Source organism: Thamnophis sirtalis, unplaced genomic scaffold (genome assembly GCF_051295495.1).
Source record: "Thamnophis sirtalis isolate CommonGarterSnake01/CBP01778 unplaced genomic scaffold, rThaSir2_p1.2 scaffold_6, whole genome shotgun sequence".
In the NCBI taxonomy this organism is placed as follows: domain Eukaryota; kingdom Metazoa; phylum Chordata; class Lepidosauria; order Squamata; family Natricidae; genus Thamnophis; species Thamnophis sirtalis.
The window spans coordinates 101,680,722-101,969,079 of record NW_028261386.1 but is presented as its reverse complement, the minus strand read 5'-3'; the positions used below and the strand labels follow the sequence as shown (position 1 = coordinate 101,969,079).

Below are 288,358 nucleotides of genomic sequence, written 5' to 3'. Positions count from 1 at the left end.
AAATTCCCTCTTATCTTTTTCATACCTTGCTTTGATTTGCAGTTGCAAAAAAACCCTATATCAATCCCTTGTTCTTCAAATTCTTGCTTTTGTTTTAGTTCCCCCTTTTCTGTTAAGATATCTTTATATCTGATAACATTCTTCATGTTACTAATATTTGGATGTGTCAATGCTTCCATTGTTGAAAGCCACATTGGTATTTATAAATAATATTTCTCTTTTACTTTTTCCATGTTATTAATAATCCATTCCTTATGTAATGCCTTTGGAAGTAACCATGTATCTTACTTTTACCATACCACAAAAGGCATTCCAAACTAGTTGCAAATAAGGACATGGAATGCTTGATGGGTACAGAGATGAGACTAGCATCTGGGACATGTTCTGTAGAATCCCCTTCAATCTTGGCAGCCCCCTGAGATACCTTGTTGAATTCCATTCCATTTCATTCATTTCCATGTCCATGTCCATTTCCATTGTATTCCATCCTATTCCCATTCCCTGCTTGGTTATCTTTTCCAGGATTTTCCCAGTTATTGATGTTAGGCTGATCGGTGTCCAGTTTGCTGAATCCACTTTCCCCCTTTTTGTAGATCGGAACCATCCTAGCTCTTTTAAGTCCTCTTCAGTCCTCTTATCAATTTTTTGCCTATTTTGATCTGCATTACTGTTCTGTCTCCCATGGTACTCTTTTTGGTAAGATGGACTATTTATTCCTTTTGCTTTTATGATCTCATTTTTCAGAATTTCCCAAACATCTTGAATTGTTTTTCCCTTTAAGATTCCTATCTATGAAATATTTTTAGTCTCTCCCTTAGTATGTTGAAGTCAGCTCTGTTAAAGGGAATTAAAGATGGACAACTCACAATTTCAATCTGAAATTGAGTGAGAAGTGCAGGATATATCATGTTTTCTACTGTTCTAATCACTAAAATTACAATGTGGTTTACAACAATGATAGTTCTGAAGAAACCAATTGCTTCACCATAACCCTGGTTTGTGTCTGATGTTTTATCCTTGGAATGGACAAGATCCTCCAGAAAGAATGGCTGCTCATGCTTACACTGGAGTAAACTGGAAGCTGCTCACACTTACACTAGGATAAGCTGCTTTGGTTTCCCCTGATAGTCCCATTCCAACCTACTTTCTTGAGGAATAGCAGAGTCTTACCTCCTATCTAACAAAATAAAAACCAATGGTGGGAAAAGTTATTCTTGCCTACATTTAGGCAAGAATAACCAAATGCACAGTTATGGAATAGGCTCATTAGTAGTAACTGTGAAAAGAATCTTGGAGTTCAAGTGAACAATCACTTAAATATGAGTCAAAAGTGTGCTATAGCTACCAGAAAAGCCAACACAGTCCTAGGCTGTATTAGCAGAAGGACAAAATCAAGATCATGTGAAGTATTAGTACCACTTTATAAGATCTTGGTAAGACCACACTTGGAATACTGCACCCAGTTGGGATCACCATGATATAAAAAAGATGTTGAGACTCTAGAAGGAGCACAGAGAAGAGCAACAAAGATGATTAGGAGAATGGCGGCTAAAACATTTGAATAATGATTGCAAGAATTGGGTATGTCTAGTTTAATGAAAAGAAGGACTGATATGATAGCAGTATTCCAATATCTAAAGGGCTGCCATAAAGAAGAGGGAGTCAACCTATTCTCCAAAGTACGTGAAGGCAGAACAATAAGCAACAGATGAAAACTAATCAAGGAAAGAACCAACCTAGAACTTAAGGAGAAATTTCCTGACAGAACAATTAATCAATGGAATGACTCGCCTCCAGATCTCCGAGAATGATTAATGTGCAGTATTCAGGCATGGACAGATTACCTGGGAGAAGTTGAACTTCAGTTTAGCACTGACACTATGTCAGGTTGAAATGACATAGAACATGATTTGGTTTGTTTAATAATGAACTTAACATGCTTGATCTGCTTGATCTGAAAGCTGTACTTTATAATTTAAACATGATGTGAATATCCAGCCAGGTGCGCTCTATTCTGTTAACAGTAATAAAACCTGGTTTATAAAATTATTGATGAGATCATAGTGTGATAATTAGGCCACATGGGACATAACAGTAATTTAAGCAGGGATGAGTGGAAGAACCCATATCTAACATTATGACCGATTCGGAGAATCTCCAAATCCCACTCTGGATGGCCCCGCCCACCCCACCCCGCCCCTGCCACCCCGCCCCATCCCTCCCAGGAATCTCCACACAGCTCTTTTTGGATGCGAGGTAAGTGCAGGGCCTGCACGGAGGGTGGAACATGGGCCTCCTGGAAGGTCTCTGGAGCCCGGAGGAGACAGTTTTTGCCCTCCCAGAGGGCCACCACCATGGTGCAGGAGGCTAACTAGGCCACACCCATCATGGCCATGCACACCATAGTCACACATCCCCAGCAACCAAGCAGAAAACCCATTACTGAAATTTTTGAAGCCCACCCCTGAATTTGAGGTACCTTAAAATTCAAGAGGATCACAACAGAGCTATCTCTACAACCACTTCACTCAAACTGAATTAAGCTGCCTAACATGAATTACACAAAAACAAAATTGGTAACCCTCCACTTCTGTGAGATGAGAAGGACTAAGGCAGAGGTGGGTTGCTACTTGTTCGCATTGCAAAGCTCACGCAAAGCAAACCGGCAGTAACGCCGGCAGCACCCACCCCTGGACCAAGGCTAGGAGGAGATGCCTTTCTATTATTGCCCCTGTTGTGTAGGAGAATTTCTCTTTGGAGATAATGCTTGCCCAGCCTTGAAGCTGGTTAGAATTCTGTCTTTCTGAAGAGCCTTTTATACTGATTTGAAGAATACCTTTCTATGCTCTTGTTTTAAGACAATTCTGAATAATAATTTCATGACTGTAATTATTCAGTCTTTATGCTAGGGATGTTTTTTGTGTTTGTAAGACATTGATAGTGGTCTAATCGCATCAGACTTAAAATAAAATAAATTTGATCAACTTTTTAATTTTAAAAATAATTTTATTACTGAAGTATATCAAATGAATTAAGAATAATAATGATAATGTGTGCCACAAAATTCCATACATTGCAATGATTTAAATGAATACAAGGGGAAAGTGGGGAAAAGTACTTGAGAGAGAAAAAAAGGAATAAAATAATATAGGTTATCAACTGAAAATTTATTCAGCTCTTAAACTTACTAAATGATATAGAAACCTATACATTCTGATTTAGCCCATACAACAGCATCAGTGGGTACCAGTTACAGTTGTTGAATTTAAGCATATAATCAAATGTGTTATCTCTTGAATATTTTCCCCCTAACACCATCTCTTTTTTTAAAAACCAATCAATACAAATTAGTATATGCAAGAAAAAAAGTGCTGCTCCAAAAGCATTTTTATTCATCATTTAAGCATTGTTGATTAGCATATCTTTGTTCTCTCCTCATTGCAAAATATATTTCTCCCAGAATACAAAGCATTCATTTGTCTTGGAAATCATTCTGGTATATCCTGAAATCATGAAATCATTCTGGTATATCCTGACTCATTTGGGGTGATAAATCATACGAAGTGGTGCATATGCATACAGAAAATGCATAGGTATAAACTACACATAATTTAGTTGTTTTGTACATGTCTGCTCTTTGTCCTCCTGGAGAGGTTCCTGCAGCTTTACATTCTGAGTAAGTGGTATTTCTTTTATATCTCAGATGAATTTGAGAGGTATATCCTTCATTTCTGCCTTAGCAATATTGTTGAACCTTTCACTTTGTGATACTGTCATAATATTCTTCCAGTCTCCAACAGTTCCTGATGAAAAAGCAGCAAAATCCAATTATTGATCCTAGCCTGCAATGTGTTCTCCTGAAAGGAGCTTTAGCATTGATGGTCGTCAGATGGTCCTATCACTGGCAGTGCTGGACATCTATTTAGCCCTGCATATCTGGTATAATTTCTGGAACCACTGTTCTGTCTTTCCACAAGATCCAAATGCTATCTTTATCCTCTCATTGCACATTCATTCATCAATCAGTAAGTAAAAGAGCAGGTTTGGGGCTCAGCAATAGCCACAACTGAGGTTTTATAGTAATACATTACCTTAGAGGTTTTTTCAACAGAAAGAGGATATATAAGCATGAATGGAATATAATTTAATCATATATTCCTTCTACAACAAGAAATGATATAAATTCAGAGGGAGAACTGTTATGTTCTGCGCAGCCGCCAAAACAAGGAGTTTAAGCGGGAAGCGATTCGACATCTGATTGGCTGATCGTTTGACAGCTCCTGCATAAATAGGGAGCTGTCCAACGAGCAGCGGCGGCATTCCTGTTCTAAGCCGGTTCTGAACTGTTAGCTTGTTCTTTTGAGGGAATAAACTTGTTAGCCTTTATTCCTGTCTCAGCCTCAGTCATTCCTGGCTACCCACAGGTCCTTGGTACACACCACTGGCGACGAGGGTGGGATTGCCAAACTGAGGTGCGAGAAGCTGAAGTCACTTACTGCTGAAGTCGCTCGCTGAGTCACTAGAACCGCGCTTAAGTTTCCCGCGACGAGACGTCGTGGCTCTGACAGGAATGGCCACGTTGAATTTCGCGCCATTCAACTATGGCTCTGAGACATGGGAGTCCTACACGGCTCGGTTCGAGTGTTTTTTGGTCGCACACGACCTCACCGAGCTGACGGACGAGCGGAAATGCGCATTTTTTCTGTCCGTCTGTGGCAAAGATGTTTTTCATACTGCCAGGGCTCTTACAGCTCCGGAACCTATTAAGGCCGTCCCCTGGCCCGTGCTGCTGGCGAAACTGACAAGCCATTATGCCCCATCGCCGTCCAAGATAGCCCGCAGGCACGCCTTTCATCAGCGGAGCCAAGCTGAGGGGGAGTCCGTCAGCACTTACGTTGCTGCCTTACGATCAGCCGCCCTGCACTGTGAGTTCCGAGACCTCGATGAAGCTCTCCTCGACCGCCTAGTGTGTGGCATCCGAGACCTCAAGCTTCAAAAGCGGTTACTGACAAGAACAGATCTTCCGTTTCAAACCGCCCTTGATGAAGTTCGGGCGTCCGAGATGGCTGAGGCTTCCCTAGCTACCATCGCGAAGGCCCGGTCTGCCCCTTCCACGCAGGCTGCCAACGCTTTTAACACTGTGGCCGGTTCACCTGACTCAGAAAGTGAAGATTCCGATGCGGACACCCAGGATGAGGACATTAACCGCCTTGAGGAGGCGAACAGAAAGAGCTGGCATCGGCGAAAGGGCAACGCTAAATCTGCATGTAGTGGTTGCGGAGGCAATCACGAAAGAGCTGAGTGCAGATTCAGACAAGCCCTCTGCCAGCGGTGTGGACGAAAGGGCCACATCGCTCGGGTGTGCCGAGCAGCGCAGCCCATGTCCTCTCCAGAGTCCCAAGCCGAGCGGTCTCGGCCATCTCGAACCAAGAAAGCTAGAACGGACTGCCATGCAATCCTACGCAATTCTAATCATGACCTCTCTTGCCACCTGCTGCAAAAGAAGATCCAACTATCTGTGACGATAGAAGGGAAGCCCTGTGAGATGGAGCTCGACACTGGTTCCGCAACGTCCATAGTGTCTTGGAGCACCATCAAACGTCTCTTGCCTCAGCTGTCCAAACGCCAATTACAAGACTGTCATTTAACATTAAGGGACTATCAGGGCAACCTGATTCCAGTAATTGGCACCCGGAAAGTCAGAGTGCAGTTCAAGGGGTTTGACGGCCGGCTACCCCTCATCATAGTCGAGGGACGACTGCCCAGCCTTCTAGGTCTCGACTGGTTCCAGTCCCTAGGTATGCAAGTCAGCGGAATCCACCACCTCGGCGCAACTGCACTCGACTGCTTAGTCAACGAGTTTCCAGCTGTCTTCGATGGCACTTTAGGCAAATACACAGGAACGCCTGTGTCCTTCAACCTCGACCCATCCGTACAGCCGGTGCGAATGAAGCCACGCCGAGTTCCAATTGCACTCAAGCCGAAGGTGGACGCCGAGCTGGACAAACTCGTAGCTCAGGGCGTCCTCGAGCCAGTGGATCATGCACGATGGGAAACACCCATCGTGCTGCCAATTAAGCCGGACGGCAGTGTGAGGATCTGCGCAGACTACCGCTGCTCGATCAACCGTGCCCTGCCTTCAAATGCGTACCCAGTGCCAGTGGTCCAGCACCTCCTACACACTCTGGGCGAGGGGTCAATTTTTGCGAAACTCGACCTTGCACAGGCGTACCAACAATTGGTCGTGGACGACGAAGCAGCTGAGGCACAGACAATCATCACGCACCGGGGTGCATTCCGTTGCCGCAGATTGCAGTTTGGGGTGAGCATCGCCCCTGGACTTTTTCAAAGCTTGATGGAGCGCTTGCTCCAAGGACTCCAAGGCGTCGTCCCCTATTTTGACGACGTCCTTGTGTCAGCCACCTCCATGGATGAACTCATGGCCCGTTTGCGCATGGTTCTCCAAAAATTCCAAAACATGGGCCTGAAGGTTAAGAGAGACAAATGCCAGGTTGCGGTGTCCCAGATAGAGTTCCTGGGGTTCCTCATTGATGGCAATGGCATCCATCCCACTGCGGCCAAGACCAAAGCCATCCTTGAGGCCCCTGCTCCTACCAATAGAGCTGAATTACAGGCCTTTTTAGGCCTACTCAACTTCTATGCGGTCTTCCTGCCGCATAAAGCCTCTGTCGCGGAGCCACTCCACCGTCTCCTTGACTCGGGGGCTGCCTGGGTCTGGGGCCGGCGGGAGGCTTCCGCCTTCAGGGCTGTGAAACATCTCCTGATCTCCAACGACGTCCTTGTTCAATACAGCGAGCACTTGCCTTTAGTGCTCGCCTGCGACGCTTCACCCTATGGGGTGGGCGCCGTCCTGTCACACCAGTTGCCTAGTGGAGCAGAGGTGCCGGTTGCCTACTTTTCCCGCACTCTCTCTGGTTCTGAGCGCAACTACGCACAAATTGATAAAGAGGCCCTCGCTATTGTGGCCGGGGTGCGGCGCTTCCATCATTATTTGTACGGCCGCCCCTTCCAAATTGTCACTGACCACAAGCCTTTACTGGGGTTGCTTGCCGGCGACCGCCCGGCCCCGCAGGTGCTGTCTCCCCGAATGACACGATGGTCTGTGTTCCTCGCCTCCTACGACTACCTGCTACTGCACCGACCAGGGAAACAGATCGCTCACGCCGATACCCTCAGCCGTTGCCCTTTGCCAGACGCTCCTGAAGACCCTACTGCTGCCGCCCCCGTTTTCCTCATTGACGACCTCAACCTTCCAATTTCTGCCGCCGACATCGCCCGGTCGTCCGCAAGGGATCAGGTAATATCCCAGGCACTAGATTGGGTTAGGCGAGGGTGGCCCAAGGACCCCGTAGATCCTGTTTTCCTTCCTTTCAAATCACGGCTGGCGGAACTCTCCGTTCAGCGCGGTTGTTTGCTGTGGGGCCACCGCGTCGTGGTGCCGGCCTCACTGAGGACTACCGTCCTGCAACAGCTTCACCTTGCACACCCCGGCATTGTCCGAATGAAAGCCCTGGGCAGAAGTTATGTCTGGTGGCCCAAGCTGGACCAGGACATAGCTGCCCATGTTGCCGGGTGCCCAAAATGCCAGGGCGCCCAAGCATTACCGCCCAGAGCCGAGCCCCGAACGTGGGAGCCACCATCCTCTCCCTGGTCGCGAATACACATTGATTTCGCAGGCCCTATTCAGGGCCGCATGCTCTTGATTATCGTGGATGCCTTCTCGAAGTGGGTCGAGGCGATCCACATGTCCTCCACTACGGCGGACGCGCTTATTGCCACCCTCCGCCACGTCTTTGCAACCCATGGGCTACCCGACGTGTTGGTGTCCGATAACGGACCACAACTGACAGCTGCCAAATTTGAGGCCTTCTTAGCTTCCCAGGGCATCCGGCATGCCCTGACGTCTCCCTTTCACCCCTCTAGTAATGGCTTGGCGGAGCGCGCTGTGCGGTCCGTCAAGGAGGCCCTTTCCAAAATGGATCACCTGCCCTGGCTAGAACGCATTGATGCCTTCTTGTTGGCTCACCGCTCCACGCCATCCCCAGAATCCAACACCAGCCCAGCCGAGCTCCTTATGGGACGGCGGCTACGAACGACCCTTGACCGGTTGCACCCTGCATACTCTACCCCAAAGCCTTTGGATTCTCAGGGAGGGACGAGATCTTTCGCCCAGGGGGAAGCAGTGTATGCCCGTAATTATGGGGGGCATCCCTTGTGGCTACCGGGCATAGTAACTGATCAGACCGGGCCCTACTCCTACAGGGTCAGGCTCCTCGACGGCAGAACGTGGAAACGTCACTGCGACCAGTTGCGGAGCAGGCACCCAGGGCAACCTTGCCAGCAGTCACCAACCAGCCCAGCGAGCCCAACAGCAGCGGCGACCAGCGACGGGGAACCCAGCGACGAGGAGGCCGACGTCGAGCAGGCAGCCAGCGCGCCAAACCGAAGCGGCGACTTACCTGGTGGGCCAGCACCCTCCTGCGGTCTTCCTCGGCGACCCGGGCAATCACCATCCTCCGGCGCAGAGTCCTCGGCCGAGGACGAGCAACCAGGGCCTCCAAGCAGGGCAGAAGGGCTCCGGGCATCCAGCCGAATCAGGCGGCGGCCAGCGTACTTGCAAGACTACGCTTGCGCGAACTTAGAAGGGAGGGGTGTTATGTTCTGCGCAGCCGCCAAAACAAGGAGTTTAAGCGGGAAGCGATTCGACATCTGATTGGCTGATCGTTTGACAGCTCCTGCATAAATAGGGAGCTGTCCAACGAGCAGCGGCGGCATTCCTGTTCTAAGCCGGTTCTGAACTGTTAGCTTGTTCTTTTGAGGGAATAAACTTGTTAGCCTTTATTCCTGTCTCAGCCTCAGTCATTCCTGGCTACCCACAGGTCCTTGGTACACACCAAGAACTAAATGAGTTTCCTGCCAATGAATATATAAAGCTGAAATTTAAATAAGCCCAGTCAGCCACAAGGTATATCATAAATATAGGAGGAAACATTTAAGAAGAATTAAGAGTTGATATGTTCAGGGGAAATGCTGAACCAGTACTGAAAAAAGTTTGATTAATAACTGACCAGCAGCTGAGGGACTGTATGGTGAATGAACACAGGCAGAATCCCTCTCTCTCTATCTCTCTCCTCTAATTCAGCTCAACCAGGTTATCTGAGGCAGGGGTCTCCAACCTTGGCAATTTTAAGACTTGTGGACTTCAACTCCCATTATTCCTCAGCCAGCAAAGTTCAGCAAAGTTTTAAAGTTGCCAAGGTTGGAGACCCCTGATCTGAAGGACTGTCTCTTGCTGGTCACATCTACCCGTCCTACCAGAGTGGGGAGGCAAGGAATATTGTGGGTCCCATCCCATAGAGGGAGATACACCTCATGGGACCCAGAAGAAGGGCCTTCTCCAAGGTGTCTCCCTCTCTCTGGAACACCATCCCTCCAGAGATTAGACTGGCCCCAATTCTTTTTAGGAAGGTGATGAATACCTGGTGCTGCCAGTGGGCCTGGGGAACCCAGAGCAGAATGGATCCCATTAAATGGCTTGTGTGATGTGTTGTCACCAGGACTGGGGGGATATTATACTATTTTATTAATTTATTATCTGATTATTTTCTTCTATTAGTTTTATTTTTAAAGATGATGTCTTTATATTTGTGTAAGTTGCCTTGAGTCTCCCAAATAAGTGGCAAAATAAAATTTCTAAATAAATAAACTGCTCTCTCCAACCTACTAGTCTGGTTCAACACTTTTTCAAAGCTATACCTCAGAATCTGGAGGATAAAGGGAAAACCCTCATTGGAAAGAATTATACTCTCCACTGCCCAAGCCAGAATGATCCTTCAACATCCAGAGAACCGAGGCCGTGGGCGCTGAGCTGATCCTGCCCTCCCCCCCCCCGCCAGGATGATTGTACAACAGACAGAATGGGGTAGAACATTTGTCTCTCCCCAGAACAAACTAACCTGCCTGCTTAGGAAGTGGAAAGTTGGTTAAACACTGGAATCGCTAAAGATGACATAGAGCTCCCTCAGGTACTGAATATGCTGGGGACAAGAAGAGGTCAATGTCATGAGGACATAAAAGAAAAAAGGGTTTTGAACTGTTTTTGTCCCATGGTTAGATGCAAGTGAGGAAAAGACTAAAGTTTGATTTTGTTCTGTTGGTATTACCTTTGCGTAGATGTTGTATGTTCTTTAGTCCAAAATGTTGTTCATAGACATTAATACTGTTTACCCTAGGATCGTCTTTCATGTTCTTGAATGTAGACATCTCCACGACTTTGTCCACTTCCTGGCTGCTCAGCATTTTTCCAATAAATTTGCATATTTGAAGTACTGCACCTCTATTTGCTTTTGAAATATTTCTATAGGTAAAAGTAAAGGTTCCCCTTGCACATATGTGCTAGTCATTCCTGACTCTAGGGGGCAGTGCTCATCTCCATTTCAAAGCCAGCACTGTCCAAAGATGTTCTCCGTGATCATGTGGCCGACATGACTAAACGGTGAAGGCGCAAAGGTGCTCCCTATTTTTCTACTTGCATTTTTTTTCATGCTTTTGAACTGCTAGGTTGGCAGAATCTGGGACAAGTAATGGGAGCTCACTCCATTATGCGGCATTAGGGATTCGAACAGCCAACCTTTCTGATCAACAAGCTCAGTGTCTTAGCCACTGAACCACTGCGTCCCTTATTTCTATAGGAGCCACTCTTAATTTAGAGTATGTTGCACTGAATTGAATGGAATTGATTTTTGAGTGAAAACATGGGTAACGAATATCTCTCACTATATCTTCATCAATTTCAGGTGAAACATATACATATGTATGTGTATGTATATGTATATATAAATAAGTGCATGCACATACAGACATCTAAACATACAAACCCATCCACATGAGTTACATATATAATGGAGCTTTTATGTAATACTTTGTGATTTTCTCTGCATCCTTATAGACTCAGTATTATTCTAATGTGCTTTCTTGGTATTTTTTTTCAATATAACAACAGAGATACTTACATGTTTGTCTTTTTGCCTTCAAATCAAATCAAAATAAAGTTTATGTATATATGGCTAGCTTTGTATTGCATTTTTATCTCATGTCCATTGCCTAGAAAGGTTACAATGAGTTAGTTGGGTACCGTAAAAACAAAATAACCAACCAACCAATCAATATGTATCCAAATCTATTGTGCTTTTTTCTTTGTGAACAAGCAATGTTATATAAAGCATAATCAGGAATCAGAAGTACAGTAGTAATACAAACAGGAAAGAACTAGAATCATGGTTAAATCTAGACTACAGCCATAATCATTTGCTTTATCTCTCCATACTCTTTCCAAACTCATCAACTTCATTCAAGTACATAATTCTCCTTATCCCCCTCCCTCTCTTTCTCCTACTCCTTCTTGCCTCTCCCTGCCCCCTACCTCCTTTTCATAGTGAGATTCAAATAATTTAACAACCTGTTCTCTGCCCTAATCACCAGCTGGGTGGGCATGGCTGCATCACCACCAGATGGATTTGTAACTGGCTGACCAACCGCACTCAACGTGTAGTCCTCAATGGAACTGCATCTTCCTGGAGGGAAGTATGCAGTGGAGTACCCCAAGGCTCTGTTTTAGGCCCAGTACTCTTCAACATCTTCATCAATGATTTGGATGAGGGAATAAATGGGGAACTCATCAAATTTGCAGATGACACCAAGCTGGCAGGAATAGCCAACACTCCAGAAGACAGGCTAAAGATACAGAAGGATCTTGACAAACGTGAACATTGGGCACTATCTAATAAAATGTAATTCAATGGTGAAAAGAGTAAGGTTCTACATTTAGGCAACAAAAACAAAACGCACAGGTACAGTATACTGTAGGTGGCACCTTGTTCAATAGTAGTAACTGTGAGAGGGATCTTGGAATCCTAGTGCATAACCATTTAAAAATGAGCCAGCAGTGTGCATCAGCTGCCAAAAGAGCCAACACAGTTCTAGGCTACATAAACAGAGGGATAGGATCTAGATCACATGAAGTGTTAATACCACTTTATAATGCCTTGGTAAGGCCACACTTGGAATACTGCATTCAGCTTTGGTTGCCACGATGTAGAAAAGATATGGAGATTCCAGAAAGAGTGCAAAGAAGAGCAACGAAGATGATTAGGGGACTGGAGACTAAAACACATGAAGAACAGTTGCATTAACTGGGTATATTTAGTTTAAGAGGAAGAAGGAATTGTGATGTATATAAAAGAATGTTTAAAGCCAAAATTAAGATATGTAGATAAAGAGGGTAGAATATTAATGGTGGAGATAACGAATGGTGGGGAAAAAATCTTATTAGTTGGAATTTATGCCCCAAACCAAAACAAGAAAGATTTTATGTAAATTTACATAAGAGGATAAATGAAATAAAGTGGTAAAATATATGTATTCTAGGGGACTTTAACGCAGTAGTAGACGGTAAAATGGATTATAAGGGTACACACAAGAAAAGCACTAGAAGGAAACTATCGACTGCCTATGCAAATATGGTGAAGGAACTAGACCTCTATGATGTCTGGCGAACAATGAATGACAAGATACAACAGTACACATTCTACTCTCAACCACATAATTCTTGGTCATGTATTGATATGGTCTAGTCAAACCCGGCACTACTTATGGATACTGTAAATATTGAAATAACAACAAACAAGTGGGCTGACCATCATCCAGTCTTATGGAAAGGAAAGACAAAGATAAAACCTAGGTGGACATTAAACCAGAACATATTACAAGAGAAACAATTTGTACAATCAATAGAAAAGGAATTGGGATACTTTTTCCAAGAAAACGGTAAAGAGCAGACATCAACACAAAATGTCTGGGATACGATGAAGGCAGTCGTGAGCGGAACATCAATAGCTTATGTAGCAAGAAGAAATAAAATGCATAGGGAAAAACTCAATACATTGAACAAAGAATTGAGAGAGATAGAACTGCTGATTCAGAAAGAGCCAGACAATATCAAATACAGGGAAAAAGGAGATTTAATTAAACACCAAATAAATCTGATTTCTCAAGAGCAAGTAGCACGAAACATTAAGAGAATGAAGCAGAACTACGTTGAACATGCAAATAAAACTGGGAGATGGCTGGCTCACAAAATAAGAAAAGACAATGCAAAAAGAACTATTAAACAACTGAGGGACGAGGAGGAGAACTTGAAACAGGAAATAGGGGAAAAGAAAAAGATTGTACAGAACTACTGTAAGAAACTATGTGAACCAGATGAAATTAGTGAACAAGACATCAGAAAATACCTAATAGAACAGAAACTTCCAGTCTTGCCGGAGGAGATGAGAGAGATGCTTGACAAGGAAATTACACAAGAGGAATTGAAAAAGGCCATTCAAAAACAAAAAAACAATAAAACACCTGGTCCGGATGGGCTTCCGTCGGAAATCTATAAAAAATTCCAAAACACCTTAGAAGACAAATTATTAGAATTATTAATGAGGCACTACAAAAAGGTAAGGTCCCAAAATCATGGGGGGAAGCTTTCATTACCCTAATACTAAAAGAAGCGGTGGATAGTAATAAAATTCAAAACTATAGACCTATATCCTTGTTAAACGCGGATTACAAAATTTTTATATCAATTTTGGCGGAAAGATTAAAAATAATATTAAATCAAAACATTCATTCGGATCAAAACGGCTTTCTCCCTAAAAGACACATTCGGAACAACACAAGAATAATAATTAACACCCTGGAATTCTATGAAACAAGATCTGAGAAACAATTAGCGTTAATTTTTGTTGATGCGCAGAAAGCATTCGATAATTTAGACTGGAATTTTTTAATCACACAACTAAAAATGATGAAATTCGATGACAAATTTATTAAGATTATAGAAACTATATATTCACAGCAATTAGCAAACATTATAATTAATGGAGAATTAACAGAGAGGGTACAAATTGGAAAGGGTGTTAGACAAGGGTGTCCGCTCTCCCCATTACTATTTATTATGTTGTTAGAGGTACTCCTAAATCAGATAAGATTAAATCAGGAAATTAGGGGTTTGACCATAAAAAAAGAACAATATAAAACACAGGCCTTCGCTGACGACGTGGTCTTTATTGTTTTTTTTAAAGTAATTTTTATTAGTTATACATTTTTTTAAGAGTAAAACATACAAATACAAATACAATTTTAAACATACAACCCCCCCTCTTCTCCCCCCCCCCCCGCAGTGACAGTCATTCACAGCCCAACTTTCTTTTTCCTTCCTCATTGTTAGGTCTCTAAGCCACATCTTCTCATTACAAAATTCAGGGATCTATTACAATACCCATGTTCACTTTTAACTTTCCCCGTTTTAAGTCTCTGCTGTTCTCCTTGTCACCCACATATACCATAAGTTCCAGCTAAGGTAATGTTCCGTTTCTCCTTTGTCCCTCAGCCAACTCGTCATTCTGTCCATTTCTGCACATTCATAGATCTTTTTAATTATAGCATCTTCCGACGGTATGGTAGTGGATTTCCAAAATTGTGCATAAATTATTCTTGCGGCCACAATTATATGTAGGCTCAAATGCCATATTGAATTGCTCATGTTTTCTGGTTTAATGCTTAGTAGAAGGTTCTCAGGTCTCCATTCCAGGCTTGCCCCCGTAACCTCTTTTAGTCATTTTTTAATCCTTTTCCAGTATTTCGTGGCCTCAGTACAGGACCACCAAATATGGTAGAATGTGCCATCCTTTCTTCCACATTTCCAACACAGTGGAGATAACCCAGGAAACATTTTGGCTAACCTCGTTGGGGGGAAGTGCCAACTATAAACCATCTTGTATATGTTTTCTTTGAATGCTGTAGATATTGTAAGTTTAATGGTATTACTCCATAGATCCCACCATTTGCCCATTTCAATCTCATAGCCAAAGTTTCTCTCCCATGCTATTAGAAGGCTTTTATCCATCTCTTCATTAGTGTCTTGGCAGGTCAAAAATTGATAAATCTTCAATAACATTTTCTTGTCTCCGCCAAACAAAATCTTATCTAGCCCCTGAGGGTTTGGGTAGATCCCAAACCGTACCTTATCGCTTTTAAACCTGTTTCTAACCTGTAAATATTCCCACCATTCCAGATTCCTGCCCTGCTGCTCTAATTCCATCTTTGTTTTCATGTTGCCATCTTCTGTCATGATGTCTTTTTATGTTATTTCTTGTCCAATTAAATACACTGGGATGCGTTAAGGCCTCTAACAATGCCAACCAGCATGGAACCCTAAGATAGTATTTTTTCCTCATCTTTTCCCAGACCCCCATCAAAATCTTCCAAATATAATGTCCCATAAAGTACCTATGGGGGGTGTCTCTTTCTTGCCAGAGGGAGGCATGCTATCCCTGAGGGAGGTCATGTCCCTCTATAGCCAATAGGCACCTTCTACTCAACATCACCCAATCCTTCACCCATGTCATAATTGCTGCATTATAATATGCTTCCCAGTTAGGTACTTCGAAGCCTCCCAGTTCTCTACGTTTTTGCAATATTTGGGCTTTAATTCGTGCTTTCTTGCCTTGCCATATAAATCGAGCCACTATTGTCTCCAAAGATTTTTTAAAAAATTGTCCAATTTAGTTGGTGCCGTTTGAAACAGAAACAAAAATTTTGGTAATACATATGTCTTAACTGTTGCAATCCTGCCCATCAAAGACAGTTGTTTACCACTCCAATTAGTCACATCTTTAGATACCTGCTGTAGCAATTTCATATAGTTATCTACCTTGATAGAGGAACATCTCTTCGTGAGCCAAATTCCCAAGTATTGTATTTTATGGGCCATGTTAATCCATAACAGGCTTTGTACTTCCCTTTTCTGGTTCAGAGTCATATTCTTAATTAACAGTTTTGTCTTCTCTTTCTTTATATGTAGCCCCGCTATCCTACCGTACTCCTCTATTTTACGTAAAAGTTGTATCCCAGAAGCCATAGGATCCTCCAGGATAGAAACAAGGTCATCGGCGAAAGCCTGGACCTTAAATTCCTGAGCTTTAGCTCATAACCCTTTAATTTGTGTGTCACTCCTCACTATTCTAAGAAGGGGTTCTAATGTGAGGATAAACAGTAGGGGGGATAACGGGCATCCTTGTCTTGTGCCTTTACCAATCTCAATATCACCCGCCTCTTCTCCATTTACCAATAATGTCGCGGTTTGTCATACATAAATTGCCCGAATTGCATTTAAGAAGTTTTCTCCAAACTTCATATTTTCTAATTGTGACAACATAAACTTCCAATTTACCCAATCAAAAGCCTTTTGTGCGTCAAGAAACATAAAGGCCACTTGTTTATCCGGCCGAGCTTCATAATATTCTAAGGCATCCAAAATAATTCTAACATTATCTTTCAAATGCCTTGACGGCAGCAAGCCGTTCTGATCAGGGTGTATAAATTTATTAAGGAAGAATTTAAGTCTATCTGCCAGTATAGCTGCAAAGATTTTATAATCCACATTCAAAAGTGAAATGGGCCTATAGTTTTTAATTTGGGTACGGTCAGTTCCAGCTTTAGGCAAAAGGGTTATATAGGCCTCAGCCCATGATTTCGGTGCGAAAGAATCCGTCAACACAGCATTAAATATTACTATCATCTCTTGTCCTAAGATTTCCAAAAAAGATTTATAGATTTCAACTGGCAAACCATCCATGCCAGGAGTTTTGTTGTTTTCCATTTTTTTGACTGCCTTTTCTAATTCATCTATTGTTATCTTTTGGTTCAGTACCCCTTTTGCTTCATTTGAGATCTTGGGTAGATTTGCATTATCTAAAAATTCCTTAATTTGGTCCTCAGAAATTTCTTCCCTACTATATAGTTGCTGAAAAAAACCTAGGATAATTTCCTGTTTCTCCCCCTTGGTTTCTACTAATTCACCTTTACTATTTTGCAGTTGAGTTATACGTCTGCTCTCTCTTTCTTTTCAAAGTCTACAAGAGAGCCAACGACCCGGTTTGTTAGCATGCTCAAAAAGGTTTTGCTTAATCCCCCTAAGTTTCCGAGCAACATCCTCCTGGTCTAGAAGAGAGATCCCGTGCTTAATTCTAGCCATTTCTTCTTTTTTCCTATCATCTAGTGGGTTCTGTTGCAAGGCTTTTTCTACCACCTCCAATTTAGCTACCCATTTTGCCCTCTCTTCTAATTTTTTCCTCTGTGTGCCTGTTGTATATTTAATAGCTAGGCCTCTCATATAAGCCTTGGCCATATCCCAAAGTATTTGTGGAGTTACTCCCTTCCTATTTTCTTCAAAAAAAAAACCTCATTTCCCTTTTAAACATTTGCTGAAATTCTTGTTATTTCACTATCTCTGTATTCATCATCCACCTTCTCTTCCTCCCCTGCCTTACTCCTTTCCACACCAATGAGAGTGGATTATGATTGGCCCAGGTATGAACCTCAATTGCTGCTTCCTTAATCAAGTCCCCAATTTCTGGTGTCAACCAGGCCATGTCGATCCTAGAACAGGATTGATGTCTATGTGAAAAGAAAGTAAATTGTTGTTTCTGTGGGTGGAGTTCACGCCATACATCCTTTAATTCATATTCCTCCCTCATGTCTTCAAAAGTTTTGGGGAGAACTCTCCTCCTTTCTCTTAATTCCCCCCCCCCTTTTGGATGTTTCCTGGGTTATAATCCATTGTCCTATCTGCCACCGCGTTATAATCACCCACCACACATATGTGGTCATAGCCTAACTCTGCAATTTTTAGATGCAACTTTCTAAAGAAAGTACTTTGGTTGTCATTCGGTGTGTATATGGCCACCAGCAAAATTTTATATCGACCAAATTTCAATTCAACCATTAAAAGTCTCCCCTCCCCATCAGTATACACCAATTTAGAATCAATATAGTCTTTAACATACAACACAATGCCCCTTTTCTTTTCATCTGTTAAACTTGTATACATTATACCCAGCCGGGGGTAATACAACACATTTTGCTGGTGGTTCACTATATGTACTTCTTGCAGGCATGTCAGATCACAATTCTTTTTCCGTAAAGCATTCAGTATTTTATTTCTCTTTCTTAGTGAATTCAAACCATTTATATTTAAAGAAATTAAGCGGAGTTCATCCACCATGTTTATTTGTGTAAGGCTTTGGATTTTGTTGTCTGCCTCATTTGCGGTCTCTCATCTCTGCTTTGATTCTATTTCCCCCTTTCTCATCTCCCAGGACACTATACTTTCGCTCCTCTCCTCGGCTCTTGTTATCCAATTCTCCATCGTTATTCTGAGTTCCCCGCTTCAACTGGCTTTCCATAAAGTCTTGTGCATCTTGCAATGATTCAATCCGAAACCTCTGGCCTTGCCAGAGAGAAGATATCCCTTCTGGGAAAAGCCACCTATACATCACCTGAAGTTTCCTCAATTGTGTTGTTAGGTCCTATTATTTCTGCCTCCTTTCCCTCACTCTTCTTGGTATCTGTTTTAGTACTACCACCATTTCCCCCGCATACATGGTATTCTGGTCATGTGCCTTCTGGTAAATTTCTTCTCTCAGGGATCATTTACTAAACCTCACGTGCACTTCACGTGGCAGTTTCTGTCTCCTAGTATAGGAAGTATAGACCCTATATACATCATCAATGTCACTCTGTATCAACAGCTTATCTTTCTGGGCGATCCCTGCTATCATCTCAACCATAATTTCCTTCAGTTTCTCCCCTCTTTCCTCTGGAATATTTTGAAATCTGAGAAAGAAGGCTGACTTTTCTAATTCCAACATAGCAATCTCATCTTCCAACCTTCTATTAATATGTAGCTGCCTCATCTTCCACCTCGCCATATTCCCTTCACTTTCCTTCATTTTTACTCCTAAATCTTGAATTTGACCCTCCTGTTTCTCCATTTTTGCCCAGATTTCCTTTGGCTGTGAATACAGCTGTTTCATTTCACCCCTCATGTCTCCCATTTCATTTTTAATGTCGGCCAGGGATTTTTCAGTGACCTCTTGATTCCTAGCCATATTATTTTGTATCGATAGCAAAGTTGTCTGTATATTTTGCAATGTGGGTGCCTTCTCTACCCCAGCCATATTGTCTAAAGTTCTGTGTATTGTTGGAGGGGTTGTAGATGGGGACGACTGAGTAGGTAATGCCGAGGTTCCCCCCCCTTTGCCCAGCTCATATCAATTAGGTTAAGAATATCCCACTGCTTCATAAGCTATCTGCTACCAGTTTAAGCAATGTTCCAACTTACTTTGCTGCTATCTATAAGGAAAAATATATATGAATATAGTCCCATAGAGAGATCTAAAAAAAGTACAGGAGGGGGCTCATATCAGGAAAGAAAGGAAAGAAGGGGGGCAAATACATCAACACAAAAAAAGGAATCAAACCTCAAAGAGAAGAGAAGAAAAAAGAAGGGAAGTTCAGCTCGAAATATTCCCCTTTCAAGTGTCCAACTCCAGCTCCAAAAAAAAGAGAAAACAATGCGCACAGTAGGTATAATATTGACTGTCTCAAATGGAGCCTTAAACCTCCTATAGCAGCACAAAAGTTTTCCAAAAATCTTGGGAGCAGGCAGGGCAAGTCTGCTGATTACTATCAGCTATGCCTCAGGGTAAAGACTCCGCTCTCCTCTGTTTCCACCACCTAGGCCGCCTTCGACGACTCTTTATGATGTAAATCCTTCTTCAATTGTTAATTCATTTGCTCCTGTTTGTCTTAATTGCCGCTAAAAGTCCCATCAAACAGGGGGGGGGGAAATTGCCAGAGATGCAGTAACCAAATAGTAAATCCAACTTGCTCTTCAAGAAAGTTTAGGGCATCCAGATTCACACCAAAAATCCTACGCCAAACAAAAGTGCTGTGTCATGGCTTTGGGACCGCCGTGCGTCCCTCTTCAGACGTCTGGGATCAAGGCTAAGCTTCTGCTTTGCCAAGGAGATCGCACTTCCCCCCGCCTGCAGAGAAGCACCTCTATTCTTTGCTGAGTCCCTCCGAGACCAGCAAACAGCTGCTCTTTATGCCACCAGACTCCTGGTTTGTCAGCTAGGCTTCAGAGCTATCTCCAAGCCTGCCGCCATAGCCAATGACATCACCGGAAGTCGATATGGTCTTTATTGTTGAAGACCCCCTAACCTCAGGACCGAAATTAATGAAGGACATTGAGGACTTTGGGCGTGTGGCCGGATTAAAAATAAATAAGGAAAAAACAAAAATGATTATAAAGAACTTTCCCAAAAAACAGATAGAAGAACTAGAGAAAGCAATGGAATTAAAGGTAACTAAAAAGGTCAAATACTTAGGGATTTGGCTGTCTGCAAAATGTTCTTCTATAAAAGGAGATAACTATGATAAACTATCACGAAACATCCAAAAAGATTTTAAAAATTGGTCAAAGCTACAAATATCGCTGATGGGAAGAATCGCAGTAATCAAGATGAATGTCTTGCCAAAAATACTTTATTTATTTCAAACGGCACCGGTCAAATTAGGAGAAAATTTTTATAATGATTTGGATAAAACGGTACGAAATTTTGTGTGGAACGGCAAAAAACCTAGGATAAAATATAAACATCTTCAAGATAAAAGAGCGCAAGGTGGAATGGGTCTACCGGAATGGAAAACATATCATCAAGCAGCAACAATAATGTGGCTAAAGGAGTGGGTAATGTTAACCAACAAAAGAATCCTAATGATAGAGGATCACAACTTGCAGTGGGGGTGGCACAATTACTTCTGGTGTGAGGGAAACAAAGTGCACAACTACTTTAAAAGACACCATCTAAGAGGGGTACTGATTAATGATTGGCTTGAAATTAGAAGGAAATTCTATATCCAACTACCTAATAGAACAGAAACTTCCAGTCTTGCCGGAGGAGATGAGAGAGATGCTTGACAAGTGGGAGTGAGTGAAGACCTTTTCCAGATTGCTGGTGATGGAGGTGCGGGCTCATCGCCCTGTGCTCAGAAAAGCAAGACCTGGGAAGTCCTTTGCGCCAGCCAGAAAAGATCTTTGCTCATACCCTCTTGCAGCACGCCACGATGTGAAAAATGCTGAGATCGGCACGCTTGAGGCTGCTGCTTGTTATTTTTTGGTGTTTTCCTGGCACTGTTATAGTTTGTATGTATGTATGTGTAATGTCCCGCAGTTATCTACACATTAATAATGATCAAGTACTAATAATATTTCCTTTTACATTTTAGTGACCTTTCCTTACATAATTGGTATTTTCTTTCATACTTTTAGATTTCTAATTGCTGTTTCTGTTAGTTAGCAATTGATAAAACAAATCCCACGTGAAAAAATATTCGAAGCCTTCTTGATTTTAATTGTCAATTTATTCATTCCTGCACATTCTAATATTTATTCATTTTCATATCTTTGTTTTTTCCACTGTTATGCAAACACAATTCCAACAGCTGTTAACATGTGTAAAATTAAATATGTATTTATTCCCTTTGAAATACAAGTAGTAAGTAGTAAGTTACATACCTTTACGTGATTGGCAAGCCAGTCCCACCCAGTCACATGGCCGGCAAGCCACTCCCACAAAGGAGGCCACATCTACAGAGTAGGTTCCAAAAAATTTTGAAACCCACCACTGTTCCTCCTGGGCTTTAATGTACACAGTGTACACAGAACTGCTAAGTTTATAGACCAGGAAGTTCAACTAAGAGCACATAATATCAAACAGAACCAGGCAACAGATAATGTGATTATTGAAATTGATTCTTTTAATTTACCACTTATATATTTTATCATTGTATTTTCTTTTACACATATTATTATTGTGCACACAGGAAGATAAGAAAGTGAAGAATGAAGCAGCAGCCTCTAAAACCCCATGGAAAGACAGTATCATCAACTGCACATTAATTAAATCACACTTTTACCTTCATTTTATTTTTTATTTGATATTGCTGTTGAGACTAATCAATTATATTAAAATTACATTAATTAATTAATTACATTAACAAACAAATTAAGATCGAAATACCCAGAATCAGGAATGGGAAAAGGTTAACTATATAGTGTAGTTGATGGGGGAGCTAGCAGTAACCTCATATCTGCGGATATGAGATTATATCATATCATATCGCATTAGACTTAATCCTTGAAAAGTTTCAGCAACCAAAGTAGACTTCCATCTTTATAATCAGAGCTCTCAGAAATATCATTTATATAACAAGTCAGTGTAAAGGGTAAAGTCTCTTAAAAACATCTAGGTAATTCCAGAATGGATGGACATGAATGCATCTGACATGATTGGCCAAGTTATAGTATAAGACTGTGATGGTGAACCTATGCATGCATGCCTGATGTAGCATATAGAGCCATGTCACCTGGCACATGTGGCGTTGTGGGTTTCTGGCATGCATGCATGCATGATGATCATCTGGCCTTCATGCGTGTCAGTAGTGCTGGAAACTGGAAGAGCTGGTCTTCCGTTTTCCATGTGAGCATGCATGTTGGCCAGCTGATCGTCATGCACACATGCATGCCAGTAACTGCAAGACTAGCTGGCCAGTGCACATGCAGAAAACTTGAAGTTCATTTTCCAGTGTGTGCATGCCCCCTGGCCAGCTGATCGTCGTGGACACATGCATGTCAGTAACCACAGGACTACCTGGGCAGTATGCAAGCCAGAAACATGAAGTTCATATCCTCTGGACAGCTCCTCTTCCGGGTCACGGCCCAGACAAATGTGCATGCACACATGCTCCCTTTTCTGTACTCAGTCCCGAAAAGGTTCACCATCGCTGGTATCAGATGTAAGAAGGGACAGCATCAAGATCATGAGAGGTGATGAAAACTGCTTTATATTGTACTTGGCAGGCCGGATTCAGAATAGTGCATACAGTTTTAGTCAACACACTACAAAAGAGATGCTGAGATCCTATCATGTGCAGACACGATAAAGGATCTGGTGGCTAAATTGTATGAGAAACAGTTTACAGAGCTAGGCACATCTAGCCTGTCAAAGAGAAGGATTTAGGAGGGATATGATACATGTTTTTTCAATACTTGTGAGGCTGTCACAGAGAAGAGGAGACTGACTTATCTCCAGAGAGTAGGACAAGAAGTAATGGATGGAAGGTTTGCTAAAGAGAGGTCCAACTTAGAAATAAGGAGAAATTTTCTTCCGAAATAAGGAGAAATATTCCACTGATTAATTGTTAGAACAATTAATCAGTGGAATAGGTCGCCTCCTGGAGTTGTAGGTGTTCCCTCATTGGAAATTTTCAAAAATACACCGAATGGCCATTTGACCAGGATTATATAAGGTCTCTTGCCTTGTGTGGGGAATTGGACAAAATTTCCTTTAAGGTCCCTTTCACCCCTATGAAAGCATATTCCATTTTCTAAGGGAAATCAGCATCTGCTTTAGACTGGTGCAGGAACAGCTCTCCCCTCTCCTTCATCACTACGCATTTTTTAAACTTCTGTAGGCAGGAATAGCAGAGCATGATGGACAGCTGATGCTGTAGTCCTGTACTTCCTTAGTGAGGGGTTTTGAAAGAGCCTGAGTCTTTCAACACCCCTGAACTTTATTCCCTCATTATACTTGTGGGTGAGCAGAGTTTTGAAAGAGTGCCAGATCCTGCTCCAAAAATGCCTGGGGAAAAAAACCCCTGGAGAGTTGACAAATAAATTGTAGTAAATCAGGAAAGCACCCATCCCCCACTCATTGCACCTGCAAGCCTACAAACAGCTGTTCAGCAAAACAGGCATGTCACGCAAATATTTTATCTCATTTTGTTGCTCAGGACAGATAATGAAAGAGTTAGGGTTAACCTGTAATTTCTCCACTTCCGCAAGATCTATTCTTCATCACTGTCTTGACCTGCTCATGATGTTCTGAAAGGAGAAGGCAGGAAAGCCAGAGCATTTGACCAGTAATTTTGCTTAAGCACTTTAGAATAAGGACATCATGGGGGCGGGGCCTGGCTGAGTGCATGCGAGAAGAGGAGGAGGCAGGATCGTGGCAGCTGGGAGGCTGAGTGAGGGCTCCATCTTGGCCATGCTGCTGTAGGTGGAGCTGGTGGAGAAGAGGAGTCCAGTGCTGCAGCTCATCAACATCCACCCCATCTCCACTGGGAACAGCCCCCTCACTACCAGATGCTGATGAGTGATGGTGTCAACACCCTTTCCTCTTTCAGGCTGGTCACCCAGCTGAACCCTCTGGTGGATGACCAGAGCTTGATCACCAATGCCATTTGCCAGATTAACCGCTTCATTGTGAACACTCTGAGGGATGGAGGGTGAGTGGTGGTCCTGATGAAAATGGAGGTTCTGTGGCCGGGTCATGCAGTCCCTGCCAAGATTGGGAATCTAGTGCCGAAGGAGCGGGGCAAGCAGGGAGGCAGCTAGTGGCCACTGGACCAGCAACCAGCCCTTTCCAGGGCAAGCCAGCAGGGTTCCAGAGTGGTGCTCTGGATGCAGGGTCTTCGGCAAAGTACCCTGGCCCTTCTAAACTGCTGGAGAAGCAGGGAGCACTGCTCTCCTGAGTACCTCGGGGGGCTCTCATGACAAAGTGGTGCCCATTGCCAGCCTCAACCCTTACCAGTCCAGTGGACCATTTGTGCCTGGGTGACCCAGAAGGGTCAGAACCACACCTGGAGCAACACCCGTAGCGAAGGGAAGCTCTTCTCCATAGAGATGGTGGACGAGAGCAGTGAGTTCTGAGCAATGGCCTTTAATGACCAAGTGGACAAGATTTCCCTCTCCTGGAGTTGAATAATGTCTACTACTCCAAGGGCAACCTGAAGATGGCCAACAAGCAATACACCTTCATGAGTATGAGATTGCCTTCTCCAACGAGACCTCCATCATTCCCTGCAAGGACACCGAGCACCTGCCCTCAGTGTAGTTCTACTTCGTGGCCATCAGGGACTTGGGGAGCACCAGTAAGATCCTCCCTCGTGGACCTCAGAAGGTCACCATCAAGTCTTCCATCGGGAGGTCTGCAAGAGGGAGCTGCATCTGGTGAACATGTCAGACAAGACCATGACCGTCACTCTCTGGGGCATGGATGTGGAAAAGTTTGATGACTCCCAGCAGTTGGTGGTGGCCATCCAGAGGGCCCGAGTCTTAGACTTTGGGTGGCGGAGTCTCTCCTTGGTTTCCTCCAGCACCCTCCTGGTGAACCCCGACTGCCCACAGTCCTTCAAGCTGCGGAGCTGGTTTGATTCAAAAGGGAAGCCCCAGGAGTCTGTCTCCATCTCTTCGGGGTGGAGGGGCTGGCAGCCGGGAGCTGCTCCAACTGGAAGACCCTGAGTCAGGCCAAGGCAGAGAACCTGGGCCAAGGAGATAAGGCCGACTACTTCAGCTGCGTGGACACAGTAGTGTACCTGCGCAAGGAGAACTGCATGTATCAGGACTGCAACAAGAAGGTGATTGACGAGCAGAACAGCCTCTACCACTGTGAGAAGTGTGACCAAAAGTTCCACAACTTCAAGTACCACATGATCCTGTTGGCAAACATTGTGGACTTCCAGACAACCAGTGCTGACCTGCTTCCAGGAATCTGCGGAGGCCATCCTCTGGCAGAACACGGCTTACCTGGGGTAGTTGAAGGAGAAGAACAAGTACACTTTTGATGAGGCCAGAACGCTAACTTTACCTCCTACGAATTCTAGATCTGAGTCAAGCTGGACACATTCAATGATGAGGATTTCTTAAGTAGTTCTGTTTAGCACCTCTAATTTTTTGTGCCAATTCCTCCTTTTCCAGAAGGTCCACTTTGTGCTTATTTGTGTCCATTTCTATTTTAATATATTTCTTTTGTGGGAATTTCTGTAGCTCTTTTTCAAGCATCTTATAGTCATTTTCTAAACCTTTGAAGGTTTGTCTTTTCTTTATATTTCTCTTTCTTGTATAATCTATTATCAAACCTCTGTAACCAGTGACGTGTGATGAGGTTTATGGCTTTAAAGGGAAAGGGAAAGAGAAAGGAAAGGAAAAAGGAAAGGAAATTGAAAAGAAAGAATGGAAAAAGGAAAGGAAATGGGAAAGAAGAAAGGAAAGGATGAAGAAGGGAGGGAAAGGAAAGGAAAAAGGAAAGGAGAAAGGAAAGGAAAGGAGAAAGGAAGATAGAAGAAGGACAGAAAGGGAAAGGAAAGAATGGAATGTATTGTTACTGCTCAAAAATCAAATATCAAGATCCCGTTGACTACTTTGGCTCAGGCAGTCCAATTCCATGCTGCTTCCCTGTCTCCACAAAGCGAAGGGAGAAGTCGACACAATGCCTGAGAAACGCTGGATATGCAGAGAAATGCAGGCTACAACCAACGAAGCCCCAGAGGACCAATGAGAATTCTGCAGCATCATCAGTCTCTGGGCAGAGTCTTCCTTGACTTCAGGAGAGAGTTCGATGCAGAGAGAGGAGGGAGGGAGTGGGAATATTTTAAATCATTTTAACACATTAAAAAACACTGTGTGGCAGTTGGAAACTGGTGCACGGTGTTTTCTTGTGCGCACCTTAGAGGGATGATTGCCCACTGACTAATCCACCTATTTGTTGGAAGCTTTGGTAGGCTCGCATCCCCCCCCCCCAATCTTCCTCCCTTTGCAATTCATGCAACGTTAACTCAACAGAGAAGACTCAATCCAAATGGCAAATATTAAAGAAAAAAGAAAAAAAGGACATCTTCCCCTGCCTCCCCTGACTGAACGTCACTGCTGGTAACAGCCTTCATTGTATCTCAAATGTTCTGCATAGATGTATCTTCTTTTCTGTTTTCTTTAAAAAGGAAGGCCAATTCTTTTTCCATTTTCTATACAAAGTTCTTCTCTTTTAATATAGTATTATTTACAGTATATACAACTGTGTTCCTTTCCCTATCATGCCTCAGCTAAGCAACCTTGAAGAGAACAGCTTTGGTCTAAACATTCATGCAACAAAGTAAAAATAAAAACATTGTTTCAAATCCACTAGGTGGCAGTGAAACTTGTTACCCACTCTCAATCTTTATAAGCTCTGCCTTTACTTTTCTTTTAGAAAAAAAAGAAAAAAACGTGTAATTCATTAAGCCAAAAAGAAATAAAGTAAAAAAAGTATTTTTAAACCTTTAAAACTTATTCCATGTTTCCAAAGAGTCCAATGAAAAGAATAAGAAAAACGGGCAAAGAGCCAATCCACTTTAAAAAGTAAATTGCAGTGAAAGTCTAATCCAGCTTCCCATAGTAAAAAGGAAAAAAAAAAACACAACGGAAGCCTTCAATTAATCATACCTCAAGTCCTCCGCTTGCTCTCTTCTCAATCCTTATTTTAAATTAAATCTCAAAAATTAGGGTGTTCTCTCTCCAATTAAGAAAAAATTAAATCTCTCACCAAAAGACATGCTTCTCTCTCCTGCCCTTGCATTCTGAGCTGTCAGCAGTTCCAGCACTCTAATGGTGACTCGTAGTTGCTGGCAAAAGAGGCTTTTCCCCGGATCACCAGAGACTTTGCGGATGTTTCTGGGATCTGCAGGAATACTTCTACCTATCACCATCTCTGCAGGACAGTTTAGGTCCAGTTGGACTGTCCAGGCGACCTGAGTTCAGTGGCGATCCCAGAGCTACCAGGAAAGTCCGTCGTTTCACACCGACGTCTAGCCCCTCATCTCCACTATTAACTGTTTTCTGCAGTTTCTATTACATGAAATAATAGCATAGAATTTAATGTTGCTTTATTCTATGATCTCTGCAAAGTTGAGAATTAAACATTAGAAAATTATATAAAGACCATTTTTGGAAGGTCATCTCTGATTTAAGATATTTGAAGGTGTGTATCAGACATTATTTTCCTCTAGTGAGCTGGAAATAGCCTTATGGATCCTCCTGAATATCCCAGCAGAACTTGAAAGGCAGCTTTTCCATCCTCTCCTTAAAGACATGGTCAAACCTTTCACTCTGGGCAACAGTCATGATGTTCTTCCAGTCCCCAACAATGCCTGGAAAGCAGTGGTTAAAAAATGTCAACAGTTTAATGGTTTGCAAAACATATATTTTGTATTCAATTAAACTAGAGGCTAGTTATGTCATCCTATCACCAAAATGAATGTGTGTGTGAGTGTATAGGAATATATGTATGTTTGTGTGTATGTGTATGAACAAACAAACACACACACACACAAACATTGTATATATCTATATCTTTAGAGCTTCAGGAGGGGACTATAGGGATGAAGGTCAAAAGTCTTCCAGATGTGGTTTCTAGTCTCCAATTACCATGCCTGTTATCGGTTTCATGGAGTCTTAGAAAGAGGGTAATAGATTGAAAAATCGGGAACATTGCATATCCCTATGTTATCAGTGGAATGTCTAGCTCCCTGTCCATCAAACAATATATACAAATCTGTATTTCTAATTTTTGGGCAGGAAGCTGGTTCCGTACTATTTTAACTAGAGTTGGACTACAGAGTGAAGTTTGATAGAAGGGTAAAGATTTCTAAATATAACAGGTCAAGTGATTTCTCTGGTATAAGCATCTTGTTCTGGGAAGTCATGGAACCAATGGTCTGCCAGTGAAGTTCTAAATGGTCTGGAGTTCATCCTGTTGGAACCGGTCCCATAATTAATTAAAATAATTGATGGGGGATTTTTTTAGCATTGGCTGTGTCCTGCCAATGGTCTAAGGAGGCAGCTCTAAGACTGGAGGAGAGTGCCCATGGTAGAGAGCAAAGAAGATGTCTCTCCAACAGGCTAAAGTGACCAGTATTCGAACAATCTCATTCCTTTTTTTTGTTTTTGTTTTAGTATATTTTATTTTCATTTTCATACACTCACATGTATACACCATACAGTATTAAACAATAATTGCATCAGTTCCTCTTGTCGACAATGCCCCAGAAAATAAAAGCCCAATATACCTCTTCCATTCTCCATACACCTCTTTCTTCTACCACCCTCCAACTTTCTATCTTCCCTCCATCATCCCCCTCTACCCTACTTCCCCTCGTCCTCTACCACTCCTCTCTCCAGATTCACTCCCCCCTTCCTTTTTGTCTCCCCCCCACCCTCTCTCCCATCCCTCTCTACCCATCTTTCTTCTTTCCTACTCCTCCTCCCCTCGGTGTATTTTCACTATATGTTAATGTATTTGGCTTATCCTATTTTTAAAGAAAAAATAGAGAAAAACAGTATACATGTGAAGTCACATTGCATTGAGATCTAACACATCATGTCTAGCCTAATATATATTCCTCCCTCTCTCCCCCCTCCCCCCTCCTCCTTCCCCCCCCCCCGACTTCCCAGAACCCGTACACGGTATAGATTTATTCTATCTATTGAGAAAAAAAAGAAATAAAGAAATTAATAACATCTCTACATTGATCTTAGCTTCTTCTTGGAACAATCTCATTCCTAAAGGATCATTAGTCTGTGCAAGCAACAGACCAGAGATTGTAACTGTCAGATTATATCCATGGCAAAAAACCTGTCAGGATAAAACGGAGTACACCAATTAAACATTGGTACAGCTAAGAAAGCCTTATGGTTGCCTCAGTTTAGTGCAACATCATGAAGAGACAGCAGAAAGAGAAGTTGTTAGAAAATGAACATATCACTCAGGGATGGGATGCTGGTGGTTCGTAGGGTCATGGGAGAACCTCTAGCTAAGATTCTTTTCAGTTCCGAGAACCCTCAAATCCCACTCCTGGCTGGCCCTGCCCACCCCACCCTGCTTGTCCCAGGAGTCCCCACATAGCCCATTTTCGATGCAGGTAAGTGTAGGTCATGCATGAAGGCTCGGGAAGGGTGAAAAACGGGCCTACCAAAAGTTCAGGAAGGCCAGAAATGGGCCCGTTTCCTGCCTCTAGAAGGCCTACAGAACTGGGTAGGCCATTTTCGCCCTCCTGGAGGCTCGAAGAATGCCTTCAGAGCCTGGGGAGGACAAATCAACTACCCCCTCTGTGGTGCAGGAGGTCAGCTAGGCCATGGCCATCATGCCCATGCCCACCCAGCAACCTGGCAGAGAACCCCTTGCTAAAAATTTTGAAGCACACCCCTGATACCACTCTACAAAAAGTGCCTTTTAGATGAAGGTGGCAATCCTGGCATATTCATAAGCATACCCCTAGAGTATAAATTTCTATGGCTTTACCTTTACGAAGAAAGACTCCTTTGCTAGGATCTGTAAAGGTAGGATTCAGGACTACATAGTTTGTTCTAGAATCTGCCTTCATGTTATCAAATGTAGCTTTATGCACCACAACATCCACCTCCTTTTCAGTCAGTTCTTTTCCTAGGAAATTGCATATTTTCAGTACAGAACTTCTCAGATCCTGCAATTTGATACAGCTTTATATTAGTTCATCCATAACAATAGAGAAAAGATGGAAAATGTGACTGATATATTTGAGGAAATCTAAAGATTATCACTATCTTATACATATTTCGCATATCAATGCTGTCTTTCACTTCCCCTACTTTAATTCTTTTCTTACAGAAAACAATTATTTGAATATTAAATCATTTGTATTTTTTTAAAAAATGTACAATATTCACTAAACACAGAAACCCGTCCATAGAATTGTTGCTAAAGGTTTCCAAGAGACAAGTTGTTGAGAAACATTTTTGGTTCTCAATATATTTATGATACAGAGTTTTACATTCTTAGCAATCTTGCTGCAACTGAAGCTGGACAGTTCTCCAACCAAACTAAATGAATGTTTTGGTCTCTCTTGAAAATGCACTTGAGTTGAGTCAACCTTCTTTGAGCCCAAAGAGGAGAACATTATTTACTTTATTTTATTGATTAAATTCATATCTTGATCATCTCACCAAGTGCTCCCAAAAATGCCTTAAAATAAAAATTTTGGATACCAAGATGACCACATTCTAGTTTCATGGATCCTCCTTCTTGTTGAAGAGAGGGCTCTTATGTTTCTTCAAATATCTCATTGGTCCTCCAGGAGTTCACAGAAATAACCAAGAGTGGTTCACTCAACTCTACTACTACTTCTTGGAATTTATTATTCTATACATCCCATCATTTCTAAACCTTTCTGTGCTTAATTTTTCTTCACATCGCACCACACAAAATGGACACATCTTACCTTTTTCATTTCTTCATAAGAAAGGAAGAGAATATTGAAATCATCCTTATGATTGAACCAGCCTTCTATATGGTCTATCCATAAACTAGAGGACACTGATAGGAGAGAAATGAATTCGGCATAATTATGAGTGCAATCTTCAAAGTCACTTGGTTTAATTGTTTAGCTGAACACTGCAATGCTACAGCTAACAATCCCACTCATTTGTCAAGATGCTGTTATATTGTTTTGTTTCTTTTGCTTTTCTTTATTTGGATCTTTGGGCACTCTGAATTAATTTTTATACATTTGCAAATATCAGACTTATTCCCGTTAGCTCTCTTTTCTGTCCAACCCTTAAATGCTCCTCATGTGATTTCATGTTAGAGTGTGTTTGTTTTTTTAATTTTCTTATTTTTTAAAAAAAAATACAGATAACTCTCTACTTTTTCAAATGAACATTGATTTGTATTAATTTTAGATTCTGTCCATTATTCACAACATAATCAGACCCTGATTAATGAGATGTGGTGCCTCAGTTGCTTCATGACAGTCTTTGATCCAGCATTGCATGGTGGGGTGAGCCTCCATCACTTGTCTCAGCTTCTGCCCTCCTGGGAGTTTGACAGCATGTTCTATGATACCTACATAAATAGGTACCACTTTGGTGGGGAGATGAGTTGGCTCTGAACCTTCCTGGTTATGATGCCCGCTTGCAAGGCGGCTATGGTGAAGGGAGGGGGGCCTTGGATGAGGCTGCAAGAAGATCCACTCATCTTTCTTTCTGGTATAAAGCCAGCTTGCCCTCCTGCGGTGCACTTTGGGAAGTGTGCGAGCATGTCCCACAACAGAGGTGGTAAATTGGCAGCCAAACTACTATTCTGCAATAGCATTGCAGTCTCCTGACTAATATAACAATAACAAAAACAACAACAACAACCCAAACAGCAACATAAGCCTGAAAAAGTCACCAAAAATCAGATGGTCAAGATCTTATGGGATTTTTGTATGCAAACGGACTAAATACTGATGCATAATACAACAGACATCACACTGGTGGAGATAAATAAGGTTACAATCATAGACATCGCAATACCAGGTAATAGCAGGGTTGACGAGAAGAAACATGAAAAAATTGTGAAATACCAGGACTTAAAAATTGAAATTCAACGATTATGGCACAAACCAGCAGTGGTAATTCCAGTGGTAATCGGCACACTGGGTGCTATTCCAAAAGCACTGGAATTACATTTAAAACAGTTAAAAATTGACAAAATCACCATCAGTCAAATGCAAAAGGCCGCACGGCTTGGATCCGCACGCATATTATGAAAATACGTTATGACGTCCTAGGCCCCTGAGTGGGGCCCGACTAGTAATCAATGCCAAATCTGGTGAAACAACTGGCCACTGTGATACAATTGTGTTGTTGTGATGATGATGATGATGATGATGATGATGATGATGATGATGATGATGATGACGACGACAACGACAACAACTCCGCCATTGCCGGTCCCAAGCCCGGATGAGAAAGGAGGAGGGTTGGGGTCAGGTTGGCAACCTGGCCCCATAAAAAGCAACCCGCCAACCCATACAATATGGTGAAAGAAACGAATAAAAATTTTATACCGCATCTGTCATCACACGGGTTAACAAGGGCCATGGCGGATGTTGGGGTCCCTGGACATCTGTCGACAAATGTGCTACAAGTGGACCAGCCAACAAAATGACAAAAATATAGTGCAGATGAAAACCATGCCATAATGGCCTGTTACTACAACTCAGAGCCTGAAAAAAGAGGTTATTTAAAGCGAATGTATGAATTATAGAAACAACAATATCCAGATTCAAATGTTAGTGAACAACGACTAGCAGATCAAAGGCGATTTATTATACGGAATAAAGTGTTTAGTGAAGTTGAACTTGAGGAAATTCAGGCAAATTGCAAAACCGAAAAAACAATATCACAAGCGGAAATAACTGATATTCAAGACACAACTAAAGACATTATAGTAGAACTCCTAGAAGAAGATCTCGGGGAGGAAATAACACCACCACCACTAGAACCAATTATCACTGAACCAACTGATGAACTAACGGCCTACAAATGTTAATAAAATCAAAATCAAATCAAATCAAAAACAAAAAGAATTGAAGGATAAGATCATGGAGCATTTTCCGCTTAATGAGGAAAGGCAACATTTACCATCACTAAAAACTGTGCCTAAGAAAATTTTGGCCCCTATCATGAAAATGGTTAATGCAGTGTTTTCAACAATTGAATCAGGATCCATCTTAGAAACGAACCAGTTAATGTACAGCGCAGCTGTAATAGTCACTAATGAACTAGGCATTAAAATCAAAGTACCTAGTCACACAACAGAAAAAGCTTCAAAGCCAAAGTGGAAAATCCGATTAGAACAAAAAGTCAAAAAAATGAAGGGCAGATGCTAGTAACTTAAAGAACATGAATGAGCAACGGCTTAAAAACAACAAAATCATAGATCGGCTAATCAGAAGATATAGATTGGATACAAGAAACATCAATGAAGCTGTAGAGATTGTAAAACAGCAGATAATAGCAACAGCTAGAAAAATTGAAAGAGATGAGGCATGAATCATCCAATATAAACAAAATCAGCAATTTCGATCAGACCAACAGTGTTTTTATCAAAGTCTTAATGTGAATGGTGACACCAAAAGTGAAAAACCAGAAAAGCAGGCCACAGTTGACTTCTGGAAAGAATTGTGGGAAAATGCAAAGGACTACAATAAGGAAGCAAAGTGGATATATGACTTTGAGAAAAGCATTGGCAACAAACAAATGCAAGTATTAGAAATAACAACTGAGATGGTCAAAAATCGAGTAAAAAAGGTAAAGAATTGGACATCACCTGGAAGGGACCAATTACATGGTTTCTGGCTCAAATATCTGACCAGTTTACATGCAATATTGGCCAGGCAACTGAATGAAACTTTACAAAAGGGCCAAATTGATGAATGGTTGACAACTGGAAAAACATACTTGATTCAGAAAGATGCAACTAAAGGAACAACACCTGAAAACTACAGACCAATAACATGCTTGCCAACAACCTTCAAATTACTCACAGGCATTATTGCAGATAACATGATGGATTATTTGGAAACAAACAACATCTTGTCAGTAGAGCAAAAAGGAAACAAAAGAAGGAGCAGGGGCACAAAAGCTCAGCTCCTAATTGATAAAATGACATTAGAAAATTGTAAGAACAGAAAAACGAACTTGAATATGGTCTGGATTGATTACAAAAAGGCATTTGACTCACTGCCACATAGTTGGATCATAAAATGCTTAGAAACAACTGGCATTAGCAAAAATATTACATCCTTTACTGAAAAGGTGATGAAACAATGGAGAACTGAGTTGGCAGTAGGGAATGAGATCTACAGAATGGTTAATATCAAGTGAGGAATTTTCCAGGATGATTCACTTTCACCTCTTCTCTTCATCATCACAATGATCCCACTATCAGTAATCTTAAAAAAAATGAAATTAGGCTACCAAACAGTCAAAGAAGCTGAAAAAAATTTGCATTTACTATATATGGATGATTTGAAACTCTATGGAAAGTCAGAAATAGAAATCCAATCATTGACAAACACAGTCCGAGTATTCAGCACCGATATTTCAATGCAGTTTGGCACGGAAAAATGTGCCACTGTATCCATAAAAAGGGGCAAAATCACTGCATGTGAGAGAATTGAAATGCCCAATGGCCAACTAATTAAATGCAAATGAAGCCTACAAATACTTAGGCATTCTGCAGTTGGATAATATCAAGCATGGAGAAGTAAAAACTATTGTCAGGCGAGAGTACACCAACAGAGTTAGGAAAATTTTGAAATCTAAATTGAATGGTGGAAATACAATCAAGGCCATAAATACCTGGGCAATACCAGTTATAAGATACACAGCTGGTATAGTTAACTGGACACAAGCTGATTTGGACATTTTGGACCGAAAAACCAGGAAACTAATGACAATGCACTACAGTTTACATCCACGTGGTGATACTGATAGACTATATCTGCCACGAAAATCAGGTGGCAGAGGATTATTACAAGTGAAGCAAACAGTTGAAGAAGAAAAACATGCACTGGCTGATTATTTAAAAGAAAGTCAAGAACATCTATTAATCGAAGTAAAGAACAAAAATCTAATGAAGGCCCAACAGACGAAACAAGAATACAGAAAAGATGTGATAAAATCAAGAATGGAGAGTTGGCAGAACAAAGCACTGCATGACCAATTTCTGGAAAAAATAAAAGATAAAGTGGACAGTGAACAAACTTGGTTATGGTTAACAACAGGTATATTAAAGAAAGAAACAGAGTCACTAATCCTGGCTGCACAAGAACAAGCTATCCGCACAAATGCCATTAAGGCCAAAATCGAAAAATCCTCTGATGATGCCAAATGCAGACTTTGCAAAGAAGCTGATGAAACTCTTGATCACATACTCAGCTGCTGTAAAAAAAATCATGCATACTGATTATAAATTGCGGCACAATTCAGTAGCACAAATGATCCATTGGTATTTGTGCAAAAAATCTAATATTAAAACAGTAAAAAATTGGTGGGAACATCAGCCTGAAAAAGTCACCGAAAATGAGATGGTCAAGATCTTGTGGGATTTTCGCATACAAACGGACAAAATACTGGGGCATAATACACCTGACATCACACTGGTTGAGAAAAATAAGGTTACAGTCATAGACATCGCAATACCAGGTGATAGCAGGGTCGACGAGAAGGAATATGAAAAAATCATGAAATACCAGGACTTAAAAATCGAAATTCAATGATTATGACACAAACTAGCAGTGGTAATTCCAGTGGTAATTGGCACACTGGGTGCTATTCCAAAAGCACTGGAATTACATTTAAAACAGTTAAAAATGGACAAAATCATCATCAGTCAAATGCAAAAAGCTGCACTGCTTGGATCTGCACACATATTACGAAAATACTGAGTCCCTTCGGGGAATAGGGTGGCTTACAAATCGAATAAATTCCAATTCCAATTCCAATACGTTACGACGTCCTAGGCCCCTGGGTGGGGCCCGACTAGTAACCAATGCCAAATCCAGCAAAACAACTGGCCGCTGTGATACAATTGTATAATAATAATAATAACAACAGCTACAACAATAATAATACACTTTGATTTTAAATCCAACAACTTATTTCCCTCCATTTTTATCTATATTAAATGGAACCTCATATTTGTTCTCACTCCCCCTTAATAAGCTACCTTCTCTTGCCTCTCCCATACATTTTTGCATCACAAATTATTCTAGGAATCCTGCATTCTTCTTCACTCATCCATCCCATTATACTGTTTGCATACAGTTTATGCAAAATATTGAATGAGGATTGAAAATAACTATTTTTATTTTATGGAGGAGGAGTGGATTGTTTGCCACTTGCAGGAAGTGGATTGAATTCATATCTTTTGTCCAAAGCAAAAACTAACCTGATTGTGATTAATTTATTACCTTTGCCAGCCAAAAACTTCTCCAAGTAAACATCAAAGTCTTTTGATGTTTCCAGCATGGTTAGAATTTGTAGAAAATGATAGCTAGAAACCAAGACATCCTTTGGATTTCTGAACACATAAACAATCTGTAGGAAGAAGAAAGTATCTAGTCAAAAATGATCTCAGAGACTCCAGTTAGAGTGAATGCAGCAGCGAAAAAGTGGGATTGATCGAAAAACCTTGAGGCTTGGTGGACCTTAGTGGACTTTCTGGAGAGCAGAACTCCATTTGCACTTCATTTCACAATATGTTAACTTCCCATGTGAGAAAATATATCTCTACGATCGATCGATCGATCGATCTATCTATCTATCTATCCATCCATCCATCCATCCATCCATCCATCCATCCATCTATCAAATCTATCTATCACATTTGTATAGCTGCACATCTTACATGGTGACTTTGGGTGACTTTTAATTATTAATTAATTATTTATTAAATAAATAAATTAAAAACCATTAACCTCAATTTAAATTCAAATTTAAAAAGAAGACAAAAAAAACAAACAAACCCAAAATGGCAGCAAAGCATACAGAGAGTACATCAATTAACTCTCCTACAATCACCGTAGAAGTTACACTTTATCATAGAACCTTGAAGCTATTAGCAAAACCATTTGGAGGACCTTCCAGAAAGCCAACAAGGTTGGAACAAGCCTCACTTACAGGGAATAGGACAGGGGCTATGGCAAAAAAGGTCATGCCTAAAACTCCCTAGCTGGCAGATCCCCCAACATGCCTTTCCTACTGGATTTGATGGAATGAGTAAATGTAACTGAGGACAGAGGTCCTTCAAATGACCTGTTCCCAATTCCTGAAGGGCTTTAAAGGTCATAACTAGGAAATATGAATCCGATCCAGAATCAAATAGATAGCCAATGTAGTTTCAATAGCAGAAGTGAAATGTATGCTGTTCTTGGAGAACACACAAATGCCTACCTTGCTACATTTGTACCCATTCAAGTTTCTGAATACTTCAAGGGCTGTTGTAATAAAACAGCTCCATATTAAAACTATTACAGTCCTCCATCCAGAGGGGCACGGGTGACTTAGAGTAGCAAAAAGGATTGTATGGTTAAAGGTAACATTCCTCACCTTGGCATCCCCCATATATGTTAAAATAGTAACTGATTATGCAGCACAAAAAGTTCCAATCCATCTGGAAATGTCATTTTGGAAAAAGTACCCTGAAGGATTAAATATCTCTGTATGGATCTTTAGTTTGATTCTATTTTGGCCAAGCATGAGATTCTGAATTCCTCATTTTATTTGACTTATTTTTTCTCAGCCTGCACATCATCAAACACATTGGAACAAGGTAACATCTGTTCATTTGCATTTATTTGTCAATAAAACATTCAGATGTAGAGCTAAAAAAAAAAGAAGACAGAGAGCTCCCCACTCCACCCCGCAAGTTACCAAAATATGTCCTACTTTTCCTTTTTTATTTTGTAATCCTTTGGGTGCCAAATAGTAGGGCAGATGAGAACAAATGACACGAGGTGATGAGCGACTTGGTATATCTACATGATAAACATTATACTCTAGCCATGGTGCCCTGTTAATCAGGCTAATATTTTCAGTTCCATTTCGATGACCTTCATAAAGAATCAAGCTCACAATGTTCTGAGTCCACACTGTGCCTGTAAATAAGAAATAATTAAATTAATTCATCCAGTGCCATTATTATTTGGAGAATAACAAGAAAAAACTCAAGCAATCGGTCTACTAATCGGAGAAGATGTCAAAGAAGAAATGGAGAGCAGAGAGACAGCAGAACTGCTTAATTCATACTTCACACATCTATCTTCATACACAAAAAGAATACCCCCATCCTGCTTCTCTGCTACAACCTGTATTCTGTGCTCCCATGGAGTTAAAGATTAAAGTTTACATTTAAAACCTAAGATATCTGACTGGGAAAAAGAAGTGGAGCACTTACCAGAAAACAACTATTACCAGGCAGAGACGAAATTGGGAACTGAAGGAGTGGGCAGCCAGAGTTCAACAACAAAAGCCAAGAGACTTGCTTTGAACATGATTTAAAATCTAAAGAAGAAATCCCCTTGCCTCTCCTACTTCTTTGCTATAATTTGCATTTTGTGTCTTCGTGGAATTAAAGGTTACATTTACATTTCTACTGAAAATAACTCATTCAGAAGAACAAAAAAAAAAAAAGAGGTGATTTTGATGAGGAATTGAATTGAGCACAAGCAGTTTAACTACTTTCTTTTACAATGAAACCCTCTTCCTTTTTTGTTTCAAGGGGGGAGGTTTGAAATGTAAAGAATTGGGAAACGACCTGAAGAAGGAAAATAGCAAATTAAAAGTCAGGCTCTATGGTTTTGCAGAAAATCAGGACATTCAGACTGTGAGATCAAGAAAAGCTTTATTTTGGCCAAAAGCCTCAGACAGTGTAAACCCATATTTGACGTCTGAGCGAGGTTCTTAGGGAGAAGCGTGTTCTTATAACTTCCTCAAAACAGTTAACACAGAAATGTGCTAAATCATTTCTATTGGCTAGGCTCCTTATTGCTAGGCAAGAAACACTAGTTTCATTCTGACATATGTGGTTAAGCCCTATGTCTGAGTCACAAGTGAGATCTCCAACTGACTTGACCTACTTACAGCAAGTGTTAGCTTTTGCGGTTTGATATTCAAGTTTCCTGAGTTCAAGTTTCCTGCCTCAAAGATGCTTTTTTGTACCTTACAAAGCACAAAGATAAAAATGACTAAAGATCATCTAAGATGACCCTGACCCATCTCATTCTTATGTCCAAATCTCACTTTACGTCCTGCTTTAATGGAGGGGTGGGATCTTAAAGAAATATGCAAAATGTTGAAAAATATGTGTGAATCATTTGGGCTGAGAAAGGATGATAGCCTGGATATAATGGAAAGAATTGAAAATGGAAAAAAAAAAGCAAGATAGAGTCAGGGAAATAATAAGCAAATAAAGGATCTCATTGGATTGAATGGGGGCACAAGGAAAAGAGAAGAGCATATCCCAATGTTGGGAGAATTATCACCTGGCCATCTCCACCAATAAAAAAAAGAAAAGAAAGAAAAAGAAAAGAATGGAGCAGATAGGCAGCATGATAAAAGAAAGAAGAGTTTATTACAAGGGGGAAATATAATAAGAAAAGGAAAAAGAAAACTAGACTGAGGAGACAAAAGGAAATCCTTATAGGGCACGACAAAGGGTACAGCTAAAAGCTATAAAAATATTGGGAAGAAAAGATATATAAATAGCAGAAAGAGAAAGGAGAAGTTCAGAGATTGGGATTTAAGATATTTTAAAAATAAATGGAAGGGGAAATAAAAATTGATAGATGAGAGGGGGGAAAGGTGGAGAACGTTTGTAAAGCATATGCTATTATGAACTTTAATTAACTGTAACACTGAAATGTAATATATGTGTATGGTATAAAAAGGATTGCAAGCAAAAAAGAATCAAAGGTAAACTAATTAAGGTGAATAAAGATAGGAAGTTAGTTGATAGGTATTAATAATGTAAGGTGAAATTATTATGCCGGGTTACAAACAAGAAAACATTAGTTGGGAAAGTTATTAGAGGAGGGGGGGAAATGGAGGGGAAAGGTGAAAATACGGCTAATAATATATAGTGAAAATTGTAAGATGAGATAAAATAGGGGCACTTAATGATGTAAAAGTATGTAACCGCATTATGAGGATAGCGGGAAATTTGAATCCGTATTGCACTGCATCCAAAAAAGAGGTTGTTACCGGGGGGGGGGGGAAACAAATGGAATTCGTACAAAGGTATACCTCTAAAAGAAAAATTAGCAATCTGGAAAATATTTTTTTCTCTTTTTTCTTTGGAAAAAAAAGTTATCATGCCATTGATACTAAATGGGGATTGCTAAAAGGCGGAATTACACTATATAAAATATAGTGTAATATATAAAATAGAGAATGGACGGGCGATAAAGAGAGGGCAAGAGAGAGAAAGGAAACAGGAGAGGGAAATAGAAGAGAGGAAAAGAATAGGAGAGAGGGAAGGTGTGGAAAGAGAGGGGAGGAGATGGAGAGAACAGGGGGAAGTAGAGAAGAGAGAGAGGGTAGAGGGAAGAAAGAAGGTAGGGAGGAGAAGAGAAGGAGAAGAGGAGAGCAGAAGATGAAATCATATGGTGTATGGAAAGCAGAAGAGCAAATAAAAATTGAAGAGGTTTAATGGCAAAAGGAATTGATATAATAGTGAATACTCAAAAAATTCTTGTTAAGATGTACTGGTATACTTTGGATTACATTATATGTATCATAAAAAATAAATAAATAAACTTTTAAAATAAATAAGCAGAGAGATAGAATCAAGATCATGTGAAGTGTTAATACCACTTTAGAATGCCTTGGTAAGGCCACACTTGGAATACAGCATTCAGTTTGGGTCGCCACAGTGCAGAAAAGATGTGGAGACTCTAGAAAGAGTGCAAAGAAGAGCAACAAAGATGATTAGGGGACTGGAGACTAAAACATATGAAGAACGGTTGCAGGAACTGGGTATGTCTAGTTTAATTAAAAGAAGGACTAGAAGAGACATGATAGACTCTGTAAATCGCTTAGAGAGAGCTGAAAGCCCTATGAAGCGGTATATAAGTCTAACTGCTATTGCTATTGCTATGATAGCAGACTTCCAATATCTCAAGGGTTGCCACAAAGAAATGGGAGTCAAACTATTCTCCAAGGCACCTGAGGGTAGAACAAGAAGCAATGAGTGGAAACTAATAAAGGAGAGAACTGAGGAGAAATTTCTTGACAGAACAATTAATCAGTGGAACAGCTTGCCTCCAGAAGTTGTGAATGCCCCAACACTGGAAGACTATAAGAAGATGTTGGATAGCCATTTGTCTGAAATGGTATAAGGTTTCCTGCCTAGGCAGGGGGTTGGACTAGAAGACCTCCAAGGTCCCTTCCAACTCTGCTATTGTATTGTATTGTAGATTCAGGAAATTCAGACCAATCAGGCTGACATCAATACTTGGGAAGATCTTGGAAAAGATAATCAAGCAATAAATATGTGAACAACCTAGAAGCAAACAGGGTTATGACCAGAAGCCAACATGGGTTCATTGAAAACAGATCATATCAAATAAATCTTATTTCATTCTTCGACAAAGTGACCAAATTAGTAGATGAGTGAAATGCTGTGAACATAGTATACTTAGATTTCAGTAAAGCATTTGATAAACTCGATCACAAAATACTTCTTAGCAAGCTAATAAAATATGGGATAGATAGTACTACCACTAGGTGGGTTTGTAATTGGCTGACAAACAGTACTCAACATGTAGTCCTCAATGGAACTACATCCACATAGAGAGAAGTAACCAGTGGGGTACCCAAAGGTTCCAGTACTCTTCAATATCTTCATAAATGATATAGATGAGGGAATTGAAGGGGAGCTCATCAAATTTGCAGACAACATTTAGCTGGTAGGAATAGCCAACACCCCTGAAGACAAGCTCAGGATCCAAAAAGATCTTGACATATTTAAATACTAGGCCTTATCTAACAAAATGAAATTCAACATAAATAAAAGTAAGATATTTCACTTAGACAAGAAAAACCAACTGCATGAGTACAGATTAGGTGAAACTTGGCTTAATCCCAGTAACTATGAGAGGGATCTTGGACTCCTAGTGGACACTAATTTAAATATGAGTCAACAATGTGTAGTGACAGCAAAATACCAATGCGATCCTAGGCTGTACTAACAGATAGAATCAAGATCAAGTGAAGTTCTAGTAGCACTTTACAAAGCCTTAATTACAAAGTCTTAATAAAACCACACTTGGAATACTGCATACAGCTGTGGTCACCACAATAAAAAAAGTTGTTGAGACCTTGGAAAGAGTGTAGAGAAGAGCAACAAAAATGATTAAGGGTCTGTAGGCTAAAACATACAAAGAACAGCTGCAGGAACTGGGAATATCTAGTCTAATGAAAAGGACTAGGGGTGACATGATAGCATTGTTCCAATATTTGAGGGACTTCTATAAAGATGAGGGGATCAAACCATTTTCCCAATCACCCAAAGGCAGGGCAAGAAACAATGGATAGAAACTAATCAAGGAGAGAAGCAACTTAGAACTAAGGAGAAAGTTCCTAACAGTGAAAGCAATCAATCAATGGAATAGTTTGCCTTCAGAAGTTGTGGTGCTCCATTACTGGATGCTTTTAAGAAGTAACTAGAGACAGCCACTTCTCTGAAATGGTATAGTATTTCCTGCTCAAGCAAGGGGTGATCTAGAAGACCCCTGAGGTCCCTTCCAATTCTATTATTTTATGTTCTAACTTAGTCAATCTTCCTATAGTAAACATTTCAGAGATGTATAAAGACAACTGCTTCTTCTAAAATATTTGATGGTGTATGAGAAAAAGTCAGCTTTGTAAAGTAAAATTTAAAATGGTCAAAATACAGATTTGCAGCTTTATTTCACCTGTATTTTATCTATGCCAAATGTTAAGATCTGTTTACAGCATGATACAGCAACCAAAATACTGAAAAACTGAATAAAAGCACTGGATACAAAATCTACTCTACCCCGGAAGAAATCTTTGAATTTACCTGATTTAGGATATGTGATTATAAATGTATCATCATCTCGGATTTCAAAACTTTCCAATGAATCTATATTTTCAGGTGAGGACAACACTGGTATAAAATAACACCCTTTGTGTAGATATAGGTCCTTCTCTGATGGCTCCATTGCTTGTCCTGTTGATAGAATAGGGAAATTGAAAATAGTTCCTATATTAATAATCAATGTTGAATTAATTCAATTCTTTCAAAATCATGATTCTTGGGAATGTGAAGAAAAACACATATATCATTAGATTATTTTACCTAATTATTTATTAATTAGTTTCATGAACTCAATTTTCACCCATGAAGGTTTCCATTGGAAAGAGTAAATTTGCTACTCTTCTTGCCATCTAAGAGTTCTACATGGAAAAGAAAGTTTGAATTACAGTACTCAGAAGATACTAGTTGCAATTCTTTTCTTACCTTACTTTGTCTTATAGAATCTCTGGCAGTCAGTCATGTCATGTCTAAAAATCAACTGTTTCAATGTTTTTCTAATCCTGTTCCACAAATATTTAAGGAAGGCTGGTCTTTAGTTAAATATTGTATCAGCACTCTATGTCCCCCCTTAAAAAAAAAGCTAAAGAACATGGTAGAACATGATTAAGTAATAACCTAAGTAAAAAGGATGACAGAGATGGAGGTAACCTTTTCTATTTTACTAAGAAAAGCATTACTTGAAAACCATGATAGATGACAGAGGTATATATCTAAGAGGCCCATCTGGGGATGACTGTATGATATAGAGAATTGTTTCTAAAGTATGAATAAAATGTGTGTCTGGATGTGAGAAATATGAAAAAGAATGCTTGGTGGGAAAAGATATGGAAGAAGCTATGGAAGAGAACAAACCCATGTAACAGAATTGTTGCTGCCCAAAATGAGGATTAGGGAAGGTTTGCGAATGATATGCAGAAACAGATAGTTGCCAATTGTCAGTCCTTCATGATATTCCAAACAAGAAGCACCAACCATGAGTACTAACACTTCCTTTATGGAAAGGTTAGAATCACAGATGCTTGCAAGTCTGAAAGTATCTCTCCTCTTCCCTTTTACTTTTATTCTCCCCAAAACAAGGAAAAAGTCCTCCTCAGATGTTTTCTCTATGGCAGTGATGGCTAACCTTTTTCTAAAGTTGTGCCAAAATTGTGTCTCTGTGTTCTATTGCACGTGCACGTGTACCCGCCTACCTGCACATGCGTGCATGACCCCCACATATGGGGGGGACTTTTCACCCTCACCATGCTCTGGAGGCTTTCCTGAAGCCTGGGGAGGGCGAAAACAACCTTGTCTGGCTTGGGGAGAGAGAAAAATGGTCCAACAGCCCAAATGGAAATTTGTTCCCGAACATTCAGTTTGCCCGTTGGGCTGTTTTTCATCCACCCCAGGCTTCAGGAAAGCCTCCGGATCCTGGGGAGGGTGAAAAACAGCCCAACAGTCCAACCGGAATTCCAGGAACAAAGTTCCGGTTTATCTGTTGGGCCTGCTTTTTGCCCTCGCCTGGCTCCAGAGGCTTTCCTGAAGCCTGGGGATTGTGAAAATGCCCCCCTGCCCTCCGGAAGGCCAAAAATCAGCTGGCCGGCATGGGCATGCACACCGGAGCTGAGGGCTGCCATGATGGCAAATATGGCTCCGCATGCCATTGGTTCGCCCTCACGGCTCCATAGGATGGAGGTAGAACTAAAGATTCTTCATCCCAAAAAACACCTCTGAAGTCTGCATACTTGCTCAGCAGGCTAGGAATCTCTTTCAGTGACGCTGGTGATGGGACTTGGTCTGCATTTCATTGTGATCGAGGAAAGCTGAGTCATCCAGATGGTTAGTTACGTAAGAGATTAACAGTTTGGTGTATTTGGCTATTCTTAAGTGAAAAGAGACTGGGGGAATGTGTAATTGAACCCATTTTCAAAAGTCAACCATTGATAGTTTTCATTTGTAATGGTAACTTCAGAGGGACAGTGGGAATCTTGAGCCTTTTTAGTGTTGCAAAGTTTATAAAGTTAGTTGTTGCTCCTGAATCCAAGAAGGCTTCACGCTCACCTGGAAGACATAAAGTGACATCAATCTTTAACAACATACTTTTATGGTGTTGGAAGTCAGCTCTATTTAGTGATTGGATAGCCCCTCCTGCAAACTCTTACAAGAGGGGCTGTTGTCGTTTCCCTAGTTCTGCAACTTTCTCTGGAGCTGTGGCTGGGTTCTCTCTCTCTCTCTCTCTCTCTCTCTCTCTCTCTCTCTCTCTCTCTCTCTCTCTCTCTCTCTCTCTCTCTCTCTCTCTCTCTCTCTCTCTCTCTCCCTCCCTCCCTCCCTCCCTCCCTCCCTCCCTCCCTCCCCCCCTCCCTCCCTCCCTCCCTCCCTCTCTCTCTCTCTCTCTTTCTCTCTCTTTGGTGTTTTGGAAGGGTATTCCTTCACCATGTGCCCAGAGTCTCCACAGTAAAAGCAGATTTTCTGTTTTCTCTTCTGTGGTTGGGAATTACATAGGCTCTTCTCTTCCAAGAATGATGCAAGGGGGCTAAGAATTAGGGATGGAAGCAAAGTAGCTGGCAGTTTAGGATTATTGGATTGACCCAAAGTCTCTTCTAAACATGAGTCAATTATAATGCAGGGTCTATAGATTTGATCCAGTGTGTGACAACTTCCTGCCTGATGAGTTCATTCTCAATCCAGTCATTTAGATAATGCCTGAATTGAGCTATTCGTGATGATTGATTCCAATCTAATTCTTCTTCCACCAATCTGAATTCTTCAATGTAGAGCTTTACTTTCAGATTGCCTTGTTTTTTTTACATTTTTATTTTTATTAAACAAACACACACCCAAAAATAATCATCTTACATTATATCTTGTAGAAAGTGTGTCAGCTGGTTACAATTAGCTTTCGTGCATCTCTTCCACAGTCATTCATATCAAATGTCAAAGTTCTTAATGAGTCTTACTTTCAACATATCATAGTTCTCATTTAACTGAAATTGTTTTAGTGTCCTTTTGCCTAGAATAATCCATAGTTAAAAAACACAACCACCTAATTGCATTTCATTAATTATTACAGAGTCATCCAATAGTCTTAAACCTTTATAACATATTCTAAACAAAAATTAGTTGAGAAATCACTGTTTACAATTTGTGTTCACGTTCCTTTTGTTATGGTAGTACATATATGTATCATTAACTCTATCCCTTATCCTTATCATTCCATTGTTAGTTGTTATAATTAATATTGGTTAACAAAAAATCCTTTACTGTTATATCTATTTTCTTCTCATCAAACCAACATATATGTATACCTTATTGCCCTTATCAATTATTTATTTAACATAACCATCTATAAGTTACTAAATTACTACTTACTAATTATAAAACAGTTAAATTTTTTGTTATCTACTTTCATATATCCAATAACATTACACCTTTATAACATATTCAAAGTAAGAATTAATTAATGAAATTTCTAAACCTTTTTTCCCCAAATCATTGTTTGCAATTTATATTCAAATTCCTTATATTAAGCCAGTACATATATATGTCATTAACTATAACTTTTATCATATTATTATTATTATTATTATTATTATTATTATTATTATCATTATCATTATCATTATCATTATCATTATCATTATCATTATCATTATCATTATCATTATCATTATCATTATCATTATCATTATCATTATCATTATCATTATCATTATCATTATCATTATCATTATCATTAATATTTGTAACAAAATCATTTATTATTTATATCCAGCTTCCTCACCTCCAGCCAACATAGAAATACACCTTGTTACCATTATCAACTATTTATTTAAGCAAGCAATCTAAAAAATTACTAAATTCCTACTTACTAATCATCAAACTTAGCTATTATTATTATTATTATTATTATTATTATTATTATTATTATTATTATTATTATTATTATTATTATTATTAATTATCAATTTTCATATATCAACCTATGTCCTTCCAGAAGGCATATAGTCTTATTTCTTTTGCCATTTGTAGAGTTAATTTTCTATTTAATTCCTTGGTAAATTTTTTATGGACATCTCTCCACACTTTATTGTCTGTTGGATCTCTCAGGTAATCTCGGTGCCCTTTTGCTACTTTAATTGATTTATCTTTGATTATCAATCCTGTTTCTGATAAGATTTTTTTCCTTTAAAACCATCATTTTTTCCTCTTTTTTCTTCTTTTGTGCCTTGAAATTTGGGGTAGAGCTCTGGACCATCGAGTTCCCCCCTCCAAACTCCCATTTTTTGCTTTCAACCACTTTCAGTTCAGAAATCAAATCATTAGGTTTCTTATCTTTGTGTTCCTTTTTCTCTTCAGTTTTTGGGACTCCATCTCCCTCATTTTTTTCTGGTATAAACTCTATCTCCTTGTCAATTCCCCAAGTTACCAATAACTCTTGAATTGCATCCCAAGTCTTTTGCAAAGTTAAAGTTTCCTCCTCTGTAAATTGCTCCATGTTCCATATTGTAAATTACTGCCACTGTAGCTTTAATCTTCACAAGAGAGAGGTTCCGTTTTTTTTCCTTCTCCCAGTACCGATAAAGCTCTCGAAAGACAGCTGTGGTAAACAATGTATGGCCTTGACCACCATTCTACTTTTACCCCTTGTGATGTCAATTCTAATCCAGTTTTAATCTCCCCCTGTCTGTTCAATAACTCTATATGTAAATATGTTTTCCATATTAATTAAATTCGGGTGTATGTATGCTTCCATCGTAGATAGCCGAATGGGTATTTTGGTGTAGTGGTTGTGTTTAATTTTGTTCCATATTAATAACTGGGACTGTCTGATATAATGTCTACTGAAATATTTAAGTGCAGGTCCTTTTTCATACCAAAGGAAGGCATGCCATCCTACTTGGAGGTCATGACCTTCCAATTTGTGTAATCTTTTATTTCTCAACATTATCCATTCTCTTAGCCATGTTAGAGTGGCCGCAGTATAATAAAGTTCCCAATCTGGTACGCCAAATCCTCTTTTTTCCTTAGTGTCGTGCATAGCCTTGAGTTTTATTCTTGGTTTTCTTCCCTGCCAAATAAATTTCGAAACCAGTTGATTCAAATGCTAAAAAAACATTTTTCTAATTTAATGGGAATATTCTGAAATAGGAAAAAAAAATTGGTAATACGTTCATTTTTATGACTGAGATCCTACCCATCAGAGACAGTTGTAGGTTTTTCCACCTTTCTAAGCCTTCTTTGATGGTCACACATCAAAAACCTCCACTGTTGGAGTGCTCAAAACTTCTGATGGCAAGCTGTTCCACTAATTAATTGTTCTAACTGTCAGGAAATGTATCCTTAGTTCTACATTATTTCTCTCCTTAATTTACTTTCCACGTATCACTTCTTGTTGTGCCTTCAGGTGCTTTGGAGAATAGCTTGACCACCTCTTTGTTGAGATATCGGACTGCTATGATGTCTCCCCTAGTCCTTCTTTTAATTAAACTAGACATACCCAATTCCTGCAACTATTCTTCAAATGCTTTATCCTCCGGTCCCCTAATCTTCTTTGTTGCTCTTCTCTGCACTTTTTCTTGTGTCTCAACTTCTTTTTCATATTGTAGTAATCAAAACTGGATGCAATATTCCAAATGAGGTCTTACCAAGGCATTATAAAGTGGTATTAACACTTCATGTGAACTTGATTCTATCCTTCTAGTAATGCAGCCTAGGACTGTGTTGGCTTTTTTGTCAGCTGCAGCACATTGCTGGTTCATATTTAAGTGATTTTTCACTAGGACTCCAATATCCCTCTTGCAATTACTACTGTTGAGCCAGGTATCATTCTATTCTATACCTGTGCATTTGATTTTTTTCTCCCTAAATGTAAAAGTTTACTTTTTCTATGTTGAATTTCATTTTGTTAGATAGCACCCAGTGTTCAAGTCTGTCAAGATCCTTCTGTATCTTGAGCCTGTATCTTCTGGAATATTGGCTATTCCTGCCAGCTTGTCTAAATCTTTGATAAAGTTATTGAAGACAACTGGGCCTAAGACAGACTCTTGGGGTACCCCACTGCATACATCCCTCCATGTAGATGGAGTTCCATCAAGGACTATATGTGGAATGTGGTTGATTAGCCATTTACAAGTCTATCTGGTGGTGATGCTGTCTATTCTTCATTTTTCTATCTTATCAAGTAGTAGTTTGTGATCAACTTTATCAAATGCCTTACTGAAGTTCAAATAAATTCTATCCACAGCATTTCATTGGTGCACTAACTTTGTCACTTTATCAGTTGCAGTAAGATTTGTCTGACATTATCCACTTTTGACAAACGTGTTGGCATCTGGTTATGACTTTGTTTGCTGGTGCTCGCTGACTCGTTATTTGGTTATCCTTTCCAAAATCTTTCCAGGTATTGAAATCAACTGATAGGTCTGTAATTTCCTGGATCCAATTTTTTTCTTTTTTGAAGATGGGAACGATATCAACTCTTTTCTGGTCATCTGATACTTCCCCGGTGCTCCACGCATCTCAGAGTTGCCAAGTTTAAGAAATACTTCATATTAGCAAATTAATGGTTATTGATTTTAATAATATTTGGAATGTTTTTTATAATCTTAAGAGTATATTCAATACTAAGAAAATGTTTTTAATTTTATTGGATATAATCAGAGAAAGGATTAACTGTCAACTTCATTTTGCTGGAAATGTAAAAGGAAAGCAAAGGCATTTTCTAATTTTATATAGACTTGTAGCCATAGACTTTGGAGTGGCATAGTATGTATTGTGCAATTGAATGAGGAAATATATATTTCAGGCTATCTAAGCAGTAATTCCATGGTGCAAAAGCAATAGAACTTAGACATATACCTTTTCATAGTGCTTTATTGCCCTCTCTAAGCATTTTATAGAATCAGGATATTGCCCCCAACAATCTAGGTCCTCTTTTTATCAATCTCAGAAAGTCAACCTTGAGCCAGTCAGCAGAGCTTTCCTAACTAACTAGCACGAGGGAGGTGTGAATTAAAAGACTATGCTGTCCTGAGTTGGGTGAGGAAGGCAGGAGGGAAGAAGTTCATTGCAGCTACATCCTAGAATCCCTCGGGATAATATATGTATCACCTAATACAGGTGTTAGCAAATATAGGATTGGATTCAATTGGATTTTACTGTGTCATCTCAGGTGTAGAACAACTTGGCATGGGTAAGACAGTGCAAGAAGCTCAGTGTGGATAGGTTGACACCAACAGATTGGTGTGGATCGCTTGGCACCACTGGGGCAGTGTTGATGGATTGACGCTGATGGGTCACTGATGATAGTTCGGTGCCAATGGCATGCCCGGTTGCCTGAATGCGTAACAAGTGGTCCCCTACCCCTTGGATGTGGGGACAATTCACCACCATGGGACAACAAAGTGGGGAGGAGATAACTTACGAGCGGAGAGGGAATAACATCTCCACCAATTTTTTACACATAAAAATGTCTCTCAGCTTGCGAGATGTTATGATTTGAATGTAAGGGATAAAGTAATATAAATAAGTGACTTTTTATATATAAATCTACTCAAATTTTAATTCTACTCAAAGGTTGTGTGGTTCTTTGCAGCATTACACACTGTGCCTGATCAATTAAAACCAATCTAAACTCCTCTGGAACAGGAGCTTGCAAGAGGTTATAAGTTTGGATACATACTGAAAACGATTTTCAAAGATAAGAGTTTTTAAAAGTGCAATGTGATTTAATTAATTATACATCATTGTTTCCTTTCCTTTTTAAAATGAAACATTTCCTCTCTTTGGTATCCGTTTCAGTAATGAACATGAGGAATAAAAAAAATGATTACATACATTGACACCTTGACTATAACTTTTGTTTTAACAATGAAGTGATCCAGTGACAGCCAACAGTTGCTCAAGGGTATTGTTTGCATTTAATGTCTGAATTTTAAATCTACTTGAAAGAGAACAAAGTGAGCAAAAAACAAAACAAATCTTATTATGTGGCTGAAAACCACTGGCTTGACCATTAAATATTTCACTGGATTAGTGGGGATATGTGTATTTTTCTTATGATTTTGCCAAATGCCTTCTTGGATTTGAGTCCTGATGTGCCAGGAGATGGGAGGAAGGGAGTCATCTCTAGGCTTGGCCCTGGCATTGTGATAATCAGTTCATAGACTTTGTCTATGGACCTTGGAGGCCTATCGCCTAGCTGGGTCCAAATAGGACAATCAGAAACAAGCTTTGAAATGCCAAAACCAGCCCAGTAGGAGGGAAGCACTTGGCTAGATTAGATCCTAACCATCCCATTCTGATCCTGAAGAGGCTCCCAAACAAGCCTACATAGTTGGCTGTGAGAAGCACTGATGTTTCAATTTTTTTTACTACTGGTTCTGTGGGTGTGATAGGGGAAGAATACTGCAAAATCCCCATTCCATCCCCACTCCTGGGGGAAGGATATTGCAAAATCTCCATTCCCACCCCACTCTGGAGCCAGTCAGAGATGGTATTTACCAGTTCTTCGAACTACTCTAAATTTCTGTTACCGGTTCTCCAGAACCCTTCAGAACCTGCTGAACCCTGCTCTCAACCTTTAATATGGTTTCCCATAAATTGTCTGGAGAACTCCAGATCTGACCTTGTAAGCAGGTTTAATAGTGCCAAAAGCCAAATCTTCAGAGGATAACCCAATGTGCATTAAAGCATGGGAAGACTGATTAACAGAGTTGAAAAGGACCTTATAGGTCATCTAGTCCAACACCCACCCACCTCCACTCAATCAGGAGGCCCTACACTATTTCTGACAAATGGCAGTCCAATCTCTTCTTGAAAGCCACCAGTGATGAAGCTCCCACAACTTACGAAGGCAAGCTATTCCATTTGATGGGATGGGTTGATGTAAATGGGGATCAGAGGTCTTTCAAATAACCTCTTCCCAACTCATGGAGGACTTCAAGGGTTCCAACCAGCATCTTGAATTGGATCCAGAAGCAAGCTGGTAGGCAAACTGGTAACAGGTGTAATATGTGCAATTTTTGGATCACATGCAACTGCCCATGTTGTTGCATTTTGTACCAGTTGAAGCTTCTGAATGCCTTTAAGGGAATCCCCATGTAAAGATGTTATGGTAGTCGATCAGGGTTTAACTACAGTATGAGTGACAGAGAGTAGAATGCTCAGATTTGAAGAAACAAAAGGTAACATTCCTCAACTTGGTACTCTCCAGAGCTAGCCATGTAGCATAATAGTTACAATCCATCTGGAGGTGTCATTTTGGAAAAGGTAAGATTAAAGATCTCTCTCTATATGGATCTTTAGTTTGATTCTTAGCCTATTTCTGCCAGGCTGGACATAGAATCTGTTGCAGATTAAGTGTTGATAGTAACTTGAATACTGGGAAGTAAACTTGCAAATTTATATGGGCTGGCTAAAATTGGTAACCATAAGTCTATATAACCTTATGTTTTATGCTCTATTCGGAGAAACAGGCGAGGACATAACATTTTATGTTACTGTCTTACCATTGGGAGTTGTGATGACTCCCTTGGAGACCTGCTTGAGGGAGGATGAGTTTATTCCTGGCACATCGAAAATGGGTTTAATTACTGACGCTGAACTGGCAGGATAAAGAGAATTTCAGCCTTTTGCGGGGAATGGCTTGCAAGTCAGTGAAGAGGATGGGGAAGAACTGTTTTCTATGGTGGATCTCAGAGCACGCAGGGTAGAGAAACGGAGGTCTGCCAGATTGCTCAGGAGAAGGCCCCACTCCTTTTGATGGACTGCACCAGGAAGCTGTTTATTATGGTAGAGAGAGGGAGGCGTTGTTGGGAACAACATGTATGCTGTGTGCTTGTTTGCTTCCTGAACTTCTCCTGACAAGTGAGTTCTCGTGGAGGTACATTCAGTTTTGTCTGGTGACTTTGAGTTGGTTTAGTGGAATTACTTGCTAGAACAGTTTTGTATTTGTTTTATGGACTATTGGCCATTGCCTGGTGAACTAATCTTGGCTTGCTTGTGAATGGCTTATTGTTCAATGATTGAATATGAGTGTTTTAATATTTGTAAATCAGTGAGAGTTGCAGAATTGCAGTAGACTAAAAAAACCTAATGAAATATATCTGATCAACTAATTTTTAAATAATTTTATTAGCAAGATAGATCAAACAAATGAAGAAGAAGAATGCTAATGTTTGGCAAGAAACTGTATGGAAAGAGAAAGAAGAACTTCAGGGGAAAAATAAGCTCCATATGATATCAACTGCAAATTAATTTTTAAACTTATTATTAAACCAGAGCTATAGAGAAACCTGATCAGCTGTACCCTCTGGCTTGGCCTCTACATCATGATCTACATCAGTAGGTATTACTTAAAGTTGTTGGATATAACATGCAAGTAACCTAATGTGCTAAGTATTTTTTTCTTAACATCATCTTTTTTATAAAATTAACCGTTACAAAATTAATATATCTAAGATATATAAAGGTGCTGTCCCAAAATTATTTCCCATTATCGAAGCACCCATTATGTTGGCCCATAAAAATAATAATAGATTAGCATATCTTTGTTCGCTACACATTACAAAAACATTTCTCCCAGCTCCCAAAGCATTTATTTGTATTGCAAAGAACTTATGAAACCATTCTGGTATATCTTGACCCATTTGTAGTGATAAATTATAGGATGTTTTCAACATTTTGAAAAAGATGCGGTTGCCAAAAGCCATGATTTTTTAAGGACGTTTCACTAAGCAGGAAACAGCTTTGAGCAGAAAGCACTTGTGCACACAATACACATAAGTACATACAGAAAACGCATAGGTGTATTGTAGTAGCTTTAACTACATATAGGTATTACAGTTGTGTTGGACATTTCTGCTCTTTGTCCTCCTGGAGAGGTTCCTGCAGCTTCCCATGCTGAGTAGATTGTATTTCTTTTATATCCCAAATGAATTTGAGATCGATGTCCTTCATTTGTGCTTGAAAAATATTGTCAAACCTTTCACTTTGCGATACTGTCAAAATATTCTTCCAGTCTCCAACAGTTCCTGATGGAAAAAGGAGCAGATTGAGGAATCAATTATTGGTCCTAGCCTGTAGTGTGTTTTTCTGAAAAGAGCCCCAGCATTGATCCTGAATCCTTACAGATCTACCCACCAATGGTGGGTTCCTACTGGTTCAGCCGAACTGGTAGTGGTTTGGTGGCCTGGGTCACTGGAACCGGCAGCAACCCAGGTCTGCCACACCCCTGAACTAATTCTCCGGTGGCGCCATAGGTGCTGCCATCTTGTTTTTAGCTTCTGCACATGCGCAGAACAATTTTTATGGTACTGTGCTTGTACGCGCAGCATGCCCATGAGTGAACCGGCAATAGTGCCTGACGGAATCCACCCCTGCTACCTACCATGAAGGTCCCCTCACTGCCAGTGAGGACCATCTTTTTGGCCCTGTGTATTTGGTACAATTTTAGAACCACTGTTCTGTCTTCCCACAAGATCCAGCTGCTACCTTTATTCTCTCATAGTACATTTATTCATCAGGCAGTAGGTAAAAAAGTGAGTTTAGGACTCAGCAATAATCCCAACTGAGGTTTTTATAGTAATGCATTACTTTGGACAATTTTTTCAACAGGACACTGCACCCGTCATAAATATGAGTCAGTTGCCATGCACCTGAATTTTGCTCATGTAACTCTGGGGATGCTGCAACAGTCGAAAGTGTGAAAAATGGTCATAAGTGACTTTTTTCAATGCTACTGTAACTTTGAACAGTCAGTAAATGAACTGTTGTAAGTCGAGGACTACCTGTACAACATAAGCATGAATGAAAAAAATAAATAGTTCTTTGCTTAGCAAAAACAATCAGTTCTTGCCCAAGGGATCCACAAAATGGATTCTTAGTGCCTTATTGGATCTGGAAGTAATAAAGGTGGGATCAAAACCTAATAAATAAAAAAAACTGCACTTCTGAAGGAGCAGGAAATCCTCCCACCAGAGCCAGCTTTTGCTCAAGTTGCAGGGGCATTAGCTCTCTCTCTCTCTCTCCCTCTCTCTCTCTCTCTCTCTCTCTCTCTCTCTCTCTCTCTCTCTCTCTCCCTCTCTCTCTCTCTCTCCCTCTCTCTCTCTCTCCCTCTCTCTCTCTCTCCCTCTCTCCCCCTCCCTCCCTCCCTCCTTCCCTCCCCCCTCTCCATCTCCCATTTCTCTCTCTCTTTCTTTCTTTCCTCCAACACAACCTCTCAGCCTGTTTCAGCCCCCTTTCAAAGCTACACCTCAAGTTCTGGAAGATCCAGGGGAAAAGCTTGATCAGAAAGAACTGGATTCTTCACTGCCCAAGCCAGAATGGCCCTGCAAGGCCTAGAGAATCAAGGCCATGCCCTTTCTGTTCAATGGGAGTTGAACTGATCCTACCCCCAGGAATCACATGAGTGCAGAATTCGCCTCTCCTCACAGTAAACTAACATGGATTTTGCCTGCTGAAGGAGTGGAAATGTTCGTTGAACACTGAGGATGACATAGAGCTACCTTAAGTATATGCTGGGGACAAGAAGTCAATGTCTTGATGACACAAGAGAAAAAGAAGTGATTTCTGAAGCATTTTTGTCCCCCGTTTAGATGCGAGAGAGGAAAAAACCAAAGTTTGATTTTTTTTCTGTCAGTATTACCTTTGCGTATATGCTTTACGTTTGTTAGTCCAAAACACTCTTCATATGTTTTCACAAAATTTGCTCTAGGGTCCGCTTTCATATTCTTGAATGTAGCCATCTCCACAACTTTGTCCACTTCCTGGCTGCTCAGCTCTTTTCCAATAAATTTGCATATTTTAAGTACTACGCCTCTAAGATCCTGGAAGAAGAATTATTTGCTTTTGGAATATTTCTACAGAATACCCTTAATTTGGAGTAAGCTCCACTGAACCCACTGGAATTGATTTCCGAGTGAAAGGATTATATAGAATAGCATTAAAAGTTTTAAAAGTGTCATTTATTTCTTTATGCGGATAAAACGCTGGTGGAAATGAATTGGATGGAGATCCTGGATCTACACCTATATCAATTTCAGATGAAACAAGTTATGTGTGTATGTATGTGTTGCAAATAACTACATGCATATACATGCATAGATGTAAACACATACACACACACACCTGTATTGAAGTAATGAGACATGTTATATGATACCCTACTGCTTTTTCTCCATCCTATTAGGGCCAGTATTATCCTAATGTTTTCTTGATAGTTTTCTAATAATTACAGATATCTATTATTTTTCAGATCAACAATTATAGATCTTATTACTGTATATACTCAAGTATAAGCCTAGTTTTTCAGCCCACTTTTTGAGCTGAAAAAAGCCGCCTCGGCTTATACTCGAGTCAGTGAAAAATTTGCCCGAAATGGAGGAGAAAAAGGGGCGGGGCCATGCCGCTGGGTCACGCTCGTGAATGGCCCAGCGCCCCTGAGTTTCCCCTCCCTCTGTGTCAGTTTGCCGCGCAGCGTGCACCGCACCATCCCCCCTCCTCACGTTCTAATGTAATGCAGGGCTATCTTACGATTCCCCTTCCTCCCCCTCCTGCCGCTCTGCAACGATGTCCCACCTCCTCCTTGTTATGGCAAGCAGCCACATAGCGATGTCCCACCTCCTCTGGTACAGTGATCCAATGATAGGAATCACTGTGCCGTGTGTCATAGGAGGCGGGACATCATCATCACAGCGGGACATCAGCATCATGAGGTGAGTGAAGTATTTCATTGAATACACCGGTATTGTGTGATAATAATTTGTTATGCAGAGCAAATTTTTACAATGGCTACTGTATATTTAATGGGCACAGGCAGGCTGTATATGTTATTCAATGGGCAATGGCATTATTGGTATCTATTTTTATTTTTGAAATTTATCGGTAGCTGCTGCATTTCCCACCCTAGGCTTATACTCGAGTCAATAACTTTTCCAGTTTTTTTGTGGTAAAATTAGGTGCCTCGGCTTATATTCGGGTCGGCCTATACTCGAGTATATACGGTAATGTATTTCAGCTCTTTATTGTGTTTTATATCTTACGTTATTCATCTAGAAATGTTATCATGAGCTTGACACCATATAAACCAGTGGTTCCCAGGTCCCACGGGGGGGGGGGGAATTTGATTTTTAATGGGGGCAATTTGAACCTTGTTTAAACCACATTAATAGCCTTTTAGACTTCCTCCGCATGAGTAAAGTTCACTTTTTGACTAAAGTAAGAATTATATGTCACAGGGGGGAGCATCAGGATTTTAAAGGGGCATGGCAAAAAAGAAAGGTTGGGAACCACTGATATAAACCAGCTAATCAACCAATTAGTATATATCCATTCCTATCATGCTTTTTCCTTGGGGAACAAGCAATGTTATGCAAAGCACACAAAAGGAATAAGGCAACCAGGAGAGGAAGAAATAAAACTATGGTTAAATCAAGCTAAATCAATACTGTGCACTATACCTTTCCAATCTTATCAGCTTCGTCTAACTATCATTTTCTCTGTCTTCTTCTGCATCCATTCACTGTTCCTTCAAATATTTGTTATTTAATTGATCCTAATTAATATGACTAAGTCATTGCAACAAATGTGCTTCTCCTACATAGCTTACTCTCATTTGTATTTAATCCACATTCATTCAGCACTTATTAAATCTTAAGGTTGACTCTTCTTGTTTCATCACCTATTTACAGTTCCACTCAACTGAAGTTTATATTTCTGCTGACCAAATCTCAATTCCTTTTAACAAATTGAGCAAAGCATGCTCTTTTATGCAGTCATTTTCACTGTACTCTTTGTCAAATATTCCTTCTTGCTGGGCACCATATTATCTCCTACCTTTATACCTATCTATCAGCATTCGTACATTTTAAACTTGTTCTGCTCTTTAATTCAATTCTACTAATTGCACGTATTTAACCATTTCAAAGAGTTCAATGATTCAATCCATATTTATATTAATTTTCAAGTCAATATTTCTCATTCTACATGTCTTCTAACTATCTGTGAGAATCATTTGAATTATCATCCAACAACATTATCTATGTATGTAGGCATTGTCTACATACATAAGTATAGGAATGTTCATATATCTATGAATGTCAACAAAAAAGTAGTTATTATACATACTAACGTATAATGGGAACATATCAGTAAGGTTAATCAGTGACATCATTAAAGTAAACTACCAAAATCCATGGGGTAAAGTGGTTACTGGGCCTCTCCTTCCATCACTCATGTTTTGATCACCTTGTGGGTTGCTACATACTCTACATGGGGCTACAGTTGTACAAGCAGGCCTTGTTATAACCACCACTGTTTCATCAGCTGAATTGGTTACTAGTAAGTTCCAGAGCATAATTCAGGCTATAGGTATTGCCTACAGAACCCTACATGGCCCAGGTATTTGAGAAACCCTTGGTCTTTTGTAGTGCCTGTGAGACAGAGCTAGCTGTTTGGAACTTGTTCATCATTTCTAGCAGGACTAGGGAAGCTGGCCTTCCTTATCATAGTATTTGCTCTTTAAACAACCATTCTCTTAGAAATGCAACTCTTCTTCACTTTTTCTGCCTTGAAGTGAACTTTAAACACTTGGCTTTTTTCTCAGGCTTAGACTAAGCACATACAAACTCTTTATGTGTGGAATGATGTGGAAAAGTGTTGTGGTAAACTGATGTTGTGGTAAATTGTAGAATGGAAGAGACCACATCAGAGGTGGGATTCAGCTGGTTTGGACCAGTTCACATGAACTGGTTGTTAAGATTCTGCGTGGTTCGGCGGACAACTGGCTGCCCCGCCCAGTCTGCCCCTCACTGCCCCACCTACCCTGTCTCTTACAGCCACTTCTTTTCTTGCCTTGTCTGCTTTGGTCGCTCGCTTGCCTTGCTCGTCAGTCATCTCAGCTCCTCTAGACCCTAGATCACATAGCACCCCCAGCTCTCTGGTTTCCTCACCTGCTTTCCTGGCTCCCCAGCCAACACTCTCACTTAGGCCCTCTCCAGTTCCCTTGCTGCTTTCCTGGCTCCCCAGTCATCGTGCTCTCCTGAGATACTGGCCCAACCCAACTGCTTCTCTCTGCTGCTGCTCTTGTTTTGTGGCCTGCTGGAGCATCTTGTGCAGCACAGTGAAATTTAGCAGCTGTGAGCCACCGCTTTGAGTCCTGTAAGTCCCATCTGGAAAGCACTGCGGCAGAGAGAAGCAGCATTTAATCTGACTGCTTCTCTTTGCTGCAGCGCTTTCCAGATGGGTCTTAGAGGAAAGTGGCAGCTCATGGCTACTAAATGTCACTGTGCTGCGCAAGATGCTCTCCTGGCAGGCCACCAGCAAGAGCAGCAGGGAAGAGAAGCCGTCAACCTGGAGAGCACATGGGTGTCTGCCCAAGCGCCCAAGGCATGCCCAGCACCAACAAGGGCCACAAGAAGCGGCTGCAGGATCAAGCAATATCTCAGGGCCGTAGTGTTTCTTGTTGGAGTTGGGTGTGCCTTTGGCACTCGGGGAGATGCTCCATGTCCACTCCCTTTCTTCCAGAACTCGTGCAGGGTACCCAGCCTTGTAGGAGCAGCAACATTTTTCAGCTTGTTAAAGAGGACTACTCTGCACCAGCTTTGCAGTTTCTAGCCTGGGCTGCTTGGAGGTAAAAGCATGCAATATGATCTCACTAAGCTCCTGGTTCCTCACACGCGTGCTGGAAGAAAATTGGCAGATGGACAGCTGCAGCCAGAGCCAGGCTTAGAGAAGCAGCAGACAGACTTCAAGATGCACAATCTACCCCTCAAGTTCCAAATGCCCAAACCAGTGAACTGGAAGGGAGATTCTCCATCATGCTGGTGTGTACATATGGATCAAGTGGGCTTTTTGCTTTCTCCCCCCCCCCCACCTCACCATCCCGATCCAGCGCAGCACCGACAGCCCAATGGAGGCAGAAAACAGGGCGTTTCCATTGGCCCTTCTCTTCCCCCCACAGCCTCCTCTTGCCTCCATGTGCCAGGCAGGCTCGGCAGGCAGTCACGATCTTTAGATGGGCTTTTATTTTGTCAGCCTTGTGGGGGTGTGTGGGGAAGGTGCTTGGAATGGTACATGGGAGATTGCCCTGTCTCTGCAGCATCGCCCCACCTGCATTGCACCACCTTGTCATGAGTGATGTTGAGTTGGCCCACTCAGTCACATGATACTACCCCAGCCACGCCCACCCAACCAGTCACTAGGAAGAACCAGTTGTTAAATTACTTGAATCTCACCACTGGACCACATAGATCAATTCAAGATCATTGTTGACTGCAAAGGAATACTGATCAGCTGTTTGCCAGCTAGCAGAGCATTGGAGACACTCAACAGTGTGTTTCTTGGGGCAACAGTAAATTTATTGATTTTTTTTAAAAAAATGCCAACGGGCAGCAAAGGTGTTTGGCAGGTTCTATATTGTGCCGACCTGCCTTAAGGTATATCTGTTGTTTTCTGATATAAAATTATTTGGTTTTATTGATTTGTTGCATTTTAATTTTGTGAATCTACCTACAGTTCCCCCCCCCCCCAATCCGTTAAACATGTGTTTAAGGAGCTGTTTTTAAAACTCAACACCCACAAATACCTCTATTAGATTTTTATTTATTTCCAAAGCAGTCAAAAACAGGTTCAATAGTGTCATGCCTAGTGATGTGCAGTCACTAGAGGCAGGGGAGGCGGGGCCTCACCAGTCTCCTGAGGAAAAGGAAACAAATTTTAAAATAATTAAAAAGGCCAAGGTAGTTGCTCCCAGACTCCAATTCACAGTGACTCTGAGTCTGCTTAGTGCTAACTGTTGGAGGAGGCTAGAGAACTATGGGCCTCCTTTGCATAAGGAATTTTTTGCCTTTTAAGAGTTAACCAAGTTGCGCGTTTTGCTCGTCTTTCCAGCGCAAGGGTGCAGGCCAGGGAAGACAGGGTTTGGGGGCCCAGAGGAGGAAGGGGTGATCTCCCCCTCCGTTCATCTGTCTCGCTGCAGAGCTCCTCCCGGGGGAGGGGGAGGCAGCGAGTGCGCTGATCCCCGTTTGCAAGACCAGCCCTCCGCCTTCTTGTCCCATTGGGAAGAGGGGTGGGAGACAAGAAGGGGGCAGGCTGGCCTTGCTGCTTGCATTTCCCCTATTCCCCCTATTTCTCTAGGTGCAGAGAAAGAGCCAGGCTTCAGAAAGGAAAGGATATTTTTAATGATTTTCTTTTAATGATTTTTAATGATTTCCCATTGAGGAAAAGGGGAGTTTTAATTCCCCACCAGTAAAAAAAAATGTTTAGTCTTTGAAGGGCCCTTGTGTGACATCTGCCTCTGTGTGTGTGTGTGTGTGTGTGTGTGTGTGTGTGTGTGTGTGTCATCAGTGCCTCACCAGCCATAAACTTCTGGTCATGCCCTAGCATTACCCCAGATCAATGCAATAGCAATAGCAGTAGACTTATATACCGCTTCATAGGGCTTTCAGCCCTCTCTAAGCGGTTTACAGAGAGTCAGCATATTGCCCCCAACAATCTGGGTCCTCATGCAATCATGTGGAGGGTTACAATAATGATTCACTTTAGGGCTGGGTACCAGCCTTTCCTAATGGATTACAGAGGTCATCCTACCAGTCATATTAGGTAGGATGACCTCTGTACTATCATGGATTTTGTCTGTTTACCTCAATGATGTCTAATGATTAAACTACTGATAAACTTCCACTAAACTTCCACAAAATTCCTTAAATATATTTTCTACGAATATATTAAACAGCCCAAAGGGACATTGTTTTGTCTTACTTCCTCATCAACCTTGCACCATTCCCTTAGCACTCTTAAGAAAAAGTCACCTTTTCAGCTCCACACCTGTATAAAAATTCCATCATTCAATGCTATGCCTTTTATTTATATATGTTCTAAATCATCCAATGCACTAATGTACACCTATGCCTCTAATAGCAATGCCTCAGTCAATCACAGCTTCACATTAAAGAAAGTTATTGCACTTCTGTGGAATTTGAAAAGTTGTTTGCTGGATAATTCCCTTGTCAAACTCTTAAAGAAGGATGAAAAGAGAATAGGAATAGAAGAATGGTGTTTTCTTGCTGTATTTCCTCTTCAAGAACTTGATCTATCCAAAAGCTTTGGAATAAACCCTTTTTTCCTCTTGTCCTTTCTCTATACACTTCTTTCAGTTAAAAAAAATAATCCCTGTCTGAATCAGCTCTAAAAACACTGCTTAGTTGCATAAGCAGAGAATTAGCAGGACTTTGATTTTCAAGTTCTTGGCAAAAACATGTCAAACTGGAATAGTTTATGTTGAGTGCAAAAGAAAAACATGCACAAACTCTTCTGTCCTTTAAAATGTAAATATTAGTTGTTCAGAACATTCACAAATGTTCAACCATAGATACAAACAAACATTACCTACAGCTGCATCTCTATTTGTCTAGGCCTATTCCCTGAATCTATTGATCTTGACAAAAGAATACGGTGTTTTTCAGAGTATAAGATGTTCCGAAGCATAAGACGGACATTAGTTCTTGGAGAAACTATGAAAACAAAAAAAATATTTTTTTGCCTCTGCCTACCAGCATCCATCGGTATTCATCTGGCTAGCATCCTTGCAGCAAACAGCCTGGTCAGCTTCAGCATGTTATCGCAGGCTGATTCAGCATGAGCAGCTGATTAGCAATTGGATTGGCCTCACAGAGTACTGCCAATCAGCAGTTTCAGGCCTCCATGCACCACCTTTTTGGCTTCCACGCATCACATTTTTGGCCTCTGCATGTTCTGTTTTAGATCCATTCCAGGCTGCCGGGATTCCCACAGTACATCGCTGCTAATCACTACCTCCTTATGTCATATTTTCAGCCTCCATGTGTAATGTTTTTGGCCCATTCCAGGTGGCGGGGATTGCTGCCGCTGCTGATCCTCACTAACTGGAACTGGCCAAAAACACAACACACAGAGGCCAAAAATGGGGCACGTGGAGCAGTGACCTGTGGCGATGTGCTGTGGTGATCCCCGCAGCCTGGAACAAGTCTAAAGTGGGGTGTGCGGAGACCGAAAACCTAACATGTGGAGGCCGAAAACGGCCAAAGGGTGGGGGCCGATAGGTGTGTGGGGCTTTGGCAACATTCACTGTAGAAGACACACAGACATTTCTACCCACTTTTGAGGGTGGAAGCGGGTCTTATACTCCGAAAAATAGCGGGTCTTATACTCTGAAAATAGTGGGGAAAGAAGTGAATAGTCTCACCTGGATCATTTCTTCATAGCACAGGAAGAGAATATTTAGTTCATTCCGATGTGTATACCAGCCTTTCACATGATCAAAGACCAAACTGCTAGCAACTGTTGGTTCAAGCAGAGAATGGAAATAAGAGTGGTCATACTTAAGTTAATTCTGATTCCTCATAAGAGCTATAAGGAAAATATTTCTCTTTTAAATATTATATACACAAAGCCAATGTCAGTAATTCATAATGATTTTGAGGATCACTTCTTTCTAAACAGCATGCATTATAAAATTAGAATAAGAACTCTTTGGAAATGTTGAAAAATTGCTAAGGATATCAACAATCTTTTTTGCATTTTAAGGCATACAGGGTGGGCATCAACTGTGTGTACAGAGACTGCTTGAAATTATGACAGCACTGAAAGGGCTTATGACTCCTACCTGAATTTATGACTGCTGCCATGTCCCCATGATTGTGTGAACAAAATTTGGGCTCTTGGGAATCTGCCTGCTTTTACAAGGGATGCTATGATGTCTTCCTCTCCTATATTCTTGCTGTACTGTCCCACTGGGTCCCAGGCCATAGTTTGAGAACCCCTGGTTTAATGCATTTCCTCTAGTGAATCCTGTTAGAACCTTATTGCTACTGTATGTTGGCTGACATGGATTTTATTTTAATAGAGAGAGGTGATGGTTCGTGAGTGTTCAATTTTTTTGCCACACAAACCAACGAGAAGCAATTGTGCAAGGTGAGATTTAGCCTGCAGTTTCATTGGCAAGGGAGGAAACTTTGGGTTCATTAGGTCTAAAGTTGTCCCCTATTGTTGAAATGCTTCAAACTGAGTGTTGTCGTTGTTAATAACTCCAAGGAAACATATTAGCAAATCAGCCCTTTTTGATAGTGTTGTGATAAATATTTTATTTCCATCTTACCATTTCCAGATAAGAATCTTTGCATGTATTCCTCTAAATTACATAAATTTACCATTCCATGGAACGAGTTGCGATAATGAAAAAAGGACACTAAAATGTCTTTTGGATTTCGGTACACATAAATCACCTGCAAAATATATAATATGTGTAATCTGTAATAAATACATTCATTTTTAATAAACTGAGGATACCTTCTAAAGTACATTGAAAAATGTTCTTATTAAATTATGTAAATAATTTCCCTTTTCCTGAAATGTTTCCCTTTTCCTGAAATAAAGTATATTTCACTGGCCCATGTTTTATTCTCACTTTCATGTCATGAATTAGAGTACACTGAGATATGGTAATTGGCTATATAGTAATTGGCAATATTAGCAATCAAACAATAAATAATATCTTAATCGACCTACCAACTTAGTCACACAGTAAACAGCAGCCTAATTAAGGAATAGCAATAGCAATAGCAGATTTTTATATACCGCTTCATAGGGCTTTCAGCCCTCTCTAAGCGGTTTACAGAGTCAGCATATTGCCCCCAACAACAATCCGGATCCTCATTTTACCCACCTCGGAAGGATGGAAGGCTGAGTCAACCCTGAGCCGGTGAGATTTGAACCACTGAACTGCTGATCTAGCCGTCAGCTGAAGTGGCCTGCAGTACTGCACTCTACCCACTGCGCCACCTCGAACAACCAAGAACACTCCTTCCAACACTGGCAGGGTAAGCCACTTCTATATAAAATGAGCAAATGAGCACAGGTTTCTTCAAACAGCTGAGTCCGGCAAAGAAAGTGGGTGGGTGGGGCAAGCATGGTGCGGACAGGCGGGGTAAGCGAGCAGTGACTGGATGGGGGAAAGTGAACAGGGGGGCAGGCCAGGGGAGGAACTGTTCTCCACTCCTTTCTAGCACTCAGGATGTTATCTAGTTGGGTAATGAAATGTCTGCAAGAAACTACCAAGCTTAGAGAACAATTTAGAGAATACAATTGACTCAAAGTTGTTTTTTGTTTTAATGGATCAGTCTCAGAGGTTGGTTTCATCTGGTTCGGTCCAATATGCATGTACTGCTTGGAATAATTTTGTGTCTGTTCCCGTACTGGGGCCTCTAGAGGCCCTGTACCAGAACAGTCCCTCCTCTGGCCTGCCCCACTGTTCGCTTCCACCCGTCCAGTCACTGCTCGCTTGCCCCACCTGTCGGTACCATGCTTGCCCCACCCACCCACTTCCTTTGCCGGACTCAGCTGTTGGAAGAAGCCTGTGCTTCCTTCTCTTTGATAAGTACTTTGCAAAACCGGGACTTTGCAAACCACTTCCCAAAGAGAAGGAAGTGGGCGCGGGGCTTCTTCAGAGGAGCTGAGGTTGGAGCAGACCCTAGGTTGGTTATAAGCTTGCCCACCACCACCATGTGACTGCTTTGGGGGCACAGTGTGCCACCAGAGTGGCAGGGCTGCCCTGGAGGGTCTCTCCCAGCCAGGAACGATTGCCAGGAGAAAGCCAACTGCAGCCGACAACAGGACGCGAAGGAATGGCTGTCAAGCAGAGCCAGGAGTATCCCCAGGTCAGTGGGGTGGCAGGAAGATTATGCAGGGCTTAACTGGAGATGGCAGGGAGGCAGGACATTGAGCTTCCCTGGGCGTCTGCAAAGGATATAACAGCTGCTGGGCGGCTGCTCCTTCATGCCCCATTATCGGCAGCAGTTGGCTTTCTCCTGGTGATCCTTCCTAGCTGGGCGTCCAGGTGGACCCTGGATCAGTCAGCAGCCGCACACTGCCACCATGTGACCACTCTGAGGGCGCAGCCAGGAAGGATTGCTTGGAGAAAGCCAACTGCAGATAGGAGTGTTCCCAGGTAAGTGGGGTGGTGGGGAGATTGCACGGGGCTGGACTGCAGGCGGCAGGAAGACAGGGGTTGAGGCTATGCCCCTATACTAGCAAAAAAAAAGAATACCCTGTCATCCTGGAATTGTGCCGCAAGGTAAGGGAAGTAGGTCTTGGGAGAGAACTTCCCTCCCCCTTCAGAGAGCCTATGTGGAGAGAGGAGGCATCCTGTTTGAACATAGGCAGGCGAGTGGTTTAGTGGCCAGTGCCTCCTTCGCTCATTCGGGTGGGCGGAGAAAGAAGGGAGCCATGCGATAGCCAAGTGCGAAGGCGCTCCCCTTTGCCCTTGATGGCTGGGGTGCTTTATCACATGCCTCCTTTCTTTGTCCGCCCACCCCAACGAGTGAAGGACATGCCGACCCCAAACCACTTCCCCGCATTCAAACCAGCCCGCCTCCCAACTGGCAAAACTGACATTTTCACAGTAGTGGCTGAAGCATAATCCCGGGCAGTCAGTTCCAGCGCTCCTTGCCCCAAGCACATCCTGTTGCTGCTGCAGTCACTTTTGGTGGTGATGCTCTCAGTGATGGCAAGAAGCAGCTCCCACTTCGGATTCACCAAAAGCTGCCATCTGGGAGGCTGGCAAAAAACCCCTCCATTTTCCTGTCATACCTAAACGATCCATGCCCTCCCCCTATGGATTGACGCCGTAGGAGTGAAGAAAAGAAGCCGGGCTTGGGAGGGACCTCCCCTCCCCTCCAGAGAGCCCATGCTGGGAGAGAGGAGGCAGGCTGGTTTGAATATGGGCGAGCGGGCGGTTTAGTGGCCAGTGGCTTTTTCACTTGTTGGGGCAGGCGGAGAAAGAAAGGAAGCTCTATGGGGAACCTGGAAGTTTGGGAATGGTGACTTCTGGTTTGTCCGTAGGTCCGTTTTTCACCCTCCGGAGCTTTCAGGGAAGCCTCCTGAAGGTTCTGGAGGTCAAAAATCGGCTCTACGGACAAACCAGAAGTCACCATTCCTGAATTTCTGGGTTCCTTGTATGTCCATTTTTTGCCCTCCGGAGGCTTCAGGTAAGCTCTTGAGGCCTCTGGAGGAGGCTGTTTTTGTCCTCCGCAGGCTCCTAGGAAGCCTCTGTAGCCTGGGGAAGGCGAAATAACTGCGGCAAAAGTGGGGGGGATTCACTGATCACGTTCATGTGTACGCATGGGGGGGCACGCATAGCATTATGGGTGTGGTACACCGGCGCGCGATCCCCTTGGCTGCTGTGCTTTTTTGGCACGCCAGCCAAAAAAGGTTTGCCATCACTGTCCTATACCATTTCAGACAAATGGCTCTCCAATCTCTTCTTTAAAAAACCTTCAGGGATAGAGTGCCCACAACTTCTGGAAGCAAGCCGTTCCAGTAGTCAATTGTTCTCATTTGTCAGAAAATTTCTCCTTAGTTCTAGGTTGCTTCTCTCCTTGATCAGTTTCTATCCATTGCTTCTTATCCTGCCTTCAGGTCCTTTGGTCTTCTTTGTGGCAGCCCCTCAAATATTGGGAAACTGCTATCATGTCACCCCTAGTCAGTGGTGGGTTTCAAAATATTTTAGAACCTCTTCTGTAGGTGTGGCCTGCTTTGTGGGAGTGGCTTTCTGGCCATGTGACTGGGTGGGAGTGGCTTGCCAGCCATGTGACCAAGTGGGAGTGTGACCAAGTGGCAGTCATGTGACTGGGTGTGCGTGACCAACTTGTAAAATGTGGTGAAACTCACTTAACAACGCTCTTGCTTAGCAACCAAAATGTTGGCTCAGAAACTCTGGCATTTGAAGCACGTAAGTCTTAAAGCTGTCAACCCCAGGGGTGTTCAAACTTGACAGCTTTAAGACTTTAAGGTTTAGATAGGACTCTTAGAGGCAGGGAGGGCGATTGGTGAGCCAGCCAATCAGTGAGCGGCGGGCAAGTCAAGCATGGTACGGACGGACGGGGAGAGGGAGCTGGAACCGGTTCTAAACAGCATGGTAGATTTGTGGAACCTCTTCTATAGAAGAGGTTAGAACTGGCAGGAACCCACCCCTGCCCCTAATCTTATTGTCACTGGACTAAACATACTCAATTCCTGCAAGCGTTCTTCATATGCTTTAACATCCAGCCCACTAATCATCTTTATTGCTCTTCTCTGCATTCTTCCTAGAACTCAACAACTTTTTGATATGGTGGGGGTCCAAAACTGGATGAAATATTACATGTGTGTTCTTATCAGAGCTTGGATTTCAGTGCTATAAACATACAGCTGATCAAGAAAACATTGATTGTTTTTGAAAAGCCCCCAAAAGCTTTGATGTCTTCCAATTGCCTTTTCTTGAGCTCTGACTTTTTCCCAGCATCTCTTGGACCCAACGACAAGGATACTTCTTCCTTAGACTTCTCATTGAATAGCCATAATTCTAGTTCCTGAGAGCTATTGCCTTGCTTCTGTTTTCTTTCCCACTTCAGTTTGTGACAGGGATTTCTCTTGCATTCAATGTTCCTTTTGTAGATATTCGTCCACCATTAAGCCATTTTCTATTCCTATACCACCTATGCCTGTATTTCTCCCTACTTGATTTTTGTTTATCATTTGGTTTATAGCAAAGTGGATTTTTTTCCCCTGCTCTAATTGTTTGGGCCATTTTCTGTGTAAGTTTTCATTAAAAACAAGGATGCAAAATCACTTGTGAAATTTCATTTCCAAATAGTTCAGGCAGGGCCATAATTTCAAATAATTAAATCTTTAATGAATCAGTACCTTGAGAAAAAATGGGTAAGAGCACCGATCAATTTATGCAATTAATTTATATATAATGTAGATGTTTTGTGCTTTTCCTCCTATAATCTGTACTCATGTTCATTCCTGCTTTTCTCCTACATGTATATCTACACATATATGCATAAATATACACATATACTTATACAATTATTGCATTTTTCAGCTAACTCGTTTTTATAATCAGAATAGAATAACAAGATTGACCTACTTTTCCCTTTTTGGCCTTCAGTTTCTTGGGAACTAGGTAATATGGCAGATGGGACATGATGATACGAGGTGATGGCATCTGGGTGATATCCACATTGTGTAGGTTGTATTCTATGGATGCACCACGATGTGATATGGAAATATTTTCTGTTCCATTCCGATGGCCTTCGTACAAAATCAAGCATACAATATTCTGGGTCCAGATAGTTCCTAAAAATGAAAGTCAACTTGAGAGTTTTAGGATGTCAAACCTATGTCTCCATATGCATCAAACTCTAAACTCTGAGACTTATGTTTGTCCCTTGATGGAGTAGGAAAAAATTGATTTCATAGTAAAGGGATGATGTTTTGCTATTTCTAGAGCTTTTCTTCCAAAGGTTCCTCATTGAGGAAGGAAGGAAGGAAGGAAGGAAGGAAGGAAGGAAGGAAGGAAGGAAGGAAGGAAGGAAGGAAGGAAGGATGGATGGATTACTAAAGTGGTGCTAAATACTGCAGAATAGAAATCTTTACTGGCCAAGTGTGATTGGGCACATAATTTGTCTTTGGTGCAAATGGTCTCAGTGTACATAAAGAAAAAATAAAATATATTTGTCAAGAATCATAAGATACAACACTTAAGAAACAATAAAAACAATATAAGTTTTAAAGATAGAAGGAACATGGATATAGCAATAAGTAGGAAGAGATAGGTACTGGTAAGGATAAGAAGAATAATAGTAATATAATCTTAAGTAGATAATTTGACATGGATATTGTAATGGGTATTAGTTGTTTAGCAGAGTGATGGCATTCGGGGGAAAACTATCCTTCGGATAGTTCGGATGCCCCGGCACTGTGTCTGGATTGTTCTTGTTGCACCACATGGCTAGTGTGGCAGAGGGATCTTTTGAGATGCAGTCATTGGTGTATAGAGAGAGGTGGGGGGGGGGCTCCTGTGCTAATTGTACATGTAACATGTGTGATTTTGCCTAGCTTCACCTGCTGTAGATACATTCTTTCCTTCTTTCTAGCTCTAGAGCTCTTGAGAAAAAAAGGAGCTTGGAAATTGTTTTTTCAAAGCCAAAGGATAGAAAATACTCCAGAATCTTAAAAAAAACAAAGGAGTAGAACCATGAAATCAACGAGGCTTGTTCTATGAGCAAGGCTTTAATAAGAAATGCCTGATTTCAGTGATACAGACCAAGTTCCAAAATAAAAGCATTTATTTGTGAAGAGGGGAACTAAGAAAGGCCACAATCACATGTTTAGAATTCCAAACTAAATCAACATAATCAGTGCAATGTATCTATTCACAAGTTAGAACTGTGGCATGAGAAAGGTCCATTTCCTACTTTGATGGAATCAAATGTCATGCCTGCAAGCCATCTTTTCTTTTTGGACTTCAGGCCTGCCAAACTTTCTACTGTGGGAAAATGGGAGGGGGGATTATATGGAGTTGGTGATATGTATCCATAACAACATTCTTCTTAGAAACTCAAGGTCATTCTTTGTCTCTGCACCTGGCCAGAACTGGATGGGTGGACTCTGTGGCAGTGGAAGATTGAACCATGTGATGGACTTGTGGGTGTGGGGCAGGATCTTGAACTTTCAACTGGATGGGAAAATATTGAAGCTTTCAGATTCAGGTTTTCCTAGATGTGCCAATATGGCTCTCTTAATAAATAGGAACTTTGGGGTAGCTTTTGCCTCAGACTCTGATTTTATTTTGGATGCTATTTGGAACCCATCCAGCATTTTCCCCTACCTCTTCTTTCAAAAAACGCAAACCAGAGAAAATAGTTTTCAGAAAAACTATTCTTGAAATTCTGTCTAAAAGCCCTTGAATACAAAAGATCAAAGTAGCTATTAGTGACCTATTTTTTTCTGGCTGATAGAGGTGAGTCAATATGGAGGAACTTATAGTGTGAATAGTAAAGCACTCCAAGCTATAGTAAAGAAAAGGTTCCTTCTCTTTCTTGGGTCAAAGCAGGGGAAGGAAGAGTCAAATCTTTTCTTTCTGGATAAGGTTTTTCCTATTCTTGAATGGGGGAGACTTACTTGGCTGTAATACTTTCAAAACATCCTTTAAGCAAAAGTGTGCAGAATTCCCTTTGTCAGTAAAGGATACCAATATGGAGGATTTCTTAGATTCTCTTAGCTCCACTAATACCAGATTTAAAAAATAATTTATGTCCTTTCAGCAGATGATTTCCAACAAGAAGGGTTACTTACTTTCATACAGAGGGGCAGAATGAAACTTCTCAAAGAGAAACTTTAGTTACAGTATGGAATTTAAATATACATTGCTCATATCATACTGTAGGAAGTTAACACCCACCCGTCTCCTAGAAGAATGAAATGCTTTAGGAAATATTAAAAGGGCGGAATATTTCCCCGTAAAGGGAGGCAGAAACTCATTCCCCCCTCACCTTTGTCAATGAGGAGCCAGAGAAACATGTTTTTAGGCAAGAAACAGACTCACTCTGTTAATAGCTTATCACTTAATAGCTCTATGTCAATGGGCCATTAAAAGTCCTAATCTACATAACAAAGATCTACCTCCTTCAGGCAGACCCATCCGCAACAGAAACTCACCACATGGCATCTGGGAACTCAACCAAGCTTGGGACTTGACACACAATCTACAAAGTTAGCTTAAAAAAAACCTCTCCTGGGAGTTTGACAACCAATCAGAATACATTTCTTACACAGGAACAGGAAACAGAGAGGTGGGGCCGAACAGAGAGTATAAAAAACCCAGGAACTCTCAGCAAGCCCTTTTTCCTCCCCCTGTTTTCCCAACATCTGGAAGCATATGATCCCCCTTTTTTGTTCAGGAGCTGAGGCCATGTGATCCTGTCCACCATTAAGCCATTTTTCCAAGCAGTCTCCATGTTTCCAGTGTCCTTTTTCCCACTTGGAACGGAACCCAGAAGGACATTTCTTCCAACAATTTTACAGAATTCTTACCAGACTTTGGATAAGTGTCTATGAATATGTCACTATCCCTCATTTCGAAATCTTCTAATGCTTCCAGACATTCAGGTTTCATTAATTCTTTTGATAAATTATACCCTTTATAGTTGAATAATTCTTCAGTTTTGACTTTTTGCATAATAACAGGGCTACAATAAAAGAGAAATTAGAGGGTTTTTTTTCTTTCCTTAATGCTAGCAGCATAAACAGGGTCAAGATCTCTCACTTTATAATTATTGCAATTATTGTTTCAATAATATACATTTGGCAACCTTCTTCAGCGATGATCCCCAAGAGAAAACAATGTGGAAAAAGTCTAATTTTTTTTCTACAACTGTTAAAACTGGAACTCAAAAAGTTACATTTAAGGTCTTCAAAGTTATCAAAAGGAAAATAAGGAAGTTGGATTTTTTTATAGCTGTTACACATACCCAGGACATGGAGAAACTTTTTGAACTTAATTTGAGAAAAACTAATAAAAATATATGTTGGTATGACCATTCTTTGATGGAAAGAAAAGAGGGATTTTAAAGTATTCCGCAGAATTTAGTGGAGACTGATGTTGAAGGTGTTTTAGGAGATCATGCAATTTAGAAAACCCAATTTTTATTTTCTTATTGTTTCTTGGATGAGAAGCAAAATGTTTCCAAAGAAAAACAAAGAAATTTTTTATTGGAATGATGATTGTTTTTTAAAAAAAATCCTATTTATGCTATAAGTTTCTAGAACATTTGGAATTTCATTTTCAGCCCTTCAATTCTAGCTTCTCTTCATTGATTAAGTTATTAAAAATTTCAGTCTAAGGTATGTTGTGGAGACTGTGGAGTGATTGTTGCAATATATGCACTTGAATTATATAGTAATATTTATATAGTGAACAGCTAATTATATAGTGAATAAAGTCCATTATATAATTGGCGATCACCAATAAATAATACCCTAATCAAGGAACCACTAACTTAGATAGTCACACAGTAAACAACAGCCAAATAGAGAAATTACCAAGAACACTTCTTCCAACACTGGCAGGACAAGCCACTTCTATATAAATTAGGCAAAGTCCACACTCCTTTGTAGTGCTCAGGATGTTGTCTAGTTGGGTAAGTTGGGTCTGCAAGAAACTACCAAGCTTAGAGAACATCAAGGACCACACAATTGACTCAGAGTTGTCTTGTGTTTTTTATTGGGTCAATCTATGTAGAGATTTTTCATTTATGTAAAACACAACCTTTTTAAAAATTATTTAAAAAGGCAAATCGCTAGATATAGTTTCATTATCTTGTTCAGTTGAGGATCTGCACTTTATCTTGCTTTCTGCAGAGAATAAGGAAAAAGTCTTAATAATAGAATTGGAAGGGACCTTGGAGCTCTTCTAGTCCAATGCCCTGCTCAAGCCATTTCAGACAAATTGCTGTCCAATCTCTTCTTTAAAAAACTCCAGTGTTGGAGCACCCACAACTTCTGGAGGCAAGTTGTTCTGCTTATTAATTGTTGTAACTCTCAAGAAATTTCTCCTTAGGTTGCTTCTCTCCTTGATTAGTTTCCATCCAAAGCTTCTTGTCCTACCCTTATGTGCTTTGGAGAATAGATTGACCCTCCTTCTTTGTGTCAGCCCCTTAGATATTGGAACACTACCATCATGTCACCACTTCTTCTTTCTTTTTATTAAACTAGACATACCCAACTATTCTTCATATGTTTAGTCTTCAATCCCCGAATCATCTTACTTTTTGTTTGGCAACTACCTCAGTTAGCAACTATTTGCAAATAAAATGGCAATTACAAAATCATTTTCCAATCAATCCACACACTTATGATTTCGTGTGCTCAAAACAAAGCACTCCACAAAGTAATATTAGCCTCCACCCCGTGGAATATTCTTCCCTTGGAGGTGAGGTGGGCCACCACTCTGCTTTCTGAAAAGGGGTTAAAACATGGCTCTATTGGGCTTGCATGGGGAGCCTAGTGCAGCATCCAGTCATGGGGTTCATTGATGCCATGAAAATCCTCCCTTTGCCTTTATCAAATAATTTTAACAGGGTGTATTATTCTTGAAAAATGTTATCATTAAAAAAAAATTAATTATGCATTTTAATTTTTCTATACTGTCTTATATTTTCATCCTTTATTTTATTGTACATCAACCAGAATCCCTCCCTGAGGGAGATGGGTGACTCACAAATGTGAAATATAAAATAAACAAATAAACCTTGATATAATTCATAAGAAAAAAAATATCTTTCAATCATGTGCTCACATAGCAACCATTTCCATTTCAGACCTGATTGTTGGAAAGGAACTCTGTTACTAAATGAGTAGTGGGTAAATACTCCTTGTTTGCACTGTATGAGAAGAACTGTGTTAGTTTGGATAGCAAAAAATCCGGAGTCTGATACCATCTTTCCAAATTAACACTTTTTTAAGGTAAAGCTAAAGGTTTTCCTCGTACATATGTGTTAGTTATTCCTGACTCTAGGGGTTGGTGCTCATCTCCGTTTCAAACCAAAGAGCCAGCACTGTCCGAAGACGTCTCCATGGTCATGTGGCCAGAAAGACTAAAGGCAGAAGGCGCACAGAGAGCTGTTACTTCCCACCAAAATGGTCCCTATTTTTCTACTTGCATTTTTACATGCTTTTGAACTGCTAGGTTGGCAGATGTTGGGACAAGTAAGGGGAGCTCACTCCATTACGTGGTGCTAAGAATTTTAACAGCCAAACTGCCAACCTTTCTGATCAATAAGATTAGCGTCTTAGCCATTGGACTACTGCATCCCATAACACTTTTTATTAAGAAGCAAAAGCTTTTGTGAGATGCTACTCGGCTCCTTCTGATTCCTAGTTTATAGTAATTACAAATGTACATAGCTAGTTGATATTCTAATGATTTTATTAGATGACCATAATAAATACTGCATTAATCATCCATTTTAATAGCACTTATAACTTTAATGTTCTGGTTAACATATAAAGTCAAACTGGTTTAATCCTAAACAAATATATGCATTTTTTTTATCCTTGCATCCACATGACTTTTTTTTTAAATGAAACAATGTACATGTGCTATACCTGTTAATAATAAAATGTCACATAACTATTTTAAAATGAAGCTTAAAATCATTAATTTAACATCTTAATCAAACATTTTCTAATAAACTACTATAATCTGTCTTAATGCTAGGAATAAATTTTAGAATTACCTTTGTGGTTCTTTCTTGCTGATGATTGAATATCTCTTTCAGAAATAAAGCACTGAACAGAGCAGAAGGAAAATGACCCTCCTGAAATTTAGAAGCAGGCTTTTATTTATTAACTATGAAAGGATGCATGGGGACTGGCTTTTTTTCTTTAAAGGGTTTGAACTCTAGAGTATTGGCATCAGAAAGCAAACCTTTATTGCATAGTCACTTCATGAACAACCGTTTTGCAATTCAGAATTAACTTGATAAAGCCACATCGAGATCAAACACAACCTGGATCAATATCATGCAGATGATGAATAGTGAAGGACATTGCATAAACCGTAAAGATGGGGAGGAGAAAAAAGAATTGCAGAAGTTTTTCTTTTTTTCTTCTTTCTCATCAAATAGGGTGGGACTACCCTACAACACTACATCTTCACTCAAAACCACCAAGCATTGTGGTTTTGTTAATGATGACCAGACTTATATCAGGAAAGAAGTCTTATTTGGCATGCATTATAGTGATTCTTTCCTTACAAACATGTTTATAGACCAGGCATTTCTGTTAAGAACCCATTAGATCAAAGAGATCATAGTATCACATCAAGGTGATGTAAAGGCAATGTAATTATTTGAATCTTGATTCTTTATATTTAACACATGTGCATTTTATTATTGTATTTCTTTTTTCTGGAAGTAGACTCTGTATTTCAGTTTAGTTTAATTTACTTTACTTTACTTTGGTATTTTTTTTATTTTTTTATTATTTCATTTTGTTGTAAGACCAATCAATAAAAAGCTGCTGCTGCTGCTGCTGCTGCTGCTGCTGCTGCTGCTGCTGCTGCTGCTACTACTACTACTACTACTACTACTACTACTACTACTACTACTACTACACAACATACCTTTTGGCCATACCTAGTCAAAAACACTACGATTGAAATACACAGAATCATGGACCTCCTCAATCTCTTTCTCTGTACCTACTTTCAGTGATGTACAAATATACCAAAAAATCAGAGAGGAACACCCATGGGACCACCACTTTCAGGGTTCATAGCAGAAACTATAATGCCATGTCTAGAAACTACAGTGCACCCGTACATACAACCACAGAATAGATCTGGTATGTAGATGGTGCTTTTATCATAATAAAAAAGGAACAACTAGAGAAGACACATGATACAATCCACAACATCTTCCAAGAAATAAAATTCACAATCAGAAGACATGAAGAAAACTCCTTAATCTTACAACACATGGACAAACTCAACCAAAATTTTAACTGGGAAACAATGAGCACCCTATGCGGAGCTAAATCCAAAAATGTTAATGGAATTCCTAGAGGCTTGTCATTCAGGAAATCAGGAAACATGAAGAGATAAATCATGTTTACACACCAGGGGTGGGTTTCTGCCGGTTCTGACCTATTCCGTAGAAGAGGTTCCACAAATCTACCGAACCTGTTAGAAGAGGTTCCTCACCGAGTGCCTGTCCTGCCCCCTCGCTCGCTTCCCCTCTCCGTTCCATAGCCGCTCAAGGGCAGTAACTTGTGCAGTGTGCCTGGCCTCCTAGGCACATGAGGGAAAGAAAGGGGGGGAATGCACAGAGGCATTCACAGGTATCTCATACACACGTTCACTGTAAAAATAAGCAGACACACACTCTCTCCCCACCTTTCCTGCTTCCCTCCAAAGAATGACCTAGAGGGAAAAGGTGGGGAGGGATTCACGCAGGCAATCACAGGTCTTTGGATCTCTTCAGTCATCACTTTCTGGGGCATTGGGGACATATACATTCATACTGCAATCATGCTTGCTCATGCCAACCAATCATTATAATTATTTCAGGAAGCTTTTTCACAAGCCACCAAGCTTCATTTTATTTATTAGAGGATCTCACCCTCCCTTCAGGTTTGGAAATGATAACACACAAGCATACACACACATACCATTAAACAACCTTGCAACTTCCTGTTTCTTTATATGAAAGGAATTAAAGTACATTCATACCAACTTTTACCATTGACATACATTTGCACTGCAATCAGACTGTTTGTGTAAATTAATTTCACACACAAAAATATCCCATTTCATTCTTCTTTTCATACAAAGCAATTATTACAATTATTTCAGGGAGCTGTACATAAGCCAATGAGCTCCATTTTCTATTATTAAGGAATCTCAACTTCCCTCCAGGTCTGAAAATGATTACATACACACACATGCACACATACCATGAAACAAAACTTTCAGGCCTGGGGGAGGTTCTGTCACTTTAAATCTTCAAATTTCTTTCCTTGGGGAACTTGTGGCTCATTCTCCAAGCAGTGGGGAAACTCAGAGAGCAGTTTAAATCCTAACTACTCTTCCCTCCCCCACAGCTTCAAGCTCAAGCTTATTCATTTATTTAGCTAGCTGGTCAAACATATCACCATCAATTCAATTCAATTCTACATGTTATTAGATGCACACCTAAGAATTTTTTAACAGACATTACATCAAAGTAATCAAGTCCAATTACCTAGGTCTTCCCATTCAGTCAGGCTTTACCTCATTACCTGCTAAATTTCTTACTTTTGCTCGAAGTTATGCCCATTCTTGCGGCTTTTACACGCTTCTGATGGGCCGCTCATGCTTGTAGCCGAATGAGAAGAAAGGACACCGGACAAATCCTTCTTGTGATAAGTTTTTGGCCCCGAGCAATGCCCGGGAGGCTTTTTTATTAGTCCCAAACAAAGAAAAGGTGTATACAATATTACATCAACAGGCACATGACTAAATACTCCAATGATAAATATGCAGCGTGGCAAAAAGCTTCGTCTCTGGGCAAAAGAGTGAGGTGAGTGGCAAGGGGGGCTGCTTCTTCCCCGGGCAGGAGAAGAGAGATAAGGAATAGGGAGGGGGGAAAGTGAGCAGCTCGCATTCCTGCCTTTGAAATGCTAACTGCTAGATAGATGCTGGTACAGAAAGGCACACTAATTAATAGGAAGACTTACGTATTGCTAACAAAAATGTTTTTGTTAGCATCTATCTCTGGGCCTGTGTTTTCCAGACAGCCTTAGCCGTCCTATACACAGAAGTGGCAATGGATCTCAACATCTCCTCATTTTTGTTTTAAAATGAGAAGGAGGAAAGCAAACATATCAAAATGCAGATTCTTCATCATCACTGGTTATAGCAAACACCTTTACAAACAAGTTGTTGTCCAACTCATGGTCGTTCTCAGCGTCCAGAAGGGACTTAGTTTCGTGGATAAGCACGTTCTTCCTAGCTGAGGAAAAAAGGCCTTTGAATAGCTGAAAGAGGGAGGGTAGGCATTGAATGCAGCAGCAAAGTGACACGAGCACTACTATAATACATATAATGGAGGAAAAAATGCTTCTTAACCAGGAGCCATCCGGTAGCCAGGACCACAGACCATCCCACCAGGCTGGCAGGACGTCTTCTCGAATCTGGGAAGCCAACTCCTTTAAGGAACTGATCTGATGCTTAACCAATTGAGAGGTGTCTGACAGGTTAAAACAACACATGTTTTTGACAGATTCACAGCCTAGATGATGTACCAGTAACAGAAAATCAATGGCAGCACGGTTGTCTAAGACAGCATGTCTGATCTCTGCCTGTTCCATATTCAAGGCAGCTATGGCTGCAGATGTGATGTTTATAGTTTTTGCAAGGGAACAGGCAATGCGATGGGCTGTCCTGTGGTTATGCATTGCTAATGCCGGAACACCAACTATAGAGGTAGCAAGGGAAAGATATTCAGCCTCGTTAAAAAGATTAATTGAGCTGTCACATGTTTCATCAAGGACTACCGACCTCTGTGGTCGTGAAGTAAGGTCCTGTTTGGTTGGTAGAACCGCAGTGAGGCGACTCAGACAGCAACGTGTATCTGATAGATTAGCAGGTATGTAATTAAAAGTTTTTTGACCACATGTGAAAAACCAACCAGCAGGAAGCAGAACGTGAGCCCAGTTGTAGGAAATGTTCTCGTAGGTGGAACAGTTGGCAGGAAAGATTCCCGTGGGCATACAGGATTGTGTGAGAGAAGCAGTACAATTTTGAATGCGTGCACATGTAACGTTGGGTCCACTAGCTACAAAGGGTGTGGTGAGAGACATGGCATCAGCTGGGAGCCGTCTTGTGAAAGGGCCCCACACCATAGAGTCACCGTAATTAACTTCCTTTCTTTTTTTAAACATTGCTAGCTGGGTGTCTTTTAAAATAACAGAAAGAGGTGTGCAAACTGGTATTAAACAATTCCCTAATAACATGTTCAGGTCCACAGCTTCGCTTAGGCAAAAATTGGATACGTTTGCCTGTTCTGCCAAACGCATCCACAGGTTGTATGTCATTCGAGTGTGCAGACCGTGAGAAGCAGCTGACCTTTTCACCCTGTGTGTGAGAGATCTAGTAGGCACATGTAATGGTTCCTGTAACTTGTAAGAGGCACGATGGGAAATTTCACAGCGTATTAAAAATGCAAGCAATACTAAAACTATGCCACACAGTGAAAAAATAACATAATGATATGAGAAAGTTCTAAAACTAAAAGGTTTCATACACTCCTGCCACCGCGACAGGGGATAACCTGGAGGTCTTCTTCGAAATAAGGGACATCCTTCTGGTGGCGAATACGGTGGAGGGTGTCCTTCCCCGTTTTCCTGGTCGGGGCAGGAAACAGCCTCTGTGTTCTCATATGGTGGAGGGTGTCCTGGCCTGTTTTCCAGGTCAGGCCAGGAGGCAACCTCCACAAGCTGTACCTCATTTGGGGACTGACGGACAATCGCCATCCCTGGAAGTGTGTGGTGGTGATTTAGGAAGAAAAGGTCTTACGTGTCTTCCTGGCACCCAGAGCACCTTGTCTTTTAGTTGAATGGCAGTGTAGCCCCGTCCCCAAGTGATCAGGTCAGCAGGTCCTCGCCACGTCAGGTCAGGCAGGCAGTGATAGTAGACAGGTGGACGGGGGGTGTCTGCAGTAGGTGGAGCTGCAAAATGACGAGTCGCTGCTGAGGATGGTGGGCTGCCGGTAAGATTTAAAAAATTCAGGGTATAAAGGCAGAGGTTAAGCGTGTCTTGCACTGCTGGGAGGCCAGGGGGCATTTTTCCCCTATTGCCAATATATCTGTCCAGGGCATGTTTTAATGTCTGGTTGGCGCGCTCAGCCAACGCCTGACCCTGGCTGTTATAAGGAATGCCAAATTTATGTACAATGCCCCATTGGTTACAAAAGGCAGCGAAGGCTGCACTTGTGTAAGAAGGGCCATTGTCTGTTTTTAATTCTTTTGGGCGTCCCAGCGATGCAAAGGTCCGAATACAATGATTAATAACATGTTTGGTGGCTTCGCCCCTTTGGGGGGATGCCATAATGTAGCCTGAATACGTGTCAATGGAAACATGTAAATATTTCCAAGGGGCAAATGAAAAATATTGGGTAATATCCATTTGCCAGATTTGGCAACACTCTGTCCCCCTGGGGTTTACCCCCATAGGGAGAGAGTTTGCATGCTGGCTACAGGTAGGGCACTGCTGAATAATAGCAGAAGCCTCATTTGCAGTAATGCCAAATTGTTTCATGAGCGCTTTCTTGTTCTGATGAAAGTAAGAATGACTCTCCCATGGCGTGGGAGCTGTCAAAGTTAAAAGAGAAGAAGAGTTGGCAGCAGCCGCTGCTGCAGTGTCGGCCACATCATTGCCTTCCTGGAGAGGCCCAGGGAAGGGCTGATGGCTTCGGATGTGGGAAACATGAAAAAAGTGGGTGCGGGCAGAAATTAACTTCTGCAAAGATAAAAAGAGCGAGAGTAATTGTGGTTCCAATGAGGGAGAAAGATAGGCCTCATAAATTGATTTCACAATCTGAGTTACATAGAGGCTATCCAAAATCAAGTTAAAGGGTGTATTTGGAAAAGTTGAAAAAGCCAAAATTAGAGGCAGCAAGCTCCGCACGCTGAGCAGAAGTCTGCGGGGGGGGGGTGATTTTTGTGCACCACTGACCATTCTCCTGCCAGGCACAAGCACCATAGGTTTTGCTTCCGTCAGCAAAAATAGTCATGGCCTGAGGAAGCGGGAGGGGGAATATGGAGTGTGCCATTGCAAGGGAACAGTTTTCAAAAGAGCCAATCTTGGGTCAGGGGGTGCATGGCAAGAAATCTCACCTGGCCAGTCAGCGAGTGCAAATTGAAGGTTTTCCGAATTAGCAAATAAGGTCTCCCAAGTTGATAAAGAACAAGGGACAAAAATCGTGGAAGGTTCAATTCCAGCCAACAATTTTGTTCTGACACGGGCTTTTGTAATTAGAGCTGCAAAAAGTGCAGGTTTCTGAGAAATTGTGGATTTTGGGGTGTGAGACAAGTGTACCCATTCAATAATTAATAATTTTGAAGTTTTTTGTACCACGGCTCCTGTTGGGAGCCCAAGAGTGTTACATATAATGAAAGCTAAGGGAGTGTTATCCTGAAAACGATCCACCCAAATTTGTGTGAAAGGGCCTCATTTACCTCTTTTAAAACTTGCTGATGTGTTTCATCTAATTTAATAACATCTGCAGGGTTTTTGCCCATTGTTAATGCAGAAAACAACGGAGCCAATTGAGGGGTTGTGAGCCCCATATATGGGCGTGCCCAATTAATGGAGCCCAAATATTGCTGTAACTGTACTAATGTGGGAGTGTGTGGCAAGTCCAATTTTGGCATTGCAGGTGCAGCATGAGAGGCCAAAAGCTTATGACCCAGATACGAATAAGGTTGTGCTGTTTGAACCTTTTCTGGAGCTATGTGCAGGCCATTTTTATGGAGAAGATTAGTCAAAAAAGGTAATGTTGCTAAAACCGTGCCTGGGGGCCCACATGCTGCTACCAAGATGTCATAGTGGTAAATTAAAAAGTGAGGATGTGCCGTCCGATACGGCTGCAAAGTTTTATCTACAAAATATTGACACATGGTGGGGCTGTTGAGCATTCCCTGAGGCAGGACTGTCCATTGAAAGCGAGAAGCAGGTTTGGAGTTGTTAAATTCCGGGACAGTAAAAGCAAACAGTTTGCGATCTTTTTCATGGAGTGGTATAGAAAAAAAGGCATCTTTTAAATCAATAATCATGAGATCCCACCCTTGGGGAATCAAATTTGGATTGGGGAGACCGCATTGCAGCGCTCCCATGGGTTGGAGAATTTTATTAACAGCCCTCAAATCATGCAAAAAACGCCATTTACCAGATTTCTTTTTTATGACAAACACAGGAGTAATGTAAGGGCTGTGGGATATCTCTTTCCTCTTTCTCTCTTCTCTCTCTGTCTCTCTCATACTCTTTCTCTTTGTCTCTTTCAGTCTCTGTCACTCTTTTTTCTTTCTTCCTCTCTCCCACTCTTTTATCACTTTCTCTTCACTCTCTTTTCCATTCTTCAGTCACTTTCTCTGTTACTCTCTACTGCCCAACTTGTCCCCATAATTTATCTACTTTCCTAGTTTCCTTACTGGAGCCCTTGCTCCCTCAAACACACACACACACACACACACACTCATGCACGCACAAAAGCATTCTTCTCCATTCCAATTCAGATCCTATAAATCAATTGCTCTGTGAAACATCTGTGAAAAAGATTCAGGTGCTCAGGCAGGACAATGTCATCAAAGCAACAGAAAAGAAATCAGAAGAGCCAGTAAGAAAAGGAATAGCAAGAACTCCTTGAGACATGAACTCACGATGAGGAAAGACTAAGAGAGGCATCGTAGGGGGTAATGGAAGAGAGGTGGCCAGGATGACCGGAAGAAAGTAAGAAGATTGAAATAAGAAGGAAGATAAGAAGCAGCCTTTTTTGTGAGGCTGGCTTAGTTTTCCGACTATGAGTCAGGTTGGAAAGCAGGCAGAAGCTTCCTCTAAAGGGATGTAATGCCGGGGAGCTTCAAAGGCTGAGGGTGACAAAGGCATGCATATAAGGGAAGAGAAAGCCTTGGATTCAAAGTGTGAATTTAGTGAAGAGGTTTCCAAATATGGCAGGGGGGGTCCGGTCCCCCCATCATGGCCTTTTCATGAACTTTTAAGCATTCCATGACGATCTGCCAAGTGGAGAGTATTTTCGCTGGTGCCCTTGGGGGCTGGAGAAAATACTTCCCTAATTTTGCCCAAATGGTTGTTTGAATTGAGTCCTTCTCAGGATATGTGGGACAAATTTGATAAATGTACCTGAGAAAATTAGTAAGAACTTTTTTTGAAGGGATGGGGAGAAAGTTCCCATTGTTTTTTAAGATTAATATTGAGGATTTGGACAATTCTCTAAGTTCGAAAAGGTATGCAACCCGGGGCTTAGAGAATCCTGCCCCCATTACTCACGAGTCTGGGAGGATGCTCCGTCTGCGACGGCCGGTCCTGGTATGCAAGAGGCGTTCCTTCGCCGGTGAGCAAGAGGACTCCAAATGGGACGGATGCAGCGACGTGTTTGATCAGCAATCACGTCGGAGGTCACCAGTTGCGGCTTTTACACGCTTCTGATGGGCCGCTCATGCTTGTAGCCGAATGAGAAGAAAGGACACCGGACAAATCCTTCTTGTGATAAGTTTTTGGCCCCGAGCAATGCCCGGGAGGCTTTTTTATTAGTCCCAAACAAAGAAAAGGTGTATACAATATTACATCAACAGGCACATGACTAAATACTCCAATGATAAATATGCAGCGTGGCAAAAAGCTTCGTCTCTGGGCAAAAGAGTGAGGTGAGTGGCAAGGGGGGCTGCTTCTTCCCCGGGCAGGAGAAGAGAGATAAGGAATAGGGAGGGGGGAAAGTGAGCAGCTCGCATTCCTGCCTTTGAAATGCTAACTGCTAGATAGATGCTGGTACAGAAAGGCACACTAATTAATAGGAAGACTTACGTATTGCTAACAAAAATGTTTTTGTTAGCATCTATCTCTGGGCCTGTGTTTTCCAGACAGCCTTAGCCGTCCTATACACAGAAGTGGCAATGGATCTCAACACATTCTATCTCCTTAAGCACTAGATTGTTAATATCTGTCTCTCCCTGGGATGTTCCGTTTCTATCTTGATCTCCCAGCAGCGCTGGCATATTTTTAAAGAGCAAGATTTATAGAGACAATGTATAGGGATGTTTGTCCACATTGTTTGCATTGGCCAGGGTTCCAGGTTGGTCCTCCCAGCTGAGTGCTGGCATAGTTTTAAAGAGCAAGATATATAGATATTTTATTAACACATCATTTGCATCTGGGTGGGGCTAGAGCTCTACTTTTCTTTTAAAAGACAACTATTAACAGCTTTCTAACATGTCCCTGTGGACTCCTTAATCACTTTGGGGAAGAAACTCAGGTAGAACTTCTCTTCAGTTCACCTGATGGTGGCCAGAAAATCAGCAAATTTGTTATAAAATCTAAATGAAAACTGTCTTCTAGAGGCCAGGTTTCAAGTAGGTTGGCCAGATAAATGTGCAGAGGGTTTTTACTCAGGGTGAAGGCAAACCTTTAGTAGGAATTTCCTTCATCTTATACATGCACACACAAGGCAACAACTTCCCCCAAAAGGAAAAAATCTTTACTCACCTGAAGAGTAAATCTTCCAGGCCTGAAAAACATGAAAACAAGGTTCCCTCCCCCACAGAAAAGGCATTGTTGGGGGATTAAGGGTAAGGGAGGGGCTTGGGGAGGGTAGAAAGTGTGCAGGCAGAGTTAAAAAAAAGGTAAAATCATCAGTTACTAAACAGATAAACTGGTAACATTATGGGGATATCACAGATGCAAAATGGGGTCTGGATTCACATGCTTCGGGAAGGAAATAAACAGGTAAAATCATTTAAACACACGACAGAAGCAAGGATGAAACTTTTCCTGTAAATGAATTTAAAACATTTCCTGGGTTGTTACTTTAAGGCAAAGGGAAGGAAGAAAGGAAAAAAACACTTCTCTGTACTCTTTTTTTTGGGGGGGGGACAAACTGAGCGAAGGCAATTTCTGCCAGTTTACTCTTTTCTTTCTTTGAACACTTTAAAATCCCTGTCTTTTGGATTGAAGACATCTTAGTTACAATTACCTTGAGGGTGCACAAAGACTTAGGCACACATTTACACAAGAACAAGGAGAAAATAAGAAGGGAAAAAACAGAACTCTCAGGTTTTCACATCCTACATTCCCAGCACAAATCTGTTAAATTAGGGAAGGCACAAATCTTAACAAACAAACCACGTGGTTACATAGAAGACAAAGAGACAAACAGACAAGAGAAAAAAGAAACCTCAACATTTTTCCCTTTTCTTTTAAGTACCTTTATGTAGTAAGATCCTTTTTTGAGGGGATGGGGAGAACGTTCCCATGGTTTTCTAAGGTTAATATTGAGGATTTGGCCAATTCTCTAAGTTTGAAAAGGTGTGCAACCCAAGGCTTAGAGAATTTATTTTATTTTTTTATTTATTTTTATTTATTTTATTGAACATTTATAGGCCGCCCTTTTCCCTGAGGGGACTCAGGGCGGCTTACAACAATGGGGGAAGGGAGTGCAAGACAAGACATAAAAGAAAAAAAACGTGAGTAAAAAAATTAACCTTAAAACACAACATTCATTCAACATTCGGGCGGGGTGAGAATAAATCCTATCCCCAGGCCTGACGGGATAGCCAGATCTTGAGGGCTGTGCGGAAGGCCTGGACTGTGGTGAGGGTACGGATCTCCACGGGGAGGTTGTTCCATAGCGTCGGAGCTGCAACTGAGAAGGCTCTCCTCCGCGTAGTCGCCAGTCGGCACTGACTGGCGGATGGAATTCGGAGGAGGCCTACCCTGTGCGATCTGATGGGACGCAGGGAGGTAATTGGCAGAAGGCGGTCTCTCAGATAGCCAGATCCACTACCATGGAGCGCTTTATAGGTGGTAAGTAGGACCTTGAAGTGCACCCGACGATCAACAGGTAGCCAGCGCAGCTCACGGAGGATCGGTGTTATATGGGCGAACCGTGGTGCGCCCATGATCACTCGCGCGGCCGCGTTCTGGACTAGCTGAAGTCGCCGGATGCTCTTCAAGGGCAGCCCCATGTAGAGCACATTGCAGTATTCCAGCCTAGAGATCACAAGGGCTCGAGTGACTGTTGTGAGAGCCTCCCGGTTCAGGTAGTGCCGCAACTGGCGCACCAGGCGAACCTAGGTAAATGCCCCCCTGGTCACAGCTGACAAATGGTGGTCAAAACTCAGCTGTGGATCCAGGAGGACTCCCAAGTTGCGGACCCTGTCTGAGGGGTATAAATTTTGCCCCCCCAGCCTGATTGATGGAACGTTAGCCGAATTTTTGGGAGGAAAACACAACAGCCACTCGGTCTTTTCCGGGTTGAGCACCAGTTTGTTAGCTCTCATCCAGTCTTTAACAGCCTCAAGGCCCCGGTTCATCACGTCCACCGCTTCATTGAGTTGGCACGGGGCGGACAGATACAACTGTGTATCGTCCGCATATTGGTGGTACTTAATCCCGTGCCTCCGAATGATCTCGCCCAGCGGTTTCATGTATATGTTGAATAGCAGGGGGGACAGAACCGAGCCCTGCGGCACCCCATAGGTTAGGGGCCTCGGGGCCGATCTCTCCCTCCCCACCAACACCGACTGCGACCTGTCCGAGAGGTAGGAGGAGAACCACTGTAAAACAGTGCCGCCCACCCCCACCTCCCGCAGTCGTCGCAGAAGGATACCATGGTCGATGGTATCGAAAGCCGCTGAGAGGTCAAGGAGAACCAGGATAGACGCATAGCCTCCATCCCTGGCTCTCCAGAGATCATCGGTCAATGCGACCAAAGCGGTTTCTGTGCTGTAACCGGGCCTGAAGCCAGACTGGAAGGGGTCAAGATAGTTAGCTTCCTCCAAGGTACGCTGAAGCTGTAAGGCCACCACCTTCTCAACAACCTTCCCCACAAAGGGGAGGTTGGAGACTGGACGGTAGTTATTAAGAACTGCTGGATCCAAGGACGGTTTCTTCAGGAGGGGCCTCACCACCGTCGCCTTAAGCGCGGTGGGGAGGTGTCCCTCCCGAAGAGAGGCGGTAACAACCGCCTGGATCCAGCCTCGTGTCACCTCTCTGCTGTTGGCAATCAGCCAAGAGGGACACGGGTCCAGTATACAGGTGGAGGAACTCACAGCTCGCATAGCCTTGTCCACATCCCCGGAGGCAACATCCTGAAACTCAACCCAGAGATGGTCTGCCAAGTCATTCCCTTGTGTCTCGGCTGGATCTGCGAGAGTGGAGTCCAGTTCCGATCGAAACCGAGCAACTTTGTCCGCCAAGAACTGACCATACTCCTCAGCCTTACCCTGCAGGGGGTTCCCCGTCTCCCTCCTATTTAGGAGGGAGCGGGTTATCCTAAACAGGGCGGCTGGGCGGGACTCGGCGGACGCTACCAAGGAGGTAATGTATGATCTTTTGGCAGTTCTCAATGCCCGAATATACTCCTTGGTGCAAGCTGTCAACAGTGCTCGGTTCGATACGGACCTATCGGACCTCCACAGGTGCTCTAGGCGTCTCCTCCGGCGCTTTATCTCGCGGAGCTCCTCGGTGAACCAAGGGGGTCTCCGCGAGCCGCTGACCCGGAGGGGCCGTAGTGGCGCAATTCGGTCCAGAGACTCTGATGCTGCCGAGTGCCAGGCCGCAGCAAGAGTCTCCGCCGAACTGTGGGCGAGAGCATCTGGAATGACCCCAAGCTCCGTCTGGAACATAACAGGGTCCATCAGTCGCCTGGGGCGGAACCACCTGGTCGGTTCTTCCTCCCCACGGTGGGGGTTTGGCCTCCGGAAGTCTAACCTCAGTAGGTAGTGGTCTGACCACGACAGGGGAATGATCTCATTTCCCCTCAGACCAAGATCATAACTCCACTGCTCCGAGAGGAATACGAGGTCGAGTGTGTGCCCCGCTGAGTGGGTAGGGCCTCGAATTACCTGGGTCAGGCCCATGGCTGTCATGGAAGCCATGAACTCCTGCGCTCCATCAGAGTGTTCACCAAGCGAAGGCAGATTGAAGTCCCCCAGAACCATTAGTCTAGGGAACTCAATTGCTAGCTCGGCTACTGACTCGAGGAGCGCGGGGAGGGCTGCTGCAACGCAGTTGGGAGGCAGGTACGTTAGCAGCAAACCCGCTTGACCCTTGAGGTCCAACTTCACTAGTAGGGACTCACACCCGGCAAGCTCCGGAGCAGGGATCCTACGAGGAGCTAAAGACTCCCGGACTACAATAGCCACACCGCCACCCCTTCTCTGGGCTCTCGGCTGATGAAGCACCTGAAACCCGTCTGGGCACATCTCTACGAGGGGGACTCCTCCCTCTGTGCCCAGCCATGTCTCAGTAATACATGCCAGGTCTGCCCCCTCATCTACAATTAAGTCCCGGATGAGGGGAGCCTTATGAATAACAGACCTGGCATTTAGCGACAGCAGCCTGAGACCAGGGTCCTGATTGCTCACGCCATCTGACCTTGGAGTGGGACTCATAGGGCCGGAAGGAGGGATCTCTGCGATATAGCGAACCCTCCTTCCCCGGTAATGGCCAGCCCTAAAGTCCCCGCCGTATCTGCCTCTCCCTGTTATGACCGCAATGCTCTGACTCTCTCCCGTGGGTATAATTCCCCCAACCACCCCAATGGCCCCCGCTTGCCCCGCCAGGTCCTCCGAATCAGACATACTCAAACACTCACACAAACAGTCCCCACAGTATAGTTAAAACACAAAAAGAATACAGCAATAATAATACTAAAAGTGGGTCTTTCATACTAACACATTCAATCCCACACACTCAACATACCCGCTTAAAATTGCGCAACACAGAGTTTAAAATTATGAATTCCAGAAGAGCCAGCCTCCCTTCCTCCAGTTCCAGAGAAATCCGAGGCCAAAGTCCAAGGTCCGTATTCTGTAAAATAGTTGTAGATGGAGGGGGGGCAAAGCGCAAGCCCCAGGTGTTAACAAGCACCAGCTTTGCGACCTCACACCCTCCAAGTCCAGATAAAGCGTGGAATAATCAACCATAACGGTCCATAGGAGATAAAAAGGTAGTATGCAGGGGGGTATCTTATCCTCCCCCTCTCCTAAAGTCCTGGAAAGGCCAGAGTCTAGATGTCTAAAGTCTACAAATGACTGGAACCAGTTAAAAGGGGGAAGGGGGGGTGCCAGCTTAGTGCCCAGTTTTTAAAACGCCAAGTTCCTGTCCCTGAAGCTGCCATCCTCTATCACTCCTTTCCCCAAACCAAATGCATCATAAGTATATACACCATAAGGTGTCAAATGTTAAACAGATGGTCGTTGTTCACATTAGGTGTTCCAGAGTAGCAGTGGTAGCAAGTGGTGGAGAAGGGTAGTTGTTCCAGGCCAATGCCGATGGTCGCAGGCCAGGCAGTAAAGCTCGTTTTAAATAAGAACAGGTAGGCAGGCAAGCAAGGCTCCGCAGCAGCAGGGGCAGACAGGGAAAGAAATTGTCCGACACACGGGAGGGGTAAAAGGAGAGGCTACAACGGTGAGAGAGGTAGGCACCAAAATACAAGATAGGGGAGGGGCGGGCGTTCAGGCGAGCTATGATGGTAGTGGCTAAATCGCCACTTAATTCGCTCACTCAAGCCACGATAATTTCCTCCTCTTTACCGCGATGGTGGTGGTAGTAATAAAGATGGTAATTGCCAATTTCAAATCCCCAAGCTCACCGTTCCTTTTTCTAAGCTGTAGGTGAAAGTCCAGGGTTCCTCTCCAAGCCCCACACTGTTTAGATCTAAGAAGAACAGCGGGGGAGACCCAATCATGAGAGCGAAAAGCTCAGGCAGCCATTTTTCATCCAATTCCCGCTGCCGCCGTTCCGCTGCTCTAGGGCACCTTCCAGGACCAGGGCTCACCCGGTCGGGCAGGCGACCACCGGGGGCATCCAGGGGCACCCAGGTATCCGAGATGTTAAAGGACGCCGACCGTCCGTGCGTCGCCGCCGTCGCCGCCCTCGCGCAGCTAGATGGTTCAGCTGTTATGCTGTTCAGCTGTTAGGCGCAGTGGAGGCTAAAACAAGCCTTCGGGAGCGATGTTTTTAAAATTCCTTCCGGTCCTTCAATTCTGGAGGTCTTAAACTCACCCAGAGGCTCTTTCTGGAAACTTTGCGGACCGTTTGGAAGGCTACTCAGTACTTTTTCGCCAGATTATTTTTCGCCAGATTACAGAGAGCGAAAAAGCCCGGCCGCCATTCCAAACCCGCACATGCGCAGACATGCCCCCATAACTCACGATTCTGGGAGGATGCTCCGTCTACGACGACCGGTCCTGGTATGCAAGAGGCGTTCCTTCGCCGGTAAGCAATGGGGGTGCCAAATGAGATGAATGAGGCAACGTGCTTGATCAGCAAGATCAGGTCGGGGTCACCAGATGTGGATTTCTCCGTGGGTCACCCATGAGGCCAATGATGAAAGAAGGCAGGTCTCTCTCGGGATGGGCCAACATGGAATAGAATCCGGAGGCCTCTTTTATTGAGCATACACAAGGAAAGGGTGGATTCACATGGTCTATGTGGACCAATCATGGTTGTACAAGTCTATGGTATATGGTAACTCATTTACTTCCATGTAGACCTAAAGAATACCCATAGTCAGCAAATAAATCTTTTACCAGCATGCAAACTTCTAATCCTTAATTAATATTTGAGAGTTAATCAGTTGTAACCTCTGACCTAACTAACGAACTCCCTGATTTAATCAACGCTTATAATTAACAGTCTGTGATTGCTGATCTTACTTAGTGTTAAGAGGTAAACAGTGGGTCTTACTGATCCAATCATATGGTTAGTCATTACTTCTATTGTATACCTGTTCCAGCATAGCTGATGTATGCCTGCATGTATATTGCAACATTACATTGGAATTCAAATAAACATATTTAATATGTTTTTGTGGGGCTTCCATTACTAAATGAGATTGTTCTCTTAATAGTTGTAGAAGGATATGTAGCATGAATTTTGATGAGCTGTAATTAAATTAATATAAAAGAAGTGTATGTATGGTTCAGGGGTGAAGTGCTACTGGTATGGACTGGTTCGCCCGAACCAGTAGTAAAAAAATGAAACCGGTATCTCCAACAATCAGCTGTGACGTGCGATTTATATTAGCTAGAAAGCAGGATTTCAAATCTAAATTGCGTGGCACAGAGGACTTCCCACACACTCACTTACCTTTCAGGTACGCTCAGTAGCAGGCTCCGCCCACCTGCCCAGACATCATCACGTCCATTTTTGACATTCTGTGCATGCGCGGAGGTGGCGTGTGCGAGCGGAGCAAGCGTGCACACGCTCTCACATTTGAGAACTGGTAGCGAAGGTAAGTACATTTCACCCCTGATATGGTTATATACTGTCTTCTCTTATTCTTCCTTTATTAGAGTAGTAGCAGCTAGTAATATTCTGCCAATAATTTTGCATAATCCATTTTTGCTTATAAGTAACACTATTAAATAGACCACTTTAATATAAAATTACTTTGACTGCTAGGAAAAATACTTTGATTGCTATAGAAAAATAGTTTCTGACTTGATATAATCCAAGTTCAATGTCTAATTATATTTTTGCATTTGCCTTAGATATTTGGGGTCACTGGTTTCTGTGAAACAATCCAATATCTGTTGAGGTTTTCTGCTCTATTCCTCTTCCAAGTGCTGGTTCCATATTAAGGGCTAATGATCCTGCCAAGTCTGGTCACTTTATTAGTAGCATGTACTAAAGTAGGTTTCTCACATGGTCCTTGAGCTAGAGCTGCAAGATGCAAAGAGCTTTCTGACTCACAGTGGAATATTACCCTCACATGATCTCAGCCAGCCAGGAATGTGAGCTCCCTCTGCTGGCTATGTTTAAAAAAGAAAAGCAATTTGTCTCATCTTAGTAATTTTCAATAGGTATATTCACAGATGCTTTTTTCCAAGATGTATTATCTGCAGAAATAAAAACATATTATTATTTATGTTTTAACTTGAATACAACCAAACATACTGGAGAAGTATTATTGGTCAGCAAAGCTCAACAAATTGTTCCTGCCCATTTATTTAAACTCTCTCCAGTTTGATTTGGTTGATTAGAATACATTACCCAGAACTTTTGTCTTGGAAAGAGGTTATTATCTGTTGATTCAAACCCTTTGTCCCTTCTGCTTGTACGCTGACTTGGACCTGCTATTCTCTAGACAACTGGTAAACTTAATTTTTCACAAATTAGCTGAGCACTACAGTATTGTCCTGGAAGGACTACATCCTTCATATACTAATATTGTGTAATAGGATCTTTGATCTTTAGGGCGGTAGATGCTACTTTCTTGATAAGTAGCATCTATCGCCTTCCTAACACTTGTATTCCTTTAAGGGCTTAACCAGACCTAAGTGCAATTTACCCATAATTGCCATGGGGAACTGTGATCCCTATGTTTAGAGATATTGTTGCCTGCCCACCAGCTGGCACCACTTCCCCTTCTGCCATTACAAGATCTGCCTTGCACAATTTTCTACATGTTCTATTGCTGTAGGAACCGCTAGCTCAGTCATATATTGCAAAGATATTTGTCCAGTACAAATGAAGTGATTATTTAATACAAATTCTGCTTGTTCCAAGAACTATCCATCATCCCTTCAGTGTGTTATGATCCAGGTGGTCAAGACAAGGCAGGCCTCTAGAGAATCTTTATTTATGCCAGTATAGTTCTACTTTTGACTCAAGGCAATGAAGAAAGAACCTGAGCTGCATAAGAAAACCCATACTGGGACTAGGCAAATTGTAATGCATGGTAAGTATGTGAAGGACCTAGCTGGACATCAAAAGCTGGCACTCTCGCCTGTTTCCCCTCATTTCTAGAATTAAAAAATACAAATGATAATAAGATTTCAAAGAGAAGTACTTTAAACTGTGTTCTGCAGTTTCTATTTTATTAATAGCAGAGAATTTAATGATGCTTTGTTCAATCATCTTCTTAAAGTTGAGAATCAAATATTACAAGGTTACATAAAGACCATTCTTGGAATGTCATCTCTGATTCAAGTCATTTGAAAGTTTATATCACACATTATTTTCATCCACTAAACTGGAAATAGGCTCAGGATCCTCCTGAATATCCCAGCAGAACTTGAAGGGCAGCTTTTCCATCCTCTTCTTAAAGACACGGTCAAATCTTTCATTCTGGGCAACAGTCATGAGATTCTTCCAGTCCCCAATAGTGCCTGGGAAACAATAGTTAAAAATGTCAATAGTTTTTGTACTGAATTAAACTAGAGGCTATTTATATCATCATTTAATCCTGCAGGCTTAAAGGAGGCAGTTCTGAGACTGGAGGAGGACAGTGCCCAGGATAGAAAGTGAAGAGTTTATGTCTCCCTCACCCTAAAGTGGCCAGTGTGAGCTAGAACAATCCCATTCCCAAAAGATCATTAGACTATGCAGGCAACAGACTGATCGTTGAGACACTCAGATTATATTCATGGCAAATAATTTGATAGAATGACAAGAACACTACTTTAACATTGGTATAGCTAAGCAAGACCTACGGCTGCCTCAGATATAGGCTGGTGATGAGACTAGCACAACATCATGGACAGCAGCAGATATAGTGGTTGTTAGGACACATTTATATCACTTAAGTCTTTCAAATGAAGGCAGTAATCCTGGTTTAAGATGAAGCCTGGTATATGAAAACCAGAGTATGAATTACTATTGATTTACCTTTGCGAAGAAAGTCTCCTTTTCTGCAATCTACAATGTCAGGAGGCATGAATGTGTAGTTTGCTCTGGAATCCACTTTCATGTTATCAAATGTAGCTTTATCCACTACATCATCCACCTCCTTTCCACTTAGTTTTTTCTCTAAGAAGTTGCATATTTTCAGTACAGAACTTCTCAGATCCTGCAATTCGATACAGCTTTAGATGAGGTCATCCACAACAATGGAGAAAAGATGGAAACACATCTCACTTATCACTATCACATATCACAGTCTTTAATTCTTTCTTTTCTTACTGAAAAAAATTACCCTGATAAAGTCATTTGTGTTTATTTTTTTAATGAAAACTCTACATGCACATAGAACGCAATATCAATGGATTAAAAACAGAAGTGTTCCTTAGGACTGTTGCGAAAGGTTTCTAAGAGGCAAATCAATGAGAATAATCTTGGATTTCAGTATATTTACTGTATGTGCACAATTTTCTTAAGATTCAGACTCTTACATTCTTAAAAATCAGCATCAGGGACTGGCCAATTCTATAGCTAGGCTAAATGCCTTGACATCTCTTGAAAATGCAGTTGAGTTGAGTTGAGTCAATTTCTTTTGAGCCAAAACAGTAGAATATTATGAGACACTTTGGCTAATATTTTTCTGAATTATAGGTAGAGAGTCCCATATTGGATTCCCTTACTAATCAGTAACTCTATCAAAGAGATCAACTTTTTTTTTTTGCAACATTGATTTTCAACAGATACATGCTGGCTCTTTGAACTCTAGCATACCTAGATAAGTGCATATTGTTCATTAATCTGATGTCGAGACTAGTTTCCTGGATCCGCCTCTTTTCTTTTGAAGAAGTGACATTTACTTTTTTTCAGAAATTTCACCAGTCCTTCAGGAGTTCACAGAGATAACTAAGAGCAGTTCTGTAATTACCTGTCTGCTCCTTTCCTGAATAAGTTATTCTACACAATCCTTTCTTTCTAAAGCCTCCTGTGCTTCAAGGTTGTTCATATTGCATTACACATGTACACATTTTACCTTTTTCATTTCTTCATAAGAAAGGAAGAGAATGTTGAAATCACCCTTATGAGTATACCAGCCTTCTACATGGTCTAGCCATAAACTACTGGGCACTGATAGGAGAGAAATGAAACTCTTTACTTTTCAAATGTATATATTAACTTTTGTTAATTTTATCCTCGTATTTGTTCTCACTCTCCCTTAATAAGCTGTCTTCTCTTGCCTCTCCTCCCCCCCCCTTTTACATCATGAGTTGTCCTAGGAATCCTTTAGTCATCTCTATCCATTCATCCCATTTTAAACCATTTTCATAAGAGTTTACACAATTATTGCATGAATATAGAGAATCATTATACTTATACTTAAAAGACAAGGTGGGTTGTTTGTTCTTTGTGGGAAATAAATTGAAATGTATTCATAATTTCTTATCCAAGACAAAAATTGACAAAACATGTCATGATCAGGTTCTTCTTACCTTTGCCAGACAAAAACCACTCCAAGAATGTATCAAAATCTTTTGGTGTTTCCCTTACAGGTGTAATTTTGGTAAAATGATAGGTAGAAACCAAGACATCCTTTGGGTTTCTAAACACATAAATAATCTGTAGGAGAAAAATGATCATATCTAGTAAAAATCTTATCATCAGATCCTCCAAGTGGAATGAATGCAGGGGTGGCTTTCAGCTTCACACCACAGGAAGAAAGTGGGATGGATGAAAGTCTTCCTTGAAGCTTCTGGAGGTCAGAACTCCATTTCTAATTTATTTCACAATATGTTACCTGTCCATGAATGAAAACTCTATCTATTTATCTATCTATCATCTATCATCAGCTAGCTCTTTGTATAGATGTCCATCTCACAGTGACCTTTGGTGAGGTACACAGTTAAATAAATGTCAGACAAGGGGGCAGATAGGAGAGGACAGTGCGCATGGACCTCCCAATATCCTCCCCCCAAAGGTTACAGGAACATTGTGGAGATGTTTTCCCCCTTCCCTCTTTCTCCTTTTCCTACCTTCAGCATTTGCCTTATGGAGAGATGAGCAAACAACAACAACAACAACAACAACAACAACAACCTGTCCATAGAAACTACATGGCTATGGATGAAGCATGTAACAGTGATACCCATTGTCATTGGGGCACTGGGCACCATGTCCAAGAATTTTACAAGATACATCAACAAATTGCAGCTTCCTGCAATAACACCAGTGGAACTGTGAAAAGCTGCGCTATTCGGAACATCTTATATTTTAAGAAGGTACTTGGTTGGTACTTAGGATGCTGGCAGCAAACCGTATCAACCATTAATACCAGTCACTGGTATTTGTAATGCATTTTTAAATGTTCAGTTAGCTGAGTTTCATGTTTAAAGAATAATAATAATCATAATCATCATAATCATAATCTACTACTACTACTACTAATAATAATAATCTACCAAGAGCAGAGGGTGGTCGAGGACTCCTACGAGTAAAACAGACTGTGGAAGAAGAAAAACACAGCTTGAATGATTACATCAAGAAAAGTGAAGAACCAATGATTAAGGAAGTAAATAAAGGAGGCCTTTTAAAAACAAGACAAAAGCTGAATAGAAGAAAGAAATAATTGAGAAGTGAGCTGAAAATTGGAAAAACAAAGCTATGCATAGCCAATATTTGAAAAGTATTGAAGGCAAAGCTGACCAAAAGCTAACTTGGAACTGGTTAAGATCAGGGGCACTGAAAACAGAAACAGAAGGCTTTATCTTGGCAGCTCAAGAACAAGCCTTAGCCACAAACTGCATGAAGGCAAAAATTCAACATGTTACCACCAACAGCAAATGTCGCCTCTGTAATGAGAAAGACGAGACAGTCGACCACTTTGGTGCAGCAAAATTTAACAAACTGACTATCTATAATGCCATGACCGCATTGCTAAGATCATTCACTGGAAATTGTGTGAAAAGTTTGGATTTGAGTACAGCAAAAGCCATTGGGAACATCAGGTTGAGAAGGTTTTAGAGAATGAGAAAGTCAAGTTCTTGTGGGACTTCAGAATTCAGACTGACAGGCACTTGGCTCACAATACACCTGATATAACAATAGTTGAAAAGAAAAAAGCATGGTTCATTGACATTGCAACCTGAAGATGCACAAATTGAAGATAAACAGTAAGAAAAAATCACAAAGTACCAGGACTTGCAAATTGAAGTTGAGCGACTGTGGCAAAAGAAATCGTGTGTTGTCCCGATGTAATTGGAGCCCTTGGAGCAATACCTAAAGGGCTACCTCGTTAATTGGAAATTCTAAATTTATTGGACTTGAACATTCTGACTCTACAAAAAACCACCCTACTTGGAACAGCTTATATCCTCTGATGTTAGTTAAAGGCTGTGAATCTCACCAAAGATCAACATAACTACTACTACTACTACTACTACTACTACTACTACTACTACTACTACCACCACCACCACCACCACCACCACCACCACCACCACCACCAAGAAAGAAATGGAAATGTTAATACTTGTTAATATTTACAAGCACTACAAACTAAGGCCATGAAAACAAAGATACAAAATCCACCAACAATCCAAACTGCCAATTTTGCAATGACAAAATGGTAACTGTTTCATATGTGAGAGCAGCAAAATTGCACAGATTACAAATCTAGACACAACTGAGTTGCTAAATTAATCCACAATGCCCAATCTGTATCCGAAAAGTCATGGGAACATAAAGTGGAAAAAGTTGTTGAAAATGAGATGGTGAAGATCTTGTGGAGCTTTCCAATACAGATGGATCGTCATTTGGAACACAACACACCAGATATCATGGTTGTTGAGGGCCAAAACGTACAATTTATTGATATCACTGTACCAGGAGATGTCAGAGTCAAAGAAAAAAAACCGGGGGAAAATCATGAAATATCACAACCTGGCCATTGAAACTACACCGTTATGGATGAAACATGTAACAGTGATACCCAATGTCATTGGGGCCCTTGATACCATGTCCAAAAAATTTATAAAACACATCAAGAAATTGCAGCTTCTTGCAATAACACCAGTGGAACTGCAAAAAACTGTGCTACTCGGAACTATATATTCTAAGAAGATACTTGGCTGATACCTAGAACGCTGGCAGCAATCCTTATCAACCATTAGCACCAGTCAATGGTATTTATGATACATTTTTAAATGTTCAGTTGACTGAGTTTCATGTTTAATGAATAAAAGAAATAATAATAATTGTCACTGCACTATTTCCTCTGTCAACAATACTGAATAACTCAGGCCATGGCTATCAAACATCAAAAACAGCTGGCAGACTATTCGACTTCCTTTACATGGATGATCTAAAGCTGTATGGAAAAACACCATCTGAAATAGAATCGCTGCTCAACACTGTTCACATAAATAGCCAAGATATTGCAATGGACTCTGGATTGGACAAATGTGCCACACTCACTATCAAACAAGGAAAAATAGTGAAAACTGAAGGAATCAAGATGTCTCATAAAAATAACATTAAGAGTCTGGATGAAGATGATTACTACAAATACCTGGCTATTTTTCAAGCTGAGAACTTCAAGCACACTGAAGGCAAGAAAAAGATTAGAAGTAAATACATCAAGAGAGTGAAAAAGATCTTTAAGTCCGAACTCAATGGAGGAAATACCATCAAGGCAATCATTACATACACAGCTGGAATAGTGAACTGGACTCAAACAGAATTAAAAGCAATGGATAGGAAGACCAGAAAAATAATGACAATTAATCATATCCTTACAGCGACATTGACAGACTCTACCTAGCAAGGTGGGTGTGGAATGTTACAAGTACATCAGATAGTTGAAGAAGAAAAAAGGGCTTTGGAAGAATATCTGAAGGTCAATGAAGATGATGCACTGAAGTTAGAATGTCAGGAAGGCTTGCTGACTACTGGAGAGACCAAACTGGCCTACAAGAGAGACCAAATGAAGGACAGAATGGAGGCATGGGAAAACAAAACACTTTATGACCAGTACATTAAAAAATAGTAGGGAAAGTAGATAATAACAAGACCTGGCAATGGCTAAGAGCAGGAAAGTTAAAGAAAGAGATGGGGGGATTAATTCTGACAAGACCAAGCCTTAAGGACAAATGTATACAAAGCCAGAATTGAGAAGACAGCAACAGACAGTAAGTGCCACCTATGCAAAGAAGCTGAAGAAACAGTGAACCACCTGATAAACTGCTGCAAGAAGACTGCCCAAACTGACTATAAGCAGCGGCATGACAAAGAAGTAACAATGGTGCATTGGAAGATCTGCAAGAAATATCATTTGCCTGTAAGCAAGAACTGGTGGGACCATAAAATAGAAAAAGTCATAGGAATGAAGAAGTTAAAGTGCTCTGGGACTTCAGAATCCAGACAGATAGGCATCTACCATGTAACACTCGGGATGTAACAGCTGTCAATAAGAAAGACAAAAAAGTCTGGATAGTGGATGTGGCAGTGCCTGGAGGCAGCAGAATAGAAGAGAAAGAACTGGAGTAAATAACAAAATAAAAAGACCTACAAATAAAAATAGAATGACTATGGCAAAGGCAAGCAAGGGTAGTGCAATTCTAAAACAACTGAAGCACAATTTGAACACTATTGGCATTGACAAATTTGCCATCAGTCAATTGCAGAAAGTCGCTTTACTTGGAACAGCGTCCATCCTGCAACAATATCTGTAACACCATCAAACATCCAAATCTGCCTATCTCAGGTCCTTAGTAAGGACTTGATAGGTACACAAAAATGCCAAACTCAGTATGAACATCTGGCTGACTGTGTGATGAATAATAATAGTAATAGTAGTAAGAGCAGTAATAGTAATACCGTGTTTCCCTGAAAATAGGACAGGGTCTTATTTTCTTTTGATCCACAAAATAAGCACTTAGCCTTATTTTTGGGGAGGTCTTATTATTTTTGAGGTGCAGGAGATGGTGAGCATGGTCACCTCATGGCTACTGCTGTATTGCAATATTTTCGAGAAGGACTTATGTTTAGGGGAGGGCTTATTTTAGCGCATGTGCTCAGAAGCCCTATTGGGCTTATTATCCAGGGAGTTCTTATTTTAGGGAAACAGGGTAGTAATAGTGCAGTCATCTAACAGGCTCCATTCTATCATGAGATCTCAAGGCTTATTGGCAAAACCATGTTTTCAGGATCTTCCAGAAACCATCAGGGTTGGGACCAGACTCACCTTGGCAGGAATGATGTTCCATTGGACAGGGGCCACACCAGAAAAAGCTTTCCTCATAGGTCCTGTGTTACAAAACTCTAGGTGACAAGCTCCCCACCCCCACCGAAAAAAAACCCATGCTTCATCTACTGGATTTGATGGAATGGGTTGATGTAACTGGGGATCAGAGGTCCTTCAAATAACCTGTTCCCAACTTAAGGTGGCGCAGTGGTTAAATGCAGCACTGCAGGCTACTGCTAGATCAGCAGTTCAGCGGTTCAAATCTCACCGGCTCAGGGTTGACTCAGCCTTCCATCCTTCCGAGGTGGGTAAAATGAGGACCCAGATTGTTGGGGGCAATATGCTGACTCTCTGTAAACCGCTTAGAGAGGGCTGAAAGCCCTATGAAGCGGTATATAAGTCTACTGCTATTATGGAGGATTTCAAAAGTTCCAACCAGCATCTTGAATTGGATCCAGAAGCAAGCTGGTAGTCAAACAAAGCAGGTGCAATGTGTGCAATTCTTGGATCACACAAAACTGTCCATGCTCTTGCATTTTGTACCAGTTGAAGCTTCTGAATGCCTTTAAGGGAATCCCCATGTAAAGATGTTATGGTAGTTGATCAGGGTGTAACTACAGTATGAGTGACAGAGAGTGGAATGCTCAGATTTGAAAACAAAAGGTAACATTTCTCAACTTACCGTCTGGAGCTAGCAATGCAGCATAAAAGTTACAATCCATCTGGAGGTGTCATTTTGGAAAAGATAAGATTGAAGATCTCTCTCTATATGGATCTTTAGTTTGGTCCTTAGCCTATTTCTGCCTGACAGGACATTCTGGGTTCCCTGTTTTGTTTGAGGTATTTTCTCTTGTACTTCAAACCTTATTAGCACACACCAAATACAATGGAACAATGTAGTATCTGTTTCTTTGCCCTTGTCTATTTGTCAATAAAACATTCAGATTTAGATTAGAGATAAAAGAAGACAGGCAGCTCTCCAGTCCATCCCAGGATACATACAATGTAGCAAAATAAATCCTACCTTTGCTCTTTTATTTTGTAATCCTTTGGGAACCAAATAGTAGGGCAGATGGGAAGTAAAGAGACGAGGTGATGGGCGATTGGGATAATCTATGTCAGCAATATTACACTCCAGCCATGGAGCTCTGTCAATCAGGGTAATATTTTCAGTTCCATCTCGATGACCTTCATGAAGAATCAAGCTCACAATATTTTGAGTCCATATCGTGCCTGGAAATAAACAACTAAATTAATGCATGCAGAGTGATTATTATTTGGACGATGCTGAAATTATGCAAAGCATACTTTCCTATCAGAAAGGATAGCAAACATTTCAGAGAAACGCAAAAACAGTAGCGTCTTCTAAAATATTTCATGGGCGTATGAGAGAAAGTTAGTTCTGCAAAGTAAAATAAAATAAAAATGGTCAAAATGCAGATTTAGCAGCTTTATTTTCTACATTTCCTACAACTTCTAAAAAAATGCCAAATGTTAAAATTTGGTTAGTGCATAGCAAAGTTGTAGCAATCATATTATAACTTGATACAAGATTAACTCTTCCTTGGAAGACATCTTTAAACTTACCAGATTTAGGATAAGTGATTATAAATATATCATCATCTTTGATTTCAAAGCTTTCCAGTGAATCTATACTTTCAGGTGATACCCCTTTTACAAAATAGCATCCTTTGTGTTTATACAGGAACTTATTTTCTGGTTCCATTATTTAACCTGTTGATATAATAATAGAGCAATTGACAATTGTTCCCACGTTTATGGTCAATCATGTTGTTTTTTAAAAAAATCATGTTTCCTGAAAACAAAGAAAAACAAAATATATTATTAAGATCAGTTTTTGTAGAAGAAGCAGAGCCTGGTGGCAGAGTCAAGAGGGGAATAAGTCTGGAGTCCTTACGTTCCCTCAAGCAGTCTATGAAGAATTATGGGCTTACTAAGTATGAAATGAAAAACTTATTGTTCATAGCTGGGCTACAATTTTAGATTAATCATATATAGTTTCCATTCTATGTATAAATGGGCACTCTGTAAATATAATTTAAAAAATTGAGCACTATTATTCTGTGTGGTCAAACTTTACCATTGCATTTAAAATTGGGTTTGAATGAATTTTCAATATTTAACCTACTGTATTTCAAGCCAGCTAGACTGACACTTATTACATAATAAGCATTTGTGGTCATCCCTCTTTGCTAACAGATAGCAAAGCCAGTGCTGAATGACTAATTTCAGCAAAGGCACAAATAGAGTAATTGGTTCCACCACAAAACCGCGAAGTCCTTATCCATGCCGACATAAGTGCGGAGGCAAATCCGCGGCGTCCAAAGCGCTAAGAAAAAAATGACCCTACCGCCGCGACAACAGCGCGGTGACAGAAGGGCGTTCTACATGCTTCGTTCTTTGCCTCTGTACCTCCAAAGGTAGCCCTCCTCCTCCAGCTGACAGCGGCAGCGGGCACGGGGCAAAGCCCTCCCGCTAAAGCCCCAGGACCATTGCTCACCTGGGAGCCAGAATCAGGCTGGGTAAGAGCTGGGTCGCAGCCTCCCCAGCTGAAGCAGCCCCACGCTTCCCTTGGCTCATAGCGCCGAGCGCCTCCTGGCAGGCTTCTTCCCTGCCTCTCGCCCGGCCTCCGCAAGGACTTGACCTCTGGGCGGCTCCTCGCTTCTGCCCGGACAGTCCCCAGTTGCGCCCGCCGGCCCACCTGGGCGGGATCGCGGCACCTGCCTGCCACGCCCCAGCAGACAGCGCCGTCCCTGCGAGTTCGGCCCGCAGGGAACTGAGCTGCCCCGCTGAGAGCGCCTCCCTCCGCGCAGGGTTCAGCCACTGCCAGGAGGGAGGAGGTGTCGGCGAGACCCGCTCAGGCCCTCGGAAAGAGCAGGGGAGGGCTGAAGGCCGGTGCCTGCAAGAGAAGGGCCGGGCCGCCTGCCCAGAGCCAGCTGCGGAAAGGACTTGCAGCTGCAGGGGGGGGGCAAGTGAGATGCGATGGTGGCCCTGCTGGAAGACTCCAAAGTCCCCACCGACAGTTGACAAGTGGCAGGTGGAGGCTGGCCTTCTCGTGCCCCGTTTTTTGACCTTCCTTGCAAGGCCATCCTCAGCCAAGGAGATGCCACTGACTTCTTTGGCCTTGAGAGAGGGCGGGCGGGCTGGCTGGCCCAAGCAATGGAGCCCTTCTGTTGCCGCACTGTTGTTGCGGCAGTGATGACGTGTAGTGATGACGTTGCGGCTTTAGCGACGCCGTTTAATCACCGCTATTTTGACGAACGCGGATTTGTCGTACCACGGAGTAATTAACATGGAGTAGCTCCCATTGAAGCAAATTATTGGCTCACTTGCAAACGCCTCTACTGATTTGATAAATTAATAGGCTAGGCCCGTGATGGCAAACCTATGGCACACATGCGGAGCCATTTGTCAGGGCACGCAAGACGTTGCCCTGTCAGCTGGCCAGCACGTATGCACGTGCTGGCAAAGCTGACTTCGACCTTCTTTTGAGACCATTTTTAGCCCTCCGGAGGCTGTGGAGGCTTCAGGGAAGCCTCCTGAGCATGAAAAACTGGCCATATGGGCAAATCAGAAGTTCGTGAATGTACTTCCAGTTTGCTCGAAGGGCCGGTTTTAGCCCTCTGGAGCTAAAGGCTATGGAGCCTTCAGGAGTCTTCCGATTTGCTCATAGGGTCGTTTTTTGCCCTCTGGAGCCTTCAGGGAGGTCTCCTGAAGACTCTGGAGAGCTAAAACCGGCCCTATGAGCAAATCAGAAGTCTGTTCCTGAACTTCTGGTTTGCCCTTAGGGGAGGTTTTTCGTGCTCCGGAGGCTTCAGGGAAGCTCCTGAAGCCTCCCGGGGGGAGGAGCTGTTTTCACCCTCCCCAGGCTCCGATAAAGCCTCTGGAGCCTGGGGAAGATGAAAAAAGCACGCCAAAAATGGGGGGAGCACTGGTCCTGCGTGCATGCACGCTGGGGTCGTGTGCATAGCATTATGGGTGTGGCATGCCCGCACATGATCCCCCTGCACTCCCCCCCACTTTTGGCATGTGAGCCACAAAAGGTTCGCCATCACCGGGTTAGGCCCTCAGATCCTCAATGTATTAAGGCAATATTCTACACATTTTTCAAAGGAAGATTCAGTTTTATACAGACATTTATGCATGCACAGAAAATGAAAGCTGTGGGATTTGGATGGGTGTAGTATGTATTGTGTAACTGAGTCGGAAAATATATTACACAAGGAATAATTTCATGGTGCAATGTAGTGTCATAAATCTTTGAACTACATACTTTTCATTTCTGTAAATACTGATGACAGCTTGGATATCACCAAGTTCTCTAATTGTTTTCTGCAGGTAAAGTCAAATTATCTACATTCAGTTAATTGTCAAGCTTCAGGAATGTTGTAAATCCTAACTTTATGCAGTTACTCAATTGCTCATTTATTCAACTAGATGTTGGGAAATATTTGCATCTCACTGCACATTTCATCAGTTCAGATAAAATGGTTGCCCAAACATTCTGATTGTGATAGACAATTTAAGAATTCAAAAGGTGATTGACACATTATTTCCATACCATGGCTTCATGGGTATATCAATGGAGTAAATTGAGGAAGTCTTCACTATTGTGTGTGTTTTCAGTCTCAGAGGTTTTATCAATAGCATCCAGGAGTTGTTTGATTTGACTCTTCCAAAATCATTTTACAGCATTACCCATTGGAAGAGCAAATGAGAAAAACCCCTGCATGAGAAGAGACTTGATGAAATACAATCCTACTGCACAGACACATACTTCTTCTGATATAAGTGCATTCCCTACCCCCACCCCATGGCATAAATCCGTGATGGCGAACCTATGGCAAGCGTGCCACAGGTGGCATGCAAAGCCCTCTCTGTGGGCACGCCAGCTGTCAACCAAACCCAGCTCCACCGCACATGCACATGCGCCTCCTGCCAGTCAGCATGTCTTCAGGTCTCTGCCATGCAAGTGCAGAGGGTGGGGTGCATGCGGGGGAAGGGGGCGTGCATGTGTGGGGGATGGGGCACATGCACAGGGGGGCTGCTCACATTGTATTTTGGGCCCTCGTGTAGAGCCTCTGTGCCCTGTTTTGGCTTCTAGGTTGGTGCAGGCCTTCCTGGTCCAAAACGGGGCATAGGGGGGCACGTTTTGGCTTCCAGGTCCTGCACCAATCTGGAAGCCAAAAATGGGCAAGTGGGTGGGGGAGCATGTGGGGTCACACATGCATGCGTAGGGCAGGGTGCACATGGGAGGTTGCACACACATGGACGGGGGTGGTAGGGTCATGCGTGCATTGCATTATGGGTGCGGGCGCTCACGCGTGCTGTTGCATGTATGCGCACACACTTTCAGCACACAACAACAAAAAGGTTAGCCATCACTGGTATGGATTCATCTCTGGCACTCAGGCCTCATGTGATCCCTGGATGACTAATTGGGCCTTATCTGGGAGCTGTGTTGTAACAACCTCTCATTAGAAATATAGCAATGTTCTTTGTATGGGTCTGCCCTTAATGATGACTCAAAAATTACAAAAAAAAATTCAAAACATGGCAACAAAACTCAACCAAAAGATCCTTGTAAAGAGACTTAAGGTTGTGAAATAACATTTAAAACTTTAAAATTTTTACACAACTATTATTTGAGGATATACCTTTTCTGAAAAACTCTTTTTTTGTTTCCGTTCATCATGACAAAATGGAACAAAGTTTGCTTGGAGACTGGTCTATGACACAAGGCTGGGAGAAGAATTATGTAAGAATGGGGAAAAGAGCCTTCTCTGTTGCAGCATCTGTTGCAACACTTAGGCAAGAAAAACCAAAAGTACACATATAGACTGGGTAAAATCAGGCTTAACAGCAATAACTGTGAGAGGGATCTTGGAGTCTGAGTGCAAAACATACAACGGAGGCTAAAACATACAATGAATGGTTGCAGGAACTGGATATGGTTAGTCTAGTGAAGAGAAGGACCAGGGGAGACATGATAGCAGTGTTCCAATATTTCAGGGACTTCCATAGAGAGGAAGGAGTCAATCTATTTTCCAAATCACCTGAAGGCCAGACAAGGAATAATGGATGGAAACTGAACAAGGACAGAAGGCTCTGGAGGACGTAAACTGGCTCTACGAGCAAACTGGAAGTCCGTTCCCAAATTTCCAGTTTGCCTGTAGGGCTGTTTTTTGTGCTCTGGACGGCTTCCGTGGGGGGGGGGGGAGAGGGGGGGGGAGAGGCTGTTTTCACCCTCCCCAGGCTCCTATAAAGCCTCTGGAGCCTGGAGAAGGCAAAAAAAAGCATGCAAAAAATGGGGGTGTGTGTGTTGCGCCTATCATGAGTGCATGCATGCTGGGGTGTGTTGCACATTGCATTATGGGTGGGGCACACCTGCGCATGGCCCCCTGCACTCCCCCTGCTTATGGCACGCAACCCCAAAAAGGTTCACCTTCGCCGATGTAGAGTCTCCTACTTGACCAGGGATTGGAGTAGATTACCTACAAGGTCCCTTCGGTTAATCTGTTAATCTTGGCCTGGAACAATTTCCTTCTTAGGCAGGGAAGTTGATTTCAACTTTATCTGTTTTTTTACTTCAGATTACTTAGAGCCCATAGTCTTACTGTACATTTTATCCCTTCAGAATTGCTGCTAAATCTTAACAAAATTTGTATATGTTTTAGCTGCAGGATCCTCAACAGTTAAAAGTTTTGGTTTATAGCTGTCTCAAAGGTGCTTTTTCAAAAGACAACTGGACTTTATTTTGCCTTGAAGACATTTAGCTTCTTATCCAAGAAGCTACTTCAGTTTCGGAAAAGCTGCTTGGATAAGAAGTGAAACGTCTTCAAGGAAAAACAAAGAATGTCTGGTTGCCTTTTGAAAAAGCATCTTTGGGACAACCATGACCTGGGTGACTGAGAACCTCCATAGACATGTATAGTTTATGGATGCTTGTCATTTGGCATATATGTGACACCTCTGCTCCATAGGCTGCACTGTTTGCCAGTGTGCTTTTTGTTTCAATTCAAGGTACTGATAGTTACTATTAAAACCATTAATGGCTTGGGGACTAGGTTATTTGCAGAACCAGTTCTCCCTAGTCATATCTCCCTGTCCTACTAGATCTGGCAGGAGAGGCATTTTTTGGATCCTGACCATTAGGGAGTATTTACCAGTTCTCCGAACTACTCAAAATTTCTGCTACCGGTTTTCCAGAAACAGAGGTGGGTTCCTACCAGTTCAGACGAGTAGGTAGTAACTCAGCCAGACACAGCCCCAAACTGGTTCTATTGGTGGCACTGTAGGCGTTGCCATCTTGTTTTTTGCTTGTGCACATGCGAAGAAGCAATTTTTTTCACTATTGGAAAATGTGTGCATAGTGCACGAAGTGTGACCCTGAGCGAGCCAGCAGTAGAAGCCGGAACCCACCCCTATTCATAACCTGTCAGAACCTGCTGAATTTCACCCGTTTTGAACCCTTGCTTGTGGGCTAGCTGGCAGTAAGGAGACTGCAGGCCTCCCCTTCTTATGTTTCAGGGAACTGAACTCCCTACATACAAAGGTGGCAGCTGCCAGACAAGCTTTCCAAAACTTTCCCCTTGTTTTAATCTCACACTCCTGCACAAACCTACTTTTTTCAGTGAAGAAAGCAAAAAAATAAAATAAAATGTGGGAAGGGACAAACTTGTTCTTTCTCTTCCCCTTCCACCCTCCCCTCCCCGTACTTTGGTGGAATGAAGCTAAACTCTCCGCCCCTGCCCTCCGATCTCTGCCTCCTTGAACAACTTAATTTGCTAAATTTACCATGTGCACCTAGAATGAGGTTGACAAAATCTGTAAGTGACTTACCTTGATAAGTGACTGGCAGGCTGAAGAGTAGAAGAAATGAATCTTCCAGGGATTTAGCTTAATGGAAGGTGGGGGAGCTGAACAACAACAAACTTTAGAAAGCTTTTTACTGCTTGTCTGACTCCTCTTATGACCCAGTTTTTGCTACATATGTTTGGGCAGTTTCTCCCTTCAGCTCTCCACACAAACAACAGCCGGAATATTTTTCTTTACTCCTTTGTTCTCCCCTTCTTATAAAATTTTACTCCACCCCTTCCAAGCACAAGCAGGAACTGCTAATGTTCGAGCAAGCACTGTGAGCCTGATTATGCGAAGCTGTGGCTCATGTTTATGACAAGCATGCCCAGGGTAGATCCAGACATATAAGAAGTCTTATCCGGGTCTATTTAAAGTGATTTTGCATGCATGCTGAGTGTGGGGCTTGTCATTTACAGCAGTTCAAACTTCTCTGTGCTTGAAAATAATACAGCAGCCTCAGATTCCAAAGGGCTTAAGCCCTTTGGAATCTTTGGAATCTGAGGCTGCTGTATTATTTTCAAGCACACAGAGAAGTTTGAACTGCTGTAAATTCTGCAAATTTCATTGTTAGGTATGACTAACGTGGGGCAACTCAAGGCTTCTGCTAACAGAATGCAACAAAGCCTGTTGTTGGGGTTTTGGTAAAATGATTTCTTCAGACTGATTTTGTATGGATGTTATAAACCAGCACCCGCCAACAGTTTGGGCACCAGGGACCTATTCCATTGAGAGTTTTTCTGTGGACCGGAGGGGATGTGGTTTCTTGTACCACCTGCATCTTGCAGATGGAGCTTCATTAGTTTGCATGGCTCAGTTGCTGGCATGCTGTGGCCCAGTGCCAGTCCACGGATTGGGGGTTTGGGACACCTGTTATAAACCATGTTGTAATTTTAGTGATGAAGAGTAGTGGAAAATACAGGACGTATCCTGTAATTCTCAACAGACAGACTCTGAAATGGCGAACAGAGTGAGTAAAGAAACCAGTTTTAATTAATTGTTTATGTACATACCAGTAGAGCATTAACATGACATGTTTCATGTTTCGCAATCTCTGAATTAACACACTCTAGACAATGATTCCTCAAAGCACCATTTTTATATTCCTATGGTACCGGTAGTTGCAGCAGTCACAAATCATCTGAAGTTTTTTTCTGATGTAGAATACAACCATGACTTTGTTCTATCAGAAATAACAGAAAACAGAGTTGGAAGGGACCTTGGTCTTCCAGGCCACCCCCCTGCTGAAGCAGGAGATCCTATATCATTTCAGACAAGTGGTTGTCCAATCTCTTCTTAAAAACCTCCAGTGATGGAGTACACACCATCTCTAAAGGAAACCAGTTCCACTGATTAATTGTTCTAACTATCAAGACATTTCTTTGGAATGGTTGGTTCTCTCTTGGCTAACATTCCATCTTTTACGCCTTGTCCTGCCTTCAGGTGCTTTGGAAAATAGGTTAACTTCCTCTTCTTTGTGGCAGCCACTCAAATATTGGAACACTGCTATCATATTACGGAGATGCCTTAATGAATCTATTTTTTACTTCAAATATAAAGAGTTGGCATTCCTTGGTAGCTGGGCTAAACTCATTCTCTGCATTCAAAGCAACAACAAGTAGTCCTCAATTGACTACAATTGAGCTCAAAATTTCTGTTACTAAGTAAGACATTTGTTAAGTGAGTTTTATCCCATTTTAAGCCACAGTTGTTAAGTGAATCACTGCAGTTGTTAAGTGAATAATATGGTTGTTAAATGAATCTGGATTCCCTGTTAACGTTTGCTGTCAGAAGGTTACAAAAGGTGATCACATGACTGTGGCACACTGCAACCATCATAAATATGAGTCAGTTACCAAGCATCTGAATTTTGATCATATGACCATGGGAGGCCACAATGGTCACAAGTGTGAAAATGGTCATAAGTCATATTTTCAGTGCCGTTATAACTTTGAACGGTCACTAAATGAACTCTTGTAAATTGAGGACCACCTGTATAACATAAACATCATATTTTTCGGACGTTTTGCTCTGTTAATTTTGCTTTTTCTTTGCTTTCCAATCTCCCACATTAGGAAATCTAATATTTGAGTAGTTATATGACCTGATCAAATATAATTGTCATGATGGCCCTGTCCATTTTGGTAATGAGTCTCACTTAGTACACTACTCAAATCTCTGGCCTCATCTGGAGGTGAAAACTTCAATTCCCAGAATTCCTCAGCCAACCCGCCATCAGAGAACATGCTATTTACACATGGAGTTAAAGTGAAGACTCGACTTGCTTGCCATTGTGTGCATGATTTGCAGGGTACATCCTGTGAGAAGGCATCTTATTGGCTGGTGACCTAGGGAAATTATGCCCATTCACTTCTGGCATAATTCTGAATCTGATGCTGTCCCTTCTGCTGTAACCTGATGATAAACCACCATTTAAAAAAGCATACACTCCTAGTACTATGGTCGCTAGCTTAGTTAAAATACAGGTAATCCTTGACTTACAATAGTTCGTTTAGTGACTGTTCAAAGTTACAATGACACTGAAAAAGTGAATTATGACTGTTTTTCACACTTAGAATTGTTGCAGCATCCCCATAGTCAGATGATCAAAATTCAGATGCTTGGCAACTGATTCAATTTATAATGGCTGCAATGTCCCGGGATCATGTGATCACTTGTGGTGACCTTCTGACAAGCAAAATCAATGGGGAAGCCAGATTCACTTAACAACCATGTTACTAACTCACTGCAGGTCATAAAATGGAGCAAAATTGACTTAACAAATGTCTCGCTTAGGAACAAAAACTTTGGGCTCTATTGAGGTCATAAGTCAAGGATTACCTGTACAGAAATTGTTGGTATTCTTTTGACCACTGTTTACCAGATACAGTTGGAGACTGGAAGAATACATTGACTAAACACCACAGGAGGAAAAGTTTGATTATGAGGTAATGCTATCTATTATAAAGTTCTCAGAGCATGAGAAAGTGAATAATGATTTGCAAAGCAATACTAGCTCAAACCACCAACAAAGTCTTCCATTATCAGAAAAGGGTTTAGTCACTTGTTTTGTTCTTCAAAGAGTTCTTAGCAAGGGAATTAAGTCCCACTCTAGCAGACAGAGAAATAGATTGTTAAAGTGAAAACATAGTTATTAAGATTTCTGTAATAAATCCGTTTTCCCTTTTCAATAAATCAGATTAAAGAAGGCTTTGCATGAATATTTGTTGCTAAGAGCCCACATCCTCTTTGTCTAGGGTCCAATCTAGATGAAGTGTCTCCCCCCACCATCTTTGAAAACCATTACTATAATGTAGCTGAGATCTGCAAAAAAATAGCTCATTTGATAGATGTCATATAACAACTCCCTTGTTCAGAATTTTTTTAAGCAAAGATTTTTGTGAACAGGAGCAAGATGAAGATAAAGTAGGTACAATGAATTTTTCCCTTATATATTGGAGTTCGCCGAAAAAAATGTTTTCAGAGTTGCTTGTTCTGTATCTTGCCAGCTATATTATGTGCAGAAACTAATAAATGTTTTGTCTTATTTGCCCTTTGCATGCAATGATAGCTATTATAGATTCAACAGGCTGGTCTTTGAATTGCTGTGTCAGATTCTCCTCCCCTTATGAAAAATCGAGGAATGGGGAAGATGAGACAAGCTTAGTTGGTAACGTTCAGTTCATTCAATGGGGTCTCTATTCAGCACAGCCTATGAATGAATAAGAGTTCAGTTAAGATCATCCAGAAGCTCACAGTCCAAAAGGATGTTGTTTATTAACAATAACATGTCAGTTTGCAAGAGCCCGTTTCCATTCCTAATTTTGGCTGTACTACGAGACAATAAGCTTAAACTTCCTTGCCATCTCCTATTTACCAGAGTCAGCAAAATATTAACACGTCCCAACGCAATTTACTTCAAATCCCCTATCTTCTTTCTAGCATATAGTAGCATAAAACTATTTAATTAAATTATACCGGGGAAGAGAGAAGGTGAGTCTGTCCTGGTTGGTTTCCTCCAGTTCAATCAGATCTCTATTTAGACTGAACAGAATAACTAAATTCATTTATAATACATACAGTAGTAAATAAGGAATACAGGAAAAATAAAACTAGGAATATTGTTGAGAAAAATGCCCATGTACGCAAGTAGCTAAATCTCTCTGGTTGAATAATTCAATGCACATGACCAGATATGTACAAGACTTGAGTCTGAATGAGCTTCCAGTTCACTCAAGCAGCTTCCAGTTCACTCAAGCAGCAAACATATAAATACCCTTGAGTTTATCCTTCACATATCCTTGAGTTTATCAGTCAACTCACTATTATAGTTAGAGCAAAGTAACAAGATAGGTCAACTTTCCACTTTTTGACCCTCATCTTCTTTACCCAACTAATCAATTATCTAGTTACTCAACTATTTATTACCTAGTTATTACCAAGTAATCTACTCAATTACCTAATTACTCAATCTATTTAATATCTAGTTACTCATCTATTTATTACCTCCTAAATGTCTATGGAGATTCTCAGTCATCCAGGTCATGGTTGTCCCAATGGTGCTTTTTCAAGAGGTAATTTGACTTTTTTTTTCTTTGAAGACATTTCACTTCTCATCCAAGAAGCTTCTTCAGCTCTGACTGCATGGTGGGGAATGGAAGGATTTATACTCCTTGCAGACAGATGGTCATTGCATTCTTTAAGGTGTTAAGATTACCTGGAGATTTATTTGTGTCATCAGGGTGACCTCAGTGGTGCAATGGGTGTGGAGCCTTCTTGGAACTGTTGAAAGGACTGTATGGTAGATTGGAGATATATGATGTCATATCCCTCCCCCTCTGTTGAGAGAGAGACCTGTTCAATTTTGACACAGATGGCCTCTTTAACCCCTTTTTCAAATCAGCGATCCTCTGTCCAAAATATGGATTTTGTTGTCTTCAAAAGAGTGGCCTGTGTCTTTTAAATGCAGATGGACTGCTAAATCTAGTCCTGATATGTTCGTTCTCTTCTGTTGTGCCATGTATTTATAAAGTGGTTGTTTCATTTTCCCAATGTACAGATCTGCACATGGCTCACTGCTTTGTACCATGTTGCTCAGTTTCTGTCTGGGTGTTTTATCTTTGGGGTGGACAAGCTTCTGCCTTAGTGTATTCTTGGGTTTGAAGTGTGCACGTATATTATGTTGGCTGAAGATCCTCCCAAGCTTTTCTGATATGCCTACAACGTATGGAATGACGACGTTGCTTCATTTATTGTTCTTGTCATTGTCTGGACAGAAGAGCTCCTGTAGGGTCTTTTTTGAGATTTGATGAAGGCCCACTTGGGATAATCACACATTCTGAGACTTCCTTGATGTGTGTTTGCGTTCTTTTTCTTTCCCATTTTTGCTGGTAGGCAGGCCTTCAGGTCGGTGATGTAAGGTTCTGATGACTCCCATTTTGTGCTTCAGTGAGTGGTGGGAATCAAAATGTAAATATTGATCTGTGTGAGTGGGTTTTCTGTAAACATCAATGTTAAGGCTTCCTTAATGTGTACTGCACAGTCCAGGAAGGCTAGACTATTTTCCTTAACAACTTCCCGTGTGAATTTGATGTGTCTGTCCACAGGGTTGATATGTTTGGTGAATGTTTCAGATTCCTGTGCTTTGATCTTGATCGAAGTATCATCCAGAAAGCTATACCAGTGTGTGTGTGGAATTCCTGTGAAGGAGTCTAGGCAGTGGTAAAATCCAAAACTTTTTCCTACCAGTTCTGTGGGCATGGCTTTGTGGGGGTGGCTTTGTGGTCATGTGACCGGGTGGGCATAGCCAACTTGTAAAATGTGATAAAACTCACTTAACAACGCTCTTGCTTAGCAACTAAAAATTTTGGGCTCAATTGTGATCATAAGTTCTTTCTTTCTTTCTTTCTTTCTTCTTCTTTCTTTCTTTCTTTCTTTCTTTCTTTCTTTCTTTCTTTCTTTCTTTCTTTCTTTCTTGTCTCTCTCTCTACCCTTTCCTCTTTCTTTCTCTTTCTCTTTCCTTCTTTCTCTTTTTCTTTCTTTCTCTCTCTTTCTCTTTCTTTGTCTCTTTTTTCTCTCTCTCTTCTTTCCATCCTTTCTTTCTCTTTCTTTTTCTTTCTTCTTTTCTTTCTCTTCCTTTCTCTCCCCTTCTCTCTGATTTGTTTCCCTCTCTTTGCCCTCTCTCTCATTCTCTCCCTCCAGCTCTTTCATTTGTTTTTCTCTCTCTTTTTCCTCTCATCCCTTTCACACGTGTGCACGCACCAGCAAAATACCTTCCTGGGCCGGGATCATGATGACTCATGATCAAGGATGGCGACTCCTCCTCCCACTGCCGTTGCTGGCTGTGCAGCACAGGAGAGCCCCATTGTGCAAGAGACTCCTCAGCGCTGTGGTCCCTTTTGTGTTGGCTCAGGAAGGAGGAGAATGGGGAGCTGCAGCAGCTGCCATTGTCAGATGCAGGAAGGAGAGCTTCAGCTCTCCTGTGTAGCATAGGAGAGCTGGAACTCTCCTCCCTGCATCCTGTGATGGCAGCTGCTGTGGCTCCCCATTCCCCTCCTTCCTGAGCCAACACAAAGGGCACCACGGCTGGAGTTGAGCTGCCTGTGAAGGGCACAGAATCGCAAAAAGCAGCCAGTCCTGGGCAATGCGGAGAAAATGAAGGGGCACTTCAGCTACACAGCTCTGCAGAGAGGCTTATGCCTTCTCAGGGTGGAGACCAGATTGCACGAAAGGGTCAGCAGGGAGCTGGAGGAGAGGGGTCAAAGAGCAGCAGGACCCAGCGCAGTGGTAAGGCTGATGGTGGGCGGTGGAGATGCATTAGCTGCTCTGAAGCTGAGAGGGGCGGCGTGTGACGACTGTGCTTGAGGGCCGCGTGGAAGGCAGGCAATCATGGCAGGGCTGCAAGGAAGGGAGTAAGCTGCTAGCTCGCTTCCCCACGGCCAGCCGGCCTTGACATGCTTGCCTGCCTTCCACGTTGCCTCTGCTTGCCTGCCTTCACAAGCTGGCCACGGGGATACCAGGAAGGCTGCGTGGAAGGCTGGCAAACATGGCAGGGCTGTGGGCTGCCTGGGAGTAGGGGAGCAGGCTGGGTTGGTAGAAAGCAGAGACTGGGCAGAGCGGGGCGAGTGAGAGGGAACTGGGGGACCAGTTCAGGGGCGTGGCTAGCCAGCGGCCCCTAACGGTTCGGTGCCCCAGGCTAAATGTCCACTACTGGTTTTCCCAAACTGGTCCAAACCAGTAGGATTTCATCCCTGAGTCTATTATTATCTATGAATTATTATCTCAACTAGGTAAAATGGCAGATGTAACATAATGTCAGAAGGTGGGATCTGGACAATATCCCCATTACATAAATTATGTTCTAGTAATGGAGTTGGTAGAGAAATATTTTCTGTTCCATTCCAATTGCCTTCTTAGAAAATCAAGCATAAAATATTCTGAATCCAGACAGTTTCTATAAAAAAAACTGAACTTGTTTTAAACTTCTGGGAATTACCTAGGATTCATAATACAGTACCAAAGATATATCAATATGAGAAAAAAATACCAGTAACTTGCATTTGGTCTCATTTCAAATGCAGAAATAGATTAAGACTGAGGGTGGAATAATTCATATAAGATCTATGAACAGAATAAACTTATTATAATTCTAGGCACACTCTGTGCCATCAAACTTACTTCCAAGTGAATTCTCAGATTCTCTTCATCACAGGAACAGAACATTCAAAGCTACAGCATAGAGAATTCTCCAAAACCTTTAAAAAAAAATGAAGTAGGAGAGAGAGTCATTCAGTCAATGAGGTCTGTTCTGTAAGCAAGGCTTTAATAAAAAATGCCTGTTTTCAAAGATAACAAAGTTTCAGAGTCCAAAACAGAGGCATTTATTTGTGAAAGGAGGAGAAATGACAAAGGCCACAATTACAGATACAGTATTACAAACTAAATTAACCTAGTCCAACTTATCTATTCACAAGATAAAAATGTGACTTTTTTTGCAAAGAGAATATCTGACAAAGGTCCAACTCCTGCTTGGATGGAAATCAGCATTTCTTCCTACCTCTTCTTTCAAAAAAATAAAACTAGAGAAAAAGTATTGTTTTTCAGAAAAAAACTATCCTTGAAACTCCTATCTCTAAAATGTCCTTGAAAGCAAGAGATCAGTGGTTTCTTTCTGGCTTAAAAATGTGAGACGGAGAAAATTATGGGATGAATAGTAAAGAGCACCAAGTTTGTAGTATAGAAAAAGTTCCTTCTTTCTCTTGGGTCAAAGCAGAGGAAGGAAGTTAAATCTTTTGTTTCTGGATAGGTTTTCCAACTCCAGAATGGGGATATTTACCTGGTTATAATTTCAAAACATCCTGAAAGCAAAACTCTTATTATGCAGAATTCTCTTGCTCAGTAAAGGATGCCAACATGGAGAATTATTTAGATACTCTTTTTTTAATTTACCAAATTATATACCCTTTCAGCATTAATGTCTATTAATTACAGAATGATTTCCAACAATATATATTGTTTAAAACATATGGAGGGACAGAAAGAAACTTCTCAAAGAGAAAGTTTAATTACAGTATGAAATTTAAATATACATTGCTCATATCATATTACAGAATTCTTACCAGATTTTGGATAAGTGACTGAACATATCACTGTCCTGAGTTCAAATTTTTCTACTGCCACAAGGTGCTCAGGTTTCACCAAATCTTCTGCGAAATTAAGGTAAAGATAAAGGTTCCCTCACACATATGTGCTAGTCGTTCCCAACTCTAGGGGCAGTGCTCATCTCCATTTCAAAGTCGAAGAGCCAGCGCTGTCCGAAGACATCTCAATAGTCATGTTGCCGGCATGATTAAATGCCGAAGGTACATGGAACACTGTTACCTTCCCACCAAAGGTGGTTCCTATTTTTCTACTTACATTTTTACATGCTTTCGAATTGCTAGGTTGGCAGAAGCTGGGTCAAATAAGGGGAGCTCACTCCGTTGCATAGCACCAGGGATTCGAAGCGCCAAACTTTCTGATCTACATTAAGCCCTGTGAAACTAAGCCCTTTAAAATCTAATGATTTTGCATGTTGCTTTCCCCCCTACCAACATAAGAGTATCTGCAATGAAAGAGAAATTAGACCAATTTTTCCATTTTAATGCTAGCAACTAGCGCATAGGCATACTGTCAAGGTGTCTCACTTCATAAGCTCTTGGTTTCAACCATTAAGAGCTGGTAGTCAGCAATGATCCCCAAGAAAAGACAACCTGGAGAATGTGGATTGTTTTTATACAGCTGTTAAAATTGTAACTTAAAATGTTACATGTAAGGGTTTCAGTCTTATCATAAGAAAAACATACAAGGTGGAATTGTTATAGCTGCTACATATTCCTGGGAGATGGAGAAGGTTCTGCTTTGGCTATCAGCTCCTCAATTCTAGCTTCTCTTCACTGAATAAATTATTAATTTTTTCAGTCTATAATGTGTGCTGTGGAAAATATGGAGTCAATCTTGTAATATTGGTATGTGAACATGATGGATCTTGGCACCCACTATGGCTCTTAACCAACTAAGGTAGCCACAGACTTTTAAGATAAACTGTTGTTTCTTTAGTGGCTTTACCATGACTGTTTCTGCAAATATGGTTCAAGAAGAAGAAAATAAACTTAAGTGGAATCTTACTCCTTCTGCCTTGTGATTGATTTACATGAGTAAAATGAAAAGTTGGGTTTTTATAATACAATTTATACATTGTACTTTGAGAGAAAAAAAACTATTTTCAAAAGATTTCCTTTAATAGGTGAACACAAAAAACTACTCAGATGCAACTCTATGTGTCATTCTTGATTCCTTGAGTCTTACATATATCTTGCTAGATTAAAGCAATAACCAGCATAATTAAATATACTTTGTGAAAAACTAGGAAGGGCCTCCATTCACCCTTTTCCTGCTTATCAAAGACTGCCAGCTTTGCTTTCTCTTTATCCTCTAGGAGGGGGCCTACATTTCACCACAGATTATTTTTAATCATTTTTGACATAACACAATTAGCATCTGGAGCCTATTGGCTTTAAGATGTTCAGTCAGATGTTCAGGAGGCCTCTTGCACTAAAACTGGTGGTCAATTATACACTTGCTCAAGATCAGGCTGACTCTGGGTCTACATATAACCCTCTGGAATATTCCTTTGAAGCTTGAGTTATTACAAGATTAAGTGGAGAGAGCAGTGATTTTCCTGCTCCTCTGGTGATATACAATACAGGTGTCAAACTCGATTACATCGTGTGATGTATCATGATATTTTTTGTCTTTGTGGAGCTGGGGTAGGTGTGGCCTGCATGTGATGCATTTGGCCTGTAGACCAGTGTTTTTCAACCACTGTGCCGCGGCACACTAGTGTGCCGTGACATAGTGTAAGGTGTGCCGTGGGAGAATTACTTTATATATAGTCAATATAGGCACAGAGTTAAAAAATTTTAACATTTTCTAATGGTGGTGTGCCTCGTGATTTTTTTCATTAAAAAAGTGTGCCTTTGCACAAAAAAGGTTGAAAAACACTGCTGTAGACTGTAAGTTTTACATCTCTGAATTATGCAAGAAAGGGGAAGAATCCCAATTTCTATCAAGCTTCCTTCAGTGCCAATTTTTCTTTTCTTTTAAAAGAGACTTCTATTGGACCTTTAAGCTCTTTAAGAGATGCATTTGGCCTCTAAAGGGAAGTTTTTACTTTTACTGCATGCTTTTTCATCTGTGCACAATTCTGATAAGACCAATCTTTTATACCCTAATTTCCAAAGCATTATTGTGATGAAAACTGATTTGAGGTTAATAATTAAGATTTCATACCATTCTAAATATGCTCAGGAATTCAAAGAACTAATCTGATTCTGAATTACACTGAAGGTCCATTGGCACTATTCTCAGTGTCCTGATCTTTCAGTGAAATATACAATTGACATGACTGTCCTCCAACACTTTTCCTGACAAGACAAGAAAGAATGTCCTTTTATGCTGCTCTACTTAGGCAGCCTCACTTCTCTAATATTGTGGATGTCGTCATCTAGCCAAACTTTTCCAAATGGGTCAGTAGCACCTTCATCAATTCTACTAATTAAGCTTACACCAACAGTATCGTCAGTTAAGGATGATAATTGAGACCGGAATTTCTGCTGCTAAGCAATGCAATCATAAGGAACAGCATCAGCATCACATTGCTTAGTGATGACAATTTCAGCATTCTTCTTTGTTGTCATTAAGTAAGTACTGTGTGTTGTTAAAACAGGGACTTCTCGCAATTTCCTAGCAGTTTTCAACAAGCAAAGTCAATGAGGAAGCTGCCAGGAAGTCACAAGTCAAGGGCAGCTCACAAGCAAGGGAAGAAGGCTACATGCAGCCAACAGCTATTACGTGAAGGCCAGGCATGTTTCAAGGGAAGAAGGGAAGAAGGCTACATGCCAGCCAACAGCTATTACGTGAAGGCCAGACAATGAAGATCAGCTGGGGACAGCAGAAGCATTAAAATGCAGGGCAGCTCTGTGAACTCTCCTGCCATGGCAGCAATCTTCCCTAAACCAGCTGTGAAGGGCCAGGTGAGATACGCTGAATCAGCAGCAAAAGAAAGAAGGCAGTGAAGATCAACGGTGATCAAGGGTGATAAAGTGCAGAGCAACCAAAAGGGCAGAGATGGTTTGATAAGATGGAAAAGAATTGAAGTGCACCTTGTGGTCATAAATGTGAATTATCATATGTCCTTAGGGGACCTGCAATGGCTATAACTTCAAGCACCAGGCATTAGTATCATCACAAAAGTTCAGCAAAAGGACTTCCTGTAATTAGAATCCTGCTTTCTTTGCTAAACATTTCAAAGTAAAATCTGACTATTGCTGACTACTGCTTGAATTATAGGCTGTCCAATGCTCTGTTGAATTAGTAAGACACAGAAAGGAATGTCCATGGTGAAATTCTTTCACAGCAGTATATGCTAGGCCCTCTGGCATGCTATTATTATGTATATGATAAATGATGCATAAGTAAAACATGTAGTGCTAGAGCAAAGTAGAAAGACATTCTAATAGTATAAAAATGTAAAAAGATAGGGATAGAGCTATTATTCAGTGACATTTTAATTCAATTTCTGTACTCTGCACTGGCACCTCCATTTTTTGTATTTACAAATTCTTCCTACTTCTCTGTATGGATTTTGTTTACAAGTTCAGGGTTTGTTTCTCTCAGATCAAATCTTAATCCATTGATTGTAATAGGAATTGACCAAACTGGCTTATCTCTGGAGCCTGGTGGTGTGGACTGAGAGAGAATGACTAACCCAAATTAAGCCAGTTGATTGTCAGCCTATGGCTGGATAAGAAGTTACAAGTAGTGAGTTTTAGTCATACGAAAGCCAGATGGGTGACTTTTGCTTAGTCATTCTTGCTCAGCCCAACCTACTTCATAGAGTTGTTATGGAGAAAATAGGAGGAGGAAAGAATATAGTTATGTTTGCTGTCTTGAGTTATTTACAATTTATAAAGGTAGGGTATAAACAGATAAGTAAATAAACAGTTACTGTAAACTTTAGGGTTTTTAAATCAGCCAACTGCTCCCGTTTATTGGTGCTCTCATTTAATGTGAAAAAATATTGGGAGTGGAGGAGGAGGAAGAAATCGGTTAAAATTTGTTGTCGATAAAACACACACAAGGCTTAAGAGTTAAGGTGGGTTTATCAAGGCTGGAGATTTCTAATACTTTCTTAGCCTTGGAAACAGGCTTTAACCGCAATAATACAAGAGCACACAATAGATATAAACTTAAGGTAAACCGCTCCAAACTTAATTGCAGAAAATACAACTTCAGCAACAGAGTGGTCAATGCTTGGAATGCACTGCCTGACTCTGTGATTTCACCTTCAAATCACCATAACTTTAACCTTAAATGGTCTACTGTTGACCTCACCTCAGTAAGAGATGTGCCTAAGTGAACCATTGTGCCTACCCTCCCTGTCCTACTGTCCCCATTTATTTGTATCCATTTCATTCATACACATGTTTATTCTTATACCTATTGACAAATCAAATCAATAAATAAAATAAAATATTATTGAGGGGCTAAAATGAAGGGGGATTGAAACCGTCCCAGGGTGTTTGAAGAAATGCAGGCAAAAGACAGAGAGAGAGGGGGGGGAGAGAGGGAGGGACGGAGGGAGGGAGGAAGAGAAAGAAAGAAAAAAGAAAAAATGCCACCTTTCTTAAAGCTTGTGCTTGTATTGTATTTGTTGGGTTATTCCCGATAGCGAGCCTCGAAGGAGCAGGTTGCTTTAATCCTCTCCATTACTACAAGCTCTTGCGTCAAACCGGCGGGACTCTGTCAACCTGTTCTGGCGCTTGGGCTGTATGTAACCAGCGGCAGGCTCCGCCTTTTCGACTCGCGGCGGATGGCACGGAGTTGAGCAAGCGCCACAAAAGCCCTCGTCGTCGTCGCCGCGGTTCTCCTGTTTTCACCAGCCGCTGAGCCAATTGCGCCTTTCTCTTCCGCCGCTGCTGCTATTACTGCTGCTGCCGCCGCCATGGCCTCAGGGACCAAGCCTCTGCTAGGGCACGTCTGTGTAGTGACCGGCGCCTCGCGGGGCATCGGGAAAGGCGTCGCGCTGCAGCTGTCGGAAGCGGGCGCCACCGTCTATATTACGGCCCGAAACCGGGAAACTCTGGAGCAAGCGGCGGCGGAGGTGCAAAGCCGGGGCGGCAAGTGCGTGCCGGTGGTGTGCGACTCTACTCGAGAGGAAGACGTGGCTGCGTTGTTCCAGCGCGTCCGACAGGAACAAGCCGGCCGCCTGGATGTTTTGGTCAACAGCGCTTTCTCCGCAGTGACCACCCTCTCCAAAGAGATCGGTGTGCCGTTCTGGGAAACCGAGCCGTCCCTCTGGGACACAGTCAACAACGCCGGCCTGAGAGGCAATTATTTCTGCGCGGTGCATGCCGCCCGACTCATGGTGCCCGCCGGGCGCGGGCTCATTGTCATCATCTCCTCGCCCGGTGGGCTGCGGTACATGTTCGACGTCCCGTACGGGGTGGGAAAAGCTGCCTGCGACCGCCTGGCGGCTGACTGTGGCGTCGAGCTGCGCCCTTTCGGTGTGGCCTGCGTGTCCCTTTGGCCCGGGCTCGTTCGCACTGAACTGGTCGTGGAGCAAGCGGAGGATGTCAAGAAACTATTCAAGAACCTGTCGGAGCGGTTGGCCAATAAGGCAGAGTCTCCCGAAGTGAGCGGGAAATGCGTGGTGGCCTTGGCATCGGATCCGCACGTCATGAGGCACAGCGGCAAAGTGGTCCTCAGTCCAGATCTTGCCCGCCTCTACCGATTTAAGGACGTGGATGGGCGAGACGTCTATAATTATATTTCGGTTCGGGAAATCCTTACCGAATTGATGCCCAAGCTGTCTTCCCTTTTCTGGTTCATTCCCCGCTTTATCACTTTCCCTAAGTGGGCCCTTGCTCTTTATTCCAGCAAGTTTGCTATTTACCCTCCCATTCAGCCTGCGGATTTTAAACCAGTTAAAAAAGAGTGATTCGTGTGGGCCTTAGGAGCATGTTTGGCTACAGGATCAAGCTTTTGTGGGGGGGAAATGATTGTTTTGGTGGGTCCTTCTCAGACTGGTAAATTAAAAATCTGGAAGAGTGAGTTTTTGCAGGAAGCGGGTTTACCCTTCTAAAAACTCTTTTGAAGAATTGCTTGAAGATTTCTCTCTGAAATGAAAGCTTTAGGAGATCATTTCTTACTCTCTGCTTCAATGTTTTTGAGACAGCACTAGCTGCTGTTACTTAATATTTCTGTACTATCTAAAATGCAAGGTTTGGGGGTTTATCAAAGAATCATTTACATACCGGTACTTGAAAGTGATCCGAACTACTTGCAACTAAGAATACTGTAGTTAAAAGATGTCAAAATATCTGGGAAAAATGATTTTTTGTTTTGCTTTTACCAATGTTGAGCACATTTATATACCCTGCCAGAGTCTGTTTGTATCCTAGTCTTCATTTCCATAAAAATAATTGTCAATATGAAATGCACGTGATATTATGAAGCTTACTTAAAACAAAAATCAAAACTTGGGGGGGGGGCTCCTCTCATCCCTTCCATTCAGTTTTGTCAGATTCTTGGAGACTGTTGAAGTCCCAAGGTAAAGCTTGGGGGAGGAAATCCTTTTATCTGTATCTTTTTCAGCCTTCAAAAGATTCCAAAATTCTGTTCATTCCAAAGTCAAATATTAGCAGAATTAGTCCTGATGAAAGAAAATCCCTTAAAGACAGTAACTATATTAAACCATACAGGGAACTCAAATCAGCAAATATTAGCAAATGTAATCAGAGCGATATCAGAACAAAGTTTACTAAAAACAATTATGAAACAGATAAGGGGGTATAAAACAAAGTCCTGAATAAGGAGGTGAGGGGGTATAAGAAACTCTCACTTTGCTCAGTTTGCTATATCTGTATAATTCCCAAAGCAACAAGCTTGTTCTTTTCATAAACAAACCATTGTTTGTTCCTAAAAGTTCTGAGGAAGCTGATGTGATCCTTCTCATAAAGTGTGTGCTTACTTGCTAAGTTTTGTATTCGGTTGACAACACCGTGTGGTGGCCACAAATCAATAAAACTTTAAAAGCACTACTTAGATGTTTTATTTTCTTGCTTTTTTCAATAGTTAACATACAACTTCTTCACTGCTTAGCACTTTTCATTCAATGGAATAGTTGAAGGCCAGGAAAAACAAGATAAAGTTGATTTTTTAAAATATGGTGATATTCCTAAGTGTAAGTAGAGGCACTGCCCTATCTTAGATCCTTGGGAAGGGCTCGATAATCAGAAAATCTGTGGCTGACTGTGGAATGACCCATAATAATAAAGTTGCATGCCAAACAGGTAAGACGTGGCAAGAGCAGGAAAATTGAAGAGAGAGAAGAACTAATTATGATTGCACAAGACTAAGCCTTAAGAACAAATGCATAAAAAGCCAGAATTATTAAAACAGTAAGCAAATGTCACCACTGCAAAGAAGCTGAAGAAACAGTGGACTACCCTATTAGTTGCTGCAAGAAGATCAGACCAACTGGCTACAAATAGCAGCATGACAAAGTAGCAAGAACAATGAATTGGACAATCTGTACTACCATTTGCCTGTAAACCAGGGTTGTCAAACTGGATTTTGATGGCCAGATCAGCATTGTACTTCTCCATGGGCTGGTCAGGGTGGGATGGGGGGAGATGGGACGGACACCTCCTGCAGCACCCTGCTGGCCAAAATGGGTGTGAGGGAGAGTGCGAGGCCTCCCATCCCATTTTCGGCCTGGACAGCCTCCTGCAGCACTCTGCTGGCCAAAATGGGGCATGGGGCGATGCCTCTGGCAGTTTTAACAAATCGAGTTATAATCATGATATTCAGTGAAAAATAGGATGTAATTTCTGTTGCTATTAAGTTAATTTTCAAACACATCTTCCTGTTAGCAATAATAGTTTAAAGGACTTTTGTTTCTGCTACTATTAAAAATTAAGATGTGATACTGAGAGCTATGAATAGCCTTGATTTGGGCTCATAGTGTTACAGAAAAAGATTTGCATCCCCCTAGATTACTGAGAATAGAGACCAGTTTAATATTCATATCAACTGAAAACCCATGTTCAGTCCAAGTAAATTTTTAAAAAATCAAGAACCATACATAATAATTAAGCATTTCAATATTTATTATAAAATGTTTAAAAACTGCTATGTACATCACTCAACATAAACAGATCTGCATAAACAGATCTCCTCTGCAGCCTTCAATTTCCTTCATTTTTCAGATATTATTTCAAGGAATTTTCTGTGCTGTGAAGAATTGAGAAGCCTGTCTACGAGCCTTGTAAATGGGAGACACATAAAATAGGTAAGTTAGTACAGTATATAATTAAAAGAAACAATTATATTCTAATTCAATAAAAATTAATCCCGTGGTTGGGTTCTAAAATACTTACAACTTTTTCCTCTTCTGTCAGCATACCATCCACAGACACTATTTGATATTGCTTATGTTTTAAGCCTCCTGGAAGTCTTCGAAATAATTTTAGATTGTTCCCATCAATGCCTTTTAAGAGTTTTTGCATTTCTTCTGAAGGGCAGCCAGGATCAAATATTAGTAGACATAAACTTTTGTTTTTTCTTTCCTCAATTCCAACAACAGTACGACTATGACCTAGTTTCAATGCCAAAAACCAAACATATTAATACACAGTATACATGTAAACAAGAATAACAAACCAATATGGCAAATGAGCCATATTGAACTGCTGCTTATCTAAACAGCTTGTTTTTGGAACTAGGCACTTACATGAATATTCTCAGGAAATGATTTCCACCAAATTATGTTTAAAGCTGCTAATAATACCATATCAGACATGTAATAAATTACAACATAATTACACAACAAGTGTTCAGAAAATGTGAAGCCAGGACTGGAAGGCAGCCTTGCTCAAGAGATCTTCATCAATCCCTCAAACAAACTAAGCAGATTTTAAATTGAATAGTCCTTCAATTCTATGAACATATGTGTTAAGGTAATAATGATTTAATAGCTGACCATCTGCTGTAAGGCTGTAAACCGAGATGATGAAATGAGAATGAGTCAGCATGGTTACTGCCACTTTAAGAAGCTGTCTATACAAGGGAGGCCATGTGAGGGCCTCTTTCTCTCAGTGCGCGCACACACGCACACATACTGTTTGAAAGACAAAATCTCTTTGTACTGTAATCTGCTCCTGGTTGTCTCAACATAATAATCACACTGTACACACTCTGACAATATGCTATTCAGAACTTTGTAAGAAATCATGAGCATCTTGAAGTGCTCTGCGAAACAGACTGTTTTACTATGCTAATGGTGACACAGCACATGAAACATAATATGCACAAGAACAAACTGTTTCAGGAACAAGGTTTAATTTTTTTTAAAAAAATGGTGTTCTAGCATTGCACAATAATTTTCAGACAAGACTGCTCTTAGCCTTTGAACGTTATTCTACAGGTTCAAAGAGAAGGAAGATAAAAAAAAATAATTAAATTCCATTTACTGCAAATATAATTTAATGTGAACTATTGCTCACGACTTCGGCAATGTTGTTAGATGAAGTACTATAAGAATATTTGAGATATTAACTTTTAAAACATTGAAATTTGAATATTCAAGATTCTTTGCTTCTAACATGATGAAGTATGATTCACATAGCATGTAAGAGAATTGTTATGGAGAATAAATTACTGTTTTTAGAAATATTTTACAAAAAAATCAATCCCCGACAGTTCTACTGACCTTGGTGCTGCAGATAAATTGGTGGCTTGGAAGTACTCATAACCTTTCCATTGTTATCTTTACCTGAAGAATAATAGTTTAACACCCATTCAAACAAACGAGGGTGTGTACCAGAAGAGCCAGTAGGCTGATGAAAGTCAATAATTTGACACCTATAAATTAAATTAAATTAAAATGTCTCCATAAATAGCCAGATAATAAATGCCATCTGGCATCTTTAAAATTCTATGCACATAATGATTCTGCCCTTAGATTAAAAATCATGCCATTGTAATTCTACAAAGTCAACTATATTCAGTGGCTGAGCCCATTTATTTCTGGCTTAGTTGCCAGGCAAGATACACGAAACCATACCAGTTTTAATTTTTCTCTCTAAAAGATAGAACTGTGTGTAGAGACTGGACAATTCACTTTTGTATTTGGAAATAATTCTGATTCATCCTGTCTCCTAGTGACTTAGTAGGAAATTATTTCAAGGTGAAGAAAAACAGGATGGGAGAGATGTTAGAAAGCACTCAGCCTGGCAGGGATGAGGGATCAAGTGCAGAGTTAGCCTGAGGTCACTGTTGTTCACCAGACCCATGCAGAAAACATGGGCATAGAAGAAGGTATAATTAATACATGTTTTATTCTGCCTTTTTTACTTTGTAATAAATTCAAGGCAGTGAACATACTGTATTTTTAGGAGTATAAGGCGCACCAGTATTTAAGACCCACCAAGATTTTGAAGAGGTAAATTTTAAAAAAAAGGTTTTTGAATTCTGCATGCCTCGCAAACCTTCTGCATGCCTCATTTTTTTGTGAAAAATGGGGCATGCAGAGAGTTTGAGAGGCCTGCAAAGTGCTGCTGGGAAGGGCAAAAACGAGAAAAGAATGACCATTTTTTGCAGAAATGGGCCTGCTTTTTGCCAAAAAAAGAGGGCATGCATAGCCTTTAGGGGGCTTTTAGAGTGCTGCTGGGGGCTGGAGGGACAAAAACAAGCAAAAAACGGTCTGTTTTTCACTCGCTTTTGCCCTCCCCAGCCCCCAGGAACACTTTGCAGGCCTCCCAAACCCTCTGCACATCCATTTTTGTGAAGTGGGTGGGGTTTTGGAAGACCAAAAATGCTGTATTCAGTGTGTAAGACACACCCAGATTTTCATCTTTTTTTTGGGGGGGGGGGGGTAAAGGTGCGTCTTACACTCTGAAAAATACAGTACTTAATGCTCCTTCTTTCTCCTATTTTCTCCACAACAATAACCCTGTGACATAGGCTGGGGTGAGAAAGAGTGAGTTCCCTAAGTCACACCAGCCAGCTTTCATGTATAAGGTGATACTAGAACTCACAGTCCCCTAGATTCTGGACCAGCATCTTAACCACTACACCAAGCTGGCTCTCATATTTTTATTTTATTATGTTATTCACCTAGGTGGAGATGGACTGAAGCATTGACACCAGTTCATAAAGAACTATATTTTTTAATCCTTGTTGTCTGTATTTTCTTGGAGGGAGATGAGAAAATTATTAAATGCAATTGGATTATCTGTGAAGACTGAGTGTCAGCAGTGTGGAAATGCTTTAATCTTGGCTTCTAAGATCGTTTTCACATTTGGTAGTTTGTATTTACAAAAGGATTTCTCTTAAAGAATTTATACCATCCCCTTGTGTGAAACTGCTAGGGCGTAGATATAATAAACTCTTTTATCCTGATACTATTTTTTTAATATTGTTGTTTTCAACTATTATTTTTATTTATTTTTTATTCTTCAATTATTAAGGAACTGAAAATATAGTTCATAATAAATAAAAATGTCAGAAAATTTTCTTATCTTTAGTAATGGATACTATTGAAATATTTGGCTCAGAACTAAGACTTTCCTGGGTATTCAACACTTACTTTAGCCTTAGAAAAGTTAAGAGTGAATAAATTTCACATGCTCCTATCCATGCTTTAGTTCCTTGTAATCTGCTGTTGAAATGAGAAGCTCCTTGGGGATCAAAACCTTCTTTCCAAGCATCTTCAATTTGTGTTTGTATTTTTGGAATACAAGGAACTGATGAAATATCTAAACAAGAGGATAACATTTAAAATCTTTCAAAAGGAAAAATTGAATTCACAATATTTTTGTTCTGAGAGATTGTGGAATGGGTCAGTCCTTAGTTTGGAAAATACAGGTAGTCTTCGACTTACAACCACAATTGAGCCCAAAATTTCTGTTGCTAAGCGAGACAGTTGTTTAAGTGACTCTTGCCCCATTTTACAACATTTCTTGCCACAACTGTTAAGTGAATTATTGCAGTTATTAAATTAGTAACATGGTTGCTAAATGAATCTGGCTTCTCCTTTGACTTTGCTTGTCAGAAGAGCCCAAAACCCTGGAACATTGCAACCATTTGCCAAGCATTTGAATTTTGATCACACGACCATGAAGATGTTAGAATGGTCATAAGCGTGAAAAATGGTCATACATCAATTTTTTCAGTGGCGTTGTAACTCCAGTCAGTCACTAAATGACTATTGTAAGTGGAGAACTACCTGTAATTCTTTTTGACTGATAGATATATCCGTCAACAGGCATAATATCAAAGAGAAGAAATTTCTCTTGGCCTGAGACTGGAAAAGGCCTATAGGGATAATGTCTTCTCCTTTCAAAAATGGTAAGTAAAGTGCTATCCCTAAGAATATGTAGATTGATGGCAGTGTAATTCTTGCTCACCTTAACGGTAATCCGGGAATGAGAAGTTGAAAAAAGGGCTGCAAAAATGATGGTGCTTATCAGTCTTTTGTTTTCTTCTTTTTTTCCTTTGGTTCAAAATGATCTCTGGTATGCACACTCTTTAAAGAACTGAGAGAACTGATCTCTTTACTTGCATTTAAAAAGTTCTTCAAACCCAATTTGTTCCAACAGGGTTTTATCATTGATATTTTGAATTAATGTCTAATTTTTTAAATACTTTATATACTGGAGCAGTACTTGGAAACTATTATTTAGATATTTTAAATTCAGCCTTTATTTTTTTTAAAATAAATTGAAATGTAAACATATATAATACTACATCATATTTTCCCCACAACAATCCTGTGGGGTGGGTTGGGCTGAGAGAGAGTCACTAGCCCAAGGTCACCCAGTCAGCTTTCATGCTTAAGGCAGGGCTAGAATTTAGTCTCCTAGTTTCTAGCCTGGTGCCTTAACTATTGAACCAAAGTAGTCATTTACATTAGTAAGGACAATAGTATAAAATATTATAAAAGTTTAATATTAAATAAAATCTTCACACTGTTAAAGGAATGTGGGAAATCTAAAATTGGATATTGTTTCAGAAGAGTTGTGTGTCTGCAGGCTCTGGATACAGCTGAATAAAACAAGTTTCAACTTAAAAGACTCCCTTTCTTTTTAAGTACAGTGGGACCTTGGGTCAGGATGGTAGTCCGTTCCAGGACTTCAGTCAGCACTCGATTTGGTTGTGACCGGAAGCAAGACTGAATGCGCATGCAAGGACACACACACAAAAAAGGCGTGGAAGGGGAAATCGCTACGGCAAGGAAAATAGCTGCATCTGTGTTTGATCGCCACCCGAGGATGTGTTCGTGAACAGAGTGAAACATTTAGCGTATTTTTTGGTCGGCACCCGATTTGGTCGTGGTCAGAACGTGACCCAAGGTCCCACAGTATTGTTTCTTGCTATTACTGAATTACATTCAACAGGTAACATCACAACAGTATGCTAAGATCATGTCAGAATGGTGGATGTCTACATGCTAACAGGTCTGATCTGGGAGATGATAAGTATTTCTTCCTGGAAAACCTTTATGAATATGAGAAATTTACCAAAATTAAGTGTTCCCTATCTCAGAATCTAAAGAATACTAAATCACAGAGGGCCCTATGCAAATTTAGTCTGAAGTAAATTGCTTTGATTGCTATGAAAACTATGTAACAAAGTACAAACCTTTCAAACATTCTTTATAGGAGTTATTTCTCAAAAGAGAAGAAAACAGAATTTGAAAATTCCGATAACCACAACCCCAGCCTTTGTCTCCAAGAGAACAGTGAAAGTGATCCACTCCTGTAGAAAGCCACACGTGCTTTATATCTTTGCATTCATTCTGATAGTACTGGCACAATGCTTCAGTAATTCCTAGTTTGAAAAAAGATGAAAATGGAGAAATATTGTGTTAACCTAATTTACAAATTATTCAATTATTCAGTTTTACAAGATATGACTTGATTATGAGCCCATCAAGACAGTGTTTACTTTTAGTACCTACATAGATTCTTTAGATTATCTGTTCTCAACCTGACCTTTCAGGTCTTCCAAAGATGTATCCATCAATGTTGTAACCCAACTCCTACTGCAAACAATTTTAAGCAACCTTATAATGCTAAAATAACACAAGCCTTTTAGAACAATACTTCAGGTCCAGACTAGGGAGCTGTGGTAGCGCAGTGGTTAGAATGCAGTATTGCAGGCTAATTCCGCTCACTGCCAGGAGTTCGATCCTCACTGGCTCAAGTTTGATTCAGCCTTCCATCCTTCCGAGGTTGGTAAAATGGGGACCCAGATTGTTGGGGGCAATATGCTGACTCTGTAACCCGCTTAGGCCATGAAGCAGTATATCAGTCTAAGCACTATTGCTATTGCCTATTGGTGTGTCTTCAAACATATTCCCTTATAATAAAATAATGGCTACATATAAAGTAGCTAATTAAGGAGACTAGGCAAGGGGAATTTTTTTTTCTGATGGATGCCATCATTGGATATCTTTATTTAGATTGAAAATTGTCTATTTGAAACAATTGCATTATTAAAGCAGCTGTTCTGTAGGGAGAATGAGGCAGACAGGAACTGAGGCAAGGCAGGTTGAAGTTAACACAACCTTTATTAACAGTGTAACACAGTTCAATGTAAGGCAAACCTCTAACCAGCAAACAGCAACATTTGACAGCTGACAGCCCTTTTTATACTAGAGCTGTCAGACGCTGAACCAATAGAATGGCTGTATTCTTCCGCCAGCTGGCTGCTCGCATCTTAACCAATCAGGAGCCGGCAATGAAAGTCAATGGCATCGTAGCCTTGAGGACTTAACAGCAGCAATTTAGTTATGGACACATTTATAAAAGATAACTTTTCAGACGAACAATGATCCTACCATACACCTGACAGTAACAACACTGTTCCTATAACTAGAAAGAGAAATGAGTTCTTTCTTCAGAGGAAGAAAGACTATAAATATGACTGTCAAATGAAAAACTAAGGCATACATTTTATTTTATCTGAAGGCAATAATTAAATGTATAAGGAGTTAATACTTTTGATAACACTATCCTTAATATGGTTTGTAAGAATCACCACTTCTAGAACATTTTATGTTCTTACTTTATTAATTTGAGGGCACAAGGAAACAAATGGTGATTTCTTAAATGAATCTATAATACACAGTATCACAATATTAAATGATGAATGATGATTTAAATAATCCCCTTTAGATATTTGAATCAGGTTTTGAAGCAAGAACTTACTAACCTGAAGTCTTTGTCTTTCCATCATCAACGCCTAAAGCCAGAGATTCCAACATATCAGCTTTTCTCCTGTGATATTCTGATGGTTGCATTCTTCCGAAATCCACTTCTTTTGTCATGGCTTTTAGAGACTGTTGCTTGTACCCCCCAGAGCCATCTAAGCCATATTGTCTCTGTGGTGGACAAAATATTCTTTTAAGGGTGAGTACTGCTGATGTCTTGGATCATAGCTTCCCTACTGCCTTAGTACTGATTGTGCTGAATGGAATCCAGGGGCGCATCAGACTGGGAATGTTTTTCTAGAAACAATTTGAGATATTAGGCTACAGATAGCTAGGAACGTTTATCACTGAATTGCATAATAGTAAATCAACTGTATAAGGCTTCAATATATTATTATTTGTAGAGAGATATGTTTGGAAAGTGCATCAGAATTCTATAGAGAGCTTTGGCAGAAAAGGTCTTGTCCCATCTCTTTATTAATAAATCAAGAGATCAACTTAATACTGCATCCAGTTTTGCTCACATTACAAAAAGATGTTGAGACTTTGGGAAAAGTGCAAAGAAGAGCAATTAAGATGATTAATTGCTCAAAAACATATGAAGAACGTTTGCAGGAATTGGATATGGCCAGTCTAGAGAAAAGAAGAACTAGGGAATGACATGATACTAGTATTCCAGTATTTGAAGGGCTATCACCAAGAGTGGGTCAACTTATTTTCCAAAGCATCAGAAGGCAAGACAAAAAATAATAGATGGAAACTAATCAAGTAGAGAAGCAACCTGGAATTAAGGAGAAACTTCCTATCAGTGAGAACAATAAACTAGTGGAATAGCTTGCCTGCAGAAGTTGTAGATGCTTCATTACTGGAAGTTTTTAAAAAAAGACTGGATAGAAATGGCATAGGGTCTCCTACTTGAGCAGGGGGTTGGATTAGAAGACCTCCAAAGTCCCTTCCAGCTCTATTCTGATTGAAGGAGTGTTGTACAAACAATAGTGAAGAAATCAACCAGCCATGTAATGTAGTAACTTTAAAAGTGCATGTTAATGTAGTATTTTGTATCCTGCATTTTTTCCATCATGATTCGATAGATCTCTGAATGGTCTCTCATCCAGAAACTGACTCAACCAGTTTTGATAAGGAGGCTCTTTTATGAAAAAGACCTGTACCTTAATCAATTGCTTTTAAAGATCAATCTGTTTATCTATGAAGAATAGATAGGTATTCATACTTACTGCACATGTATTTTCTCACTTTATTCAGACGGGCTGTTGAATACGGACTTAAAAGACTAATATCATACCTGCAACTTTTGGAAATCATCCTTTTCTTGCCTTGCAGTTTCTGTTCTTCTTTGCCTATCCTCTTCATTTTGAAGATGCTGCGCCAATTCTAGATCATTCAAGTTTCTTCCTATTAGATAAAAAAATATGGAAGTTTAATGTATTTCAAAATATTGAATATTTAATTATCCTAAAATAAACTACACATATTATATAATTTCGGCAACATTTAGTTTCAAATTTGCAGCATAGTTCTATGTATACTTACACAGAATTAACCTATGCTCACTGAGGCACAGAATTAAAGTCTTAATTATGCACATTACATTCATACACACATAATGAAAAGCTGAACTAATCAATATAATTCAAATAATTTTATGTATTTATTTAAAACATTTATATAGCTGCTTATATCAAACTCTAGTTACTACTCATCAGTGTAGTATCACAGAAATTATAAACTGAAATCACCTGCATAGTTTATATATACAAACTGGTTTACTTGATCGGTAAATTATACTAATTTGCACTTGGAGCACAGTTATTAACTTGCAGGATGTATTTCTTCCTAGTCATAACTGCTTTGTTTGTTATTAAGGTGCATAATCCTCATGTCTAGGACTTAACTCTTAAAACCTAAGTAATACTCAATTATCATCCTCAGTGGGATCAACATTCCAACTAGCAGAGGAAGAATGCAGGAATTTATCTTTCTCTTACATTTCTGAAACTCTGTTCCAGATATGAGAAAGCTTCAATGCAACAGTGTGGGGAGGACACCAGTGGATGCCAGGAGGAAGGAAAATGAACCATATATATTCTTCTTTCTCTTATTCCAGAAGGACTGTTTGTAAGATTGTTTTGAAATGAATAATTCTACACAATTTCTGAAGGTAAAGTATAGCATGCAATTATCCTTTTTAGAAACAAAGACTCATCACTTATTTCCTGGACAGAACAATTTGTTTACATAAGGTTGAAAATATATTTGCCTGTTTAAGAAAAGTAGTATTTACAATGTGAGAATGCAGGGAAAATATATGAAACTCTTATAACACTGATATGGTAACACTCAGCTGGATGAAGCAGGAAAACCTCAAATGGATATTTCAGATAGAAACTTGGGAGGTGTGGTTCTCAATGATTATGTGGGGGGAAGGAGTATTGTTTTTAGTTTTCAATATTAGAATTCTACTAATCACATACGTACAGTCCTATTAGATTTTATCTTGTATACAAAATAATTTACAACAATTTTAAAAATGGATATTGCCTTATTTCAATGGCCTTTGACTGAAAAAACTGACTCAATGACTCAAAAGCTTTGAGGTAGAGGCGCATAAATTATTTAAAATCTTTTTTCCACTGCCGATGACATTTTATTATTTAAACTATTTAAGTTGCATTTATTTATCTACTCTGAATACAAATGAGTATCTTATATGCATGGTATTTCAGTGTTTAAGAGATTCATTCTACAATATTAGAAGAAACAGCCAACTGATAACACTGAGGCATCTTTCCAATTACAACACACTGCTTTTTAACTTTCATAGTTGGATGAAACTTCCCAAATCATGGAAAATATGCTTAAAGGATAACATGTCTTATTTTGGAATCATTTACTTTACCTTCTAAAATGCTGCATTCATCCAGGTGCAGTTCAACATGTTCTTGCAGAACTGGATAATTGGTACAACTAAGATGGCATATTGGACATTCATATAGAGGTAGACCACTTTCTGCATTGAAAAAAAAAATATTTTAAAGATAAATGATGATTTTACTGGCCATTCCTACAAAAATCAAAGAAATTAAACAACTCCAAGCAAAATCCATAAATTCTTAACTTGTATTAAGAGCCAATGTTAGTGTTTGAGAGCTTTGAAGCCCAGTAAATTTGACAGATTTATCGTGTGGAATAGTGGCACTTCAAGTGAAAAAGCCATATTTATTTTTCACAATTGTGTTACTCAAAGACATACAGTAGTGGCAATTAAAATGGTGGCCTTAAACAAACTGATATTTACCATAAACAGTTGGCAGCCGAAGTTTGGCATTTTTAATTGCAGTTGATTTAATCTATACAGAGCAGTACGCTTGATTTTTGTTGTATAAAGAATAAAGGTGGGTATATCAGTTAAAGTGACTAGAAGTGGGGAAACCCTAGTCTATTCTCAGCCACAACACGATTTGGGGCTACGCTAATCTACCTCACAAAGTTGTTTGCTATAGGAAAAGAAGCAGAGTGTGTCATATGCAATGCAACGAGCTCAACAAATTGCAGAAAATATAGTGCCAAGATCAGTTACACAGTCTCATAAGTTATGCCAGGTGTGCTCACTAATCAATGGGAGCCAAGATACAAGGTCAAGACCCAATAGTAAGCAGGTGTTTTGCATAGCCTTATGGCTACTTTGAGGTCATAAATTTGGGGAGGGAAACAGGGAAGCTTCTCTGAGCCCTCCTCTACCACCGTCTTATTTTAATGCATGCTTTGATTAAGGTGCAGCCAACATCCGGTTGCAATTTGAAAGACGCAAAAGGAGGATGCACCAAACTTCAAGCGCTCAGTTAAAAAAAGAAAACCAACCGAGACTCCCCAGGGAAACATTTCAATCTCAACCCTTTGCATCTCTGCAACAACCGAGCGGGCATTTCGCCCCCCCTCCCCCGCGTAGAGCGCTGGCGGATGGGAGACCGCAAACGGAACTCAGCTGTGGTCTCCCAGTCCGCCAAGCCTCGCAGTGTCGGAGGACCACGGAGGGCAGGGCGGGTGTCCCCGCTGACTCACCAGGAAGGGGAGACGGAGGAACAGCGCGAGCACCGGCAGGCGGACTTCCCTGCCGACCTCTCCTGGACCCGTCCATTATCCCGCCGGTGGTGGGGGGAGCGCTGAGCGGCTCCTCCTTCTCGGAATGCAAATAACCACGCCCCTTTAAGACCAAGCCAAACAATCGCAAAAACCTCGCGCGCGCGCCGCTGGTCCGAAGCAAGCGGAAGGCGGAGGCGCCGCGCGCTGGCGTTCCGTTTACGCGATAGGTGCTGCCGCCTGTGTTTAGCCCCCTTAATAACACAACGTCAAAACTCTTCTATTGGAGTCGGAATTCGTTTCTCAAAACTTGTTTCGCGCATATATGTAGCTTCTTGGTCTGTGAGCCCGCTAGTCTGGGGTGGGAGCTGTCACTATCTGGTTTCTATGGTTTCCCGTTCACGAGCTTGTTGTACATCTACAACAAAGTCTATGGAGATTCTCAGTCATCCGGTTCATGATTGTACCAAAGGTGCTTTTTCAAAGGGAACTGGACTTTTTTCAAAAAGCTGCTTCTTGGATGAGAAGCGAAACGTCTCCAAAGAAAAACCAGGAAGTCCAGTTGCCTCTTGAAAAAGCACCTTTGGGATCTACAACAAAGTTTTTCTACTCAGCCCTCAAAGATAAATGTTGGAATTAAGCAGGCACGTTCAAGTTAACAGTGGTTCTCATAACGATATATTAAAAGCATTCACTACGTTGGCTTAAGACAAAAATCAATCCTGGTATTTTAAAGGGTGATTGATTACCAGGAATATATGTTAGGCATTTTTTTGCATTTTTAACTCCGCAACGACCAGAAGCCGAAGAGGAAGGACTCGTTTACGCTGGCGATGAGTGCACTTTTGGGAGACCTGGAAGAACAATTAGGCGCCGGATAATGTTATGGAGAAAGTCTATGTGGTTGCTAGGACTCGAAATCTACTCGTTAGCATATAATCATCCGACAGATTTTGTTTTTAGCGGAGGGGAAAAAAGCGGCCGGAAGCAGCAAAAAAGAGTTACGAAGAGGAGGCTTTTATTGTGTGAATGAAGCAGATGAGCGGCTGCCCAATAAAAGCTTAGAGTGCAAAAAGATTCATGTTTCAATTCTTTGCCGGGTTTAAAGTTAAAGCCGGTTGACTGAAACAGTCAATACAGGCTACTGTATTTAGACGACGCGTTCTGCATGTACGTTCTCGTGGTGGTGGTGGTGGAGGATGATAAGTTAAAATATTAGCACAAACTTTCAAGTCAACGTCCCAAAGGTGCTTTTTCAAGAGGCAACTGGACTTTCTGGTTTTTCTTTGAAGACTTTTCGCTTCTCATCCAAGAAGCTTCTTCAGCTCAAGCTTCAAAAAAACAAACAAACCAGAAAGTCCAGTTGTCTCTTGAAAAACGCACCTTTGGGACGTTGACTTGAAAGTTTATGTGCTAATATTTTAACTTAGTATCCACCACCATTAAGAGAATGTACATGCAGAACGCGTCGTCTAAATAAAGTCCTCTGTATTGACTGTTTCAATCAATCCGCTTTAACTTTAAACCCATTGACCTGGATAACTGAGAATCTTCGTAGACTTTTAAGACAACGGTTTCCGAGATAATTGAACGTCCATTTAAGCCCTGTGTGTCTCTCTAGTCTAGTAAATGCTGGCTGGGGAATTCTGCGACTTGAAGTCCGGACATCTTCAAGTTGCCAAGTTGGGAAATGCTGCTGTAAACCCTTATTTATCTCTATCTACTCATTCTACCCTTTGCCTATCTCTATGGAGCTTTTGGCGAAAGCGGCGGAGCTCGACCAATTCGCGACTCTTGCGCGCAGGGCACGTTGGGAAAAGGGGCGGCGCCCAGCTTGGCATTTCGTGCCCTTTGGGCCGCCATCTTCAATCACGATCCAGGTTTCTCTGCGGCGGAGGGACAGCGGCGCCTGGGGTCGCCCTCCGATGGGTACGTGGGCGTTTGTGGATGTGAGGTGAAGGATGGACAGGCGCGGGATTAAACTGTAGCTTTGCTTCAATAGAGTCTAAATTGGGAAATATGGCCGTTAAAACCGAACGAAGCCCAATGGAGGGGTGATGTGCGGGGTCTCTTTCGCCTTTGCCTGGCGCTCGAGCTTACCCGATGCAATCGGGGAAGAGGACAATTATTATTATTTTGTGATTTGCACATTTTTCCTCTTATTTCCTCCGGGCCGGCGGCATTCTCACCCTCTTCTTCCACCTGGCGCCTTGGTAAAATTGGCGAGTGATAGTTGGCATCGAACATGTTTACTTAGAGGAAGCCCAGACTAGACATTCGTAAGATCCACGTCCCACTGAACCCGTGGAGGAGACAAGCTAGCTGCCTCTGCGTTGTTTTCTTGGTCTCCGGGCTCTTTTTGTTCGTGGCAACGTTGGTGAGAGAGAGAGGGGAGGAAAAGCAACAACTGGGAATAATAGTTTTAACAGCAATTCCTCACATGTGATCGGGGATTACAATGTTAACAGCTAGGAATGCAAAAAATGGTGAGCGTCTGCCCCCCACCTCCCTCCTGTAAACAGCTGATGCGGCGCCAGATAACTGTTGAACTGCAATTCCCAGCATCCCCAGAATAGGAATAGGAATAGGGAATGGAATTCTTTATTGGCCAATTGTGATTGGACACACAGGGAATTTGTCCTTTGGTGCATATGCTCTCCCTGTACATAAAAAGAGAAGATACATTCGTCAAGAATCATAAATACAACATTTAATGATAGTCATAGGGTACAAATAGGCAATCAGGAAACAATATCAATATAAATCCGTAAGGATAGCCAAAGGGATGCTGGCAATAGTAGTTTAGCAGTAATCTCTTCCCCATCCCCAGGAAAAAACAATACAGGTAGTTCTTGACTTACAACAGTTCATTTAGTGACCAAAGCTAAGATGGCATTGAAAATTGTGATTTAGGACTATTTTTCCATTCATCCGATGTGGATAAAATGAGGGCCCAGATTGTTGGGGGCAATATGCTGACTCTGTAAACCGCTTAGAGAGGGCTGTAAAAGCACTGAAGCAGTATATAAGTCTTAAGTGCTGTTGCCATTGCTATGATCTGTGCAGCATCTCCATGATCATCTGGATCAAAATTCAGATGCTTGGCAACTGGTTCATATTTATGACCATTGCTGCATCCTGAGGTCACGTGATCCCCTTTTGCGACCTTCTGTCAAACAAAGTCAATGGGGAAGCCAGATTCACTTAACAACTGGATTTACTAACTTATCAACTGCAGTGATTTACTTAACAATGGTGACAAGACAAGTCGTAAAATGGGGCAAAACTCACTTAACAAATGTCTCACTTAGTAATAGAAATTTGGGGCTCATTTGTGGTTGTAAGTTGAGGACCACCTGTATTAGCACCCTTCTTTGGAGTGCCCCAAATTCAGCTTCTATACTTAGCATTCATAGACACAGGGAAGAGTTTTTAATGCTCCACCAACCCACCTTTCCTGCTTCTGCTTAACACTTTCAGGGAGCAAGACCAGCTCTGTCTAGTTTAGAAAATGAAAGACCAGTTAGGGAGAGAAGAGTTTGTAAGTTTCATTGTAATGGCAAAAGTTGTTCAAATGCTTTAGTCAGAATTTCCAGAGAAACACCTGACGTACTTTCTAAATTTGAAAACAGTGAGGCTTGAAGACGGCTTCAGACTTAGAAGGGAGCATGACTGTTAACAATGAGGGTTGCATCCTTCTTGATTTTGAGAGTTCGTTTGTTGAAACTAGTCATACACAGATCGCTGCACAAAATTTAAGTCCAGCTTCTGTTGCTGTGTCTCTTAACCCAGAATTAATTTACGACATTGTATTTATTATGGATATTTCAAGTCTATGTAAAGCTTCTGGTTGATGTAACATTGACCACTGTAACTATGCTTGATGATGAGCTTCTAAAGTTTTAAATTGGTTCAGTTATATTTGACAAGATGCAAACATTTTCTCTTTATTTCCTATGCAAATAATATAAAAATGAATTTCAGACAATCCTTAATTCTTTTGTGGAGTTTTCATGAATGTGCCCCTCTCTATATGAAGCATAATTGGCCCCAACAATCTGGGTCCTCATTTTACCCACCTCGGGAGGATGGAAGGCTGAGTCAACTTTGAGCCAGTGAGACTCGAACTGCCAAACTGCAGGCAGCTTGTCAGTCGGTAGAAGTAGCCTACAGTATTGCATTCTAACCAGTGCACCACCACAGCTCTTCATAGGGGCAAATTATGAGAAATTTTAACTCTATGAAGCAGTTGCGGGTGCAGAAGCAATCTTCACATACTGTCATGTCATTAACAAAATGTTCATATTTTGACATCCTTCTATTTATCCCATTTTACTTTGCACCTTTGCCATTTTTCAACATTGACAACATTGAACGCTTCTTTTTATCATTATAAATAAAAATAATTATTTTGTTTCTCCAGAAAATGTCATTAGAGATGTAAACCCTTTTGCTCTTTATTGCAGATAACATGGCAAGCCCAGAAAAAGATAATTACAGAATGAAAAGTTATAAAAACAATGCCCTCAATCCCCAAGAAATGCGAAGACGAAGAGAAGAAGAAGGGATTCAGCTTCGGAAACAAAAAAGGGAAGAACAAGTAAGTCCTCATTTAAATCATAGCTGAGCCATGACAGTCATAAAGCCCGTTAAATTGCTCATATGGTCCAACTCTGATCCCTGGCTGCCTCCCTCCCTGAGAAATGTAGTCCATTGTAAATAAAATGCAATACATTTTATTGAAAGCATGTTTATAAAATTCTTCTCACAAGAAAGTTGAGTTGGTAATAATAGCTCCCTTGGATGATGCAGAATGGTTAAATTTAACCTTTTCTTTAGAGATGTACTGTCATAACTTTTTTTCCTGACACAGAATAATTTTATTTATTTCTTATGTTACTTTTTAACTTGAAAAGTTCTGAAAATTCCCTCAGAGTTAAAAGATACAATATAGAAGGAACTGACGATGGAGAATGAAAAGAATTTAGGAAAAAAAATAGATAATAGAAAAAGGGAGGTTTTTTTTTTGTAATCTTCAAGTTAGCAATAGCATTTTGACTTATATACCGCTTCACAGTGCTTTACAGCCCCTCTCAGTGGTTTTACAGAGTCAGCATATTACCTCCCAACAATCTGGGTCCTCATTTTACCCACCCTCAGAAGTATGGAAGGCTGAGTCAAGCTTGAGCCTGGTGAGATTCAAACTGCCAAATTGCAGGGAGCTATCAGTCAGCAAAGTAGCCTGCAATACTGCATTCTAATCACAGCTCTTAACTTTGTATTTGCAATTACATTCGCAACAAAGGGAATCAGAAGCTTCTTTCAATTTTTTTCTTTTCTTTCTGAAAATTTGTTTCCCCACCCTTTTCTTTATTCTGTATTAATTTTTGGTAGTTTTTATCTTCTCTTTAAAACTTTCAATAACATTGATAATACTATAATAAAAAGAATGGAAAACATTGTGAGATGTATCTAGTTGTTACGTTGCTTGTATTTAGACTATAGTGAAAATGTGTCTATAACTGCTTTTTCTTTTTTGCACAAAAGTATTATTTTAAGGGATATTTTTAGCCTTACGTGTGAAAATATTTGAAGCTAAAATGATTCAGTAAAAAATGAACACTGTTTAACATATTTTGGAAACCCCTTTTTTTTGTAAAAAATTTTTTATTTTATTTTCAAAACAAACATACAACTCCTCCTTCTTTACATACTGTAGAAAGTGTATCAGCTGGTTACAAAAGGCTTTTGTGCATCTCTTCCACCATCATAAAATATAATTCATATTAATTCAAATATCTTAACTCAAATATTTATTTTATTATCATCATCATACCTCCACTTTTATTTGACTATAGTTATTTAAACGTCCTTCATCCTAAAATATACCAAGATTTAATACATAACCACATGCTGGCATTTCATTTACTTATTTGTAAAATCCTCCATTAACATTAAATCCTCATATCCTGTTTTAGCAAAACATCAATAATATTTGATACCAAAATTTTCTAATCCTCCATGTATATAATTTATTATCATTATCCTTTCTTTATTTAACTATATCCTATATCATAACATTTTCCCCCTATTAGTTAAAACTTGACTGTGTCTAATTTTGTTTATTATTATTATTATTGTTATTAATAATTTTTATATATAGTCCAAAAGTATTTCCCTTCTCATACCCAATTATTACTTATCATAACATACATGGCTTAGGACCAGCGTACCTGCGAGACCGCCTACTGCCACATACCTCCCAACGGCCGATAAGATCCCACAGATTGGGCCTCCTTCGGATGCCGTCAGCCGGACAGTGTCGGCTGGCGGGCCCCCGGAGGAGAGCCTTCTCTGTGGCTGCTCCGACCCTTTGGAATCAGCTACCCCCAGAGGTCCGGACCTTACCCACTCTCATGGCTTTCAGGAAAGCTGTTAAAACCTGGCTGTTCCGGCAGGCCTGGGGCTGTTGACCTTATTGTTGAGGTCCAGCCCCGATTAGAATGAATGCGTGTTGTGAATTTTAAATTATTCTTTTTATTTTTATTTTCTTTTTTCTCCCTTCTTTGTAAGCCGCCCAGAGTCCTTCGGGATTGGGCAGCCTATAAATTTAATAAATAAATAAATAAATAACAGCTCAACATACATTACTATCATTATCAATTTTTATTTAACTGTACCTATTATCGCTGGATTTAACTAAGTTTAGCTAATTTTGAATTATACTCTACCATCTATCAACCTGTATCTCTCCAATAACAAAACAATCTTATATCCACTGCCATTTGTGGATCCAATTCTCCAAACATCTTTTTAAACAAGTCTCTACGAAGTCCTCTTTGCACCTTCTTGTTTGTAGTATCTCTCATATAATGTTGACGCACTCCTTCTGTTTCCTTCGCCGGCTTATCTTTAATTTTCAGCAGTGTTATCAAATATTTTGCAAATAGTATTTCATAGTCCATAAGTTCTTTAATGCTTTCTTCTCCTTCTGACAAGACTGAGTGGCTATGGATGCTGCCCCCCCCCCCCAAATAGTCCAGATATTCCACCTTTAAACCTGGGGGGGTGAAATCTTACACCCCTCAGAGAGGGCCCGCAATTTGGGTGTTCTCCTGGACCCACAGCTGACATTAGAACATCATTTGTCAGCTGTGACCAGGGGGGCTTTTGCCCAGGTTCGCCTGGTGCACAGTTGCGGCCCTACCTGGACCGGGAGGCACTCCAAATGATCACTCATGCCCTCGTCACTTCAAGGCTTGACTACTGTAACGCGCTCTACATGGGGCTGCCCCTGAAGAGTGTTCGGAGACTGCAATTGGTTCAGAACACAGCCGCACGAGCGCTACTGGGTGTACCTAGGTACACCCACATTACACCTATCCTCCGTGAGCTGCACTGGCTTCCTATCGGTCTCCGGACACGCTTCAAGGTGCTGGTCATCACCTTTAAAGCCCTACATGGCCTAGGACCTGGATATCTCCGTGACCGCCTCCTGCAATATACCTCCCAGCGTCCAATAAGATCGCACAGGGCGGGCCTTCTCCGGGTACTGTCGGCTAAGCAGTGCCGTCTGACGGTTCCTCGGGGGAGAGCCTTCTCTGTTGCTGCCCCAGCCCTTTGGAATGATTACCCCCTGAGATCCGGACCCTCCCCACTCTCTTGGCCTTCCGTAAATCTGTTAAGACCTGGCTGTTCTGGCAGGCCTGGGGCTGTTGATCTTGATTCAACTTGACAGCCCCCATTAAAATTGAGTGCGTGTTGTGTTTTGTTTTTAAGTCTCTGTCTTGTATTTTTAAATCTTTTTTTAAAATATTTTTAAACTGCTTTTATGTAAGCCGCCCGGAGTCCTTCGGGATTGGGCGGCATACAAATCTATTAAAATTACAAATTACTATGTCCTGTCCTTTGAAATAAGTTTTCTCTCCATTTAATTCCTCTTCGAATATTTCATTCTTTCCTCCCTCAGAAATAAACCAATTGCCACGAATATCAACAGGCTCAAACTCCTGCATTTCAATTTTTTGAATTTCCATCTTCTTATTTTGTATTTGATGAACATCCTCAGTTTTTTCATCACATTTTGTTGCCAAATGCACCAAATAGTCCAATTTTCTCTCAATTCTTTCCTCTGTATCAAACACCCTCTTCAAAGCTAAAAGTATCGCTTGAAGAGACGCCATGTTTATTCGCAGTTGTATTTTTTCTTAGAAGCTCAGCAAGAAACCCTTATTTCTGCAGGAACATTTTTTTATGATATAGTTTTGACAAAATAAATTGATATTTATTTATTGTTACTGAATAAAGAAAAGAGCTTGTTTTTTTTAAAAAAATCACAAAACCCTCTTTATCTTTCACAATACTTCTCATTGTACTTATTTGTTTTTCCTTTGGTTATATAATATTGTCTGAAAATGCCATCACACTGAGTTAAAATAAACCAGTATATACAGTATGTCCCTAAATTTAGCACATATTCCTAAATATTCTTTAAGCATCTTGTTTGTAAAAGGATTCCCAAAGTAGGATTAGAGCTAATAGTAATGCATTGTTGATTCAGTTTTCTTGTTTCAAGAGAAAACTTGAAGACTTGATCAAAAAGGGAGAAAGTAATAGAAAAGAAAATGATGTGTGTGATTGATGTAGTATCTCTTCCTCTTCCCCAAATAATCCCCAACATATGTTTTTCTTACATTTTTTTTCAGTTATTTAAACGTAGAAATGTTTCTCTGCTGTCCAGCGAAGAGTCAATGCAGGAGAGCCCAATCCAGGATCCTGATGTAAGCTCTACTGTACCAATTCTGGAGGTAAGGAATCTATCGCATGCCTTAAGGCACATTTACAAATCTGGCTAAAATTTTAGGAAATTATAATGGTTTTCCATTTTTAGGAAGATGTGATTACGTGTGACATGGTTCAGATGGTTTTCTCAGATGATCCTAGTCAACAACTTGCAGCAACCCAAAAATTCAGAAAATTACTTTCTAAAGGTAAATCAGCAAAACATTATTTTCTTCTTAATATTTAATAAATTTTAGTTTCAGTATTTGCATTACATTGAATATTTTTAATAATACATGATAGTTCTTAGTTGTTTTTTAATCTTAAATTATTGTATTGGTACAGGAATAATTTAATGTCAAATGTCCAATTACAAAATGAAAAAGAGACACACCCTCAGATGGAAAAGAAGAGGCACTTGTACATTGTATGGGTTTCTGTTGTCCTACTAGTTTAGATAATATGTCACCAGCTGTTAATGTCACTCCAATTAAAATTTATTGTTTTTTGTGGGATAAAAGTTAAAATGGAAGCTAAAAGTGATTTAGGAACAGCTTTTAGAAATGTATAACTTATCCTACTGGAAAAGGCAATATTCTCTACCAGTCAAAAGATGAAGCAATGCATACTATAATTTATCTTGTATTTGATATATTAATTGATATTAATTAAGCAGTGACTATTATCATTGTGCCAATATGTAAGATAGAGTGTTATTTTGTTTGGTTTGAGATTTTTTTTTCTTTCCCTTTTCAGGTTTGTACTCCTTGTTTTTGAGGAAAGAGTAATCCTTTTTAAGGATTCTTCAGCTTAATTTTAACTTTAAAAAAAAGATAAATGGGCTTGTTCCATGTTATATCTGCCCAGTGTTTTCAGATTATTATTTTTTTAATAAAACAAGCTATCAGCAAGTCTAATTTGGAAAGAGGCTAATTAACTGCTTGATGGAAATAATTAAGGTTTCCCACTCTAGTATGTATATGTTACAGTACACAGTACATTAATACTATATTTACTAGGGTGGAAATAATGGAGATGGAAGTAGCAAGAGAGAGAGAGAGAGAGACTCTGCTTCTTCCCAACAGTTCAGACATTTCTGCAATGCACTAGAACAAGTTTATTTTGGATTTAGTCCCCAAACACTAAGCCTTACAGTAATTTAAAAGGCTGAAGAACCATTGCCATTGTTTAATCAAAATTGCTTGAAGACACAAGTGCTCTAGTCTCTATAAAGAGTTTGGCCCCAAAGGGCACAATATCTTTATGTCTGTTTTCACAAATTAACCTACATGTCCTCCCTTATATATAAATACAACCAGGAATGTAAGTAAAATGTAGGACAGATCTTTTCATTTTTAAGGCTTTTGTGTAAGTTGGCACTTGGTTAAAGGAAAGCATATTTTGATTGCTTTCTTCTTTCAGCTGTTATTCAAGTTATTAAACCATAGTTTTGATGGTGGTGTGCCTTCTAAACTGCTGTTGTTCTCTGCTAGTTCTTGAGGTTTGTATGGAAAGGTTTGAGTGCACCATCCTGAGGCTTTCTTGCATCCTGCCTGTACCCTCAGTTTATAATACTTCATTCAATAATGATTGATTTGTGTGATTCACCAGAGCAACAGATGGCAGTAGCATTGCCTAAAAGTGGATTAGAAGCTCCGCTTTCATGGCTATTATCATCATACCAAATGAAATCTTCTATTCAAAGTTAGTATGTTAACTGATTATTAAAGTTGGGAAGGAGCAACATAAAAGGAGCTATTGCTTAGGGACTTCTTAGAAGCATCACACTGATCACTGTGAAGCATCTAGGTGATGAATCTGTGAAACTAATTGGGTTCTTACATATGAAACCATGAGAAACTATGCAATTCCTTAGTAAACATTTTTTTGACTTGCACACTGATCAATTTCCTAACAAAGAGCTTTGCTTATCTACGTATGTCAAATGGTTTACATTTGTTTTCTGTATTTCAGAGTGTTTCTCACAGCATTTTAATGTCGCGATACATCAGTGAGTTAGGTTAGATTTAGAGACAGAATAAATTCGCTAAGAGCAATCAGCTTGCATAGTTTAAAATGGGGACTTTAATTTCATTCATCTGCAATATTCCAGCAAGTTCATTATGGGAGTTGTGCTGTTCAGGGTTATTTATACTTCCTTCTTAATTGTTTTCCATTGTACTGAACTTAATGTAACTTATTTTTATTGGATTACTTTATCTTTCATTTCAGAACCCAATCCTCCAATTGATGAAGTTATTCAAAAACCAGGAGTTGTGGAGAGATTTGTCAAATTTCTAGAAAAAAATGATAATTGCACTCTTCAAGTGAGTTCCTAAAATAATATGAGATACATTTTGGAGGAAGGACAAGGAATTAAAATGTTATATCTTCCCTTTGGAATAGGAGGAGAGGTTTTGCTTTTCTGTCCCCATCATTTGTTAAATATTTTAACAGTTTCACAAGTTAAATGGCCCCAAACATAAATATTATGTCTTGTAGGAGGAACACAATTTAAATTTGGTTCCATAGTGAGCACATTATTCCCACAAGCAGATATTTTTTAAAGATATTGAATAATATAAAATAAATAAATTGAGACAACACTGGATTGAGATTGTTTGCTTATAGTGCTGCCATAGTTTTCCATTGTTACTCCCAAAGTTTCAAATGTAAATTGTTCCCATTTGTTGAAATTATTTAAATTTTATTGAAATATAAGAATATTTTACTATTCTCCAAGACTGCATTTATATTCTTGCTAAAATCGTGTGAGAATGATTAATTTGAATATTCCACACAAATACTAAACTGTTATTTCACTGCAGAGATTTACACAATACAATTGAAGGCTGGCTATATTCTTGTATGGAAAAAGGAAGGGCCATAAAAAAATAAGCATATCGAATTGATTGTAAAATAAACTCTTAAAAGTCATATTTTTACCTTCTAGTTTGAAGCAGCATGGGCTCTTACAAATATAGCGTCTGGAACTTTCCTGCATACCAAAGTGGTAATTGAAACTGGAGCAGTCCCAATTTTTATTAAACTCTTGAATTCTGAACATGAAGATGTCCAGGAGCAGGTAACTTTTTGTGACTTTTTTATTATGCAGATTCAATTGTACTGTAAAATGTTAGGCCTCAGAGAATTTTGGGAAGGAAAAAAAATATATATATTTGAATAAAAACAAAATTTGATCTAAATTTAATCCTAAACTATGGTTAACATTAAATACTTGAATCATATATTTGTGTGTTCTCCACTGTTTTGTCTTTAGATGGCACAATTCAGAAGCTATCGAAAGTTTTTGCTTCAATTGTTGATTTATTATGATTCACAGGAAGCTAGAACTGGGGGTTGAATGTGTTTAGGTTTAGAAACAATACTTTGATATAAACTGTTCTCCTAACCCAGTTGCGGGATATGCTACTCAACTCTCAATTAATTTGGGTGGCTTGTAAGCCAGGTAGTATCTATCTCCATCACATGAAGGTTTCGGTTGCCGGATGGCATCCAGCGTCACCAGGATGCAAGATGGAAAGAATCTGCTGCTTGGTGGTCTAAATCATTTTCCCATTGTCTCAGATAAGAGTTTGACTTAATTGCAAACTATGACAGTTTGGAGATACTGTGGCTAGTTTAAACTGGGAGCAAAAACTGTGAACCTCCTATTTATATTGTGCTGAAAGTTAGGAAACAGTGTGGGACTTTTACAAGTCCAGAATTCATACACATGATATTGAACATAGAATATTGTACGATCACATAAAGCTATTTCAGCATCATAGGGAAGTGCAGTACCTTGCCTATTTTAAAAAGTATGTGCTGTTTTAGTTACAGTGCATTGTTTGTGCATTGTATTTTCTTATTTCAGATAGTTAGGCTGCAGTCCCATGCTGGCTTACTTGGGATCAAACCATACAGAAATCACTGGCTTGTGTAAATATTGTTAGGCTTGCATTATTAGAAATTAACACATGTAGCAGTAGTTTTGGATTTTGATATGCAATATTATTTCAGTATATTTGTTTCATATCAGTGACTTGGGTACGTAGTGTGATGAAATATCATTACTACTTCTGCAGAAATAAAATAATTCTTGCTGCATAAGCTCACGGACAAGAATGAATTTATATTGTGAGATGAACGACCATACAAATAAATACATGTTATATTTACTAAGCATCACATTAATCATCTTTATATCTAAAAGATTAATAATATTCAAATAGAGTAAGTGAAGGCTTTCAAGTATCAGCAATTTTCCTAGAAATTTGAGTCTCCAAATATTAAATTGCAGGACCAAGACACAGCAATCAGATTATTGAAGATACAAGGAAATAGCTAATCCCATTATTCAAAGCCAAAATTCCAAGCTTTCTGTTCTGTGATTGCAGTGACCCGTGTACAAATATACTGTTATACTAGAAGCAGTTTGATCTAAATTTTGGGAGATCTGTTTTTAATTACCTCCTCAGTTAGGTCTTAGATGTAGCTCTTTTGAGGCTTCACTGGTCAAAGTACTTGCTCAAATAAAGGCACAAATGTGAGATCTTGGCCTAGTTTGTATTGAGAGATAGTTGCATTTCCAAAAGAAAGAAGAAAAGTATGTGGTTTAGTGTGGGTTTACCCACCAATCAGTACTTAACGCTGGTACTAGAAGAAGCCTGCATGAAGCAGAAATCTTGATAAGAGCTGATACTTCATATTGCTGGTACACCGAAATTATGTATTTGTCTTTTACTATCTCTAATTAAAGGTAGTCCTTGACTTATGACAGTTTGAAGTTATGATGGCCTTGGAAAAAGTGACTTGTGACCAGTCCTCAAAGTTATGCCCATGATACCACTCAAACAGTCACATGATCTTGGTTCAGACCCTTTGCAATTAGCTGGCGCTTATAGCTGCAGTGTCTTGGAGTCACATGATTGCAATTTGCAATGTTCTCAGCCAGGCTCCGACAAAGTCAATTGAGAAAGTTAGATTCACTTAATGACTGTGATTTACTTAATGACTATGTGATTTGCTTAATGATCACAGTAAAATGGTTGTAAAATCAGATCTGGTCATGTGATGACTCAGTGACTAAAATTCCGGTCCCCATTATGACTGTAAATTGAGGACTACCTGTACATTTATCACATTCTTATGTTCTACAGAAAGTTGCCTATGTTGGTGCATTTGAATATGATGGAGATTCAACTATATTCCATATTGGAAATTTTAATGTATACACTCAGATATTGAAATTAAATCAATTTGCACACATACCTTTGGATTGCTATTCATTCATGACAGTTGGAGCTAATGTCCCCTATTATTACAAACTATAAACTATTTAGGTTGGTCCCATTAGGTAAACATTTCATGCTTAATTATCAGTATTTTCAATTTCCAAAAAAGTAACTGAATTTTGCAATAAAAAAAATGCTATCACTTCTTTATTTGATTATTTTATTGGATTTGTAAGGCAGTTAATCACCAAATGACTCAAGAAAAGAAAGAGTTGCAATTGTGATATAACAATAGAAGATAAATATCAGCTATCTAAGGGATACAGATATTAAAATAATCATAACTATTAACGGATTCATTGGCCCTGGGCCTGCTGAAAGAGCCTGATTTTCATAGTGTTCCTGAAGCATAGCAAACTGTTTAGAAGTCACCCATTCTGCACAAAATCCAATTATGCTTATTTTATATTAAGAACAGGGCTTTTATATTGGTTACTTTGTATGGAACAGAGGTTTTTTTTTTGCTTCTCCCACTCTATGAATAAAATAAATCACTTTACTGTTATATATTGTTACAGATAATCCTAGACTTACAACAGTTTGTTTAGTGACTGTTTGACGTTGCAACAGCACTGAAAAAAAGTGGCATATGATTGTTCTTCACACTTACAACTGTTGTAGCATCCCCTTGGTCACGTGATCAAAAGCCATATGCTTGGCAATTGTCTCATATTTATGAGGGTTGCAGTGTCCCGGAGTCATATGATCCCCTTTTGTGACCTTCTGACAAGCAAAGTCAATGGAGAAGTCAGATTCACTTAACAATACTATTACCAACTTAACAACTGCAGTGATTCACTTAACAACTCTGGCAAGAAAGGTTGTCAAATGGGCAAAAATTCACTTAATGCATGTCTCGCTTAGCAACATAAATTTTGGGCTCAGTTGTGGTCATAAGTTGAGGATTACCTGTATAGATATTTCCATATCGATAACAACTATGTAGAGATGTGAGAATTGGCACGTGGATTCTTTCAGTGATTGCTCCTATGCTGGCCTAAATAGCCATTATCTTTTGCAGGGGTTCTAGCAGTTAACAATACAAGATATTTTTAGGCTCAGCTGCAAACATGAATTCCCATGGGAGTAGTTGCTTTCATGTTAACATTAGCCATTTAAGTAATAGGTTTATTTAATTTTGCGCACAGTTTATATACTTCTGCATAAATGATCATGTTATAAACTAAGCATAAGAATTATAGATAAGTATTTAAGTGTCTTAAAATAATTATGAATATTAATTTACATCTTTGTCTCTAAGGCAGTGTGGGCCCTTGGAAATATTGCTGGAGATAATGCAGAATGCAGAGATTATGTATTAAGCTGTGGAATACTTCCTCCACTCTTACAGTAAGTACAGATCATCTCTGGTAGTTGATTGAATGGTATGCATAACTACCTAACCAAAGCAACCATGTTAATTGCTAACTTATAAACAGTAGGTTGGTAGTGTTCAATGCAATGCTTCAGATTCCCAAAAAGGTGCTTTTGAGTGGGTAGAATTAGAAACATAGCATTTATCTGTAATTCTTTTTAAACATCTAATTCATTTCCCAGAATAATCTAGTAGGCATGTGATCTTGAGAAAAGGCACAATTGCTTTACACAATTGCCAACATATTGTATTATTTCCAAAGCACTGCCCAGCCCTTGAAATTATTTTTTGGGAGTTAAGCACCATTGCACTTAACAGAACATCTGAACAGAGATGCATAGATTTGAAATGTCAGTTATATACGTTTGGTGTTTGTTGACATAAAGCTTCTTGGTGCTAGAACGTGCCTGTTTTAAATAACAGTTTTTATTATAAAGGTTCTAATTATTTGTCTAAAAATTATAAAAACACATTTCTTCTCATTCTCTTTTTTCAAAAATTTATAATTTCTATGGATTATGTCCAATATTGTATTCACAAAACCAGCTACTCCTCTTCTTTCTCTTCCATGCATTCCCCCAATTTGCTCAGATAAGGTCACAAATAAACCAGTTTCACTGTCCAGGAGATACAAATAAAAAGAATCTGTTCTGCAGCTGAAATGCTACTCAGTCATTACATGATTACATTACACGAAAACCTTTGAATATATCTATATTAATTTAAGTGAAGTTATTTTCATGTACATGGCAAAAATAGTCATTCAAATTATTATTATTGTCTTGGCAGACTCCTAACACATTCTAACAGGCTCACAACTACCAGAAATGCAGTCTGGGCACTTTCAAACCTCTGTAGAGGCAAAAATCCACCTCCAGATTTTAGCAAGGTAAGGCCCATGTTTCACTCTATAAAAACGCTATAATAATAAAATGCATACATTGTGTTGTTCCAAGGTATCTTCTTGTATAAATTAAACTTTTTCAAATGTCAACTATTTATGTCCAGATAAAGATTTCTTTTTGTCATAGAATGGAACTGAATATAGTACATTAACTTTCTGACGATGATACTCACTTTCAGAGTAGACAATGAAATTAAATTAACATTTGGCTGTAACAGAGCAAAGTAGTAAAGGGGGTGGCAGGTGGGGGGGAGAAGCGAGACGCACGTTACAAACACTACCAGAGACTGACAGCTCCGCTACGTTCCTCGCCCTTTCGTCCAGTGAAGCCCCTTGTAAAAAAAACCTCATGAGTTGAAAGGGGGAGGAACACAAGGGTACTTGGAAAGATAAGTATACTTGCTAAAGGGATGGCGGGGAAGGGAACCAGGCAGGCTGTCTTTACTATTGTGGCGAGGTGTGTGGTATTGGGCCGCGAGGCGCGCCTCTTACCTTTTCAGGTTCGTCGCGTTCCTCGCCATTGTGTCCAGGGAAGCCCCGGGTTAAAAAAAACCCTTCTCGCGACTTCAAGAAGTTTGATTGAACTCGCGAGAAGGTTTTTTTTTTAACCAGCAGCTTCCCTGGACACAATGGCAAGGAACGCAACGGAGCTGGAAAGGTAAAAGGTGTGCCTGGCTTCTCACCTGCTCTAGAAAATAATAAGCCCCTCCCCCTATTATAAGCCCAAGGCCATATTTCGTGGGGCAAAAGAAAATAAGACCTTGTCTTATTTACGGGAAAACACGGTACTTTAAAGGTATCTTTAATTGAGAATTAAAGATTCTTTAAATTAAAGAATGATGCAGGTTTTGCTCCAGGATTTATTTATTTTTAAAAAAGCCCTTTAAGATTTGTTTAATTTTTGTTGTAGTTCAGTTCCACTTTCATGCCTTTTTTGTACATAGTCAGATGCCCTGACTATATTTTAAGGATATTTTAGTTCATGTTAGTATGGTTGCGATTGATAAAGTGTTTTGTAGATTTGGCATATGCACTGCATCATTCTGCAAAGAGACACGATTACAGGCATTTTTTAAAAAGTATCACTATTTTTAATTTAATAGTTGTTGGTTTCCATCTTTGGAAAAATGTTTTCAGTAAAAAGTAATTTACAATTTGCAATTCTCTCTTTCTAAACTCTTAAGGTTCGTCCTTGCTTAGGTGTTCTATCAAGGCTGTTGTTTAGCAGTGATTCGGATGTATTAGCAGATGCTTGCTGGGCCCTCTCTTACCTTTCTGATGGACCGAATGATAAAATACAAGCAGTTATTGATTCTGGGGTCTGCAGAAGATTAGTAGAACTTCTGATGTAAGTCTCTTTAAATCAGATAATTATTTCACCAGCAGTGCTGCAGAAGATAGTAGAAGGTGTTAAATTAAATCAGTGTGTCAGATATAGTTTCTTCATACCATATCAGCGCCTCAAATGAGCCTGCAGTGATAGTTGTCTTTCTTGCCTCTATTCTCTTCTGTGAGACAGCAGGAATTCTACAATTGGCAAATTCAAGACAGGCACAAGTATCCAGTTCAGCTTATTTTTATCTATCAGTTTAATCTGTGCCTGTATTAAGCAGTACATAGATACAAGGAGTCTGCCACCAATTGTTGCAATACAGAGTGTTCCAATGTAAAGGTTTAGTCACGAAATAATAATTAATTCCACTTGAAGATTCTGTTTTGTTCTCCCACCCCAAACACACATGCACACACTCTCTCTCTCTCACCTACACAGCCAGACACACCTGAAGCAATATTTTCCATTTTCTCCCCACAGTATGGTTTGATTTTGTGCCAATGGAAGTGATTAGACTTCATTCAACAATTTAGGGAAATTCACTTGGTTTTCTTTTAGAATTGATTTTATTGTTGATTTCTTTTTCTACTGTAGAGGTCATACTCTTGACCATATTAAAAATACATTACTAAGAGCTCCCCTGAATTATTTCAAGCAGGTAGACATTTTCCATTTCATGTTATTCAGTTTCATTCTTTTTTCTTTCCATACAGCTGGTGCATTCTGAAGGCACTGGTCACATTCCTTGTTGATTTTTTTCTTACAGATTTAGTAGAAATAGTTTTTACTTTTTAAAAAATGATAGTTTCTGAGGTTCCCCCCTTTCCCCCCTCTTTTTTTTAATTAAATAAAAAAGAAAGAAAAGGGAAAGGCTTAAAAGAGAAACAAAATACATATACGGTAAATATTCTCTCTCATACATACATAGAATTGTATCATATAGACAAGTCATAATTCAGTAGTGTTCACAGCTAATCTATCAATTCAGACTACTAAATAGTTGGAATCATATGTTTGTTTCTCCAGTGTTGAATAGTAAGCCTTTTGGCTAACATGTACAAAACAAATGGATTTTATCCAGATGTTGACTTTTATATGATAAAAATGAACTTCAAAAGAAAGTAAATATCTGAAAATATTGTTTCAAAGTTAAGACATATAATTTATTTCCAAACGGAAACAATATATTTAAATCATTAATTTCACTCTATCTCTAATAACAAATGCAATGAGCTCATTTCTAAAATATTACATCTTGTTGAAAAAGATATAACATAAAAATGTTGATTTTTGTTTAACATCAAAAGAAAAGAAAAGGATTCATATGTGCAATCATAGTATATGAATTTTGAAAAATGCATATATACAATTTTGAAAGAGTGTGTGCGTGTATCTATAAGTTCAGAAGAAGTGCTTTATGTAATATGAGAGCACAGCATTTCTCTGCATTTAATTAAAGCAGCGCAGCTTTTTTTTCAACTTCTGAACCACTGTTTTGAGAAGTCAATTTTATTATTAAATCCTGCCTCTTCAATATGATGAAATTGAAATGGGCAAATGGTGGGATCTATGGAGTAAGACCATTAAACTTACAACATCTACTGCATTCAAAGAAAACATATACAAGATGGTTTATAGGTGGCACTTCCCCCCAACGAGGTTAGCTAAGATGTTTCCTGGGTTATCTCCATTGTGTTGGAAATGTGGAAGAAGGGATGGCACATTCTACCATATATGGTGGTCCTGTACTGAGGCCACGAAATATTGGAAAAGGATTAAAAAGTGGTTAAAAGAGGTTACCAGGGCAAACATTGAATGGAGACCTGAGAACCTGTTACTAAGCATCAAACCAGATAACATAAGCAGTTCAATATGGCATTTGAGCCTGCATATAATTGTGGCCGCAAGAATAACCTATGCACAACTTTGGAAATCCACCACTATACCGCCGGAAGATGCTTTAATTAAAAAGATCTACGAATGTGCAGAAATGGACAGAATGACGGGTTGGCTGAGGGACAAAGGAGAAACAGAACATTATCTTAGCTGGAACCTATGGTATATGTGGGCGACTAGGAGAACAGCAGGGACTTAAAATGGGGAAAGTTAACATAGGTACCGTAATAGATCCCTGAATCTTGCAATGAGAAGATGTGGCTTAGAGACCTAATAATGAGGAAAGAAAGAAAAACCGGGCTGTGAATGACTATCACCGTGGGGGGGGGAGGGGGGGTTGTATGTTTAAAACGGTATTTGTATCTGTATGTTTTACTTTATATTGTTATGTATGATTTGTCTTGCTTATGTCATTGTATTTATGTCGCTGTATTGTTTTTTCCGTTTTTTTAAAGGTAATAATGTTTAATAAAAATTATATTTTAATAATTAATAAATATGATGATGCTGGGCTTTTGTTCTGCCCTGAGATAAAATATGGTGGAATTCTTTGGTAAGCTGTATGAAAGAATTATTAGCATAGTATCCCCAAACCCATATGAATAGTTTAAAAATGTTTGTATCAGGAAGAATACATCTATTTATCTTAAAATACTTCAACAATTCCGTTGTTTAGGCACAATGACTACAAGGTCGTATCGCCTGCATTAAGAGCAGTGGGAAATATTGTGACTGGTGATGATATTCAAACTCAGGTAAGCTGATTTTTAAACTTACTTTAGCGATATTTCTGAAAGAGACAATAGAATCTTATGACCTCAACTTATCAGATATAGGGAATATTGTAGCCTTATTCAGGCATTTACCCAAATGCTAAGAAAGTTCATAGTACATGGAGTCCAGTTCCCCCTTCTCTCCATTCTCTGTCCACCTATGAAGTCTGAAAGGAAGCAGTACTCGTAATCCCTTGGAAGCAACTAGAGATTCCCATGTAATCTGGAACTTCAGTAAAAGAGGGTCTTGGGTTGTTCTAACAGTTCTGCAAAAACTCAAGCACAGATATCTGCCTGACTATGTAGAGGTTGGAAAGAACAAGAGTAGGACTATATGGACAAGCCCTTCCTCCTATTTTGAGCTGTTTTCAACTTTGATTCCAGCATTTGTGCTATCCAGGTTTGTATATTGGAATATTGCTCTGAAAGCTCTGTTTTGAAATATGTCTTTCAAATACCGGAGATGTTTACAGTGAAGTAATATTTCCCTGCTTTGCTGACTTTGAAACTAAAGAGAGCCAATGAACTGATACAAGGAAGACCAGTTTGAAAGAAATGCCTTGAGATAGCTTGGTCGTATAGAGAGAATGGGTGAGGACTGAATATCTGGAGGAAGAATGTGGATTGAACTTCTTAAGAAAACTGATGGATACTGTGTAATAAACCTACTATTTTCGATCAGAAGACAACTGTTAAGAGATGTAGTTCAATTTGTATAAAAACCTTCTGAACAATGAGTCCTATGGAGATATTCACAAAAGAGATCTATGACTTTGGAGAATGTGATACAACTGTTTGGAAAGATCCCAGTTATAATTTTAAGGAAAAGTTTTATTATTAAGAATCAGTTGAAGATATTTGACCCTGGACATACTGAGATAATGACTGCAATGGTTTATGGTAAATTATAATCTGTTGTGGACTTTCTGTGTGTGAAAGGTGGAGGAAAACAAGGGGAAAAAAATCTGCCTCTGCCTTCCAGCATCTATCCAGTATTCATCTGGCTAGCATCCTTACAGCAAACAGCCTGGTCAGCTTCAGCACATTATTGCAGTCAGCTTGTCAGGGCTTCGCTCCGTTGTGCCCACCATCTGTTAACTGAGCTAAGCTGCTGCCACCGGTGGGGAACGCTGGAGCTTTCACTGCCAAGTAGCTGATTGACGGTTGGATCGGCCTCCAGGAATACCGCCGATCAGCTGTTCTAGGCAGCAGGGATCGCCTTCACTGATTGCCATTTGCTGCTGTTGGCCGCCTGTCGTGACCACTGACATTTGGCAGTGGTGAGTGGCAGTGGCAATCCCTGCCGCCTAGAACAGCTGATCGGTGGTATTCCAGGAGGTCGATCTCACTACCAATCAGCTGCTCGACAGCGAAGGCTCCAGCATACCCCGCCGGCAGTGGTGATCAGTGTTGTCATGCGGCTGCATTCGCCACCACTGCAACAACCCCACTCCCCATGCTATAATATTTGCTCTATAAGACGCATAGACATTTCCACCCACTTTTTTTCGGGGGGGGGGGTGTGCGTCTTATAGTGTGAAAAATATGGTACTTAATAGATTTTTAATAGAGGGCTTCGAAGCATAGTTTTGATGTTGGATTTACCTGTTAACTTTTTTTCTTTACAGTAAATAGAAGGTAGATCAAATTAGAGGGGCAAATAGAGCTGTAGAAGTTTATAGATTATAGAACTGCTTTGCAATGGGGGGAAACTTATGCTTGAAATATATTTATCAGTATTCAACTGAGGGGCCAATTTATATGTATGTTTTTTTTAATGCAGATTTTTTTGTCTTGTTTAGATTTGCTTTGTTTGTATGCCTTTTTGTCTGTTGAAGTATTGTATCTTAGCGTGGTAATAGACTTGTAAAATGTGAAGCATAAAAGTAACTGTAGGCGTTTTTATGTATAGTGGTATGCAATAATTCCTTGCACTGCAGGACTGCTTTTTGAATGTAGATAGTATCTTTGGTACTCATCGTTAATTGGTTCCGGGTGGCACAATGAGTACCAAAAAACGATGAATACTAAACGAATTTTCCCCATAAGAAATAATGTAGTGACTCATAAGGCAACTGACACTGACAAGTTCTACTTTGTGCGTTGAGTACCAAAGTAACGATTAATACTGGGACAAAATATTCATGTGAAAATGCATTGAGTGATGAGTTTCAAAGCAGTTGAGTGCCAAGGTACCATTTTGTTTATTACAGTATGTACCTTTCCTTTTTCCTTTTTACCTTTTGTCTTTCATCTGTGCACCTTCACGCTTAGTTTTTATTGAAAAAATAAATAAAACAAAATCTAGAACAGATTTTTTGAAAAGTATAACATGCCTTTTTTCTATGCATACGCTGTTCACTGAAATAGTAACTCAACATGTAAATACTGTGATTTCAGCTATATGCAATGTACTTTATTTTACATTGTTTAGGCAGAACTTTTCATCTTTCAAATTATTTTAGGTAATTCTAAATTGCTCTGCATTACCCTGTCTCTTACATTTGCTGAGTAGTCCCAAGGAATCTATTCGAAAGGAAGCATGCTGGACAGTATCTAACATCACTGCAGGAAACAGAGCACAAATTCAGGTAATCTGTTGCCTTTGTTATGCATAATTGTTTTTTTACTCTTAACCTTTTTTTTTTTTTTTTGGCCTTGTTCTGTTCCTCAACCTCATTTATTTTTGTTTAATCCAGTGAATACGCTGGATAGGTGGGAAGGGATGGGCAGCTTTATCTGGAGGTTACACATTCACTACAACCTTATATCCATGCATTTAAATGTCCATTATATCATTACTGCAGATTTCTTATTTTTTCCCTTTTTATTGTTTTTTGTTTTATTTTCTTTACACAATTGAAGCAATAGTATCAATTTATTTGTATGTGTTGCTATATACTGTAGATAATATCAATTCAGGCATTTCTGCAATAATATTTTTGTTATTTGGTGATCAAGTCCATTTCCTCCCCACCCCACCCCGGTACATCCAGAATTCATTGAATGGGTATCTGTGAAATTGAGAGTTTATTGTAAGTTCAGTATTGGATTAATCTGTTGTCCTAAAGCATTTCAGAGTTATTACAGTATTATATATATATATTCCTTTAGGCTGTTATAGATGCAAATATATTTCCAGTATTGATTGAAATTCTTCAGAAAGCTGAATTTCGTACTATAAAGGAAGCAGCATGGGCCATCACTAATGCGACATCAGGAGGGACTCCTCAACAGATTAGGTAATACATTGCAGTTGATTCACAGCAATGCTGGTAGCTGAAAGAAACTTCTTCGTTTAGTAACCTTATGCTCTCAGACAGTTAGGATTTGCATGCCACCGCTCCTCACTTTCAGCACCCAACGCTGTAATGGCTGAGAATTCTGGAGTCAATCTTGAGGGCACAAGTTTGTGAAAAGCTGCATGAGGGGATCATAGTATACCTTGAATATCTTTTATGTATTGTGTGTGTCTGTGTGTAAATGAGTTTTGCCCCATTTTATGACTTTTCTTGTCACATTTGTTAAGTGAATCACTGCACTTGTTAAATTAATTATACAGTTGTTAAGTGAATCTGGCTTCCCCCTTGACTTTGCTGATCAGAAGGTCACAAAAAGTGGACCATGTGACTCCAGGACACTGCAACTGTCATAAATATGAGTCAGTTGTCAAGCATCTGAATGTAAATCACGTGACCACGGGGATGCTGCAATGCATAAGTTTGAAAAATTGGCATAAGTCACTTTTTTTGGGTGCCGTTGCAAATTAGGTCACTAAATGAACTGTTGTAAGTCGAGGACAATATGAGTATTGTCTATTCCTATTTCTTTGTTCTAAATACCTCTACGTAGCTTGTAAAATAATTATAGTATAAAAATAATAACTTTAAAAAACCAAAATAAGAAATGATGTAAAATATAAACAATTGACATAAAAAGTAATCATAATAAAATAATAAAAGTGAGCAGCATGTTAAGAATGTAATGCCATGAAATAAAATGAAACTTCTAATACTCAAACTTGCCTAAATTGCATGTTCCTAGATTTACTGATATTAAAAACATTTTCAATGTATGTCTGAAAACAGTGAGGCAACTAATGGCCTGTGGACATCCTAGGGTGGATATTTTTGATGCTATCCAGTACCAGGAAGGTCTGTCCCCACAATTACAGAACAGGGGACGTCTCAAATTACTCCTGTTGTTTCTCAGGAATTCTGCTGTATAACAGTATATAAATAATACACAATCCCCGATTGGCTAGATTTACACATTTTCTAAGTCATTGTTCATTTAAATCTGAAATAGAAACCTGGCTCATGTATAGTTATCTCAAATGCTATGGTTTACAAACCATAGTGCATCATATGAAGCCAAAACCAAATTTTACCACCCTATGTTTTAGAGAATGTGTGAATCAAATCTGTATATGTGAGTAGCCCAGAGGGGGTTGCTAACAGGTTTACTGCTGGTTTGCTCGTGCTCGCACATATGCTCATATGCACATGTCCAGGCAGGTTGGTGGAGCCTCCCGCCGCCGCCACCACCGGTTCAGCCAAACCAGGAGCAACCGTCCTCTGGAGTAGCCACAAAGAAAACAAATATATTTTTCTCCTCCAGTTGTTTTCATGAACAGTAGTTTGGTAAAACATGTATTTTCGGGAGGGGGGGGATGTTTAGTTTAATTTTTCACCTTTACATGCTTGATAATCTATTAATTCATTTAGAACAGTGTTAAAGTGTTAACATTTTCATATGAGTAGAAATTATATAACATGAGTTCATGTTGGAAATGAAAGTTTGTTCATAGATCATTCAGATTTTGGATCATTCAGTTTTTTAAAAAAATGCATTGTTGGTATTTGGCATAAAGTTATACATAATCATAAGGAGTGTGTTTCTTTTAATAGCATTATGTTTTCAAAAATTTATATTTTTAATATTGTTTATTGAAAGCATCCTATATATAGTTTATTACAGTCAACAAAAAGAAAAACCTGATTAGTTATTTTCCATCCTCTTTCCCTCCCTCCCCCTTTCTATATAAAAGTTACTTAGTGGCATTAGGTTGTACCAAACCTCTATGTGATCTTTTGACTGTGATGGACTCTAAAATAGTCCAGGTAGCCTTGAATGGACTTGAAAACATATTGCGACATGGAGAACAAGAATCAAAGCAAAACGGAATTGGAGTGAATCCTTACTGTGCCCGTATAGAGGAAGCCTACGGTAAGAAGTGATAACTTAATACCACAGCAAATGTTTTCAACATTTCTATTGAAAAATTATCAACTCTGCAATAGGCAAATGATTCCTAATCAACATAAGATATACAACAGTAGCAATATATAAGTCACTTGTTTGCTATTCTGGGAGTTGTCAAGAAATGTCTTTTATTTTACCTGTTTATGGAATTAAGAGCTGTTTATTACTGAGCAGTGCTTGAGTATATGTTGAACAGTATAGATCTTACGTGTGTCTCTCTCTCTTAATTCCAGGACTGGATAAAATTGAAATCCTTCAAAGTCATGAAAACCAAGAAATCTACCAAAAGGCTTTTGATCTCATTGAACATTATTTTGGCGTGGAAGAGGAAGATGTAAACATTGTTCCCCAAGTGGATGAAAGCGAGCAGCAATTTGTGTTCCAGCAACAGGAAGCCCCCATGGAGGGGTTCCAGCTGTAACCCTTGGCTCAGAGGACAGGAGCGCTTTTGTGGTGGCCTTCATTTGCTGCCCTGAGGGGGAACGTTTTGCTGAAGAAGATAAAGGAGCAACTCGTGAACTCAACATGTGCTTATCTCCCCCCCCCCAACTATTGTGTGTTGCCATTGTCTCTTTCCTAGAAATACCAACCATTCACAAGTTAAAAAATAATGTTGTATAGCTTGAATTCTCACCTCAGAGCAGACAGCAGATTCTGAGTTTTCAGGCAGTGGCTAAAATTGCACCATTATCCATAACACAGCTGTGTGTGATATTTTGGATTTTGGCAGTGTGGTTTAAACGCTACACTAAAATCTACCTCTATTCCTTGGAGCAAAAAAAAATGTTTCAGAACTACAGACATGAGCTCCTAGTAAATGTTAAACTTAGAATGTGAAAATTATTTATTTAAATAGTGAAAATATAGTTTTATGTGTGACACTTTGAGACAAACTGGTGAAATATATTTAAAAACAACACTTCTAGGAGCACGTTGCTGGTTACATACCATAACATTAAGCATTATGTCAAAAGTACAGTATTTCTGCTGTTTGAAAAGAGGTAGCCAGTTTCAATTTGTAGTTCATGCAGATGTGTTCCTAGTTATGTAAAGGAAGTTCCTTCATCCTTTTAATTTCTGTGGAATTGCAAAAGTTGCCAGTGCTTTAACTAACTATTACAGCTGATTTCTTTAATGACAGCTTGATGACATGATGTGGAAAGCTTTATCTGCTGACATGTGTCCATTAAATTATGGGAGCTTTTTTTCCCTACCTACTATGAACTTCTCAATTAGAAAAGTATGTTTATATTGTAATGATTATTGTAAGGGAACTTTCTATAGTTGCATACTAGGAATTCTGAACTGCAATATCCATGTTTAACTTAAAAGCTACTAAAATGTGTGAGGCTGCAACATACCCTTTTAAAGAACAAAGTTAGATTATTTATTTACACAGTGTATTGTGTTTGACCAAATATATGAATGCATTATAAAACCCCTTTTTTAAATGTTTGGCAATTTTTCTAACTTATTGAAAACAGATCACCAAAAGTATATTTTCTAACAGATCAGCAGTAGCACTGGGAAAAATCATTTTCCAATTAATTGAAGGAAAGCACTTGAATATACTATTATTTGTGACAACATATGTAAAATAAGTTTATATAATACTGGTTAATTTTATTTTATGCTAGAATGAACATTTGAGACCATTTGTTTTAGAGTATGAATCTTATATGAATTGGGAGAGCTATAGCCCAGTTCAAGTACTCTGATAATTTTGCTTATCAGAAATGTCTTGATCTGTATAATAACTTTTTAAAAAATGATGTATAATACCTACAAGTGATTGATTTTTTAAAATACCATGTAAATTTCAAATTCATGTACTCAAATTTTCAAAAAGGAGTTTGCATTCAATGAAATACATGTTCATTCACGAACATGTATTTGAGTTAAAACACTGCTCTTTTTGTCATATATTCAAGTTCTCCAAGAATGATCTGCCAAGGAAAATAAGTCATAATTGGCCATTGTGCCATACATCTTATGTCATTGTTATAGACACCCCTTTGTTTCAGTACTAGATCAATATTAGGGTTTTCGGAATGAAGCTGTTCGATTACTTAGTAGTTTTAATGTGGGTCAGGAATAAAAGGCTAAAGTGTTCAATATAGCTGCTTCCTGTATTAACTCTATTGTCATGGCCTGTGGAACTTGTTTTGTATTTCCATTGTAGTAGCTTACATACATATTTCTACTACATACAAGATTCACAAAGGAAGTGTAACAACAATAGCCTTCACAAAGGCAGTATAACAACAATATTTACTCACGAAGAATTGTGGAAGTGCTGCTTGCCTTGGGAAATAAAAGCTTATTAGTTAAAAATAGGTATGTATGAATAGAGAATCGTAACTGAGGAAGCCACCTCATTTGAAAACTTGCTGAAAGTCCAGTGCAAGATATAAGAAGTCTGCTTAAATCTGCAGGTAGATGTCCCATATCTATCATTGATAATGGGATTTGAGTATTAGGGAACGTTTTATATTTATATCATTCATTCCAAGAACAGTTTAAATTTGCCAATTGAAAACTGAATTTTATCGAGATTACTCTAGAATGTTAAAAGAAAAAGGTTGTGACAGGGTATAACCATTGTTCGTTTGTTTGTTTGCATTACACAAATTACCAGTTGTGCCTGCTCTTAATTTCCGAATGAATAAATAAATGCTCTCATCAAAGCATTTTTATCTGAACAAAAATGTAAGATTACATATGATTTAGAAAAAAACATAAATCTCAAATGTGAATTAACACAACTGTTTTGAAAGGATAATTTCATCATATAAATCATGAGTATGATAATTTCTGTATATTGCTGAAGACATAATTTTGACCTTATATTTTGAATGCTTAAATATTAGTATCTTACAAATGAGATGTAAAACCATTGCATGATTAAGAAACATTTCAGGAATTGGTCCTTTAATAGACTTGATATCTACAGCATCTGCAGGATGTGTAGAATTACAAAAAAGTCCTAAATAGTACATCTTTGAACAATTCAAAAATATTTCAGATTTAAGAATTCCGTCCTAATTCAACTTGACACATTCTTATGTAATGGCCTGAATTTGACAAGACTTTAAACTATGCAACTATGCCAAGTATGTATTTCAGATACAAAATATAATGTGCTTTTACTCAAGCAGGTTTACATTTAGAAAATAGATGGATTATGGTCTTAAAGCAAAGTACAATTACTTTTACATACTATCTCAGTTGGATTTATTTGCTGGCGCCTTATTTACATTTTGTTATATTAATTAACTAAAAATGTATTTAGAAAATGTGTATTATGAAACCGCTGAAAGAATTGAGATCTATAAAAACACCACATTTTTTATTGTGTTTCAAATGATCATCTGTAATTTATTGCATCTTTGACAAACTACAGACTCAATCTGAAAATATCAACAGTATGCAATATTGGGGAATGTTACTACTCAACACTACAATGCAAAATTAATAAATGTATTTTACATGATACACATGGCGTATATTTATTTTGGCTGGCAGATTCAGATTCCTGTGCAAACTTTTGTGAAAACCCAATTGCTTTCAGTAGAATTTAATTGCTGATACATGAGAAAACAATTTCTTACTGCAAAGTTTTCCAACCCATGTCTTCCTGTGCCTTAGAAACTGCCTTAGAAGCAAGCTTGTGTTTGGCAATGCCAAACTTTTCAAATTAGATTGGACACCAGGTGGCAAATCTGTCTCTGTGTGTCTCCTCCCCTCCCGCCCTGTCTAAAAGGTATATAATTATATAGGGTACATAAAATAAAAGATCTGCCATGGGCAGGGGATTAAACTAGGCTCCCAAGGTCCCTTCTGGCCTTATGACTTTATTCTACAGTTATCTCTGCTTTCTAAAGTATAAGCTATGAGCAAGGGTCTTTCTTTTAACCTTTTCAAAATCCTGCAACCTATTTTGGACTTTGAAAAAGATTCTTTCCTAGAAAGGCTATCTGAGTAAATAACATTGCCTGATCTGTCCCTACCACAAATCTCTTTTTTTTAAAAAAAAAAATTGCCTGGGGTGAATTACCGTATATACTCGAGTATAGGCCGACCCGAATATAAGCCGAGGCACCTAATTTTACCACAAAAAACTGGAAAAGTTATTGACTCGAGTATAAGCCTAGGGTGGGAAATGCAGTAGCTACCGGTAAATTTCAAAAATAAAAATAGATACCAATAATGTTTTTGAATATTTATTTCAAAGAAAAACAGTAAACTAGTGGTGTATTCAATGAAATACTTCACTCACCTCATGATGCTGATGTCCCGCTGTGATGATGATGTCCCGTGCAGCCGCGGGAGCGATGTCCCGCCTCCTATGACACACGGCACAGTGATTCCTATCATTGGATCACTGTACCAGAGGAGGTGGGACATCGCTATGTGGCTGCTTGCCATAACAAGGAGGAGGTGGGACATCGTTGCAGAGCGGCAGGAGGGGGAGGAAGGGGAATCGTAAGACAGCCCTGCATTACATTAGAACGTGAGGAGGGGGGATGGTGCGGTGCGCGCTGCACGGCAAACTGACACAGAGGGAGGGGAAACTCACAGGGGCACTGGGCCATTCACGAGTGTCACCCAGCGGCATGGCCCCACCCCTTTTTCTCCTCCATTTCGGGCAAATTTTTCACTGACTCGAGTATAAGCCGAGGCGGCTTTTTTCAGCCCAAAAAGTGGGCTGAAAAACTAGGCTTATACTCGAGTATATACAGTATATATATATATATATATATATATATATATATATATATATATATATATATATATATATATATATATATATATATATATATATATATATATATATATATATATATATATATATATATATATATATATATATATATATATTGTCATTATTTAAGGTTTAATGTATATCCACTGCTTTGCATCACCTTTCTGTTGCCTGATGCGTTTTCCAGATATTGTTTGGAAATAGCATAATGAACCATAGTTACTCGTAAGATAAGGTAATAGCTTTCTGTTATTTGTGGGTCAAGAACAACCTCATAATTTGAGACCCATCTTGGAGGTTTCTTGGACCTAAGGAATAAAGGCAGCAGATTTTGAAGAGAAGCCCAAAGGGGTATATAATCCAGAGGGCTTATTGGGGTCTTCTAAATCTCAAATCCAACAACCTTTAACACTGCACCACACTGAATCATGGGGTAGTTACTATATAAGAGTAAATAAATGTGCAGTTATATATGCAACTTCACCCAATTGTTGCTGTTTCTTATAAGCAATGGATGTCTATTCTGAGCTCCAGAGTTGTGTTGCATAAGATGGCTGGCCAATATAAGTCTTAACTAACACTCCTAGTTAACTAACTCCACACTGATGCGGTGGCTCAGTGGCTAAGACTGACCTTGTTGATCAGAAGGTCAGCAATTTGAATCCCTAGTGCTGCGTAATGGAATGAGCTCCTATTACTTGTTCCAGCTTTAAGCCAGCCTAAACATGTAAAAATGCAAATAGAAAAAATAGGAACCATCTTTGGTGGGAAGGTAACAGCGTTCCGTGCGCCTTCGGTGTTTAGTCATGCCAGCCACACAACCATGGAGATCTCTTCGGACAGCGCTGGCTCTTCGGCTTTGAAATGGAGATGAGCACCGCCCCCTAGAGTCGGGAATGACTAGCACATATGTGCAAGGGGAACCTTTACCTTTTTAAAACTCTCCTAGGGATCTGGATGGGACTGCAGGCAAGATTTTTACTTTTCACTGAAGCTGATGCTTCAAAGAAGTACTAGAAAGGGGATAGCTGAGACTGAAATACAGTAGGATACAATCATGACAGGTATAGCAGAAAAGACAAGAGGCAATAGAGACGTAAAACTTTTTACCACCTACAACAGCAGCAATTTGGGCTTTGTCCATAAGAGGGCAGTGTTCAATAAATCTTGCAGTTCTTTTCTGCTACAGTCCTTCATTTTTGGGTTATTGAGAGCTGGTGGTGTTTTGGTTTTGCAAACCAGCCTGCACTGTTTCTTACATCTGAAGACATTAATAACATTCCTGTTAGAAAGGAGCTTGACAATAAATCTTGACCCATAAAAAGAGAACTATTGTTAGAAGGGGGTTCAGTTTGCACTTGTATTGGCTGCTACAAGTTCGTATGGGAGCTAGGACAGTTATTGGGGTGTTCAATAGCAGTCCATCCACTGAAATGGTGGCTATAGTGGGGCGGCCTATTGGAAACAAATCTGTCAGGGAGTGTGGCATCAAGAGAAGTATCCCAAAGAGTAATGAATCTGAACAAACATTTTTGGGGTTTGGGGAGGAGGGGGAATTGGATGAACAAATTACAACCCACTCTCTTCCTACAACTTAAGACAAAAAATCCCATTGTTGACCCATTGGACATATAGGTCTTTATTGATCCTATGCTGTCCCCTTATGGCTCAATCAAATTCCTTGATCTTTCAAACATCTTGCTTGTAAAGAGATACCTATAGAAATCTTAACCAGCGAGTTGCTCCACAAACATTTCCAATTTAATCTATTTTTCATCCTCAAAGAGATGGGGATGAAAAATTAGATATTTCTTTTTGAATTTCTGTTAAAAACAATACAGTTATTGGTTGTTCATCATCTCCTCTCCAGAAAAAAAGTATTCCAGAAGAGGATAGATTCAAATCTTTAAGGGGTGTGTAATTATACTCTTTCTTTTATAATGAGAAGTTTTTGTTCACAAAAATATTCATTCCAGCATTGATGAAAGAATAGCCATTTTATTAAATGTGTGGCTGTGTTCTGAAACCACATTCAGATTTCAGGCAGGTTAGCTTTTCAACAGCAAATATTTAACACTGAAGACTTGTGAAGTATTGGTAACAGCATTTACAAATATTTACAAGCATGTACATTCAAATGTTTCTGAGTATGTATCTGTATGCAGAGATAAATATAAACATACCAGTGGCAGGATTCAAATGTTTTACTACCGGTTCTGTGGGTGTGGCTTGGTGGGCGTGGTTTGGTGGGCATGACAGGGAAAGCCTACTGTAAAACCTCCATTCCCTCCCCACTCCACGGGAAGATTACTGCAAAATCCCCATTTTCTCCCGATCAGCTGGGACTCGGGAGGCAGAGAATAGATGGGGGCACAGCCAGTCAGAGGTGGTATTTACTGGTTCTCTGAACTACTTAACATTTCCGCTACCGGTTCTCCAGAACTGGTCAGAACCTGCTGAATACCACCTATAAAACATAGCCATGTATATGTACCACACAAACATGGCAAGAGAGGGGGAATGGCGGAGGGAGAGAGGGAGGGAGAAAGAGAAGGGGGGCTTTTCAAAGATGAAAAGAATATGCCCACAGGTATTCACAGTGTAATTCTTTCCAAAACCCCTTTGAGCTCCATCCATAATAAATTTCTCAACAGAAGTTATGTGAATTATTCTCTCTCTCTCTCTCTCTCTCTCTCTCTCTCTCTCTCTCTCTCTCTCTCTCTCTCTCTCTCTCTCTCTCTCTGCATATCTGTTTGTGTGTGTTGACAAAAAAGAGATGCATGGTTTTACACTAGGGATAATGGGTGTAAATCTGGCATCTGAAAAAGCCATGATAAATACCCTTCTTTGTTTCATTAGTGAAGTCATTAGTTCATCCTCTTGTTAGATATATTAGGGCTACTGCTAAAGGAGATATCCATCTGTTAATACACAATTCCAGCCATATTAATATAAATTTGTCAAGAAAATAGTCTTAAGTATTTTAGTACATGTTATCTGCAGCTACTTTCCAATCACTTCTTATATTACGGAATGACATAATATGGATTAGATCAGCAATAATTTCCTGTTTTAATTGCATGAAAGATAAATTCAATACCTCCTGAGTCCTCCTGATTTTTATGCACAACAATGAAAATTCAGGAATAATATCCGTGCAACTCCGAGACTACATCACAGGGGAAAGAAGCAGAAAACAATGTTGCTTATGGTGCAATTCATTCAGATCTTTGGAAAGACAGCCTTTAAAGCTTGTGCTTGAAACACAGTCCCATTACAACTTTAAAAGCAGCCTTGCTTATTTGTACGCAGGAGTGAGAACACATCATTTCTCTGCTCATTTCAGAATTCAAGAGATCTCTTCCTTGCTTAGACATAGTATTTATCTTCAGGACTCTCAATCCAAAGGAGTGCTAAGCTTTCTTGAATTCATGAAATACTTGTACTTAACTCCATAATGTATAGGGAGGGGTAGGGCAAGGAGGGTGCATGGAAGAAACATGCAATGTAACACCACAAAAACATGTTATTCTTTTGCCCTCACAGCACAATTTCATGTGCAAGTACATAACAAGTCAATTTACATTATATACATTTCACTACTTTGATAACATTTTGATTTGCAGATACACCTAAGGATGGAGTCACTGCTGAAGTTCTGCTCAATGCTGTAGGAAGGTCCAAGCCAACATCAATGCAGCAGCAAAACTATCATATCATCATACTTTGTAATCACTGTTGCACCTGAGTCAAAATTGCCTGCTGTTAGGATTCAATTTCCAATTTCATTATAACAATCATTTCATAAAACAAAATCCAGCTATATGATTTCTTCCCCTACTCCAACATAAATTCCTCTTTCATTAATCTGGTTTATGTGTCACACAAAACTGAGGTTGGACTCATTGTGGTTTGTTGAAGTACCCTTTGCATGTTGTTTAATTAGTCTTTATGTACCTATTATTTTTAATGAAAAGTCTTTTTACAACATGTGAATGCATGTTTCACATTCTACTATGCCATAAACCATGGTTTGCAGACCACAATAGCTGGTATACACACCACATTAAGCCACAGTTACAATGGCTGAAATCACATATTGTCCTTAATAAAATGTGTGGACCCAAGGACTCTTTCTCTCAACCATGATCAAGTACAAGGATGAACAACCATGGCTACCAGACCATAAACAAACATTAGCCTTATTGAATGTAGCTTTCACCCTAATTTTAAAAGTCCTTCGCAAGTCAAGGAAGCCATTTGAACCTTGGGCCAAAATGTTTAGCAAAAGGGAAGAGAGAGAGAAAGAAAAAAGAAATTCAGAAAAAGAGCAAGAGAGACCAAAGGAAAACCCAGGAAGCAAAGGGAGGCCTCAAGGCAAAACCATGGAATTCCCACTCTCCTTTGGCATTGTCTGTCTCTCCCACTTGCTTCACCCTGGCCTTCAGGTCACAATAACCCTCCACAGGAAAAAGAAAGAAAATATGTTAGCTACCACTTGGTCTAATAGAGCATTATCGAAGCTAACTAGGTTTTCCCTTAGCCCAGGATTACAATTCTACCTCAGGCTGAGCTTTTGACTTCTGATTTCAAATCCTTGGTAAGCTAAGAATCACAGTTAGGCAAACGGGGGAAGAAAAAATAATAGGAAGTCAACATCATGTCTGCAGAGTCCTGCATCTCTTGTGTGCTGATAGATACATAAGGGTTGATCAAATGACCTTACCCTGAAATGATATTTCCAGAACACCTCCACCCCCCCTCATCACACACACTTCCAATCTCCCTTCATATGCTAGAGAGCCTTCTCCTTGGTACTGTGGACCCCGCTGTGTTTTTGGCATGGATTTCACCTCTCACTTCTCTGGGCCCTGAGGCTTGCAAATGGCAACTACCATTCAGCCAGCTGTTATCACCCTTACCACAAGCATTTGTGCTAGGAACTGGAGGGGTCCCGCTCTTAGAGTCCAGAGAACTTTGATTGATACTGATACTCCCTGCACTCTTGGAAGAGTAATTGTACAACATTTTAAGGAAGGCGGATTTAGTATTCGCTTCTTGCTTATACAGGATGATGTAGCACTTGGGGAAGAAAGTACAGCACAAGATCCCATAGTTTGATATTAAAATGACAATGATTTCAACCGCGGGCAAGTACTTGCCAAAAGTGGTTGTGTAGACCGGGATGAATATAATCCATGCAATGAAATAGATGAGCATGCCAAAGGTAATGAATTTTGCCTCGTTGTAGTTTTCAGGGAGCTTCCTGCCTTTAAAAGCGCAGATAAAGCAGATGAATGCGAGGAGGGCAATGTATCCTAACATGATGCCAAGGGCCACTCCTGAACCTTCATTGCATTCCAGGATGATAACTCTCCTGATGGAGAAGTTCTCCTGCACGAAAGGGCTTCTCACAGTGATCCAGACCGAACAAATCAAGATCTGAATCCCTGTGCAAAAAGACACTATGGGGATGGGCCTGTAGAGGCCCTTCAGCCATTTTTGTAACTTGGGATCGAAACTGAAAGCCAGCAAGATTTTCAGGGATTTAATCAAAATGCATGAAATGCAGAGGGCAAAGCTAATGCCAAAGAGAGCTTGTCTTAGTTTGCATTTATAGGCTTTGGGTTGGCCAATGAATAAGCTTGAGCTAACAAAAGCCAGGAAATGACAGAGGAGTATAACGTAGCATACAGTTAGGCCACCTGATGCCTTTACGACAGGCGTGTCCACATTTCGAGTAAATATTATGAAAATGGCACCAATCAACACAATTCCAAGGGCAGAGAGCACCACTAACAAAACAGCAAACCAGTCATTCCAGTTGAGGTATTGAACCATCTTCCTGTAGCAGGTTGAGCTGTTCACTGGGGCCCAGTGGGTTCGGTTGTTGCATAAAATGCAGTAATCCATATCTATGCATAGAAAAAATAAAAAATATCACCTATCAGTTCCCTTAAATTGTTGAAAATTTAGAAATGCATCAACTTGGTTCATTAGAATGAATTGTTTTTGTTTATAATTTGAGAGATATTTGGTCTGACAAAAGTCTAAGCATAAGTTTAGGGAATAAGAATGGGAAAAACATTCTGAGCAGTATATTAGAATAGTTTTCTAATATTCTCATTTGAATAGTTTTCAAATCAACCATCTGCAGTGGCATCTGCAGCAAATTACATTATATTATAAATTATATTAAAATGAAGATGTCCACTCAGTGACAGTATCTTCTGACTATTTGTATGATGCCATGGCATGTACTGAATATAATATCTCTCCACCCCCACACCCAATCCTTCATAGACTCATGTCTGCCATATCTAATGAAAAGGAAGGAGCCTGGGGGCTCACATGATTAGGATGCTGGATTGGAGGTTAGCAAAACCATGTTTCAGACCCAAATGCTGCTGTGGAACAGGGTGAGCTCCTGTCCTTGCTCTAGCTGCTTCCAGGGACATGAAAAGAGCCCCCCACTGGGTGTCCCCCAGGCAACAGTGATGTCACTGTCTAATCCTTTAAATCCTAACACCCTGTAATGCAAATGAAGAAGGGAGAAAGAGATTCCCTCACCTCCAGTTCTCAGTGGCAGATACAGACAGATCCCTACTCAATACTCATGCTTACCACAGTGACATGAGAAATCTATAAACAGGAGTATACCGGCTGTATCTTTTCAAGGCTCTTCCCATGAAATGTTTATCAACCGATCCCTTGTTTCAGGAAATGTCCCATACATTCCTTCTGCATTACTAGATGTGGTCCTTTTAATCAGTGGTGGGATTCAATTTTTTTTACTACTGGTTCTGTGGGCGTGGCTTGGTGGGCATGGCAGGGGAAAGATATTGTAAAATTTCCATTTCCACCCCACTCCAGGGGAATGATACTGTTAGATTGGCGAGAAACAGCAGGAAAGAGGTGCGAGTGAGTTTCAGCCCTTTTTATTGCAAAAGTAAGTGACTGCGCTCTGCTCGCTGGGCTGCTGGAGCTCGCCTTTAAGGAGCTCCAGCAGACCAGCCGGCCAATTATAGTTGTTTAAACTTCCCAGGGTTTGGGCAACCAATCCCCGGTGAGCATGTGAAAACATGTAAATTTAACAATGTACATCTGTACGTAACACCCCTCCCCTCCTAGAATGAACAATGTCCAATCCCCGGCCTACATAGGTGCCGTAGTCTTTCAGGTAGGCAGGGCACTCTGGTCTCCTACATAACCTGCGCAGATCACTTGTCTCTGGAAGCTTGGCTGGTGCGGTAGAACCTGCTGTTCCTCTGGCTGCCGGGGAAGGAACCTTCTGGAGCTCCTCAGCCTGCGAGTCAAGTTCCAGCCTGGTTCCTTCAGCTCCTGAAATGCCATTTCTTTGCAGGATGGCTTTGGACGCAGCTACGTGTTTGCGGCTTGGGTTGGATGGTCATCCCTTGATCTTATGGCTTGGTGGGACTGGTTCGTGCCCATCTGCTTCCCGGTAGTCGGTTGAGCATGTCCCACGGGACGGAGACCTGGGGTTCTCCAGGAGTTGTTCTGAACTGGCGGGTGCGGTCCAATCACTCTGGTTCCTCAGTTCAGCGTCCTCCAGGCAGTGTCGGAGCTGGTCGATGTGCCTCCTCTAGATTCACCCATCCTCTAGCTCCACTCAGTACGACTTTGGCCCAGTGACGACCACGATTCAGCCCGCCATCCAAGTCGGGTACCCAGCATAGTTGTGGACGAATACCTGGTCATTTATGTTGAACTCCCGGGTTGGTTAAGCAGAATCCAGGGGGTTCTCTGGAAGGTAGTCCGGGTGGTACCAGTTGAGTCTGGACCTCAGTCTTCTCCCCATCAACAGCTCTGCTGGACTCTTGTTGGTGGTCGCATGGGGACTGATGTGTTGGGTGAAAAGGAATTAGTTGACCTTTTCCTGCCAGCTTCCTGGTCCCATTTGGGTGAAGGTTTCTTTTGTGAGCCTTACCATTCGCTCGGCCTGTCCATTGCTCGCTGGATTGAATGGGGCAATGAGAACATGCCGGATCCCCTGCTCTGCAAGGAATGCTTCCATTCTCTTGACGGTCAGTTGTGGACCATTGTCAGAGATCAGGGTGTTGTGTAGGCCATGGGTCACGAAAACTTTCCGGAGCGCTCTGATGGTGGCCTCTGCCATGGTTGATTGCATGATAACAACCTCCAGCCTTTTGGAGTAAGCATCCACTATGATCAGGAAAATCTGCCCTTTCACTGGTCCCACGAAGTCGATGTGAATGCGTTACCACGGTCCCTTGGCTGCTTCTCACTCTCACATAGGTGCCTGGGGTGGGGCTGGTCGTGTCTCCTGGCAGGGTCTGCAAGTGGCTACTCCGTGATGTCCTTATCCATATTGGGCCACCAGATGTAGCTCTGGGCTAGTGTCTTCATCCGTACTATCCCCAGGTGACCCTCATGGAGGGCTTTCATGGCTCACCTCTGCAGCCTCTGGGTATGATGACTCTCTCCCCCCACAACAAACAACCCTTGATAGTTGATAGTTCTGCCTGCTTTCTCTGGTAGCTCTGGAACTCCTCACTCAGCTTCTCCTGTGGCCACCCCCTCAACACCCAGTTTTGCAACCCCTTGTCCTTTTGTGTTTGCTCGGCGATGTCTCTGGTGGTGACCGGGCTGGCTGGGTTGACATTGATCAGCAGTACTGTGGTGGTGAGGGCGGGGGTCTTCTACCAGCTCGAGTAACAGGCAACGGCTAAGTGCATCCCTGGGCGGTGGATCAGCTTGTAGTCATATGCCATGAGGAAAATGGCCCATCTGGTCATCCTTGGAGACATGTACGGCAGGGTTTGTTGGTTCCTGGTGAGGAGCCCCAGCAGTGGCTTATGGTCAGTGATGAGTTTGAAATGTCTGCCATACACATACTCATAGAATCTCTAGATCCCTGCAACTGCAGCCAAGGCTTCCTTGTCGATCTGGCTGTAGTTGCGTTCTGCCAGGGACAAGGTTAGGTGATGGCTGAGGACTGCTGCAACTTCGAAGGGGGAGGCATTGCAGGTGATCCGAACCAACAAAGTATGGTTGAACTGGATGAGCACGCTGTTGGAGGATAGCTCTTTTACCACTGCAAAGGCCTGGTCTTCCTTCTGTCCCCAGGTCCACAGTGCTATCTTTCCCAGGAGCTTTTGTAGTGGCTCAGCAACAGTGGCCTTCTGTTGTAAAAAAATGCTATAAAAGTTCAATAGTCCTAAGAAGGCTTGGAGCTCTGTCTTGTTCCTTGGGCTGGGGGCGTTTCTAATGGCCTTTACTCTGCTGTCAGTGGGGTGGATGCCAGACCCATCTATGAGGTATCCCAGGAACTCTACCTGCCTCATGCTAATTTTACATTTCTTTGGGTTCACTTTAAGTCCCTTCTCCTTGAATCTCCCCAAAGTCTCACGCACGCATTCCATCAGCTGCAATATGGAGTCCCCTGAGATAAATATGTCATCAAAGTATGGTACCACCCCAAGGATTCCTTGCAGTAGCCGCTCCATTAAACACTCAAATAGTCCTGGGGCTACGCTGATTCCAAACTGCAGTCTGGTGCATTTGAAAGCCCACAGACAATCGTCTCTGCTTCCACGGTGGCAATTTTTGGTATGCCTGGGCCAGGTCCAGTTTGATGAATATTTTTCCACTTCCTAGGGAATGCAACAGATGTTGCACAAATGGCACTGGGCACGTGCTTTGTTGTAAGACCTTATTCAGCATACACTTGTAATCCATGTAGATTGGGAGGGACTATTGGGGTTTCCCATACCACATGGTCAGTCGGCACAAGGATTCCTTGGGCAATTGGTTTGCCCAATTGCTCATCTACCTTGGGCTGTAGAGTAAAGGGGACCCTTCAGGGTTTGAGCCTGATGGGGGTTACAGGGGGTCTAGGTTAAATGAAATGGGTTTCTCCATATATTTACCTAGGCCCCCATCGAAGATGTCCACTAACTCTGCCAGTAGCCAATCCAGGTCATGGGTTGAGATTCAATGCAGGCCAGTGATGTCTAGTCCCAGGGGCTTGAACCTTTCCACTCCCAGTAGGGACAGTCGGTGGCTGGTGATGATTGTGAGGGGTAGATGGCCCTGGAATTTGTGGAACACCACCTCGACCTCCATTCTTCCTAGGACTTGGATCCGGTTTCCCTGGTAGTCGTTGAGCCGGACGACTTGGTGGTTTGAGGAGCTTCTTGCTGGCTGTCGGGTTCAATTTCTTAATGGTCTTCCAGGACACGATCGTAAAATATGATTCTATGTCCAGCTCCATCTTGCATGGTCTCCCTTCAATGGTCACCGTGGCATGGAACTTCTCCCCTTTGAAGGCGTCTGAGTGGCCCACAGTGGTGTGATGGATCTCCCTCTGGGCTTGGTACTGTTCCTCTCTCTGCCTATTCCACTGTTGGCTGGGTCATGGGTTGTTTGGTCTTCCATGCAGAGCCATGGGTCTTGGCAGGGACGGGGTGGGGTGGGATGCTCTGCATGACTCAGCAATGTGGCCTTTCCATTGGCATCTGCGGCAGATGGCTTCCCGGAAATGGCACGCCACTCTTAAATGGAATACCATGCAGCCTGGGCAACGTGGCTGCCTGCCCTCTATGTCTCTTGTGCTTTGCCTGCTCTCTGGGTACATGCAGTGGATGGCCTCAGTATCATCCCCTTCATTGTTGTACTCCAGAACTTCAGATGCCCAGTCGGGTTCCCTGAACTTTTGGTGTACCCCACTGGTTTTCCTTATGTGCGCTGCCAAGTTATCCAAGGACTCAGCTGCCCAGGCTTCCTCAACCACGTCCTTGAATGAGACTCCCCTTCTGATTAACAGTTTCTTTTGCAAGGAGAGGTCTCTCATTCCTAGGATGACCTGGTCCTTTATTATTTCTTCTGGGTTGATGAATTTGCATCGGGTTGCAATTTCTCGGAAGCTGGCAACAAAATCGTTCACCGTCTCTCCTTCCTGTTGGCACTGGTGGTAAAACTCATTCTGGCTCACCATGGGGGTGGCAGATGGCATGTAGTAGTCTTCCAGGGTGCGTTGTAGGGTTGTCCATGCGATAGTCTCTACATCCGCTGGGCAATCAACATCTGTGCCATCTTATAGATTTTCGTTCTGCAGTAAGTTAGGAATAATGCCCGCTTCCTATTGTCTGACCAGTCCTGGTAGTCATTGGCTTCCAGGAACATCCAGAATCGCTCCATGTATATGTGCCAGTCCTCCGTCTGTGGATCGAAGATTACTGGTGCAGGGGATGCTTGCGATGCCATCTCGTGCTGTGGTGCAGGGTCTTGGTCCTTATGCGAAAAGGCTGCTTGTCCAACGAGGGTTCTCAGGTCCCTTTGTCCTTCATCACCAGTGTTAGATCGGCGAGAAACAGCTAGTGAGAGGCGTGAGTGAGTTTCAGCACATTTTATTGCAAAAGTAAGTGACTGCGCTCTGCTGGCTGGGCTGCTGGAGCTCCCTTTTAAGGAGCTCCAGCAGACCAGCCGGCCAATGATTGTTGTTTAAACTTCCTGGGATTTAGGCAACCAATCACTGGTGAGCATGTGAAAACATGTAAATTTAACAACGTACATCTGTACGTAACAGATATTGTAAAATCTCCATTCCCTCCCCACTCCAGGGGAAGGTTACTACAAAATCCCTATTCCCTCCCAATCAGCTGGGACTTGAGAGGCAGAGAATAGATGGGGAGAGGGCCAGTCAGAGGTGGTATTTACAAGTTCTCCAAACTACTCAACATTTCCACTACCGGTTCTCCAGAAATGGTCAGAACCTGCTGAATACCACCTCTGCTTATAATAATGCTACATATATCTCCAGTTGCAAAATTTCTATAGAGATGTCCCCAACACTATCAATCAGATGGTTTTCTGCAGCCATATTTTTCTGCTAATTTTTTGTTGAGTGGGCCTGCATGTGAATGAGGCAGAGCAATAAAAAGTCTTTTCTGAAAGCACCAGGAAAAAAAATACATCTATTATTGCTTTTCTGTGAGGATTTAAAAAAAAACCATACAAATGTTCCATCCTTGAACAAATTTAACCTTGAGGCTTCTCACCTGTCTGGTTTGTATAGTAGTTTTCAGGGCAGCTGATGCACTCATAACAGCAGGTATGTGGACTTGCAGAAACTTTCTTCACTTGTCCTGGTCTGCATTTCCTAGAACATTTGGACTGGACATTCTGCAAGAACAAAAATACCAGGAGGAAAAAACAACAACAGTAATGATAATAAATTATTAATTAACCCATCTTCATTGTAAATGTACCAGAAACATTATTCTGTAATCTGACGCTTAGTGTAAATAATCCAAATCCAAGGTGGACTATCTTTGTCAAATGTATATTATTTGTGGCCAATCCTAAATACTATGTGCCACCCATGACAGACAATGCTACTGAATTGTCCAAAATACAGTCATGTAACCAGAAGTTGCCCCAAAACTGGAAGTCTTTAAGAAGACGTTGGAAAGCCATTTATCTGAAATGGTATAGGGTTTCCTGCCTAGGCAGGGGCTTGGACTAGAAGATCTCCAAGGTCCCTTCCAACTCTGCTATTGTATTGTATTGTATTGAATGGCCATGCTGAAATTTCATACTGCCAGAGTCTTGCAAAGAATGTTGTGGAACTCCTCCCTTGCTCTCTTCTATTTTCTTAAAGTCCTCAATCTATGACTGGTTGCCTAACAATGGACCCATTACAAAAGCTACTTATGACCCATTTCTGGAGTTTTGATGGCTGCATACACTTCTGGTTACATGACTGTATTTTGGACATTTAGCACCCAGCTCACCTTTCCCACCAGTGGCAGCATTCCATGGTCATGTAACCACAATTTACTATGTTTTTTTTTGCTGATTTCCAGCCTTTTTGCCCAGTTTTCAACAATACATGAATTTGCTTAATGGCTGCAGTTTCTTCTTAATGACTGTGGTGTTCACTTTAATGAGCACTGGAATCAAGTCATAAAATCAGGTCCAATCACATGGGTACCTTGACTTATGACCATCATGACTTATGATGAAATTCCATTATGATCATAAGTCAAGGACCATCTGTACTTCAAATGATAGACACCTGTTTGCTACTCTGAAACCATCAATGATTGTTCTGAGTTGGGTCTGGCAATCTTTTGAAACCAGTGGACATATTTGGAATGTTCTGAGTGCTCTTCATGAAGTGATTGCTACAGCAAGGAACTAATTTTCTAAATTGATGTCATGAAGAGGGCCACATCGGGCCCTAAGACCCAAATGACAAATTTGAGAAACTATGGAGAGGATGAGCTGACGTTGTGACAACACAACATGCAATCTTGGAGCTCCAAGATTGCAGTCAATACTTTTGCCGCTGGAGGGTCCTTTTGGACCTAAACTATCCCGAAGAGATGGTGACAGGGAAGAGTACATCCTGCTGATCTCAGGGACACTGCAAAGTCTCTGATTGATCCAGGAGAATCTCTTTTTGCCAGTGACAGAAGAGTAGCCATTGAAGCTGCTGAAGTTGGGACAACTCCAGAATGGGAGAAAAATGGAAAGAGAAAGTGTGTCCATCTGGTGAGGAAATCATATTATTATAAAAGAGACTCCCCCCCCCCCCAAAAAAAAATTAAAGCTAAATTAAATTTGAAAACAGAGGAGAACAAGTAGTGAAATTAAGCTACATTAGACAGTGTGTTATCCTTTTTTTAAAAAATTTTCTTTTACAGATGGAACTTTTGCAAATGTTTCCTGTTCTTTAAATTGAATGGATTAGTTTTTCTTCTACTACTTTTTATATTCTTTGTTTGTACCTATGGATTAAAATCTTTTTCCTTATTTTTATAAAGCTGGATTAGATGGGGTTTTTTGCTCCATTTAAGAATTTTGTTTTCTTTAACCTTGGAATATAAAGAAGATTTAAAAGGAAAACAAAGAGGGCTGTAATAACATAGGGAAAGGACGTAACACTGCCATTTGGAGGCTGGAGGCTTGGAAGCTTGGAAATATTGTTTTTTTTTCTTTTTTCTCTTTGATCATTTGATTTTGCATTTCAAGGTTCTTCTTCTTGTTTATGGAGAGTGATAGTGAGAAGAGCATGGGTTGTTTATACAGGTGCTCTTTGGAAGCTTTATTGGCAGCTGGAGTGGAGTGAAAATAAAGCCTTGTCCTGAAAGATTATAAATGAACTTGCTTTAAATTCTCAGGGGTTGCCACAAAGAAGAGGGAGTCAAACTGTTTTCCAAGGCACCTGAGGGTAGAACAAGAAGCAATGGGTGGAAACTAATCAAGGAGAGAAGCAACTTAGAACTGAGGATAAATTTCCTGACAGTTAGAACAATTAATCAATGGAACAGCTTGCCTCCAGAAGTTGTGAATGCCCCAACACTGGAAATCTTTAAGAAGATGTTGGATAGCCATTTGTCTGGAATGATATAGGGTTTCCTGCCTAGGCAGGAGGTTGGACTAGAAGACCTCCAAGATCCCTTCCAACTCTGCTATTGTATTAGTGTATTATTATTGTATTAAATTTAATAAAAAAAATTGAATGCCAGAGTGACAGTGCTTACAAGTTGGAAGAATGGCGCAACATGAAAAAGAAACCTTAACATTGCAAAAAATTATATTTGAAATTCAAAAATTATTATAAGTAACAGAGAAAATTGAGAAGAGATTGGAGAACATACATCGTAGAACAGTAAAATTTGATGGAAAAATTGAAGATGTTCATCAAATGAAGAAAGTGGAGGTCAGAGTTCTAAAAAGTGAAGGAAAAAATAAACAAAGAAACAAGAAAATTGTTGATACTGACAGTGAACTGAGCGTGGTTGGAAATGGAAAGAGTGGACTATAGAAAGGGGAGATAGATGGACTGGAGTTCTACCCCAGATTTCAAAGTATAGAAGAAGAAAAGAGAGAAGAATTGATGGAACTAAGGAGATAAATCTTGTGAGAAGCACTAGTGATAACCAAAGATAAGCTGATCGAAGAAGCAGATGGAGGGTTTGAAGCTGATACAAGATATGCAATAAGCAATAAGTTGCAAAGAGAAGTCCATAGAAAACTTACTAAGGAAATAACCAGAATACTAATGCCACAAATGGCAAGAGACATAAGACTGCACTAATACTGGAAAGACACATGTTGATGTAATGAAAGCTTATAATAAAAAAATTAAGTCAAATTTAGTTAAATTTAGAGCATTATGTATAAAATGAAGTGATAATGGATATAGTTAAATAATCTGATTGATAATGATAATAATACATATATATGTATTGGTTTGATAAGAGGAAATTTGACATAAATTGCAAATGGTGACTACGAAAGGAGGTTTAGAAACTCTGTTATTAAATATAATCAATTTTTAATTAGAACATGTTATAAAGATATAATATTATTGGATGATATTGGGAAGAGCTAATGGAATGCCAATATGTTGTTTTGCTTTAAATCTGGAATATTTTATATAAAAGGACATAAAAAAATTGTAGTCAAATGAAGGTTGAGGTATGATGATAGCAATATATATAAATATATTTGATTTAAAATATATGATTGATATGAATTGTAGGTGATGGCTGTGGAAGGGATGCACGGAAGTTTTTTGTAACCAATCTACACACTTTCTACAACTTGTAATGGAAGATGGTTTTGTGGTTTTTTTATGTGTGTGTTTTGTCTGTTTGTGTTTATTCAAAAATTGAAAAAACATTTAAAAAAAATATTGAGAAACTGTGAAGTTCCTTTAACACCACAGTACAATATTCTCGACAATCTGTTATATCTTCCTTTTCTCCCTCTAGGGTGACAATGGTGTGAATACATTTCTAATCAAAACACTGGGCAATTGCCTTCTACCAATGAAACGTTTTGGGATGTAAGGAAAGATTATGTCTGAGACTGGCACTTTGTAGGATGTCAAGTTCCCATTTAATTTCTTTGTAAGTAAAATTACCTTAAAACAGTTAGGTAAAAGTAGTTGGGGCAAAAATCTTGAGGGGACCAAGGGGTTGTTGATAGGTCCACTGCAGTCATGTGAGAGAAAAGCACTGAACACACTATCGCGTGAAAAACACTATTTATTTATTAATAGTATATTTATTGTGTTCGTTTTATGTTGATTGTTTACAGAAAAAGAGAGTACATTTATAAGAATAAATGCACAAAATAAAGTTAAATTTATCAACAAATTTAAATTTCAGAAAGCACGGTAGTGGTGTTTTCTTTTTTTAAAAAAAATCTATTGCTGGCTATTAATAAGACCGAAAAACTTGAGGATTTTTTGTTTAAATGACCAGGAGTGGAAATGACCAATATCTAGGAGCTGAAACAATGTATTGATGCACCAGATAAGACTTTTCACAATAAGATACCACCAATGAGAAGATGCTGTAGTGGCAAAGAAAAGATATTTTAATACCACTTGCCTATGCTGCTTCATTGTCCTTCAGTATTCTTAACTATCATATTTTCCAGGTGACCAGCTGGGGTAGGACCATGAAGCATAAGGTTACAATAGCTCCATTCCTTTCTAAACAGACCTAAGTGGACAGTGATGGCGTGGCACCCTGAAATATGGACAGTTTGGGGGATTCTATAGAAATCTTGCCAGCTGGGATAACAAGTCAATAGCTTTATTTGGAGTTTCCTTCAATTAGTTCTAGTGAGGGAATGGAAATCTTCAGGAGGTCTTTGGAGGGAATTTATAGAAGGCCAGCTGAGACCCAGAGGCTATAAGAGGGGGACCCATATCATCATAATGGAGTTGTGACTACAGTGTTAAAATGAATTGCATTCTCTTCAAAGGACCATGTGTACAACCTGAAGTTCTCTAGATGTATCACTATTAGTTACTAATAGTTCTGGTAACTATTAGTTACCAGAAGACTATTAGTGTCACTTTTTACTGATTTACCTGCTATATTCCTTTCGGGAAAAGAACTTTGCTCTCACCTGTGCCCTGACATTAGACCATTGTTTAACTTTCTATTTTTCAAAGTCACTAGAGTATTCTCAGTTGCTCTTCTGGGCAAAGGCAATAAAATATATATTACATCTATTACGCAAAAGATAAAGGAAAAATTAAAATTTAGCTCCTGCTCTGGTATTGATCTTTTAATCCCTAAATGCCTTCTGAATCTTATTTAAAGAAGTGCATGCACCTCTTGGATCTTCTGTTAAGCCACATAAACCTAATTCATGTGCTTGAAGGTACAAGCTATTAAGTTATTGAGCAAAAGAAAAAGAGTGTCATCATTATAGAAGATCTTCTCATGGAATGGAAATATTATTCTTTCTCCAGACATCTGTAAAAGGACTATCACAATCTACATGTGTTTTCTTAAAACAATGAATGTCCAGTGTTTTTTTTTGCAATTTAGAGTTCCTACTACAATTGTTAGTTTGATTTCTTTATGATGCTGTTTCAAATAATTGCCTTATTAAAATGTGTTAATGTGTTGTTATTATTATAAAATTATTTCAAAACTTTGTGGTAAGGAGATTTTGTCTTAAACAACAATATGAAATATTTCAAAGAAAGGCATAAAGGTACTCTCATCCCACTTACATCTCTGGCAAACAAGTTGTAGAACTGTTTTAAAAACCTGTTTGACCAGAAGTGACAATGGGGGAAAACAAATATTTATTTTATGTTTTAATAACAGGAGTTTAGGGCTCTACAGCCCCTCACATTTGAAGGTAAAAAGGTACTTCGGAGAGTCTGGGAGTGACAATGAAGCACTTCTCTTTAACTCCTTAAAGCAGCTTTTTTTTTTTTTTTACTTAAAGGATGATCAGTCTACAGTCTTCTAGATATTTTGAAGTACAACTTATACTACCATAGCTGTTACCAAATGAGACTTATGGATTGCTATGCTAAATGCCTGGATGGGATTCAGGTGGATTATCCATTCAGCCATTAATGGATAATGCCATTAATGGATTCCATTAATCCATTTATCCAAACATTTCCTGCATTTTTTCTTTCCCTGTTTAGTGGCAGACTAAAACATGGATCCAAGTCTATACAAATCTCCTGTAGCGATACATCCATGGGTATTTCATTGTTTTTCCAAGGGGCCTTCAGATACCTTTAGATTCATGAATTCAATTTCATCTTCTTTATCTGCAAAGATGAAGTCATCTTTTTCCAAGTCATACTCTCCCATGTTGGTAATCACCACTCTTCCATCAATTTCCTTCCAGAGCAGGACATCATACCCTGTGATAATGTCTCCATGAGAGTCAAAATAGACAGCCCGTTCATTATCAGTGAACTTTATCTCTTTAAGTATCTCGAGCAACTGCAATAATGAAAACAAGGAATGATGAAAAACAATATTGCTTAAGGAAGGCAAACACCAGATAATAGCAACTAATAGTAGTGCATACTTCAGGATTGTGTTAACGATAGATTAAGAAGAAACATTTATTGAAACCATCTAAGCAAGGGGAGGAGGTGGGCAATTAAAATGTGAAGAAACGATCATGGAATGAAATAAAAATAAAGGAACCTTTTCCTGATTACTTTTCTTCATAAGGCAATTTATCAACTTGAGCTCATCTCTAAAATAAAATTATTTCTTTTATTTGCTAAAATAAAAATAAAATATTGACTTAATCTTATTTCCCTTGGAAACAAATAAGCTATTAACAATATTACTAAGCTATAGAAAGTTAATAATGTGATTAACTTTTGCAAATGCTATGAACTCTTCAGTATGGCTTCCTGTAATGTGTTTATCAATTCAGGAACAAGCAGACCTTGGCTTTTATTCATCATAACTTATTGAGAATGTACTGGAAATGTGAGCGTGTATGCACTCGCATTCTCACTTTGCTCATGCATGTGCCATCCGCACATACACGTTGACTTCCGTGCATGCACGCGGCCTTCCACGCATGTGCACAGCTTTAAAAACACAGTGATACATGGCCAAAATAGACCCAGGGCAGGTGGGCAAGCCCACCCGCCAGTCAAAACTACCAGTTCACCCAAACTGATCAGAACCAGCAGCAGCCCACCACTGGTTTGGATTATCTTCCTTGAATTGAAGGCCACAGTTGACCTTTGAGTGGCATTGCAGGGACCACTGAAGAAGTCAGCTAAGTCAGAAAAAAAATACTTGCTGCAATATGAATCAATCATACAACTCAAAATATTAAACACAGTCCATGCAATTATGTCTCTGCAGCACTTTGAAAACTTTAAAGGAAAAATGTTTTGCATTCCTATCTGTAATACTTTAACATACCTTTGTCTTTCTCCCAGAGTACGTGGCAGCTTTTTTGGAACTGCATTTGAAGTATTGCATTGATAATTCTAATAAGTGATTAATTCTTTCCCCCCTGCCCTTCCTTATTAGAAATATAATGAAATGATTCTCAAGCTTGTTCTCAAGGCTTAAAAGTCTACCTGTGACCTGGTCTGGCCAGCTGTGCATCTCTGAGAGAATTTCACAATTGCATCATCTCACCACAATAACTTAAACCTGTCTGAATGAGAGGGGTAAATGTTCAGTTGGGATAAACTACATCATTTTCAGACCGTGCAAGTTAACTCACTACAAACAGAATAACAGCACAGGGCCTGTTTTTCACCCTCCCCAGGCTCCGGAAGTTTTCCTGAAGCCTACGGAGGCCGTTATTACCCTCCCCAGGCTTCAGGAAAGCCTCTGGAGCCTGTGGAGTGTAAAAATCCCCCCTGTGGGGGTCACTCATGCATGTGTGGGGGGCTTGTGCACACGCAGGGAGGAATCACTCACTCATGTGCATGGGTGATTTAGATTTTATTTGGTTTGTATGCCGCCCTCTTCCTGAGAGACTCAGGGCGGCTAACAATAAAAAGGGGAGGGGATACAAAAATAAAATAAAAAACAGCAATTTAAAATTCCACAACAGTCGTAACCTGGGCTGGATAGTTCAAAAGCCCCAGGCCTGCCGGAACAGCCAGATCTTAGTTGCTTTGCGGAAGGCTGGAAGGGTAGTAAGGGTCCAGATCTCAACGGGGAGATCGTTCCAGAGGGCCGGAGCAGCCACAATGTCGCCAGCCGACATTGGCCAGCAGATGGAATTCGGAGAAGGCCTAGTCTGTGGGATCTGATAGATCTTTGGGAGGTGACTGGCAGGAGGCGGTCTCTCAAGTACCCAGGTCCGATACCATGTAGGGCTTTAAAAGTAATGACTAGCACCTTGAAGCGTGTCCGGAGACCAATGGGCAGCCAGTGCAGCTTGCGGAGGATAGGTGTAACGTGGGTGTACCGAGGTGCACTCATGATCGCTCGCACGGCTGTGTTCTGGGCAAGCTGAAGTCTTTGAACACTCTTCAAGGGCAGCCCCATGTAGAGCGCATTACAGTAGTCCAGTTTTGAGGTGACAAGGGCATGAGTGACTATCCGAAGGGCCTCCCGGTCCAGGTAGGGCCACAACTGGTGCACCAGGTGAACCTGGGCAAAGGTCCCCCTGGTCACAGCCGACAGATGATGTTCTAAAGTCAGCTGCGGATCCATGAGGACTCCCAAATTGCGAGCCCTCTCTGAGGGCTGTATAATTTCAACCCCCAGGCTGAGAGATGGAATAGCTGGACCATCTTTGGGAGGGAGCTTCAATAGCCACTCGGTCTTGTCAGGGTTGAGCGCAAGCTTGTTCATTCCCATTCAGACCCTGACAACCTCCAGGCACTGGCACATCACTTCTACCGCTTCGCTGAGTTGGCATGGGGCGGACAGATACAACTGTGTATCGTCTGCATATTGATGATATTTAATCCTGTGCCGGCGTATGATGTCACCCAGCGGCTTCATGTAGATGTTAAATAGGAGGGGGGACAGGACCGAACCCTGCGGCACCCCATAATTGAGGGGCCTAGGGGTCGATCTCTGCCCTCCGACCAACACTGACTGCGACCTGTCCGAGAGGTAGGAGCAGAACCACCGAAGAATGGTGCCTCCCACTCCCACCTCCCACAACCGTCGGCAGAAGGATACCATGGTCGATGGTATCGAAGGCCGCTGAGAGGTCAAGAAGCACAAGGATAGAGGAGTGACCCCTATCCCTGGCTTGCCAGAGATCATTGATCAGCGCGACCAAAGCAGTTTCCGTGCTGTAACCAGGCCTGAAACCGGACTGAAGGGGATCCAGATAATCGGTTTCATCCAAGGACCATTGGAGTTGAAAGGCTACCACTTTCTCAACAACCTTCCCAACAAAGGGGAGGTTGGAGACTGGACGATAGTTACTCAAAATGGCTGGATCCAGAGAAGGTTTCTTCAGGAGGGGTTTCACCACCGCATCCTTTAAGAGGTGCGGGAAGGACCCCTCCCGGAGAGAGGAGTTAACCATCGTCTGGATCCAGCCACGTGTCACCTCCCTGTTGGTCGAAACCAGCCAGGAGGGACACGGGTCCAGTATACAGGTGGAAGCACTCACCGCTCCCGTGGCCTTGTCCACTTCCTCAGGAGCGACAAGTTGAAACTCGCTCCATAAAATTCGCTCAAGACCTTCCCCCGGTACCTCGGTTGGTACCGTGCAATTGGAGTCCAGATCTGTCCGAATCCGAGCAACTTTATCTGTTAGAAATTGAACAAATTCCTCAGCCCTACCTTGTAAAGGGTCATCCACATGCCTCCCCTTCAAGAGGGAGCAGGCTATTCTAAACAAGGCGGCTGGGCGCGATTCAGTGGATGCAATAAGAGCGGCAAAAATGCGCAGATTTTGCCGCCTGTATTGCCATGAGATAGGTCCTGATAAAGGCTCTCATCAGTACTCGGTCTGACTTGGAGTTACTGGCCCTCCAGCGGCGCTCTAGGCGTCTCTTTTGGCACTTCATCTCCCGGAGTTACTCAGTAAACCAAGGAGCTCTCCTGGATCCACTACCTCGGAGAGGCCGTAAAGGCGTAATCCATTTTAGAGCCCCCGCCGCCGCTGTATTCCAAGCAGCGACTAAGGACTCTACCGGATTGTGGATGAGAGTGTCAGGTATTTCTCCAAGCACCGTCTGAAATCCCATAGGGTCCATCAGGCGCCTGGGGCGGAACCACCTAATCGGTTCCTCCTCCCTACAAGGGAGAGGGTGGGCACCCGTGCGGGTGCAATAGTGCACAGCTTTAGAAAAAGGTTAGCCATCACTGGCCTAGGCTGTCATGTCATTGTTCAGTTTATAATTTCACATTTGCAAATAACTTATGTTTTAAGTTTGCTATTAAATTTAATTTTTACATAGAAGGGGATTCAGGAATACAATGCTTTCTTATGGCATCAGCAGAGACGTGCAGTCAGGGAAGGCAGAGCCTCACCACTGTCATCATGAAAAAAAATATGTAAAAGGAAAAAGGCAAGAGCTGAGGGCAGACTGAACTAGTTGCTGCCAGAGTCACCGTGGTTGACTCTGCTTAGTGCTTAACTGTTTAAAAAAGCCTCTTAAAAAGTGCCCTCTACAGGAGGAGGCAGGATAACGACGTGCCTCATCTAGTCTGGCATTTTATGATCACTTGAGCAGAGTTAAGCAAGGGTTAAAAGCCAAAAATTCCTGATGTAGATGCTGTTGGAATGCTGAGTATGCCTGGCTGTGGAATTCTGGGAGTTGAAGTCCACAAGTCTAAAACAATTTGAAACCCCTGTGTCAGTGCCTCTCCAGCTATAAAACTCACCGCACGTCACTGGGCACCAGGCATTCTACCACTCCACTATAGCTCAGTCTATGTACGTAGAAGAATAGTAGAATATTGTGGTTGTAAAAGAAGAAGACAGTGTTGAATATGCCCCTGCCCTGAGTAAAATAAAACCAATCCCTTGCAACTAAAATTCTAGCAGCTCAGGAAAAAGTCCTATCCCATTCTGTGCCCTTCATGTTAGTTTCATCACTCAAATACAGTCCTTCAGTTTATCATTTCACGCCTCATATCCTCCTCATTTGACCACTTGGATATATTAGAAAATGGATATGCCATTTGTGTATAGTTTTGCTTTTAATGAAACTGTTTAGGACACAGGAATACAGTCTTGACAGCTTTAATAAAACTGGCTACATTTGTTCCTAGATTTCACGCCAAACTGAGGGAAAGGTTGTTGTGTGTATTTAATTGTTTTATTTGATGTCTGTAATATCAAATTAAGTTATGTTTATGTGAAGGATATGGCTTATTACCGATCATTGCTATCATTTCAAATGCAGTGTTTTCAGGGAAAGTGATGTGAGGATAAAGCTATGAGTCATGGAATGACAAAGCATTTGGTGATTTACGGAAGGGTTTCTATGTTTGATGCTAGTACTCTCCTCAAAGGTTGCAAATTCAACGTCTAGCAACATGCACATTACCTTTCTAAATCAAGCCAAATTTCTGGTCACCCCCAAACCCTGCTTCTAGCAAAAGCCAATCAGATACCTCCAGGATGGAATCCTGTATAGTGCATGAAACTAGCAATTTTTCTTGTCATTTCTTCCCCCTCCCAAATGACATTCAGAAACATGAGAACAGAAGAGAAGGAAAATATTTTGATCTACCTTTTCCAAACTGATAGATGTCTCAACCTCTGTCATGTCCCGCACAAACTTTTGGCTTTCCTCATAAGAGGATGATCTAAATTCCTGACCATTTTTATTGATATTGTATCCATTTTCTCTTCTAGACATACAATGCCCTTTTTGCTATACTTTGGAAGTTCATAAGCAGCGTATAAAGTTCATGGCCATACTCAATTTGTCTTTAAATCCTAACATTTGATAACCAATAAACATTACTTCCAAATGAGGAGACTCCCATTTTGATAACATGATTAAAAACTGTAATACAAGGAATAACTTTCATTTGGGGGATCCTTTGTATCAGAAAAAAAAGAAGTGTGGAAGTTTCTTCAGCCCCTTTGCAATTTTTGGGAATTCTGAAATTTGAAATGAACAAAAATTGGTGGAACCACCCCCACCCCCCCGGATTATTGATTTAAAGAGTACTGATTTAAAGAATGACCACAAGAGTCTTTGCTAAAAACAAACAAAACTATTTTAAACTCAAGTGCACTTGCCAGAAAGTTGAGGTTCATTAATTGTGGGGAAGTCTTTTGGAAGTGTATCTCCATCCAAAGAACAAGATAAGTTGACAGGATACTCCCCAGATAACAGCATTAATGTTAAACTCAAAACATTATGTGAGAAGCAATATAACATATTGGTGGACTTGGATTTCAAAAATCCCTTCAACACATGGACACACATACAGGCAGGCAGGCAGGCAGGCAGGTGGATACACACACTGAGTCTAAACTGCCCAACTCCAAAATAACAAAACGAGGCCATTTAGAAGACTAGAAAGCAAGAAAAACCATTATAGAAACTTCCTATTTATTTGCTCTGAGAAAACTGATAATATCCTCACTTTGACTCTTTGACCCCAAACTTTGCAACTCAAATCTTTGGGAAAGAGCCAGGTTTTTAGGATGGGGGTCATGCAACTATCTGGGGGAATGTTGACCCATAGGGTAGGTGCTGTGACAGAGAAGATCCAATCCTAAATAACCAAAGCTTGGATAAGTTGGTAGAATGTGTGCAACTAATCCAGATACACTCATATATATGTCTATCAGACGTTTGCATCGATTGTCCAGGAGGATTATGACTTCAGGGTTACACATACTTACAAATATTTCTTCAATTACAAGATCAAAAGAAGGTTAAGGGCCATGAAGGGTGCTTCGTTATTTGCCTTACAAATAGATTCTGCTGTATAAGAGAAAAAGAAAAATGCAGGAGAGAATATTCCAGCCCTGATATTTAGATAAAAATGTCAATTGGATTCCATTTGATTGATTATTATAGCTCTACACCTGTTTTGCCTCTCTTAGAGGAAGATAAATGATTTTCGGGTAGTTATATTTTGGGTACTTGAAAGGCACAAAACTGCTTCTTTTAAGTTTATTTATATTTGATCTTGAGTGAAAGGGCAAAGTTAGAGAAAATTAGCTGAAGTGGAAATATCTGCTCTGGCTGATACTGGAGAAAGAAGCTAGCAAACCCTTTTTCCTGTTTGAAAGCCATTTTCTAGAAAATTGTTAGGTTAGTTTGCTAAGAGATGGTTAAGCATTAGGCCAGCGTTGGTTGTCTATTAACTAAGTGAACATGGCCATTATTTAGAGTCAGACTAACTAAGGACTTGCATGAAAACCGGCTGCATTGAAATGGATGAAGAGCCCTCAGTATATGCTAAGCACCAGTTCTTGATAATATCAAGGGTATCTCTCACTGAGATTATTTCTTTATTCTTTCGTCTCTTTATTCTTTCATCTGTGGGAAAAACCGGTGTGGCTTTCTATGATGTTTTGCTTAGGATTTTTTAAAGTAACGTACAGCAAGCGTCTCCAATGACACTTAGAAACAGCATGATGAAACAATAGATTGTTGCTGAGATAGGAGCAAATTACTACAGATCATAATACAAAATTTTATTCTTAAAACTAAGGATTTTTCTTTCAAAAGAATTAACTCAAATGTGATATTCAGAATTTGGGATTTGATCTTTTGCCAGGATGCATTCAGGGCATCTTGATTGGGTTTCTTTCTGATCCACCCAGAAATTATAAAATACTCAATCAATAGATAAGTAATCAAGTAGGTCTCTTTTGGTGAGAAAAAGAGGGATATATGGACTACTAAAGGTGTCTATTTGTATTTTTTTAGGAACAAAAATGAAACTCCCCCCCCCTCCCAAAAAACCTTTACATTTCAATTAACTCCTTATTGGAATTAAATTTTAATGGTGGAAACTGACCCTGTAAATGGCTCCTTAGTTTCAAATATGATCTGTTTATCCTCAAACACAGGGCACAGTCACACATTATCCTAAGTCATGATGCGGTTTGTCTGGTTTTAGTTTAGCATGTACTACTATGAATCCAGCTGTTTATGGCTCACTCAACAAGACATGGCTTGGCATGTTTGCGAATCCAGTGAAAGTGGACGCTGTTGTATGATCTACAAGGTCATGTAAGGTTTCTCCAACTACCATGACAAACAAAGATCTCAGGATTGCAGAAGCAAGGACATGAACACAATTTCAACTGCTAAGAAACCAGAACACCACATGTGGAATGTAACACAACCGTATGTTACACACAAGATATTTTAATCTTGATGATAGATCATCATCATCATGATCTATCATGATAGTCATCATGATTAAATAACAAAAATAGATCCTACTATTAATATTTGTGCACTAATATGTAAGGAAGGAAGCGATGCAAAGCAGAACTAAAAGAGCATGAAAAATATTATCAAGCCCTACCTCCCAAGGTGAGAAAGCGTATGGATCTTTGCAGTCTCTGTCCTTGCACTGTTTCTGAATGGCCTTGGCAATGGCATGCACTGCCAGCATGGTGCTGTGGATAAATCCTGGTTCAATATTGGCAATGAGAAATTCCTCTCGCCAAAGGCTGTTAATTGGGCGAGTCTGATTTTGGACCAAACTCTCTGCTGAATGGTTTGAAATGCACTTACTCAGATCTTGATCATTTATATGGGAGCATGTTGACATTAGCTTTGTATATTCCCTTAAAAATTTGTTCTTGCCCCTGGGTGTGGTCGGGAGATTGCTCAAAAACTCATGGAAAGAGGACATGTTGCCACTTTTGAATGTAAATCCAACCACTTTCCCCAGGCGACTGATATTTGGAAGGGTGCTAATCTTCACAGCCGCTGACCAGTTATCACTTGCAATCCAGGTCTTATTTATGTTCCTTTCTATTGCTTTTCTGAAAAGTCTCATTACGTGGAATTGCCTCAGAAAGACAACGATGACATTTACCCTGGTTTCCTTGACAATCTTCTCAAGCGCTTGATTAATTTTGCCATGGATTGTGCTGTCCGAGAGATAAGCTGGCAACATTTCTTTAAAGGCAATGCAGACGTTGTTGGCCATGGCCTGTAACCCAAAGCTTTCCACAGCGAGTCGCCCAAAGTCATCATCAGTGGCGATGATTCCAATCCAGTTCCATCCTGATTTGTGGATTAATCGTGCCATTGCTTTGGTTTGATAGGAATCACTGGGCACTGTGCGCAGGAAAGAAGGAAAACGCACTTTGTCGCTAAGGATTTCTGCAGTGGCTGCATGACTGACCTGCAGAGAGGGAAAAACAGGGAGATGTTTTGAGTAGGTCACCAATACAGGCTGTTATTTAAGGGTTATACTCTCAGCAAAATGAACTCACTGCTGATGTGACTTCATGATGGCTCTAAAGCAGGAGCTCCCCCCTCCCAAGCTCCATTTTCGCTGGCAAAGGGCTAGCAAAACAAACTAAAAACAAAGCAAAAGGAGAAATGTTTCCCTTTTTGCATCTGAGCATGCAAGAAGGGACAGGAAAGGAGAAAGAGGAAGAGGAAAGACAAAGAAAAAGAAAGAAAGATGGGAAGAGAGCAAGGAAGTAAAAATAAGGAAAGAGGGAAGGAAGAAGAAAGGAGAATGAAGAGGGAAGGAAAAAGAAGAAAAGGAAGGAAGGAGATTATAATGAGAGTGAGGGAGGGTCTGAGGGAAGTCCTGCCTTAGCACTTGGCCACCACAGGTGTCCCCAACATGAGTTACGTTCAGCTGGGCACACCCTTGGCCACCGCCACCCCCCCCCCCGAGGTCAAACACAATCCTGGTGTGCCCTCAATGAAATTGAGTTTGACACCCCTGCGCTAAAGCTTTCATTTTCCAGTACCCGATGGTCGAAACCCCTCTGCATTCTTAGGCCCTGAAAGTTATTGACTTCTTAGGGGAAAATCTGAGAATGGATAGTAGTTCTCTGAAATACTCTGCTCCATATATGAATCAATACAATACATTTATCTGGATGGAGTCTTAGGTAATTGTCATTCAGGCAAGAGAACTAGTGTAATCTTTATTGTCATTGTACTTAAATACAACAAAATTGGTGTTCCCTTCTATGTTTTTGAATTCCTTTTCTAAGATTTCTTGCATGTTTTGTGATTTTCCCTTATCAGCCATTTTGGGCTTAGTAAAAGATCACAATTTTTAAAAAAATCAGCCATGAATTTTTCATAGAGTGATTTGGGTTCTATGCCGCAATTGAACCATTACACTAACTAAGATAAAGGCTGCCCGCATTATCCTAGTTAGGGGGGGGGGGAGGGAATCATCACCTCTAGCAGGCATTAAATATGGAAAGCTTAACCCACAAGCAGAATCTTGTAAAATATGCAGAGATTATATGGCTAACTAACAAAATATAGCAGGAAGGGTAGGTATTCCTTAAAATGCTAATTTTAACAAATGAAAACAACAGAGCTATTTCATTGTTTTGTATTTGACATAGCTACCCCACTTGATATGGTCAATTGAAACTCTTAAAAATACCAGTCACGTTGTCAAAACAGTTTGACTATTTAGGTACAAGGTTATATTCAGCCAGGGTTGAAAAAGATCTTATAGCTTCCACACAGTGGCTCATTCCTTGTCAAAGCACCTTTGCGCAATTTCTTCAGAAGGAAAGCCTCATGCGTTCAAGGGAATGTCTGTGTTGCTAAGTACGTATACATTTCTAGCCTGAATAACTTCATTTGCTGCCAAACATTTCTTATTTCTGGGTTATTTTCCTACCTGGGAAAAGAAAATTTCTAGATGTGAACATGCACAGCATTGCGCAGAATCCAGTCTGATTGTGTGACAGACACTTAAGTGGGGTGATCTGAAAACATGCATGTTGTACAATGTGTGACACCTTTGAGAATATATTCCTTATATATATTTATATGTATGTATGCATGCATGCATACATACATACATACATACATACATACATACATACATACATACATACATACATACATACATACATACATATATATATATATATATATATATATATATATATATATATATATATATTAGTGTCACAACCCCTGGTAAGCCCCAATTATGGGAGGAAGCTAACTGCTTCCATCATCTGTCAATCGGCTCGTCACAAGAGTCCATCATGACAGAAACCCAATATTTTTACTGTTGCCTTTGTTATATTTGTGTTTTATTTGTGCTGATAAATAAATAAAGGGAGACTAGTATAGATCTATTTCAAGCTATTTAGCTCTCATCATGTTCGAATCCCAGTAAGGGTATGGCTAGCTGATGAGAGCTAAATAGCTTGAAATAGATCTATACTAGTCTCCCTTTATTTATTTATCAGCACAAATAAAACCTATATATATGTGTGTGTGTGTGTGTGTGTGTGTGTGTGTGTGTGTGTGTGTGTGTTTATTTGTGCTGATAAATAAATAAAGGGAGACTAGTATAGATCTATTTCAAGCTATTTAGCTCTCATCAGCTAGCCACACCCTTACTGGGATTCGAACCTGTGCTGTATTGTATCTTAGGCAAACGTCTTAGCCCTCAAGCCACAGGTCTCCTCCTTATCAGCTGAAGCCAGGGAAGAAGGTATATATTAGTGTCACAACCCCTGGTAAGCCCCAATTATGGGAGGAAGCTAACTAGCTTTATTTATTTATCAGCACAAATAAAAACACAAATATAACAAAAGGCAACAGTAAAAATATTGGGTTTCTGTCGTGATGGACTCTTGTGACGAGCCGATTGACAGATGTTGGAAGCAGTTAGCTTCCTCCCATAATATATATATATATATAAAGCCTTAACCATAATAGTGGTTCATAATGAAGAACTGTTAGTGAAGAGATTCAACCTAGAAATAAGGAGGACCTTTCTGACAGTGAGAACAATCAACCAATTGAACAGCTTGCCTTCGAAAGTTGTGGGAGCTTCATCACTGGAAGCTTTCAAGAAGAGATTGGACTGCCATCTATCAGAAATGGTGTAGGGTCTCCTGCTTGAGAGCGGGGTTGACTAGATGACCTATAAGGTACCTTCCAACTCTGTTAATCTGTTAACAGTAACTCAGAAGGGAAACCCAGGTTTGAATCCAAGCAAGAGGACAATGATGAAACAAATGCTGTCCCAGCACAAGCTTGGCCCCTTTTGGACAAGTATTGCAACTTCTCAGACATACGTAGGAAAGGGGCAGAATTTGCCTCATGACATCACATCCCTCAATCCCACATTTTGCTGAAATGGTTGGATTCTTTGGGTTCCCTTCTGATTTCAGGGAAGACTTTACCAGGAAAGGACAAAAGAGCGAAAGAAGCCCTGTTTACATGTCGCAAATGTTAAAATTCCCTCAGGCGAGCTTTCCTTCCCCTCCGAGGCATCCTTGCTTTTCAGCAAAACAACCTAGTCACATATATCTCCTGCTCATTCCTATGCTTTCAGCAGCCTCTTCACCTCTTACCAGGGATTATATGAGGACTCCCTCAAGATAAGAAATCTTTCATGCGGTCCATGACCAATAATAAAGTTTGACGATACACAGAGAGAAAGGGGGGAAAAGCCATCTACGAATAAAACTGGATAAGCATATCCATAAAACGTTTCTACATATTTCACATATACTGTACATAGCAAACCCTGGCTGAAGTTTAGCGGAATCACAGCTGTCTGAGAGTAAAATAAAAGCAATTGAGGTGACCAGAGAATTTGTTCAAATATGAGGACATCAACTATAAACAGGTATCAGCATAAAAATGCACAAACGAAATGTGATTTATAATTTCAGTATTCCCTTAGTTGGTGCACATAGGCAGAACCTTAGTCAAATGGAATTCACTTGTGTTTCCCTTCTAAGACTGCAAAATGCTAAAGAGAAAATATTTACAGATTGTGATTTGACTTCAATATCTGGAAGGTCTAAGAAGATTAAGGGAGCTAATCAAGGACCCAGATTGTTGGGGGCAATATTCTGACTCTGTAAACCGCTTAGAGAGGACTGTAAAGCGGTATATAAGTGTCATTGCTATAATTATCCTCCATTTGCTGTGATCATGGCCTGAAAACTATGATTTTCCCAATAAACAACTAGCTAGAAGACCTCCAAGGTCTCTTCCAGCCGTATTTCCAAATAATTTAAAGGAAAAACCCAAATTTGTCTAGGCACTAACTTTAAAAAAGAAAAGTTTCTTTTCAAGATCAGTAGGCATGTTGATTTCTGCAGATGAGGCATTGGTGTACGAACAGTTTTGTTTAAATTTGGTTTACATTACTTCCTATTTACAGTCACCTCTCCTCCCCTTTCCTCATTTCCATATTTACATTCATGTACTGGCAAATTCATAGCTGTGCTGTCATGATGAATGAAAATGTAGCAGAAAGTGAGATGTACATGAGCCGCTAATCGCAAATGACTATTCCAATTAAACTATGTAAAACAGAGTTGACAACCTGGCCTTTTAGATATTGCTGAACTACAACTACAAGAGCATTTTTAGCAAGCAGGGATAACAGGGAGAGATGTTAACCTATTGTAACACATCAGACTGTAAGAGAACAGATTGCTAAATTGTCCTGCATATTCATAAAATCACTTTTCTCTATGGCTTGTCCTTGACTTACAACCCCTGTTTGGACTGGAACTTCTGTTGCTAAGCGATGTGGTCGGTAAGTAAGTCACACCCTCTTTTATTGCTGTGGTCATTAAGTGAATCTGGCTTCCACCATTGACTTTGCTTGTCAGTAGCCCCTTGGGAAAGTCACAGATGGTGATCTTAAATCTCCAAGATGTTCCAGTTGCTAAACATCCAAATTTTGATCACATGATGAGGTTGCAATGGACATGAGGGTAGGGACTGGCGGTAAAGTCACTTTTTTTCCAGTACTACCATAATTTTGAGCAGTTGTTAAAAAATGGTTGCAAGTTGAGATCTACCTGTATGTAGAAAGGTAGCACAGCCAGAAGAAACCTGAGTAATTTTTACCTGGAAAAATTTGCCAAACATAATTTCCTACTTCTCCACATTGCTTTTTCCAGATATTAAGATTAGCAATGAACTTCTCAAGGTTTGCGGGTGCAATATCATGCATGTGGAAAAATATGCAGCATAGAAATACTTTTGTCAGACTACAGATACATTACTCAGTTCTGTTACAGAATTGTATTCTAAATCTAGAAAGTTGTTGAAATGCAACTGCCAAATTCAGCCCCTTCTTAACTATATTCAGCTTCCAGTTATGCCATTGAGATATTCACTCATTTAGATTTTGCTGACTGAAAATAAAGACATGTTTCCAAAATGACCTACCTGTGGTATTAGCTGCAAATTCAATATTCTTGCAACTGACATAGACACTTCTGAATAAGTGGCTCCTATGACAGCTTTTACTCGGGGTGTGTAATCTGAATAGTTGCATCTGAATTCTACAAGGTCTTTGGAAGCATTAAACTTGGACAGGAACCTCAAAGCTGCAGCCATTGCCCTGGTCACTTCTGCACAAGTGTCATAGATTTCATAGCCTAGTTTAATTCCTGGTAGAAGAGGAGAATTGTTGACGATTTCTATGGCATGGACCATCGCAAGACTCTGAAGAAACACTTGAACTTCAAAGCTGCCAAGAAATACAGAAATAATTGTTAGCTGTTTCGACAGAAGCTGTACAACATTATATAAAATCAGGATACATGTTGCCTATTTGCTCACAATAAACTCAGAGTGATGAGCTCCCTTCAACTTATAAGACGGATAATGCACACCTTGGACAGAAAAGTCAGACCAACTACCTGGCAGGCATTTATCAATATTATTTGAACTCTCCTCTACAGATGTAGTTAGATTTATCTCTGATTTCCCAAAAACAATAAAAATGCCATTCTGCAGTGGTTGCCCAGATTAAATAACCTTTGAATGTTTTCTAGGATTTTGGAACACGTGATTGTATTTACATACATACAGATTATTCTAGGTCTCCATCTACTGTATGTTGAAATACTCTATCTCTGACAACTAACTGTTTGGATCAGACGACTGACAAAAGCAACAAGCAATCTCCACTGCTTTTAGGCTACTGAGCCCCACAATGTGCTTTTTCTTCCTCCAAATGTCATGCTCAAAACTAGTTCAACTACGTTTTAGAGCAACTAAGATGATCAAAGGCCTGGAGACTAAAACATATGAAGAACGGCTGCAGGATCTCAGTTTGGCTAGTCTAAAGAAAAAAAGAATTAAGGGTGACATGATAGCAGTATTCCAGTATTTGAGGGACTGCCACAAAGAAGAGGGGATCAAATTACTCTCCAAAGTACCAAAGAGCAGGACAAGAAACAATGATTGGAAATTAATCAAAGAGAGAAACAACCTGGAATTAAGAGGAAACTTCCTAACAATGAGGACAATTATCCAGTGGAACAGATTGCATTCAGAAATCATGGTTACTCCATCACTGGAGGTTTTTAAGAAGAGGTTAGACAATCATTTATCTGAAATGGTATAGGTTCTCCTGCTTGAGCAGAGAGCTGGACCAGAAGACCTTCAAGGTTCTTTCCAGCTCTATTCCTATTCCTATTCCTATTCCTATTCCTATCCCTACTGCTACCGCTACCGCTACCGCTACCACTACCGCTACTTCTATTCTATTCTATTCTATTCCATTCCATTCCATTCCATTGCTTGGAGGAAGAGGGTTAAGAACCTTACCATTTCCTAGCCTTCTTTCCCAGGTCCTTTAAGACAAGGCAAGAAACTTCTTTTGGGGGACAGTAGCATTTATCCTTTGGACATGATACTGGAGAATAGTATAGGTGTTGGTAGGTGAAGCCTATGTGTGATCTTAGGTGTGCAACTAGGATCTCTGCACAAGTTTCTCTTTAATGATCCAGTTCTTTAGAAGTGTCAGAGTCGGGATAATTATCTCAACATTGCCAATAGAAGTACAGGTAGTCCTCAATTTACAGCCACAATAGAGCCCAAAGTTTTTGTTGCTATGTGAGACATTTGTTCAGTGAACTTTGCCCCAGTTTACGAGCATTCCAGTCACAGTTGTTAAGTGAATCACTGTAGTTGTTAAATTAGTGACGGAGTTGTTAAGTGAAACTGGCTTTCTCATTGGCTTTGCTTGTCAGAAGTTCGCAAAAGGGGATCACATGACACCGAGACACTGCAACCGTCCTAAATACGAATCAGCTGCCAAGTGTCTGAATTTTGATCACATGACCATGGGGATGCTGCAACAGTTGTAAGTGTGAAAAATGGGCATAACTCACTTTTTTTTTTTTTACTGCCGTTGATATCTATGGTAAAATATCTTGATAACTGTTATGGGTTCTTGAAAAACTATAAAAGTCCTGCTGACCTCATTAACTCTTTTCTACCCATATCTCCCAGACTGACAAAGGCACCTACATCTCAGAAAAATGGTCTGTCATGGTTAGAATGAATTATTGCAGGCTAACTCACTGCTCACAGTCAGGAGTTAAATTCTGGCGGTCTCAGCCTTCCATCCTTTTGAGTTCAGTAAAATAAGGACCCAGATTATTGGAAGCAATATCCTGACATTATAAATCTCTCAGAAAGTGTTGTAAAGCATTATGAAATGGTATATACCAGAGATGGTATTCAGCAGCTTCTGACCAGTTCTGGAGAATGGTAGCGGAAATTATGAGTAATTCTTAGAACCGGTAAATACTACCTCTGACTGGCCTTGCCCCCATCTATTCTCTGCCTCCTAAGTCTCAGCTGATCAGGAGGAAATGGGGATTTTACAGTATCCTTCCCCTGCCATGTGCATCAAGCCACGCCCAGAGAACCTATAGTAAAAAAAAAAATTGAATCCCACCACTGTTATATGCCGTAAGTCTAAGTGCTATTGCTAACTGCATTAATCCAGCAATGTTTTCCTTAGCTTAGTGACTTCTAAATGTCACAGGGGTTGTCCAACCCAGAGGATCGTAGGCCATGCTGCCTGAGAATTCCAATTCCACATATTGGGAACACATAAGTTTGGATAGGACTTTTAGATCTGGGCTGCAAAATTGTGGTTCTACACAATATGGCAATCAAGCTTCAGTATTTTCTCTATTTCTTTGCTGCTGTCTAGTGATCATCTGGCCAAATTTGGTATTTCTTGAGTTGGGGGAAAAATTGTTATGAATAAAGGCAGGAAGATAATTTAATTACCCTTTGAGTTGCACTTTGAAAATGCTGTCTGATAGGTAGTGATGATAGCTTGCTTCGCTATTAATATATAATATAGAAGTTGGTCTTAGGTACAGTGACTTTACTTTGTGAAATTCTTGCTATTCCAAGCATGGCCTTTATAAATTCTTGAGCAAGAATGATAAAATTAATGGGCTGTATCCATTGGAGCTAATCGATTTGTGCAGCAAAATTCTGCATGACCACTGGGTGGCAGTAAAGAGCTAGAAATTGATGTACTTCTTTGATGCTATCTAGTGATTGTCCAGATTATTACAGTCCAGATCTAGTACCTTAATCATTTTTAGATCTGATATCAAATCCCAAATCTCTCAATGAGATTGCATCTGAATCATTATCTAAAAGTTTCTATTTCCATTAAAAAAAAAAAGTTATATACAACACTGCAGCACAAAGGATACTGTATACTTGGGTTAGATTCTGGTCCCATAATGTGTTTAAAGTCATATTACTGTGTCATGGATCTAAATGTTAAAATTTGCAATAATTAATCATATACTGCAAAAGAGATATAAATCAACAACATACAGTCCTTCTTTCTGCATCAGTACTCAGAAATAAGTTTGGGTGAATTCAATGGATCAATGCAATACAGTAATTTACAGCTTAGTTTTACAGCACAATTCTACAATGTTAACATACAGATAAACTCCATTAATTTTTATTTTATAACATCTGAGTAAGATAGATGTTGAAGCTCTCCCTAATCCCTGGTACTAGATTTTATCTGCCTATAGTAGTATAACAGTCCTCTAGTCATGCAGTCCCTTTACCTCAACTGACAGATCAAACCCCATCTTTTAAGTAAGAATTGTTTAAAAATCAACTAAATTTCCAGTCCTCTCCCCCTTTTGAGTAGCCCCATTCACTTTCATGTCATTTTCCTCGTAACAGTTCTATGGCAGAGAGCTGCTGTTGTTACTCACCCAGCACAACTGGCAATCATAGGTTTGAGGGGCTTCTCTCCAGAATGTAACATTTTGCCATGAATAGCAAACAAGCCTCCAATGACAATATCTCCAGGAGAACTGGCACCCACAAAGTCATCAGGGGTCCGGCAGGAGTCACCAAGAGGAGAGCAAATCAGGAAGACAGGTATTAATACACCAAATATTGCCATCCTTCTCTTGCATTTGATCTTTAGCTGCCTTCAGTCAATTAAGCAAGCAGATCGGCAAACAACACCATTCCTATTTCACCTGTAAATAATATAAAGGGGAAAGGAGCTCTTCTGGAAGGCAGGCACACGCCTTAACCAAATGCTGGTTACTAGCTCTGACAGGTCTTGTTTAATAGACCACTGGAGGAGCTATTGGGGGTGGTAGAGATGTGTATGTGTGTGAGAGAGACAGAGAGACAGGGAGAAAAGGAAAACCTCTCTGACTGAACAGGCTTCCTGAAGGTGTTTTCCAGATACCCTGAATTATAACTTCCATCATCCTCATCCAATGCAGCACACTTCCCATTATCCCCTACCTGCATTTCTGGAGTTTTCTAGGCTGATGTTGGTTGACAATTTGGGAAGCAAAAAAGGTCTGAGGGACAAAACGTATCAGGAGAGATTGGAGGAACCAAATATGTATAACCGGGAGGACAGAAGACAAAAGGGGAAGGGTGGGGGGTGGTATAATGTAACCTTTACATATATTAAGGGTGTGAATAAGTTTCTAGAACAAGGCAGTATTTTCAATTTTAAGGAAAAACCAGGCACCAGGGGGCTGACAGAAGGGAAGTTCAAAAGTAATGTTAGAAAGTACTACTTCACGGAAGGAGTAGTGGAAACTCGGAAGCAACTTCCAGCGGAGACAAAGGGTCACTAGTCAGTAACTGAGTTTAAACATGCATGGGCACAAACACACGTCTAGCATCTGACAAAAATTAAAAATTAAAATAAAAGTAGTTCAAACAATGATAAATTTATGAAAACAAACAATAACACTGAAAACAAAAAACAAAAAATCCCCAAAGGGCACACTCAATGGGCCACTAGGGGTTTTTCTGCGTTTCTATGTTTCTAAGTCTATAAAAGCCATTTTGCAACATCTTCTAGAGATCAAAGTGAGCAGTTACTCAGCCTGGTAGGAGGACCTGTTTTGTCCTCTTTTGTCCTTCCATTGTTTCCATTCTTCTCTCTGTCCCTCTCTCCTCCCTAATATTTCAGCTCCTCATTTTCTTTTGGTCATTCAATTTGTTTTCTTTCTCTCCTCCCTCTTTTCTGTAGCCCTTTCCACTGACTCTGATTTCACACATCAACCTTCTAGGAACACCTGGCCAGGACTCTTTTTGATAGACTCTTTTTAGGTTCTTTTGGCCCATCCTATTTAACAAAGCAAAAAGTCCAATATCTTCTCCACTACAATTCCAGAAACACAGAGCTTCACTTTTACCTCCTTGCACATCTATGCAAATATACTAAATATGAAGGCTTTCATGACGCTGTAAAGTGTTACTTTTCTATATATTGTTAAAATTGTGTTTCCCTCCCCCCCTCTTGGTTTTAATATTTTGTAAGCCACTCAGAGTACTAAAGCTGTATTAATGGTACCAGTAGGTAGGTAAATGATAGATGATAGATGGAAGGTAGATAGATAGCTATATAAGGAGAGAGGGAGGGAGGGAGGGAGGGAAGGAGAGGGAGATTTTAGATGCCCCTCCTTTGTGTGGCTGCAACAGATAAATCTACTACAAATGCAACAGATAAATTCCACTCCAGGCTAACTTCACTCAAACAGACTTTTAAAGTCTCTGTTATGAGTAGACACTAGATCAGTCCTTCAGAGTTTCCAAGGTAAAATTCATGTAGCCTGAAACTCCTTAAAGCAGCAGTATCTTTTCTCTGTTCCCTTTCACATCTGTATCTGCAGGAGGATTCTGAGAAAAGGGCTTAAGGAATTGCAAAGGGCGGTGTGTCTGCCTGCCATGAAGACCTTCTTCCCTTCATATCTGAAATGGAGCCAGTAGGCAATGTAGCTTCTCTATCTGTACAAGCTTGAGGAATGACCCAAAGATGCTTTTTCAAGAGGCAACTGGAGTTTCTTGTTTTTCATTGAAGATGTTTCACTTCTCATCCAAGAAGCTTCTTCAACAATAAAACTCTAAAGCTGAGGTGAAGAAACTTCTTGGATGAGAAGTGAAACACCTTCAAAGAAAAACAAGAAACTCTAGTTGCCTCTTGAAAAAGGACTTTTGGGACAACCATGGCCTGGATGACTGAGAATCTCCATAGACATTTAACTTGAAGAAAGACTTTGCTGTACTTAAATGTCAGTTTAAGATTTTCAGTAATTTGTCTGTTTGGACAAAGTGCCAAGTCACCTGCAAAGAGCTGTGCTGTAAGTATTCTGAGGTGGTATAATTTTTTCATAACAATTTGAATAGATGACAGTTTTGTCCCATCTAAGATGTTGTGCCCCAAGTGTTATTCAACATATTACTCCAATCCTTTATTCTGCCTTCTCATGCTTAACAGTAATTGCCCTATTCATGACAAACATTCCAGAAGGAGGACCATATTAGTTTCTGGTAGCTAAAAATCAGAAAAAGTCTGATTAGTCTTTTCAGATTAATATTTACATTTGAAAAAGGCATACTTTTTTTTGACCCACATATGCCATTTAAGAACAATTGTTTGTATGACAAGATGCTACAAGACTGCTTCTGTTTTAGCCTACTCATGCCAAAAACTATAAGCATTTGCTTAAATGCTAAAATCCTTTGGCACTTAGCCAAAGTTCTCTTCAGGCCCCAGATACTTGGGGAATCCTTCATTAGAAAGATAAAAAATCTTTTTATTCTTTCCAACCCAAATGAATATTGAAAAGAAATTATGTGAAGGGACTTAGACTCTGTCTTCTCCCTTAGCAGGATTCATCTTTGGAAAGTAAGCAGAAATGAATCAGTTTGTGTATGTGGGGTGAAAATACAGACACACAGAGACCAACACATACACATAAAAGCATCACATCTGCACCAGGGGTGGGTTCTGGCAGTCACTACTGCCCGTTCACTCGTGGGCATGCCGCATGCTTGATGCGTGCTGTGCATGCATGCACAGTGCAATAAAAGTTGTTCTGTGCATGCACAGAAGCAAAAAACAAGGTGGCGGTGCCTATGGCACTGCCCAGAGAACCAGTTCTGAGGTGTGGCAGACCTGGGTCACTTCCCGTTCCAGTGACTCAGGCCATCAAACCACTACCGGTCCGAATCGGTAGGAACCCACCACTGATCTGCATGTATCTTACTTATTGACCCAAACATAGAGACAACATGTATCCAGATTATTATTCTTTATTTATTATATGACACATTCACATCGCATTTTGATAAAAACAAGAGATAAAAATAAGAGATAATAACACAAAATACGAAATCTAAAATCTTATAAAAATATATCTAGATTATAGATATATTTTTTGTTTCATTTTCTCAGCCAGGAAATCAGCAAAGTTTCTATTATAGGTTCTATTTTGGCACTGTGATATTAGATAGAGAGATAGCAATAGCATTTAGACTTATATAGCACTTCATAGTGCTTTACAGCCCTTCCCAAATAGTTTACAGAGTCAGCATATTGAGGACAATCTGCGTCCTCATTTTGCCAACCTCAGAAGGATGGAAGCTGGTCAGAATCTAAGGAATTGAACTCCTGGCAATGTGAAACAGATTACTTTGTTACACAGAAAAATGAGGGTCTCTTATGGCCACTGCTGAAGAATTCCAAAAAACATATTCTCCATCCTTTTTCTGGCCTGGTTTACCTTATCATTCCTTGCAGTCCATATGGACTGCCTCTCATTTCGTCATCTTCCTTCTCTCTGCAGTCAGCATCCATTTTGAATTGAAAACATCTTTTTTTGCATTTTGCTGTACCTAAATTAATCCCTTTAACTTATCCTTGATAGCTTATCCTTGATGCATTCAGTTTTGGTCACCACGATGTAGAAAAAATGTGGAGAAATGTGGAGACTCTAGAAAGAGTGCAGAGAAGAGCAACAAGGATGATTAGGGGACTGGAGACTAAAACATATGAAGAACGGTTGCAGGAACTGGGTATGTCTAGTTTAATAGAAAGAAAGACTAGGGGAGACATTATACCAGTGTTCCAATATCTCAGAGGTTGCCACAAAGAAGAGGGAGTCAAACTATTCTCCAAGGCACCTGAAGGTAGAACAAGAAGCAATGGGTGGAAACTAATCAATAAGAGAAGCAACTTAGAACTGAGGAGAAATTTCCTGACAGTTAGAACAATTAATCAGTGGAACAGCTTGCCTCCAGAAGTTTGAATGCCCCAACACTGGAAGTCTTTAAGAAGATGTTGGATAGCCATTTGTCTGAAATGGTATAGAGTTTCCTGCCTAGGCAGGGGGTTGGACTAGAAGATCTCCAAGGTCCCTTCCAACTCTGCTATTGTATTGTATTGTATTGACGTAAAACAGTGCACCTATTTTGGATTGTACATTGGGCCGTAATGAGTTAAGCTGCCTGTTATATTTAATTCAAATGTATTTATTTTCATCTCACCAGAACAGAGCTTAAGGGCTGTAAATAGAGAGTGAAAGCTAGCAAACAGAGGTCAAGGTTTTCAAAGATACGATGAAGAGGGATTAGTCCAAGGGCAAAATTATTTGGGAAATGTCACCAAGTATGCCAACATAAATTTGACAGCCAGTCTCTACTTGGCTTATTTAAAAAAACTGGTAAAGAACTGGAGTGTTTTTCTAAGCCTCTACTGCAGGTTAAGGTGCAGCAATTAGTGGATTTCTCTGCAGACAAGAATATAATCTGTTAGTCATTCTCTGTAAAATAGATGAAGGTTGGAGAAGGAACATAATTTTGACAGGTTAACAGATTAACAGAGTTGGAAGGGACCTTGCACTGTAAGTCATCTAGTCCAACCCCTCATCCAAGCAGGAGACCCTACGCATTTCTGACAGATGGCAATCCAGTCTCTTCTTGAAAGCTTCCAGGGATGAAGCTCCCACAACTTCTGAAGGCAAGCTGTTCCGTTGGTTGATTGTTGTCACTGTCAGAAAATGTCTCTTTATTTCTAGGTTGAATCTCTCCTTGGTCAGTTTCCATCCATTATTCCTTGTCTGGCCTTCAGGTGCTTTGGAAAATAGGTGAACCTCTCCTCTCTGTGGCAGCCCTTCAAACATCTATCTTTAATGGTTGCAGCATCCCGGGTTCAGGTAGTCACCATTTGTGACTTTCACAGGGAGCTTCCTATAAGCAGAGTCTACACCATTTATGAGAGATGGCAGTCCAGTCTCTTCTTGAAAGCCAGTGATTAAGTTCCCACAACTTCCGAAGGCAAGCCATTGGTTGACTGTTCTAACTGTCAGAAAATTTCTTACAGGTTGTTGTTTTCCTACAGAAAATAACAACCAAACACACAGTTACGGGAATGTCAACAAATACTCCACTTGCAGGAAACTTCTCTAACATTCTAGCCCTAATGCCAGGTCTTCAGTCTCAGGAGGGGCAGAGTCCATTCTTTCTGCTGAGTGAGTCCCTGCTTAACTCCCTCAAAGTCTTGTTTTTGACAGCATCTCAGTAACTGAATATATCAAATTTCACTCAACTGTCTTTATATGAGTTTCTGAGATTTTATATATCTCTTCCATGCTGGCTGATGCTATTCTTTGGAGTTTTGGAAGCAGTTCATTGACAAGTGCTTCTTTCAGGACGTGCATCAATTAGACATGCTTGAAATAGATTTTAGAACCTTCAGAATCAGTGTGATTGCTTGGGATGATTTTTGACTCTATTCTTAGTAGCTAGGAAGATCTGGAAATCCTTTCATGGTTTCTGGCTACATACCAAGTTGTTTTAAATAAATTACATGGCTTACACTATATAAGAAAACATTGAGGGCTTTCACATTAGGAATGGAAGTTTACAAAATAAACATGACATAATTGGTGCATGATTTGATATTATTAATGGAAACACAAGATACTGATTATTAATCTTTTGTTTTTAGAATTGTTCATGCATGTATGTATGTATGTATGTATGTATGTATGTATGTATGTATTATATGAAACATTTTATCAAACAATTAAGAGGTATATATGTGTATTTCCAGGGGTGAGATTGAATTTTTTTTAGCAACCAGTTCTCTGCCTGGTTGCTGGGTGGGTGTGGAACCTCTGGTAGGCCATTTTTTACCCTCTCCAGGCTCCAGATGCTCCCTCTAAACAGCCACTCCTGGACTCCAGAGGCACTCCAGAGGCTGGAAACGGTCCCATTTCTGGAATTCCAGAACTTCTGGGAGGCCTGTTTTTTACCCTCCCAGAGCCTCCGCATGGGTCCTTCACTTACCTGGCATCCAAAACATGGAGACTCCTGGGAGGTGCGGAGCAGGATGGGAGAAGCCAGTCAGTCCTTTCAACTACTGGTTCATGCTGATTTTACATCTGGTTCATCCAAACCTTTCCGAACCGGCTGAATCCCACCCCTCTATTTCTTTCTGTCCATGTCTCATAAAGTATTACTTGACATAAGATTGTTTCCCATGTTCTTAAGATAGCACTCTTAAGTCTTCTTCTCTTTTTTCTCCTTCTCCTTAGCATATATTTTCCCATGTCTATGGAGATTCTTAGTCATCCAGGTCATGGTTTTCCCAAAGGTATTTTTTCAAGAGGCAACTGGATTTACTGTGTTTTTCCCTGAATATGTTTTGCTTTTCATCCAAGAAGTTTCTTCACTTCTCTTCAGAACTGAAACTGAAGAACTGAAGAATATCCAGTTCTTCAGAATCAAAGAAGCTTCTTGGATGAGAAGCAAAACTTCTTCAAGGAAAAATAAAGAAAGTCCAGTTGCTACCAGATAAAACACCTTTGAGAACATGCTGCCATGTATGTAACATTGCTTTGTATACATTTTTTACATCATAGAAAGGGAGATTGCCAATATCTGTTGAGATCAACCAAGCTACCATGTTTGAGAAGAAATCTTCACAGATTTGTTTCAAATTTGTGGATCACCTCTCCTTGGTGAGGACTTCGAATCATAGGGATGGAAGGAACCTGGATCTGAGTGCAGGAATCTTCAAACCATTCCAGATAAATGGATCTCCAAGAAACTCAGGCAGTGCAAATCATCATGGATCCTTTGAGTCCATTTAGTCCTGTTATGGCGAGCCTATGGCATGCGTGCCACAGGTGGGACACAGAGCCCTCTCTGCGAGCACACGAGCCATCACCCCAGCTCAACTCTATCGTGCATGCGCGTGTGCCTTCCACCGGCCAGCTGATTTTCAGGTCTTCTCAGGTCTCTGCCATGCACCTGTGGGGGGCAGGGGGCATGTGGGAGAGGTGTGTGTATGCATGGGGAGTGGGAGGTCATGTGTGCATAGGCAGGGGAGCATCGGCATGTTGCGCGCATTGTATTATGGGTGCAGGCACTCGTGCTCTGTTGCGCCCACACACACTTTTGGCACATGGTGACAAAAAGGTTAGCCATCACTGATCTAGCCTGTTCTTTGAGGGGTATACTTTCTCCCTGGGAGAGGGTAGGAGAAAAATACACACTTTTGTATATCCTGTATTTTTATTTTAAATCTCAATAGCTTCATTTTGCTTTGTAAGTTATACTGCAAACATTCTGCTTTTACTCAACTCTGTAAAATGGTTATCTGTTTTGTGTATTAAATTGCTTCTTGCAGGAAGCACACAGGACAACCAAAAAAGTAAATTTTATTCATTTTTTGTGTTTTTAAAAAAATGTTTTTAAAGAGTTGATTCAACCAGCTAAGGCACATGAAAGAGCATGTGAATTTTCCTCTACATTGTAATTTCTTTCTTTGTTTATAATTCTATCATGAACTGTAATTCCAATGTTCCTTTCAAAAGCTTGTGTAATACTATTTCCAGCTTACTTTTTTTTTTTTTTTTTTTAATTATTTTTCATTTTAATTAAATAAAAACACAAAAAAGGAATCATCCTTCATTACATCTTGTAGAAAGCATGTCGATTGGTTACAGATAACTTTCGTGCATTTCTTCCACAGTCATTACTTATAGTTCATATTAGAGTATACATTTTAAATCAAAAATCTTTCTATATCTTACTATCAATGTACCACAATTCTCATTTGACTACAATTATTTGAACATGCTTTTACCTCAAATCATTCATACTTAAAGACACAACCACATAATGGCATTCATTAGCTATTTCAAAAAATCCTCCAATAACATTACACCTTCATAGCATCTTTTAACTAAAAGTCAATTAATAAAGTTTTTAATTAAATGTTTTTTAAGTTTTAGTTTAAAACTGGTACAACATCTTTCTTAATATATCAATCAATTACAGATAATACAGAAAAAAAAACAAAGACAACAATCAGAAAAACAAAACGAAACACAGGTATCTATTATGAAAAAGTAAGAAGTATATCAACTGGTTACAACATGTTTTGGTGCTTCTCTTCGATTAACTCCTATTAATTCAAGTATCTTAACTCAAATATTTGCCATATCAAGATCATTATACCTCCGGTTTTAATTATTATAATTATTTAAACATCCTTCATCCTTAGTTATGCTAAGGAATTAGTCCATGACACATGCTGGCAGTTCATTTACTTATTTGTAAAATCCTCTATTATCATCAAATCCTCATGTTCTATTTTAACTAAACATCCATAATATTCAGTTATATCATATATCCTAACATTTTCCCAATATTGATTAACATTTAATTATATGGATTTTATTTAATTTTTTAATAGTGCTAATTATTATAGTTAATACTCTTTATGTATACCCTAAAGGTGTTTTCTCATATCCAATTGTTAGTTATCATATCGACTCCACATTATATACATTACTATTAATATCAATTATTATTCAACTATATCTATTACACAAAAAAGCAATTAGATTTAGCTAATTTTTTGATAACTCTTATATTTGTAGAACACAGTGATCTGATTCCAGTTTATGGTTTTATTACGGTTATGATGAGAATTGAAGATCAATACAGATGAGGTCCAGTATTTACTGGTTTAAATTCCTCACTATCTAGAGCATTCATCTGTTAACGTCTACTCCTATAACCAGGGACGTGCAGTCAGGTGAGGCAGGGCCTCACCACTGTCATGATGAAAAGAAAAAAAATTAAAAGGAAAAAGGCTGAGGTAGTTGCTGCCAGAGTCACAATGGATGACTCTACTTAGTGCTTAACTGCAGGAGGAGGGGAGAGAACCACGTGCCTCCTTTACGCTATCTTTATAATCACTTGAGCAGAGTTAAGCAAGGGTTAAAAGGCGAAAAATTCCTTATGCAAAGGAGGCACCTGGTTCTCTCGCCTTCTCCTGCTCTGGCAGCAGCTGCTTTTGCCTTTTTCTTTTTACATTTTTTAAATTTTCATCATGGCAGCAAGAGGAGAGTTGAAATCCTCTGTGACACAGCTGGAAAAGGTATGTGGGTCGGACGGAGTGAGAGGAGAGGAATTCAAAATTATTGTAATTTGTAAGTAATTTTTTATTGTGAGTAATTTGAGTGTGTGTGTGTGTGTGTGCCTGCGTATGTTTGTTTCTTCACTTCATTCAAACAAGCTCTCTCTCAATTTGAGAGAGAGTTGTTTGAGAAGAGAGGGAAGGGGGAGAGGCAGGGAGGGCAGCCTTGTTTGAGAAGAGAGGGGCAGCCCGCCAGCAGAGGCGGGTCTTTTACTCACCTCTGCTGGCAGGCTGGTGATTTCTTTCTTTTGCCTGCTGTGCCCCCTTCCCTTTCTACTCTCCCCCCCACTGGGAGCCCCATCCTGCTCCCCTCTCCCTTTCCTCCTCCTCCTCTCCCCTTTCTTCACCGGCTGCCATCTGGTCCCCCGCCTCCTCCATCCGACAGAGGAGTCTCGCGTCTATGGCGGACATAAATGTGAGACACCTCTGTTGGGGACAGCGGCAGGGATGCTGCTTCTTGCCGCCACTGCGCTCTTGCCTCACCAACTGTAAACCCCACCACACATCACTGCCTATAACCTTTTTTTGTGTATGTGTGAGTAAATTAAGCCTTGCAGGATGCAACATGAGTCAGTCACCAGGACCAGAAGTTTATTCTTTCAAACTTTGAGATTTGTGCTGAAGACACTTTCTGGAAAGAGAGAGTTTCCCTGAGGATGGGCTCCAGCACGAATCTGAATGTTTGGAAGACTAAACCTCTGGTCTTAGCGACTTATTCAGATTGGATTCTGCAATATAATCCTTGGAAATGAATATTTGTCTTCATTTGCGAGACATTTTTTAAACCTAAAAATGGAAGGAATGCCAAAAGTATAATGTATCAAAAATCTTGTATTCCAATATGCTTGTTGTGGGCCCCCAGCAGCCAGCACCAGCAGAGATGGCAGCAGATTCGGACAGTGAGGAGGTTGGGGAGGAACATGGGCCAGTCCTGGAGTCTGGGGAAAACTCTGATGAAGGCTTTGTGTTGGAGGAAGACAGGGAGCCAGAGCCGTATGCCAGTTATCAGCTGCCTTTAGAGTCAGACATCAGTGAGGCAGACAAACAGCTGGAGCCTGTTTGCAGTATGCGCATGTGCAGAGTTGCCAGATGAATGGAACAGCTAAAGAACAGGGGTTGACTTGGGAGTAAGACTACAGGTGGATGATGACTGGCTTTCCCAGAGGAAATAAAAGAGGAGTGGAGTTTGCAGGAGATGATTAGTTCGCTTAATTGGTTCATGACTCTCCAAGACTCCTTGCCAAGTTTTTCAGATATCGGCCTGTCAGCTCTCCAAGCCACATAAGGTCTGTGACTGTAAATCTTCCCTTGAAAGACTTTGCTGGATGTGAATGAGCAGAATTCACAGTAAATTACTAAAAGGGTTTTTTGTCAGGACAAGGAGTTGCTTCATGCTTTTGGGAAGCCTAGGTCAGAACAATGCTTTGAATAAAAGCCTGTTATCCTTCAGATGTTGTTGAATCAATTCCTAGCAGTCTCTGAAACCACAACAGTAGTAAAGAATGCAACAACTGTTGTTCAGCAATATCTGGAAGTTCTCACAAGTTGCTCACCACTAAAAAGTACCATGAATCACCATACCATGATTTATTATTATTATACTGTGATGGCTGCACAATCAATGACAAAATCAGATTTGCTGCTGAATAACTTGTAAAGCAGAAACGTATGTTTGTGTTTGTGGGTGCTGCTTTATTTTCTAGATTTTAAATATGCTGCATTACTGTCAGCCCTTTGAGAGGACCAGATCAGGAAACAGACTCCAGAAGCTCAGCTAAAACTTTACTGTTGTAAACTACCTGAAAGCCTAACTTATGTAACTTATGCAGTATAAGCCTCTTATATGAAGTCAGTTTTTGCTTCTTTCTTATGCTTTCTCTGTTTTCTGTGTTCAGTGCATGTTTTTGTTTCCATAACCATTTCTGCATATTTTCTTCAAGGTCATCTCTGTAACTTTCCATAATTACAAATCTAATGAGTACAATGTGTTTAAAATCTAAAAAGTAAAATGAAACAATTTATTTATTAAATCAATACATTTATCAATCTTGAATAATATATTCCATATTTATAAATAGAGATCAATTTATATAAATAAATTGATCAACCTGCAAGTATTAGAAAAATCGGGGGAGGGGAACCCATGTGATGTGCTATATTCCAGTTGTTGATTGAGGAAATGCTGATAAATCTTGGACATGCTTGTCAAATTAGTTGATAACTTAGCCATGCAGTTTTGATAAACAAATTAGGCAAGGATGGTTTTGGTAGCATGTTGGCTAGATGGTGCAACAGTTGGCTTGAAAATCCAAAGGGGGTTTCAAAGGTGCTTTTTCCAAAAGGCAATTGGACTTCCGTATTTCTTTCTTTGAAAACATTTCTCTTTTCATCCAAGAAGCTTCTTCAGAACTAAAACTTGTTGCATGAGAAGTGAAACATTTTCAAAGGGGAAAAAAACAAGAAAGTCCAGTAGCCTTTTGGAAAAAAGCACCTTTGAGACAACCATGACTTGGATGATTAAGAACTTCAAAAGGTGTTCAGGAAAAGCTCATTTTAATTAAAATGAGCTAATTTTTTGATCAATATCTATCAGTATTCTTGTTAAAGATGTGGGCAATGAATGGAAAGAATACTTACAAGTTTCTATATCACAAAATTAAACCAGGTGGAAAAAAGTTTGGAACACAGAAAAGGTTTTATCCAATTTATCAAAGAATTTTCCAGATTGGAAACATGGATTGAAAATAATAGAGAATTCTTCATAATGGGAAGAGAAATCAAGCAAGCAAATGCTGGATGGGTGATATTCTAGGTTGCCAGTAGTAGTTGAGAGAAACATATTGGAACAGTAGTAGGTCATAATGTGAATGTGATTGGCACACAATGTGGCTGCAGCATACAGAAACATAAAGGTAAGATGCATCAAGAGAAGTATAATTTTCCAGTTGAGAAAGTAAAAAAATACATTTATTCTTTGTTGTCCAGATTCCATGTTGAATTCTTTGTCCAGTTTGCAGCTTATGTAATATACTGTGTTTCCCCAAAAATAAGACAGGGTCTTATCCAGGGAGGTCTTATTTTGGGGAAAACAGGGTAGTGTGTTATTTTAAATCTATTGGGTTTTCATAGAAACTGATCACCTTCATACTGAGCCCTCCCAATGCAAAGTAAGAAAAAATATCTAATTGAGACAGCAGCAAGGATATATAATGCCTACACGCAAAGAAAAAATATTATATGTAAATCTGTTAACCATTTTTGAAAATCACGTCTTTTCTCAGAAAATTATAGTTAAAAAAACTTTTGTTGGTATAAAATTATGTCACTTTCTTAAATTTAATTTGATTAACAAAAGCCAGTTAAATCAAAGACCATTTCAACTATCTAATACAGGGTGTCAAACTCACAGCATCACTTGTCATCATGTGATGTATTGTGATTTTCCCCCTTTTGCTAAAACAGGGGTGGGTGTGGCCAGTGCCTGATGCATCCGGCCCGCGGGCTGTGAGTTTTACACCCCTGATCTAGTATATTGTCAAACACCAGGATAGCCAAGAAGTTCAAATGTGTATGAAGATTTATTGTAAGCTGAAGCTCTCTACAATAACAATCAAGGGAAATTAGCAGGAATTAAGACTGGAAGGAATTCAAGGTAGGCTGGACCTAGATCTCTTGGGGCATGAAGGGAATCATGACTGATGATGTGTTTGACCCCTCAGCCTAGTCATCTCCTACATACAGACAATGATGACAAAACCTTTTAAATTGCAAGCACGAAGAATAGAAATGAAAGATGTTTTAAGGAGCAACTGAAAAGTCAGATGTAAAAATTTTGGAAGGAATTCTGTAGAGCTGGATGGGGTAGAGCTGAAGAGTCTCTGCCAACTCTATTGACCTTTCTGGCTGGCCACAGAAAAAATCTTGAAGGAGTACCTCAAAGCAAAGCAGGTTCATACTGGTTATTGATGGATCTGCACATTGCTAACATCCATTCTATATCTTCTGTCATAGATACATGGATACACAGAAACAATAGACAAGAAGCATTGTAGCAAAACCACTGGGAATTTAAAAAACTGATTCACTTCCAGAGATTGAAGTCCTTATTTTGCAGTATGAGTAGGTTTCTTAGACCAAATTAGATTTGTATTTTCATTATATTCTAGTTTAGCCAGCACATTAAATTTCTCTTTAATTAAAATAAATTGAAGTACTTGAACTGGTCATCTTAGGTTCTGTGCATTTTTGCTGCCAAACAACCTTTTGCATTGAGCTGGAAAACAACATTTAATGGAAAAAGGACCATTTTCTACTTGTTTTCAAAGACTAAGGTGCCTGTTGCAGTTAGAAAGTCAATAAGCTGATTTTTAATTCAAGGAAAGGAGTCTCATTGAATTCATGCTGCATCATGAAGCTTTGCCATCTGTTAGGTTGATTGCATTATGGCTTTTGCCTTTTCACATTCCTGTATGTTTACATTGAATCCTAATGCTCTTACTGGGAATCTAATTTTGGGTCCTAGACTTGAGAAAAAATAGCAACAAAGACCAGCCTAAGAATCTAGGCAATGTTCTAACTCAAGTATAGGCCATCTCAGACTTGGACATAATTGCCAAGAAGATGGAAATCTTTGTTATGGCTGTGAGATTGGTTCACTAAGAATTGTATGGCACATTAATTGCACCTCATGCTTGAAAATCATGCTTTCCCAAAGGCCAAAACTGAGAGAACCTAAGGATAAAGACACATATAGACAACTGCATTTTAGTGCTATCCACTAATTCTTCAAGTAGTGGAAATCTAAACTTCTGCAGATTTTAATGTACATGTAGTCCTCAACGTATGAGCATAATTGAGACAAAATATTCCATGGCTAAGTGAGATATATCCATTTTTTCAGCATCTAGAATCTGTATGTACTATTTTTATTTACATGTATTTTTAAAATAAGATCCATATGGTAGCATCTTTATTGTTCATGCAATCTAAGAGATGCCTTTTCAACCTTCCCAAAACTTTGTAAAAGGAGTCATTTTTACAACAAACATAATAAAGAATATTGTTTGTTTTTAAAAGAGTAGGCATGTTTCTTCAGCTCTAGTTGATAGGGAAAACAATGTCTTGGGTTAATCAGTTCACAATGTTCTTGTATGTCACACTGAGCACTTTTATGGCAGAAATGCATCTTACAAGCTGCATTTCTTTGAACATCTTAAAAATTCATCCTAAAAAACAAGAGCTGGACAAATTTGGGACTACTTTGTAAAACTAAGTTCCAACACGAGATTGTTCCCGTTCAGTTCAGTTATTATCTTTTATAACTATTTCACCAGGAGAAGTTTATTTAGGGTAACCAAATATTAGATGAATGGGGTTTTTGATCTTTTAAAAAATATAGTAAATGATATTTTCCCCCTTTGTTTCTATACCAAATAAAATGTGTTATACTCCTCATTCTGAAATATATAGGACTGTAGCATTATTTCCATCTGTTCAACTGTTTAAAATATACAAATATTTCTATTGCAAAGAATGATTGAACCCAATCCTTTTTTTAAAAAGTGACTTGTTTAATATCAGAAGAGGGTTTTCTTTTTTAATTTTTTTTAAAAAGATACCAAAGTATCTTCAAAGTATCTTTCTAATGTTAGAAATTCATACCTGAATTTCTAACATTAGTAGGTTGTTAAGAAAAATCGGTTGTCCAATGCAAGCATATCACCTTACATAGTCTGTTGAATAGGAAAACACAGCAAAAGCTTTTCTGCTGTTTGCAAAACACTTTCCAGACTGGACAGATGGTGTTTTAGAAGGTTTTATTGAGTTCATATGAAATGCACAAACTAGCTGAAGCTGGTTATTGCTAAGAAACTTGCACAACAAATCTAAGAGTACAGACGAAATGAGAAAAGGAAGGTATGCCAATGATTCATTCCTTATACAGACAACACGTTACGTTTTTGCACACACACACACACACAAACAAATTGAGCTTTGATTGCTACAAACCCACATCTTACAAATTGCCAGAGACTATCGGAGATAAAATATTCCACACTGTTCCAAAGGTGCTTTTTTTTCAAAAGGCAACTGAGCTTGCTTGGGTTTCTTTCTTTGAAAATGTTCCATTTCTCATCCATTCTGAAAAACTGGCGAAATATTTCCAAAGGGAAAAAAACCAAGAAAGCTCAGTTGCCTTGACCTGAACAATTGAGAATCTCCACAGACAATATTCCACAGTGCATTGCTATGTGGTTTACTGAATGCAGCGGCATTGAAGTAGCTCTAAGTAGTCCCCTAATCTGTATTTAAAACAGAATAACAAAGTTGGACCTTGTAGGTCTTCTAGTCCAATCCCCACCCCACCCTACACCATTTCTGACAGTCCAATCTCTTCTTGAAAGTTTCCAGTGATGAAGCTCTCACAACATCCAAAGGCAAGCTGTTCCATTGATTGATTGTTCTCACTGTCAGAAAATTTCTCCTGATTTCTAGGTAGAATCTCTCCTTGATCAGTTTACATCCATTATTCCTTGTCTGGCCTCAGGTGCCTTGGAAAATAGGTTGACCCCCCTCGTCTCTGTGTGTGCCCCTCAAATATTGAAAAATCTATTCATAATGGTTGCAGCATCCTGGGGTCAGGTGACCACCATTTGTGACCTTCACAGGAGCTTCTGACAAGCAGAGTCAATGGAGAAAGCTGGTTTTGCTTATTGCATGTATGATATATTTAATAACTGCAGTGATTCCCTTAACAACCATGGACAAAGTCATAAAATTGGGCACAATTCAACAAGCGCCTTGCTCAGCAACAGAAATTCTAGTCCCATTTGTGGTAATGAATTAAATAGGAGGGATACGAGCGATCCTTTGCAAGGCAGAGCTGAGGATTACGTCCAATTCCTCGCGGATAAAGTTGCTCGGGTTCGGGCGGACCTGGACTCCAATTGTGCAGAACCAGCTGAGGCACCAGGGGAGAATCTGACAGGACATCACTGGATTTATTTTCAAGCTGTTACCCCTGAGGACATGGACAAGGCCATGGGAGCTGTAAGTACCTCCACATGTGTACTGGACCCGTGCCCCTCCTGGCTGGTTGCTAACAGCAGGGAGGTGACACGGGGCTGGATCCAGGCGGTTGTTACCGCCTCCCTTCGGGAGGGGTTCTTTCCCCCCGCTCTAAAGGCGGCGGTGGTGAGACCCCTTCTGAAGAAACCATCTTTGGATCCAGCCGTCTTAAACAACTATCGTCCAGTCTCCAACCTCCCCTTCATGGGGAAGGTTGTTGAGAAGGTGGTAGCCTTTCAGCTCCGGCGGTCCTTGGAGGAAACCGATTATGTAGATCCCTTCCAGTTGGGATTTAGGCCTGGCTACAGCACAGAAACCGCTTTGGTCACATTGATCGATGATCTCTGGAGAGCCAAGGATGGAGGCTATGCCTCCGTCCTAGTGCTTCTTGACCTCTCAGCGGCTTTCGATACCATCAACCATGGTATCCTTCTGCGACGACTGCGGGAGGTGGGGGTGGGAGGCACTGTCCTACAGTGGTTCTCCTCTTACCTCTCGGACAGGTCGCAGTCGGTGTTGGTCGGAGGGCAGAGATAGACCCCTAGGCCCCTTATGTATGGGGTACCGCAGGGTTCGGTCCTGTCCCCCCTCCTGTTTAATATCTACATGAAACCGCTGGGTGAGATCATTCGACGGCACGGGATAAAATACCACCAGTATGCGGACGATATGCAGTTGTATCTGTCCGCTCCGTGCCAACTCAATGAAGCGGTGGACGTGATGTGCCAGGGCCTCGAGGCTGTTAGGGACTGGATGGGGGCTAACAAGCTTGTACTCAATCCAGATAAGACCGAGTGGCTGGTGTATTTCCCTCCTACTAATTGGCCAAGTGTTCCATCTCTCAGGCTGGGGGGTCAAACAGTACGCCCCTCAGACAGGGTCCACAATTTGGGAGTCCTCCTGGACCCACAGCTGACTTTTGAACACCACTTGTCAGCTGTGACCAGGGGGGCATTTGCCCAGGTTCGCCTGGTGCACCAGTTGCGTCCCTACCTGAACCGGGAGGCCCTCACTACAGTCACTCGCGCCCTTGTGACCTCTAGACTGGACTACTGCAACGTGCTCTACATGGGGCAGCCCTTGAAGAGCATTCGGCGACTTCAGCTTGTCCAGAATGCAGCCGCGCAAGCGATCGTGGGTACACCTCGGTTCACCCACGTAACACCTATCCTCCGCGAGCTGCACTGGCTGCCTATTGGTCTCCAGATACGCTTCAAGGCGCTAGTCGTCACTTATAAAGCCCTTCATGGTATTGGACCTGGGTACTTGAGAGACCGCCTGCTGCCAATTACCTCCACCAGACCAATTAGATCCCACAGACTAGGCCTCCTCCGAATTCCATCCGCTGGCCAGTGTCGACTGGCGACTACCCTTCTCTGTGGCTGCTCCAACCCTCTGGAACGAACTCCCCGTGGAGATTCGCACCCTCACCACCCTCCAGGCCTTCCGCAAAGCCCTTAAAACCTGGCTGTTCCGACAGGCCTGGGGCTAAAGAACCGTGCCCCTATCTCGAATGATATGATTGTTGCGCTTTTAAATTATGTATTGTTTTGTGTTGTTTGTCAAATTGTTTGTATCCCCCCTTCCCTTGTTTTGAGCTGTGAGCCGCCCTGAGTCCCCCTCGGGGGAAAAGGGCGGCATACAAATGAAATAAACAGTTAAACAGTTAAACAGACTAAATGCAAGTTATCATTGAAGCTTTGCTTTGAAAAGTGTTTCTCTGTCTTCGGCAGAGGAATGGGGTGCTTTTTGTTGTTGGGCGGGGGATGCAAACAATAAGAGAGGAGGAGAAGGAATGACAGATGAAGTAGAGAGAACATTGATATTGATTGGGTGGTATAAACAGGGACCTTTCTATCTCTATTCTCCCCCCACACACACACAGTTTTTTAATGGGAGAAGTGGAATAAGCTTCTCTGAGCTTGCAATAGTTTTTACATGCATTTCCAGCTGCACAAAGAGTTGGAAATGGCCTCTTGCTCAATGCCAGAATTTAAAACTTCCCAGACAAATCGCTGTCTAGTTTTCACTTGAGGTCACCATCTCTGTAAGTAATTGTCAACTGATGTTAACTGTTAGAAAGTGCTTCCTAATATTCAGCTAGAATTTCTTTCCCGGAACATACGTTCAATGCAATATTATATGTCCTTAATGCCAGAGTGTTAGAGGATAGGACTTAATTAGAATAGAATAGAATAGAATAGAATAGAATAGAATAGAATAGAATAGAATAGAATAGAATAGAATAGAATAGAATAGAATAGAATAGAATAGAATAGAATAGAATAGAATAGAAGCAAAGCAAAGCTGGAAGGGACCTTGGAAGTCTTCTAGTTCTGCTCAAGCAGGAGAACCTATACTATTTCAGATAAGTTGCTGTCCAGCCTCTTCTTAAAAATCTCCAGTGATGCGATGCTCATGATTTCCGAAGCTATTCCACTGGTTAATTGTCCTCACTGTTAGGAATCTTCTCCTTAATTCCAGGTTGCTTCTCTCTTTGGTTAGTTTCCAATCATTGTTTCTTGTCCTGCCCTCCGGTGCCTTGGAGAATAAATTGACCCCCTCTTCTTTGTGGCACCTGGGCTTTTCTCTCTCAGGTGCAGTTGGGTTCTTCCTCTCTTAATTTCTTCAATCTCTCTCTCCTTTTCCTTTCTCGAGTCTTTTTCCTTTTTCTATGACTTACTGGATCTTTCCCTCTCCATCTCTCCTCCTATGGTTTTATCTTTTTTTAAATAGCAACTGCTCTCCCTGTGATGTAACCATGCTACAAAAATAACATTATTTTTGTAATCTGAGGAATGCTATCATATCCCCCCCTTCCCACCTCAAGGCTATATATATATCTGGCATCTTTAGTCTCTCTTCATAGGGTTTAATTTCCAGTCTACTGATCATTGTAGTTGCCCTTTTCTGAACCTGTTCCAGTTTCTCCGAATCCTTCTTGAAGTGCGATGCTCAGCATTGGGCAGTCCCTCAGGTAAGGGATAAATCAGCTCTCACCAAAATAGAATAAAATTGAATTATTACATAATGAAAGGGAAGGCAACACTTACTTCTGATGTAGCCACTGCCAACTCATATCCATTTTCAGACAAAACTGTTCTGAGATCATTTTCACATCTTCCGTGTTTTCGATTTTTAATTCCAAGTGAAGGACATTGCATATGTGTTAATTTGCATTATATTAATTTCATCCCCTTCTCTAACCACTCCGTCTCAGCTGGGGTTCTGTGAAAGGTTGCTAGGGGTTCCACAAGAGATAGCAATTGAAAAATATTGTTTAATTTATTTATTTTTACACACTGTATAATACTAGCACTTGCAATGATAAGAATTTTTATGTGCTGCAACTCAGCTGCTGGCCTGCTGCTTTGCTATTGTAAACATGATAAAACATGGATTATATATACTAGAAGTGGATTGCACTTGCATTGTACTCCACTTTTTGTGATTTTATGTAGTGATTCCCTGAGACTCAAAAGGGTAAAATGACTGAGGAAGGCTATTCTAACCAAAGATCGTCTTGAATTTTACTTCTCTCTTAGCTCTCCCAGCAATGTTTTGTTGTAGAAAATATGAAAAGTGTTGTCTTTAGCTCTGCATCCAAGGAATTAATAAATATGTTCATGAGAACAGGCCCAGGGGAACAAAGTGTATCAATGTATCAATTTGATCAGGACTATTGACAAAAAGTGTTTAAGAATGAGTCCAATATGCATACACTTAATTGTTATGCTAATCAGTCCACATTTAACTAACCTATTAATCAATATGTCACGGAATACTTTATTAAATGTTTTGATGAAATCCTACAATTTATAAAGAAGTGAACCACTAATTTTAATTTTGATTAAATTAGTTAAAATTTATCTGGCAAGATGTGTTCTTGAGAAATCTATCTTTGCTTCTGGCAATTGCTACGTTGTTTTTAAGCAATAATCAATGATGTTGCTGCCCCTGTAGTACTTTTTACAATGTGATAATGAACTGCATACTTACTACATCTAAAACAACAGCCAAATAACTATTATATCACAGTGGTAAAACATGCTGGGGTTATCAGTAGTTGTGTCACAGGAAGTCTATAATTGATTGGAAATAATAGATAAAATAAAAGGGTATTTGAGCCACTTATTTATTTATGTAAGAGAATTTATATGGCCACCCAATTCACTTTCAGTGACTCTGGGTGGCTTACAAAGATTTTAAAAAATCTCATATAAAAAAACAATAAAAAGCAATACCCCCGCACACACACCTCCAGTGACCACAGTCAGTCAAATGAGGCACTTGATGGGCTCTATTACACTCTGGGTTCCTCAGGCCCATTGGCAAAACCAGGCCTTTAGGGTCTTAAAAAAGAGTGTTAAAGTGGAGGCCACTTTTATTTCTGAAGGGATATTGTTCCGCAGGAGGGAGCTACCACGGAGAAGTCCCTTCTTCTTGGTTCCACTAGATGTACCTCCTCAGGAGAGGGCCCCCCACAAAATTACTTGCCTCCCCACTTTGGTAGGTTGGGTAGATGTGACCAGGCGAAGACGGTCCCTCAAATAACCTGACACTTGTAGCTCTAATACCACCAATTGATCAATAGCCAGTAATTTGATCAACATTTACCATGTAAACAGTCATGATTAGTGAACCTCCTTATTCCTTTTCACAGATTGCTTTGACTTCTGGTTTTTTATCTACTTTGCTATTGTATTACTTTCTTCACTCCATCCATGTTTTGCAAGCTGTTTGTGGCAAGACTTAATTGCAGCAAACACAATTAACTGTAAATGAAGCCACAACTTCTTTCATCAAGGGCACAAAATCAAGGCAAGCTGTTTCCTTAGTAGGTAGTTCATAGATGCATTTTTAAAAATCAATCTGTAGCAATAGACAGCTCCCTTATGCCAACAGGAAAGAAATTTATCTCATTTTAGATAGGATTTTTTTTTAGTTACATAACATTACTTTGTCATGCTAATTATATTTCTTAAAACACTTCATTTCAGTTCTGTTTTTCAGTATTTCAGATGAATGTCACTTCTCCAGCATACACCAAAGTGGGCATGAGTCATTCTTGGAAGGCCTGGCCAAGGCAAGATTTTTTTAAAAATAAAGGAACATAGGAAGTAACGGCTTGAATTTATCATCTATGGTTAGCAACTGGATCCTAGAATCAAGCTTGCTTACAAATCAACTGGTCACAACCCTGCCAACTATGTTGACATAGATTTTATTTTTCTTTAAATAATTGTTACCTTAGCACTTATATGCATAAATAAGATAATTTACTTTTTTTCTTGTCCTCCTCCATTTTCTTGGGGGGGTGGGAATATTCAAGTGGCCAAAAGGTGAGTTTGAGAAAGGGTGATTTCAAGACTGATTGCTTTAAATATATATTTTAAAAACAAAGACAAAAATCCACCCATGGGTTCCATTCTGGTGATTGATAACTTAATGTTGTTTCAGAGGCACGGATTGGGGTTTGAGCAAGATGGCCATTCCTCCCCCCCCCCCAAGCTCTAAACCTGCAGGAGACTGCTGTTTTGCAGTCTCCTCATGAGGAGCAATTGTCTGGAGCCCTTATGGATGATCTCAACTCTTCTCCTTGTCCAGAGAGGAATTATGAAGAGCCAGTCTATTCACAGTCTCTTTATTCCATCACAGTCATTAGCTCTGCTTCAGTTCAACATTTCTTCCCTGAAAGTGGTCTCTGCTAAGCTCAAAAGCTTTTGATGATGATATAGTGAACTGCATAATCCAACATTTCAATAATCTGATATCTGATCCCCTGCCAGCTAGTATATTTGAAGGTCAATGTGTTTTTCCTGAAAGGGCAGGTTTTTTTTTAGATTTTTATGTCCTGCTTTTATTATTTTTATATATAATTCAAGACAGTGAACATACCTAATACTCCTTCCCCCTCTATTTTCCCCTCAACAACAATCCGGTGAGGTGAGCTAAGAGAAAGTAACTGGTCCAAAGTCACCAAGCCAGCATTCATACCTAAAATAAGATTAGAATTCACAGTCTCCTGGTTTCTAGCTTGATGCCTTAATCACTAGGCCAACTGGCTCTCAATTGATATAAATTCATTACCTCAATATTTGATATTAATGTTGGCTAATCATTTAAAGAATTTTCAATCTTAAGAGATTCAAAAAGTAGCATTTGGTCTCCTCTCATAATATTTTTTTTATTATTTCTCCCCTTAAAATTAAAGTTCAAGTCATATAACATAGTTATCATCATAGTTCAAGTTACATATTGTTACATAAATGTACATATCACATAATATTTGATATACCATCAATGATGTGAACGACAGTTTCAAGATGTTAACTATTAATGAAGATATAAATCAGAAATAAACTATTTGTGTTTCTTTCCCTGATAAGTAATTATAACTATTCTTACAATTAAATGTAATGTAATTTAATGTAAGAAACTAAGGATATTTCTGTCTTTTAATAAAAGTAAATTAGGATGCAAACACATCTGATTTTTATTGCATTGCCTAGAGTTCCTTATATCCAGTAAATATAATTCTTATTTGGATTACATAGGAAGTATTTTGAATGGTAGAAGGGACAAAAATATAAAATTATATAGCATTTATATAAGTATATGATTTTAGACTTTGTGGACCCTGCAACCAAGTAGATTTCACAGAAATGTACATAAAGATATCACTTCCACATATAAATGCCTTTGTTGGTAAAACTTTAACATTTATTTTGATTTACTCTAGAGATTTAAGATTAAAAGTTTCCTTTTAATTTTTTTTCTTTCAGGGAGAAAAATCATGTCAGTTATGACAAATGAAGACATACTTTATTAAACATTGCCATCTGCTGGTGGTATTTTCCTTCAGAAAGGAAGTCATACATTCAATAATTCCACAAGATGTGGTGGAAGAGATGGTCCTGGAGATACACAAAACCATGTAGAACTTTAAAGATCAAAAATAGCACTTTTCAAAAGTGGAAGTGAATAGTCCACTATGCCAGAGCCTGGAGTTCTGTTGTCTGAATATTTATAATGGCAAGCATCTGTCAACAGTCAAGTTGCTGCATTCTGGATTAAGTGAATTCTCTGGGTAATCTCCAAAAAGAGCATCATGTAGAACACACTGCCGTGATCCAAATGAGTAGTGATGCCCATCCATCTATGATCCAGCAGGACCTCCAAATTATGAATCTGCTTCCATCAAAAGATATAACTGGGATTACAAGAAACACAATGAATGAAGGGTAACTCCAACTTGCTAAGAGTCATAGAACATATAATCATAGGCTTGAAAGGAAACTTAGAGGTCATCATATTCAAGATAGGAGATCTTATGCTTATACCATCCCAGTCAAATTGTTGTCCAGTCTATTCTTGAAAACCTCCAGCTATGGAGCACCCACAACTCTAGGAGGCAAGTTATCCCATTCATTAATTGCTGTGACTGTGGGGAAATGTCTCCTTTGTTCTTAGGTTAGATGTCTCTTTAACAAGCTTCCACCATTACATCTTGTCCTAATCTCTGGTGCTTTGGAAAATAAGTTCTCAAAAGGGTTGCCCTCCTCTCTGTGTCTGCCCCTCAAATACTGGAAGATAGCTACCATGTCTTTCTTAATCCTCTTCAATAGGTTAGAGCTATTGGTAGCTCAGCTCAGGATGTTTCATCAGATCCCCACAGTTTCCAAACAGTACCTAAAGAGCTTAGTTGTACATCTCATGTGGCCACAAATTCTGTACACAATTAGGTACCATAAGCATATGGAAGCACAAACCCTCAGATTACTTTTTTTCTTTTACTGTACATATTAAAGAACAGGGAAGAAAGGACTGATTCCTGCATCACCCCACAAAGGAGGAGTTGCTTTGCTGATCCCTCCTCTCACTGCTGGGATTAACTACCAAGGAAGGAGTGGGACTTTAGCAAAATAGCATCTCTAACTCCAGCTATCACAAGTGGTCCAAAAAAATAAATTGAAAGCCACTGAGAAGTCCAAAAGGACTAGGATGAGCATGCTTAGGTCATTCAGACTATTTACATTTACATCCACATTATTTACATTATTTCTTTCCTACCTACCTACCTACCTTTTCCCCAATGAATGCAACAGATGGGAAGCTGTCAGACATGACTGTCATACAAAAAGTATATCAGTAAAAAAACATATGTCCTCAACCTCCCACTTGGTGCTCTTTTCTAGTACAGGATCAAAAAAGCAGGGATTCTTGGGTTTTGAGGGGTGGGGGTTGATCTCCAAAAAGTTCCATAATCACAGCAAGGATATCTTCAAATAGATTCTAAATGATATATTCCTGCAAATGCTCACGTGATATAGTTGTTGTTTAATATTCACATAGGGATTAATAAAAGCTTTGCACAGCCTGCCAGTTGGGCAAAATCTTTGTGGACATCAGATTTTATCATTGGTGGTGTAAAAATGGGAACAAGAGTTCAAGCAGGGAAATCCACCAATAAAAAGCTATGCTAAACAAAGCCTGGGAAGAAGAATCGACCATTATCATGGTCAAAGTGGAAGAAGATAAAATCCAGAAAGCGATTTCTTCAGTTGGCCAAGCAGATGTAGGATGAAATGCAGAGAACTCTGAAATCCATAAAACCCAAACTTCTATTCTTGTGTTTTATAAAATGTGATAGCCACCAGTTATGACCAGGGAAAACCAACCCTACCTTCCACCACCATCACCACCCCCAATTCAGGCATCTTGTGACTTGAGAAGGAGTTTGTTGTCAATCATAATTATGGCTTCATTGATTGGCTATTCTAATAGAGGGAACCTCTCTTCCAAAGGCCACAAACGAAGCTTTGCTGAGTGATGTTGAGCTGGCCACACCCCCCAAGGTCAAACACACCCTGATGTGGCCCTCAATGAAATCAAGTTTGACACCCACCCAAGAAGGATGGCGGGATGCCATCATACTAGGCAAGGCTGAAAATCTAGCAAGAGAATGAATAGGGCAACAGATTTCCTATGTGCATTCATAAAACTATCAGGCACTAGGCTTGGACCATATTAACTAGTCCTCCACCTCTCCAGAGATTTCAAGGAGGTGCCAGGCTAAAACTGACTGAAGAGTGGCCCATTCCTTATAATGGACCTAGAAAAGGCTAAAAAATGTTCTTTTCACAGGCTAGTTGAGGAAGAAAGACAGCTGCAGAATGGCTTGAATAGTACACTAATAATACCCTTAACTACCCCAGAAGCAGCAGCAAACACCCAGAATTGGCAGATAATGGGATAGAACATCAGGGAGTGATACGGGTTCCTAAGGAGTCCAGCCATACCACCTCACTATCTTCCAGTGCTAAGCTGATCACAGAGCATCTCAGCAGATAGAGGGAGGAGGGGTTGACTTCCTGTCCTCTCTTAGACAAGTCTATAATACCTGCCAGATCAATATTTTCAACTAAACAAGAAAGCAAATAGAACCATTTCATCTCTCACAAACCAATTACTGTCATTTAATTGGCAGAGAACTCAAGGAAATGTAAAGGATGGATTTCGTAATATCATTAACTTATATAATTCGCTGTCACAACATAGGCAGTGGCAATAGCTTTAATAAGAAGTAGTTATAATTCAGCATCTTTTAATACAGGGACTAGTCGTATTTGTGGAATTCAAGTTAAAAATTGCTAATTGCTAATTTGATAATGTAAGCTGGCAATTTATGACACATCAACTAAATTGTATGGATTTTGGAGAAAATTTTATAAATGTAATTAAGATGATATATTATAAACAAACAGCTAAAGTAATTATAAATGCGGACTACATAGAAAATTTCAATATAAAGAAAGGAAGAAGACAATTGCCCTTACTATTTGTATTGACTTTGGAAGTGTTGAACAGGAATATTAGACAAGATCCAGAAATTAAAGGAATGGAGATAAGAGAGGAAATATATAAATGACAAGCATTTGCAGATGATTTGATATTTATTGTGGGAGAACCATTGGAGACAATCCCTAAATGATTAAAAAAGATAAAGGAGTTTGGAGAGGTAGCAAATTGAAAATAAATAGAGAAAAAGGTAAAGTTAAAGTCAAAAACCTTACACAAAAAAAAAGAACAATTGCCAGAAAAAGTGGATTTGCAAATAGTTAAGGAAGTTAAATATTTGGGAACATACCTAACAGCAAGATGTTCAACAATAAAAGAAGACAATCACATAAAATTATTCAAGCAAATAAAATTAGATTTAAAAAATGGAAAAATCTCCAACTATCAATGTTGGGAAGGATTGTAATTGTAAAAAGGAATATCCTACCAAAACTGATTTTCCTGTTCCAAACAGCACTTATAAACATTGAAAATAAATTCTTTGATGACTTGAGTAAACTGATCTTGGAAGTTATCTAGCAATGCAAAAAAGTGAGAATTAAATTGAAATGCTACAAGAATCTAAAGAGAATGGAGGATTTGGATGACCAGATTGGCTTCTATATTACCAAGCATCTGTGATAACATGGCTAAAAGAATGGATAACCCTGAAGCATAAGAGACTCTTACTGTATATTTAGTACATGATTTACAGCTGGGATGGTACGCCTTCTTGTGATATGAGAAGAATAAAATTTACAGATACTTTCAAAATCAGTATATAGGAAACTCACTATTATCTGTATGGGGAAAAATAAAACCCACGATTTATTCAAAAATCCCAGCACAGCTCTCAACCAGAGGTGGGATCCTGCCGGTTTAACAACTGGTTCGATAAACGCATGCTTTGTGTACGTCCTTCATGTACCAGTTTTAACAAAATTTACCTTCCACATTACTTCTGGGGAAGTAATGCAGCTATGGTGCAGCAATCCGCTGTGCTGCACGAATCAGCTGAGAGGATATAGGTAAGTAAAGCACAGGAGTGGGTAGGCAGGGCAACCTGATTTTCAGAGCTAACCGGTTCGCTCCCCAGCTGACTGTCAGAGCTACAGGTTCGCCTGAACCAGTCCGAACCAGCTGAATTCCACCCCTGCTCTCAACGATGAAAGCCTTTACATACCCAAATCTGGTGAAGTTTGAAGAAATTATGACATATAAACATATTTTGAATACTGAAAGGAAATTAAAATCTAAGCAAGACCTTGAAAACCAGGGCATTATATTATTATGGTGGTCTCAATTGCAAAAACAATCTAGATACGATAAAGGCATGAAAAATCATGGCTTTTATAAAGAACAAACAGACTTTGATCAGATATTGTTAAACTCTGATGAAAAATTAATTAAGAAAATATTTTTTTCCCTAAACTGGAAAATGGAGGATGAACAAGTAAAAGATACAATGTCACTGGATAAAAAACTTTGGTTATAACGTAGAATTAGGGAAATGGCAAAACTTATGGGAAGAAACTATAAATTGACAATGGCAACTTCTTATAAAGAAAATCTATATAAAATGTTTTATAGATGGCACTTGCCACCTGCTGGTTAGCTAAAATGTTTAAAAATATGTCTAGGAAATGTTGGAAATATAACCAAAAATGAGCACATATTATATGTGGTGGACTTGTGTTAAAGCAAAATATTTTTTTGGCCAAAATACATAAGTGGTTAGAAAAGATGATAGGAAAACATGTAGATTTTAAACCTGAACTTTTTTTTATTAGGAAATCAGAAAAACTTGATAAGCAAAGTATATATTTAATATTGCATGTCTTAATAGCAGTGAGGATTATATTTGCACAATATTGGAAAAATGAAGAAACACCGCAAGACAAAAAGATAATTAAGAAGACACTAACCATACTGTGCAGAAATGCTGAAATTAAACAAAAAGAAGACACAGGATATTATCAAACATGGCCTTTATTTTACCAGTGGTTGGAAAAAAGAGGTGGAGATTAAGAATGTAACTTGTACTGTTAAGCAATTAAATAACACAGACAACACAATGTTTATTATATAAAGGTAAATGTTCCCCTCGCACATATGAGCTAGTCATTCCCAACTCTAGAGGGTAGTGCTCATCTCTGTTTCAAAGCCGAAGAGCCAGTGCTGTCCAAAAACGTCTCTGTGGTCATGTGGCTGGCATGACTAAAACTAAAGGTGCACAAAACGCTGTTACCTTCCCACCAAAGTGGTCCCTATTTTTCTACTTGCATTTTTACATGCTTTCGAACTGCTAGGTTGGCAGAAGCTGGGACAAGTAACGGGAGCTCACTCTATTACTAGGGATTCAAACTGCCAAACTGCCAACCTTTCAGATTGACAAGCTCAGCATCTTAGCCACTAAGCCTCCGTGTCCCTACGATGTTTATTAAGCATTAACATATAAACAATAAAAAATCAATAAGATCTTTAAAAGTTAGAAATCGCTACTAATTGTGGTTAGGAATATACTCTCTGAGTTTGACTTGGAATCACTGAGTTTTGGCTCCTTATAGTTGGGCTCTGCTTTAATGCTGTGATTTCTGGGAAAAACAATCACTAAAAAAGGCAAAGATAAAGGCAGTTTCTGGGAGTTTTTTCCTTTTTTCTCACCATACTGGAATGGAAGGAGGGATAGAGCTAGAGCATACAGCTAAAACAAAGATTACATTTCTTTACTTTACCACATACAAATTCTTATCATTTTTCTTTTCTCTCCATCAAATTATTTCTTCTGTACCTGTATCATGTTCTTCTTCCTTCAGCCACTTCTGATTGGATGAAATCTCCCAGTTTTCTCACTGTCCTTTCAAATAGCCTGCTGCCTTCTTGGATTCCTGATTCCCCATCAGATAAGGGCAGTTAGATTAGAAACAGGTCGCATCCATCCAGAAGACTACGTCATTTGGGATGGGAAAGCTATGAGCAAAATGGGGAGAAAAAGATTCTGAAAGCATGTGCATCTCCGAAGACTCCATAGGATGTACCAGGGATAATCATCAGGTATTTTTTCATTCTCCCATTTCTCAAGAGTATTTTAACAAATGCATCCATCAGCACTGTGAAAATCAAAGTTAGACCTGAGCGGTTGGCCAGGTCAAGTGGGTTGGGAATTGGTTAGTTGTATCAGTTTATTGGAATAAACCGCATTAATTAATAATGTAAACATTCCATTTACATCCTCCAGAGAGGCAGAATCTGGGTGCTAAACCAGAGCTTTTTTTTTTCTATACCTGCCTGTATCAAATTCCACTACAACTAGTGAAAAAATGGTAGAGGTTGAATTTAACATAATTTGAATGGCTTCCGGATATCTATTTAAAAGGCAACAACACTGGGATCTGTGTGCATATATGTATACAGGCACATGTATAATAGAAGAATAGAATTGACCAAGTGTGATTGGACACACAAGGAATTTGACTATGTACACGGATATGCTATCCAAGTACTTAAGAAAAAATAAAATAGAATGCATTCATCAAGAATCATAAGATACAAAACTGAGTGATAGTCACAGGTTACTAATAAGCAATCAAATCATACTAGGAAACAAATAAAACTATAAATTTTAAAGATACAAGCAAACATGGTTATAGTCATAAGTGGGAAGAGATAGGTACTAGGAAGAAAGATAAGAATAATAGAAATGCAATCTTAGTAAGAAATATGACAGTGTTGTGGGAATTAGTTGTTTAGCAGAGTGATGACAAAAGTACCAAAAGGCAACTTTCCATTGATTTTATATGCCAATAGAAATGTACCTGTTACATTCTTGTAGAAAGGCATTGCCTATCAATGAGTTTTTATAGTATGGAATAAATTAGAGCCGAGGTGGCACAGTGGTTAAATGCAGCACTGCAGGCCACTTCAGCTGACTGCAGTTCTGCAGTTCGGCTGTTCAAATCTCACTGGCTCAGGGTTGACTCAGCCTTCTATCCTTCCGAGGTGGGTAAAATGAGGACCCGGTTGTTGGGGGCAATATGCTGACTCTGTAAACCGCTTAGAGAGGGCTGAAAGCCCTATGAAGCGGTATATAAGTCTAACTGCTATTGCTATAAATTATGTAGTTCAGTTCAGTTCAGTTCAGTTGAGTTTATTTATAGGCCGCCCTTTTCCCTGAGGGGACTCAGGGCGGCTAACAACTTGTATGGGAGGGGGAGACATACAATAACATAAAAACACAATATATAATTAAAACCAAGCAACATTCATACAACATTCGGGTGGGGGCGGACTATGGTCTTACCCCCAGGCCTGGCGGGATAGCCAGATCTTGAGGGCTGTGCGGAAGGTCTGAAGGGTGGTGAGGGTACGAATCTCCACGGGGGGATCGTTCCAGAGGGTCGGAGCTGCTACTGAAAAGGCTCTCCTCCGCGTAGTTGCCAGCCGGCACTGGCTGGCAGATGGCACTCGGAGGAGGCCTAATCTGTGAGATCTTATGGGTCGAGAGGAGGTGATTGGCAGGAGGCGGTCTCCCAAGTACGCAGATCCACTACCATGAAGGGCTTTGTAGGTAGTAAGAAGCACCTTGAAGCGCACACGGAGATCAACAGGTAGCCAGTGCAGCTCGCGGAGGATAGGTGTTATGTGGGCGAACCGAGGTGCACCCACAATCACTCGCGCGGCCGCATTCTGGACTAGCTGAAGCCGCCGGATGCTCTTCAAGGGCAGCCCCATGTAGAGCACATTGCAGTATTCCAGCCTAGAGGTCACGAGGGCACGAGTGACTGTTGTGAGAGCCTCCCGGTTCAGGTAGGGTCGCAACTGGCGCACCAGGCGAACCTGGGCAAGTGCTCCCCTGGTCACAGCCGACAGGTGGTGATCAAAGGTCAGCTGTGGATCCAGGAGGACTCCCAAGTTGCGAACCCTGTCTGAGGGGTGTAAAATTTGACCCCCCAGCCTGAGTGGTGGAACACTAGCCAAATTTTTGGGAGGGAAACACAACAGCCAGTCGGTCCACTTAGTTGAACACGAGTGGACTGTAAAATGTTACTTGAAATAAAGCAATGCTTTCTGCTTTGCCAGCCAAGTGAAGATAATACTCCTGATTGCAAAGATAAGTGGTAGACCGAAATGACACTGTCCAAGACAAGACTATAAAATATGGCCATTTCTTCCTCTTCCCCCACCGCAGGGGTAAAAAAAAAGGATATTAGGCTGGCAGCAGGTCAGAAAATTTCAGTCTGAGGTAATAAAGACTGTTCCAAAAATCTCTTCTGCGTGACCTAGGACAGAGATGCTTCAGCAAACACAGCTCGAAGACATGACTGGATGATGTCACATTCAACCCACTCAACCTGCCAAGATGACAGCCTGAACTGCCTTTCTTGCTGCAGCAGTGGGATTTTTCCGTCCAATCCTGAAGCACATCATAATATGGATGGGGCCAGCAAAGCTACTATGGACGACTTGGAGCTGGTGTGGGCACTCATTCCCTTTTTCCTGACCCCTCATTGCAGGGACCCCTTTCTTTTACCAGTAGGAGAGTGCGGGCTTCCCACTGTGCCAAAAAACCAAACCATTTCTCTCCTTTCACTTCTCAATTCATGAGTAGAAGGAGAAGCAGGGAGAGATGGAGGGGAAGTAGTCTTTTTTTTGGTGCCAGCTGTCCTAAAGAGACACATTTTTCCTATGCTGTGATAGCTGAAGCCCTGCTTTCCCCAGTTCCCTTCTCATGGGGTCACTTTGCCTATCAAGGTGTGCCTCCTCCACCCCTACATCTTCTTCCTGTGGCTTTGGCATTGTAGCACCTAAGCTGGGTAGGTACTCTTGACATGTACCTGGTGGTCTTACTCATGAAGGGAACATTTCCTCTCTTCAGTAAATGGATAAGAGCCGTGGTGGTGCAGTTAGAGTGCAGTACTGCAGGGTACTTCTGCTGATCACTGGCTGCCAGCAGTTTGGCAGATGGTATCTCACCAGCCTCAAGGTTGACTCAGCCTTCCATCCTTCTGAAGTGGGCAAAATGAAGACCTAGATTGTTGGGGGCAATAGGCTGACTCTGTAAACCACTTACAGAGGGCTATAAAAGCACTGTGAAGTGGTATATAAGTCTAACTGCTATTGCTATTGCTCTTCCCTTCCTCTCCTTTGCCCCAAGCCAAGAGCACAAGGGGAGAGAAGGGTTCTTCTGATGCAGTTCACTGATCCTGTTGGAAATGAGAAAGGTCAGAAGACCCACTTCCCTTTCTTCTGTGCCCACCTCCACTTGTCTGCCGTCCAGAAGAGAGAAATGAGAGGTTTCTCTCTCTTCTCTGTCCCTACTCTTGTCATGGGTGGCAAGCAGCATGGTAAGAAGTGGGGAATGGACAGGGCTATAAAAGCAATAAAGAATGGACCCCTTGGGGCCCATTTTCCCAATGCAAGGAGTGATCATTTCCTAGGAGCCAAAACCTGACAATAAAGATCTATTGCTGCCAGTTATGACACATAAAGCAGTATTCGCCATCCCGTCCCACTTTTTCCTCCTCCCCTCTTATATGCACAGTCGGCTTTGTTCCTGTAGCAGATTGGGGTTGAAAGCAGGGACCAGCGCTTGTTTTAAGCCCACCACATATTTTTCTTCCCTCTCTGGCCTTTGAAGGCAAGCGGCTCAAAAGAAGCCTCAGACACACCTTCACTTTGAGAGCCATCCACCACATTCGTCAGACGGGTGCAGCGTGCTGCTGAGATTCTGCACGTGTTCAGAAGCACTCTTGTCATGGTTTTCCCTGCCTTCTACGGTTCCTGTTAAAGTCCCAAGGGAAATTGAAAGACCACCTCCAGACAGCGTTCCATGGATGAGGGAGGCTGGGGGAGGGGGAAGGAGAGAATTGGGGTCGGAGTTTACTCTAGCAAACTTGAGGCGGGGCAGTCCGGGCTGAGCTCTTGACAAACGGTGGGCAGGGCTTGTTGCTGTGCCCGGCCCGGCTGCCCCAGTGATTGTGTCTCAGTGATCTCAACCCGCGGTTGATTCTAGCCGCCGTCTTCCTCTTCCTCCTCCTCCTCGTCGTCAAGGACTGGAGCCCGAGCGCGTTTTAAAAACCGCCCGTCTCCACCGTCGAGTCAACTCTCCGGCCTCAGCCACCTGTCCGCCCCTCATCGCGCATCTTTACCCAGAACCTTTATTTGCGCTTCCCTCTGCTTGGCTCCCGAACGATCCTCCTCATCACCCGATCCCAACTCTTGGGTAACCCCTCCCCTGCGCCCCGGGCCCTTTCCCCGACCCTCCATGGACAGGGAAGGCACCGAGTCCTGAAGAGGCGATGGCCAAGTACCCGGCCAGGGTCGACGGCGCCTTTGCGCACAGCCAACCCTTGGAGGACTATGGCGAGCTGCTCTCCAGAGGGTTGCTTCAGATTTCACCCTCCGGAGAACCGCTGTCCGAGGTCGATTCGCTACGCGGCAGACTGCAACGCCCCGACGGGGAGCTGGGCTTCTGCGAGGGGATCAAGGCAGGTGAGGGCGACTTTCGAACAGGCTCGGAGCTGGGCGGAGAAGCAACCGGGCGCCTCGGTTGCCTTCAACGAGGTTAATGCCTGCGCCACTTTCGGTCTGAGGGGAACCTGCTTTGCCTGGCTAGAACTAGAGAGGTCTGGGTTCAGCCGAGTCTTCTGTGGCCACTTTCTCTTTCCCTTCCCTGATTCCTTTAAAAAGTACCTTGCTGCCCTTGGGGAATTTCCATCTACTCTAGGCCTTCCCCGCCCCCCTGTTGAATCCAAGCGCTCTTCACTTATCTTCGTGGGGGCAAAACATCCTAAGGTATAAGTGCAGTCTTGCTTCCAAGGTATTGGAGGAGCAAAATTTTATCCACCAGGATGCTGCCTTTGGACAGTATAAAAGTAAAAAATGACACTTGAACAATTAAAGTGATTTAAGTCTGCCTTACTCATTGGCCTGGAGAGGAAAAGAACATCATAGGGACAAAGTGGAAAGATGCAAGATGGGAAAGGCTTGTTATGAATTATCCATCAAATCTTGAAGGAGGATGCCAGGTTGAGCCGCGGACAGCCATGGGGAGGGGGAGGGGCTCCAGCATAAACAGATTGTTGGCTTTCCCTGACACTTAATTATTGGAAAAGTCACCTGGGAACAATTTCAGCCCAAAGAGACACAAGGGGACCTATATGGTCTTAGTGAAAACACATATTTGCACTGTGTCAGTCTTTGAGATGAAGAGGGGTTGGGTAAAGTTCCTCAAACCAAAAAAAGAAGTTTGTTTGAGGATAACAGATTCAAAGATGGAAATGTCATTATTCTTTAGATATACTGTATGTTTATGGAATGTTTGAAGCAAAAGTTTCCCCTTCAGTTATTTAATATCCTTCATGTTATACAAAATGAGCTTTATCATTTTGCTTCTCATCTCTGATCATAAGAAGGAAGGACTTATTTCCATATCTCTATCTATCTCTGTCTATCTCCATCTATCTCTATCATCTATCATCTATCATCTATCATCTGTCATCTGTCATCTGTCATCTGTCATCTGTCATCTATCATCTATCATCTATCATCTATCATCTATCATCTATCATCTATCATCTATCATCTATCATCTATCTATCTATCTATCTATCTATCTATCTATCTATCTATTTATCTATCATCTATCTATCTCTCTGTTTATCTATCAGTGTGTGTATGTGTGTATGTATGTATGTATGTATGTATCCATCCATCCATCCATCCATCCATCCATCCATCCATCCATCCATCTATCTTCCTTCTGTGTATCCATATGTATTTCCATATATCTCCATATATATACTCCAAGTGTGGAAATATCCAAAGTCTCTTTGATCTCACAGAGGCCTTTTGTATTTATCTGTTGATTTACCTACCTGCAGATATATGGTGCAACGTTTTATGATGCTGGAGTTTGTAATTTTCCAAGTGACACAGAATTTTTCATTCATCTAAATATCTAAAGGCTCAAAGCCATCAGGCAACAAACTGTTGGGTTTGGGTTTTAGCATATGGAATTCTGTTGATGAGGGAGCAACATAGCATTTTACTATGAGTTCATATAGTCAAATGTTAGTGTTCCTTGAAGGGACTTCCACTGCTTGTACATGCCATTTTTATTTACTTTCCTTCTCAATTTCTTATACTGTATTGGCCAAAGAGTCCTATACTGAATCAGATTTGCTCAGTAAAATATTTTTTATTAGTATAATATCAATAGCATTTTCCTGATTTTTATGTTTGGATGAGAAAAAAAGACTTTAAAATACCCCCAAGTTATCAGACATATGGAGCCTGAAAATTATGAGATCATCATTGTACAGTAGGCAAATGGACAAAAAAGTACTTTTCCTACCTCCTTCATTTCCATTTGCATCATCAGAGAAATTTATAAATAAATTAAACATTTCCAGTGATTAATCTCTCAGCTGTTGCCCCAGATATATCATCCAATACTAAACGATCCATTTAAATATATTTAATTTTATCTACATAGCATTATTTAATGTAATCTACAAGATAGAGAAGTAGATAAATACATACATTCTCCTTTGTTTTGGCACACAGAAATTCATTTCAGAAGTGAACCTGTTTCTTCAGAAGATGAGGATGGAGAGACTCAAGAAAGCAAGATAAAATCTCTGAGCAAATATTTGCCTCCAAAGAAAACAATCACTCAGATTATGAAGGACAAAAAGAAGCAGACACAGCTCACTTTGCAATGGTAGGCTAAACAACCAACGAAGCTTTAATGTATGGGAAATTATTTTCTACTATATAGTGTGTGCTAGTTAGCTTTTTCTGTATTGTCATGGGAAAAAAGAAATCTTGTCATTTGATAGAAATTACAATGATCTCAAAATGAGGTTGTATGCAAATGTCACACAATGTCATTTGCCCCCATTGTGGGTGATCAAAGACGAAAGTTAACTGCCAATAATCCTAGACAAGTGAAACCTCTATCAATGGAACATTTATAAAAACAAATCTAAGAAAATATATTGTTAGTATTGCAATTCAGCCATCTAATGTAAATACCTGTTTTTGTAAATATTTCGCTACAGTTTCACTTAACTGGATTATGTATTTTATGGAAAGAAGTTATAAATGTATTGATTTGTCTGAACTTTTCTGTTCATCTTTTGGTTTAAATTTTAGAAACAATATTCCTTTTGGGCCTTTTGGGCCTTTTGGGATGGGATGGGTTGGAATGGAATGGAATAGAATAGAATAGAATAGAATAGAATAGAATAGAACAGAACAGAACAGAACAGAACAGAACAAAAATTGCAAAATTCTGCAAGAGTGGTCCAAGAAGTAATACGTAATGTTTTGTCTACTATTGCTTATGGCCTTTAATACAACCCTAGGAGACTACTGTATAGTAGTCATCCATTTTTAACATTGTACCTTGGCTAAGTTCAAAAAAGGCTAAACAGAATCAGGTTTAGCTGGTTGGCATTTGTATGGAAGGCTGCCACAAAACCCTAGGGCAGTAGACTTGGGAAGTAGGAAAAATATTCCAGAAAACAATGGTAAGCCTCTTTCATCGTAGGGCTGGGAAAATTACCTTGTGACAGTCATTGATTCATCAGGATTGCCTTTTTTTCTGCCAGTGAACATGTGTGACTAAAGTTTAAGATTGGAATGGGAAATATCCAGATTCAAGTCATCACTCACTCCTGTAGGTCACTTGGTGATTCAGGGTCTGTCCTCCTATCACTATTGTCATGCTGGGAAGGGAGCTCCCAGTTTACTGTTCCTTGGGCTTACAGAACAAAGGCAGGATATAAATGTACCATAATAACAATAGTAATCTCTGATAACGAAGTACCTAACAAGGGTATATATTTAGGAAATATACACAAGCATTCTGTAAAAGTTGAGCTAATAGATATTATATGTCATAATAACCTAAGTCTAAACCAATCTGAGACCAATTCTCATCTTTCTACCTGCCTCTTTCTAGTTGCCAACCATTTGCAGGAATTAGCGGTTAAGATGTTGACTCATAAATTCTTAGCACTTATCAAACCAATTGGAAAAATTAATTGTCAGCCACAGCTGAATGCTAATGTGGTTGTTCTGATGCTTATATCTATTTAGCTACATGACTGCAGCTTTAATTCATCTGAATCTCACGTTTATATTTTTAGTAAAGGAACTAATAAAAAAATACTATGTGGAGTAACCACTTTATGTTCAACAAAATAATTGCTTTTATAGATGTAGTGAAATTCCAGTCTAGTTTTCTCTCCAAGTCTTATTTTCTTTTGACCCCCAAAATAAGCACTTGGCCTTATTTTGGGGGAGGTATTATTATTTTTGAGGTGCAGGAGGTGGTGAGCATGGTCACTTCATGGCTGCTGCTATGCTGCAATATTTTCAGGGAGGACTTATTTTCAGGGGAGGGCTTATTTTAGCTCATGTCCTCAAAAGCCTGGTTGGGCTTATTATCTGGGGAGGTCTTATTTTCAGGGAAACAGGGTAGGTAGCTATAGAAATTGAAAGAAGGAATGAAATGGATGAATGAATAAATGAATGAATAGGTACTGGGAAAAATTGAAGCATTTTATACTTTGAAGGCAATTTCTTAAAAAAATATTATAAGCTTGGTAGTAACAGTGAAAAAATATGGCAAAGCTATAGGGACCATTTTTAAAATCCTTGGCTTCTTTTTCATCTACAGGTTAGAAGAAAATTATATTGTCTGTGAAGGAGTTTGTTTGCCTCGATGCATCCTTTATACTCATTACCTGGACTTCTGCAGGAAGGAGAAACTTGAGCCTGCTTGTGCTGCAACATTTGGGAAGGTAATTAACCCATTTGATCTTCTTGCCTTATTAAATCTTAGAAGAAATTTCCCACTATATTTCCTTGACCTTGTTATATAATCAAAAGCTCTGACTTGTTCTGCAAAAACAGGGTTGAGAAAACCTGCAATTGATGCATCTTAAGAGTAGTTTAAATCCTGCTGCTGAGGGGATGTTTGTGGCTCTTTTTATTTTCTAATACAGAAGCAAGAGCTTTGCAGGTCACCTTAGGGCAGTGTTTCTCAAACTTAGCAACGTGAAGATGTGTGGACTTCAACTTGCAGAATTCTCCAGGCATATCTTCAAGTCACTAAGCTTGAGATACACTGCTTTAAAGAGTGTAGGATATTGGAAAGAAAATCATTAGCTTGGCAAAGTTGAAAGTAATGCAACTTTTGTGAGGAAAGAGTGCTGATATTCTTCTCCCCACAACATCTACTCTACTTAAAAGCTGAAATCATTTAATCAACATGAGAGGTGGCCTTTCCAAATCAAATCCAAATTACTAGGAGCTGGTGAAACTAAATACCAAGACAGCTTCAGAGATCAGTCTTTTTAAAACACCCACAATCGCTTCCAATTGCTTTAAAAAACTGAAACACATTAGTTTAATGAAATTTGGGGTTCACATCGCCCTATGATATTAAATGACTCAGAACCAAGAGAACAGTTGACTATAAATAGTTTTAGCTTTGAAAATAGCAGGATTATCTTTTTTTTTTCTATTCACTGCCTGTCTCCTTATTTGCCTTAAAGTTGATTGCTGGGTTATGATATCTGTTGACGCAGAGACTATTGTTTCATCTTCAAATGCTTACTGTGCAAGTAAATTTCAAAGCCGGGCTTTAGACTGTATCAGGCTAGATAAACCAAGGGGCCAAGGTGGGAGGCTTGATTGCGATCGCATTTCCATTTAATGTCAGAGTTGCTTCTCTCAATTAGCTATTATATTGATAGGGACAGTTCCACCCACAGCTTTTGGGAAAGTTACTATTTGAAATGCAATTGTTTTATAGATGTATGGGGGTTTGAAAGTATGTATTAAGATGTATGAAGGGCTTGCCTTCTGATACTGAGGTTGCTCCATCACTCAGGCTTTTAAGAAGAGACTGGACAACCACTTGTCTGGAATGTTATAGGGCAGGGGTGTCAAACTCATGTCATCATGGTGTCATCATGTGATGTACTCAACTTTTTCCCCCTTTACTAAACTGGGCGTGGGCATGGCCAGCATGTGATGCATCCAGGTCGCGGACTGCGAGTTTGACAGCCCTGATATAGGGTCTCCTGCTTGTGCAGGGGGTTGGATTAGAAGACTTTCAAAGTCCCTTCCAACTCTATTATTCTGGTAGTTTCATCAATGATACTAAAAGAGCTAAAAGCCTCACTTGTTTTGATTGGGCAAACTTATTTGACCTCTTGTTCTTTGTGTAATAAAAAAACCAGAGCATTTTTAGAACTGAGTGGTACATTTTTAGATGTGCAGATTTTGCATTCGAATGACATAACAGTGAGAATTGCTACCTAGTTCATCTACAGAAAAAAAATCCCTGAAATCTTACTGAAAATCTCTGTGATAACAATATCACTTGTTTCATGTAGACTGATAATCATTCTTTTTCCAGTTTTATCAAAGGCCATTTCCAAATCAAACTGTATTCCAAATTGTATTCCAAGATTCTTTGGGTGGAGCTACAGAGCATGTATATGAAGCTGTAATGTAGATGTGTTCTCTTATTAAATTTTTCATCAATTGAATTCTGATCCACAAAACTGGTCACTATCCTTCACCTCTACAATAGCATTGTAGAATGAAAGAAGTATAATTCAAAAAGCTATTTCTATCTATCCATCTGTCCACCTACCCATTGGTACAAAAAGAAACATATCTCTACAGGCATATTGCTTGAATTCTTATATTAACCAAGTTTCTAAGCATCATTCTATTTTCATTCATTCATTCCATCATTTATCTCTTCCAATAGTAGTTTATGACACGATAATTCAATGTGAATACATTTTAATAAAGCCAAATTCTAATAAAACTGAGTTTTAAAATAATTTTGTGGGAAATTAAAAATTGTATCAGAAAGAATAATGTTTTTTTTTAGGAAGGGAATTTCAGAGAAGATATTTTTGTTTAATATGATGTACCTTTGATAAGCTTTTATGATATCATGTCCTATTAATTTTATAGAGCAAATGGAATAGCATCTCCTTGGAATAGTATAACTGGTTGGATTATACTATTCCAAGGAGATGGTATTCTATTTGCTCTGTAATATTGGGTATCTTATACCTTTGATGGGAACATGATCATATTTTCTTGCAATTTCCACTTTCTAAGTTTAATATTCTTTTGCCACTGATCACTGAATTTACATAATTAATCACTTATAGAAGAGCCAATTGGAACAGATATTGTAAGAAAACAAAAATAAATTTACCAATTTCAATTATTTAATATTTGAATTTTCTTTAGACAATTCGCCAGAAATTTCCTCTCCTCACCACTAGGCGGCTGGGTACAAGAGGCCATTCAAAGTAAGTTCTTAGGAGCTACACTTTTTAAATTCATGCTTATCTAAACAAAGCCATATATTCTTGATAGAGGTAGATGGAATCCAAATGTATTATTAGCTGAAAAACACTTTTTAGAGTAACCAATCCAAAACTGACAATGGTCCATATTTCATGAATTTCAATTCCCAGAATTCTCCAAGAGACACAAACATCATCCTAACTAGTGGATTATAGGAATTGAAGGTCCACACATCTGAAAGACATCCAGATGTGTGGAAGTCTGCTTTAAAGGGTATAGCATGATGTAGCAATTTCCATGTTTCTTGTCAAGTTGATTATTGAAAACCGTAATTTCCCTTTTCGCACATGTTCTAAATCCTTACGCTCTCCGAAAACCCTTTATAGAGAGTTGGGAGGTATATTTGGGTTACCATGGAAGGGATCATGAGGTGAAGGAAATATCACCCCAAACGGCATAGTACTGTAGAGAAGTTCTCATTATATGTTTGTTTGTTTATTGTGCACCTTCCAATCAGTGTTGACTTTAGCAACAGCTTGGACAACTCTTTGCAATTTCCTTGGCACGATTTCAGAAGAGATTTGCCATTGCTTCCTAGGGCAGAGAGAGAGTGTGTGTCTGGCTCAAGGTCACCCAGCTGGTTTTTTGCCTAAGGCACAATGAGAACTCAGAATCTCTCCATGTCTAGCCTAGTGCCTTAACCACTATACAAACTAGCTGAATATTTTTATTTAAAATATTGCCAATGTAGTCTTCCCTAACCCTATCCCTTTTTCCTATGAGAATAAAAGAGGATGTGGAAAGAAGTTCATTTGTCAGCAAATGGGTAGTGAAAAAATGAAGAGAGACAGAGAGAGGGGGGGAGGGAGGGAGAGAGAGACAGAGACAGAGACAGAGACAGAGAGAGAGAGAGAGAGAGAGACAGAGAGACAGAGAGACAGAGAGACAGAGAGACAGAGAGACAGAGAGACAGAGAGACAGAGAGACAGAGAGAGAACCTAGAACTACGCCACCTACGGTCTGACCTAAGTATAAAATTGTCTGCTACAATGTCCTACCTGTCAATTACTACTTCAGCTTCAACAGCAATAATACACGGGCAAACAATAGATACGAACTCAAGGTAAACTGCTCCAAACTCGATTGCAGAAAATATGACTTCAGCAACAGAGTGGTCAATGCCTGGAATGCACTACATGACTCTGGTGTTACATCCTCAAACCCCTAAAACTTTAATCTTAAACTGTATAACATGGACCACACTCCATTCCTAAGAGGTCTGTAAGGGGGCGTGCATAAGTGCACCAGTGTGCCTGACATCCATGTCCTACTGTTCCCATCTATTTGTACTCATTTCTTACGTTTATACGTATACCTGCGTTATACGTATAGTTATATGTTTATATGTTATATTCATACTTATACTTGTTTTCTCATACATGCTTGACAAACATAAATAAATAAATAAATAAATAAATAAATAAATAAATAAATAAATAAATAAATAGAATAGAATAGAATAAGAGAGAGAGTACTTCAGGGATAGTGTATGAATACTTTCCTGGGAAGGAAGGAATGTGTAATTTTCGCTCTGGTTCTTACCTCCCTATTATGCTCGATTATCCATAATTTCTTTATTGAATTGTAATAAGGCAATTTCATCATTTAAGAAACTGGCACTTTAGATACTGAGTGAGTGTAAGAATCTTAGTCTCTCACTATCTCAAACAATAGGTTTGGAAAGACTAGTTGGATTAGGCCAAGCAGTGTACATACACTTTGGCTGATAGGGATTGGAGTCAAACAATACCGGCAGGAACTGAAGGTGCTCGTTTCCTACCCACAGTAGAAGCCTTATAATGATAGAGGAATTTATTACATTGGTACTGTGTTTAATGATTGCTAACTTGGAGGAATTCTCTTTTGAGCCAAAGGAAGAAGATGTGAGACTTGAGTTAAACCAGAATGAATGCCTGGCATTTCCTGTATCTTTGAGAAGACAGGGCATTTCCCTTTTTTTTTCATTTGTATTCTGTAGCTGGCTATCTTTTGTGCACCAGGGACAGCCAATTTCCCCCCCCCCCCCAAAAAAAAAATATCTTGGTTTTCTTTTCTGTTCAATTGTGTCTGATTCTCAGAGACTGCCTTGATTAGTCCCTGCAGTTTTCTGGGCAAGGTTTTTCAAACGTGGCTTGCCATTGCATGCTTCCTAGAGTTGAGAGAGAGTGACTGGCCCAAAGTCACCCAGATGACTTTATACCTAAAGGGAGACTAAAATTTATGGTTCTCCAGTTTCTAGCCTGATGCCCTAACCATCACACTAAACTGGCTTACGTATTTACTCTTGGGGCAGCTAAAATTTAGTTACCAATCTGATAGCGCTTTTAACAATTTGTGTTAATTTTATTTACTACATTTCATAACATTAATATTTAAAGTAACACACAAAATAATCACATCATGGTCTCCTTCTTTCTTGCCTTCTGCTTTAACTATTACTGTACTACTACTAACTACTGTAAAAAACTGGCTGTCATCTAACCTATAATTGTTACGAATTATTGTCAGGTGTTTTCTGGAGTTTCAGAAGAAATTCCTATGTAGAGATGACAGGTGACATTCAGTAGAGCGCGCCACTGCTATTATCAGATCCATTGTCTTTAGTTGCTACCGTAGTTCTTACTATCATAGCAGCAAACAAGGTGTTGTATGAGCAGAAAAATAAGGAACTTGGGCAAGAGAAGAATGAAGTAGAAAATAAAGCATTATAATGAATAGAGCAGTAATGCAAAAGCATTATAGATCAGCAGTAGAGAACACCACACACTGTTTTAGTCAAGTGCACCATTAAAATGGAACTGAAATAAAGGAAAAGGAGGAGTCAGCAAGGATCATATACAATGATTATGCCAATCCAGGGACAGTTGGATGCATATAAACATAGTGGGAATTAATGAGCAACATAAATTCAGCCTAGATTTAGTCTGAATGTGGGCTAACTTCAGCAGTATTGCAAGGTCTTCCTTTGAAGGTAATATGTGTATGGGTCACAGAATACAGGTAGTTCTTGACTTATGACCATAATTGAACCCAAAATTTATGTTGCTACGTGAGAAATTTGTTAAGTGAGTTTTGCCCGTTTTATGATTTTTCTTTGTTAAGTGAATCACCACAGTTGTTAAATTAGCAGCAAAGTTGTTAAGTGAATCTCGCCTTTCCGTTGACTTTGCTTGCCAGAAGGTTGCAAAAGGAGATCAAATGACCCAGGGATAGATTGTGCCCATCATAAGCATGAACCAGTTTTCAGGCATCAAGCATAGGGATAAGTGTGAAAAAAATATAATAAGTCACTTTTTTCAATGATGTTGTAATTTTGAATGGTCACTAAACACTAAACTGTGAGCTCCCGTTACAGTTTAATTTTTTGGGGGGGGGTGTAGACTTTGATCAATGTTAAATCTTAACTTCCTTCCACCTTTTCTGAAAGGCATTATCTTATTTATTAAAAGTGATTTAGTGGGTTAATAAAACTGATATGGCAGCTGGCCTTGCGATAACGAGTTATTGCAAGTCCCTGAGCAGCTTAATCATATCATTGCCTTATCAGCTATCATTTGTGTTGGCATATGCTCTAGTCAGATTTGCTTGCAGCACAGGGACAGATGTTCGTGCACATGGAAAAGGAGGGTGAGAAAAATCAACCTGGCTGGTTTCTTCCTGGAAGTTTTAATGAGAAAGCTAACAATGAGCATCACTGCTCTTATTTCTTGCCAAACTAATACCAATTAAACAGACCCAGCCTACCCTTTTCTGCCTCTAGCTCTGTTGCTTTTTCCAAACTCATCATAAATCTGTTGCTGTATGCATGTGCATACATCTATGTGTCTTTAATGTGATACTTGACATCTCTGCAGAATGCCATTGGCATGAAATGTCTATATATGTACATACACATACATACACGCACGCACGCACACACACACACACACACACACACACACACACACACACACATATATATATATATATATATATATATATATATATATATATATGCATGCTGTATGTATGTGTGTATACACACACACACACACACACACACACACACACACACACACACAAGCCAAGTACCACTCACTCATCACGAAATATCCAGAACTATAAAACCTACAACTTGAAATTTGGCACGTATGTTCCTCTTGGCTTCTAAGTGCTTGCTAAGAAAGGATTTTTCGAAATGACCATATGATCATTAGTATTTTTGTACAGTAATTAACATACTCTGATGCTAAGGAGTAAGATAGTCTACTCCCCCTCCCTACCAGAAAAGAACTCTGTTCTGACTGTCAGTTGCCTCACATTCTGTTACCTCAGTTCAAACTGGCAGACATTCCACTCCTTCACTCAGGAGTGGTCTGGTGCTCCTTTCAGTACTAAACGTCGGTACCTCACCAAAATGTCTATGCCTTCTACCTATGGAACTTCTTCCAGACTCAAGGATTGTGGGAGCGATATTCCCTTATGTGTTTCAATCACCTACCACCACTGAGCTAATGGATTGTGAACTGAACCAATTTCTTGGAAATTCGGTCAGTTATTTCTCCTTATTTTCAATGCACTAATTTGGCTCTGTTTTTTGAGTTAGTCTAATTTTTGGAAATTTTTGCATTGTGCAGGGAGCAGGAAAGAAACTCATAAGGAAATTGTTCATAAAAAATGTATACTGGTGTGTGTTGTGTGTGCTTGACTTACAACAGTTACAACAGACTTACTACAAGGTAGTACTTGACTTATGACAGTTCATTTAGTGATTGGTCAAAGTTTTGACGACACTGAAAAAAATGACTTATGACCATTTTTCACACAATCATTGGAGCCTCTCCATGGTCACAGATGCTTGGCAACTAGTTCATATTTATGATGGGCGAAGTCTATCCCTGGGTCATTTGATTCCCTTTTGCGACCTTCTGACAAGCAAAGTCAACGGAGGGGCCAGATTCACTTAACAACCATGTTACTAATTCAACAACTGCAGTGATTCACTTAACAACTGTAGCAAGAAAGTTGGGGCAAAATTCACTTAACAACTTAGCTTAACAGAAATTTTGGGCTCAATTATGGTTGTAAATTGAGGACTATCTGTATGTGTGTTTGAGGAAACAGAGCAAGACACACACAAATATAAACTGAGATAATAAAATGAAATAAAATGGCACGGTCCATCAGGCACATGATTTATGTATTATTATACCCTTCCCTCCCTCTCTACAGATATCACTATTATGGAATTGGCATCAAAGAAAGCAGTGCATATTATCATTCTGTGTATTCTGGCAAAGGTTTAACAAGGTATGTTTTTTAAAAAAAGTTCTCAAAAATGTAATCAATAAAATGTTAGATGATGAACCAAGATGAACCAGTTACGATTCAGTTTACACATTAATGTTTATCATTTCAATTTTCATCACATGAATTGCCTGTTATTTGGTAACGTCTAAATGGTTCTGCTTTTTTGAAGTAGCATATGATTACATATAAAATGTTTTATGTAAAACAGCATATTGCAGGCAAGAAACTAGCACATGAAGCAATTTCAAAAAATTGAATTGCTCATTTGATCTGTGAAGAAACCATTTGTATGCAGATTCTCAAATTTTTGTAAGATTGGGTTGTAGCAATGTTTTGCTTATTAAAGGATTGATTCTTACCAGTGTGCAAATTTTATATAAAGAAAAATAGACTTTTCCATATATCTTCTGCCTGATGAAAATGCCTTTACTTCTCATCACTTTTACAACCAAATATCCTTGGGGGAAAAACAGACCCTTGATATGTATGTATATTTTAAAAAATAAATATCATATCAATGCTTTGTTGTATGTACTGTAGTAAAACCACAACAAATTACAATTATGAAGCAGAAGACATAATTATTTCCTAGGATTGAATTAAATTGATTCTGCCACTAGTCTGCTAATGCTGTAAGATTTTTTTTGTCTAATAGTTCTAATTATGCCAACTTGCAAACAAAATAGATTTTATTAAAGGTTCAAAAATGAAAAAAAAAACCCTCATTGTCTAAAATTACCTATTTCTTTTTTCCTAAAGAATTGCATTAAAAATTTTAAAACAAAGGTAAAAACAAATACAAATTCATAAAGAATTAGGAGCCAACAAGAGCCAAAAATGCAAGACCGTATGAACAAAGAAAAAAAAATGAGAAGAAAGCAAAAGATACAACGAAGTGGCTTCCAATCTTCTTTACAATTGTTATAAGTGCAATTATAAATTGAGCTCTTTCTCTAAAATCACACATGACTCTCTATAATCTATTCTATCCTGTCTAATTATCAAAACCATAAGTCATATTTTCCTCTTTCAAGCAAAATGTCCATAAAGGTTTTCAGTCAGCATGACCATTCTTGTTGATCAAATTTCCAACATAGATTTGAAGTGCCTTTATAGATTCTAGATTAACTAGAAAAAGTACCCACCCTCCAGACCTTCCGCACAGCCCTTAAGATCTGGCTATCCCGCCAGGCCTGGGGTTAAAGATTGGGATCCGTCCCCACCCGAATGATGAATGAATGTTGCTTCTATTTTTAATTGTGTATTGTCTGTATATGTCATTACGTGTATCCCCTCCCTATAGGTTGTAAGCCGCCCTGAGTCCCCTCAGGGAAAAGGGCGGCCTATAAATAAAAGCAATCTAATCTAATCTAAGTAACTATTCCTATAGATATTTGCAGGGATACTGCCTACCTAGCAGTTCAAAAGCATGCAAATGCAAGTAGATTAATTGGTACCACTTCAAGTGGGGAGATAATAGCATTCCGTGTGCTTTTAGCACATACGGTAGCTTTGCTGGCCACATGAACACAGAAATTGCCTTTGGCCAATTGGCTCCATCAGCCAAGAAATGGAGATAACAACCATGCCCTGGAGTTGAACACTACTTGACAGGAAAACCTTCACTTTTTACCCTTATTATTGTTCCTTATAATGTGGTATTTGATGCTGTTCTATAATCATAGGAAATCATTCTTTTCTGAAATATAAGTAAAGCATTTTAATTTTCTAAGGTTTTCTGGAAGCAAGTTGAAGAATGAGGTGAGTACCCTCAACTTTGTTATTTGATCTTTTAAATGTGCAGTGATGAGGAAAAGCTTGACAACACAATCCTCTGGTTATTCAATTGTAAAAGTTCCACATACTTCGAAACAGAATAATTGAGGAAGCTTCCTGAGAGAAACCATTGGCTTATTTCAGTGGTTCCCAAACTTGGTAACTTTAAGACTTGTGGACTTCAACTCCCAGAATTCTCCAGCCAGCAGAGCAGAGCTGGCTGGAGAATTCTGGGAGTTGAAGTCCACAAGTCTTAAAGTTGCCAAGTTTGGGAACCACTGGCTTATTTAGACAATTTTTTTTCTCGCCCTGATTTGTGATGTATGGGATTGAATCGGTGTCCTTCCCCTTGCCAAACAGTGCTTTGCTGTTGTGTTTAGCTTTTTCCCACTTGCACAGTACATATATCCCGACCACTTTTTTATATAGATGAAAAGTTTTTAAGCTCAAATAGAAACTCAACCTGACTAGAAATAGGAATGGATAAATGCAACCTTCTCCAACTGGATACTTTATGACTGGATTGGATTTCAATTCCCATAATCCAGCCACTATGCGTGAAAACCTAGAGTTTGAAAATTCTGAAAGAAATGAAAGAGTGAGAGAATTTAAAGGAAAAGTACAGGATCAATATTTTTCTTCCATTTTTCACATTTTTTGTGATGATTCTGTTCATTGTATATGGCTACTGTTTATGTTGGCATGTACATGTTATGATTCTGTTCATTGTATATGGCTACTGTTTATGTTGGCATGTACATGTAATAGAGATGATGGTTTGCTGTCTGAGCAGGAGTTACGTTTGTTTGCCAAAGAATTACGGATTGTTCCCCATCTGCTGCCCTTTGCACCACTCACAAAATGGCTCTGCAGTCTACCTAGGACTTCTGGATCAAAAGATTTTAATCTAAAACAATGAAGCTAACATTACTTGTATTAATTAAATGTTTGAGCTTCTTTTAGCACAGGGGTGTCAAACTTTATTTCATTGAGAGCTGCATCAGGATTGTGTTTGACCTCGGGGGCTGGGGTGGCAGCCAGGGTGGGCATGGCCAGCTCAACGTCACTCATTGAGGCTCTGTTTTCAGCTGCAACAGCCTCCTGCAGCCCTCTGCCAGCAAAAACGGAGCTTGGGGAGGACGCACACGGCCCCTCTTGAGCTCCATTTTCACTAACAGAGGAACCACGAACCGGTCCTTTGCTAGTGAAATCCTTTGCCCATGTGCCAGATCTAAGGCTTGACTTTGAGTTTGTTTTAGAGAAATATTTACTCAATAGATTAAGGATTAAAAGATATAGCACAATAATTCCCCTGATTTTGAAAAATCCTATCCTGATAGGCACCATCAAAAGAATGATGTCCTTAGTGTTTCACCTGGTACAATAAGGGGGATAAGGGGGCTGACCATATTATCACCATTTAGTCTCACATTGACATGTTTTCAAAGGAAAAGTTACTTGTTAAAAGAATCAAATATGTAACTGAAACATGAGCTTCCATATATGTGAATGTATTAATTATAGCTTTGCTGTCACAGTGCTCCTGCCCTTTTATTTTATTTTCCATCTCCTTAATTTCCCAGAGTGTATTTTATCATATACTTGGAAAATAATATTTTCAGATTGGTCTTATCTTTTTTTCTAAAAAAAAATCACCACATACTAATAGGTAATTGTTCAACTGAAGCCATATTGACTCATGACAGCTTTTAAATGACCTAATGTTTATGTCAACATACAATGGGAACTACACATCACTTCTTTCATTAGCTCCTTATCTGTGTTTGAGTAGCTTGATGTTCGGGCTAGTTATAGCTTGGATAATCTTGGCTTCTTTACTATAAAAAAGAAGTGTACCTAAACTGTTAATTTGAAACATTTTCTGGATTGTGAGGCTGGTCACAATCCAAAAACAGAGTGCCAGTCTTAAATGGATGTTAGATGTGAGATTGCATATATGTAATAATGTTCAACTGAAATAAACCCAGAAACTATATATACAAGATACTGTATATACTTGTAAAGAATAATTTAATGAAATAAATTATGACTTTGTCTTGCATTATTCATATTTTTATCTTCTTGGATTAATGATATAAATTATGAGATCTAAAATTATGAGCTCTGAAATAGGAAACACCTTAATAAAGTTGTTCAGAAGAGATTTACTCGGTTTTATGATCTTTACCAAGGTCCATCAGTAATTTCCATTCCATTTCTTTGCTGATGTTTTAAAAGAAAAATATGAAAATATCCAGTTTAGCCAAATGTATAAATTAAAAAAAAACCCAGCTGTTTGCATTGTTTGGTTTAGCTAGAAAGCGGATCCCCTACCATGTGACTTGAAAGCAGTGGTGGGATTCAGCCAGTTCACACCACATTGGGAGAACCGGTTGTTAACTTTCTGAGCAGTTTGGTGAACTGGTTGTTGGAAGAAATTATTAGGGCAGAGAACCAGTTGTTAAATTATTTGAATCCCACCACTGCTTGAAAGTACTTCTTAAGAATTCCAGGAACTAAAGACAGGCTGTCTCGGTCGCCATCTTTGTTGAGGGCAGGGAAAGATGCCTCCATATGTTAAAAACAAGAAAGCCAGAACTGAGTCAATCTTCAAAATAAATATCTCATTTGATGGACTTCTCAAACTTGGCAATGCTCAAGCATATACGGGGATGTCTGCTGAGGACTCAAAAATTAAATGGAGATTTTAATGTGATTCCCTTTTTGGGGAATGCTGATAGAAATTTTGTTTGTTTGTTTGTTTTGTTTTGTTTTGGGATTCCTAGATTTTTCATTTCTGCACTCAACCAGATACCTATTTCTTGCTCTTTTCTTTTTGTCTCTTCTTCCTTTTTTTAAAATGCTTTCTTGAAAACTGAATCCATTATGCAACTCTTACTGATATTATAATGCATATAAACATTAGAATTTCTTTTGATGGGAACATTTATTTAAATAGTTTCAAGTTATGTATTAATAGAGCATTAATATTATAGATAAATGCTAAAAAGGCTTAGATCTGCAGATCCTGCAATATGATGGGAATAATGCAGAGAATAAGAAGATGTTAAAGGCTGGATGATGAGTCTTTAAAAGAACACTTAAAGGAGACAAAATAGCTTGTATGAAAATGTTTAAAAATATATTTCAGATTTTGTATCTTTTCTTTCACTCTCCTTTTGTCTTCCTGACCTTTGTTGCTGATAGAAAAAGGAAGGGCAGAAAGGGTTTATGGATAAGACCTGTTTATTCTTAGAAGCATTTCTAATTAACTGCATTTCAATTATGAAGGAGAAACGAAATGGTCAATCTGAATTAACTTCTCCAAGGTTTCTGCAAACCTAGCAGTGCCAATATATATACCTGGCATATATGCTGAAATTCCTGATGCATTCTTGTTTTGATAAACATCTTCGGATGAATGCAGGAGAAGGCCTGATATTCTTACAGAGGGAATAATAATAGTAGGGAGTTCAACTGCATGAACAGAAGTCTGTGCACCTGTGATATTGAGCAATCTGATTATTTGTAAACAGTTCAATAAGATTATCATTATATTATGACCATGCATTTGTAAAGTTATTTCATATATTTTAGGGTGGTTTTACACGGAAGTATTCTTTAAGCTCCAAAACTGGGACTCTTCTTCCAGAATTCCCCAGTGCTCAGCACCTTGTATTGGACCAATGTATCTCTAAAGACAAGGTAAAATGTGAAGTGTTTGCACACTAAACTGACTTCTAAATTTGCACTTTTTATTTCACCTCTGCTCTCAAATGATTCACAGTAGTGATATGAAACTGCTACAAATGTTTGTAATCAAACAGACTTGACTGATTTATAGAGGGAGCAAAACTTTACTATCGCCCTTAAAGGGTTTTCCATTGGAACAGTGGTTGAATTATTTACATATTAACTTGCCTAATATTTTACAAACAGAGGGATTTGTACTGACAAAGGCAAAACAAAGAAATAGTTGAGAGTCCTGTCCATTCGAAATACCAATGGACTAATTTAACACTGATAAGGCAGAAGCAAATTATTTGAGGCAAATTACGAAGTGGGTTTTTCTACTTTTTTTTTCTTTTGGTCAGTGAACACAAGTTAGCACTTCTTTATTTTATTTCTTAATCATTTGACAATGATGTATCTGTCACTGTGACTCTTAAATAGTGCTCTTAGTGTGGATGATTTCTTATATTTCTTTGTGGAAAAAATGTAGATGACTGTTAAATCAATTTTAAATAATAATATGTTATAATTATTGAACCAAATAAGAGTCAAAATGTCTATAATGCTATGATTATGAACATACAGGAGGGTTTACTGGAACGATCTCCCCGTTGAGATCCGGACCCTTACCGGCCTTCCGCAAAGCAACTAAGACCTGGCTGTTCCGGGAGGCCTGGGGCTGTTGAACTATCCAGCCCTCTCCGAGGTTATGACTGTTGTATTTTAAATTCCTGTTTTCTATTTTTATTTTTGTACCCCCTCCCCTTCTGATTGTTAGCCGCCCTGAGTCTTCCGGGAATAGGGCGGCATACAAGCCAAATCAATCAATCAAATCAATCAATCAAATCAATTTACATACATACACAAACACACACACACACACACACACAACTATACATATATAGATATTGTGTTAAATCAATATTATTTCAGTCTTGACCAGTATAAAATATAGAAGAATACAAAGATCAGTAAATTGATAACTTTAAGTATATACATTTAGTATAAAATACTCATTTTATTGTATTACATATAAATAAATAAGTATTATTCAAAAGTATATACATATGCATATATGCATGTATATGTATGTGCATGTTATATATACTCACTCACACACAAACATCTATAAACATAACATATAAAAGGATGAAATTTGTATTGAAGGTCTAACATCTGAAAAACACTAAAAAAAAAACCTCTACAGACCTAACTTAAAACAATCTGACAGTCCTAACATTAACCATAAAATAATACATAACCAGTTAAATTATTAATAAAATATTTCATTTCAAAAATTAATAAAATCATTATATAGTCTTTAAATAGGAAACCCAAATATGTAGGAACTATGCTGAAAATAGAAATATTGAATAAGCTGAATCAGTGCTTACTGGCAATCTCATCCTGCCTTATTTTATGCGTCACCACACACTACTTGTAAATAATGAAAGAATTAATGTGTAGAAATAATAAGTGGGTAGTAGAACAGTCTGGTATCCTTTCGATGAGTGGCTTGAGGAATAAGAGCACTTGAATCATCTCTATAATATGTACTATGGAGGAAAACATGCTCATTAGTAAACTTGGTCACCTTTTTTCCCTCGGGTGCCAAAGCATGTGTGCATGCATGTATGACCACATCCGCATTTTGCTCACCTGCATATGCGTGCACGATCCCCCCCCCCTCCTCGCCCCATGCGCATGCATGCATGGCTTTCTTGGAGCCTGGGTAGGGCAAAAATGCCCCCATTGCCCCCCAGGTCCTCCAGAGGCCAGAAACAGTACATTTCCCGACTTCCGTGGGCCCATTTTTCGCCCTCCCTAGGCTCCAGAGGCTTTCCTGAAGCCTGAGGAAGGTGAAAATGGCCTCCCCACGCCATCCAAAAGGCCAAAAATCTGATGGCCAGCATGCACATGTGTGCTGAAGCTGACATAGGGCAATGCTCATATGCCCTCAGATGCCATAGGTTCGCCATCACGATCCTATCCTATCAAAGTGGCAAAGCATCATAACTAGAAATATATTAATAGTCTTTCTATGACTAAATTAATCATTACTCCTTTAATTTTCAATCATCTGCAATCTATCCTTCCTTCCAAATGCAAAATGTTGCAGAAGAAATTCCTGAAGGAGATATAAATATTTTGTTTAATGTTACATTGTTTTAATTTTTAATTCCTAAAATAGGTGGATACTCTTATCATGATGTACAAAACTCACTGTCAATGTGTCCTTGACAATGCCATTAATGGAAACTTTGAAGAGGTAAGTTCTATAGAAGTATGCTAATCTGTTCCTAATATGAGGAGTGTAGGCAGAAATCTCACTCATATTTGCTCTCTTATGTCTCCTTCCTAGATCCAACATTTCCTATTACATTTCTGGCAAGGAATGCCAGAGCATCTTCTTCCCCTGCTTGAAAATGCAATTATCCTTGACATCTTCTGTGTTTGCGACTCAATACTCTACAAGGTCTGTTGCCTTCTGTCACAATGAAAAATGTTTCTTTGCAAACCAGGTTCTTACTGATATGGAAAAGTTAGCCTCGACTGCTTTAATGGGTTAGGCCCCTGGTGGCAAACCTATGGCACACGTGCCGGAAGCAGCATGCAGAGCCATTCCGTGTGGGACATGTGGCCTTGCTGGCCCCTCTTCTGCATTCCTGTGCACACACACACACATGCTGGTCAGCTGGCCTTCATGCGCGCAGCAGCACCAAAACCCAGAAGAGCAGCTTTCCAACACATATGTGCGCACTGGTACCTGGATTTCCGGGTTTCTATCACACACATGCGTGATGGCCAGTTGTTTGTTGGGCATGCGCGAGGGGTGGGTTCCTGCCAGTTCTAACCTCTTCTACAGAAGAGGTTCCACAAATCTACAGTGCCATAGACAGTGCCATTTAGAACTGTTTCCAGCTCCCTCCCCCCGCCCATCCACACATTATCAAGATGAAGAGTGAGAGGAAGAATTCTGGGAGTTGAAGTTCACAAGTCTTAAAACTGTCAAGTTTGAGCATCCCTGGGGTTTTTTTCCTAAAGGGTTAGGGGTGCAAGGGTCTTGTAACTTGACAGATTTAAGGCTTGCGTGCTTCAATTTCTGAGCCAACATTTTGGTTGCTAAGCAAGAGTTAAGTTAAGTTAAGTTAAGTTAAGTGAGTTTCACCACATTTTACAAGTTGGCCACGCCCACCCAGTCACATGGCTGGTAAGCCACTCCCACCTGGCCACATGGCCAACAAGCCATGCCCACCCGATCACATGGCTGGCAAGCCACGCCCACCCACAAAGCAGGCCACACCTACAGAAGAGGTTCTAAAAAAATTTGAAACCCACCACTGGCACGCGCCCATGCCAGAAACCAGAAGTTTGGGTGCCGGTGCATGTATGCGCACCGGAACACTGCTCTTCCAAGTTTCAGCATCCTGTTTGTGCAAAGGCCTGTGAGGCCGCGCAGTCCTGACAGGATGATTTTGTGTGCCATTCCTGGCACTGCTGGTCGACACGCAGTGACGTAAAAGGTTAGCTATCACTGGATTAGGCAAGAAGATCAGGCAGGAAAATATGCAACCATCTTTAATTGTGTAATCACGATTTGCTGCAGACACCACTGATTGCTTCAGACAGCAGGAATGGGTGACCAAACAGAATCAAACAAATAAAGAAACAGACAAGATCCTATATATAGGAAACAGGCACATTGTTAGGGATGTTTAGGTCAGTGTCTGTACCTGGTACATTCAGTGGTAGATGCCTTCACACATTATATTATAAACCCATAAAATGTCCTATGCTTGTTTTTCAAAGGCGAAAAAGAAGTAGATTTATTTTTATATGGAACTTTTTCTAACATGTGCTGCTTTTAATATGCTATTTATAAGCCACCTTACAACAAAAATATATGCATTTTTGTATGGCAGTGCATACATTATAATAATGTCACAGCTAAATTGTATGATTTAGTGTAGCTGTGGGAGGAATTATTAAATAACGAGAAAATAATCATACTGAAAAAAATAAAATAAAGCATACAGTGTTTTTATTAAATCCAGTTTTGTTTTTGCCCTGGCCTCATGTACTTCTCTCCAGGAAAGTGATGAAAATTTCCCCGAGATGCATTTTAAGCCACCTCTGGTTTAATAAGTAGTTGACGAGGAAAGTATTCCCAACACTTCGTTATGTTGATAATTTCCCCCAAGTTCCTTTAAATGATTCAGGGAGACAATTGATTCTTTAAATTGTACCCATTTGGATGCATCCTTTATTTCATGGCGATTATACTGACAGGAGGAGCCTCATGCAATACATAACTGAAGCCATTTTTAACTAGTAGATGGCCTCCTAATAGGCTGCAACATACCTTACTATTTCCAGCAGTTCAAGACCAATTTAGAATTTACCTCTGACAGTTTGCTGTTCTATCCCATAAATGCACATATATACACTTCTACCAAGGGCCTCATGCAGGGGTGAAATGCTCTGAAGTCTACTACCGGTTCACTTTGCTACCAGTTCATTTTGCGCGCACATGCATGCCAAACACGCACTTTCCATGCATGTGCACTGCCGGCACTACCATGCAGCGCTGAAAAAGGAGGATTAAGAAGCCTTTTCTGAGTCTGCAAAGGTAAGTAGAACAGTGGGGGGGGGGACAGCTGTGCTGTGCGATTTAGATTCGCTAGGAAGCAGGATTTCCTGCTTTCTAGCAAATATAAATCAAGCAGCACAGCTGATTGTTGCACAGCTGATCGTCAGAAGTACCGGTTCTCCAAAACCAGTAGCATTCTTTTACTACCAGTTCAGGTGAACTGGTTCGAACCGATAGCATTTCAACCCTGGCCTCATGTTATTGAGGGAACACCATGCAGTCTATCATCTATGAGCCAATATGAGCAGGGAATTCATCTAAATACTGTATCTTTGCCATATCCTGTACTGAGCAAAAAGTCATGTGTATGATAACACAATAAGAGTCATCAATTAATACATTCTTATTTGCAATGCAGAGATTTTTTTTATTTACAACAAAGTAATAACAGGGCCTGCTAGCCTGATTCATTGCACTTGATAATAGAGATATTAATTTTTCTCCTTCTGTATTTAAGGTCCTTATAGATGTACTCATCCCTGCAACTATGCAAGAAATGCCAGAAGGGTAGGTAGCACTGTAGGTGAAATTATGGAAAACATAAGAATTCCTTTTAAGAATGCCACTCACTGAAGAAAAGGGCTTATTTTCCAAAATATGGATTTTTTTTCGTAGAGCTAAATTAAAGTAGAATTAAGTATTGTAAAGAACTTCAAAAGTTTAGATTGGAAGGGATTGAAGTGTAATAGCCTATTTATTCGGTCAAAATCTGTTGTTGTAATTCTGGGATAAATCAAAAAATTAAAAATTAAATTAAAGTTGGTACAATGGCATTGGCACAACTTGTTATAATGATGTATGCCAGTATGGATGAACCTATGGCACAAGTGCCAGAAGTGGCACACATAGCCATTTCTCCGGGCAAGCTAGCCATCACCCATTGTTCTTCCAGGTTCCAGTGCGCACATGCGCATCAGTTAGCTGATCTTCACATGCAGGAGTATTCCAGCAACCAGAAGAGCAGCTCCCTGGTGCGCATGTGCACACCGGGAAGCTGAACTTCCAGTTTCTGGCACATGCATATGCACTGGCCAGCTGCAAGACCAGGTGACTGGCACGCATGCGCATATCAGAAGCTCAGCTTCCTGGTGCCCTCATACAAGCAGGGGAACTGCTCTTCCGGTTTCTGGTGCTCCCCCCCCCCCACACACACACACATGGACATGGTCCCATTTTGGCACTTGGTGCCAAAAAGGTTTGCCAACACTGATGTATGCCATAAGTGGAAATCCTTGTTCCCAGTCTTAACTGTACATCTAATTTTCTGGTTCTGGCCATGTAGTTTTCCTATTAAATTCAGACTGTAAAGTCTGTTTTGTGTTGAACCACCACTTTTCTGGATGAAGCTCTTAATATTTTTTAATCATATAACATGAACCTGCCCATGTCATTCTGTAGGGATGGATTCCAAACTTTTTATTTTTGTTTCAGAATATTGGCTGATATAAGAAATTTTGCTAAAAACTGGGAATACTGGATTATTTCTGCACTAGAAAATCTACCAGAAGAACTTGCAGCAAAGAAATTACCAATTGGACGGAGATTTGTTTCTTCCCTGAAGCGTCAGACCTCCTTTTTGCACTTAGCCCAGGTAGGGCTAAAGTAATGAAGGGTAGAGCATTTACGGTATTTTGTAAATTCAGGATGTACTGTATGTACTCAAGTGTGTGCAGAAATTCCTAGTAGAAATGCAATGAAATTATGCTGCATATGTACTGCAAAGTAGCCTCTTTGGAAATAAGAGGAGAAATACATGTCTCAAAATCAGAATACAATTGGAAGGGACCTTGGAGATCATCTAGTCCAACCATCTGCTCGAGCAGGAGATCCTTTCCAGTGGGGAGATTCAAAATTTTGATCAACCTCAGAAGGATGGAAGGCTGAATCAGCCTTGAGCCTGGTGAGATTTGAACTGCCAAATTTCAGGCAGCTGACAGTCAGCAGAAGTAGCCTGTAGTACTGTGCCACCACAGCCTACAACTATGACACCAGAGGTCGTATTCAGCCAGTTCTGACAGTTATGGAGAACCGGTAGTGGAAATTTTGAGAGTGGGGAGGGAATGGGGATTTTGCAGTATCCTTCCCCTACCACACCCACAAACCATGCCCACAAAGCCACACCCACAGAACTGATAGTAAAAAAATTGAATCCCACCACTGTATTTCACCAAACTGGCTCTCATACAGATAATCCTCGACTTACAACAGTTAATTTAGTGACCGTTCAAACTTACAGTGGCACTGAAAAAAGTGACTTATGACCATTTTTCACACTTATGACCATTGTAGTATCCCCATGGTCATGTGATCAAAATTCAGATGCTTATATTTGACAGTCACAGTATCCTGCTTACCTTTTCTAAACTTTATGATGAACAAATCAATGTGAAGTTAGATTCACTTAACAACTGGGTCACTAACTTAACAATTGCAGTGATTCACATAACAACCATGGCAAGAAAGGGGCAAAATTTGCTTAACTCACTTAGCAACAGAATTTTGGCTCAATTGTGTTTGTAAGTCGAGGGCTATCTTTATTTACTGTTGAGGCAGCTAAATTTTAGTTACCAATCTGATAGCAATTTTAGCAAGGTATTAATTTCATTAAATGACATTACATAATATTAATATTTAAGTAGCAAAATAATCATATTTGACCATGAATAATTTTTGAAAACGTAGCTGTGCTACGCCACTGCTACACCAACAACAGAAATTCAGGATTTTTCTTCTGTTTTGTCTTCATAGATTGCGCGACCCGCTCTCTTTGATCAACATATAGTGAACGCCATGGTGACTGATATTGAAAAGGTTGATCTGTATGGCATTGGATCTCAGGCACTTCTCACTGTTTCAGGGAGCCTGGACTCTGAGGCGGAGGGCTACACTGAATGTAAGCTTCTGCTTACAACTGAAGGGATTGGTTTTCTCAATCTGTCCTAGGACTTTCATTCTATTCCAGGGGTGTCAAACTCAAGGCCTGGGGGCTGGATCCGGCCCATGGGGTGCTTAGATCTGGCCCGCAGGGCTGCCCTGGAAACAGTGAGGGACTAGCCTGCGGTGCCTCTGCCTGCAAAAATGGGTCCCGAAAGCTCCATTTTCGCAGATGATTGCAGGAGGCCATCACAGCCGAAAATGGAGCTTGGGAGCCCATTTTTGCTGGCAGAATACTTGGGCCAACACAGGTGTCCCCAACAGGAGTGATGTTGAGCTGGCCACACCCACCCTGGCTACACCCACCCCAGACCCCCAAGATTAAACACAACCGTGATGCGGCCCTCAATGAAATCAAGTTTCACACCCCTGTTCTAGTTTGTAAAACTGAAATGCATGCTTGAACTTACCTTACGCTCTTTATATGCGATATGATTCTGTTTTGCATTAGAAGCCAATTTAAAACAAAGCTGGCTTCACACATATCAACATGGACTTCTCTATAGAAATATCCAATAGACTACAGATAGCTGAAATTCCCTGATTGCAGGAGATTCCCAATTCAATTCAATAGCATAAGCAGCTTTAGATCAACTTTCACACTGCCTGCAACAAACTCTCTTTGACCCTAAAATTTTCCCTAATTTAACATATGGATTAAAAAGTATCCCGAAAGTGTTGAAATATCAAAATTCATACAACAGGACATATCCTTTGGAAAGTATATACAGGTAGTCCTCAACTTATGACTACAATTGAGCCCGAAAATTTCCATTGCTAAGTGAGACGTTTATTAAGTTGTTAAGTGAATCGTTGCTAGTGTTAAATTAATAACACAGTTGTTAAGTGAATCTGGCTTCCCCACTGACTTTGCTTGCCAGAAGGTCACAAAATGGCCCCGGGGACACTGTAACTGTCATAAATATGAGTCAGTTGCCAAGCGTCTGAATTTTGATCACGTGGCCATGAAGATGCTGCAATGGTTGTAAGTTAGAAAAACAGTCATAAGTCACTTTTTTCACTGTCATTGTAACTTTGAACAGTCACTAACTGGATTGTTGTAAGTCAAGGACTGCCTGTAATCAATTCTTGTGTAAGTTATTTGGAATGTTAGTCCCTTCTTTTCCTTCCTCTTCTGCATAGGTACTTCATACATCAGTGGTGGGTTGGTAATTTTTTTATTATCGGTTCGAGTGCGTTCCATGCTCGCTCTTGTCACTTCTGCGCATGCAGTGCGGAGCCTCCCACCGCTGCTACTACCAGTTTGCCTGATCCGGGCCGAACCAGCTGCAACCCACCTCTGTCATACATATATCATGAAATAATTTATCAACATGAAATAATCCAGTGATTATTTCTTTATATTTTTATTAATATCTTTGTGTCTGTCTGCACTCTTTCATTTTGTGTGTGACATGAAAATTATTCATCACATAAGGAAGACTCCAAATGTTTTTGTTGGATTCCTTTTTTTTGTTTTGTTTTCTTATTTAATTGACCAAGATTACTTTTTTTGTTCTTCCTTTTTTAAAATTCTGATTAAATAAATTTCTCACTGCTGTGAGATAGGCAAAGTTAATTAATACAAAGAGGTTCAAACATTGCTTAATCCCATTACGTCAAGACAGGAATAATTATATTGCATGAACTGAAGGACATGCAAATGTAAGCTTATTTGCACAATAGAGCTTTTTGCTCCTCTATGTCAATTTCAAATGCTCTGAAAAATCTGCCAATCTTTAGACCCGATTTTGAGAAGGTTCACCATGGGGAACCATAGATTGAAGGAGGAATTGTGCTTTCTGGAATGATGATTAAAGCAGTTTCACCAATAGGACATAGGATTTTTTTTTGTTAAAAAATCTTTTAAGTATACAAAAGTACAGTAGCCTTAAAACATCATTGACTCAGGACATAAAACTGATTTCAACAATTTAGATATTTGCTTAGGTAATTCTCACTGAAATTAAGGAGAAATATTTAACGTGGCTTGATTTTTCTTAAATAAGTGTAGCTTCTAAAACATTATATTAAAAACTAGTAAAACAAAATTCAGATTACAAATACTTTCCAATTTTTGTACACAGTGTGATGTTCTTTGTTTTCTTGACTGTTCAGTAAAGAAAGATTGTTGGCATTTTGGATTCTCTAAATTCCCTCTCTTATCTTTATAGATAGTGATGGTTGATGGTTGATAATGGGACATCAAAGTTTCTGTAGCCGTCCTATAACAGCACACCCTGCAAGTTCTTGAATTAGTTCTTTATTAGCCATAATAATATTAAATGGCAAATATAATTGTAATGATAATATAGGCACCCATATTCCTAAAGGCTTAGCTACACATTATATCCAAATCCTTATAAATAAATCTTAGTAGTTCTTTTTCTCCACAAAAAAAACTGATGGGATGAGTAAGCATAACACTGGAAGGGTAAAAGAGAGCTCTTCTACTCTGCCATCTCTCTGCTATAATTTCCCCCAGTCATTGGCTTTTTGGTTTGGTTAACATGCATCTCTGTGCAATAGGCAGTTAGGATCTAAATTTTGGTATCTGCAATAGAGGCAATAAAATCCCATTAACTGAGAACTCAGTCTTTAATGCATGAGTTCTCCAAAGAAGAAAGCCATGAGTATGTATAGTGGGACAAAATGTTTTTGGAAAAAGGAAATGCTCACAGTAACCCGAACAACAATTTCTATGATACAAAATTTGAATACACAACAGAACTGGGTAGCTTGATTGATTGATAGATCTGTCAATTTGAATAAATGCAAAACTTTACTAATCATATAAAATTTTCCTGGGAAATAAGTCCAGCAGTTAGCTTGAGGAACTCAAGAAATCTCCCATATTTTCTCTCTTCTTGTTTTTCCTTCATTGCTCTAATTATCCCCTTTTCTTTCCTTCACATGCTACGAAACTAATAATGATGGGTGAGTGGCTTCCTCTCCTGTTCAGAGTAGAACACAATCACACATTTTCCTTTTTACATGGTAGATGACTCTATTACAGTGTTTCAAGAATTGAAGGACCTCTTGAAGAAGAATGCTACTGTGGAATCGTTTATTGAATGGCTGGATACTGTCATTGAGCAAAGAGTTATTAAGGTAAGACTAAAATTGAAAATAAATGGCTTTCAGTGGTGCCTGTTTATAATCTGATTTTCTAGGTCTTGCCTTTTTGATCAGCATCCTTTCTTCCTATGAAATCTTTTTTTATCCAATTGTGAATAGTTGTAATTTCCAGGCATCCATAAAATCCTCCAAAGCCTGATTTCAGAACATCTCCCAAAATTTCCACCACGCTGTATTTTTTACAGAATGGGGAAAAAAGTTAAGTACACCATATTAGCAGTATTTGGATTAGTTTAATATTAATTTTACATTTAAAGTCATTTAAATCAAGCCTAGGAGTTTTGTACTGGGACTCATGTAATTTTTTTTCCTTGTTCTGTCCAGATGCCACCTACTATATAAAGATTAGCCCTAAGAATTCTACCTAAAGATGAAAAGTATCCTTGGTCCCCAAATTAAACATGAATGTTCAGATTTGCTTTATTGCTGCGATAGCTAGGGTTAATTTCCATAGCACTCCAGATGCATATCAATTCATCTATATATATAGAGAGAGATGAATTGATATGCATATATATGTGTGTGTGTGTGTATGTATGTGTGTATATATATAAATAATATTAAATGATTAAATATTAAATAAATGATAAAGGAGTCGTTCTCTGTAGCTCAAATGGTTAACTCCCTGCCTGGGAGGCAATGGAGCACAGGTTCGATTCCCAAACTTGGGTATGGCTAGCTGATGAGAGCTAAATAGCTTGAAATAGATCTATACTAGTCTCCCTTTATTTATTTATCAGCATAAATATAACATATATATATATATATATATATATATATATGTATGTATGTATGTATGTATGTATGTATGTATGTATGTATGTATGTATGTATGTATATATATATATATATATATATATATATATATATATATATATATATATATATATATAAATTAATCTTGCATTTATGTTACTTACAAAGGAACTACAGGTACCTATGCTTTCTCCTTTAGCAATTTTCCATGTATCAGTGGAGTGAATATTTAATTCTTCTCATGAAACTTTTTCTTATAAAGCATATAGAGAGGCTAAAGGATGATGGGGAGAGATGTAACAGTGCATGAAGAAGAGGCACTGTCATATCCCACTCATAAAATAATTGCTACTTTCACACAACTTCTATCATTCTACAAAAAAAAATCAGATAATAAAATTATATTTCTAGATTTGATTAATTAATCTTTAGATATTCATTATTTTAAAAAGCAGTGGAGGAAAATTGTCCATCAATTAGTATCTGTTATGGAACATTGTTGTAGAATAAACATGTACAATATTCAGTGTTTTCCAGCCATATCTGGAAAAAAGTACTGAACAATTTACTATATGAATCAAGATTAGAGAGTAAGGGGTAATGATTTACAGAGCACATAATCCTTCCATTGCCCTCGGCCTTCTGTTTGGTGAAAAAGAATAGGGCCTCTCCATCATACCAAATGGCTTCTTTTGTTTGCTGTTTGCGAAAGTGGCACTTTATAACTTCACCACAAACAGCTAAAGTCTGATGTCTTACTCAGTGCTAGAGGATTATCCAAAATGAGCATGTGAACATTGTTTGATCCTATTTAACCACACAAAATGGGTATATACCACTTTTCAGGGTAAAACCCGGTCATAAATGGCTTATAAACTATTTTTACGAAGGGTTTTGGGTGACACACAAAGCATATTTACAAGTTCAAAAACATTTTTATAAGCCAGTAGTTTGAAGGAGTGTAAAACTCAACACTTTAATCAAATAAAGATTTAAGAGCCATTTAGGTTCCCTGAGATGGGTGGGGCATTGCATACAAATTTGGGGTACAGAAGATGAGCCTACAATTGGAAAGGTCTATCTTTAGTCCTACCAGATTGATTGGAAATCTAAAAGAGATTACATGCACTCGGTCAGATAAATCAATGGAAGCCTTGTTATGATCATTGCTATTTTTTAATATATCTGCAATCAGACTATTCACTTATTGATTTTTAGCTGTATGATACTTGATTAAATGTTTATATTTCGTACCAAGCCATACTGAATAACTTAAACCTATTGGCTCTCCTATCCAATTTTGAGTTCCTATTTAATGTTAAATCAAGGAAAATAATAGAAGGAGTAGAAGAGTAAAATTTAACAAGTAAATATAGCATATTCACAATGCAATTATTCTAAGAACTACAGTATATGCTTCTATGGATGACAATTCAGGCTTTCATCCTTTGTTAATAGCAATAATTGGCAGGTAATTTTTCAAAGGATTAAAGTATATAGAGCAATCATTTGAAAAACCTCACACCCACTTATGTCCTGATCCAGATCAGGCCTTTCTCTAATGGTTGTTAACAAAATAATCAATATGTGCATGTTATATAGTGAGGTGTAATGGGTTGCAATACAAACCTGAGATGCAGAATCATACAACTGGTAGGTGCACCCATTGAGACAGAAGCTTGGCTTCAGAAGGGAAAAACCCAGCCTTTCCTTTCTACCTTCTTGTCAACTAGCTGATTCCAAGTCAGGATTTTCAACAATGGAAGAATGTCCTTCCTCTACCTGGTATTTTCCAGATGGGCTGGCTTACTATGTGACTGAGAATTCTGGGAGGTTTTCTCTGACACAGCTAAAGGGTATCAGTGTTAGATCGGGTAATGGAAAGGCACACACAGGCTAACAGTAACAACAGCTCTTTATTGTAACAGAACAAGTATGAACAATCCAGCGAAGGTTGAGTCTGACAGTAGCCCTTTTATAGGGAGCCATCAGACCCTTCGACCAATGAGATTAAACCTCGCCGGATCAGAGGACCTTGGTGGAAACCATTCTAACTGAAGCTAGTATCTAACAGGTTAGGAAAAGCTAGTCTAGAGGATGTGTGAGTTTCCAGATGAGAAAAAAGAGGAGGGAGTTTGGCCTGTTGGAAGCCTACAATCACAAGAGGGAAACTAAAAATGTACTGGATACGGTTACGTACAAATGTTGATTTCTTGCATCTAAGGCATTCAGATAGTGTGAGATTTTCAGGAGATACAGAGTTAAAGCACATTTTGTTCCCAATACATTGTGGTAAAGCCTTGCCTTCCTGCAGAGTAACAATTCTATTTTTTGACCTGCAAACTTAGTATTATTTTATTGTAATAATTGTGCCTCTGTACTAGGTTCTTTGCTTGTTTTCTTCCTATAAGCAACCTTTAACATCGCCTCCTTCTCACGGTATTATTCACTGCGAGATTTGTATTTTCTTCCCACAAAAGATTTTGAACTTCCATTGTTTAATTAAATACCAGCTCCCTAGTCTTTCCCTAGCAAGTTCTCAATAAGTTCATAGTTGAGAATGCAATATCTGACTCCTGAGCTTTTATCCCTGAACTCCATCCCAGTAAATTCCATGTTTTTTTCCCTCCCTGTATGAAAGATCATCATAGAAATTTTCTAGTTAGAGAAGATGGATTCTACACATACTGAATCCAAAAAAATCAAACACAAAGCCCCATTTATTAATGGGAGAGAAAAATGAGTTTGCTTACTTTTGGATAATTCCTGATATTTCATTTTGAGGCAGCCACTCTCGTTTCTTGTTCTACATTTTTTTAATCAGCATTTGCTTTTTATAATGAATAGACTGCCAACCTTTATCAGTACTTTTGTGGTCATTTTAAGCTTTTTTTTTCTTACCATTGATTGCAAAAGGTTTGAAATGCAAAATACCAGATTAAAATATTGAATTTCTTGAGCACATATAGACATTTCAAACAGTCGTGGGTTTCCATTATTTTTACTACTGGTTCGCATGTGCGTGCATGTGTAATGCTTCTGTGCATGCGCAGAAGTGTACGGACGGGTGGGTGGAGCCTCCTGTCGCCACCACTACCAGTTTGCCTGATCCAGGTTAAACCGGGAGCAACCCACTCTGATTCCAAATATTATAAATATTCTATCATGTATCCTATGACCGAGCTGCTAGGGACACACAAATATTTACAAGAGGTATTAAACAAAATAAAGTTATATAACAGAAATAATAACTCTATTGTTTGATTCATTTAGTTGTTGTTCTGCTGCTAACAAAAAGAAACAGGCAGAAAGCTAATCCATTTATTTAACATTACTCAAAAAGTTACAGCTGTATTATTATGCCTGAGGCAAAGTGTTTTAAAAACAACTCCTCTAAATTGCTTATGAACACTCAATAAGATCCCAACCCATATTTTGAAAACTCCTTTTGGGTAGGAAATTTAGTTTCAAATTCTTGTTGCTTAATACATTATATAGGTATCTATTGGTGCAAAGGCTCAGGGGTTCTCTGTACCGCCTAGTTGTCACTACTATTTTTCTTTCCGTGAGCTATTTACTTTTCTCTGAGTCTTTGGTTTTTTACATAAGTTCAGTGGTGCACTGTTTTCGCATCACTGAACTGATCTCAGAAAATGTTAACTCAATGAGAGGAATGTGGGATCTGCTCTGTTCTAAAATATAAAAGATTCAAAAACAATATTTTCTCTTTTTAGGCAAGCAAGCAGAATGGTCGGTCTCTAAAGAAGAGAGCCCAAGACTTCCTTCTCAAGTGGAGCTTCTTTGGAGCTCGAGTAATGCATAATCTCACTTTGAACAATGCTTCCAGTTTTGGTATTTGACTCTTTTTCAATTCTTTTGTCTGTTTAAGGAATATTCCAGATGATGATTCTATTATTATTAAGTTCAGAGGACAGGCTCTCTTCTGATAAGTTAGTAGTATCACTTTTCAGCTTCAACAAAGTTCTGGTAATCTCTTTTTTCCCCCAGGAAAAACAAAAAATTAAAGATAGTTTTAAAGCAGTGCATATCACTTCCAGAACAGTAAAGTAAATCTGTCTTTCATTCAATTAGTGATCTATGTTGCATTCAAAGGAAATTATTTCATACCATGTCTTAGTTCCTGTGTTTCTGATAATGGCATGATTAGATAAAGTATCATAAATTCCAAATGGCCATCATGCTAGCATCAGTAGTTTAATTAGAGGCAGCCACAGTGCCAAGCACAGAAACATCTAGAAGTTATTCTTGTTATTCTTTCCAAACAGAATGTTGGAAAGAAATCCTATGAACAGGATCAGGACTGTGTGAGCAGTAAACTGTCAAGAAGCTGGCAAAAAAAAAGAAGAAGAAAAAGAATTAAGTTTAAAATGGACTGGGTCTGATGGGGTCTGTAGAGAAAACATTTTGGAAAATCTTCCCCCTGTCCAGGAAGTTGGACAGCCCTCAAATGTTTGGGAATACTTCCATTCTAAGCTCCTTTCCTCCCTCCCTTTGCATAATATGACCTTGTAGGCCAGTGTCTCTCAATATTAGCAATTTTAAGATTGTCTAGATTCAAATGGTTGGAATCTGGAAACTGAAGTCAAAACATCTTAAAGTTGCTAAGACTGAGAAACACTCATATGCAACTTACCCTCTGTTCCCCAGTACACATATCTACACAAAAATATACTGGTGCACAAGAAGAGAGAGCTGAAAAACAAAACATTGGTTTGTTAACCGGAAAAAAGAATATAGCCTTTCCTATGATTGCTGGTGGTAAAGGAGTTGGAAGCCACATGGTTTGCTTCTCCTACCTTTTAAAACCTTTATTCTTTAAAATAGGTGTATAAACTTTGAAGTCTTAAGACACCATTTTCCTGTAAATCCCTTCCTCAAGCCCTACAAAATTAAAAAGTCCAATGACATCAACAATTATATGACCTCCAGTTCCTAAAAGAAAAATAATAAGGAGCTCAATCAATCTCATTGTACATATGTTGTGCACTGACAATAAAGAATTATTATTACATTACATAATAATAATAAAGGTGCAGCCCCTGTAAAAATAGCTATAGATTCCCCATGCATATCTATTTTCTTCTTTCTTTGAATCACACACTTTCTTGTCACATCTTAATTCAAAAAACTGGTTTATCATGTGACAGGAATAGGTATGACTTCTCTGTCATAAACAGAACATGACTTCATTCCCAAGCCATCCAAATCTTCATTTTTTATGAAAAGAGGAGAGACCTGATTCTCACAACAGATAAGATTGTTGGGTGGGAGAGTTAGGCAAACACTAAATGTTTAAAAGAGAAGACGATATTCTGCCATATGTATAACAGCATTATTCCTTTAGAGTTCCTTAAACATACAAATTTACAAATAGGCCATCAAGATTCTGTCAGCTTCTTTTTTACACTAGGAAAATGCAGCAAATCCATACTTCTGCATGGATTCCATGTTATCATGTTCTAATGTAGGTCTGTTCAAGTATAAAGCATGTCTCACTTTCATCAGTGTTGTACTTTGATGTCATCGGTGGTCAAATAACTTGCAGGACAGTAAATATATTGAGTGAGGTGGGCCAGCATCAAGCAAGATTAGGGTAAGGAGTTAAGCACCGTGCTTTGTTGGTCTTAGTAGGTCACTGAAAGTCCAGCAATTATTTGTTTGTTTCACTTGCTCCTTGTGCAGTGTTGAGAGATGGTCAGCAAGATAAGGTTATGCATCATCTCTTCACTTTTCTTCCTGTGGCAGGTTCATTTCATCTCATCCGCATGCTTTTAGATGAATATATCCTCCTTGCAATGGAGACCCAGTTCCACAATGATAAAGAACAAGAACTTCAGAATTTATTGGACAAATATATGAAGAATCTAGGTAACTGTAATTGGCAGTTTGCAGTCTTTAGGGATCTGAAGCCCAATGGGGTTTGCCTGTTTGTCTAATGTTAGCTGGACAGATGCCTAAATTGAATGAATATTTGTGTACACTTACACGTTGGTCTATAGAGGAATAATTGCCTCATATGTAACACTATTACGCTTATTTCCTTAAATTTCTAGAGAATGCATTCTAAATTCATGTGAACAATAATATTTAATAATTTAATAATATTCAAAATATTTTTTACAAAACAAGTCTGTCTAAATTCAATGGCAGGCACTGTTGAATCAATATTTTTGGATTGTACTATTATTATTTAGATGTAATTAAAATGTTAAAATCAAAATTATCCAAACTCCAATGAATTTCTCCTCTTCAATAAATCACTACAAAAAGCTTTTATTATACCTTCAAATGAAGTTTTGAGTTTGTTTCATGCAAGGGAGGAAAATTTATTTTTCATATAATACGCTAAAGAAAATGCTTTCAAATTCTGTATGTTTTAGTATTTGGTCCAAATTACTATATATTTAATAGGCCAGAATCAGCATTTTGCATATCAATGTGATTGAAGCTAATAAATGTCCAATGCAGATTGTTGAAGAAAAATACTTAAAAAATACAGAACAGAACAGAAAAACAGAATTGGAAGGGACCTTGGAGGTTTTCCAGTCCAACCCCCTGCTTAGGAAGGAATCCCTATACCATTTCAGACAAATGGTTGTCCAATCTCTTCTTTAAAACCCACAAAATAAAAGTAGTTCATTCTTTTATTTTTCAAAGGATTTTTAAAGCCCTTTCTTAAAAAGAAATAGCATTTTCTAATAGCCAGAAGTACAATCTGCAATACATTCTGAGTTGTACATTCTGTGCTAATGATCTATTAAATGGCCTCTTCATTACAATATTTATTGTTGTAATATTTAATCATATACAGCACCTTAATAATTTACACTGTTTAACAGCTGTGTTATCATGGTAATTTCGAAGTCTCATTCCTAAAATGGCCTGAATGCATTTCTATTCTATATGATTTATGCATATTTCTTTAATGAAAGTCATAGTCACTACCTTTCTAAATTACAAAAGAATTAATACAGTACAATCTCCTAAAACAGCCTTCACTAAATTAGTGCTGCCCAGGATATCAGAGATCAGCTTCCCTGGAGGCTGTAGGTTAAGGAAAATTGCCTAATCCATCCAGTATTATGGATGCCAAATATCTACCTGTATGGGTGTCCATTATTTAAGCAAAGGAAAGTAAATGACAACGTCACTCTGCAAATTGCATGCAACATGCAATTGCAAGTTGCATATCGAGTTGCATGTAATATGTCAAGATGCAAGTATGTAATGGCAGCGTTTGCACTGTGATGGCCATGCACAAACCAGCCTTTTGGCATGATATGCTGCAGATGCAGCTGATGGAATTCTGTCTTGTTTCCTGGTTTAAGTTTCATATTATCAAACCTTTGTTATTTTCTCAGATGCCAGTAAAGCCACCTTTACAGCATCCCCCAGTTCTTGTTTCCTAGCAAACCGCAACAAAGCTGCCCCAATGGCTAGTGATGCCTCAGTGAAAAACGAATGTCTGTTGGAGCAAACCTATTTCTCTTTATCATCCGGTCATCATAGTAGCATATCGTCCGGTCTGAACCCATGCACTGCAGGAGACAGTGAGAATATGCAAACCACAGGTAGGAAACAAAGGAGATGCTTGCTTTTGATCAGTTCTTTTTTAAGTTGCCAAAAGGCATCGCAGATGAAGACCCCTTGAACACCTATGATTATTGCTTATTGCCTGGCTGTAGAAAGAAATCTGTTTGTTTTCCCAGGTCAGACCGACCTCTCTCAGAGCACTGCCCACCTTATCACTCCACCCATTTCTCCAGCCATGGTCAGCCGAGGAAGTGTTATCAACCAGGGACCGATGGCCAGACCATCCAGTGTAGACCCATCATTATCTTCACATTCGCACTGCTCTTCTTATTCTGAATACCTTTGCCAGACGGTGCCACAAACGAACCAGAACTTCTATGGAGCCGGTGCCAGTTACCCAGCCATGTTCAGGACCCAGACTCATCCACCTTCGGGATCCTGTCTCCAGAGGGCAGAATCAAGCCTTTGTCCAGCAGCCAATGAACAGCAACGTTTCTCCCGGGACTACTTCAATAGCAGCTGTGCTGTGTCTTCATACAGCACCCGTTCCCTTCCTCTCTACGGAGCCTCTTCAGCTGCACAGGACACACATTGTATGCAATTTTTGAACAATGGGAGTTGCAGCTTTGTGAACAACACCACAACAGGTTCTTGTCAAGGATCATCATATTCCACAGCTGCCTCTAATGGTATTAACCCTTTTCAGATTTTTACTTTATTGTCTTTGTTCTACAGCTTAGTCTAGTGTCCTTGTAGTCCTTGGACTAGTTCACATGTGGATTTAAACTTTGTGTCAGCATGTGCAGCTATTTTTAAACTCTCTCATTTAGCGAGCAATTAATGCAGAGATACGATAAAAGTTGAGAAAATAATAAGAGTTAATGGCTCCATCTCATGGGTTTGTGTGAAAATCTAGCCAACAGACACATATATGGGTAGTTCTGCATTATATCACAACAGCACAACTATGAAATTAAGTCCCCGTCAATCAGCACCATGACAATGTCAAATGGTTGCTGAATGAGTAGTTATTAAACAAGGATTACTTGCACTGGAGTATGCACTCACCATATTTGATACTGAATATTTGAGTTTATTGTTTGTAATAATCACATTTGCAATACTTTGCCAGTTTGTAGTTGATCATTCCAATATTATTTTTTAAAAAGATGAAGGTTCCCCTCACATATATGCTAGTTGTTCCCAACTCTAGGGGACAGTGTTCATCTCCGTTTCAAAGCCGAAGAGCCAGTGTTGTCCGAAGACGTCTCTGTGGTCATGTGGCCAGCATGACCAAACGCCGAAAATGCATGGAATGATATTATTTAGATGTACACATAATTAAGCCAGAAAGGCTGTTTCATGAGAGCATCTAAAATATTCTCCCCATCCTGGGTATTCTTGACGGATTGCATCTCTGTAATCCACAGTCAGTGTCCATCAGTAAGGTTTGTTTTTGTATCTTCTGTTTCCCAACTTTACATCCATGTACAGCATGAAGTGGATTAAAAACTTGATTTTTGTTAGCTATGACTTTAATATTTAAGGTTTAAGTTGTTGCCAAATATCTCCTGATTGATACGATGGACGTTATAATTATATATATATATATATATATATATATATACTTAAAGTCACAACCCCTGGTATGCCCAAGTGTGGGAGGAAGGTCACACTTCCACTCTCTGTCATTAGGCTCGTCACAAGAGTCCATCCAGACAGAAACCCAATATTTTTACTGTTGCCTTTGTTAAGGTAAGGGAAGGCAATAGAGCACAGGTTCGAATCCCAGTAAGGATATGGCTAGCTGATGAGAGCTAAATAGCTTGAAATAGATCTATACTAGTCTTCCTTTATTTATTTATCAGCACAAATAAAAACACATATATATATATATATATATATATATATATATATATATATGTATGTATGTATGTATGTATGTATGTATGTATGTATGTATGTATATATATATATATGTATATATGTGTATGTATGTGTGTGTGTATATATATATATATATATATATATATATATATATATATATGTATATATGTATATATGTATATATGTATATATGTATATATGTATATATGTATATATGTATATATGTATATATGTATATATGTATATATGTATATATGTATATATGTATATATGTATATATGTATATATGTATATATGTATATATGTGTATGTATGTGTGTGTGTGTGTATATATATATATATATATATATGCTGGTCTTGTTGTATTCAGGTCTTTTCCTGTGTAAGATTGAGGTTGTCTTGGCAACTTTTCAGCAAAGTCTCACTCGCCATCTTCAGGCTGGGTTTTGGGCTTAAAGCGTGATCGGAGCTGCCAACTTTCTATAAATCTGGGTGGGTGGGTGTGGAGTGCTGGCTTTGTTTCAGTAAGGGGAATGATTGGTTGTGTGGTTGTATCATGATTGATGCTGATTGGTGCTGACTGTGTGTCTATTGTTGTTTTGTGTTGTAACAGCCTGGGTGGTGGGTGGGGCTCGTTTGTTTACCAGGGCTGGTTTCCAGATGTATAGTAGGCAGGAGGTATCATCACATTTATTCATGTTGTGGGGGTGTTTCTCTATTTCGATAGCTTCCATAATTATTCTCTTGTTGAAGTGTTCTGTTTTGGAGATTAAACTAGTTCCTTCAAAATTAATTTCATGTCCTGTAGCTTTAAGGTGCTGGAAAAGGGAGGAAGTTTTTTCTTTTTTTCTTACTGCATTCTTGTGTTCTGTGATGCATGCATTTATTCTCCTGTTCGTTTGTCCTATGTATGTTGCAGGGCAGTTTTGCATGGTAATTCATAGACTCCTTGGTTTTCTAGCTAGATACCCCCACCAAGATTTATAGAAAGACAGCAGCACCGATCACACTTTAAGCCCAAAACCCAGCCTGAAGATGGCGAATGAGACCTCGCCGAAACGTTGCCAAGACAATCTCAATCTTACACGAGAAAAGACTATATATATATATATATATATATATATATATGTATGTATGTATGTATGTATGTATGTATGTATGTATGTATGTATGTATATGTATATGTATATGTATATGTATATGTATATGTATATGTATATGTATATGTATATGTATATGTATATGTACATGTACATGTACATGTACATGTACATGTACATGTACATGTACATGTACATGTACATGTAAGAAATATAAGTATTATATAAATATAAGAATGATTACATCTTTAGCTGGAAGAGCATATTTGTCCCATATTTATAGCAATTCAAAGGCACATGCAACATGAAAGTTTAACTTCTTTATTTAAAAAAAATTAAATGAATTTAATAATTTAAGCTTTATTTTTTTTTAAAAAAAACCTTAAGATTTACAGTGTATGTGCTTATACAATATTGTCTGTTGTTCTAGATGTTTACTCACTGATTGTCAACCTCCTGTTAACAGGGTTCTATGGAAATAATGCAAACTATTCAGATTCCCACAGATTTGAGTCATTGGTAGATCAGCACGTTTCTGTCATCAGCAGTGTAAGCAGCATTCGCCCATTGCCTCCATACAGTGACATTCATGATTCACTCTGTATCCTAGAAGATACAGGAAGGAAACAGGGAGCATCTTATTATCCAGATGCCTCAATTGCTGGCCAGAACTCTATAAGTAAGTAGCTAAAAAGGTTTGGTATGGCATGGACGCTCTCTTCTTTTGAATCCATGCCTACAATGAATGTGAAAGGGAGAGGAAATGTGCTGGTTAACCATCTTCACAATCTCCACACAGTAGCCAAAGAAACTAAGTAACTCCTTAACTATTAAGCTGAAGAATGAATAGCTAAGGGTATCTAGAACTGTATTGAAACGGAAGAATAAATTATGCTGCAGATTGGTATTGGCAAGATATACAATAAAAGTATGTGAATCTGCTTAAAAAGCTCACCTTAAAAATGATATTCAATAAGATATATTTGTTCAGTTTTAATCAAGTCCCTTTGCTATGCTAAATCTTCTCTGTTTCACCCAGTAGAATACTTTAGCGACCTAAAGAATTTGTAAAGCCAAAAAAGAGTTTAGTGGTGGCTGCAGAACAAAGAAACAATACTTTAATACACAGACTCACACCAGTGATGATCCCTTTCAGTGGTGGGTTTCAAATAATTCCACCACTGGTTCACTGAAAATGTGAGCACGCATGCGTCTTCTGCATGTGCATGCATGGCTTCAATGCATGCCTGGATTCTGTGCATGCATGTGTGGCTTCCGTGCATGCATGTTTTCTGCCACACAGTGAAGCTCCCCCTATCTCTGGTCTCCAGGGAAGCAGCTGCTTCTCTCCGCACTGCCTGGAGAGCATCTTGTGCATCTTGTGCATCTGAGCGTCTAGAGGCAAGCCACCGCTTCCTTCTAAGTCCCTCTAAGTCCCATCCAGAAAGTGCTGTGACACAGAGAAGCACGGGTGGTGCTTTGCACCAGTGGTATGATTTGTCAGTTCTCCAAACTGCTCAGAATCATTACTATCAATTCAGTAGAACCTGTCCGAACCAGCTGAATATCACCTCTGATCCCTTTGCTTATTTGTACTCTTTGAGATTATTACACACAAACACACTTTTCTGTTTCAAAAAATAATAATCAAAGCAGCTGATTTGGGAAATACTAAAACTGTTACAGGTAGTCCTCAACTTACAACAGTTTGTTTAGGTTCAAAGTTACAATGGCACTGAAAAAGGCACATGACCGTTTTTTACAGTTACAACCTTTATAGTATCCCCACGGATATGTGTATTCAGATGCTTGGCAATTGACTCATACTTATGACCATTGCATTGTGTCCCAAAGTCATGTGGTCACCTTATGCAATCTTTTGAGAAGCAAAGTCAATGGGGAAGCCAGATTCAGTAAATCCTGGCTAGAAAGGTTGTAAAATGGGGCAAAACTCACTTAACAAATGTCTCAGAAATTTTCAGCTCAAGTGTGGTTGTAAATTGTGGACTATCTGTATTAGATTACATTCCACAATTCAGTGCATAATTAATGTAAATCTTGACATAGCAAGTTTAAGAAATGAAATCCAGATTGGAGGGTGATCTTAGTAGAATGTATTTAAAGCTTTGGAATATTTTCCTTTTTTTTCTTTTTAGAAGCAGCACCAAGAATAACTCTTGTCATTTTCTTTGTAGCTTCAGAAATGCTGTCTGCTCTGCCTACAAGTTCCTCTGAATGCATGTACAGCCATTCTCGTCAGTGCCCTTCTCAGGAACCAATGGACTCTTCTGGACAAGCTAACAATGAGATGGTGTCATCCTTACCACCGATTAATATTGTCTTCATGGGCACTGCTGCTGGAGGCACCTGATTTTTAGTTCTCATTTACTTCCTCCATTTAACAACTTTTTTTCATCAGAAACGTTTTACAGATTTGTTTTTGAAGAGCATCCTGAAAGATTTTACAGTTAAATAATATTGGATTACTTCTGAGTCCAAGTGCAAATTATTTCTTATATGTAAATGAGAATATACTTGCAAAGTGGTTTTTTTTAATGTGTCTCTTCTTATTGCTGACTAGGTTTAAATGTACATTTAGAGAATGTCTATCTTTCCTCCTTCTCTTCATTGCAGTTTAAAACAGTGTATCATTCTTCCAGCAAAAGCAATAATACCTCTTTTTCTCATCACAATTTTGCTGTATTCTCTCTTTGATATGCAACCTACATTCTGGAAACTCTTTGGATGGCAGAGGTGCACCTACTCCAGATTTAGAAATATAGATATATTTGGTGAGCTTTTCCCAGCCCAGCACCCTCCTGATGGACAGGAATATAAAATCAATTTTAGATGGACAGGAATATTAAACAACTTTAACCTACCTGGGAAGGATTAAGGATGTTATTTGCAGAGGTGGTATTCAGCAAGTTCTAACCACTTTTGGAGAACTGGTAGCAAAATATTTTAGTTCAGAGAACCAGTAAATACCACCACTGGCTGGCCCCACCCCCATCTATTCTCTGCCTCCCGAGTCCCAGCTGATTGGGAGGAAATGGGGATTTTGCAGTAACCTTCCCCTGGAGTGGGGAGGGAATGGAGATTTTACAGTATCCTTCCCCTGCCACGCCCACTAAGCTATGCCCACCAAGCCATGCCACACCCACCAAGCCACGGCTACAGAACCGGTAGTAAAATAAATTGAATCCTACCTCTGATTGTTTGGCAGATTTTGAAGCCACCAAATTAAGAAAGCCTATCCTAAATCATTTCACAATTCTAAGACAAAGCATATTTTGTGATTTTCCTCCCAAGTAACAACCAATGCCCTTCTTCCCATCCTATCAATTAGGCCTTAATTACCCAGTTTCATTGAATAGTTATCAGTTCTTCAAATGTCATACCTTAAGGAGGGACCATGGCAAACCACTTCCAAAAAATATTGCTAAGAAAACTATAATAATAATTAATTACAAATAGGCAAAATAATAGTAATAACAATAATGATGACTTATGATGATGATGTGATGATGTACAGATCCTGGGTAACTACCTATGTATACTTTATTTTATGTTACATTATTCTAATATTTTGTAATCTATGGTTGTAATGGATATGGCAACCGTAGTTCTCACAATCTGCTAATTTTTATAACCAATCTACTAATTTTTATAACTTTCCTTGTTAGTTAGATTTCTAATCAAAGTATGTGTGGTTCACTGTGATTTCATGATTTCATTTTATTGTTACCCCATATATTGCCCACATTTTGCCCCTTTTCACTTCCTCTCTTGGTCAGGATCTTTCACTTCCTCTCTTAGCCAGGATACCTTTGTCAAAAAGATTAAAAACAGATTAAATTTCTCTCTGGATACTTCACAAGGCATTGCTTTGAATAGACTTTGGAATAGAAGATACAATTTTGATATCAACAGCTCTCCACTATTATTTGCCCAACACTCTTATTGTTGTAAAGCAGGGATGTGCACTCACTAGAGGCAGGGGAGGCAGGGCCTCACCAGTTTCCTGAAGAAAAAGAAAGAATTTTAAAGATTTTTTAAAAATAATTAAAGCCAAGCTAGTTGCTACCAGAGTCCAAGTCACAGTGACTTGGAGTCTGCTTAGTGCTAACTGTAGCGGGAGGCCAGAGAACTATGGGCCTCCTTTGCCTAAGGAATTTTTCGCCTTTTAACAGTTACGCAAGGGTTAAAAAGCAAAAAAAAATAGTATGCAAATGAGGCCCATAGTTCTTGGGCCTCTTCCTGAAGAGGGCACGTGGTGGCTCTAGGAGCCACTATCCTAGCCTGCCTGGCCCTGGAGCCTGGCTAGACCAAATCTGGAATTTTGGCGCAGCTGGAAGGTATGTGGGTCAGAGGGACGGGGCAGGGGGGAGGAATTCAATTTATTTGTAATGTAATTGTAATTTGTTTTTATTGTGTGCGTGTGTGTGTGTGTGTTATTTTTTAAAGTGCCTTCCGGGCTGAGTGAAGCAACAACCTTCGGACAGGAAAGCATACAGCTTGTTAGAGAAGTAGATTTTAAGGGGGGTTTGAAACAATAGCAATCTTACAAGCTTAAAGTTGGCACATTAATACAAAGTTTCTGTACAGGCTCCAAGCCATCTTGTTTCATTTCCATATTCAACATAAACAGCTAGGAAAAGTTGTTAGATCAAATCAGAGAAAAGAACAGACTTTCTGTGGTCTGAATGGATTTGTACTTGAAACTCCTGTTAATAAAGGATCGTGATGTGCATTTTGAAGGCAAAACTGCTTCAGATCAGCTGCAGCTTGGGGAAAGCCAGGGCTTGTGAGTTTGCCAACCGTGCGGGTGTGTGTGTGTGTGTGTGTGTGTGTGTTGCGTTGGGGCAGCGCCAAACGCAGAGTCTGACCCTCCGACAACCTAGCTGGAAAAGGATGGGGGGGAGCGGAAAAACAAGAGGCAGTTTGAGCCCAATCTAATGGGTTGTGGGGACAAAGAGGAGAGTCGCCTGTTCCTTTAATTTGCTCTGTTTCCTCCCCGCTCCATAATTGGCAAACCGCATCTTCACAAGCCAGGACCACGTGGTTCTCTCGGGGAGAGAGAGAGAGGGAGAGAGAGGAGGGCGCCTTTGGAAAGGGGGCTGCTGACGCAGAAATCCTCCCTCCCATCTCTCAGGTCTCTTTCCCCACCCCATCCCTCCGCTCCCCCCAAAATCCACCCTCTGCCTCACCAAGCCGCCGCGATGTCCTCAGAGAAAACAAGTGAAGAAGCGCCCTGGAGGCATGGGGGGGCGGAGTGGGAAAAACACGTGGGGGAGGGAATTGCGCATGCCTGCATGTGCCACGGAAGACCCGCATCTCCACCCACCCTCTCCAAGCGAAATGGATAAGGCTTGACCAAGTGGGGAGGAGCGAGGGGTGTTTTGGCCAGATCTGGAGCAGGAAAGTTTTTGTGTGGTGCGAGGGGCAAAGTTGCAGTCTTTGGGAAGGTGGTGGGGTGGGGTGAGGGAGGGAGGGAAAGAAGAGCCGTGTTTTTTCTTTCTCTTTCTCTCCGCCTCACCGGCAATGAAGGTCACCGCACGTCACTGTTGTAAAGACACACATTTTTTAAAATGCCAGAATTTCGGTTTAGCAGCTTCATTAATTTGACATTAGCAGTACAACCTATTCTTACCTAATAGTAGAACCCAAGTTTGTACAATAAAGTCATCTTATTATTACTTAACACACCACAAAATTATCATTATGAATATTTATCTGTGGAAGGTTTCATGTATGTCTTTTTGTTTATAGATGTGTTTTTAATGCGTTTTAGTCTTCTTACTTATAGAACTGCCATAATTTCAGTAGAGCCATAAAAATTCAATATTCAAATGGGTCAATTTGCATCTCTCTCTCTCTCTCTCTCTCTCTCTCTCTCTCTCTCTCTCTCTCTCTCTCCCTCCCTCCCTCCCTCCCTCCCACCCACCCACCCACCCACCCACCTTCTCTCTGCGTTATGAGTGAATTTGACAATCAAACTCAGTTTTTGAATTGAACTTTTGTTTCTGTGTATCTAAAATAATTTTATGGCAGAATTTAGGAGTTTCTCAGATTTCTATGAAGGGTTACGGTTATTCTACTATTTCTAAGCACTCTGCAGGAAGGTTGTATGCCAATGGACTTACATTACTGTGGATATTGTCATAAATAATATTCAATGGCAAGTTGTCTTTTTTTTCAAAATTTAAAATCTCATGAGTCTTATTAGCTTTAGCACCCAATCCATATTCCCCAATCTCTGAACAAGTAAAATGAATATACTTGTGAATTGTTTTTTTTTAAAGCCACTTCTCTCTATTTATTAAAAGCAGTGCTTTTTTGTCTTGTATATACTTTCAATTTTGTAAAATGAAAACAGCACTAGTTAATAGACATATGTTCTTTTTATTTATTTGAGTTGCAGAATTCACGGTTCTGTTTGCCAGGTTGTCAAATCTATGTGTTCTACCTCCTACAAAAATGTTTACAAGGCCAGTTTTTCAAACCCCCATAAATGAATTTTTATATTGTCTAAATTTATGGATTAAAAATCTCATTTCAAGTATTAATTGAGTCACAACTTCATTTGTCCTTTTGCCATTCTCTGATTGGTTCAGCCTCTCTTTTACATGATAAAGGAAATACCAACTTTGCATACTGAGCTTGCTTGTACGTGTGATACATTTACCACATCTTAGAAATTACAAAATTGCAAAGATGCACAGAATATATTAGAAACACATCATTCTTAGTTGCATATTAATACACTTCAGTTTCCACAATGTTCTCAACATCCAGATATGAGATGGGATATTTACCAGTTATCAAATATATGGTAGAGCTGACACAACAAAGGTTAAATCTCAGAAGAAGCATGGAGCAAAATATATTTCCTATTTAATTCAAAATAAAGACATTAGGATATATAATATTTTATAAACTGCTGTGTATTAAGCATATAAAATGCAGGGTATTTCACAAATACAATTCTATTTCAGAATAACCTTGCAAGAGACAACTGAATATGCCAGAATGACTTATTCTACTAAACTATTGGCACAAGGAGATCTGCTTCCTGTCCTCTCAGCTTAGTTGATTATTATCCTTGATCAAATAAAAGGCCACATGTTCAGACTGCCCTGGTGCTCTGGTTGCTATAGAAAAGACAGATACATAGTTAAATTCTGCTTTTAAAAAGAGATTGATTTTGAGAGCTTTTTTGTATTCATTGTGTGCTGTAGATCTTTGCACGAGAAGCAAGTTAATAGAGAATTTCTTCCATTGTATCAGGGTTTTAGCTCACCTCCTCGTTGGATCAGAAGGTAAAAAAAGGAAAAAGGAACACAACACTTATATGTGCAGAACAGTGGCCCAGCAACTGCATAGAAATAAATACCTATGAAATTGAAATGCAAAATGTGCATTGATTCTATTTTATGTTAATATCATTTTCAGGCCTTCCAACCCAACGTAAATTTGGGCCCTTATCAGTAGGATAACTCTCTGAAAACTGAACTGAAACAAATTTCAGAGGGTTAAATTGGAAAAGGCTGAATTTAAAATTAGTTGATCTAGCTGTGGGATGTCGTCTCCTGTAGAGAATTCAGAAAAGAATTCCTCAATGGATTTTTCTTTTAAAAAAAATATATGTTCATTTTATTTCTAAAGCCACCCAATCACTAAGCAATTCAAGACAGTGTACAAAAGTGTACTGCCAATTACCCCATCACAATTTTGGAGTGGCTTGTATGAACAATGTTTCCTAGGGACACTTCTCGCCCATTACAAAAGCAATTTCATGTTGCATATTCCTACACCAGTTTCAAAATAAAGTTTTTCCTGCTTCAAAAGTTGCTGTCCTATTTCACTTGCAATGAGTTATTTTGTTCTAGAGTCCAACCTCTATAGTTTGATTGGCTGCTTCACAGATTCAGGAATGCTCCTGTAACTGAATCAATGGGTTGTCATTCTACAACCTCTACAACTAATCTAAGCAATGGTATTGCAAATTTATGTGTGTTTTATATTTTTATTCTGTCTTTATTACTGTATATGTCAGTCAAGGCAGGGAACGTATCAATGCTCCTTCTTTCTCCTATTTTCCCCACAACAAGGTGAGATGAGCTGAGCTGAAAGAGAGTGACCAATCAGCTGGGTTTTTTTCATGCCTAAGGTGAAACTAGAATTCACAGTGTCCTGGTTTCTAGGCCAACATCTTAACCACTATACCAAATTGGCTCTTAATATGTAGTGATTAGAACATTTGCTTAGCATATAAAATATTACTGATATATTGAATATATCTGCCATTAGATATATTTGGTTATATAATTAGATAAGAATATTTATGTATGGATTTTAGAAGATCATTAAAAAAAAGTTTAAAGTCTCAGGCTCAGATGCAATTCTCCCTGTCTGCTGGCATACAAATATGATGCTTGCTAGTAAGGCTGGAACCTAGAAAAACAGCGGGGAAAGACAGCAAAAGCATTATATCTGTGCAAATTTAGAAAAAAAAAAACATTTGCCAAACTGCAAAAAGTTTATACAGAAAAACAATAGGCCATTCTTTTTTCCCCCTTTTCTGGTTTAGGTTCATTAGATTTATATGCCGCCCTTCTCCCAAGGACTCAGGGCGGTGTACAATATTAAAAGAAACACATAATACAAAAGTTAAAAAAAATTAAATAGAATATCCCAAACCCAATTAAAATTGACGATGACATTTAAAAAAAAATTAAAATTAACAGTGATCAATAATTTATTTTGTTTTGTTCAGGCCAGGCTGGCTTGCTGTAAAAGCCAACTTTTTAGGGCGCGTTGGAAGGACCGGAGGTCGGGGATTATACGAAGCTCCAGGGGCAGCTCATTCCAGAGGGAAGGCGCTCCCACAGAGAAGGCTCTCCCCCTGGGGGTCACTAGCCGACACTGTCTGGCCGACGGCACCCTGAGGAGGCCAACTCTGTGGGATCGCACTGGATGATGGGAGGCTACCGGTGGCAGTAGATGGTCTCGCAGGTACCCTGGGCCTAAGCCATGGAGTGCTTTAAAGGTCATAATTAGTACCTTGAATCGCACCCGGAAGACAACTGGCAACCAGTGCAGGCCACCTAAAAGGGGTGTAACATGGGAGCACCTAGGTGCCCCATGATAACCTGCGCAGCCGCATTCTGGACCAGTTGAAGCTTCCGGGTGCTCTTCAAGAGCAGACCCATGTAGAGAGCGTTACAGTAGTCCAGGCGAGAAAGGACGAGGGCATGAGTGACTGTGCACAGAGCATCCCGATCCAGGAAGGGGTGCAACTGATGTACCAGGCGAACCTGGTAAAAGGCCCTCCTGGTCACGGTGTTCTTCTAAACGAAACCGCGTATCCAGGAGGACGCCCAGATTGCGGGCCCTCTCTGAGGGGGCTAAAATTTCTCCCCCTATCATCAAAGATGGAACAAGATGCACAAATCGGGATGACGGAAACCACAGCCACTCAGTCTTGGAGGGATTGAGCTTGAGCCTGTTCCTCCCCATCGAGATGCGCACAGCCTCCAGGCATCGGGACATCATGTCGAGGACATCTTTTGGGTGGTTTGGGGTAGAGATAAAAAGTTGGGTATAATCAGCATATTGATGATACCATACCCCAAAGCCATGGATGATCTCACCCAGTGGTTTCATATATATGTTGAACAGGAGGGGTGAGAGAACTGACCCCTGGGGCACCCCACAAGTGACATGCCTCGGGGTCGATCCCTGCCCTCCAGTTAACACAAACTGCGACTGATCCGACAGGTAGGAGGAGAACCACCGTAAAACGGTGCCCCCCACTCCCAACCATTTTTAAATGAAACTTATATAGAAGTTCCCTTAATTTCTGCCTCCCTACTATAAAGCAATGATGAGACTGGAAATTGTAAGAAGCAAATACTAGTACTAGTAATAGTACTGAGCCATGTTGGCACTGTAGTTAAGAGTGCAGTACTGCAGACTACTTCACTGGCTCAGGGTTGACTCAGCCTTCCATCCCTTCCAAGGTCGGTAAAATGAGGATCCAGATTATTGGGGGCAATATGTTGACTCTGTAAACCTCTTAGAGAGACTGTGAAGCGGTATATAAGTCTAAGTGCTCTTGCTATTGCTATAGAGAGAGAGTAAAGAGAAACAGGAGGGAGAGCTACAACCAAGACAATAGTTAGATTTTTTTTTTAAAAAAAGTAAGTCCAAAGTAGAAATGTAATTTGAGAAAACATCTCATATTTGACGCTCCTTGTTTTCATTAAGAAAAAGAGAGGGAGAGGGAAAGAGTATTCAGATTTGCACGATCCTATTACTGTAACAATATAATAAAAATAGCTTTAGTATTCGTTCCTTCAGTTTTTAATCTAGTCTATCTTGAAGGACTGACAACTATGAATGAAGCCTTTCTTTTCCTCAGTCAGCCTGCACTTTTGCCCAGCTACACTTCTGCAGCGGAAGGCTTTGTAAGATTTTTCCTGATTCTTCCACTAACTCTCAGTAATTGGAAAGAAAAGCTACCTGTTATTATCTTCATATCAAATGGAATTTCTCCTGATGTTGAAAAAGGACTGAAAGACTTGAGCACAAAATATATTTATTTGTTCTTTTAAAAAAGGATAAATTGCCCAAGACACTTTTATGAGACTAAGCTATTACAATATCTATGGAGATAATCAAGCCAAAAAGATATCTGCTGTGGAAAAAAAGAAAGACTTCCCCCATCCATTTTTTATTTCAATGTTGCCCATATTAATGTATTAGTAGTATTTATCCACTCATTTGCAATGACTCTGGCTGCACAAGACCAATTTCTAAAAGCGCCCATACAGATCTTGAGCTATACATAAGCAGCCACTAGAAATCCTCTTAAAATACACTGGGCTTTGTGGTTTTTAGACAAAGCAGGTGTATGAATTTGCTAACTACTTCCCTCCCCTCTTCTTACAGAAATCCAAACTGGCAGTCCCATGGTGACAAAGGATTTATCAGGAACTATGGAATTTATTCAAGTGACAAATTGTTTGTTAGAAACACCACTCTTCGCCTTTCCTCTAACTGAAAAATATTGTCAGTTTGTCTGCATTTCTGAAATGGCTAAAAGCATGAAGCAGCCAGACAATAATCAGCTCTGTGTGTCTCCCTGAACAAGCACAGCCCCTAGAATGTCTGGTTAAAACCAGTGTTTCTGCACATGGAAATCCTGCCTGTCTTAAGCCCTATGTTTTTATCTGATCTTGTCCAAAATAGCACCTGGACCTCAAAAGCCAAACAAGAGGCAGAGGAGGAGATCAAAGCCAACATGTCTGCATTGTGCATGGCTGCTTGGACATCAGTGGGAAGAACAATTGGGTTATCACCCATATGCCAGCATCCTTAGTCTTATCTGATTTGCCCGGGTTTTATCAGTACTAAAGAAGCTGTTTTGGTGCCTGACAATGGAGCATGATAAAGAAAAAACTTTGCTAGCTGTGCAATATATATCACCGATGGAGATTCTCCATCATATAGGTAGGTCATAGTTATCCTAAAGATTTTTTTCCCAGAAAGTCCAGTTGCCTTTGAAAAAGGACTTTTGGGACAATCTATATCAGGGCTGTCAAACTCACAGCCTGCGGGCCGGATGAATCACACGCTCACCATGCCCACGCCCACTTTAGTGAATGGGGGAAGTCCCAATACATCACATGACACCACCTTGATGCCAGGAGTTTGACACCCCTAATCTATATTATCATTCCCTCAGTATTTTGGGGAGGAGAAAAATATTTAGGGGGGGAAGCAGATCTTTCCATAGCTTCAGTTATATGCTGCAGGCAGGCCCTTGTATCTTTCTCCTGAGATTTAAAAAGAAAGCAATATTGATGTTTAAAGTGCATCTATTTGTAAGGTTTTGTTTTATACCTGGCTAATGGCAGGTATAAAGAGAGACTTGGATCAGAACAACAGACAGAAATGCAACACCAAAGCAGCCCACATCTATGTTCATTATTCTTTCATGAACATTTGGATCTTTGGCAACTTAATTCAGTGAGGGGGAAAAAGGACTGGAGGAATCGAACAATTTAAGGCTGGGTTGCCAAAAGCACTCCTGCCTTATTCTTTTTTTACTGACAACTTCCATTCTCTTTGGTGGAAGAATAGTTCTTTGTGAAGGTTTCTGGAGGAGAAGAGAATTTGAATGAAAAGCTCACATGTGAGGGTTGACTTAGTTCTGAGACAGCCAATAGATGTAGATCAAAGTCTTCTCTTCAATTGTATCCTTATTTTTCCAGTGTGTCTTTTGCTACACAAACTGTCTGTAAAGCCGATAAATAGAAAAATCAGGAAGAATTCTTTGTATTTTTCCCACTCCTTGGAAAGAGTT

The 288,358-nt window shown here is 39.9% G+C and overlaps 8 protein-coding genes and 1 pseudogene across 18 annotated transcripts; 4 read left to right on the top strand and 5 right to left on the bottom strand.

Moving 5' to 3' along the window:
• The first annotated feature begins 22,652 nt into the window (after nucleotides 1–22,652).
• On the top strand, nucleotides 22,653–25,698 carry LOC148045123 (replication protein A 70 kDa DNA-binding subunit pseudogene; annotated as a pseudogene).
• A 1,980-nt stretch (nucleotides 25,699–27,678) lies between these two features.
• On the bottom strand, nucleotides 27,679–43,705 carry LOC148045122 (amine sulfotransferase-like). Of its 2 annotated transcripts, none has more exons than XM_087718584.1 (7): nucleotides 43,641–43,705; nucleotides 43,200–43,349; nucleotides 38,045–38,253; nucleotides 36,568–36,694; nucleotides 31,045–31,139; nucleotides 30,090–30,270; nucleotides 27,679–27,939 (listed from the first exon to the last, which is right to left on the bottom strand). In XM_087718584.1, exons 2-7 carry the CDS (start codon nucleotides 43,339–43,341, stop codon nucleotides 27,815–27,817), a joined length of 879 nt encoding a protein of 292 aa, XP_087574710.1. In that variant the 5' UTR covers nucleotides 43,342–43,349; nucleotides 43,641–43,705; the 3' UTR covers nucleotides 27,679–27,814. The 2 variants fall into 2 exon arrangements, with proteins under 2 accessions (XP_087574710.1, XP_087574711.1); XM_087718585.1 differs by lacking the exon at nucleotides 43,641–43,705 and adding an exon at nucleotides 43,479–43,591.
• A 9,606-nt stretch (nucleotides 43,706–53,311) lies between these two features.
• Nucleotides 53,312–75,387, bottom strand: LOC106539830 (amine sulfotransferase). Its single transcript, XM_087718583.1, has 7 exons — nucleotides 75,293–75,387; nucleotides 72,090–72,244; nucleotides 69,142–69,350; nucleotides 64,330–64,456; nucleotides 63,418–63,512; nucleotides 55,843–56,023; nucleotides 53,312–54,229 (listed from the first exon to the last, which is right to left on the bottom strand). Exons 2-7 carry the CDS (start codon nucleotides 72,232–72,234, stop codon nucleotides 54,036–54,038), a joined length of 951 nt encoding a protein of 316 aa, XP_087574709.1. The 5' UTR covers nucleotides 72,235–72,244; nucleotides 75,293–75,387; the 3' UTR covers nucleotides 53,312–54,035.
• Nucleotides 75,388–93,124: 17,737 nt separating this feature from the next.
• Nucleotides 93,125–121,407, bottom strand: LOC106540392 (amine sulfotransferase). 7 transcript variants are annotated; one of them, XM_087718580.1, is made up of 9 exons: nucleotides 121,291–121,407; nucleotides 115,748–115,824; nucleotides 105,871–105,955; nucleotides 101,780–101,926; nucleotides 101,217–101,425; nucleotides 95,445–95,571; nucleotides 94,988–95,082; nucleotides 93,946–94,126; nucleotides 93,125–93,446 (listed from the first exon to the last, which is right to left on the bottom strand). In XM_087718580.1, exons 4-9 carry the CDS (start codon nucleotides 101,916–101,918, stop codon nucleotides 93,286–93,288), a joined length of 912 nt encoding a protein of 303 aa, XP_087574706.1. In that variant the 5' UTR covers nucleotides 101,919–101,926; nucleotides 105,871–105,955; nucleotides 115,748–115,824; nucleotides 121,291–121,407; the 3' UTR covers nucleotides 93,125–93,285. The 7 variants fall into 7 exon arrangements, with proteins under 7 accessions (XP_087574706.1, XP_087574704.1, XP_087574707.1 ...); XM_087718578.1 differs by lacking the exons at nucleotides 115,748–115,824; nucleotides 121,291–121,407 and adding exons at nucleotides 104,487–104,545; nucleotides 108,056–108,441; XM_087718581.1 differs by lacking the exon at nucleotides 105,871–105,955.
• Nucleotides 121,408–121,463: 56 nt separating this feature from the next.
• On the top strand, nucleotides 121,464–123,711 carry DHRS1 (dehydrogenase/reductase 1). Its single transcript, XM_014055485.2, has one exon. It carries the CDS (start codon nucleotides 121,614–121,616, stop codon nucleotides 122,607–122,609), a length of 996 nt encoding a protein of 331 aa, XP_013910960.1. The 5' UTR covers nucleotides 121,464–121,613; the 3' UTR covers nucleotides 122,610–123,711.
• Nucleotides 123,712–124,764: 1,053 nt separating this feature from the next.
• Nucleotides 124,765–136,081, bottom strand: ZUP1 (zinc finger containing ubiquitin peptidase 1). The gene is made up of 9 exons (XM_014055487.2): nucleotides 135,969–136,081; nucleotides 134,806–134,916; nucleotides 133,192–133,301; nucleotides 131,891–132,059; nucleotides 130,316–130,504; nucleotides 128,262–128,430; nucleotides 126,384–126,535; nucleotides 125,053–125,270; nucleotides 124,765–124,937 (listed from the first exon to the last, which is right to left on the bottom strand). Exons 1-9 carry the CDS (start codon nucleotides 136,042–136,044, stop codon nucleotides 124,890–124,892), a joined length of 1,242 nt encoding a protein of 413 aa, XP_013910962.2. The 5' UTR covers nucleotides 136,045–136,081; the 3' UTR covers nucleotides 124,765–124,889.
• Nucleotides 136,082–137,828: 1,747 nt separating this feature from the next.
• On the top strand, nucleotides 137,829–165,105 carry KPNA5 (karyopherin subunit alpha 5). 3 transcript variants are annotated; one of them, XM_014055489.2, is made up of 14 exons: nucleotides 137,829–137,915; nucleotides 140,453–140,586; nucleotides 144,692–144,793; nucleotides 144,877–144,976; nucleotides 147,000–147,094; nucleotides 147,721–147,852; nucleotides 151,326–151,414; nucleotides 152,229–152,328; nucleotides 153,528–153,691; nucleotides 156,249–156,327; nucleotides 158,811–158,936; nucleotides 159,460–159,587; nucleotides 161,396–161,574; nucleotides 161,844–165,105. In XM_014055489.2, the coding sequence occupies exons 1-14, from the start codon at nucleotides 137,912–137,914 to the stop codon at nucleotides 162,029–162,031; spliced, it is 1,620 nt and encodes a 539-aa protein (XP_013910964.1). In that variant the 5' UTR covers nucleotides 137,829–137,911; the 3' UTR covers nucleotides 162,032–165,105. The 3 variants fall into 3 exon arrangements, with proteins under 3 accessions (XP_013910964.1, XP_013910966.1, XP_013910963.1); XM_014055491.2 differs by having other exon boundaries at nucleotides 137,838–137,940; XM_014055488.2 differs by lacking the exon at nucleotides 137,829–137,915 and adding an exon at nucleotides 138,110–138,472.
• A 5,690-nt stretch (nucleotides 165,106–170,795) lies between these two features.
• GPRC6A (G protein-coupled receptor class C group 6 member A) lies at nucleotides 170,796–202,930 on the bottom strand. Of its 2 annotated transcripts, none has more exons than XM_087718575.1 (6): nucleotides 202,304–202,930; nucleotides 198,471–198,774; nucleotides 192,616–193,446; nucleotides 184,432–184,644; nucleotides 178,417–178,540; nucleotides 170,796–172,290 (listed from the first exon to the last, which is right to left on the bottom strand). In XM_087718575.1, the coding sequence occupies exons 1-6, from the start codon at nucleotides 202,495–202,497 to the stop codon at nucleotides 171,164–171,166; spliced, it is 2,793 nt and encodes a 930-aa protein (XP_087574701.1). In that variant the 5' UTR covers nucleotides 202,498–202,930; the 3' UTR covers nucleotides 170,796–171,163. The 2 variants fall into 2 exon arrangements, with proteins under 2 accessions (XP_087574701.1, XP_087574702.1); XM_087718576.1 differs by having other exon boundaries at nucleotides 193,135–193,446; nucleotides 202,304–202,927.
• A 32,148-nt stretch (nucleotides 202,931–235,078) lies between these two features.
• On the top strand, nucleotides 235,079–280,055 carry RFX6 (regulatory factor X6). The gene is made up of 19 exons (XM_087719032.1): nucleotides 235,079–235,097; nucleotides 238,321–238,477; nucleotides 240,443–240,566; nucleotides 243,049–243,110; nucleotides 248,380–248,457; nucleotides 250,191–250,218; nucleotides 253,831–253,938; nucleotides 256,157–256,234; nucleotides 256,328–256,441; nucleotides 259,074–259,123; nucleotides 260,048–260,207; nucleotides 261,365–261,509; nucleotides 264,552–264,661; nucleotides 269,179–269,296; nucleotides 271,211–271,333; nucleotides 272,827–273,036; nucleotides 273,175–273,687; nucleotides 276,452–276,664; nucleotides 278,181–280,055. Exons 1-19 carry the CDS (start codon nucleotides 235,079–235,081, stop codon nucleotides 278,354–278,356), a joined length of 2,586 nt encoding a protein of 861 aa, XP_087575158.1. The 3' UTR covers nucleotides 278,357–280,055.
• The last annotated feature ends 8,303 nt before the right edge of the window (nucleotides 280,056–288,358 follow it).

Excerpts from the sequence above, each read along its gene's own strand:
- LOC148045122 (XM_087718584.1), bottom strand. The coding sequence starts at position 43,341 with ATGGAGCCATCAGAGAAGGACCTATATCTACACAAAGGGTGTTATTTT. Across the intron at positions 38,254-43,199 it reads AATCACATATCCTAAATCAG|GCACAGTGTGGACTCAGAAC; the intron begins GTAAATTCAAAG and ends TCTTATTTACAG. Across the intron at positions 36,695-38,044 it reads TACAAAATAAAAAAGGAAAA|ATTGTTTATGTGTTCAGAAA; the intron begins GTAGGACATATT and ends TTCTTCCTACAG.
- LOC106539830 (XM_087718583.1), bottom strand. The coding sequence starts at position 72,234 with ATGCAAAAAGTCAAAACTGAAGAATTATTCAACTATAAAGGGTATAAT. Across the intron at positions 69,351-72,089 it reads AGACACTTATCCAAAGTCTG|GAACTATCTGGACCCAGAAT; the intron begins GTAAGAATTCTG and ends TTTCATTTTTAG. Across the intron at positions 63,513-64,329 it reads AAGATTCTTATCTGGAAATG|TTGCTAGCAGTTTGGTCTTT; the intron begins GTAAGATGGAAA and ends TTGAACCAACAG.
- LOC106540392 (XM_087718580.1), bottom strand. The coding sequence starts at position 101,918 with ATGGAACCAGAAAATAAGTTCCTGTATAAACACAAAGGATGCTATTTT. Across the intron at positions 95,572-101,216 it reads TACAAAATAAAAGAGCAAAG|ATTATTTATGTGTTTAGAAA; the intron begins GTAGGATTTATT and ends TTTCTCCTACAG. Across the intron at positions 93,447-93,945 it reads AGGAGACTTTCTTCGCAAAG|GCACTATTGGGGACTGGAAG; the intron begins GTAAATCAATAG and ends ATTGTTTCCCAG.
- DHRS1 (XM_014055485.2), top strand. The coding sequence starts at position 121,614 with ATGGCCTCAGGGACCAAGCCTCTGCTAGGGCACGTCTGTGTAGTGACC.
- ZUP1 (XM_014055487.2), bottom strand. The coding sequence starts at position 136,044 with ATGGACGGGTCCAGGAGAGGTCGGCAGGGAAGTCCGCCTGCCGGTGCT. Across the intron at positions 126,536-128,261 it reads TTAACTTTTCTAAGGCTAAA|GTGTCAAATTATTGACTTTC; the intron begins GTAAGTGTTGAA and ends TTTAATTTATAG. Across the intron at positions 124,938-125,052 it reads TGACAGAAGAGGAAAAAGTT|GCTCGTAGACAGGCTTCTCA; the intron begins GTAAGTATTTTA and ends CCCATTTACAAG.
- KPNA5 (XM_014055488.2), top strand. The coding sequence starts at position 138,445 with ATGTTAACAGCTAGGAATGCAAAAAATG. Across the intron at positions 138,473-140,452 it reads AGCTAGGAATGCAAAAAATG|ATAACATGGCAAGCCCAGAA; the intron begins GTGAGCGTCTGC and ends TCTTTATTGCAG. Across the intron at positions 140,587-144,691 it reads AACAAAAAAGGGAAGAACAA|TTATTTAAACGTAGAAATGT; the intron begins GTAAGTCCTCAT and ends ATTTTTTTTCAG.
- GPRC6A (XM_087718575.1), bottom strand. The coding sequence starts at position 202,497 with ATGGCAATATTTGGTGTATTAATACCTGTCTTCCTGATTTGCTCTCCT. Across the intron at positions 178,541-184,431 it reads TTGAATTCATGAATCTAAAG|AATGTCCAGTCCAAATGTTC; the intron begins GTATCTGAAGGC and ends TTGTTCTTGCAG. Across the intron at positions 172,291-178,416 it reads CTACTATACAAACCAGACAG|ATATGGATTACTGCATTTTA; the intron begins GTGAGAAGCCTC and ends TTCTATGCATAG.
- RFX6 (XM_087719032.1), top strand. Across the intron at positions 253,939-256,156 it reads AATGTATCTCTAAAGACAAG|GTGGATACTCTTATCATGAT; the intron begins GTAAAATGTGAA and ends TTCCTAAAATAG. Across the intron at positions 256,442-259,073 it reads GCGACTCAATACTCTACAAG|GTCCTTATAGATGTACTCAT; the intron begins GTCTGTTGCCTT and ends TCTGTATTTAAG.